At 34.6% G+C, this 277,151-nt stretch overlaps 27 protein-coding genes across 41 annotated transcripts in view; 13 read left to right on the top strand and 14 right to left on the bottom strand.

Moving 5' to 3' along the window:
- The first annotated feature begins 8,427 nt into the window (after nucleotides 1-8,427).
- On the top strand, nucleotides 8,428-11,327 carry LOC102615482 (putative pentatricopeptide repeat-containing protein At1g68930). The gene is made up of 2 exons (XM_025093924.2): nucleotides 8,428-10,370; nucleotides 10,770-11,327. The coding sequence occupies exons 1-2, from the start codon at nucleotides 8,711-8,713 to the stop codon at nucleotides 10,799-10,801; spliced, it is 1,692 nt and encodes a 563-aa protein (XP_024949692.1). The 5' UTR covers nucleotides 8,428-8,710; the 3' UTR covers nucleotides 10,802-11,327.
- Nucleotides 11,328-30,954: 19,627 nt separating this feature from the next.
- LOC102615785 (ethylene-responsive transcription factor TINY-like) lies at nucleotides 30,955-32,193 on the bottom strand. Its single transcript, XM_052445070.1, has one exon. The coding sequence runs from the start codon at nucleotides 32,001-32,003 to the stop codon at nucleotides 31,161-31,163; it is 843 nt and encodes a 280-aa protein (XP_052301030.1). The 5' UTR covers nucleotides 32,004-32,193; the 3' UTR covers nucleotides 30,955-31,160.
- A 5,526-nt stretch (nucleotides 32,194-37,719) lies between these two features.
- Nucleotides 37,720-42,641, bottom strand: LOC102616086 (uncharacterized). 4 transcript variants are annotated; one of them, XM_052439995.1, is made up of 10 exons: nucleotides 42,169-42,641; nucleotides 41,898-41,960; nucleotides 41,473-41,615; nucleotides 41,032-41,287; nucleotides 40,653-40,757; nucleotides 40,310-40,438; nucleotides 40,136-40,185; nucleotides 39,928-40,025; nucleotides 39,429-39,713; nucleotides 37,720-38,468 (listed from the first exon to the last, which is right to left on the bottom strand). In XM_052439995.1, the coding sequence occupies exons 2-10, from the start codon at nucleotides 41,924-41,926 to the stop codon at nucleotides 37,932-37,934; spliced, it is 1,632 nt and encodes a 543-aa protein (XP_052295955.1). In that variant the 5' UTR covers nucleotides 41,927-41,960; nucleotides 42,169-42,641; the 3' UTR covers nucleotides 37,720-37,931. The 4 variants fall into 4 exon arrangements, with proteins under 4 accessions (XP_052295955.1, XP_052295952.1, XP_015381534.1 ...); XM_052439992.1 differs by having other exon boundaries at nucleotides 41,473-41,602; nucleotides 42,169-42,640; XM_015526048.3 differs by having other exon boundaries at nucleotides 42,173-42,640.
- Nucleotides 42,642-46,214: 3,573 nt separating this feature from the next.
- LOC107174841 (uncharacterized) lies at nucleotides 46,215-47,904 on the top strand. Its single transcript, XM_015526040.1, has 2 exons — nucleotides 46,215-47,051; nucleotides 47,641-47,904. Exons 1-2 carry the CDS (start codon nucleotides 46,215-46,217, stop codon nucleotides 47,902-47,904), a joined length of 1,101 nt encoding a protein of 366 aa, XP_015381526.1.
- Nucleotides 47,905-66,064: 18,160 nt separating this feature from the next.
- LOC112496518 (uncharacterized) lies at nucleotides 66,065-66,420 on the top strand. Its single transcript, XM_025093930.2, is given in 2 exon segments — nucleotides 66,065-66,302; nucleotides 66,304-66,420. Coding segments are annotated over 2 exon segments (240 nt in total). The 5' UTR covers nucleotides 66,065-66,179.
- Nucleotides 66,421-66,453: 33 nt separating this feature from the next.
- Nucleotides 66,454-68,910, bottom strand: LOC102616962 (probable glycosyltransferase At5g03795). The gene is made up of 5 exons (XM_025093925.1): nucleotides 68,026-68,910; nucleotides 67,819-67,949; nucleotides 67,203-67,551; nucleotides 66,617-66,806; nucleotides 66,454-66,548 (listed from the first exon to the last, which is right to left on the bottom strand). The coding sequence occupies exons 1-5, from the start codon at nucleotides 68,908-68,910 to the stop codon at nucleotides 66,454-66,456; spliced, it is 1,650 nt and encodes a 549-aa protein (XP_024949693.1).
- Nucleotides 68,911-99,444: 30,534 nt separating this feature from the next.
- Nucleotides 99,445-100,433, bottom strand: LOC107174842 (uncharacterized). Its single transcript, XM_015526041.1, has 3 exons — nucleotides 100,182-100,433; nucleotides 99,922-100,136; nucleotides 99,445-99,691 (listed from the first exon to the last, which is right to left on the bottom strand). Exons 1-3 carry the CDS (start codon nucleotides 100,431-100,433, stop codon nucleotides 99,445-99,447), a joined length of 714 nt encoding a protein of 237 aa, XP_015381527.1.
- Nucleotides 100,434-111,265: 10,832 nt separating this feature from the next.
- LOC102617270 (probable glycosyltransferase At3g07620) lies at nucleotides 111,266-114,998 on the bottom strand. 2 transcript variants are annotated; one of them, XM_052440978.1, is made up of 6 exons: nucleotides 114,848-114,998; nucleotides 114,650-114,717; nucleotides 113,562-114,432; nucleotides 113,347-113,477; nucleotides 112,622-112,970; nucleotides 111,266-112,332 (listed from the first exon to the last, which is right to left on the bottom strand). In XM_052440978.1, exons 3-6 carry the CDS (start codon nucleotides 114,354-114,356, stop codon nucleotides 111,664-111,666), a joined length of 1,944 nt encoding a protein of 647 aa, XP_052296938.1. In that variant the 5' UTR covers nucleotides 114,357-114,432; nucleotides 114,650-114,717; nucleotides 114,848-114,998; the 3' UTR covers nucleotides 111,266-111,663. The 2 variants fall into 2 exon arrangements, with proteins under 2 accessions (XP_052296938.1, XP_006494322.1); XM_006494259.4 differs by having other exon boundaries at nucleotides 114,650-114,962.
- Nucleotides 114,999-117,258: 2,260 nt separating this feature from the next.
- On the top strand, nucleotides 117,259-120,702 carry LOC102617663 (CRS2-associated factor 1, chloroplastic). Its single transcript, XM_006494260.4, has 5 exons — nucleotides 117,259-118,165; nucleotides 118,286-118,413; nucleotides 118,675-118,900; nucleotides 119,005-119,132; nucleotides 119,236-120,702. Exons 1-5 carry the CDS (start codon nucleotides 117,328-117,330, stop codon nucleotides 120,427-120,429), a joined length of 2,514 nt encoding a protein of 837 aa, XP_006494323.1. The 5' UTR covers nucleotides 117,259-117,327; the 3' UTR covers nucleotides 120,430-120,702.
- Nucleotides 120,703-120,770: 68 nt separating this feature from the next.
- Nucleotides 120,771-123,845, bottom strand: LOC102617941 (sugar transport protein 14). Of its 2 annotated transcripts, XM_052435873.1 has the most exons (4): nucleotides 123,685-123,845; nucleotides 123,274-123,499; nucleotides 121,552-122,504; nucleotides 120,771-121,431 (listed from the first exon to the last, which is right to left on the bottom strand). In XM_052435873.1, the coding sequence occupies exons 2-4, from the start codon at nucleotides 123,413-123,415 to the stop codon at nucleotides 120,991-120,993; spliced, it is 1,536 nt and encodes a 511-aa protein (XP_052291833.1). In that variant the 5' UTR covers nucleotides 123,416-123,499; nucleotides 123,685-123,845; the 3' UTR covers nucleotides 120,771-120,990. The 2 variants fall into 2 exon arrangements, with proteins under 2 accessions (XP_052291833.1, XP_006494324.1); XM_006494261.4 differs by lacking the exon at nucleotides 123,685-123,845 and having other exon boundaries at nucleotides 123,274-123,556.
- Nucleotides 123,846-135,318: 11,473 nt separating this feature from the next.
- LOC102618220 (ninja-family protein mc410) lies at nucleotides 135,319-138,945 on the top strand. 2 transcript variants are annotated; one of them, XM_006494262.4, is made up of 3 exons: nucleotides 135,319-135,486; nucleotides 136,534-137,677; nucleotides 138,258-138,945. In XM_006494262.4, the coding sequence occupies exons 2-3, from the start codon at nucleotides 136,642-136,644 to the stop codon at nucleotides 138,752-138,754; spliced, it is 1,533 nt and encodes a 510-aa protein (XP_006494325.1). In that variant the 5' UTR covers nucleotides 135,319-135,486; nucleotides 136,534-136,641; the 3' UTR covers nucleotides 138,755-138,945. The 2 variants fall into 2 exon arrangements, with proteins under 2 accessions (XP_006494325.1, XP_024949694.1); XM_025093926.2 differs by lacking the exon at nucleotides 135,319-135,486 and adding an exon at nucleotides 135,540-135,676.
- A 3,175-nt stretch (nucleotides 138,946-142,120) lies between these two features.
- LOC102618502 (E3 ubiquitin-protein ligase ATL42) lies at nucleotides 142,121-144,060 on the top strand. Its single transcript, XM_006494263.4, has one exon. It carries the CDS (start codon nucleotides 142,562-142,564, stop codon nucleotides 143,846-143,848), a length of 1,287 nt encoding a protein of 428 aa, XP_006494326.1. The 5' UTR covers nucleotides 142,121-142,561; the 3' UTR covers nucleotides 143,849-144,060.
- Nucleotides 144,061-146,268: 2,208 nt separating this feature from the next.
- Nucleotides 146,269-156,139, bottom strand: LOC102618781 (protein phosphatase 2C and cyclic nucleotide-binding/kinase domain-containing protein). Its single transcript, XM_006494264.4, has 15 exons — nucleotides 154,706-156,139; nucleotides 153,455-153,586; nucleotides 153,101-153,331; nucleotides 152,856-152,981; nucleotides 149,914-149,976; nucleotides 149,711-149,793; nucleotides 149,174-149,405; nucleotides 148,738-149,054; nucleotides 148,466-148,553; nucleotides 148,311-148,377; nucleotides 147,903-148,180; nucleotides 147,735-147,800; nucleotides 147,469-147,590; nucleotides 147,070-147,226; nucleotides 146,269-146,953 (listed from the first exon to the last, which is right to left on the bottom strand). The coding sequence occupies exons 1-15, from the start codon at nucleotides 155,744-155,746 to the stop codon at nucleotides 146,708-146,710; spliced, it is 3,249 nt and encodes a 1,082-aa protein (XP_006494327.1). The 5' UTR covers nucleotides 155,747-156,139; the 3' UTR covers nucleotides 146,269-146,707.
- A 7,127-nt stretch (nucleotides 156,140-163,266) lies between these two features.
- Nucleotides 163,267-167,762, top strand: LOC102607940 (probable lactoylglutathione lyase, chloroplastic). Its single transcript, XM_006475617.4, has 9 exons — nucleotides 163,267-163,812; nucleotides 163,953-164,160; nucleotides 164,268-164,392; nucleotides 164,572-164,636; nucleotides 164,797-165,009; nucleotides 165,140-165,187; nucleotides 166,086-166,193; nucleotides 166,506-166,646; nucleotides 167,459-167,762. The coding sequence occupies exons 1-9, from the start codon at nucleotides 163,674-163,676 to the stop codon at nucleotides 167,498-167,500; spliced, it is 1,089 nt and encodes a 362-aa protein (XP_006475680.1). The 5' UTR covers nucleotides 163,267-163,673; the 3' UTR covers nucleotides 167,501-167,762.
- Nucleotides 167,763-170,642: 2,880 nt separating this feature from the next.
- Nucleotides 170,643-171,639, top strand: LOC127903042 (uncharacterized). The gene is made up of 2 exons (XM_052443601.1): nucleotides 170,643-171,219; nucleotides 171,593-171,639. The coding sequence occupies exons 1-2, from the start codon at nucleotides 170,643-170,645 to the stop codon at nucleotides 171,637-171,639; spliced, it is 624 nt and encodes a 207-aa protein (XP_052299561.1).
- A 93-nt stretch (nucleotides 171,640-171,732) lies between these two features.
- LOC127903041 (pectinesterase inhibitor 10-like) lies at nucleotides 171,733-172,786 on the top strand. Its single transcript, XM_052443600.1, has 2 exons — nucleotides 171,733-172,439; nucleotides 172,522-172,786. Exons 1-2 carry the CDS (start codon nucleotides 171,733-171,735, stop codon nucleotides 172,784-172,786), a joined length of 972 nt encoding a protein of 323 aa, XP_052299560.1.
- Nucleotides 172,787-177,444: 4,658 nt separating this feature from the next.
- On the bottom strand, nucleotides 177,445-179,826 carry LOC127903038 (uncharacterized). Its single transcript, XM_052443591.1, has 2 exons — nucleotides 179,654-179,826; nucleotides 177,445-179,488 (listed from the first exon to the last, which is right to left on the bottom strand). Exons 1-2 carry the CDS (start codon nucleotides 179,824-179,826, stop codon nucleotides 177,445-177,447), a joined length of 2,217 nt encoding a protein of 738 aa, XP_052299551.1.
- A 3,749-nt stretch (nucleotides 179,827-183,575) lies between these two features.
- LOC102607054 (probable RNA methyltransferase At5g51130) lies at nucleotides 183,576-188,159 on the top strand. Of its 4 annotated transcripts, none has more exons than XR_370407.4 (9): nucleotides 183,576-183,835; nucleotides 183,949-184,063; nucleotides 184,194-184,241; nucleotides 184,767-185,034; nucleotides 185,769-185,856; nucleotides 186,020-186,085; nucleotides 186,480-186,548; nucleotides 186,682-186,843; nucleotides 187,491-188,159. XR_370407.4 is itself a non-coding variant. In XM_006475615.4 (8 exons), the coding sequence occupies exons 1-8, from the start codon at nucleotides 183,620-183,622 to the stop codon at nucleotides 186,772-186,774; spliced, it is 963 nt and encodes a 320-aa protein (XP_006475678.1). In that variant the 5' UTR covers nucleotides 183,576-183,619; the 3' UTR covers nucleotides 186,775-187,281. The 4 variants fall into 4 exon arrangements, 1 of the variants encoding a protein (XP_006475678.1); XR_370405.4 differs by lacking the exon at nucleotides 187,491-188,159 and adding an exon at nucleotides 186,985-187,281; XR_370404.4 differs by lacking the exon at nucleotides 187,491-188,159 and adding an exon at nucleotides 186,938-187,281.
- A 314-nt stretch (nucleotides 188,160-188,473) lies between these two features.
- Nucleotides 188,474-195,772, bottom strand: LOC102631236 (casein kinase 1-like protein 3). Of its 5 annotated transcripts, none has more exons than XR_003065048.2 (16): nucleotides 195,462-195,772; nucleotides 195,332-195,372; nucleotides 195,074-195,143; nucleotides 194,815-194,963; nucleotides 194,575-194,670; nucleotides 194,384-194,454; nucleotides 194,102-194,163; nucleotides 193,920-193,983; nucleotides 193,616-193,700; nucleotides 193,404-193,530; nucleotides 192,963-193,045; nucleotides 192,715-192,769; nucleotides 192,166-192,302; nucleotides 191,742-191,922; nucleotides 191,523-191,589; nucleotides 188,474-190,116 (listed from the first exon to the last, which is right to left on the bottom strand). XR_003065048.2 is itself a non-coding variant. In XM_006475614.4 (15 exons), the coding sequence occupies exons 1-14, from the start codon at nucleotides 195,535-195,537 to the stop codon at nucleotides 191,749-191,751; spliced, it is 1,290 nt and encodes a 429-aa protein (XP_006475677.1). In that variant the 5' UTR covers nucleotides 195,538-195,772; the 3' UTR covers nucleotides 188,474-190,116; nucleotides 191,742-191,748. The 5 variants fall into 5 exon arrangements, 3 of the variants coding, with proteins under 3 accessions (XP_006475677.1, XP_006475676.1, XP_006475675.1); XR_003065047.2 differs by having other exon boundaries at nucleotides 191,523-191,647; nucleotides 195,462-195,771; XM_006475614.4 differs by lacking the exon at nucleotides 191,523-191,589.
- Nucleotides 195,773-205,540: 9,768 nt separating this feature from the next.
- On the bottom strand, nucleotides 205,541-207,515 carry LOC102612762 (aldehyde oxidase GLOX1). The gene is made up of 3 exons (XM_006475631.1): nucleotides 207,078-207,515; nucleotides 206,604-206,908; nucleotides 205,541-206,567 (listed from the first exon to the last, which is right to left on the bottom strand). The coding sequence occupies exons 1-3, from the start codon at nucleotides 207,513-207,515 to the stop codon at nucleotides 205,541-205,543; spliced, it is 1,770 nt and encodes a 589-aa protein (XP_006475694.1).
- A 1,254-nt stretch (nucleotides 207,516-208,769) lies between these two features.
- Nucleotides 208,770-210,304, top strand: LOC107176677 (probable xyloglucan endotransglucosylase/hydrolase protein 26). The gene is made up of 4 exons (XM_052443589.1): nucleotides 208,770-208,941; nucleotides 209,094-209,194; nucleotides 209,436-209,629; nucleotides 209,896-210,304. The coding sequence occupies exons 1-4, from the start codon at nucleotides 208,770-208,772 to the stop codon at nucleotides 210,302-210,304; spliced, it is 876 nt and encodes a 291-aa protein (XP_052299549.1).
- Nucleotides 210,305-210,511: 207 nt separating this feature from the next.
- Nucleotides 210,512-211,161, bottom strand: LOC102630946 (uncharacterized). Its single transcript, XM_006475611.3, has one exon. It carries the CDS (start codon nucleotides 211,023-211,025, stop codon nucleotides 210,612-210,614), a length of 414 nt encoding a protein of 137 aa, XP_006475674.1. The 5' UTR covers nucleotides 211,026-211,161; the 3' UTR covers nucleotides 210,512-210,611.
- A 2,664-nt stretch (nucleotides 211,162-213,825) lies between these two features.
- Nucleotides 213,826-215,973, bottom strand: LOC102612462 (aldehyde oxidase GLOX1-like). The gene is made up of 3 exons (XM_006475630.2): nucleotides 215,557-215,973; nucleotides 215,171-215,331; nucleotides 213,826-215,044 (listed from the first exon to the last, which is right to left on the bottom strand). The coding sequence occupies exons 1-3, from the start codon at nucleotides 215,965-215,967 to the stop codon at nucleotides 213,826-213,828; spliced, it is 1,791 nt and encodes a 596-aa protein (XP_006475693.1). The 5' UTR covers nucleotides 215,968-215,973.
- Nucleotides 215,974-233,550: 17,577 nt separating this feature from the next.
- LOC107176676 (aldehyde oxidase GLOX1-like) lies at nucleotides 233,551-235,263 on the top strand. The gene has a single exon (XM_015529494.1). The coding sequence runs from the start codon at nucleotides 233,551-233,553 to the stop codon at nucleotides 235,261-235,263; it is 1,713 nt and encodes a 570-aa protein (XP_015384980.1).
- Nucleotides 235,264-244,754: 9,491 nt separating this feature from the next.
- Nucleotides 244,755-246,467, bottom strand: LOC102612159 (aldehyde oxidase GLOX1-like). The gene has a single exon (XM_006475629.2). It carries the CDS (start codon nucleotides 246,465-246,467, stop codon nucleotides 244,755-244,757), a length of 1,713 nt encoding a protein of 570 aa, XP_006475692.1.
- Nucleotides 246,468-263,739: 17,272 nt separating this feature from the next.
- On the bottom strand, nucleotides 263,740-265,854 carry LOC102630651 (protein SPEAR3). Of its 2 annotated transcripts, none has more exons than XM_025097758.2 (5): nucleotides 265,395-265,854; nucleotides 265,171-265,278; nucleotides 264,676-264,743; nucleotides 264,449-264,536; nucleotides 263,740-264,328 (listed from the first exon to the last, which is right to left on the bottom strand). In XM_025097758.2, the coding sequence occupies exons 1-5, from the start codon at nucleotides 265,629-265,631 to the stop codon at nucleotides 264,212-264,214; spliced, it is 618 nt and encodes a 205-aa protein (XP_024953526.1). In that variant the 5' UTR covers nucleotides 265,632-265,854; the 3' UTR covers nucleotides 263,740-264,211. The 2 variants fall into 2 exon arrangements, with proteins under 2 accessions (XP_024953526.1, XP_006475673.1); XM_006475610.4 differs by having other exon boundaries at nucleotides 263,741-264,328; nucleotides 264,449-264,533; nucleotides 265,395-265,852.
- Nucleotides 265,855-276,458: 10,604 nt separating this feature from the next.
- The window catches only part of LOC102629174 (polyprotein of EF-Ts, chloroplastic-like), a 6,301-nt gene continuing 5,608 nt past the window's right edge, over nucleotides 276,459-277,151 (top strand). Inside the window, exon 1 of the mRNA XM_006475604.4 lies at nucleotides 276,459-276,647. The gene's annotated coding sequence lies outside the window, so the exon portion shown is untranslated. The remainder of the gene's footprint in view (nucleotides 276,648-277,151) is intronic.

Below are 277,151 nucleotides of genomic sequence, written 5' to 3'. Positions count from 1 at the left end.
ACTGCAATATGCATAGCCTCTGCCCAGAAAGATTTAGGAAGCTTGGCATCAAAAAGTATACATCTGACCCTCTCTTCAATTGTTTTGTTCATCATTTCTGCAACATCATTCTGCTGCAAGATTTTTGGTACAGTCTTATCAAGTTTGATACTATAAGATCTACTCTACTGCTCAAATGACCCTCTGTATTTACCATCATTCTCTTCCCTAACGCATTTTAATTTTCTTCTTGTCCTTCTCTCAACATAAGAATGGAATAACTTAAATATTTCAAGAACTTGGTCTTTAGATTTCAAAGCAAACCTTATATTTTTCTAGAACAATCATCAATAAAAGTCATAAAATAAAGTGCAGCTTTTATTAATTTACTTTGCATCATGCAAACATCAGTGTGAATCAAATTAAGGATTTGCAACTTTCTAAATAGAGAAATGCTTTTAAAAGCTACTCTATGTGTTTTTCCAGCTAAGTAATAAACACAAGTCTTGAGGGACATACCTGCAAAGCTAAGTAGAATCATTTTATGGCAATAATTTCTAATCTTTTCTCACTAATGTAACCAAGTCTGTCGTGCCATGTCTCAATAGAATCTTTTACAGCCACTTTCACACATTCTTTCTTAATCTTGTCTTCTAACACATATAGGGTGTTTACTTTCCTTCCCTTAGTTAACACTAGGGAGCCTTTAGTGAGTTTTGATTTTTTTCACCAAATTGGTTGGTATAACCATCATCATCAAGCTTGCCTATAGAGATCGAATTAAGGCGAATATATGGTACATGTTTGACATGTTTAAGCAACAACTTACAGCCAATACTGGTTTCTAAGCAAATATCTCATATGCCAACAATGTTGGATGCCCCTTCATTTCCCATCCGAACAAGGCGAATACATGGTACATGTTTGACATGTTTAAGCAACAACTTATAGCCAATACTGGTTTCTAAGCAAATATCTCATATGCCAACAATGTTGGATGCCCCTTCATTTCCCATCCGAACATGGCCATAATCACCACTAGCATAAGATGTGAAGTAATCACGATGTGCAGTAACATGAAACGAAGCACCCAAATCAATCACCCAATCACTGGTATGGCAAGTGAGATTTACTAAGCTTTCATCATAAACAATACCCAAATCACCATCAATTATGGCCGCAGTATTCTGTTCGTCATTTTTCTGACCATCGCTTTTTTTTTTTTTTGCTTGTTCTCTTTTTCACATTCTACACTCCTTTTTAACATGACCTATTTTCTGACAATGAAAGCACTTCATGTTTCTCCTCTAGGACTTAGATCTTCCTCTACGATTATCATTATTCTACTAGTAGGAATTTCTGGTTTGGCTTTTCCCCCGCCTTTCTTGCTTTTCTGAAACAAGTGCATTTGACTCAGAAAGAATTTCTTCAATGCGCTTTCTTATAGATTCCTTATTCCACGGCCTATCTGTAACCATATCCAAAGTTAATTTATCATCCGGCGCTGAATTATTCACTAACACCACTAACATAACCACTAACATCTCCCGACTATCAGGCAAAGAACTAAGGAACAACAGTGCATGTAACTCATCATCTAAAATAATATTCATAGTAGTTAGTTAATCAAGCAAACCCTGAAACTCACTAGTGTGTTCAGTTAGACAGCGACCTTCCTTATGTTTTAAGTTAACAAGCTTTTTCATCAGATAATCTTTATTATCTGTTGTTGGCTGCTCATAAATTGTTTCTAATTTTCTCCAAAGAACATCAATCTCGAATTCTTTCGCGACATGGTGGTACACACTCTGATCAATCCATGACCTAATAACACCCACAACCTTCTGGTTTAATTGAGTTGATTTCTTATCATTTAAATCAGTGGGTCTAGCTTCTTCACCTTCAATGGGTTCATGTAAGTCTTTCATGTATAGCAAATCCTTCATTCTACACTTCTAAATATCAAACTTGTTTCCTCTTTGTGTGATTAAATAGGATGTACACCACAAATAAATAGGCAGAAAAATAAACTAATAAATCCAAAGTAATAAAATCAGCCACAAGAGATACAGATTTTTACGTAGAAAATCCAAAACAGGAAAACTCACGAGACCATAGTCCGATATAATTTTCCACTATATTAATGAGATTACAGCATAAATTCTTCACTAGATAATACTAGAGGTTACTAACATCAAGAATCTCAATATTCTTAGCTTACAGTAGCAGCCTAATAATTATCTCTCTAACAAATAGGTATCTCAAATAATAGTCAACGAGAGGATACAATAAAATCAAGACCATTAGGATTGTAGAAGGTGATGCCAAGAACTTACCCTTAAAATTTGAGAGAAAACGGAGTTAATTTTGGCTTCCAATCGCCTAATTAAAGATTGAAAATCTTACCCTCAAATTGTAATAACCAGTCATTCTCTCTCTCTCTCTCTCTCTCTCTCTCTCTCTCTCTCTCTCTCTCTCTCTCTCTCTCTCTCTCTCTCTCTCTCTCTCTCTCTCTCTCTCTCTCTCTCTCTCTCTCTCTCCACTCGTCATTTTTGCGATTCCACAAATTGGGGTTGCCGCTTGCTTTTAAAGCCAAATTTCATGACAATTTTCATCTAAGTCCAAAGCTTAATGTTAATTTCACATCAAGCAACTCTTTTTGGACTTTAGCCTTTTGGGCCCCCAAATGAGATGGAACCAACAATATGTATGTGGTTGTATGAGAATTTTTCTTTCTAAATATTTAAACATTTTGGCATCAACATAAAATTTTTCAGCTCTTGTATCTAAGATAGTAAAAGTCTCATGTCATGACTTTCCATTATTATAATCAATCTTAATCTTTAGATTTTGATTATTTCTTTTAACTATTGCTAATATTTCTTGTGACAGTGATATCACAAGTTGCCTATATCTAGTAAAACTTTGCTTTCTACTTAATTATGATCCCCATTTAGGTATAGAGAATGATCTCATACTCCCTTTAATGAATTTTCCCTCGAGTGTATATTCTATAATTTTAGTAGTATTTCCTCTAATCAAAGTAGGTTTACTATTCAAATCCATCTTCCATTCTTCTAATAAATCAAATTTTCTTAAAATCCCAAGAGATTGTATTTTTCCAACTTAAAAAATTTATCTATTTCTATAAATTTCTTATCAGCAAGCATTTCACTATTAGCATAATTTGTTAATGTATATTATATGACATACATTATGCTATATGGATAAGATCGATCATGCATTATTTCAAAGTATTTAAAATCATGACTTAAGATTAAAGTCCTGTTTACATTTCTATCTCTAAGATTTATAGAATATTCAGGGTATATCCTAAATATTAATTTTTTATAGCTTAGATTTCCTTGTATTATTCCAAAGAGTACGTGTTTTGGATCTTTTATTCTATTATCAAGAATAGCCTAATTTATTGGACTACATATTCCTTCTCTAAAATGAGCTATTATCATAATTTGTATTCCTCCAATATGAACATAGCCAATCTTGGGCTTATCACTTGATTTTATTCTATTGATTTTATCTTCTATATTTGATTTTAATAACAAAGGTACATTTTTATTTCCTTTGGCATGCCTTATCTCGATTGGTTCTTCTCTTAACACTGAAATACATTATTTTTTTCTATTGATCATGTTAGTAATTCCTTGTGCAAACTTATTGACTGACGTCATAGACATTTCTAATTCCTTTTTTATTAATCTTAAGGTATTGTTCTTTATCAAATATTAATTCTTTATTATAAGGACCTTCTTTTAATTCTTTATCTTGATATAGATCTTTATTATATGTTTCTTTTATATTCATTCTGAATCTAAGCTACTTAAAGGCTCATCAAATAGATAATAAATGTTATTATTGTCATTAATATCTTCATTGTCAGTGATTAATTCTAAATTATTGAAATCCACAAACATTTTGATATTTACTCTTTTCTTTTTAGGACATCTATTTGCACAAGAGTGATGATACAGCTATAAATTCGTGTACAAATTTATCTTGTTCAAACTGATTTGGCATTAATTCATTGGTTGAATGAAAATACAAATCAAAAAAATAGATCATATGGACCCAGAAATATTTAATTCAACCAATTTTATCATACCACATCAGTTTGTACAAAATAAATTAGTACAAGAGTTTGTGGCTATATTATTAATGTTTGCATAATGTCTTTCTTCATTCTCCAACTAGCATTTATACTTTTTGGATGCACTAGTTTTAGATTTTTTTTTTTAATTTATTCCTTTTAAAGAACTTCTTCTTATATTTATTTTTCTTGTCATATTTTTTGTTGGTTTTAAAGAATTTCTTCTTTTTGAATTTTTTTAATGCCTATAGGTTTTATATAAACATCCAAATCTTGGTGTTTCCTTTAACTTAAAACAACATAATCCTTGATTTTGCTTTTTTATAAGTCTCATATCTCTTATTTCTCCACACCATTGGTTTATCCTACTTCATGCAAACCTATTCTATTTTCGAGCATATCAGTGTTTATATTATCTTCATATTCTTTATTACATTCTAGCATAATTTTTTATTCTCACGGGTCTGGTATTTTCATAAAATATAAATCATTATAATATAATTCATATTTATAGTATAACTCTTCAGAGCTACATGTGTATGCTTCTAAATGACATATATCACATATCTCAAGCCTAATCAATTTCGTTATATTTTCTATTCTTTTTCTTCTAGATTCTTGCTGAAAATCAGCTTCTCAGTCTACTCTTAGAAATTTTTTTTCTTATTTCATCTGTAAATCTATTTAAGATTGTTCTTGAGCTTCATTTCATTCAAGATTTTCTCTATATAATATTTTATTTTTATCATCTTGTTTTAATCCCATGTACTATTGTGATACTATTCTTGTGAAAGAAGTTTTAAGGAATTCTGTACTATTATTCCTATCAAGCTTGTGAAGTGCAAGAACAATTTTCATAGATTTAACCTTAGCGGTTATTGCTTTATCTCTATTTTTGACACAGTCTAAATCTAAGCGTACTCCATCATAATTGATTGATCTTTCTCTATACTCTTCTGGAGCCTTATATTCTTTTTTAGGTTTACTAGATCTAATTTATTGACTTTGTGGCCTTTCGTAAGTTAGTATTTCTTCTCTGGCATAGAAAGCTCTATTGATAAATTCACCTTGTTCATAAACTCTTGGCTTTGCTTCATTCATATTTAAATGTTCAATTTTATTTTCAATATCTTGTAAATTTATAATTACATGTTCCTCTTCACTAGCTTCAGATTCTTCATTTTTATCAAATAGCCTTGGATTACATAATTCTTTAATCCATTGTATGTGTTTCCACTTAACATTCTTAGAGTATTACTTTTTTATTCCCATCTATTTTGTTAAATATTGGTCTTCATATTTATTGAATTTCATTATTTTTCTTCTCATTGAAGTAAATTATTGTACCTTGTAGAAATTTATTTTGTTCTTGAATTACAATGAGTAATTCTTCCAAATTATGATTAATCTTTTGCACTTCTATTGTCTTGAAGCTTTCCATTTATATTTATTGCAAACTTTTCACCAAGTTGCTCAACAATTTTTTCTATTTTATTTAATTGAATTTCTATCTTATTCAATATGATGTCTATTGAATCTATTTATGACATTAACGATTTACTCTTTTAATATATCTTGATCTTCAATTTGAAATATTTTATTAATTGTTTAACTTGATCAAATTCTTCACTCATTTGATCTCCCAACCTTTTGATTTTCTTAATATTTTCATCATTTCTAATATTTCATTTACACTTTTTACATCGTTTATAGAAAAATTAGGGTTTCCTAGTCTATTTAATAAATATAGAGAAATCCAATTTAACAGATTATTTCCCCACATATCTTAATTTTTATTAGATCAAAAAGTTTTGAATCTTCCATAGGTAAATCATCTTTACCTATAACTAAAAGGTGGTAACCTATTGGTTTTTATATTTTGTGAAATTACTAATGGCTCATGTAATTTATTCATTATACCATCCGCATAATATTTCATTACATTCTATTAAATATTTATGACATATTATATTTCTTATATCCTTTGGAATGTTGTTTTCCTCTAAACCTTTACATATAAGGCAAGAGTAGATTAATTATATCCTATCAACATATTACTGGAAGGATTTTTTTTTTTACTTTTAATTCTTTTGTTATTCAAATTATATTCTTCTCTTTGTTTAATAGATAAGAATCTGTTGTAATCTATTTTAAGCTCATCAATATATTCATCAACAAAATTAATATTCCATTGTTTACACGGGAAATTATTTCTCAAAACTTCTTTTTTTATTCTGTTTAGTATAATAGGATCTATATTTAAATTTCTTTTTTTTATTATTCTGAGTTCTCCAACTCTAAATTCATAATCTTGTGATATATATAGTTGTACTATCTGTTTAATATCTAAATAAGATCTTTCTAATGAATAGTATTGCATATGTGTAGATATATTATTCAATATCGCATTGTAATCTAACATTAAATCATATCTTGTGTCGCGTACCAACATATGTCTAGTTTTATCCATCATTACTTCTGATTTTAAAATAATCTACTACGCGGCTTGTTATACCAACAATACAAAGTGATATAATTTTCATTTGGGCTAACCATTAGAGTATATATCACCGATTTCCCACCAATATACAATGATATTACAAAATGTTTGGACCAAAAATTTGGCTCTGATACCATTTTACAGAAAACAATCAACCCAAGATTCACAATACATCTGTTAAAACCAATTTATAAATTTCCCACCAATTTATAAATTTTTTATAATTTTGTTTTATTAAAACGCACAGTTTTGTGCTATCATCTTGTGCTATTTGTGGTGAGAGTGTCATTTTGTTTATTTAATTAATAATGCATTATGTTCAGTCTGAACTGAATTGTACCGCTTGATTTTATTGAGGAAATGGCCGGTGAAACTTTAATAGGCCACCACCCATTATTCTCTCAAATTTCGTTTGGCTTATTTCTTTTCATTCCTCTTGTTTCATCTTACACGTTCACAATTGCTTTATAATTATTGGGATACTTCTCATTTTTCACAACAATAAATATTAGAATGGTATAAAAGTCCGGGCCAAGCCCGAGCCGGTTTGACTCATTCCCATGAGCTTTGGCCAACGCCTTCCGCATGAGAGTCTTGGACAAAGATTTGAGAAAAAAAAAAAAATTGTCAGACCAATCCTTCTATTTTTTAAAAAAATAAATTTATAAATTAGAATAATAAATTTAAATTTAAAAAATAATAGAAAAATTAAAAAATTTAAATTCATAATTTATATAGCAATAATGAATCAAAAAATTTAAAATTATAATATTAAACTCTCTTTTAAGTGTTAATTAATTAAGAGTCTTGAATTATAGAATCTAGTACTAAAAAATTAAATTTATAAAGTTTTATTTGCTTTATTTTATTTATTTATTATTTTATTTTGAAATATTTATTTCTTTTAGGGTGTGTTTGGAACATTGTATTGTATTATATTATATTATATTATTTAATTCAAGTGTATTGTATTATGTTATATTGCATTAGCACTGGATTATAATAATGTTGTAAAACGTTTGGTGTAATACTGTATTGTATTAATTTTTAATTATATTGTGTTTGGTGTTGCACTATATTAATCTTTTTTAATTAATTTAAATGATATATATTTAGAAAACAACAGTTATTAACATTTTGTTTATTTATTAAAAAACATATTTTTATTTATTTACTTTTTTTAATTTCCTCTCTCCTTTTTTAAAATTTTTCTTTTCTTTGGATAATGCTTTTGAATATATCATTATCTGCTTCCTCTTTCTCCTCCCTTCATTCATTTGTTTTTCTCTTTTTTCTCTTTCTTCGTCTTCATTTCATTTTCTTTTTTTTCCCCTTCCTTTTCTTCTCCTTTCTTTGTCTTCTTCAATTTGTTTTCCTCTTTTTCTCCTTTTTTCTTCTTCTTCTTTGGGCTTTATCTTCTCCACGATGAAGGCGTCTTCATGGAGCAGTAGCTATGGTGTCACGCGGTACTGTAAAGGCGTCGGTGATAGCGTCAAGCGATGATTGTCAGGTCGATTTGGTGGCGCTGGATTGGGTGATATGAATTTCATCGTGAACATGTTGCAAAATTTTTTTATTTTATTTTTTCGATTTGTTCTAATACAATGCGGTGTAAACCTGACCTCGCCCTCGAGTTTGGTTTATGCAGATTTGACCGCATTAGTTTTCCAAGTTAATACAATGTCGCGCCAGTCGAATTTAACGCCAAACATAAATTAGTATTAAATTAATGTAAAATAGTATTTTAATCCTATGATGTGCAAGTTACCAAACACACCCTTAGTTCATTCTTACTTATAACATCTTAATTATTATTAAATCATTTTAAATTTACAACAGTTTTAAAAAAAATTTAAAAACAAAGTAAAGTTCTAAATCTAACACAGGCTCACAGTAAACCCAACCCAGACCCATCCTTGCACTTTTACTCTAAGGAACTTGGCCTTTGAAAAAGTCTAACCCAACCCTTAATTTACCGACCCTAATAAATACCTACTTTGTACCCCCATTCTATTTGGCAGTTCATTTTCACTCTCATGTTCACTTAGGTTTCTAGGCGCCATACAACTTGACCCGCGTAACAGAAAACTGTAATTCAAATTCAGAACCAAGAACCCCTACAAATGAAAGCAAAGCACAAGCTCCGGCAAGCTATTGACACACTCTACAGCCGTGGCCAGGCCGCCACTGAAGAAGCATACACTCAGCTCGTGCTAGATTGCACTCGAGTCAACGACGTTGAACTAGCCAAGAGATTGCAATCCCACATGGACCTCAATTTCTACGAGCCCAACACTACATTCCTCCACAATCGTCTCCTTCATTTCTATGCTAAATCAGGGAAATTATCCTACGCGCGTGACCTGTTCGATAAAATGCCTCTGAGAGATATTATTTCATGGAACGCTTTGCTTTCCGCGCACGCAAGATCTGGGTCTGTTCAGGATTTGAGGGCACTGTTTGATAAAATGCCGATTCGTGACTCTGTTTCCTATAATACGGCGATTGCAGGTTTTGCAAACAAAGGTTTTTCACGTGAGGCACTGCAGGTTTTCTCGAGGATGCAGAAAGATAGATTTGAACCTACGGATTATACTCATGTGAGCGCGTTAAATGCATGTGCGCAGTTGTTAGATTTGAGGCGTGGGAAGCAGATTCATGGCAAGATTGTTGTTGGCAATTTGGGAGGTAATGTTTTTGTTCGGAATGCTTTGACTGATATGTACGCAAAGGGTGGGGAGATTGATAAAGCTAGGTGGTTGTTTGACCGAATGAATAATAGGAACCTGGTTTCTTGGAATTTGATGATTTCTGGATACCTGAAAAATGGACAGCCTAAGAAATGCATTGATTTGTTTCAGGAAATGCAGCTCTTGGGCTTGAATCCCGATGAGGTTACAGTTTCAAACATTCTAGGTGCTTGCTTTCAAACTGGGCGTATAGATGATGCGGGCAGGTTGTTTCATGTAATTAAAGAGAAGGACAATGTTTGTTGGACAACAATGATTGTTGGATACACCCAAAATGGAAAGGAAGAGGATGCTTTGATATTGTTCAATGAGATGCTATCAGAAGATGTAAGGCCTGACAAATTTAGTATCTCAAGTGTGGTTAGCTCCTGTGCCAAACTAGCATCTCTGTATCATGGTCAGGTAGTTCATGGAAAAGCAGTTGTTCTGGGGGTTGATGATGACTTGCTAGTGTCTAGTGCCCTTATTGATATGTATTGTAAATGCGGAGTTACCGATGATGCTTGGACTGTATTCAATATGATGCCAACCAGGAATGTAGTTTCTTGGAATTCCATGATCAATGGTTATGCTCAAAATGGACAGGATTTAGAGGCCTTGGCTCTATATGACAAACTGTTGCAAGAAAACTTAAAACCAGATAGTTTTACCTTTGTGTCTGTTCTGTCTGCTTGTCTTCATGCTGACTTGTTTGAACGGGGACAAAACCATTTTGATTCAATCAGTGCAGTTCATGGCATAACACCATCTCTGGATCATTATGCCTGTATGATTAATCTCCTTGGTCGTTCCAGTGACGTGGATAAAGCAGTGGATCTGATTAAAAGCCTGCCCCACAAACCAAACTCCCTAATTTGGTCCACTCTTTTATCTGTTTGTGCAATGAAAGGTGACATCAAGCACGGAGAGATGGCTGCAAGACATCTCTTTGAATTGGAACCTATAAATGCTGGTCCATACATCATGCTTTCCAACATGTACGCTGCCTGTGGGAGATGGGAAGATGTGGCATCTATAAGGTCTTCCATGAAAAGTAAGAATGTTAAAAAATTTGCTGCTTACAGCTGGATTGAGATAGATAACAAGGTCCACAAGTTTGTATCAGAGGATCGAACTCATCCAGAAACAGAAATTATATATGAAGAACTAAGCAAACTGATTAAGAAGCTACAGGAAGCAGGCTTCTCTCCCAATACTAAATTGGTTCTACATGATACACAGGAGGAAGAAAAAGTTAAATCTATTTGTTACCACAGCGAGAAACTTGCTCTTGCTTATTGTTTGATCAAAAAACCTCATGGAGTAACACCCATTAGGATTATGAAAAACATTCGTGTTTGTGGCGACTGCCATTTGTTTATGAAGTTTGCGTCTGATATTATTGGACGCACAATCATTTTGAGAGATTCTAACAGGTTCCATCATTTTGTAGGAGGGAATTGCTCCTGCAAGGACAATTGGTAATGAATGGTACAGGCCTGAGAAAGAGGAAAATGCTTAGCTCTCGTAAAGTTCCAAAAGTAAACCACCTTCATCCTGGATGATGGTGGGAAGAAGCAAGTGTATTCATTCTGGAATTTATAAAGAGGGCAAAAGTCATATAAATATTGGAAAGAGTCGAGAAGAAAAATGAGTGGAATTGGAAATTACACTGAACTGCCACATTAGCAGGAGAATAGGCAACAATGAAATATACTAGAATTTCCTGAGGACAGATGAAATCTTTTTGAGTTTGAAGTTACAGAAATTAGGAATTTCATGATATGCAAACATTTCAAAGAGAAAATAATGCGACGGCTCCGTCAGCTTTGTTCCTGGAAAAGCTGATAAGGGAATATCAGCAATGCTAAATCATACTGGAACCTAGAATGTCAAGACTCAGGAGCAGGATATATGGTATAAGAAGAAATTTTTTTTCTTTAGTAGACACATTGATTGTTTATTGTTTAAGATTCTTAATAAGCAAGCCATCGGCTGATTGATTATGATCCGTTATGATAACCATTACGGCAGCATTCTGGATGTTTTCAATATATAGCCATCTTTAGTGTACAGAAAAACTTGCTTTCCAAGATACCGCATCATGAAATCTTCAGGCGTTGATTATTGCATCAAGACATGTAGTGGTGCCAATGCCATAGCTCAGTTGGCTGCTTTATGTCCTCGTATTCATATACGATTGCTCTTGTCCTGTTGTCCAGACTATTTTTTGCAGTTTTCCACTCTGATTTTCCATCAAGTCTCTCGACTCTCTGTCTTGTAGCCGCATATGGATTACTGCTGAAGCCCTCACAAATAGGAAGAAACAATTCTGCACGTGGTGTGAAATCCTAGCATTATTACTAGCAATCATCCTAATTGTGTAATGTAATGGACCAATGAAATTGAAACTGGCGACTGATGTTGTAATGTTTAGCCTTGGGGTGAAGCGACATAATGGGAGGCCCACAATCTATTGGGCTAGAGTTTTGTCTACTGTTTGGGCTCACAATCACAATTGTGTGAGTTGTCCTTTTGACCCCCCCTCAAAATTCTATGTAAAATCCCTTTTTAATTGAAATGCCTAAATGACCAAAATCATATTAATTCATTTCTTATTTTGAATAGAAATTTAATTATCTACTTAAATAAATTATTCTTTTAACAAATTTTTATAGCGATCCCATTTCATAATTCACATTTATATTTTAAATTTTAATTGAAAAGATATTTTTTTGATAAATAAGAGTCCGAAAATACAAAGATAAAAATTATATAAAATATGAAAAAAATAATTTAAGATTTTAAGATTTATTTGTATTTTATAAATGAAACTTAAAATAAGCACTTGCGAAATTTTATAAGAAGATGGTCAATTTTAATCTATGAATTTATATTTTATAAATCAAATTGAGGATATTTAAAAAATAAAATTTTAAAAAAAAAGTGTTATGAGGATTTTAGAGAAATCTTAAGAGCTGCACCGATTATTATTCAAGTTGGGTTTTGTGTTACTGAAAAATGCCACCTTAAGTTTGGCACGAAACCTTATCCTTGTGTCAATAAATCTCACAACCATTTTTTTCATTAGGTTTAATTTTAGATTATTCTTGTGTGAATTAATTATTTTCAAATTACCCTCTTATTTTAAAAAATCTCAATTTATCTCTTATTTAGAAAAGCAATTAATTCACGACAAAGGTAATTTAAAATTTTATATTTTTCACTAAATATGAAATCAATCTTAACTATTACACATTTAAAAAAATAGAAAATAAAAGAGGAGTGTAACATGAGAACTACCCAAAGATCATTTGATCATAGTACGTACAAACACATTTAACTGTGGGAGTTTTAATGAGGTGCTCTTCATTTGAATAAAATGTACAAAACGTGAATATCTTGCAAAATCCTTTAATACTCTGCATCTAAACAACAATCATGAACACCAACCCTTTAAAATAAAATTATTACAAGTTTTAAAAATAAGAATTGTCGACAAATTATTCGCCAGAAAACAACAGAAAATCATTTTCAAAGACCCCGGCACCAACTTAACTTTTCAAAAAATATATGTACATTTTTTATTTTTTTTTTTTGGGGTGCGCAGGAATATTTTGACCCCACTATTCATGTACATCTGCTCAATTTTTGTAAAATATTATAACAAGTTCATATTATTTTTAATAAATATAAATTAACAATTTAATTTTTTTTATAACTTTTCTTTAACTTAGGTTTTTTTAAAACAATCTTTGACTATTAAAATTTTTTTTACATAATTTTTATTCGACTATTTTATTATTATGAGATAAATTAACAATATAATTACCCCAATAAATATGTATTCTTATATCAAACAGTTTAGGTATGCAATTTTTTTACTTATAATCAAATATTTTTAAATGAAATCTAATAATTATCAATATCCTACATGTAAATTACTCAAATTTGACGGTATGATATTTACATGAGCATTGTACCAAAAGGACATTATGTTATTTAATTAAAGATTAATAATCATACTAATAAAGTAGTTTGACATAACATTTAGAAATAATAAAATTTGTATAAAAAATTTTTAAAAAATGTATTAAAGTAATTTCTTGATACTTTTATTTTATAAGGTTAAAATAGTCAATATAAACTTAGGTTAAAACCAAGGGTGGTGTCGAAGGGTGCAAGGAGGGTTGAAGTCCTTGTTCACTAGGATTGAGAATGTACTTGTTTTAATGGTCGATTTATTATTAGTTGTCCTAAAAGCCCTTCATAATTTTATAAAAAAAAAAAAATTTACTTACAAAGGTTATCTCCTCTTAGTTCGTTCTTTACTTTTTTTTCTTCTCTAAAAAATCAAAATTTATCATTTACGTATTGTAATAGATTCTCTTATTCTTTAATTTTCTTATCAAATTAAGAAAAATTATGATAATTTCTTTCTCTTATCTTTTTCATCTGTTAAAGAATTTATCACCATGAACAAATCCATCCATCGCTACATATGCAAGCGCATAGTAGAGCTAATAGTAAAAGTCTTCAAGATTTTTAATTATAATAAACCAATGGTTCAATCTACATCATAGGATAAATAATGAGACATTTAGAAGACTTTAAATTATGACTCACTATCATTATTAATAGATAAACTTGTAAGCCACTAAAAACTACAAATAAGTCGTTAGGGAATTTAAATGATATCACAAGTTGAATGAAATTTATCACTTTGATACTTCTTTAGAAAAAAAAAAAAATAGATTGTAATATTGTATAATTTAGTCTTTCTTGTATCTAAAAAAAAAAAAAATTAGATTTGTAATTATTATCTAAAAGTTGGATAAGTAAACAAAAAGTATGGGTGGAGATACCACCAATTTTTTTTGGTTTTGAACCTTTTTCACTGTTCAACAAAAAGAACCGAAGCCTTTAATCATCAACTCGCGTGGGTTTTGCCAGATCTGGTCTGAGACTCTGTATACGCCGCAAATCCAGCGGCCCCTACCCTGTTCCTCGTCGTAGCACCACAACACCGCCCCACATCTTATCTCGCGGTCAACCTTTTGACTGTTATCCCTGATGCGGATCCGTCGGTTTAAAAATTTTTCGACCACGTTTTATTCGCAACACGGTCTTGACGTCATCGCACATTTGGAGGTCGGCAGAGTGATATTAGGCGCATCATTGGAGGACCCAACATTAATTTGTGGGGCCCGCCTGGTTTCAAATGGACGTGCGTGGCTGTCGAATAAACTTCGTCTGATCTGGTTATGCATGATTTGTTTTTGTCGAAAATATCTCTTCTAAAGAAGGAATTTGATGTGCCCCCACGCCCCATGGTCCTCGAGGTTGGTAACACACCCCAATCAATATTGTCAAATAGAAGTGACATCTTTCGGCCTCGCGCAGCATATTCCCCAATTTATAAACTCTAGAATATGTTTTGAATTGATGACTTAAATCTATTGTTTTAAATGAATAAATAATAAAACCTCGATTTCAAAGGATACGCTTTTCTTTTCAAACTTTACAATAATATGTACACATTTGAAGTTGGAGCAAAAACCCTTTACAATTGAGTCAGTGCATTGGAAGCCTAGTCCGGATAAATTCATAGAAAATATACTCCCTAAAACATGATAGTTGATTAATTCAAGAGGTTGTTTTAGAAATTTGATCAAGCCAAGTTGGAGATTAAGATCATTATTGATCACTCATTTATATGTTTAGTTTATAAGCAATCCCATTCAATTTGTTTAATCAAACTAAAAATTTTAGTATCTTTCTGTAAGGAAAATGGTTATCAAATTCTCTCTGATTTATATTTGGAGTTCAATTATTCAAATTATTAGGGGGAAAAAAAAAAGAAAAGAAATCTTGTGTATCAAAATTATAAAGTATTATCCTTTAAAGATGGCAAGCAAATTTTAAAAATCACTTAAAAGTAGGTACTCTTGTTACATCAATGTATCCAAGACCAAATACGAATTGACATAAATCTTTAAAGATAATTCAAAGCTTTAAATATTCTCCACCGTACTTTTTACACATCCATATGGACCATATCAATCATTCAATCTTATTCCTCAACCAAAAATTATACAATCCTTTACCATTGAATGTATGGATAAGTTACACTATAAATAACTTACATCCAATCTATGAGTTGTATCTCAATATATGCATTTAATTAAACAACACTTTAGTTATTAGCGTGACTATTGAGTTGATGTAATGTATGTACACTTGGATGACCCACCTATTGATCACACATTTACACTTGGAACCAACATTTTAAAACTATATATACAATTAAATAAAAAGCATTGATCTTTAGGCAAAAAAAAATATATTAAATTAAACCCAATTTTACTCATTGAATTTACAACGCAATTAATAAATTAAACTCGATATATATTCTACTTTGTCAACTTCTTGTCGGCGTTTCGTCTTTTTATCATTTTTCCTAAATGAATCAGACGACTAAGGACTACACAAGAAGTTACGTAAAGCATGAACTTTGCCTTTTCTTTTGCTTATAAAAAAAAAAAAAAAAAAATGGGGACAAGTAGTGATATATAATTGATATGATAATTGAATATTTATTGATATTTCGTTTTCAATCAATCAGTCCCTCCTTTTTGGGATGCAGCAATATGTTTTAAATCGAAACTTAATGCAGGTGTGGTACGTACCGTGCAAGGAAATATTCTCTACTCAAATATTGACTTTGATTTTGGTGCTTTTTTTCTTAATTTCTTTATTGATAATAAGCCATTAAAACGCTGAAATGAATGGCGCCATTCATTGTCGTTTTGGCTTGGAGCGAGAGCTACAAGTGTTTTTGATGAATCACATGGTTGCTTTTTATATTCGCTGTAAGTACATCCGTCGTAGAAGGCTAAATTTCTTATTACCCTTCTCACGAAATCATAATTTATCTGAGTTCACCTCTATTTTTATTCAAAAGATAAGGAAAAATAGGGATAGGCTGATGAAAAATTTCTACTCTTCTTAACAAAAATAAAATTGAGATTTACAATAGTTTAAAAAGATATTTTAAAGATTGTCATTTTGTGAGGGATAATTTAAAATTAACTCCATACTAAAGTTTTTTTTTTCTATTTGAATAGAAACATAAATCAAATGGTGAAATTTCTAACATTGTGCAGTGTATATGTCGTGTAACTTGTAAAAGTTGGCTCCTTGAAATTTGTAAAGTGATTATCATTTTAAAGATAATCATTTTATGAGAGTAGTTTAAAATTACCTCTGTACTAAAATTTATATTCTTTTTATTTGAGTAGAATCATTAATTAAATGGTGGAATTAGCTACTACAATTTCCAGCATTTTGTGGTGTATATGTAATGTAACTTGTAAGAGTTGGCTCCTTGAACTTTGTAGAGTGATTTTCAAATAGTTTTTCATGACTAATTACTCAAGTTCAAATCCTATAAAAGTAAAAAGTAAAAAGTAAAAAGTCACCCACCCCTTTATTAAAGAAGAAGTTGCAGAAGTTATAAAATAGGAAAATGCTACTTACCCCGAGTCAAACTCCGGGTCAAACCCCGAAATTAATCCAAACGATGCCGTTTCAACTTTTTTTTGTCATTTTCAATCTCACTAAAATGACGTCGTTTTGGCTTAGTTAAGGCAAAACCAACGGCAGCCCAAAATTGCCTTCTCTTCCTCTTCGTCTCACAACCTTTGGCATTGTATTCCTATTCCTCTTCGTTTCATAGCCACCACCACCAACAACCACCACCGACAGGCACTGGTAGCTACCATCACGCATACCCAGCCATCGGCACCCCCACCACCGATAGCCATCACGCCTGGCAGCCACCATCACACGTACCCATCCATCGTCACCACCACCACCGACAGCCATCATAGCAAAAAAAAAAAAATTATTTATAAACAAGAATTCTTTCTGGCCACAGTCCCTGCAATCTCTCTCCTGGTTTTGGAAAAGGAAAAAACATGTGCTTTGAGAACATTATCTTTAGATTTTTTTAAGTAAAAAAAGATTGTGTTCAGGGACCAAAATTCCAATTACCCATAACCGTTGTAATCTTTTTCCATCAGGATTATTAAAACACATCTCAACCTTAGACTTTGCTTCTGAAAATGATGCAAAAGTAAAGACAAAAGCAGATTTTGAAAAACCAGCCAAGCTACATGATTTAAGTGCATTCATTTACTTGATCTGTCGTTTGCAGAAGCAGCATCTTTGTGATGCATCGTTTTCAGAAGTAGATTTGGAGGAATTAGATAGGGCTGTGAAGGAAGATAACAATGCTCTGTATTTGGGAAGAAAAGGAACGCAATGAAAAGAGAGAGAAATGAAACAGCAGATGTTTAATTTTAAAATGAAAAAAAAATTAATTTTCAAAACGGCATCGTTTTACAATCTTCGAGGGTTGACTCGGGATTTGACCTGGGGTATATAGCAACGCTCATAAAAATATTTAGAAATGAGCAGGGGTATTTAAGTTAAAATGGACATAAGTTGCCTTTCCCTTTTTTTTTTTTTGGTTTTGTAAAATGGATATGAGGAGCAAAAATTATGAGATATACTTATCAAAATTGAAGGAGAATGAAGTGAATATCGAGAAAAATCTTCAAAAAAATCAAAATAATATATAATAGGGAGAATGGTATTTCTGGTTAGGTGGAAAAATGTGGGGAAATTAGGATTTTGGTTCAATAGGGGCCTGAATGAAGAACTCGCAAACTTAATAATCATAATAAATGTTATATGATATAAGATACCCTAATCGTAGACTTCAACTTCATAATTTATATTGAAATAGGCTAAATTCCATTTAAGGTCGTTATCTTCCCTAAAATAGATTTTTAACCGGGCCCCGCACACCATGCCATGTAGGTCGATGCCTGTTAAGAAGGAGCTAAACGAACAACGGTTCGATTATCATCAATTAGATACAAGAGTTAAGTTTTACAACATCACAATTAATTTTTTTTTTTTAAGTATTGAAATGATAAATTTCATTCAATACGTGATATTTTTTAAATTTTATAACAGTTTATAAGTAATTTTTAGTGTTTATTAGTTTATCAATTAATAGTGATATTAAGTCATATATTAAGATTTTTTAAACAACTCATTATTTATCCTATAATTTATATTGAATATTAATTCGTTAGAATTTAGAGGAGAAAACATTTATATTTTAAAAAAAATCATAAACTTAGAAAGGGCATTTAAGGCATTAATAATAAATAGATCATTAAAAAAAAAAAATTTTCTTTTCAAGTCAGTAGGGAATTCAGCCCCTCCTTGCATCCTTTGGCACTATCCCTGATCATCAATTTGCGTGCATGCCAGCGCGCAAGATAAAATAAAAAATGCAAAATAATTATTAATTTAAATATTTTGGAACAAAATTAATTTGTACACGACGTAAAAGCACTTGCACTAACATAAATAAGCTTCTTGTTGAGAATAGGGGTGGACAAAACTGAATTGAAATCGAAAAAAATTCAGTTTGTTTTGGTTTTTTTGGTTTCAGTTTAATTTTTTTATTTCAAAAAAATTAAATATAGAAATACCGAACCAAACTGTGGTTTGGTTTAGTTTTCGATTAAATTTAAAAACACCCGAACCGAACCGATCCGATAATAACATTTGCGTCTCTCTTTTTTATAAAATTTTAGTATGACACAATATTTAAAAAATATTTACATATAGAAATTTTGTCACGACCCAATATGTTTTGCAAACTTTCCAAAAGGCTCCTTGGCCAAAAGTCAACAAGGTAAGATAACATTATGATCCTTATATTTTTAATAAATTATATTATGGTGCAGAAACTTATTTTATTTTATTTAAGTTTTGAGCTAAAATTTTTTATATTAAAACTAGTAACGATGATTCTAAAAATTATTCATTTTAGTCCAAAATTTTGTAATTTTTTTTTGTGTGTATACAAATTTGTAAAAAAATTTTATTATACATTGATTATGGTAGGCCTTGTGTGTAAGTTAAGGCGAACCAAAAAACGGATTTGTTAATTCGATCTGTTAAGTGAACCGTTACCGAAAAATCAAAACCGAAGCTAAACCAAACCGAACTATCGGTTCCGATTTGGTTTTTATTTTCTCTAAAACCCGAACGATTTTTTTGAATTTAGGACCCGAAGCGAACCGAAACCAAAAATTCATCCCAAAACCGAACTGATGCCCACCTCTAGTTAGGAAGATTATTGACAACTCGTAAACTAAAAGGTGAAATAAAGACGAAAGGCATTGAACTGTTATTATAAATGACACCTACAATTCCCAACCCCCCCCCCCCCCCCCCCCCCCCCACCCGCGAAGAAAAAAAAATGAGAGGGTGAGTAAAATTTAAATTGATTTTTTTATTCTCTATCTCTTTTAAGATTCGAATTCAACTGGAGTGGTCAGTAAAATTTTCTAACCTATTCCTTTATATAGTCTTTGGTTTGGTAGGTAATTCACATGCAAAGTTGTCACTAGTTAGGTTAGGGACCCTTAGTAGTTATAATATATTTTATTCACTTCCTTCCATCAAGAAAGTGAGTAAATTATTCAGATCTTAATTTTTAAAAAATTTAGAATAATTATTCTCATCATTATTTAATCATAAAAATATGAGTAATCTTAATTTATCTTAATTTATGAATGTGAGCCACAGTAACCACATACGTGAAACACATGTTTTTGAAATTAGCATGTGTATTAATTTAACGATAATACATGTAACATATTCATGAACCATACTAAAAATATGCATACAACGTGTAACACTTATTTTAAAATTAATGCATATATTAATTTAATGATAATGCATGTAAGATATTCATGAATCACAGTAAGAAAATGCATGTAGCGACATTTAACGACATATGCAAATCATGAAATGAAAAATGGGGGACCAGCTTATGATGGAGCCTTATAACATCTTCTCCTGCGCGTACGTAGGCCTAGGAGCCACCGCCCATCAGTCAGCACTGGCACGCAGCAGCGTTGACACACGCACGTGGCAGTGACCTAAGTATGCCGACAGTCGCTGTTAATTGGTCAGCGATCTCACAATTTTTTTCAACCTTCAATAATTTCGTACGCTTTAGTCTTTACTGCTTTTTGCTGGACGATGGAGACAGTCACAGCGCACGTACAGCACACACTCTTCCAACGCGGTTCCCTCGCCGCTGGCGCGGCCACGCACCCCCTTGCTGCTTCGGCAGTGGAGATATCACGTGCTCCTCCACGTGACTTTTTTAATTAATTCTTGGGGTGTTCAACTTTGTTTAATAATCTTTTATTTGCTTTAATTTTTCGGAAATATTAATCACATTTTGAAGTTTTGTTCCTCTGCGATATTTATGTGTTCTTTCTATTTTGGCGGATATAAAGATTTTTTTTTTAATTGAAGCCTTAGCTGACCATGGTCTAATACTTTTGGTATGTAAATTAAATGAAATTGAAAAAAAAAAAATCAACTTGCTAAACTGCACGATGAAAGATCATTATGTTTCAATAAATCAATATTTAAAAACTCTCACCACTCCCAATCTTTTAGGGAATGCAATAACTTCCACGTGTCCGGGGATTTAAATTATTACAAATTATAATTAAATGATTAATCAAACTCGTAGGACCTGGTCTGCAATTATTGATCAATTTTAGAATATATAGAAAATGCAGTAATTTGAAGCATGGAATGAAATTAAAATAATTCATTGTGATCACTTTGAAGTTCTCTTATTTTTTTTTGTTTACACTACACTTTTTTTTTTTTTGTTGTAAATCATCCGGTGTGCCGCGACCACATTGGGCCTCGATTAATCCAGATTCGGAGTGTAGTCATAGTTAAGGTTCTTTACCCCTCTCAAATGGTGTGTTTAATAGGGATCGAACTCGAAAGCTCTTCTCACAAACTCAGCCTGCACTGCCAACTGAGCCACAACCATTTGGTTGTTTACACTACACTTTAATCCACCGCTCTCAACCTTGCTTAAGTATGTGTTATATAGAACCCTATATGGACCTGAATCATACCCAAAACCCAGTTTCTAATTATTAATTATTAGAATACCGTGCTTCTGTATGATATCAAATTCATCACTCATGTATGACTAGAGCTCACATTATTTTTGCATGCGACAATAATCTTATAAAAAAAAATCTGTCTTGTATATGACAAATGTTTAAGAAAATTATCCTACATCAGGTAAAAGTAGTTTCCTGAACTCTCCAGTCTCCACTATTATTATTGCTATTGTTGGTATTTGGGGTGAGGGTACAGAGACCCAACTTTTGCTCAAAAACGATATAAATTATAGTATCTGTGGCCATACACTAAGCTATCAAATTAAAGAAATGCAATGTCATTTAGAGCCACACATAATACATCATCTCATGCTTTCCTGAAACACGTTTTGTGCATGAACCAGATCACAAGCATATTTTCTATTCTTAGCAAGCTAAGCGTACGTGTCGAAATGAAGAGCATCCGACGTGACACTTTTTTGCCAATTTGAAGTAACCAATCATTAACTTGATGAAAAAAGACGATGCAAAGAAGCATGATCTATTTACACTTTCAACCTTCAATCATTTGAGAAAATTTTATAACATGCATCTATTATATAACGTTAAAATTTCTCTCTCAGTCTCTTCCTGAAGCTACCATTTTTTGTCCTTTTTTAAATTTCACCCTTCCTGCTAAGAATTACAATGGATTTACGTGTGCCCAAACGCAATTGGATAATCTGATAAATATCACTGATTATGATTGATTTATGCATGACAAAAAGCTAGCTTAACGAAGTGCTCTTATTGGCAAAATAGATAGCGAATTAGCAATGGCCGGATCGCAAAGTTGGCGACAAAAAGGTACGTTTTTGGAGCCAGTGTGTGGCCAGCACTTATCCTTAAGCAAAAGCATTAAAGGAGGATAAATATACAGCCCCACTTAAAAGATGAGGTTTCAACGCGTAATGTATGTAATGAATAAATGATGATGTAATCACTGTTGATGGGGCAGAAGATATGATGATGAATCAATTGGTTCCCATACAAAAGGGAGATTAGATGTTTGTTGATGGGTTTAAAATGAAAATATGGAATGATTAGATGCTAATAGTTCTAAATCAACTTGCCACTTGCAGACAAATAGTTTCTGTTTTTTGTCATCTTTACATTGGTCTAAGCTCAAAGTAGTTTCTTTTGCACTGAATTGACTGTTGGAAATTGGAACTAACACGAGTCCAAACAAGCATAGCCTTCAAACTTTTAGGACCCATTACTCCATTAATTAAAATTTTGCATGATTGCTTTTCATTTTTTTTTTTATTTTATGAAAAGAGGACTCTAGAGAAGAAGAGCCAGAGGGGCACAAAACGGGGGTCTCAATCTTAAAAGGATAGAATTGTTCCTTTAAAAGAGATTTTGATATTAATATTTATCGTTTGGTTCCATTAAAGTTTCTAACAAAATAAAAAATAATCTAAAAAGTTATTTAATGGTAAATGTGGTATTTTGATATACAAATAGACCCGTTCTAATTTGCACATGGAAAATCTATTTGTTTGGAGTCGTAAAATCTATTATATTAGTAATCACAAATTCACAATTATTGTTCGAGGGGTTGAATGGAACTATATATATCCTTGAAACTTTTTATCCGTTGTGCCCTTTTTCGTTATGTGATTAATTCTCATTGATTAACATTTTCCTATCATGTTTAATATTCTAGATTAGATTGTGTCATTGGCCGCGAATGCGGCTTTAATATAATTAATGAATTAGGTAATTGATTGGATATATATAACTATCTTATGACTTTTATATAAGTACCCCCCCCCCCCCCCCCATCTAATTTTAATTAAAAAGCGTCTTATTCTCTCTCTCTCTAGAGTGGTACCAGTCCAACTAAAAAAGTGCTTTTTGACAGTAGTACTGTTGATTGCTGATCGTTGATTATGCCGCCTATTTTTAGATAATTATAAAGTCAAAATGTTTTCTCAAGACTTTCTCCACAGCTCTTTCTGCACAGTAGCACAATATCTGAGTATTATTTATTGTTAATTGTATACCTCGTTTTATCGGACACCTTAGTTCCAAATTTTAATATTCTAAGAATTCCTTAATAGCTCTCCGAGCTTGCGACACGTAGCCATATTAATTGTTAATAGAAGATTTTGATTAAATTATTGGAAATTGAGGAGAACTAACCAATTTAGGGTGCGTTTGGGATTGAGGTTGGGCAGCTGTAATTTAAAAGGTACAGCACTAAAGTATTTGGTAAACACTAACTGTTGTAACTTTTAAGTTATATTGTTATGATTTTTCACTTGTATAATATAAAATTTATTATATCTTTAATAATTTTATCAAAATTATTATTTAAATTTTATATTTACTATATATTATTAATTTTTGTTTCATAATTACAGTTTTTTTTTTTCACAACAGCTGTAGCTTAAAAGCTACAGCACCTCAATCCCAAACGCACTCTTAATGTGATTTTGGACCACATCCAGTGTGATGGTTACATTGTATTGATTAATGCTGCGGGTAGCATGCACGAAGCTAATAATATAAAGTGTAATTAAATGAGGTGAGTGTGAACTGAGAATTTAAAGAAAACTGTTGCGAAGCTCTGAAATAAATCGATGTACCTTACATTAATGGTTGCGAGCTCCACACCCTTGACGTGTCAGTTATCCCTTACCCCTAACCTGTATTGTCACAAGGCAAAAAAAAAAAAAAAAACCAAGTTAGACTCACTTAAGTGTGTTTTGCCATTGGATAAGATGGAGAACTAGAGAGTTTCTATGATTTCCCCGTCCTAGGCTTCCTATGCTTTCGGTTCGGATTGGGTGGCTACCATTCGATTCGATTTTGATTAGTATGATTGTATTAAACAAAGAAAATTTTTATAATGATGTGATTAAAATCACAGAATCGATGTCGTGATAAATATAAATTTAATAAATTACACGTAAGATTAATAAATGAAAGGTAAAACGAGTACATTAATATAAGAGTGGTAAATTATGTTTTAAAATTATAGATAAAACAAACACGTATAAAAATAAAATAAAATTAAATCAACATTAAACGTTAATTTAAAAAATATTTTATCCATTTAATTTAATGAAGCAAAAAAAGTACTCATCAATTGGAAATAAAATTTTGTATTGGAAACACTTTGAATAACTTTTATTAAATTGGTTTAACCATAAATTCTATAATCATGATAGGACATTCATTAATTTTTTTTTTCATTTCCTATGATAGTGTTTGTTTACTAAACAAGTTAATAAAGCAAAATTATTTTTATAATGAGTTTTTATTTTACATTTGTACGTTTTTATTTTTTTCAATCACTCTTATAATAATTCTCTATTTTACATTCCATTTACAAGTCTTCTGTTTCATTTACATAATTTATGTTTTATTTTATACGTAATGTTAATTTGCAAGTTCTATATTTTATCTATAAGTTTTTGTTTTGTTAACTAATAATACATCATTTTACCACCTTTGTGTTAATTTACTTGTTTTATCTTCTATTTACAAGTTTTATGTTTTACACTTAATATTGATTTACAAGTTTTATGTTACGTCTGTAATTTTTTTAATTTACCAATTATACATCATTTTTACCACTCTTATATTAATTTAATTGTTTTACCTTTTATTTACAAGTCTTATGTTCCATTTATATAAATTATGTTTTATTTTATACTTAATGCTGATTTATAAATTTTATGTTATATTGATAAGTTTTTGTTTAGACATATCAATTTGGCACTCTTATGTTTATATATTTATTTTGCCTTTCATTTTACAAATCTTATGTTCTATTTACCTCATTTATGTTTTATTTTACACTTAATATTGATTCACAATTTTTATATTATATCTAATAATACATTAATTTACCAGTTCTATGTTGATTAACTTGTTTTACCTTCCATTAACAAGTATTATGTTCCATTGACATAATTTATGTTTTATTTTACACTTATTATTGATTTACAAGTTTTATGTTACATCTATCAGTTTTTGTTTTTTGTTTTTGTTTTTCCAATACACTAGTTAGCATTCTTATATGAATTTACTTATTTTATGTTCCATTTATAAGATTTATGTTTCATTTACTTAATTTATGATTGATCTTACCATCATTGTTCATTTACAAATTTTATGTTATATTTATGTTATACCATAAGTTTTTATTTTATTTACTAATAATACATCAATTTACCATTCTTATGTTAATTTACTTATTTTACCTTTCATTTACAAGCCCTTTTTCCATTTATACAATTTATGTTTTATTATAAGTTTTTCTTTTGTTTACCAATAATACGTCAATTTACCACTCTTATATGTTATTACACTTGTTTTACCTTCTATTTATAATTTTTATATTTTATTTATATAATTTATGTTTTGTTTTACACTTAATGTTGATTTATATGTTTTATGTTAAACTTAAATGTCTTATTTTTCATTTACACAATTTATATTTAATCACGGCGTCAGAAAATGACCCTTAAACAAATTTGAAAAAAGAAAAAATCAGACTCTTATTAAGTATATTTATGAAATTTGTGAAGAATCAAACAATGATGGAAACAAAATAATTAGTTGTTGTTATCTTTGTTAGTCAATATAAATATTAATTATCTATCAACATAAATGTTAATTGACTCAATTTTTACTGATCAATTTTTATATTGGGTAACAAATACGTGGTTTAGCCACTATGTCAAATTGTTAACGATGAGTTTCAAGAGCATGCTGTGAGAAGTTTAATAGATGAAGGTAGAATCTTTGGAATAGAAGATTTCCATTTTCGAAATCAAATGAATTCTAGACGATATCAAATGAATGACTTTCTGAATGAAAAGAATTAACATGATTAATAGAATAAAGATAGAATCCTTGAAATGGAAGATTTCTTTTACAAAATCAAAGGAATTACTTCTGACTTAACGAATTCCTTGACTTTCTTGACAAGATAAACTGAGTGCATTTATGATTTCTTCTGGCCGAAAAAAGTACTTAAAAATTAAAAATGACTACAAAATTTTCTTGACATAGCATCTCTATTTGTTGCATGACAATGAAAGAAGACCCGAAAAAAAAAAAAAAAACAGAAACAAAAAATTTATTTACAATTTTGAAAATAAGCTAGAAATTTACAAAGTAGTCAAACAACAATGGAAACAAAAGAATAACAGATCTTCATCTTTGGTGATCAATGTAAACGTTGATTGGACCGATTTTTAGTAATCAGAAATTATTCTCAAGTGATACTAATTGTGCTATTTCCTTTTTAAGTTTAATCACTTGTATATATAAATTGAGGCTTTTGAGCTAGTATTACGAACATAACTGCGGTGATTACCATTTTCTATAGATTATCTCTTAATTTCGTCAAAACCCTCCATTGCGAAAGATGTCATTGACCTATTGTGATCAAATGGAAGATAATAAATAAATAAATAAATGGATAACTATGAGCTATATACATTCGTTGATATTTCAATTAGACTAGGACCCATAATTATTTAAGTCATTGTTTTTTTTTTTTCATGAAATAAAATATGCCTAATCTTGAAGGCATTGCAAAATTAGTATACGAGGACAAGTATCAATGAGACCCTCAAAAACAATACAAATCAGAATCTAACCCTACCACTTTCAAAACAATATTGGCCCTATGAATAATGTATGTAATTAATATATAGACATTAATATCCACCAAATGAATTGAACTAACCATCAATAATTAATTTCGAATTGAAACTAGAAAATTTCTTGGTTTCGCTTGTGACTTGTGAATTAAATTAAGTAGCTCAAATTGGCCACGTGTATCATATCTCTAGACAACAGTGTTTTGTTTGTGTTTATTCAAAATGCCATCTTTTTAATTAATTAATTAGTTAACTTGTTAATTGTATTATTCTTTTATCCTTTTAATTTCTTTTATATGAAGGAAAATTGTGTGAACATATACTACCAATGCAAGCAACAAAACATTGTCAATTGAATATTATGAAAAGGAATCGTGTACCGTGGAATCTTATTCATTGATTGGCTAACCATGAAGTAATAATAAAATAAACCACCCAAAAAATAATGTTTAATGGTTAATCAGATCGATGTACGATGATGATTTGATAATATATATTTATTGAAGAAGGAATGATATATATATATATATATATATATATATATATATATAAGGTGATTGATGTTGACTCTATCTGACTATATATATACATATACTGATATACATATATTATAAAGTAATTACGCACGTTATTTTAATATTACTAACAAAAAGTTTATTCTATTTGGTTTACATCTAGGCAAGTGACAAGAAGGAGATTAAAAAAAATAATGACATGATTAAAAGCAGCTAGGGTTCGTGATCTTAATCCATAATAATATATCATTACAAAGGGGAACTGATTTTCCTTTCTGTTGCCAATCATGCTCTTGTTGTTCCGTGGGTATTGACAAGATTAATTCTGAATAATTAGGCATTGAACTAAGTTGTTTAATTATACGTGCGACCGAGATTTGAACTTAGTGCAGTATTATCAGTGACTTAATAATTGTATTGCGAATAAAATAAAAATGATTTGCTCAATAACTTCGAGTTTATATATACATATGTATCAAGAGTAGTGCTAGGTGTAGAGAAGCACGAGAGAAAGACGAGAGAATTTTATTCTCTCTCTCTCTACCCACTCACTTTTTCTCTACCATTTTCTTTTTTATTTCTCTCGTACTTCTCTTTACCAAGCATTTTTCATGTATCAATCTTAATAAATTGGAATGCTCAAAGAAAGATGTTTAGTTTGTGATTCCCAATTAATTCCATTCACAACTGGAGAGTCAACCATCGAATTAAAGGGCACGTGAGACTGATTACGAGAGATATTACAACTCCATGCATGCAGAGCAACGGAGCCAAATTTCTCTTAATTAATATATACATAATTACTTGTTACAGCATGATCAGCTCATTTTTCTTAAACAAAAAATTAAAAATTGTAAACACTGCTTATCGATAATTGGTCCATAAGAGTTCAATTTATTGTGGTCCAGCATCAAAGTTAAGTAATCTGATTAATTAAATTGCTAGATCTAAGGTCTCTCACTTTCCAACCACATAAAATAACAATTTTATTGTAATAAATAAATTAAAAAAGGATGACAATATATTATTATAAACTAATAAAATATCTTAATTAGAAGACAAAAAAACTGGGGTCCTTTTAATTTATTTTGCTCTTGCCAGCTGAATAGCTCCCACGTCTTACGGCTATACGCGATGTGTGATTAAGCTTAAGACCTGGCAACATTTTAATTTTTTGTAACTCAGGAGCTAAGAACTTGGCAGCGAGAGGTAATAATAACAAGCAAAAAGATATACAGATTAAGCATAGAAACCTAGATTTTGTAATTTTCAGCAATTACAGCAGTGAGTTAATTAATTTTGTGGCTAATATATGTACGATTATAAAATTTTAATTTGCAAATATGACGTTATATGTTATTAAACAAAGGCTCATAATATTATTACTATGATAGATTTATTTTGGATGTTGAATGTGGAAGGTAATTACTTTATGATACCAGAAGTGAATTTTTGAATCTGTAGGGTATCGAAAATAGTGACATATGATTGAACTCATAAAAACCCAAATGTCACATAAATTATACATTATTAATGGTTGTATTAATATTGTTATACATCATAAATTTGAAGTAAGGCTTTGGGGAAAGAATACGCAATATATTCGTACATAACTAATTAAATATATATGCATGTAGGGCACGAGGGAAGAGTGTTCCGTATTTGGTTACTTGAGAAGCAACTTTGACTGGAAAAATGTCGTTTAATTGAGATGCTTTTTACACGAAAGAAGTAGACCTTTATTTTTCACACCGGTTACTTAGAAAAGTCTATATCATGTGGATCATGTTCATGGCATAAAAACTAAGCCTAGATTTAACTTGCCTTTTGTTGACATCAGGGGTTGTATAGTATAGTGTGCGGATATATATAATCATTTTCAGGTATAGACATTTATTTATTTTTTTTAATATAGACACGCTCTTAAACCGTACAGTTTAAGAGTGTTAAAAATTAATTCTTTTAAATCTCATGACTTAAAAGCGTATTTGCAGGGCGCCTGTACTAGAGAAGGATATATATACACGTTTTAACTATACATTTTAAATATAAATTTGATCTCGTTTGTCAGAATCTTGATGATTAGGCTCTCCTACATGAATAGTTTAATGTGCTTTTATTAGTGCTAACATGAGATGTAGACCATCCCAGATACATTAGAATAGTGTACTTCTCCTATTCGAACTATGGGTTCAACTTTTTGTTTACTCGTGGGATCTAAATAGTATAAGAGGACTATTGCAACTTTTCTCTTGTAGATAATCCACGGATCCCTTAATATTGTGTAGATTATTGTACCTCGAGCATAGGTTTAAGTTCAACATCGAAGGGAAAAAAAAATTAGAAAACTTAATAATGTATCTTCACAATCTAAGAACTACGAAACCAATAAATCATTCCTTCCATTTCATTTTAGGATGATAGAGGGATTGTGCATTCAAGCATTTCTTTTAATTTCATGATTTTTTTTTTCCCTCCCGAGGTCTAGAGGAAGCTACAATATATCAATAAGATTTTCTTTCAGTATTCCATTCTCAAAAGGAAGTAAATTTATATTCTAAATATGTGTATGTTTCACGATGACTTTCTATATATGTAAAAGCTTGTTATTTGTTTTAATAATTAATTTTTAATTTTTTTTTCTTGCATCACTTTTTTTGGAAGAGTGCGTATGCACGGATATATTTTTGGCTTTTTTATTGAGAGATTAATAAATATACATGCATATAATGTTCACTCACATAATTGGAATACATAATTTGCTTGTCGTGAGTGACGTAGATTGCAGCATAATATTATTTATACATATATATTGTCAAAAATAGCTACTATATTTGGAAACCACGCAGCTTTTAATTTGAAAAACAGAGAAATAAATAGACAAATACCCCAGCTCACAAATTGCCAATTGAAAGGAACTAACTCTCACCTAAAACCCAACCTCACTTATGATGTGTATGCGTCACTCATAATGAGCGTGAGTGTGAGAGCATAGCCAGCCAGTCAGTCCCAAAACGATGCCATGTTCAAGTGAGAGACGCTGGCTGCTGGCCACATCATTATCATATGGGTTCCATATTTTGACGCTGGCACTCAGTTTAATCGATTATTTTTGCAGGACAAAAAAAAAAAAAAAAAAAAAAAATTTCCTTGCACCAATTACTTCCCCAGAAAGAGTGATGAGTAATCAATTATTGCACCTTCAGAAAACACTTCCTCTTTTAAAAAAAAACACTTTTTTATCCTTTATGTGATCGGATAAGATGTAATTCACACAAAAATAATCACATATATTGATTCATAAAGGCAGAATTTGACCATTCAACCCGAAAAAACAAGTAACCGCAGGGGGATTTTAGCTCACAGAGTTCATGTGCTGCAGGCACTAAAGGATTGGGTAATAGCCTTTAAGAACATCTTGATACGCAAGAAAGCTGCTCTTTTTTGTTTTTGCCTTCATAAAACAAATATAACGAAAACTCTCAAAAGTGCTATCTATAGCTGCTGCTTAGATTACATGACATGTTACATCAAAATCAAACAAAAAGGGTAAATTAAATTAAAAACAAAAAACAAAAAATTAAGAGTGAAGAAGATTCGCATTCACAGAATTGACGTCAAAGTTGAATTAGTGTTGCCACAACAGAGACTCAAACCCAGCTGTAATCGCACCACAACCGCCACCACCACTGCTACTATTTTGCACTTGCATTGAATCATTATTCATAAAATTAAAACACTCTCCTTCCTCTTCGATATTATAATAGTAATTGTAATCATAGTTATAATCATACCACGACGAGTCGACAAACACGAAATCATTCCCGGACTCGCTCGACTCGTCGTAACTCGCGCCGAGACTGGGCAACTCCACTATCTCACTCAGCTCCTCCGGCGTCGCTGTCGACACGTCACTCGGTACCACCAATGGTGACGACGACGACGACGTTGGTGTTGACGTTGGCGACGACGACGACGACGACAGCGATGATGAAGATGACGAGTGAGATATTGAGGGTAATGGGTTGTCGAAGATTTCCATCGAAGCGGCTTTGGCAGCTGCGGCTTGGACGTCGCGCGGGGAGTTGGAAGCGGGTCGGGGCAGGGACCCGGCCAGTTTGGGGAAGTTGAGAATGGCGGAGGCGCCTTTGATGCTCAATGCTGCCACGTCGTGCGCGCGTGCCGCCATTTCGGGCGTCGAGAACGTGCCCAGCCAGATCCGACTCTTCTTCCTGGGCTCTCGGATCTCGGATACCCACTTCCCCCACGCCCGCATGCGGACCCCTCTGTACACCGGGTGCTTGCTGTCGTCCCTCGGCCTCTTCTTCTGCTTCTTGGCGGCATCCGGGGTCGGGGTCGGGTCCGGGTCGGACGTAACGGGTTTCCCGGTTGGCGGGTTTGTCAGAGATGACGACCCGGACGACGAAGGTGAGTTGTTCGAGTCGGCCTCCGAGCTATTCCACTCAGTCATTATATAATGTTGTGGTATATGGAGAGCAAGAGAGAGAGAGCATGAAACAAACAATTAAAAACGCAGCGTTTTGGAGGGGATTCAGTGGGAGGGAAGTGGGAGGTGAGAGGAAGTAGAGAGTATAAGAGGCAGATCAAGAGAAACGCAGGGTGGGGGGAGCTTTTAATAGAACGGAGGGGGGAAACAAAAAAAAAAGAATAAGGAAACGTGGTGTTTATAAGTGAGCCAGCACCACGGCCGACCTGTCGTTTTTTTTAACTCACTGATTATTTTGATTTTGACCCTCCCTCCCCTAACCTCGCAACCAGTTAAATTAATTTTTTTTTTATATGAAAAAATAAATAAATAAAAGGGGACTGACACCTAGCAAGCATCGTAACTTAATGACGCAGTTAACATTTACAAATTTCTAACTAAAGTAGTAGTTAATGGAGAAAGGGATAGTGATAAGAGTGGTGAGGGGTGTCTTTAGAAGACAGCTGGCAGGGCCGTCCTTGCCGTCCTTTATTAGTGGGGTTTACACAGTACGCTCATTGGGGTGTGTACTGCTGAAAGCTTTCTCTGTTCAGTTTCTTGCGCTTTCCCTCTCTATTTCAACCAAAATTATCATCTCTCACTCTCAGACTCTCACTACTCTCCATTTTTTTACATCACATTTTAATCAGCATTACTTTTCTTTACTTCTTCTCCAACTGTTAACCGATTTGTCTTATAAGGTGGGGTTTGATTTGAAGAAAAGGAAAGAAATGAGAGGAAAGTAGAAGAAAGGAGAGGAGAGTATATTGAAATTCTTTTTTAATGTTTGATTTGTTACAAAATTATACCAAAAAAAAAAAAATGTCTTAACTTTTATTTGGACAATTTCATCCTTTAGTGTTAAACTTCTAATATTTATCATAAATATAATTCAAAAAATTAAACAATAAATTTATTTAATGTACTATATAAATAACTAATAACAATTTATTTTAAGTAATATAATTATATTTGTAATTAAACTCTATTCAAAAAGTTTATTAACATAATTTTATTTTTAAATTAGTTTAATTTAATTTGTTTCTAAATAAATTATGACATTATACAAATAATTTCTTAATTAATATATTATAATTTTAAAATTTTATTTGAACAAAAAAAAAGATAGAGTTCCTGCCGCTGCCATTAGAGCCGCTGATCACCACTATACCATGTCATTTCAACTCAAGAATTATATGAAAATTATCAGAACTTGACGATCTATGGATTGAAACAACTTATTTGGTCGAGATACTTGATGTTTGTCCGCATATGAGATAGTTAGAAAGTTTTCAAATTTCTTTTAACTAGATTTGAGGAAGATAAATTCATTTTTTCACTTGTGCGACAGTATAACGACGTTGCTCATTGGCCAGTAACTCCAACAGTACAGGCGGTGACGTTACACGCGCGAATGTTGACTGTGGAGGCAGTAGTCTGGCGACGACATCGACGGCGGTCCGGTGATTGTTAAATTTGTATTTCTATTTTTTAAATTAATAAAATAAATAAAGTGATTTTATTAAATTAGTTAAATAATTGCTTTAACTTTTACTAATACGAAATTAATTATCTAAAATATTAAATTGATAAAATAAAATTGTAAATAATAATAATTTGATAATATTAAACAAGTTAATAAAAGATTGAAGGGGTAATTTTGGATGTTTTGGCTTTCAATGGAGGAGGAATTGAAAATCATCACTCTTTGGTGGTGTGGAATCTAAATTCCACATTATGATGTATATCAAATTCTAATAGAAATTAAATTCTTGTAAATTATGGTAAATCAAACAAAGGAAATAAGAAAGAAATTTAAATTACTTTCCTTTCCCCCTTCTTCTTCTTCCAACCAAACACCACCTAAGTTCTTACTAATAACTAATTTATTACAAATTATAAAAATTATAATTTAAGGTCCATTAACAGTTCAAATTAACAGTCTATTAATAATTTAAAAATTATATTTATTGTACAATTATCTATTGAGAATAATTTGAAAATATGTGACAATTAATATTTTGGGATGATAAATCTACTTCCACCTATAATTATGGGAGGAAAGATGATTAAATATGAAGTCTATGAGTGATTCAAACTGAGAAACAAGACCTAGGCTCCATTTGGAATTGGGGTTAAAACTCAATAAGTGGCTTATTTTATAATTTTTGACAAAAATAATGTTTGATAAATTTTATAAAAATTGTTTATTTCATAATTTTTTATATTTTGACAGTAGCTTTTCAAAGTGGGTAAGAAGTTGCTTTTGATAAGCAGCTTATTAAGTAAGCAACCACACATTTCTAAAGTTCTTATTATAAATTTAATATTTTAATAAGAAGACAATTATCTCTTATTTTTCTACAAATTATAATAAATAAACCATTAGATATCATATTACTACCACAATTAATAACGCTAATAACAATTATGCCATTGCAATCATGGCATTGCACATTTATTTAAGGAGGCGTGCACAACATGACATTCATTTTGGCAACATTGAAAATGATCCTAATTTGATGAAAGAATAGAAAGAAATAATGACACTCAAGAAAAGTATTATAATACTAATGACTTTGGATCACAAGAATAAAAAATTTGAGCATTATTATTATAATAAACTTAATGTGAACGTCATACATATTACTTTTTATTTTATTTGGATTATGTACTAGTATGATTTTTTATCATATTTTATATAATGAATTATGAAGTTCATTAGATTTTATTTAATTGAGTTTTTTTTTCACTTTATGTAATTTTATGTGTTTCAAAAAGAAAAAAAAAGGCATATTGATGCAATTTATTAAACATACTCTAAAAATAAAAAATAATTTAAACTTATGTCTATTTTGATAATTATATAATAAAACAACTCATTCGTAATAAAATTTACCAAAACTATGTACTTTTCTTTTCAAACTTACATAAACCGCAACAATGTAATTTACCAAATATTAAGGTACTTTTTTAATCAATTACTTTTTTTATTCCTGCAACGAAAACAACTTATTTCATCAACTACCGCAATCTTAAACTGACTCTTAGTCAATACTTAGCGGCAAAAAAAAAAAAAAAAAAATTGAAAGAGATTAGAATTTAGAATTAGAAATAAAGTAACTGGGTTACCATGCTCTTCATAACTGTGGATCGGCAAGGGAAAAAAACACCAAAAACAATGGGACATTTGGGGTCCCCTACGATCACCAAAATTAATATCACACTAATTCAGATGATGGTCCGGTTATACGAATCACAGTGGGTCTCGGTTCAATGCTTCTTCATTGGAAGATAATTTATTAATCTTTTTTTTTTGGGATAAAATTCTGAAAATTGGCAGTGTTTATTCATCATCATCTTAAATTTGTAAATGCACATTCCAAAAAAAGGCTATCATCTTAGCTGTTCCAATGGCGAGCTGAGCTCACTACCTATAGAGTGATTTTATGGGCACATCTGTCTCTTAAACCATTATTGAAAAATCTTCATTCACAAATTATTGCCAAGGATTTGATGATGATGATGATGTACATTCGTACATGCTATAACAGAAGTCAATTATTTCTCTAGCCGCTAATGTGAATGAAATTAATAATTTCTGTACCGAAAGAGCTAGAGAAGAAAAATTTGAATTATTGCCAGCAAATTTTTGTATATTATCTTATTGTTTTTTTTTTTCCTATTTTTCACTAGGAACCAATATTTGAGTAAGATTTCCTATTCCTAGTCGTGTTGCAGACAAGTTGATTAATATAAAAATTAAGGAATATAATAAAAATATGGATATTAATTAATACATCATTATTAGAATATTTTTGTTTATTAGAAGTCTTCTTGTTTTAATCAAATGGGTTCCAGAATGAGAATCATCCATTTTATGCGTAACACAAGTTATAAAGTTTAACAAATTACAAAACCCCAACCCAAAAAAATATCCTAAGTATCACTTTATTTTACTGATATATGACGATAATATTTATCAATTCTGCAATGTATCTGTTTTTCCGCATATAACAAATAATAAGTTAAATGTTCACGTAAACCTGAGCTGTCAAAGACAATTTTCATTTTGGAATTATCTGCATTTGGGTCTTGAGATTTTGTTTTTGTTTTTTTTTTTAAAAATAATAATAAGTCCATGCAATGGTGTTACAAGTTTCAGAGGAAATTGGGTCAGAAACATTGCCAAAATCATGCAAATTTCTGGGTCCATGGATATTTATGAGCTAATTGTTTTTTTTTTTTTTTGTTTTTTGTGAATCATGGGGCACGTTTAAGAGTTGTGGGAAAAAAAAATAAAGAAAAGCAATATTGTTTTATGGTTGTATCTTATGGGGAAAAAAATAAAGAAAAAAAAACGAGTTATTTCATTGCACTTATTTTATTAGAAATTTGCAGGATTATAAAAGGATACAATTTTAGACTTGGATCACTCGTTTGAATTTATAAAAAATTATTTTTATATAAGATCCCTCTTACAAATTTTTTTCACCACTTAAGTCCATGATAAATTTTTAATACTTCGTGTCATTCATGGAGCTAAAACCGTCTAAGAAAAAGCATAAAATTAAAGAGCAAAAAGAATATTTTAGCAAATAAATTAACTAGTTTAGACGTTTAGAAGTATCAAATATTCAATTAGTACGTAAAAAGTATCATATTTAGCTTCCAACGGTGTGTTTAACAACCAATGGGCTTTTGGTCTAATGGGAGAAGCCTTGCACTTACAATATTAAGTGTAAGGGTTCGAGACTCCATAAGAGTGTTATGGAGGTTAGTTTCAGTTTTTCCTTAATTATCAACTAATTGAGTGGTGATAGTCTCTCCCTTACGAAATATGAAAATGAAATATGAGTGGAGTAGGCACTCATATTGTTTAGTTTCGTAAGTGGAGGTCCCAATTGTTTAGTTTCGTAAATGGAGTAGGCACCCCTCGAATATTAAAGAGGGTTTAAAGTATTTAGGCAAGTGCTTTAGTGGGTTAATGTATGACGGTGGTCTCAGTTGTTTAGTACGATTGTAAATATTGTAATTGTAATGTCTGATGTAATATCAGTAACAATCTGTATATAACATAACTCAAAAAAAAAAAAGTGTGTTTAACACAATAGACAAAATGAGGTACTACAAATTTTATTACGAATTCAAGTAACAAAACTAAATTTTGGAAGAGATGAAAGTCTCATTCTCTCGAAATGAAAAATTACAGCATTCTTGCTATATTTCATAAATCAATAGGTTACTGCTCGTGGTGTAAACTCCATAACCTAACCTATTGTGCAAAATTTCTTTTCTTTTTTTTTTTTTTTTCGGATGAGCAAGATTTCTTATTCTGAACATAACCTTAGGCCCTAAATCTAAAGCTGTTGTATAGAAACAGCTTTAGCAGTTGGCCATAATTGCAACATTGCCTTTGGAAGCTTCAGAGTGAATCAATTGGTCACTTTTGAGGGAGTTAATACTCTTCATCACTGCGGGTGGTTGGCAACCTTTATTAATTCACGAATCAACATACAATGTTCAAGGGCAACAGTTAATGGGCCTTTTGTTATATTGGACTAAAAGGGGTGGAGTTTTATAGGCTTCTGACAAAATGTTTGTGCATGCCCCAAAACTTATTACTTCAAGAGGGCACCCAAATTAGCACAAATTCAATATAGTACTTTTGGGACACCAAATGAGATGGGGAAGATGAAGCTGGGAACATGAAATTTTTTTTTACCGTCTGTAAAGCAATGGCAATGCGAACTAAGCAGTCAAAATGATTTTAATGGCGGTGAACAGAGTGGCTGATGCCCCAACAATTACTTATCACTAATGTTTGACGTGTTTTAATTTTTCTTTGTACGGAAATGCCATGAGGTGAAGCATTGCGTAAAAGCTTCATTCTCTGAATAGAAAGAAAAACTTCTATGTTGTAGAATTTGAAGTTGAACTACTTCCAACCCCCTTTTTGCCTTGCTCTGACTTGCCAATCTCCACCAGCTGAGTCAGAAGGGCTTCGCACATTTCACAAGGATCGGGTTCGGTGGGATTCTTCTTCCATGAAGAGTAAACCATCCAAGCATGGTCAAGCTTCTGGTTCGGTCTGACTACAACGGAACCTGGAACTTCGGCATCACGGCATGTCACTAACCCATCACTCTTCTCCCCATATCTTAGCTGAAGATGGAGTGCGCACACGGCCATTGCAGCTGAAACAGGAATTACTACAGGCACCTGCCGTCCTGCTTGAGCTGAATTATCTGACTCCTCACCACCAAAGTTTGGAAGGGGAAGCCAGGGAAGTTCTGCATGAGCTATGTGAGTCATTGTGGCAAGGACACCTGGAGCCACGCTTGCTTCAGAGTGGAAGGAAATAAGAGGGATTTCCTCAGGTAGCTTGTGATTCATGATGAACTCTTTCCGCTTTTCATACGTGAGATCCTCCAATGCCCGTATATCTCCCTACAATGTACTTTCATAGTTCATGATCACACCTCCCAAAAGATTCATTTTATATAGTATATCCAACTTGAGACCAAATGAAGTTCTGTTATTGTGCACAAACTATAGTACACCAAATTGGCATAAAGGCCCCTGAAAACTCTTAACACGAGAAAAAGGAAGCATAACAAAAGGATAATCTCAGAGGAAGATTCGAACAAAAATTGTTTCTTGTGAACTGTTATGGTAAAAACTTCATAATTGTGAAGAAAAGTCAAAAACATATATTGCAAAAGCACATTTCCGCTGAGTTCTGCTTGTAGTTCCCAGTTATCAATTGTAGAGTTAGCCAAAGTCCTGAAATGCATTTCTAAAGATACCCAAGTCTTCCTAGGACTCTTACAAGCATTTCCAAGATGTTCTGTGTATAATTAAATGTTTTTTCATTGTTTCTAAAATATGTAGGTTTCTAACCACTAGGAAAACATTATGCCAAAATCTGGTTAAGGGAAGCCAAACCATCATTATTGCTGTAACTTCCCATTTTCAACAAAACTGCAGTTTTGGATCATTTTCTAGCACTGAACCCATGTATAATATTCTCGCCTGATATCCTGCTGTAGAGACGACAAAAAATCTGAATGCCCCTCTTATGTCCAAAATTTGCAATCACTATCGTTTACTTTAGACAATTGATGGGCCAAGGGGAAATTCTATGACCTATTGCTGTTACACAGCAAGAGCCTTGCATCATATTACAGGATAAAAGAAGTTTAGACACCACATAATCAGGCAAGCTATATTGAGCTTTGAATCAGCTATGATCATGGCTTCATTAACAAAGCCTGAGTTGAATTGTTCATACATAATCTTTCGAAAGTAATCTCAAAGCTTTCCTAAATCAGCATAGAAAATAGTTTATGCTTCTTTTAAAATTTCACATGTACATCATCCATTAAGTTTTAGACAGTAAAGGAGTACCTTAATTAACTTGCATATCAAAAACTCCATGATCCTCCTGGTTTCTCTGTCAGCAATTTGGCCTTCACGCAAAATATCAGAAGCTACTGGGGTGCCACCATATGGGCTCTGCACCAGCGCCAGTCCAGCAACTTTGTCTTTCAAGTCAGACCAGTACATTGATAATGCAGCAGCAGCATCAACCCCACCCTTGCTGTGCCCAAGCAGCATCACTCGCTTGCCAGATCCCCAGTAAAGCTCTTCAATATATTGTTTCAGTTCCCATGCATTGTGCTCCACTGATGCCTTTGTACAAGAAATAGAAAAGCCAGAAAGAACATCAATATATTTAAAGGTGACAACAAGCAAAAGAAAGTCATCATGAAGAAAATGAAATTTAATTTGGAAAGAAACAATCATATGGACATGGACAAAATGCTAATATTGTTGTCAGGCATATAAAAGTTCACTTTGCTTTAGTGAATCTATTCTTGAAAAGTAAAAAGTAGCCATCTGTTACCTCACTGTGAATTTTTGCAATATGGCACGCCAGACCCTTCTTTGAAAAGAATTTCTTAGTGGCCACAAAATATAATGGACCATGATTGCTAAAAAGGCCTGATGAAGATCAGTATTTCACATTAAAATGGATTTCGGCCATCTTAAATGTCAAATGAACAAAACAAAGCCAACCTTGAGAGTATGGGTAAAGAAATATATTGTCATACCTGGAATTAATAGATAAACAAACGAGTCAGGCAGTGTATGCTCCCCATTCCTGAGAGAGCAAGATGACAAACAGGTGATAGGATCTATAATAAATATGAACCAAGTAAGAGGAAGTATGCTTGATTCTGCAAAGCACTAAACATGAAAATCTTACCATGACATTAGTTTAATACCTTATGCATTCAAGAAGCTCCAAAAATCTTGCGGTACCATCCTCCACGGGAGCCATTCCAGGAGTTTGTTGCAACCATCCAATATCATCAGAAGAGCCATGCAAAGTTCTTCTCACTCGAGATGAAATGCTGGAGATACCAAAAAGAAGCTCATGTTATTTGAGTAGCAAATTAACAGATACAAATTAATGTAAAAATCAAAGAATTTTGAATTCAAATGCAAGAAAAAACAGAAGACTAAATGGAGCACGAAATTTATTCTTCAATTAGGAAGTGAATGACATCATTTGAAAAGACTTCTATTACCATGCTGATCAGCTTGAAAAAGCTAAAATTAACTTACCTACGGACTCGACCTTGAGCACATCTGATGTAATGAAAAGGACATCTCCAAGAGGCAATTGCCAACCTCCAGGCAAATTGTATTCCAAACAATGGGAGCATCAACCTACAACCAGAGGGAGCAATTGGGTGCAGCAAAAAATGGTAAAAAAAAACTCCCAAGATAGATGCATGCCCGCGAAGGATGCTCAAGGTAGATGAGATGCATAGCTAGTATATTCATACAACCAGATCGCAAATCATACATTATTTTCACGCAAGAGATATTTTGGTGATTTTATAGAAGATAAGGAAATGAGACAAAGAAACAAATTGTGACCATTTCATAATGAATCAATAAGTAAATTTATTTAAAAATGGATGCAAGCAAAAACTAATACCAGTTAAAAGTGAAAGGGATGCCCAGATATCTGCAATTGGCTTCTATAACTTCGAATCTTGTATTTACAAACAATCCAACCCTGGGGCCCAAGGCTCTTCTTCCACAGACTGTACGTGCAATGTAACAATTAAAAGATGATGAGCATTCTTCCAAAATGGATTTACAAATGCTTTGTGTTGAAGATCTCGGATGTTCTCCAGATGAAACGAACAACTCTCCTGAGAATCTACTGATATCTCTGAGTATAATATCCTCTGCAGTGAAAATAAACTGATGAAACAGCCATCATGATCCAAAAATATGGTAATTACAGGACTCCCCCTAAAAAAAAAAAAAAAAAATTTACTTAAGAACATAACAATTTTGAAGGTGCAACTGCAATAACAACAGTCCCATATGCACAGCAGCATCCATACATGTAAGAAAAATGAAAACTCACCAATGAAATGAATGAATTGGTGACTTATATAAGTAGCTAATGTCCAGAGACAGGTGAAGATGTTGTCAATTGACGAGAAGAAACCAAGATAATCAAAAGGACCTGTGAACTCCACAACATCATAACAGACCTGATAAGAGGACCTATATCAGACCAAGACAGCTGAGCTTTAATCAAAGAAAAGTGATGATGACTAATACACAAGCAACTGGGCCAAGTTAAATTCAAGCAATCATTTAATTAGTCATTCTACAGGCTGGGAGATTATTGAATTTTCCATTTCTTTAGGCGGATGCGATAAGAGCAAGACCCTAATAATAAATGAATTTACAATCTAATCCCTCATTTTGTTGACTCTTTTGAAACTGTTACCATAAGAATCTCCCCATTAGTTCTTAATATATCACATGGATATAATTACTTACAGTCGAAGGAGTTTCAAAAATTTCTCCATCAATATATGAATCTCCCATTAATTCTTCCAAATCCTGAAATCATTCCAAGATATAGCCATATCAAATGGGATCTATCTTGGAGCATTAGAAGCAATGCGACGGAAATAAAATCCACACAAAAATAGAACAAGAAAGAAAGCTCAAAACGCTTCAATATAGATTCAAGAATTCCCACAGAGGCCAAAATTCAAACACATCTGCACGAAGCAACTTAACATCAAATAAAAATTGAGTGGCTTACTTACACGTTACACCAATGCAAATGGGGACAGCCCAAGACTCAAATGTCAAATCTGCAAACCCAGGAACAGATCGGTTATGTTCTGTTGAGAAACAGCTGCCAAGTCGCAATTTATAAGAGGGAAATCTTGAAAGTGAGCAAAAAATTCGAACAACCCAGTGCCCGAAAAATGCCAGAAGTATATTAAAAGTTGCAAGCAAAGAACTTATTTCTTTATTAATCTTTTTATTTAATTAATTAGATTGTTTTGGGTAAATGGGAATAGTATAAAGTATAGCAGCAACACTAGCAACCGAATGAAGGGAGGGTCATCAAGTGAGAATGGAGCAATAGATGATGATCTTTATCCAGTTGCTTTGAAGATGAATTCAACAGACACACCCACTACGCTAAATCTTGGCTGGCCCACGTTGGGTCGCTTTAGCAGCAGTGCATTGAGAGTGACGCATTTAAAGCTAATCGTTCTTCTGTTATTCTGTTCTTGTATATGAAATTGAGTAATTTTTAAAAAACTTCCTGTGATTTGGATTTATTGTAAATAAATGATGAGAATTGATTTATTTATAAAAAATTATTGATATTTTCTTTAAATTATAAAAAATAAATACTCTTTAAATTATTGATATTTTTTTAAAATTTCTACAAGAAAGATAAAATTAAAAATTTAAAAATGAAATAGTCATAATCTTTACCTATGATATTGTAAATTTTTGGAATTGATAAGGATAAAATTGTTAAAAAATAGTATTTATACTTTTCGCGTCAATAATTTTGATTTTTTTTAATTATTTTTGTTTATAAACTATTGTTAAGGATAATATTATCTTTGTACGGTCAACTAACGGTCAATGTTAAAATTAACTACGGTAGAAGATTTTTTACAAATAAATTAATTATCGTCATCTATTTACAACAAACCTAAATCTCAGGGGAGATTTTAAAAAATTACCCATATGAAATTTAAAGATTTTTTTTTTCGAAAAGGCTGGCCCTCCATAAATTTGGATCAACTTCAAAAACTCCCAATTTTTTATAGTGCCATAGTGGGTTAAAAACAATAGAGATTTGGGTGCGCCTTCAAGACACGTTGAAGAGGATATTTTTTTTTAAAGATATATTTTATCTCGTTTTCACCAATTTAGTTTTATTTTATTATTGAAAAATGGAGTGGATAAAGAGTGGGGAGTTTCGGCAAGTACCGTAAGAACAAAGCTAAAGAAAGGCGACTGGACGGGGACCCACCAAGATCAGCGTCTTAGTGGAGAGGATAGGGGCTTCAGGCGCACGTGTCGTGTTAGGACGTGTAGCATCTCTTGGACGCGACAAATGTCGTTTAAGGTCTCCATGAAAATAGAAAATCCCAAATCGTACTACTGAAGCTCTTTCAAAGTCTCTAATTTAATGAGTTACGTGTAAGAAGACTTGAGCCGCCAACGTTTGGTGATGGGCAATGGCGATGGAGATGAATGCACGCAGACACGGTGCTATTTTAATAAATTTGTACTTTATTTTGGGGGTAACCGGCTACGATGTGTAGAAAAAGCTACGGCTTTATGAAACTTGCTGCCTTCTCGGTTTCTAATACTTGATTGCTGCAGGTCACGGGCCATGCTAAGTATGATGAGCTTTGTTTTATTTTTTATCCAATAAACAGTTAGAAAGCAAAGCTTGTGAGATAGGAAAGTAAAACCTGTGAGATGGGAAAAGAATGCATGCTTTTGTGTAACCAATGAGATCAACTGACCATCAGAGAGATGAAGATAAAGAGTGATGAAGAAACTCAAAAAGTTTTACAATTTCTTTGCGGGAAGAAAATGTTGCAGGCAATAGCCTTGGGCAAATGCAGTACTTGCTGCTCTTCATGTGCTGGATGTAACTTATTCTGCTTGCAACTTCATGAGACATTGGACCCAATTGGCCAAAGATCTTCATATTAGGACCCCCAACTCAGAAACAAATGATTAGATAATAATAAAATTAAAACTCTATGGACAAATTATCAAATTTTGTTGTTGAATAATGCTGTACTTATCATCTCAATTAATGTGACACCAATATAATTTCACCATTTGTATATTATATATAAATCCCAAGTAGGGGTGGGCATATTTTAACCGAACCGATCCAAACCGATCCAAACCGACCATTTGGATCGGTTTCATTAGTAAAAAAACTGGTTTCGGTTTATTGGATTGTAAACCGACATCACTCGGTTTGGATTTCAGTTTAGAATCCTTACAAACTGATTTAAACCGATCCAATCCAGAAATATTATATAATTACATTATATTCTAAGTTAAGTAATCTAACTAATTATATTTATCATTTTATGTAGATTTTGACAAAGCAAAAGTAATTGGGCCATAAATTTTGACGGACAAGATGCACAATATTTTAATTGTCAAATGTTGTTCAAGTTTATTTTGAATGAACAAGTTAAGAACTTGTTTATTATGATGTATTATGTTGTAAACTTGTATGGATGTATCTTTGAATTGTTATGTAGATATCAAAGTAGATATGAATAATATAAAAGATGTATCAATTTGGATTGCGGACACAAAAAAATAACAAATAATTTAGGTAAAATAATATAAAAGAAGTGAAATTTTAGCTAATAAGTTCAAACCGGATCCAAACCGATCCAGTCGGTTTGGATCGGTTCGGTTTGAAAAAATTTTAGGTTGATATCGGTTTAAAAATATTTCAAACCGATTAGTTTGGATCGGTTTGAGAATATGTCCCAAACCGATCCAAACCGAATTTGCCCACCCCTAATCCCAAGGAGAGAAGAATTGCTTCGCCTTAGCTGCTTTAATTTGCGCTTGTTCTTGTTGAACAAGAAGCTGATTACTTTAGTTTATAAGTTCACGATTATATATAGAATAATATACAGAGCCCTCAAGTTTCTTTTATTTTGAGTTAGTTATTTCAGTTTTACTACAGTTTGAACTTATAAAGTCCTTTGAATATTTTTCATTTGATGATCCATTGAAATTTGTTCAAGACTTTCAACTTCTACCGAATCTACTTTCCTTTACAGTTTCAATCAAATAACTGAATGACTTTATTAAGTGGTCAATCTTAAAATTAGAATAATTATAGGATATTTCAAGTAATTGATGAAATCAATGCATCATTATGGAACTAAATGATGAAATATGAGGAGGGACATAATTTTTAGGTTGTCCCTTGGCGTTTTCTTTTATCCTATCCAATAGCATTTAATTCAAGAATTTTGGATGAAGTTAGGTATCTAAGAAAAACGTCGTCTGGCTTTGTTTAAAGCGTATGACAAGACGTACTGAAATCTGGAAGTAAAAGACATATCTGACATAGCATATGCCGGTGCATATTGACATGTATTTTATCTTTAATTTGTAGGTCATGTTGTCAGCCTCTTTTAACTCAACAGCACGTCATTCGCTTATTCTATTTACAATCATATGTGTTGAGTAAATGAGTCCTTACTTATTCTTGTCAAACAAGTAAAATCCTGTTGAGTTAATTAGTTATTCCAGCTTTATTATAATTTGAGCTTATTCATTTGTTTGAGTCCGGATTTGGATCATAACAAGATTATTATTTTATTACCTTCTTAATATTTTGTTATTTAATTCTCAATAAAAATCCTCTTTTTATTTCTCTGCTAGATTATTTATCTTTATGTGGTCAAGAATTTGGACAAATATCCTTCTATGGATTTATTTAACAATCCAAAACAAAACTACAAGGATAAGTTATTGAATTTTTTTGTTGAATAATGCTATATTGAGTGTGTTTGTGGGTTTCTGGGTACCATTATTATCCTTAAGGGCAATGGCAATGCCATTCTTTACTATTATTATTACACAAGGCTCAATTCGATAAAAGTTGTACAAAATTAAAAGTACAAAGTACAAACTTTCGTTAAAACAAAAATAGTTTTACTGCACTTTATTAAAATATTGAAACCCACACACACACATAATTAATCTCTAGTGAAAACATCTTCATTTTTATGATGGGTAACAAAATACATTTTTTTTTTTTGAGAAATTACACAGATGGAGACTAGTCTAGAAAAATCCTCTCCTCCATCGATTGAAAACAACCGATCTACGAAGAGGGTGAAGTTTAAAGCACAGGGTGTGGATGGGGATAACCCACCTCCTGTATCTTTTAGAGACAAACTTTTGGAGACTCAGATGGAGTTGGAAGAGGAATTCATGGGTAAGGAAGAGGACATCGATATTGATATCGGGGATGTGGTAATTGAAATGGAAAGATTTTTACCGGCTATATCTTTCTCCCAAAAAGTTCACTTACAACTAGTGAAACCATGGCAATCAACAGTTGTTGTGAAATTGCTGGGAAGATCTATTGGATACAAAGTTCTGTGCAATCGTTTGGAGGCTTTATGGAATATGTCTCACGGCTTCTTTGTGATTGATCTAGAAAATAACTACTTCCTTGTCCGATTCAAAAGGGATTCCAATGCTCAGCATGTGCTTACTCAAGGACCATGGATCGTGCTTGGACATTATTTAACGGTACAACCATGGTCTTTGCATTTTGACAGTGTTAATGAGAAGATATCATCAGTAGTGGCATGGATTCGCCTTCCGGGTATGCCTCTTCACTATTATCACAAGAAGGTGCTGAGGTTGTTAGGCCAGGTAATTAGGAATGTCATTTGTATTGATTATAATACGGAATCAACCACTAGGGGAAAGTTTGCTAGGATCGCTGTTGAAGTTGCACTAGATAAGTTGTTATGCTCCCAGTTCCTGCTCGATAGTAAGATTCAAAAAGTGGAATATGAAAGTTTACCTACCATATGTTTTGAATGTGGAATTTACGGTTACCTCATTTCATCTTGCCAAAAGAAAATAGCAAACGAGGTGAGATAAGAGGAAAATACAGATAGTTCTCTAGATCAGTCGAAGGAAGTTGAAGCAGCGGTACAGTCAGCAAACCCTAGATTCGGACCTTGGATGGTGGTGGCCAAAAAAGGCAATCATAGGGCTCATAAGGAAAGTGTCACAATTTTTTAATAGAACCGAGCTGAGTTAGGAATGATTGGCCAAGGATCATGCTTTGGACCTCTCACGATTATTAATGAGAATGATAAAGACATTATTTCCAATAATACTACAATTGCGAAGGAGGCTAGATGGCGGTCAACATTTTCTCCTAACTCTCATGTAACCATGCCTAAACCATTTACCAAAAAGGCCTCAAATACCAAGACTTTACGAACCCTACCTTCAATAATAATGCCAATAATGAGTCACTATTTGTCCTTTCAATCATGCAACACAAAGGCGCACTACATGCACATGCAAAACCTAACCATGTACCCATGCATAAAGAGGTAGCTTGTAAAAAACCTAGTTTACTAAACGCAGCCATCTCCTATGACTTACTTGTTCTATCACCACGAGCCTAAACCCACAGAAACACACAACCATAGCTTTTGATAACCTGCAGGGTATGAGTTCCAACAATCCTAATAAGTTAATGATGCTTTCAAATTCTGTCGGTATTAATGAAGATCTCTTGCTCAGTTTGAACCACTATAATGACCCTTCCGATGGGAGACAACATAGTTTTAATCAATCTGATGACAACTCTGAGGATAGTGATTATATGAGAGATAGTGCCGAGCAAGATGGAAAATCAGAGTCTGCTGATTCTCTTGTGTTCGAAGATGGTATAGATGCTGAGCAGATAGTGGACACACCTGATGTGTAAGGAACTCTTTCATTTGCTTTTTTCCTCTTAATGATGTGTTTACCTATGTTTTGGAACTGTCGGGGGGCAGCCTTATGGGGTTTCCTTACAACTTTTAAAACCCTGGTTAATTGTTATAAGCTGAATTTTGTGGCTCTTTTCCAACTTAGGATCAGTGGTGCAATGGCTGACAATTTTATACAGAAATGTGGTTTTACGAGATCACATAGAGTCGAAGCGTTTGGTTTTGCGGGAGGCATTTGGCTATTGTGGAATTAAGATATTCAGGTGGAGGTGATGATTAATAACATGCAATTTATACATTACCGTATCTCTAAGCTTGGCCATTATTTTTGGGTGACAACAGTTTATGCATGCCCTGTTAAGACAGTCCGAAAGCAGTTTTGGCCTATGCTTGATATCTTGGCTTAGATGGTTAATGATCCATGGATTATTGGTGGGGATTTTAATACTATTATGAATGGTGCAGATAAAAGGGGTGTTGGGAAAGTAATCGGTTTGTGTAATTTATTTAAGAAATGGTTTCATAAAAATCGTTTATGTGATCTGGGATTCAAAGGCCCGACTTTTACATGGTCTCGAGGGACGCTTCATAAACGGTTAGATATAATTTTGTGGAATGAGGATTGGTCGTGCATGGCCCCTGAGACGATTGTTCTTTATCTTTCTAAGATCTAATCTGATCATCATCCTCTCCTGGCCCGTGAATGTCATATTGTAAGGTTCCAAGTGGGGCAAAGGCCTTTTTGTTTTCAGGCATCGTGGCTCAGAGATGATAGATTTCCTAGTTTTGTATATGATAATTGGAATGTTAATAAAAGTTATGTGGAGATGGCAGAAGAATTTATTTTCAAAGTGAATAAGTGGAACAAAGATATTTTTGGATATATTTTCAAACAAAAAAGGAGGCTTTCAACAAGAATTGGGGGCATTCAAAAAGCTTTGGAGTTTAATCAGACTAATCACTTTATCAAGTTGGAAACCGATTTATAGAAAGAGCTGGAAGATGTTTTGACTCAAGAAGAAATCTTGTGGTATCAGAAGTCCAGAAGAGATTGGATTCAATATGGGGATCAGAACACTAGTTTCTTTTATAAAAAAAAACTATCCGAAGAAGAAAAATGAATAAAGTGGTGACTATCCAAGATGATGTTGGAAGTTGGCTGCAGAATAAAGATGAAATACATGCTGTGTCATTTTTTGCAAACCTTTACTCCGATGAGGAGAGGGAGTATTGTGTGTATCCTACTTCTAATGATTTTCCAAGAATGACTAGCAATATGATAAGCAGCATTATGCAACCCGTGAATGATGAGGAAATTATGAGGATTGTCTTTAACATGCACCTAATGAAGGCACCCGGAGTGGATGGGTTACATGCTATCTTCTATCAATCTCAGTGGCAGGTGGTAGGACCTTCTGTATGCAAAGTGGTCAAAGAAGTTTTTGTTGGTAAAAATATTCCTCTTGAACTCAACAAAACCTTAATTGTCCTTATCCCTAAGAACAACAACCCTGCGAATATTAAAATGTTTCGGCCTATCAGCTTATGCCCTCTTATGTATAAAATCATAATTAAGATAATGACCAATAGACTGAAGGAGGTGCTACCACATCTTATAGGTCCAACACAGGCTATCTTTATACCTAGGAGGCACATAACTGAAAATATTGTTATTGCTCGGGAGGTGGTGCATTCTCTGTGAAATAAAAAGGGTAAAGTGGGCCAAATGGCAATAAAAGTTTATTTTGAAAAGACTTATGACAGACTGAGTTGGAATTTTATTTATGAGACGTTATGCCTAGCTGGGGTGCTTATGGACCTCATTCGTGTTATTATGGAATGTATCTCCTTACCCACTGTGCAGCTCCTGTAGAATGGGGAACTTACGAAATCTTTCATCCCTTCGAGAGGAATTCGGCAAGGCGACCCAATTTCACCCTACATATTTATGCTTTGCATTGACAAACTGAGACATGGTATTAATCAAGCTGTTCGGGAAGGTCGATGGAAACCAATTAAGCTTGCTCGTCAAGTTATCCCTATAACTCATGTTTTCTTTATTGATGATCTTTTGTTGTTGGTGATCAAGGATGTTCTCAACTCTTTTTGCGTGAGTTTTGGGGAAAACGTTAGCACTAGCAAAATATTGACTTTTTTCTCCCACAATGTGAATGTTGTTGATGTCAAAAAGATTAGAGAAAAGCTCGAGTTCACTACAACGAAAGACCTTGGTAATTACCTAGGGATGCCTTTGTTGCACATGAGGATTAGTAAGTAAACTCATTAAAGCCTTATTGACCGAGTTCAACAAAAACTCTCGGGTTGGACAACCAAACATCATTCTCTTGTAGGTCGGATAACATTAACATAATCGGTCATTCAAGCCCTACCCATTTATTTCATACAGACTGTCATGCTACCTGCAAGTATTCAAAATAAAATAAATTAGATTTGCAAACGTTTTATCTGGAGCAGGATTAAAGAGCCTTAGCGCATGCATCTTATTAAGTGGGATATGGTACAACTTCCAAAATGTTGTAGAGGTCTTAGACTTAAAAATATTAATCTCATGAATAAGGCTTTGCTATGAAAATTGGTTGGAATCTCTTTGACTCTCCTTATAGTTTCTGGATCCATGTATTGATGTCTAAATATGGGGTTGATAAGGACCATCTCCTTTTTGCACTTCCAACTCGATATAGTTCTCCTTTATAAAAGGCATTGTGAAATGTTTGGAATGAGGTTGTCCAAGGGACTCACTGGGCTATTGGGAATGTGAGGCTGGCTAAATTTTAGAAAGATTGTTGGTTAGAGGACGTGAATTGTTTGCAATCCTATGCTCTTGGCCCAATCGATGAGAACATGTTGAATGAGTGTGTGGCTAATTTCATTGATATTACTGGCACTTGGAACTGGGACCATTTTTCTTCTTTGCCGTCACACCATATCATTCTAAAAATAATTGGCATTATGCCCCCTTTTACTAGTGGGGAAAATAATTGCCGATATTGGGGACTAGCGAGGTCCGGTTTATTTAGTGTGAAGTCTGCTTATTTATCTCTCCTCAAGCTGTTGTCAAGTGAGAATAATTCCATTTGGAGTTTGATATGGAAATGGCAGGGCCTCCAAAGCATTCGATGTTTTCTGTGGCTGCTGGTGCATAATTGGTTGAAAACTAATAAGGAATATCGTGAAGACACGTGCTTAATGATAGTACTTGTATACGGTGTCCGAACATCATGGAGGATGGCCTTCATGCAGTCATGGATCGTGTGGACTCCAAACGTATTTGGTTAGCCCTTCTTCCGAAACACACAAGTCATACATTTTTTGCCTTGGATCTCTATGCATGGATTGTTTGTAATATGAAAAACCAGTTGAAGATTACTAATGAGAAAGATTGGCCAGTATTGTTTGGTGTCACTATGTGGCGCATGTGGTATTGGTGCAATCAATTTGTTTATGCACATAAGACGAGTAGCCTTTCCAACATAATCATGGACGTGAAGAATCGTTCAAAAGAGCTTATTATTGTTTATAAGTCTTTCGATGGTCAAAGAACTCCAAAAATAGAGCATGGATCTACTGGCAGCCCCCAACATGACCATTTCTCAAACTTAATACCGATAAAGCTTTGAAGAGATTGGGTTTGGCAAGTGTTGGTGGCTTGGTAATGAATTATTGTGGGGAATGGATTTGTGGTTTTAGCATGAATTTGGGTAGTTGTTCCATTATGAAAGCTAAATTGTAGGTAGGATTGACAGAAAAGCCTAGGTCGGCCTAAGCCTAGGCCAGCCCGGCCCAGCCCGTGGCTTTAAATGATGGACAATGGTCTCTAACTTGTAAAGCCCATATGCAATGGGCTCAGATAAGGGCTTTCTTTAAAAGTCCGGGCTTAATAAATAATTTTTTTAAAAGAAAAATCTTTATAATATGTCATAAAATTCAAATTAAAAAAATTGAAAAATTAAACAAAAAACAAAAGTGAACCAAACAAAACAATTCTTTAGTTTTGAACAAAACCCAAACTCCCAAAGTCAAAATCCCTAAATCCCTCATTTCCTCCCTCCCTCACTCACCGTCTGTCACCTCACCGTGCCTACGTGCCAGCTTCTCTCTGTTCTTGCCGCCGGCAGCCAACAGCATCCAGCAGTGAGCGACGAGTATCCAGCACCAGCACTCCAGCAGCCACCACTCAGCTAATAGCAGTAGCGAGCATCTCCCGCTGTCCCGCTGTCCCGCGCAACCCATCGTCCAGCTCCAGCCACCCAGCATCTCTCGCGCGACGGAACAGCAACCCCCACCCACTAGCACAGTCGCGCGATACTACAACAAGCACTTGAATGCGCGCGAGGCAGCAGCAGCGATTTGCAGTCTGTAGTACGCGATTCAAACCACGCCAGCAACAAGGCAGCAAACCATCCAACTCCGGTCCGGTACTCCTCAATTAAGCTTCAAATTTTTTTTATTATATTATCTAAGGCCTAAATATATGTAATTGGTTAATCTGTTGAAGAATATTGTAAAGAATATTATGATTTTGAGCTGTGAAGAATATTGTAGTTAAAGAATATGTAGAAAATGTTAAAGAATATTGTGCTGTTGGTTAATAATTTTGAGCTGTGTTGTTGGTTTTGTTGGTATTTATGGGTTGAAGCAGTTTTGTGCATTGTACTGTGCTTGTAAATAAAGTAAATTTGCTTGAAGTATGGTGTCCTGGATGTTACAAATTTAGGGTATTGTGGTGTCCCGTGCTTTGTTGTTAGAAAATTTATTATGACATTGACATTATGGTGTAAAAATATTCTACATTCTTATAAAATTTTCAGAAAATTATATGATATTTGATTAATTAATTAACTAATTAATTAATTTAATATTGTATCTCATTTAATTTTATATAGGTTTATAATGGAAAATGCTTCTGAATCTTCTAATTTACCTTCAAATCCATCAGTGGAGTCAGAAAATGTTCAAGAAGAGATGCGAAGTGATAAAAAAAAGAAAACGGAGGGTTGTGTCAAATTGTTAGGACCATTTCATAAAGATAAATGTTGGTGGTGTAGCGAAGGTAAAATGTAATCATTGTGGAACAGTTCTTTCTTGTGGATCAAGTACCAGTCATTGGAATAGACGTACTAGACAAATTCACGATTTTAATCAACTGACAATTGAAGAAGTTCTTGAATTAGCAACACTTGGTGAAAACCAAAAGTGGTGAGCTTGGAATTCAGAAATTTGATCCATTGGTTGCCCGTAAAAAACTTACAGCAGTTGTTGTAAAACATGAGCTTGCTCTTAGGTTTGTGGAGTATGAAGCGTTTAGAGATTTTATTGATTATTGCAACCCATTGGTAAAGCATATGTCCAAAAACACTTTAAAGAGTAAGATCTTTAAGATATATAATGTTGCAAAGGCGAAGGCAATGAATTTGTTGGAGATTAAAAATAGTAGGGTGGCAATTACTACAGATATGTGGACTGCTTGTAATCAAAAGAAAGGTTATATGGTTGTTACAAGACATTTCATTGACAACTTATGACATTTGCAAAGTCGAATCCTAAGGTATTTTTACTTTATTAAATATTTAAATTTTTATAGGTACTTTAATAAATTTTAAATTTTTTATTTAATTTTTTTGTAATTTGCATAATTATTATTATTATTTTTTTGAATAAATAGGTTTATATATGTGCAAGCCCCACATAGAGCTAATTGCCTTTCACAAATTTTGGTGAAGTGTTAGCTGGATTAGAATTTGGATAGAAAGATATCCACGGTTACTTAGGACAATTGTTCAACTAATGATGCGTTGGTTGAAAGATTGAAAGGATTGTTGTCAGCCGAGTCAATGATATTGGGTGGTAATTTTTTATTATATGAGGTGTGCGGCTCATATTTTGAATTTAATTATAAAGGATGAGTTGTTGGTGATTGAGAGTGGTATTACATGTGTTAAAGACAATGTGTTTTACTGGAGTTCGTCGCCAAAATAGGTGGAAATATTTGAGTTGGCATGCTGTCAAATGCAGATTGATGTAAAAAAGTTGGGGCTTGATTGCCCAATTCGATGGAATTTTACTTTTAAGATGCTTGAACTTGCAGTGAAGTACAAAAGTGTTTTTTCTCCATTGCAAACACTTGAACCGAAATACAAATGTTTGCCTAGTAGTGAGGAATGAGAGTTGGCTAAGCAAATGTTGGATTATTTGGAGCCTTTTTCAAGGTTGACTGAGATGTTTTCGAGTACAACATGCCCCACTGCTAATCTATTTTTTCCATTGGTTTCTAAAATGAGGATTGCATTAAAGGAGTGGCAAACATCAGATGTTCCTGCAGTTAAGAACATGGAGAATAACATGATTGAAAATTTTTTAAAGTATTGGGATGAGATTAGTGGGATATTAGTCATGACTGTTATTCTTGATCCGAGATACACGATGTTGTTGATTAATTACTATTATCCGAAGAATTATGCAGTCGATTTTGAAAATTAGCTTAACAAAGAGCGAGACCTTTGTGGTGAAACGATGAATTATTATGAGGCCAAATCCACAACTACAAGATATGGTGTTGTTGGTGAGTCTTCTACCTCGATTGTTGTTCCTTCCGACCAATCTCATATTGGTTTTGATGATATAGATGATATAGGTGATTTTGATGCATATGCAACTCAAAATAGTCAATCTATTAGTTCGAAATCCGACTTAGATAGGTATTTGGAGGATCCTTTAGTCAAAAGAACTCCAGACTTTGATTTTTTACAATGGTGGAAGATGAATAAAGGCAAATATCCTATTTTGGTGGAGATGTGTTTGTGTTGTGTGTTATGTGAAGCTATTTTATCTAGTATTTGTGTATGGATTTGAAAACCTAATGAAGATAAATTAAGTGTTATTCAGTATTTATGAGAATGCCAAGTAGAGATAGTTAGAGATAAAGGTTGAAATTAGGTCTCGACACTTAGACTTTGGTTGAGTTTTATGAGAATACTGTAGCAGAGCCAAGAAAACCAAAAAGAGTAGAAAATATTTTAAGTTTGGGGAAAAATTTTGTTAAATTGTGCTTATTATGAAAAAAATTATGTTCCAATGGCTTAAGTCACTGAGTAACCAGGGCTGAGTATGTACCCCATATGCAGACTTGAGTACAAAGGCAATAAGAGTTATGAGCATTGTTGTAGCAACAAAAAAAAATGATCATTTGTCTAGGATATTGAGTAGCCAAGTTTGTTCATGAGCCTCATGTTTTGCCTTGCGTTAAAGATATATTTAGATAAGACTATGTTATGAGCATTGCTGTCGCAACTCTAATCTGTGCATTGGTTGAGTAATTGGATGTCATCATTACCACTGATCGACATTCACATGAAAAATCAATGATGTATTGAAGAGTTTTAAGTGCAAAAAAAAAATTTAGTATTGTTGTAGCACAGTCTGAGTTTATTTGTGATTTTTGCTCCCCTATATGTGAATATATTTGTGTTCTACCTTTGAATTATATGCAATATATCTGTAATGTTGTAGCACCTCTAGAGTTTGATCAAAGTGGCACACACACACTTTGGATAGAATGAAGCCTAAGTCTAGAACTGAACTGCTATGACTATTTTGTGTGATTATGAGTGTGATTTGAGGGTGAAAAAATCTTTGCAAATTTGATGACATAACTAAGTTATTTGTTGCATGATTGTGTGATTGAAGTGTTAGTATTGTTGTCATTACTTGAGGACAAATAATGGTTTAAGTTTGGAGGTGTGATAACTCTATGAAATGAGAGTTATCATGACACTTTTAGACTTAAATCAATAATACTTAGAGAGTAAATGATGTGTTTCAATGCATTTTTGTTGTATTTTGCATAATCATTTATCTTAGTTTATTTTTTATAAATTTTGTTTGATTTAGAATAAATTGTGTGCTTAAATCATATGCATAATTGTAGGTGACTGGAAGCTCAAATTTCAAAGAAGGAATGCTGATGCAATAGGCTTGCAAAAGATAGAAAATAACAAGATGATAAAAAAAATGGAATCAAGTCTGGAACAATACAGTTGTTGTAGTCGTTACTGTAGCAACCATTGCCATTGCTGTAGCAATCTTCGAAAAATGACAGAAAAGATTTTGCAAAATATTACGATCTGCAGTTTCCTAATCTGGAAGACACGCGAACTAGACTTCCTTTTACCTTAATTTTCAACTATAAAAGAAGCACACATGGTAAGGAAAAAGAGAGAGTCGTCACTCAAAGAGAAAAATCACAAAGAAACAAAAGAAAAACAAGATTCAAGAGAGAGATTGAGGGCTGCAAAAGAGAGAATTTGTTGAAATCAATTGGGAGCTCAGTCTTTCTTATTCGTCTCTTGTTTTCTTGTTTTCTATTTATTCATGAGGAGGTGTTTGATAGTTGAAACTTTGTTCTTTATTTTTCTTTTGCAAATCATGAACTAAATTTATTTTTGGTTGAGTGATAAACAATCTTAATGGTTTATTGACTGAAAATATGAGTTGCTGCACGTTTGATGTAACATTTTGTTTTGATAGTATTTATTTTTTTTAATTATTTCAGCTAATCACTCATTTAATGATACTAGCTAAGGAAGAGCCACAAAATGGTCTATCTTAGTGGAACATATCATAGCAATACTTGGTTTTAGATTGAGTTTCTTGGATTGAGTTTTACATGATCTCAAAAGGGTCATACTTAATTTAAAATTAGTGATGAACTAGACATAGGAATTCACCATGTAAGGTAATTAAAACCTAAGCGTGTAATGTTATATCTAATGTTAGCATAACAACTGATGACTGTTAGGTTGCATATAGATATAAGATATCCAATATGTGACAGTTGAGGATACATAAGAATTCTGCCCAGTGCTGTAGCAGATGCTGTAGCAACCGAGCCAAACATTAGAAAAATAGTCAAAATCATTAAGAGAGTTTATTTACTCAACTACTCTATATTCCCATTGATTTTATCCTTGAGTTTGACGTGATAATTTACTTTGTTACATTTTATTTATTACGTTTTTATTTTAATTAGTATATTAGTTTCATTAATTGTTTTATTTTAATTTAGAACAAAATTTGCACTGATAAAATTGTTGTAGAAAGTCTGATAATATCAATCGTTGTGGAGACGATCTTGAATACTCATCATTATATGACTTGTTATGTACACTTGCACATTGACACCAATAGCATTTGAATTTATACCCAATAGCAAGTATTAATGAAGCATGTGTGTAGAAAGGCGAATTTTGCTGCCGATTTCCTTACCGGAATGACTCTCACTCTCCCCCTTGGGTGCCATATTTTTCATTCACCTCTCATAGGAGTGCATTATTGTTTGTTCAATGATGAACTAGGGACTGATTTTTCTCGTTTTGTTTAGCCTAGCGGTGATCTAGGCTCCTCTTGTACAAAAAAAAAAAATACAGTTTGAATGTATTGAAATCTATATTTTTTTTTGTATTTTACTGACATCTCACTTAAAAGTAAAGATATTCTCATTAGAAAATGACTATATATATATAAATGGAAAGCTTTCCAAAGATCTGTCAACGAGCTATTTTATGATTATGGAAAAGAAAACAAGGACACTCATCCTACAAAACAAAGAATGATTACATCTGAATTATATATTACAACCATGTTGCCAAATTTTCATCGACAAAGAATATATCGGAGTCTTCTCTACAAAATTAACCATAGCAAAAAAATGAGTTTCCCTTCAATTGCATAATCGTGGTTTCTAAACATTAGAATTACAGATCAAGTCTTAAGGTTAGAACATCATCGGTGTACCCAAAAAAGATATAATTGTTGTGAATTATATGTCCTCCTATTACCCAATCCACCATTGCACCTAATCCAACATTCCAATATGGATTCCACTATGCCACTTACTTTATGCTGTTGTGGCAGTGAATTCCATGGGCATAATCATATATATAGGCAAAGGCAGAAGTGAGTAAGTGTGTGCATTTTGAAAAATATCAAGCTTCGTAATATAGGGAGCTATAGTTTTCTGAAAATTTATTCCCTCTAATTATCTTCTCTCATTCTCACTAAGCCTCTATTATACTTTTCGATTTCTTCCATTATTTGTTTGCAATACTTCGACAACAAATATATACTTTTATAACACATTTTCAGCAAGACTTCGCTCTAGTACATGAAGTATTTTATTCCCATACTCTTTTGTTTTTCATATGTTTATTTAAAATTACCTTTAGAAGTAAGGCTAGTTGTTTACATTTTTATCTCTCAATATACATTATACTAATCTTTTCTTATTTGTTTATGACAATGTCTTACTTGACAAAACTGGAGTTTAACACCTTGGATATATCTGGCAAAAATTATTTATCCTGGATCCTAGATGTTGAAATTCATCTTAATGATATAGGCCTTAGTAACACAATAAAAAATAATAATGACTCAACCCTTCAAGATCGAGTCAAGGCCATGATTTTTCTACGTCATCATCTCCACCAAGTACTGAAAACATAATATTTTACTATAAAGGACTCATATGTCCTTTGGTATAACTTGTACAAAAGAAATGGTCATTTAAGGTGAGTAATTCTTCTAAACGCTGGTAATGAATGAAATGACCTTAGCCTACAAGATTTTAAGTCAGTAGATGAATATAATTCTACATTACTTTGGAGTGAATATAATTCTACATTATACAAAATTACTTTGGAGTTTAAATTGTGTCGAGAAAATATGACTGATAAGGATATGTTGGAAAAAAAACCTTTACAACATTTCATGCTTCTAATATAGTTCTACAACAATAGTACAAAGCCCGTTAGTATACAAAATATTCTGACTTGATTGCATATCGTTTTATGGCAGAAAAGAATAATGAATTATTAATGAAAAATCACTTACCCCATCTTATTGGTACAAAACCAATTCTTCAAGCAAATGATATCTCACCTTATCGTGATGATAATTATGAAAATGGGGTGTGGCCGTCGGCATAATCGTGGTTGTAGACATAATTATGGTCGTAGTCGTGGTTCTTATCGAGGTCAAGGTCATAACAAAAATTATTATTATCAATCTCGTGCTGGTTATAAGAACCATAGAAAAGGGGAAAATGATGAGGGAATATATGTCTAATATAATATTCAAGAAAACACTTGTGATAGATGTAAAATGTCTGGTCATTTTTTAGGACAATTTTATACCCCCAGACATCGTGTGGATATGTTTTAGGCATCCCTAAAATCAAAGGAAAGAATGTCAAAACAAACTATGTTGATGACTCGGATCTAGTGGATGTCACACAACTTGATGTTTCAGATTTCTTTGAAGACAAACATGGAAAAATTAATCACTTGATCAATGATTGAAATGTTCATCATATTCAAAAATTTGACTTTTGTTTTATGTTTTTTCATGTAATTTTTATTTTTCATGTTATCTAATATGTATTTTTTTTTCCTTTTGTTTAAGGATATGAATTTCAATAAAATATTTAATGGAGAAATATTAGGAGTGTTCAAAATTTAATCCGATCTACTCAATCCGTCTTATTCGTAGAAATTCGATCTGTAAAAATCCAATCCATGATTGGTGAATTGGATTGTATTGAAAATTTAAAAATCCACAATCGGTGAATTGGATATGAATTTACTTCTGTAAATCTGCAAAAATCCAGAAATTCGCTAAAAAAAAATATTTATTTAATTAAAAATTTAACTTGTAAATATAGCATTTGTGCTTACTAATAAATAAATAAGTTAACATATTGTTACATTAACGCTATATTATATCTTATATGATAATAATATAAAATAAAAAAAAATAGCTTCCTAAGCAGTTAATTTAACTTTGAATGTCTTTTTTATCTTTATTTAAACAATTAGTTTATGTAAATCGTATTTAATTTTAAATTTGATTAGTAGTAAACTTATTTTAATTTTAATTTTATTTTTATTTAGTTAGTTCGTAAATAGGACAGAATTAAAAAATTTTAGCCCGCAAACCAATCCACAAAATGGTAGATTAGATATGGATTAAGTCAAATCCGCATCCGATCCGCAGACATATGGATTGAATTTGGATTAAATTTCATCAATCTGTGGATTGAATCGGATTATAAATTTATAATCCGCAAAATCATAGATTGAATATAAATTGATGTCCAAATCCGCGAAAACCCCTAAGAAATATGTTTGACTGATAGTGCAACTACACATGTGATCCTTCGAAACAAGGGTATTTTTCAAATTTAAATTTAATTAAAGCCAATGTGAATACAATATCAAGTCCCATAGATCTTATTGAAGGCATTGTAAGAGCAATGATTATATTAGCAAAAGGTAAGAAATTAGATATTCATAACGCTCTGTATTCACCTAAATAAAAAAAATTATTTGGTTTTAAAAACATTTATCGTAATAATTTTCATATAGAAACAATGAACGATAATAATATACAAATATCTATGCATTACTTCTAATATGTTTAAAAAGAAATAAATACTCGCAAAGCTTCCAGCTTTCTCATCTGACTTATATTATACGACGATGAACCAATGGAAAGTTATGCAGTCATAAAAGATAAGTTATATAATTTAAAATCTTTTATACTTTGGCATGACTGCCTTGGCCACCCTGGATCACTAATGATGCATAGAATTATTGAGAACTCTCGTGGACACTTATTGAAAGATTTGAAAAATTTATTGTCCAATGAGAATAGTTGCACTGCTTGTTCACGAGGAAAATTAGTAGTTAGATCATCACCCAATAAAATTGGTTTTGAATCTCCATTATTTTTTCAAATGATTCAAGAAGATATCAGTGGTCTTATTCACCCACTGAGTGGTCCATTTCATTATTTTATGGTTTTGATTGATGCATCCACACAATGATCACATGTTTGTTTATTATCTACATGTAATATTGCATTTGCAAGATTGCTTGCGTAGATAATCAGGTTATGAGCACAATTTGTAGATTATCTAATAAAGACTACACATCTAGATAGTACTAGAGAGTTTACTTCTAAAATATTTGATACTTCTAAAATATTTGATACTTCTAAAATATTTGATGATTACTGAATGGTAGTTGGGATTGATGTAGAACACCCAGTACCACATGTACATACTCAGAATGGATTAGCATAATCTCTTATCAAACATCTCCGAGTAATTGCCAGAACTTTATTATTATGAAGTCAACCACCTATTTCGATATGAGGACATGCTATTTTGCATGTTGCGGCATTAATTCGCTTGAGGCCTACTGCCTATCATAAATATTAATCCTCATTACAACTGGTATTGAGACATTATCCAGATATAGGGATGGCAAAACCCCGGGCTGGGTTCGGGTATTGCAATGACCGGACCCTGCCTGGATGCAACCGGTCTAGGTCCGAGTCCGGGCCAGGTTTTAATCCGGGTACTCAAATTTTATATTTTTTAATATTATATGTGTATATATTTTTTGGTAATTTTATAAGTTTTAAATTTATTTCAATAAAATTTGACATGAAAATATAAATTTTAACTATTTAAAACTTTATATATGTACAATAAATGCGTCAAATAAATATAAATATTTAAAATAATATATATTTTATAATTTTTTAAATAAAATTCGGGTTCCGGGTTTATCAAGTGATGCCCAAGATCGACCCGGCTTCATATCATTACCCGGCCCACAACGCCCGAGTACGGTCCGGGTCTGGACCGGACGGGTATTTTTGCCACCTCTATCCAGATATATCTTATTTACGCACTTTTGGTTGCGTAATATAAGTGCTGATTGCGCCCCCACAACGCACTAAAATAGGACCCCAATGTCATTTAGAAATTTATGTGGGATTTCACTCATCATCTATTATTGGATATCTTAAACCATTGATGGGTGATGTATTTACTGCACAATTTGTGGATTGCCATTTTGATGAGACATATTCCCCGATTAGGGGAAAGAAAAAAGATTCATGATGTTAGACATGATCCTTAATGGAAAGTGACCTATTTTTCTCTCATTTAGATCCACACACATCTTAGAGTGAAAAAGAAGTGCGTAGGATAATTCATTTGCAGCAAATTACAAAAGAATTGCTAGATGTCTTTACAGATGCGGCAAAAGTAACCAAATCGTATATACCAACTACTAATGTACCAAATCAGGTCATTGTTCTTAAAGAATAATTAATGAAAAATGCAATTGAGAAATTATCTATGGCACGCCAAAAGCATGGCAGACCAATTGATTTAAAAGATATTATTCCGTGAAAAAGAAAAATGATTAAATAGGGTTCTGCTGCAAATAACGCTAAAAATCTAAAATAACAAAATGTTTCAGAAAATCAAATGGTTTATGACAAAAACCTTGACAATACAAAAATTCTTTTTTAAGAACAAAACCTTGAAAAGGCACTTGAAACTAGAAATAATGGGATTTCTGTTGACTATACTTAGGGTAATATTTTGAAAAGGCATTTGGTCCATAATAAGACTAAACATTCTGAAAGACCTTTGAAAGAGGCACATGCCCAAGAAATGGCACAAGCTCTTGAAGTGGCTGGAAATTAAAAAAATTATCATCAATGATGTGTTTCCGTTTACAGTAGCTACTGACATTATAAATGATCATGATCTGCAAACCATTAATGAATGTAGACTGAGGCATGATTGGCTTAAGTGGAAAGAGGCAATGCAAGTAGAGTTGACTTCTTTAGTTAAATGTGAAGTATTTAGACTTATAGTCATAACAACTGAGGTTTTCAAACCCATTGGGTACAAATGAGAATTTGTATGGAAACGTAATGAAAATGATAGTCATAAGATACAAAGCATGAATTACTACACAAGGCTTCTCACAGAGACTTGGTATTGAATACAACGAGACATATTCTCCTATTATATATATATAATTATGTTTCGATTTTTAATTAGTTTGGCTATATCAGAAAATCTTGATATGCGTCTCATGGATGTAGTGACAACTTATCTATATGGGTTATATATATATGAAAATCCCTTAAGGATTCAAAATGTCAAGTCGTGTCAATCATTACATTGTATCTTGTATTCAATAAAACTACAAAGACCTTTATATGGATTAAAACAATCTGTGCGCATGTAGTATGATTGGCCTAATGAGTATTTGATAAAAGAAGGATATGTTAATGATTCTATTTGTCAGTATGTTTTTATAAAGCAATCGGAATCTGGTATTGCAATTCTTGCCATTTATATTGATGATTTGAATTTAATAAGAACTTCTGAAGAGCTCTAAAAGACTACGAATTGTTTAAAAAATGAATTTGAAATGAAAGATTTGGGGAAAACTAGGTATTGTCTTGGGTTACAGACCAACCACAAACCTAATAATATATTTATCCATTAGTCAAATTATACTGAGAAAATTTTGAAACATTGTGTCGACATGGATAAATCTTACCCATTGAATATCCCAATGGTAATCCGGTCTCTTGATCCTAAAAAGGATCAATTACATCCTAAAGAGGATGATGAATTGATACTCGATCCTGAACTACCTTATCTAAATGCAATTGGTGCTCTGATGTATTTAGCACAATGTACTAGACCGGACATAGCATTTTCTGTTTAACCTGTTAGTTGGTTTAGCTCCAAACCAACTAGAAAACATTGGAATGGTATCAAACACATTTTTGGTTATCTTCAAAGAACAATTTATTTGACTTTATTTTATTCTAATGAACTAACAAAAAATCTAAGTCTTATTGGTTATGCTAATGCATGTTATTTATCTAATCCCATAAAACTTGTTCACAAATTGGATATGCTTTTACTTTTAATGGTACAACAATTTCTTAGGAGTTTATGAAATAAACTCTCGTTACAACATCCTCCAACCACTATGAAATTCTTGCACTTCATGAAGCTAGTCGAGCATGTTGCCATTTGTAATCCATCATATTCAAAGTACATGTAGAATATCTTTAAGTTCAGATATCCCAACAGTGATATATGAAGATAATGTTGCATGTATAGCTCAATTCAGAGAGGGATACATTAAAGGGACAAATCAAAACATATTTCATCGAATTCTTCTACACTTATGAGCTCCAACAGAAGAAGAATATTGATATCAAATAGATATGCTCTATGGATAATATGACTAACATTATTTACAAAAGCTCTACCTACATCTACATTTGAGAAAATTGTATATGTTATTAGCATGTGTTGCCTCAATAAACTATCAAATTAATACATATTGCCATTAGGAGGAACACTAATAAGAGAAAGCACTCAACAAGAGAAGCATAATCTTACAAGAGAAAAATCACAATAATATTGATGCATATGTATTGTATTCTTTTTTCCTTTTGACCAGGTTTTCCCATTGAATTTTACTGGCAATGGTTTTTAATGAGGCAGTATTAAGCACGTCCAGTACTATTACATCTGAAGAAATATAAATGATGGGTCCAAGGAGAAGTTTTGTGAATTATATATGTCCCCACATTACCTAGTCCATCATTGCACCTAATCCAACATTCCAATGTGGATTGACAGTGAATTCCATAGGCGAAGGTGGAATTGAGCAAATGTATGCATTTTGGAAAATATCAAGCTTCATAATATAGGAAGTTATGACTTCTCTAAAAATTTATTTCCTCCGATTATCTTCTCTCACTCTCACTAAGCTTTTATTATACTTTTCGATTTCCTCCATTATTTGTTCGCAATACTTTCATGACAAATATATAATTTTATAACATCTACTAGAAATTTATTGTAAAAGTGTCCGGCAGTAGCCTGATTCTCTTTGTTTTCCCAACAACCTTCTTAAGGGAAGGCACCCAGAGGCAGCAGCTCTTGAGGAGTTTCTACTTTCAATGTACGCTAAAAACTTCTCTTTTGAAAGATTTTTGTGGACAGATGCAATAAACGGATCTGAAAATAAGTACAATAAAAGAGAATGCTTTACCATCAATTTTTTTTTTTTTTAAATTAGAATGCTTTACCATTTGATCATACATATATCTATGCCATTTCTTTATCATTTTAATCCCAATTTCGCCCCTCTGCCTTAATCATTTTTGCATTATCTTTCCCCTATTAGTTTATAAAATGAGCAATTTCAATAGAGTTTCATTATAAATACAAGTAAATTATTTTAAAATTTTTTATTAGTGTATTTATGTAATATATTATATAATTTTACTGTTAAATTTTTAATGTTTATCACTCTAAATATAATTCAAAAAATTTAATAGTAATTGTCCGAATAAAAAAAAAGGAATTTTTTTTTTCTTTCTATAATTCTATTATAAACCAAATATGGAAAAATATTTCACTCTACTGTCCTCTTCTTTTCTCTCTTTTCTTCTACTTTCCTCTCCTCTCATTTCCTTACTTTTCTTCGTAGGAAACACCACCTTCCTTTCAGCAGCAATTATCTACCAATTTGGCGTTTCCTCCTCCGTTGCAGTTGAAGCAATTGCAATGCACGTAAAGTTTTACTTAAGGGAAGAGTTCTCAAAAGGCACTAAAAAAAAAAAACAAATCAAGCCCCAGTGCTCGTCATTAGGAGCAATGAAAAGAAAAAATAAATAAGATGGGAAACATAAACGAGACGAAAAATAGGAGGCACCGAACTCAAAGATCTATCAAATCCGAGCTTGAAGCATCTTTTGACATCCTCCTTTCCAGGCTTGCGCATCATCAAGAGAGTAGTTTTCGTATCCTTTGACATCCTCCTCGAGGTGGAAAAACGTAAGTTTAATAATAAACTCAGATTATTTTAATCTGTTCAGCGCATGTACTTCAAAATCATATTGAAATCAATGGCAATAGAAATACATATTCTGTTAATTTCGTCTACTTTTACTAATAAAATTTCCCCTTTGTGTTACAATCCATCTCTCGTCGCATTCGTGTGTCAGCATGCCACAAAATGTTCAGCTACCCTATTACTACCATCTTTTCCCGATATTAATTGACATTCAAAGAGATGAAAATGATACAGGGACACAAAAACTGTGATATTTTTTATTCTTTTCACAAAAGGAAAATGGTGCACAGCAATATATATACAAAAGATCACTTGGTAATGACGGCAAAGTTACATAGACCTGTACAAAACATATCTTTAATTCAACCAATAGAAGAAGTTTATAGCTTCAAGGAAGAATACGAAGGGCGGGTGGGTTTCTACACCAAAACCATTAAAATTTGAGGGCATTATTCTCATCTAGGTTTGATCTGATAGACTCTGTTATACCAAATTGAATGAAGGGTCATGTGGAAGAGATCATACTTCTCAGGCTTAGCATGCCAGAGGAAATGCCGCTGTAATTTCCTGACCGCAAACTGCATCTCAAAATACTTCTTTTCCGGTATTGAAAGCAGTATGTCTTTCAAGTTCGGGATGTTTTCCTCTGCAATTATTACTGAGAATGCTTCCCAATTCAACACCTCATAAAATGGTGGCACAAAATTGTCGGATATTATCACAGGCACACATTCATAAAAGATGGATTCGACCACCCGTGGGCTGTTGACCTCATAACCCTTGGGGCAAATACAGTATTTGCTGCTCTTCATGTGTTGGATGTAATTCATTTTGCTTGCAACTCCAGGAGGCATTGGACCAAAGATCTTCATATCAGGGTCTTTGTCTTTCCAGTACTTCAGCAAGATTGGACGTAAATACCCATGCAAATTACCAGCATAGAAAGCAAGAATGTGCCTCTGAGAAGGTGGTTTACCCCCAAGATCTCTGAGAGGATTTCTTGCAGAACGGACGTATGTCTCTGGAAGAGACACATCCCTCCCCAATTTGAAGCCTGCAGTAACATCTGCATTGCAGAGGGCTTTGATGCAATGTTCCATGTGGTGCCTCGTCTCATATGGAGCCTATAAGACATCCAATGAATTAATGTTATACGTAAATGTCTAACTAAAAATGCAGGGAAATTTCACAGTGATCCAGCAACTTTTGTAGATACAATGGAGTTAGGACATGTAGACAATGCAATATAACGCTTTCCTCTTTTGAAAGAACAGAACCCAAAGGACCAGACTACTACTCCTCCCCCACATTTTCTCTGAATTAGCTTGAGAAACCTCAAACCACCACATGGGGTTGGCATGGTCAATGAGTTAGGAATAAGATAAAATGGTCAGTTTTGATCATTTTATCACATTTGATTTCTAGAATCACATTTGATTTCTAGAATCACATTTGATTTTTATGGCATAATATTAGCCTCATTAGATTCTTAGCGTGGAAAGAAAGGCATGAAAGCATACCCAATCATGGCAGGCAACAAGAAAGTGATCTGCTCCACCGGTTCTATTCCAGTAACGATATTTTGCTGCAATACTTTCAGCATATTCCTTCAAGTATTGTCGTAAGTTGGTCCGGTTGTGAGAGTTCCGTACATAAAGTGCATACTCTAGCATCCGTGAACTAAATGGCATATAAAACAGGTGAGCCTTTCGAGGGTCCTTCACCGCAAAATGTTTATTTCCCTCCATCAGTTTCATAAACCATCCCTCAGAAGCATATAAACCTTTGAGTATTGGCTGATGAAAGATGGGTTTCTTTCCATCCCTGTAGACGTAGACTTTGAGCGTGCGATCCATCAGTTCATAACTCCTGAAAATGCAACCAAGTAGAAGTTTAAAACCAAAATACATACTTTAAAAGATTAATAGATCTGTGATTCAGCAACAATGCTCATTCACCCATGAGGATACTGCAGATATTATGACTGAGAGCAAACTGATGAAAAGGCGGACAAAAAGAGAAAAGTAGAGTCTCATAAACCACATTCCCTTAATTTCTTCTGGTGACCAGAAATCCACGAAGGAAAGCAGCAAATAAGGTTTTCATGTAAGATCAAAGATAATTCTGTCAGCTTACCTTTTAAACATGGAAACATTACGAAATAGTGGGGCATGAAGTTCTTGGTCACTCACTGAAACTGAAGCCTTCTCAATCTCTGTCTTGGCAGCCAAAACTTCCTTGTCACGTACAGAAGACCATCGTGGCCTCTACAATCAAATACAAAAAATGTTAAATTCTCAGCATTACTAAAGCATAGACTTAAGTATTCAGAGAAAACTATACCATTGCACGTGAAGACCGATGGTGCCTCATTAGTATATCATTCATCTCAAATATTGATGTTACTGTTTTTGGTGGCATATTGCACCTCATCTTTTTCTTCCCAGGACTGCCAATCAGTGCAGAAATATTCACTGAAGTTGCGATATCACTTTTTGGGACAGCAGACCTAGCAGCGGAGCTTGCATTTGACTCCTCAGTTTTCAAATGGGTTATATTTGTCAAGGGAGATACTATGGATAAAGTTTTCTCGCCTCCAATATTTGCAATTGACTGACTTGTATGTTGCTCTGGCACGCCATCTGACACAATTTCCAAGTTTGGCTGCACAATCTGCTTTAGTGGGAGACTTTGTTTAGCTTCACCGGCGGGTTCCACCGTGGCACTATTTTCACCAATTCTCTCAATTTCAAGTTCAGACAAATCATTTAGATCTTTGACATTTTCAGCTACAGAATCATCATCCACTTCTCTATCTGTGACAAGTTCAATTGGATTATCCTGGCCTTTCCCCTCAGACACGATCCCATTGTTAGTGTCTCCATCTACTTCCCTTAGCCCACTATCATCCCCAGTGTCACTACCAAACTTAGAATCTTCATCATCTTCCAGAGACCCTTTAAACACAGAATCACTCATCAAGTCTGAAGCGTTAACCGTAAGAGGGTTGCGTACCATCACAGACTTTGAAAAAGATTTCAAAGCCGGCAGGCCACTTTCATCGTGTACTCCAACCTCACTGTCAGGCATCAAAGACCGAAGGGCTTTCCCATATGGTAGCAAAAGGGATTGGAATAACAGATGAGTAACAGCCACCACCAGCACCACAAAAAGCCATCTCCGAGTTTGAACACGAAATACTTTCAGAAATTGATTCGCGGACTCCATAACAAGATACTCACTCAACTCATCACAGAAGCATATATTAAACTATCCCTTAATCCTGCATTATCACCCAGAACACTCAAATTTAACCCAATAAAAAAAAAAGGAAAGAAAATCATAATCGAAGAAGTTGAAAACTTAAATTACATATAAACAATTTAGTACTCTGTCAAACAACCAACAACCCTGAAATTTGATACCTAAACAAGCCATCTCAATTACTAATTCATGGATCATCATTAGCAATGTGAAATGCAAGTTAAGAAAAAAGTAGCTCAACTGAGTGAAGTAGCTAGTAAGAAATTGATGTGTACTAGTTCCCCAACTTCTTTTCTCAGTAGCCAAACAGAAGTGCAAAAACAAAATCAAACAGAAAATTTTGTGAACATGACAAAGAAACCTTAACCTCTCAGACTCAATAAAGTTGTCGGCATAGGAAGGTGTCTGAGCTTTTTGCTAATCAGCCAGTAAAAAACTGAGCAAAACCAAAGTCTGCTACATAAGCAAATGACTAATTATTCAAAATTGCTGGTCCCTTGTCATATTCTTGATTAATTATTATTATTATTATTGTCTTTTAATATGAAATTCTTGATTATTAAAATACGTAATTCAAGTTCTAACACTGTTTCCAGCTCCATTATTGATGGGAAAAGCGCCAAAAATAATTGTTTCAATTTTTAAATATTTTTTTTATAAAAGTATTGGCTGTAATTTTATCGTTCTCTCTTTAAAAAGTTCGGTGGGTGATCAATTAATGAATGGCATGCTACGACACTATTGCGTTCAGTAAAGAAAAAAGATGGAAGCTGACTAAGCTTATGGACAATGGCATCTGCTACAGTCACGGGTAAATGCTGGACAAGAAACGCCGTCGTTGCGTTTTTAAGTCCTCATCTCTTTCAGTCCTTTCCTCTAGCTATTACCAATTTAGCGCCGACAATAGCTATTAACAATTTGCCGCTGACAAAAAGGGTTGATGGGTCGTGCTGGTATCATATCAAAGTTAATTTAAACATGATTGATTAAATAATTATATTAAATAAATTATTCATTTTATATATATACCATTAGACCACCTTATTTTGATGGAAACGATTACTCATATTGGAAAACTAGGATGAGAATTTACTTGCAAGTCTTAGATTATGAGATTTGAGAAATCGTTAATGATGGTCCTTTCATTCCTTTGACTAAAAATAAAATTGGAGAAGATATTTCAAAACCTTCACGGGATTGGAATGAATTCGAAAAGAGAAAAGCTTATCTAAATTCCAAGGTCATGAATGCCTTGTTTTGTGCTTTAGATAAGAAAGAGTTTCATAGAGTGTCTAGTTGCGAAAGTGCTAATGAGATTTGGCACAAACTTGAGGTTGTCTATGAAGGCACGAACCAAGTGAAAGAATCTAAAATAAGTAGGTACACTCGACAATACGAATTTTTCTAAATGGAACAAAATGAAGATGTGTACTCTATGTATACTAGATTCACGGACATAGTGAATACTCTAGGAGCCCTAGGAAAGACTTTTTCAAATAGCGAAAAAGTCAAGAAAATCATTAGGTCACTACCTAAGGAATGGAGACCACAAAGGACTGCCATTAAGGAAGCCAAGGATTTAAATGTGTTACCTATTGATGATTTAATTGGCTCTCTTATTTCATATGAAGAAGATTTGGCAGCTGAAAAAGAGCATGAGGAAAAGAAGAAGAACATTGCTCTCAAGGCTTCAAAATGTGAGAGTGATGAGGAAAGCGAAATGAATGATGAGGAGCTGGCTATGTTGGCTAGAAGATTCAGAAAATTTTACAAAAAGAATAATGAACAGAGAAAGTTCAGAGGCTACAAGAATAAGAAGGAGAAGAATGAGCCAATCACTTGTTATGAATGCAAGAAGCCCAGGCACATACGACCGGAATGTCCTCTTCTCAACAAATTCAAGAAGAAAGCTATGGTGGCCATATGAGATGATAGCGATGAGGAAACAAGTGATGATGATGAGCAACAAGAAATGACAAATTTAGCTCTCATGGCCATAGGGGAAGAATCATATGATGAACTTGATGAGGTAAGTGTTCTTCCTACATATGATGAATTGCATGATGCTTTTAATGATTTGCATGGTGAGCTAATGAAGATTGGTAAAAAGAATATTTGTCTTAAAAAGAAGATGATAGAGCTTAAGAATGAAAATGATTCATTTAGTACAAAGATTACATGCCTAGAATTAAAAAATAAGACATTGCATGATAATATTGCATTACTTGAGAATTCTAGCACTTCACATGAGCACTTAGAGTCACACATGAATGACTTGAAAAATGAGAATGAAATACTTAGAAAGAAGAGCAATGACCTAAATGAAATTGTGCTAAAATTCACAAATGGGCAAAAGATGTTGGACAATTTGCTAAACTCACAAAAATGTGTATTTGACAAAAGTGGCATAGGTTATAAACCGAATTTGAAACAAAAATTTTACAAGAGTTATTTTGTGAAAAATACATCTATTAACAATAAAATTGTATGTCATTATTGCAATCAAGACGGCCATATGAAAAATAGATGTGCAGTGAAGAGAAATGCATATTATGGTATGAAATGTGTTTGGGTTCCGAAATGAACCATTGCTAACTCTCAAGGACCCAAAAAGGTTTGGGTACCTAAAACTTGAGATTTTTTCTACAGGGCTCAAAGAAGAAGAAGAATAAGTGGTACTTGGACAACGGTTGTTCAAGACATATGACAGGAAATTATTCTTAGTTTTCAAGCTTTACCAAGATCGAAAATGGTGGAGATGTATCGTTTGGGGATAATTCAAAAGGAAAATCATTGGAATTGGAAATGTCGGTAATGTATCCTCTACTCTCATTGAGAATGTATGTTTGGTTGAAAACTTGAAACACAATTTGCTTAGTATTAGTCAATTATGTGATAAAGGATATAGAGTTATCTTTGATAAATCAAAATGTGTTATTGAGAATGCATGTGATGGGAAAATCTTGTTTGTAGGAAATAGATGTGTTAATGTCTATACCATTAATATAGATTGTGCATCTATACATGAAAAATGTCTCTCCGCATTGCATGATGATGGTTGGTTATGGCATAGAAGATTAGGTCATGCAAGCATGGATTTGATTTCAAAAATCATGAAAAATGATTTAGTTAAAGGTCTTCCAAAAATCAGTTTTTAAAAAGATAGAATTTGTGAAGCATGCCAATTTGGAAAACAAATCAAAACTTCCTTCAAAAGAAAGAATCATGTCTCTACTTCAAAACCACTTCAATTGCTTCATATAGATTTGTTTGGACCTTCTAGATATGCTAGTTTAAGTGGCAAATTTTATGCATTTGTAATTGTGGATGATTATTCAAGATACACATGGGTATTGTTCTTAGCTAATAAGGATGATGCCATTGATGCATTTTGAATTTTCTATAAAAAGGTTCAAAATGAAAAAGGTTACTTTATTATTTGTATTAGAAGTGATCATGGTGGAGAATTTAAAAATCATGCATTTGAAAATTTTTGTAATGACTTTGGCATTGAACGTCAATTTTCATCACCTAGGACTCCACAACAAAATAGAGTAGTAGAGAGAAAGAATAGGTCTATTCAAGAAATGGTTAGGACCATGTTGAATGAAAACTCTTTGCTTAAGTATTTTTGGGCCGAAGCCGTCAACACCGCTTGTTATGTTTTAAATTGGGTGTTGATTAGACTTAATCTTAATAAAACTCCATATGAGCTTTGGAAAGATAGAAAACCCAACATTGGTTATTTTAAAGTTTTTGGATGCAAATGTTTTGTTTTGAACACAAAAGATAATCTTGGTAAATTTAATCCAAAATCTGATGTTGGTATCTTTCTTGGTTATTCAAATTCAAGCAAAGCTTATAGAGTTTATAACAAAAGAATCTATGCATGTTACATTTGATGAGTCTAACCCCACCTCTACGGAGAAAGTTGTTGTTGATGATAATGTAGAAGAAGAACAACAAGAAGAAGTATCGAATGACAACCAAGAAGACGCGCCACATGGAATTCAAGAAGAACATCATGAGGAAAAAAATACAGAGCAAAATGAAGGTACTTCACAAATACTCCCCAAGGAGTGGAGGTATGTATCTTCTCACCCTAAGGATGTAATTTTAGGAGATCCCTCACGAGGTGTTATCACTAGATCATCACTTAGGAACACATGTGAGCATGCTGCATTTATTTCTCAAATTGAACCAAAATCCTTTGCGGATGCGGAAAATGATGAATCTTGGATTATGGCAATGCAAGAGGAGTTGAATCAATTTGACAGAAATAATGTGTGGGAGTTAGTTCCTAATCCGGAACATTAATCCATTATAGGTACTAAATGGGTATTTAGAAACAAAATGGATGAATCCGGGGTGGTTGTAAGAAATAAAGCTAGATTAGTGGCTCAAGGTTACAACCAAGAAGAAGGAATTGATTTTGATGAGACTTTTGCACCTATAGCAAGGCTAGAATCCATTAGGATGTTGTTAGCATATGCATGTCATAAGGATTTTATTTTGTATCAAATGGATGTCAAGAGTGCTTTCTTAAATGGATACATTATGGAGGAAGTCTATGTGAAACAACCTTCTGGTTTTGAAAATGAAAAATTTTCAGATCATGTGTATAAGTTATCCAAGGCTTTGTATGGTTTAAAACAAGCACCTAGAGCTTGGTATGATAGGCTTAAAAACTTCTTGTTGGATAATGATTTTTCGATGGGAAAAATGGACACAACTCTATTTGTTAAACATAAGAACCAAGATATACTTATTGTTCAAATTTATGTTGATGAGATTATTTTTAGTTCTACTAATGAGTTGTTATGTAAAGATTTTTCATCATGTATGAGTAAAGAGTTTGAGATGAGTATGATGAGAGAGTTAAAGTACTTCCTTGGACTTCAAATCAAACAAAACGAGGAAGGAATTTTCATAAATCAAGCCAAGTACGTGAGAGATCTACTCAAAAGATTTGGCTATGATAATGGAACGGCAAAAAGCACTCCTATGAGTACTACCATCAAGCTGGACAAAGATGAGAAAGGTAAGGAAGTTGATATCAAGACATATCGAGGTATGATCGGATCCTTACTCTACTTGACTGCTAGTAGGCTTGATATTATGTTTAGTGTTTGCTTGTGTGCTATATTTCAATCTTGTCCTAAAGAGTCTCACATGCTTGCTGTCAAACACATTTTTCGGTATTTAATTGGCACTATTAATCTTGGCCTTTGGTATCCTAGAGGAACTCATATTGATTTAACTTGTTATTCGAATGCCGATTTTGCTGGGTATAAGGTTGATAGAAAAAGTACTAGTGGAACATGTCACTTCCTAGGCCATTCACTTGTCTCTTGGTTTAGTAAGAAACAAAACTCAGTTGCGCTTTCAACCACCGAGGCAGAATATATTGCCGCAGGTAGTTGTTGTGCACAAATTCTATGAATGAAACAAACTCTTAGAGACTATGGTATTAAGCTTGATCAAATTCCTATCTTATGTGACAATACTAGTGTTATAAATCTCTCTAAGAATCCTATTCAACATTCTAGGACTAAGCATATAGAAATTAGACATCATTTCCTTAGATATCATGTTCAAAAAGGAGATGTCGTAATTAAATTTGTTTCCACTGAAAATCAACTTGCGGATATCTTTATAAAACCTCTTAGCGAAGAGCATTTTATAAAGATAAGACATGAGCTTGGAATGATGAATGTTGAATCTTAATTCATGTTTCTCTACATGGCTTGATATGTTTGTTATCATATGGATTTATGCTTCATGGATTAGATAGCATGATATGCTTGTAAATTTATGATTTTATGATTTTGTGTTTCATGCATTAAATGGCTTATTGAAAATTTTAAATCTCAAAATGATTTAAAATTAATCAATTTTTAAGGCCGAAAATAAAATGGTGTGTGTAGAACAAGTATAAGAGCTAGCAAATATTCCTTTTCCATTCATTCGGAAAAACATTCTTTCCTATTGATCTCTCTCGGGACAAATTCCGGTAAACCGGATTAGCTTTGGTTGGTCTCTGCCTCATAACCGGTCTACCGGTTCTTCAATCCGGAAAACCGAATTTGCTTTGAGAATGTGCTGGAAAAAAACCGGATTTCCGGTTCAAGGCAATCCGGAAAATCGGATTTTTGGAGGCTCTCAAAACCGGCCATCCGGTTAAGGAAACCGGCAAGCCGAATTGCCTCTTGCTGCTCTCGGGTCCATATCCGGTTTAGCGGATAGCAAATCCGGCAAGCTAGATTTGTGATCTTTTAAGCACTATTCATCTTCCTCATGCATTTGGCATACCGTTTCTGTTCTCTCTCTAAAACCCGATTGTCTCTCTCTCATTTTCACTTCAAAATCCACAATTTCCACTCGATTTTAATGCAAATTAGTCCATGAATCTTGATCCCCATCCGTTCTTATGCCTAAAATCACACTCAAAACTCTTTTTCAAACTCCAAATCCCTATATCCGAATTTCAACCTAGGTTTTGGGCTGATTTTTCTCTCTCTAGATTTCTCACTCTCAAGCCGTTTTTGCTCCAATTTATTTTACCAAATCCCTTTCAATCTTCATCATCTTCATTCTATTTGGTGTTTTTATCTTCAAATCCAACAAAATCACCATGTCAAGCTCTAGGCCGGTTCGAAGAAAAGGCAAAGAACCGGTTCAACCATCCACACGGCCACGGGAAGCAACAGGCACCTCCAGTCAATCCACCTTTGAGTCCATTCATTTTCAAAACAAGCAACACTTGATCAAAAGGTTCCAACAAAACTTTCGGACTCGTGAGGTACTCAACACTTTCTTTGTTTTACCGGATGTTTTACATACTCTTCAGATTAGTCATAGAACTTTATTTCAATTATTGGGAGATGTTGGTTGGATTGATGCATTGTTGATGGAAGAGAATGTGTATCCCGACTTGGTGAAAGTATTTTACTCGAATATGGATTGTTCCGCAAAGAAAGAGAATCGAGTAATCACCACAGTTGGAGGAGTTTTGATTGAATTTGATGATTCGGAGTTGAACTCCATCCTAGGATCTTCCGATGATGACCTGGACATTTTTTCTCTTAGGAAACCTCCTGATATTGATGACTATGTTCATGTTGATGCCGTTCGTAATATTTGTCGGCGTAATGATCTTTCTGTTGAAGACTGTACCATTCATTTTCGTACTCAGTGTCTTTGTCTTCAAACTCGTTTTTTGATTCGTATCATCCAGTCCATTGTACTTCCTAGATCAGGACATTTGGATGAGGTTTCTCACATGGATGTCGCCATGATTGACTGTATTCTTAGAGGTCGCCCGGTTGACTTAGGCTATTCCATCATCTGCACCATGTTGAGCATTCCTGCCTTGATTACCCGCTCTCTTCCTTATGGTCACTTCATTACCCGAATTCTTAAATTCTTTGAAGTGCCTATTCTAGAACCTTCTTATAGGCCGTCCAAGGGTATTGGGGATGAGGTTATTGTTGGGTCAGGCTTTGAGTGGAAGGATGACACTTAGTCAAATACAGCGATAACAAGTTTACCTTTCTAGCCCCAAGTGATGATCGGCCACTAAATGCTGTGATTCCAGCTGATCAACTTCCAGTATTCTCACTCTCATTTCGAGGGCAGCGTAGACGCCGAGTTTCTTCCACGGTTGCTTCAGCTCCTAGTGCATCTGCATCCGTTTCATCACCTCCACGACCTCCTACCTCTGGAGATGTTACTCTTCAGCAGCTTATAGATGAGGTGCGGACACTTTCGGTGCGGCAGACTGAGCTTCAGCAGGAGCAGCAGCAGCAGCAGTAGCGGCAGCTGCAGCTCATTCATGGCCAGCGCCTCCTCTTTGAGCACTTCGGCATTCCATATCCGTTTCCACCTCCTTCACCTCCATCCTCACCACCTGAGTAGTATCTTATACTTGTACTTGGACACACCTACATTTCATTTACTGTATTATGTGTTCTTTTATTTTTGACTCTATGGATAGTTATTATGCTTTTCAGTTTATGTATTTGTTTTGGATGATATGGATTTGTTGTGACTATTTATGTTGGATGTTATGGATTTGTTTTTGAGTGATTATTATGGATTATATGGATTTTCTTATGCTTATGGATATATATATATATATATATATATATATATATATATATATATATATATATATTTTTTTACTAATGTGCTTATGTCGCGATTTTGATTATTGATAGGGGGAACCTTTTATTCTTTTTGATGATGAAGGGGGAGAATGATTTAATATGTGTTATGAAAATATGCATGTATCTAGGGGGAGCATGTATGCAAGGGGAGTTTTTGTTAAACTATTTTCAAATCATTTTTTAACTTGCATTGATTAAGGGGGAGCTTTTTCATAACAAGATTAAAGTTTTGAATGTGCTTTGTCATCATCAAAAAAGGGGAGATTGTTAGCCTATATGGTTATAAATATTGATTTTGATGATAACAAACCACATGTATTTATTAAGTAAAGATTTATGAATTGTGCTTTTATAATAAGAAAATGATGTTATGGAATTAAAGCATTTTGGACTAAAATTAAAGTAATTTCAAAATCTTTGATAGTGTTTTAAATTTCGGATTTGGACATATTTGAAACTATTTAAATATTTTTGGGTCATTCTATAATTTCACAAGTTTGGGCGAAATCATAATTTCAGAAAGTTTGGGATTAACGAAGAATTATTTAGAAATTATGAAATTGGACTTGTTTGCAAAGTTTCATAACGTTTTGGGCCATACTACAGTTTTATAAAGTTTTGGGGTCAAACTAAAAATTTAGGAAAAATTTCACTGTAGCAGGTTACTGTAGCAAGCGGCTATCCGAATTCCAAAAACTGAAAATTCGGATACGGGCAGCAAGCGTCCAGAACGAAAACGGTTTACCGGATTCCAAATCCAGCAAGCCGGTAAGGCAAAATTTTTGCCTTAACGGTAACATAAATTCGGCTTACTGGATTCCATAAACGGCAAACTGGATACGTCTGGAATGTGAGTAACGGCTAGTTTTTGAGCTCAAACTATAAGAACTCAAATCCAACTCATTTTGAAGCTCTCCAACAAGCAAGAACAAAAAGCACACGTGATATCTTGAGCCTTCAACTTGCAAAACACAAATCATTGAATCATTCATTATTCTTCATCTTTGAATATCTACTCATTAAGTGAGTTTCATTGTAACTTTCATTTCTTCAATTCATTTGTAAGAGTTTGAGTGCGTGAGACACTTGAGTGAAGAGATTGAGAGATAATCTCTTTGTTGTAAAGGTTTATTGACACCTCAAAGTCAATTATAATCGTTGAAGCCTTGGAAAGGCTTGGATAGTGAAATCCTCGAGCTTGGATCGCTTGGAGGCGTGGACATAGGCGGGGATTGCCGAACCACGTAAAAATTCGTGTGTTTGTTTCTCTTCTCCCTTACTCTTTAATTATTGTGCTATTATTGAACTTATTGTTTTCAATTATTGTTAAGACATTAGATTGCTTGTTGTGTGGATTTCTTAGGATAAATTTTAAAATTTCAATTCACCCTCTCTCTTAGGTTGCACACTTATATTTCAAAGAGAGCTGGCTAGCCCTCTGTAAATTAGGGTTTAAGGTTCAAGAAAACTAATTTTTTTAGAGTGTGAGTGTTCATGGTGAGTGAGAATCTCCTAGAGAATGAAACCTAGGAACCTTTATATATGGAGTACCTCAGTTGCCACGTGGCGTACCCTTTTTGGCCACCATCCTTTTACATTTTTATGATTTTTGGGCCGTTATGTGCATGTTCGCGGCGTATCTCATCCTTTGGAAACGTGGCACGCGCTGGAGAGTGGTCCAGGGTACCTCTGCAATAGTTGTCGGGTAGGCGGCTGAGGACCACTGTCTTTGGGACAATGTCCTTCACTTTTGGCAGAGGTAGCAGGCGGCTGTCCCTCTCTTTTGATACGACGTTCTTGATTCCTAATTCTGACAAAATCGAATAATATCTTTTAAGAGATTGAGAGGTTTCTCATGGCAGATATTTTCAGAGGATTCTCTTGCATCTGATCTGCCGGGTACCTCGAGTTACGTGGGATACTCCAATTTATGTGGGGTACTCCTAATTGTGCAGGGTACCTCTATTTGTGTGGGGTACCTCTAATTGTGCGGTGTACCTCTATTTGTGTGGGCTACCTCTAATTATGCGGGGTACCTCAATTTTTCCGGGGTACCTTAAATCATGCCGGGTACCTCGGATCGTGCGGGGTACCTCAGATTGTGCTGGAGTCATTCCATTTGTCGACACGTGGCACTTTACTGTCTTTCCTATTTTTTTCTCAAACAACATCCCCCTAGTTTCTTTTTGGCGAGAAGTATTGGAGGTAAAAGAAACTCATTGTATGAGTGACACATGGCAATGCGTCTGGACCGAAGATATCTTGCTTAGTTTCTTCCCTTGACTGAACTTTGTGTACTGCTGAGTTAAAAATCTTCTCTTTGTCTTTTCCTTTTCCTGTTTTTTTTTTAACGATGGGAACGAACAGTTGTCTTCATGTCTCTCTCTCATTTTTCTTGGGAAGTGGCAGCCGTCTGACAAGCAGTTTGAATTTTAAAAATATCAATCTCATGCAAACATCCCTGACCTCCTTTCTTGTGCTGTGTGTTTTGTCAGGTTGAATTAAAAACTCCTGACGTGAATGTCAATCTCCTCTCATTTATTTTGAAAATCCCCAAACGATCTCCCAAAAGTTGATTATCTCCAGTGGCCTTCTTCCTTCAAAATTTCATCTTTTCTCCTTACTGTATCAATATTGCTCACAGGTACAAAATTTCTTCTTCTTCTCGTGTTTTCTCTTTCTTGTGTCTTCATTTTATCCTTGCTTTCTCTCTCTTCTTTTTCTTTTTCTTCTCTCTTTTTCTTCTTTCTTTTTCGTTTCGGCCGGCGTTCTTCTTGGCGATTTCCGGCGTTGGTTTGATGGCTACAGCCATGGCAGCCGGCTCAGGTTCGGTGGCTGCAACTCTTCCCCCTGTGTCGGTTTGGTTTGGAGACTGTAGCTTCTCTGTTTTATTTTTTAGCTTGGTCATATTCCTTTGGTTTATTCTATCTATTCACTTCCTTTTTTTTATTTCCTTCTTTTTCCAGTGTTTTCTCTCTTCTCTTTTCTTTCTTCTTCTTCTTTTTCTTTCTTCGTTCTTTCTTTCTTCTTTCTCTTTCTCTCTCGGCCAACGTTCATCTGGTGCGTTTTCCAGCGTGGATCTCAGCTGCTGCAGTGGCAGTTTTGGCTCTAGATCTGGTCAGTTCAAGGTGATTTTCTGGCGACTCACAGCGAGATCCAACCCGACGGTAGACACAGTATCCCCCCTTCCTTGTGTCTTCATTTTATCCTTACTTTTTCTCTGTTCTTTTTCATTTTCTTCTCTCTTTTTCTTCTCTCTTTTTCGTTTTGGCCGGCGTTCTTCTTGGCGATTTCTAGCGTTGGTTTGGTGGCTGCAGCTCTTCCTCCCGCGTTGGTTTAGTTTGGTGGCTGCGGCTTCTTCGTTTTTCTCTATGTTTTTTTAGCCTGGTCGTCTTCCCTAGGCTTATTCTATCTATTCACTTCTTTTTTTTTAATTTCCTTCTTCTTCCCGTGTTTTCTCTCTTCTCTTTTCTTTCTTTCTTCTTCTTTCTTTCTTCTTTTTCTTTATTCTTTCTCCTTTCTCTTTCTCTCTCGGCCGGCGTTCATCTAGTGCATTTTTCGGTGTGGATCTCAGCTGTTGCAGTGGCGGTTTTGGCTCTAGATCTGGTTAGTTCAGGCCGATTTTTCGGCGACTCACGGCGAGATCCAACACAGCGATAGACACGGTAACCCCCCTTCTGTCTTCATTTTATCCATACTTTCTCTCTTTTTTTTTCCTTTTCTTCTCTCTTTTTCTTTTCGGCCTGCGTTCTTCTTGGCGATTTCTGGCGTTGGTTTGGTTGCTGCAGCCATTGCAGCCGGCGTCGGCTCGGTGACTGCAGCTCTTCCCCCTACGTCGGTTGGTTTGGTGGCTGCAGCTTCTCCGTTTTTTTTTTTTTAGCCTGGTCGTCTTCCCTAGGCTTATTTTATCTATTTACTTCCTTTTTTTTGTTATTTTCTTCTTCTTCCCGTGTTTTCTCTCTTCTCTTTTCTTTCTTTCTTTCTTATTTCTCTTTCTCTCTCGGCCGGCATTCATTTGGTGCGTTTTTCGGAATGGATCTCGATTACTGCAGTGGCGATTTTTGCTCCAAATCTGGTCAGTTCAAGCTGATTTTTCGGCGATTCACGGTGAGATTCAACCCGACAGTAGACACGGTAACTCCCGTCCCTTGTGTCTTTATTTTAACCTTACTTTCTCTCTTTTCGTTTTCTTTTTCTTCTCTCTTTTTCGTTTCGGCTGGTGTGCTTCTTGGCAATTTACTACGTTGGTTTGATGGCTGCAGCCAGTGTCGGTTCGGTGGCTGCAGCTCTTCCCCTGGCGTCGTTTTGGTTTGGTGGCTGCAGCTTCTCCATTTTTCTTTTTTTTTTTTAGCCTGGTCGTCTTCCCTAAGCTTATTCTATCTATTCACTTCTTTTTTTTTTATTTCCTTCTTCTTCCTGTGTTTTCTCTCCTCTATTTTCTTTCTTCTTCTTTCTTTCTTCTTTTTCTTTCTCTCTCGGCCGGCGTTCATCTGGTTCATTTTCCAGCGTGGATCTCAGCTGTTGCAATGACGGTTTTAGCTCCAGATCTGGTCGATTCAAGCCGGTTTTCCGGCGACTCACGGCAGATCCAACCCAGCGGTAGACACGGTAACCCCCCCTCCTGTCTTCATTTTATCCTTACTTTCTCTCTATTCTTTTTCCTTTTCTTCTCTCTTTTTCTTTTTTCTTTTTCGTTTCGGTCGGCGTTCTTCTTGGCAATTTGCGGCGTTGGTTTAGTTGCTGCAGCCATAGTAGCCAGCGTCAATTCAGTGGCTGCAGCTCTACCCCCTGCGTCGGTTGGTTTGGTGGCTGTAGCTTTTTCATTTTTCTCTTTTTTTTAGCCTAATCGTCTTCCCTAGGCTTATTCTATCTATTCACTTTTTTTTGGTTATTTCCTTCTTCTTCCCGTGTTTTCTCTCTTCTCTTTTCTTTTTTCTTCTTCTTTCTTTCTTTTTTTTCTTTTTTCTTTCTTTCTTTTTCTTTTTCTTTTTTCTTTCTTTATTTCTTCTTTCACTTTCTCTCTCGACCGGCGTTCATCTGTTGGGTTTTTCGGCATGGATCTCGGTTGCTGCAGTGGCAGTTTTAGCTCCAGATCTGGTCGGTTCAAGCGAATTTTTCAGCGACTCACTGCGAGATCCAACCCGACAGTAGACACGATAACTCCCCTCCCTTGTGTCTTCATTTTATCTTTACTTTCTCTCTCTTCTTTTTCATTTTCTTCTCTCTTTTTCCTCTTTCTTTTTCGTTTCGGCCGACGTACTTCTTGGCGATTTACGACGTTGGTTTGGTGGCTGCAGCCATTGCAGCCGGCGTCGGTCGGTGGCTGTAGCTCTTCCCCCGCGTTGGTTTGGTTTGGTAGTTGCAGCTTCTCCGTTTTTATCTTTTTTTTTTAGGTCTGGTCGTCTTCCCTTGGCTTATTCTATCTATTCACTTCGCTTTTTTTTCCTTCTTCTTCCCGTGTTTTCTCTCTTTTCTTTTTTTTTCTTCTTCTTTTTCTTTCTTATTTCTTTCTTTCTTCTTTCTCTTGCTCTCTCAGCCGGCGTTTATCTGGTGCGTTTTCCGGTGTGGATCTCAACTGTTGCAGTGGTGATTTTGGGTCTAGATCTGGTTAGTTCAAGGCGATTTTCCAGCGACTCACGACGAGATCCAACCCGGCAGTAAACACGGTAACCCCCCTCCCTTGTGTCTTCATTTTATCCTTGCTTTCTCTCTCTTCTTTTTCCTTTTCTTCTCTCTTTTTCGTTTCGGCTGGCGTTCTTCTTGGCGATTTGTGGCGTTAGTTTGGTGGCTGCAGCTATGGCAGCCGGTGTCGGTTCGGTGGCTACAGCTCTTCCCTTGCATCGTTTTGGTTTGGTGGCTGCAGCTTCTCCGTTTTTGTCTTTTTTTTTAACCTGATCGTCTTCCCTAGGCTTATTCTATCTATTCACTTCCCTTTTTTTTTTCCTTCTTCTTCCCGTGTTTTCTCTCTTCTCTTTTCTTTCTTCTTCTTTCTTTCTTTCTTTCTTCTTTCTCTTTCTCTCTCGGCCGGCGTTCATCTGGAGTTTTTTTGGGCGTGGATCTCGACTGCTGCAATGGCGATTTTGGCTCCAGATCTGGTCGGTTCAAGGCGATTTTCCAACGACTCACGACGATATCCAACCCGGCGATAGACACGGTAACTGGTGAGTGTTAAAAAATATATATTTATAAAGGAGAAAATTATCATTTTACACTTCAAGTTTTACTAACACCCTTACTTTTATGTATTTAAACTTTTTATCATTTAATTATGTGTGTTGTATTATAATTAAGTATGTTATGTATTTTAGGGGCATCATAGTCATTTCACAATGAACGAGAGATCAGACGGCAAAACGAACATTACTTTTGAACTTAGGACGGTAAAAAACCTTAGGAGGAGCATAAAAGGAAAAATGATACTATTTACATGTACGATACTATTCACATGTACGGTATTGTCTACGTTACTGTTCACGACACTGTTTACATAGACGGATCGATGACGTGTCATTGACCGATGATGTGGCATTGACTGATGAGGTGTCACGATCCTGTTAGACTAAAATTCTTATGCACTGTTGATCGATGACGTGGCAGCATATCAGTGGACCAAAAATCTTACGTACGGTACATGCATTATACAGGATTATTTTCAACCAAACTGCGTCACTGTTCAACTCGGATCAAACCGTGTTACTGTTCACCCGTGTGGTCAAACCGCGTACTGTTGACTGATGACGTGGCGCAATCCTGAGCGTCCAAACTATTTTTAATCCGATGGCCACATTTACTCAATGTATCTATAAAAATAGGGCCTCCCCCTCTAATTTGATAGCTCTGAATCTATTTTTTGGATCCATTTTCTGTAATTCCTTCTTCATCTTGTATTTTCTACGTATTTTAATAAATTCTCATTTTACCCTTAGTTCAATTATAAGTAGCTAATTTTCTTTTAAACTTGAGTTGAAGGTGAAGTCTCAATATGTGTCATGGGCTTTATTTGGTAAATTTATTTTCTCTTCCCCTCTAGTTTTTGTGGATGTTTTGACTTCTTGTCGACAAATAATAATAAGCTTGTCTAGATACCACCCTGGTTTCACCGGCCCCCTAGTACAAGGTTATTATTATTTGGCATGATAAGCCTTTAGTACCATATTGATTAGAGTGTGGTTCATGAGGTGTGGATTCCCCCCTCATGATTTAATTGGTATTAATAAGGAATATTTAGCCTATGGTGCATGTTGATATGGATCCAGATACACACAAGTACGTCATTTCAATAAATTTCTATTCAATTTATTCTCGCCATTTAAAATCCAATTTTAAGATAATCTAAAGTCACTTTCACCACAAATCCAACTACCCGTTTACAAAACTAATTCTACATATAATTAAAATCAACCTCCTCATGGGATCGACACTCGTCACCATTAATCTATTCTACAATAGATTCGTGTACTTGCGAGTTTAATAAAATTTACACAACAAATGTTTTGCGCCATTGTCGAGGAGGTAAGTTATTTTAATTCGTAAAATTAATTTTTGTGAATAATTTCTTTTATTTGTTTTCTTGTATTTTTTTCTTATTTAAAAAAAAGTGAATGTATATTTAGAGGTAAGAATTTATTTTCTTTTTCTCTTCTTTAAAATTCTGTAATTTAATTTTCTTTGTAATTTTTTTTTGTTTAGCTTATTAATTTATTTTTAGTTAATTTATTTCACGTATTTTTTTTAGTGTGTTTTTATAGTAAGGTTGTAATAGCGCAATAAGGTTAGTATCGTAATTTCTTCCTCTTCTTTATTTTTTTTTGTTTTGTTCCCATCTTTATTTTTATTTTATTTGTTTTGCATGCATGGTCGAAGGTCATTATTACCTAATCTTGAACCCATAGACCTTGAACTTGAGAAAACACTTCGCACACACAAACAAGTTAAAAATAAAATGGATTTGCAACCACATGAGAGGTCATATAATTATTTGAATGATTTTTATGCTATTTGTCAAACATTTAAATATGAGAATTTTTCAGATTATGATGTAAAACTTAGACTATTCCCATTTTCTTTAAAGGATAGAGCTCGTTTATGGCTTAATACATTGTCTGCTAATAGCATTACATCATGGGAACAAATGGTAACTAAATTTTTGAATAAATATTTCCCAGTGCATAAAACCAATGCTATTCACAGGGAAATTTTAGAGTTTACCCAGAGAGAAGACGAGCAGTTTTTCGAAACATGGGAGCGATTCAATGGGCTACTCTTGAAGTGTCCACATCATGGGTACGAGAAATGGCACTAATGCCAATACTTTTTGGAGGGATTATTGCCGAATGTGCAAAAATGGCTAATGGCAACAAGTGGATGAGAGCTAATGTCAAAAAGTGCATTGGAGATTTGGGAATTCTTCCAGCGACAAGCGGATAATTCCCAACAACGGTGTCGGTCACTCAGGAATACTAAAAGAATTAAAGGAGTGAATGAAGTTCACATTGGCGAGTCAACTTTGGGAATCAAAGAAGTCAAGGAGATGGTTGAAGGTCTCGCTCGAGAAATAGTATCGTTATCGACTGCTAAATCAATAGAGCCACATGGTTATGACTCATACTTAGATCAAGCCAATGCCATAGGTGTAATGAGAAAACCATCAAATTACAACCCATACTCCAACACATATAACCCTGGACGGAGAAACCACCCCAATTTTTCATGGTCTCAAGGATTCTAACAGAATGGACCAGCAGCTCCAGCTCCAGCTCCACCAATGCAACCAATTCCTCAAAATCCTCAAGCCTCTCAGCCACCATTTAAACCATACAATCAAAACCAGAACTACTCTCAACCCATACCATGAGAGGATGCATTCCATAATTTCAAAAATGTTACTCACTCTACAATTGAGCAACAGAACCACACCATTGATGAACTACGAAATGAGTTGAGAGCAGGCTTCAACTCACAAGCCCAATCAGTTTCAAGCCTCGAGAAGATGGTGGGACAACTTGCTTCTTCAGTTCAGACCTTGGCAATGACTGTTGAGAAAGGTAAATTTCCAAGTCAACCAGTGCCTAATCCTAAAGGAGTACATGAAGCAAGTACCAGTTCACCACAGCAGCATGGAGAGGTCAAAGCAGTCATGACCTTGCGAAAAGGAAAAGAAGTCGACAACAAAGTGGAGATGCCGGTGACAAACGAAAATTAAATTGTACCTGTAAATGCTGAGGACTCATCACCAGAGGAGAAAGAAGAAATCAACACACGAGAATATGTTCCCAAAGCTCTATTTCCTCAGAGGTTAGCTAAAGGAAAGAAGGAAAAATCCACATGTGAGATTGTTGAAATTTTCAAACAGGTAAGTGTTAACATCCCTTTACTTGATGTTATAAAGCAAGTTCCATCTTATGCCAAGTTTCTTAAAGACCTTTGTACTAAAAAGAGAAACATTTATGTTCAAAATAAAGCATTTTAAACAGAAAACATTAGTTCTATCCTCCAACATAAAATTCCTTTAAAATGCAAAGACACAAGCTCCCCCACTATCTCATGTAGTATAGGGAGCCACACAATTGAGAATGTTTTGTTGGATTTAGGAGTTAGTGTAAATCTGTTGCCTTACTCAATATTTTTAAAACTTGGACTTGGAGAATTACACCTAACTCCAGTGGTGTTGCAGCTTGCAAATCGGTCCACAAAAATACCTCATGGTATTGTGGAGGACATACTTATCCAGGTAGACAAGTTTTATTTTCCTGTTGATTTCATTATAATTGACACTCAACCAGTACATGATTCAAGGAAGCACATCCCCATTATTCTAGGCTGACATTTCTTGGCAACTGCGGATGCTCACATTTAATACAGGACTAGAAATATACAGTTGTCCTTCGGCAACATGATTATGGAGCTAAACATTTTCAACATTGCCAAACAACCTCACAATGCCGATGATGGAATTATTTATCTGGATTTAATAAAAGCATTAGTTGATAACACTTTTGTTTTAAACCTTAGTGATGATCTTTTACAAATATGTTTAACTCACTTTGGTTTTGATTTTGATATTGACAGATCGGTCGATGAGGTCAATGCTCTACTTGACTCAGCACCATCCATAGACACTAATAAGTGGAAGTCAAGAGTTGAACAACTAGCACTATCAGAGAATAAACTCATCCCATCATAGAATCACCACCGAAACTCGAGCTCAAACCATTACCCAACACTCTGGAATATGCATTTTTGGGAGAAGAAAGCACTCTGCCGATAATCATCTCATCATCCCTAAATGACGAACAAAAAAATAAGTTGTTGGATGTTTTAAAAGAGCACAAAGGAGCATTAGGATGGACCATAGCAGACATAAAAGGTATAAACCCAGTAGACTCCATGCATTACATTCATCTTGATGAAAATGCTAAATCTATTAGGGAAATGCAACGTCGGTTAAATCCTAACATGAAAGAAGTTGTTAGAACTGAAGTCCTTAAGCTATTAGACGCAGGTATCATTTATCCAATTTATGATAGTTCATGGGTCAGTCTTGTACAAGTTGTCCCTAAAAAGTCAGGAGTCACAGTAGTTATCAATGCTGATAATAAATTAATACCCACTAGAGTGACTACAAGATGGTGTGTTTGCATTGATTATAGAAAGTTGAATTCTGTCACACGTAAAGACCATTTTGCTTTATCATTTATTGATCAAATGTTTGATAGATTAACAGGTCATGAATTTTATTACTTTCTAGATGGCTACTCAGGATACAATCAGATCCCCATAACACCAAAAGATCAGGAGAAAACTACTTTCACTTGCCCTTTTAGCACATTTGTATGTAGGAGAATGCCATTTGGATTATGTAATGCACCTGCTACATTTTAACGATGCATGTTAAGCATTTTTTCTGATATGGTTGAACGATTCCTTGAAGTCTTTATGGATGACTTATCTATCTTTGGTGATTTATTTGATTAATGTTTACATCATTTAACACTAGTTCTCCAGAGATGTGTCGAGAAGAACTTAGTCTTAAATTGGGAGAAGTGCCATTTTATAGTAAAACAAGGTATTGTTCTCGGTCACATCATTTCGAGCAAAGGTATTGAGGCTGACAAAGGTTAGGTGGATCTCATTTCTAATCTTCCTCCACCCAAAACAGTCAGAGAAGTAAGATCTTTCCTTGGGCACGCTGGTTTTTATCGACGTTTCATTAAAGATTTTAGCAAAGTTTCTAGACCCTTATGCAATCTACTTGCTAAGGACATACCTTTTTTTGCCTTTGATGATTCATGCCTTGCAGCATTTGAAAAATTAAAGCAGTTGTTGACGTTATCACCCATCAACCAACCCCCAAATTGAAGCTTACCATTCGAACTCATGTGTGATGCCTCTGATTATGCAGTAGGAGCAGTATTAGGATAAAGAATTGATCGAATTCCCCATGTTATTTACTATGCTAGTATGAAATTCAATGATACACAATTGAATTATTTAACTACTGAAAAAGAAATGTTAGCAGTAGTGTTTGCATTAGAGAAATTCCGATCTTATCTCATTGGTTGTAAAATAATTGTGTTCACTGATCATACTGCTCTTAAATATCTTCTCACAAAGAAAGATGCAAAAGCTAGACTAATTCGCCGGGTGTTACTTTTGTAGGAATTCGACTTGGAATTTAAAGATAAGAAAAGCACAGAAAATGTTGTGGCAGACCATCTCTCTCGTCTCCATTTTGACACAATTACAGAGCCATTAACATTGAATGAGTCATTTCCAGATGAACAATTGATGAGTGTGGAAGTATTACCATGGTATGCTGACATCGTGAATTATCTTGTTACAGGTCAACTTCCAGAGCATTGGACCGAGTAAGATAAGGCCAAATTTTTTTACAGAAATAAAGAATTTCTTTTGGGATGATCCGTATTTGTTCAAGTATTGTGCAGATCAAATTATTAGACGATGTATCCCAGAAAGAGAAATTCATAATATTCTTTCATTCTGCCATGAACAAGCTTGTAGATGCCATTTCAATGCTAAGAAAACAGCGATTAAAGTTTTACAATGTGGTTTCTATTGGCCAACTATATTTCGAGACGCTTACACTTTCTGTTCTTCATGTGATAGGTGTCAACGAATGTGGAGCATTACACGAAGGAACATGATGCCACTAAATCCAATTTCAGTGGTTGAGATTTTTGACGTATGGGGTATCGACTTCATAGGACCCTTTCCCCCTTCTTTTGGCCATCAATACATATTGGTTGCTGTGGACTACGTATCGAAATGGGTAGAAGCAATTCCATGTAGAACCAATGATCACAAGGTGGTGATAGAATTTTTGAAAAGCAACATTGTTTCACACTTTGATTTCCTCGAGCGATAATCAACGATGGTGGTGCCCACTTTTGTAACAAAGCATTCAAAGCTCTTTTGACAAAGTATTCAATCACTCACAAAGTGGCGACCCCATATCATCCGCAAACCAGTGGCCAAGTTGAGATCTTCAATCGAGAAATAAAGCACATATTAGAAAAGACGGTGAGGCCAGACAGAAAAGATTGGTCATTAAGACTTGATGATGCATTATGGGCATGTAGAACAGCTTTCAAGACCCCGATTAGGATGTCACCCTACAGGCTAGTGTATGGAAAAGCTTGCCACCTACCTGTGGAACTCGAGCATTGTGCATACTGGGCCATCAAGAAATTCAACTTTGACATGCAGCAAGCTAGCTCAGAAAGAAGATTACAGCTGGCATAACTTGAACAAATTCGCAATGATGCATACGAAAATGCCAAGATTTACAAGCAACAAATGAAAGTCTTCCATGACAAGCAAATTATGAAAAAATATTTCACTCCAGGTCAGAAAGTGCTTTTATTCAATTCTCGCTTGCACCTATTCCCAGGTAAGTTACGTTCTCGATGGTGTGACCCATTTATTGTTCATACTATTTTTCCACATGAGGCAATTGAAATAAAGGACATAAAGAACGGTGTTACGTTTAAAGTTAATGGTCAAATATTAAAGCCATATCTAGAGTACCAACCACATGGAGAAGACACCGAAATAAATTTGAGTAACCCACCAGATTTGAATTGATTTTTTTTTCTTTTCAGTGATTTGATTTTTTTCTTTCTTTCTTTGTTATTATTTTTTTTGCTAATTGAAATTATTTTTGCATAAGTGTGTTTGTTTAACCATTAAGTTTTTTTTTTCTTATCATTGTTAATCATGAGTACCATACTTAAATCGTTCCTCCTGAACATTCTTAAACCACTTCAACGTGTAAAATCTTATCTCAAAAGGCAAATTCGATTTTGGAAGACACATCGTACTTGGGCTCTGCAACCACCAGAGTTAGTATCCTATGTTAAGGGTTTAGAAAGCCAACTCAGAGATATTAAAAGAAGTGTTTACAACATCCAGTTGAAACTTAAGGTAAATTCAATAAGAGGACGATTTTAATTTTCTTTGTGCGTTTTAATTTTTTTTTCTGTTTGTGTGCTTTAGTTTGTTACCCTGGTGAAGTGGCGGATAACGGTACTCCGTGACAATCAAGTCGGTTACTTCAGTTTCCCATAATAACTGATATTCTGAAGCAAATGTATGGACAGAAACGAGATTCTAGCGAAGCTTCACAAGCGATTCCCTTCACTTCCTGCTCATGAGGAATAATATACCTGCTGACATCTGTTGGTTAATCGAGGCTAAAGTACGATTGGCAGGTGAGTTACCTCCAAAATTTATTGCATACATGTCTGGTTGTGGTAAAGGAAATTATGCAGGAAAGCGACGAGCTCAAAGAATTTATGTTGCTTGTCATAAGTGTGCCAGAATGAGTTACGATAAAAACTCATGTTCTTTAGGAATGATGTCTGATAACAAAAAAGATAAGATTCAATTCATTAGGGATGGCTTAAATAAGGAGTCATTGGATGATATCCTTCTATCTCTTGAAACGCATCCTAGTGGATATGTGCAAGGAGTGATTCTCTAGTTATGGCCATTATTCCAGAAAGAGCATGCACGATATAGTCTCGGGAATCTTACTATAAACGACCATGTTTGCCAGCTTATAAGAAAACTGGATGGGAAGCCTATCTCGACCCACAGAGGGCGTTCAAGCCGTTTCTGGACATAAAACCAGAGGAAGAAATTTATTTTATCATTATTTCTTTTTCTTTTTACTGTTTTCTTTTTGACTCACGAGCCATGTGCTTTACACGTTATTTGACGCTGACATGCCACCTCATAGATAGTTGTGACCCACTGTCACCAAGATTCTTAAATATGACTTTTTGTTAAGCACTCACAAATTATTTTTGAGAAATATTTCAATGGCAGCTACTCGCAATAGACAATTCAAGAATATTTGTGTGCTTTCTGGATTTAACTATGGCAAACATAAAGAGTTCGTTGATGCAGACATAGATCTTGGTCGAAGCATAGCAGAGAGAAAATTATACTTGGTGTATGGAGGAGGTAACCGAGGGTTATCAAAATTGGTCTCAGAAGCTAGTTTTGTCAGAGGAAGCCAAGTGTTAGGCATCATCCCAAGAGCTCTAAAACCTTTGAGCAGTTTGTCTGACTCATCGACTGGAGAATAGTTAGTCGTCTCAGGTATGCAAGAAAGAATAACTGAAACGCTTAATCATGCTGGTGCTTTTATTTTCCTTCCAGGAGATGTTGCAACACTAGAGGCACTTATCACACTAGCATCTTGGGCTCATTTGCACATTCACCAGAAACCCATCAATTTGTTAAATGTCAATAACTTTTATGATAGCTTCATCGCATTTCTTAACCCTGTAATAAAAAACTACTTCATTCCTTTCAATGCGAAAAAACTTTTTATTTGTGCTCACACTGCTAATGAGCTACTTGACATGCTACAAGCTTATAAACCGGAGCCAAACCCCTGGACCTTTGTGTTGGAGCATCCAAATAATGACGGTAACAGTAGCCACAGTAAGAAGTACAAATTAGATTTAACTCTCCGCTTGTAAATATTTTCTTCTGTGTTGCACCACCCAGGTGATGTCTTCTAAACTCTACTTCTTTCCTTTAAAATATTGAGGACAATGTTTCGTTCTGGTTGGGGGGAAGGAATAGTCGACAATTGTGGAATCTTGGTTAAGTTTTTACTAATTTTTTGTTGTAAAAACTAATTGTTGCTAACTTTTTGTGTTGAAGATCGCTGAATATGGAGTGTAGTGCCTCTAGAAATGCATCTTTTTAGTTAAAAAAAATCGTTTTCTTTTTAAGTGTAACTTTTCTAATTAGTTTTTCTGCATCATTTTCACATTTTTGCATGCATATTTTCCTTTCATGTTTAGAATAGGCTGGGGGGTATGATGTTGTTTGAAAATAAATAAATAAATAAAAATTGTGTGATTTGTTTTAACATTGGATGACATGATTAATTTCAAATTTTAGTATTTGTATTATCTTTAGTCTTAAGTGATGTTACGCTATGTTTGCTACTTTACATGTTGATGTCGGAGACAAATATGAGTTGCTTGAAGGAATGAACATGTCATAATAAGTACCAAGTGAGTTTTTTAGCCTATTATTTTTCTTGGAGAGTAACTATTTTGCCCATTCTTTATATAGCTTAACAGTTTATTATTTTATACACGATCTTTAGATTTCTTTTGAGTTAACCCTAAAATATATATATATATATATAATTAAAAAAAAGTGTATTGCTACATTTGGAGGTCCATCTAACTAGTAGATATGGAAGATTATTTAGAGCCCTAAAAGATTATGGAAATGTCATCTTTGATCCGTTTAAGCCTTTCTAGCCATTCCTTTTATGAAATATCCATAGTTAACCCTTTTGAGCCTTTAAAATATATATATATATATATATATATATATAGATATATATATATATATATATATATATATATATATATTCTTTGTCAAACTTATTATCTTGACCCACTCCGATTTGGAGTATTATCCAATATCTTATATGTTTCATCATCTATTTATGTTTGAGAAAAATGTAAATAATTATTTTATTCAGTGAAGTTGTGCCAAACAAAAACAAAAAAAAAGAGAAAAAAATTGTTGTTTAAAAAAAATAATAATAGGTGAAATCCATCTTGCAACTTCAAAAAACACATCTCTACATATTTATCAAACATACACTTTGTTTTCCTTATTTATCTTCATTTATTAGCCATGTCTCTAACTTACGTTACGTTCTAATAAAAGTCCTTCTTGATTTTAGGAAACTATAATATGAAATAGAAGCTAGTTATATGGGCTAAAAAGATGTAGTGGTGCATAAAAAAATAATAAATAAATTGGGTTGACTAACATTTTTATTTGACTTGAGATCGTATTATTTCTAAGCTGAAGGCATATTTATTTCATCTTGGTGAGAGCATGTGATATCACTTCTTTATTATTTTCTCTCAATTACCATTCATTGCAGTGACTATTTTTATTAGGTTTAATTTTATTGTGAGAGTGTCACTATTTCCAGTGAGATTTTGGGGTTTGACATGTCATTCTTGAAAGTAGCTATGACAAAGTCTACTGAGCTGATTCATGTGAATGGTTGATATGGGTGCGATATTTTTTTAGACTGGAGATAATGTTTATACTTTTATTTGATTACTATTATTAGTCTGATTGAATAAACATGATTGTTTAAAAAAGAAAAAAATCACTTTGGATTTGAATTTTGTTTTCGCTTTATTTGCTAGGGACTAGCAATAAGCTGGTTGGGGGCTGTGTTGAGTGTTAGAAAATGTATATTTATAAAGGAGAAAATTATCATTTTACACTTCAAGTTTTACTAACACCCTTACTTTTATGTATTTAAACTTCTTGTCATTTAATTATGTGTGTTGTATTATAATTAAGTATTTTATGTATTTTAGGGGCATCATAGTTATTTCACAATGAACGAGAGATCAGACGGCAAAGCGGACATCACTTTTGAACTCAGGACGGTCGAAAACCTTCAGAGGAGCATAAAAGGAAAAATGGCACTGTTTACATGTACGGTACTATTCACATGTACGGTACTGTCTACGTTATTGTTCACGATACTGTTCACATAGACGGATCGATGACGAGGCATTGACCGATGATGTGGCATTGACTGATGAGGCGTCACGATCCTGTTGGACTAAAATTCTTATGCACTGTTGATCAATGATGTGGCAGCATATCAGTGGACCAAAAATCTCGCGTACGGTACATGCATTGCACAGGATTATTTCAACCAAACCGCATCACTGTTCAACCCGGGTCAAACCGTGTTACTGTTCACCCGCGTGGTCAAACCGCATACTGTTGACTGATGATGTGGCGCAATTCTGAGCGTCCAAACTGTTTTTAATTCGATGGCTACGATTTACTCAATGTATCTATAAAAATGGGGCATCCCCCCTACTTTGTTAGCTCTGAATCCATTTTTTGGATCCATTTTCTGTTATTCCTTCTACATCTTATATTTTCTACGTATTTTAATAAATTCTCATTTTGCCTCTAGTTCAATTATGAGTAACTAATTTTCTTTCAAGCTTGGGTTAAAGGTGAAGTCTCAACATGTGTCATGGGCTTTATTTGGTAAATTTATTTTCTCTTCCCCTCTAGTTTTTGTGGATGTTTTGACTTCTCGTTGACAAATAATAATAAGCTTGTCTAGATACCGCTCTGATTTCACCGGCTCCCTAGTACAAGGTTATTATTATTTGGCATGATAAATCCTTAGCACCATATTGATTAGAGTGTGGTTCATGAGGTGTGGATTCCCCTCTCATAATTTAATTGGTATTAATAAGGAATATTTAGCCCATGGTGCATGTTGATACGAATCCAGATACCTAAGTACATCATTTCAATAAATTTTTATTCAATTTATTCTCGTCATTTAAAATCTAATTTTAGGATAATTTAAAGTCACTTTCACCACAAATCTAACTACCCATTTATAAAATTATTTCTACATATAATTAAAATCAACCTCCTCGTGAGATCGACACTAGTCACCATTAATCTATTCTACAATAGATTCGTGCACTTGAGAGTTCAATAAAATTTGCACAACAGTAACTCCCCTCCCTTGTGTGTTCATTTTATCCTTGCTTTCTCTCTCTTCTTTTTCCTTTTCTTCTCACTTTTTCTTCTCTCTTTTTCCTCTTTCTTTTTCGTTTCGGCCGGCGTTCTTCTTGGCGATTTCCGGCATTGGTTTGGTGGCTGCAGCCATGGCAGCCGGCTTCGGTTCTGTGGCTGCAGCTCTTTCCCCTGCGTCGGTTTGGTTTGGTGGCTGCAACTTCTCTGTTTTTCTCTTTTTTTGTGGTTGGTGTTTGCATTTAGTGGATGGTGCTTGGTATAAATATGTTATTATTTAGGGAACTTGTGGCTTGTTGGATGTGTTGTGGGGGGCTTGTGGATGTGTTGTTAGGGAACTTGTGGCTTGTTGGATGTGTTGTTGGGGGCTTGTGGATGTGTTGTTAGGGGAAAGCAAATGGGCAAGAAACATACGGGATCAATGAGGAAGCGTCGTGCAGTTGGGGCTAGTAGAGTTGACAGCCCTCCTACGGGTTCTCCTTCCCACATCTCCATTAGCGAGGGGAATAGGCTCCCCCCTAGTACCTCTAGGAGTTGTAACTCTCGTTCCGAGCTCCAAACCCTAAGAGTACTCCTCGTGTCAGCCCACATTTTCCCAGTAAACGGCCAATCCCCCATCCTCGAAAGAAGGGTAGGTCATCCAAGCCTAAGGTTCCAGCTCGTTCCTCAGACCGGCCTCCTAAATCTCCCCCTCTCACACCTTCAAAATCTGGCAACCTTTTTTCCCTAGGCACTAGGAGGGCTACTTTGGAGGATTTAGAACAAATTAGAGTCAAATACAATATTCCTCCCTCTGTTCAGCTTAGGGTACCCCATGTGGATGAGGGACCTGAGTGTCCGAAATCTGATGGGATTGCTCTCCATATTGACCTCTTTGATCTAGGACTTCGCCTGCCCCTCCAACCTTTCTATATGAGAATGTTTAGTTATTTGGGAGTAGCACCTGGGCAGCTATCCCTTTTGGGGTGGAGGATGCTTACGGGCTTACATGTGTTATGGTTAGAGATCTTGAAACTCAACATTTCTATTCGGGAGTTAAGGGGCCTTTACCAATTCAAAAAGCCTAAGGGTCCCGGTATTGCTTACTTCTTCGCTTGGGGTGATCATTGCCATATTATTGAGGGGAACCCCGCCTTGAAGAAGGGTTACAGAAAGGGATAGTTTGTTGCTGAGGGTAGCTGGGGGACAGAGACTCTGGATGAAAAGGGCAACCCTGTGGAAGTTCCTAATTTCTTCAATGTAAACTGTAAGTATCTCCCTTACTTACAGTTCTTTATCATAATCTTTCGCATGAATATCTCACTAACCTTGGGTTCTTCATGCTTTTGCAGGTGTGACATGTGCTAAAGGATCATGCCTAGTTCAAGAGGTGGGGAGAGAGGCGAAGAAGTTTGTGGATAGGCTTCGAGGTGCACAGAGGGGTAGTAATGTGCTAGAGGAGAGCAGATTATGGAGAGCGGGGTTGATTGACCGAAGTCCTCCACCTGCTTCTGGGGGTGACTCATGTATGATTCGGGTGTCGTGGGGTACCCTATTATTATCTACGGGTTGGGGTACCCCGTTATCACCTCATTCTTTATTTTGTTTCCCTGCTTTTCATTTCCCATTTTTGCTTTTGTAGTACTTAGTACTTGTCTGGCTAACATAACTTTTGTGCATTTGGTGCAGTTATGGAATCAGCGGGTGACGCTTTTGATGCCTTTTTCTAAGCGGTAGTGGGCGGTGCTTCCGGATCTCAGGATTCGGCGGTACCCCAGAAACGTTCCCGGCCGCCTCGAGCTCCCAGACCAAAGGGGAAATCCCAGGGTACCTCCCACAATGGGTCGAAGGGTACCCCTCGCTCGAAGAAGAGAAAATTCGAGCTGGTTTCCGCTTTCACCAATGTGTTGCGTGAAGGTGACCTAGACCCGGCTTCCAACAAGGAGGTTTCGCATTTGGCTCACTGTTTCTACTACTCTACTGAAAATGTTACCTCCGAGATCGCTGAAGAGACAAACAAGTTGAGCTTGAGCCAGCGCTATGGTCAGGCACTCAGGGTTACCCAAGAGGTAGGCTTTACTAGGGTGCCCCGGGTGTACCCATTCATTTTTTACTTATTTATTTCTATTACCATACACATATATTTAACATGTATTTTACGATCTGTATGCATCCTTTCTCCTCAGCCACTGCCTTCCAGACCTCAACTCCCTTGTTGCCGCCCAGTCAGAGGTCGACAAGTTGAGGGGTGAGCTCCAAAGTCGCCAGTCTCGCGAGGACGAGCTTGCTCGAGAAGTCAAGACTTTGCAGGAACGCATTACTAGCCTTTTTAGAGAGAAAGCTCGAGTGGAGAAGGATTGCGACGAGTTGAGGGCCACAAACGAGGATCTGTTATCCCGACAAAAGACGATGACGGAGGATGCGTTCTCACTTATCATGACGGAGGTGTAAAGCGTGGATCCGGACTTGGAGGTACCCCATGTGCAGAAATTTGTCAACAAGGCCACGATTCTGAAGACGATTGTGGAGAGGAAGTCTTCACATACACGATCGGGTACCCCTTCCAGGTCACCTAGGGTACCCCGCGCACTTCAGCCGTTGCCCGCCTCAGATGCCCCTACTTCAGCTGCTCATATTCTGGGTACCTCAGAGTTCTCTACTGATCGCCCTCTGAAGACGGATGGTGGGGATGGTGTTCCACCCTCGGTGTAGCCTTTTCAGTGTGCCCTTGTTTTTTGGATATATCCACATTTTGCTATTTGGAACTTGTTTCTTTCTTTTTGGTTTCTTGGGATATATTGTATTATTAGGACTTCTCTTTTGTTATGATACCATGCCACCGAGCCCTCTCGTACTTTGTATTCTTGTTGTTCTGCAAATGAATGCTTGGCTAAACTGTTATCTTCTAAATTTTCAGGGTACCCCTCATTTTTCTTCTTTTTTTTTAAATGGGGTACCCCCGATACCTTAACAAATATTCGACATCAGGTGCCTGCTGGTTTATACAGATCGGCGAATTTGGTGCATGCCCTTCTCAGCAACCATGGCGGATTTCCCACAAATAAGTAATCAAAATATCATCGCGACATCTCGATCAAAAATTGAAAGTGCGCAATTGGTCCAACCAATCAATTTCTTATTCTTTCAAAGTTCTCTCCGAATTTTTGAATAGCTTACCACATACTTTGCTCAAGTAAGAGGACGGAGGTGTGGGTATTCTCATACCTAAGCTGAACCTCGTGCCGCTAGGGTATGCCGGTTTTACTCCACCCTCGGGTCCTCTTTAACCCTCCATCTATTTGTCTAGGCAGCTTTGTCGTGCTTCCGCAGAAAGGCTACCCCTGGGCTGTTCACTCTGCTGCCCATCTTGGCTTTACATAGATCGTCACGATCTAGGCATATCAAGTACCCTGGCTAGTCCTGTGATAGGTTAGTCATAATTGATAAGCGTATGGTGAGAATTGCACATAACCAGATGCGAGGGTATATTAATGGCGATAAATGAATATAATCCGCATTCTAAGATCGAAGTGGCGAAAAATAAAGAAAGAACCCACATCATATTTGTTGAGAAAGAAAATACATTTATAGATAACGAAAGCGTTGATCAATACATGACTTAGCTTTGTTATCCTAAGGAGAATGGGAGAACGCAAGACCTCATATCCTTTTCATTTGCAAATTAAAGAAACTCTAAAGTTGCAACTGACCAACATAAGGCGTTTGGGGTACCTCATTTGGCCTACCACACAAAAACATTAAAGAAAGCAAATAACAGCAAAAGACTAAAGGTTAAGACACTGTCATTTAGTAATATTTCCGTAGCATCGTAGTATTGCAGCATTTCAGGAGTGCCTTACGATTGTCTCATCCATGTGGAGTAGCCTGTATGCACCTGACCCAACGGGTTTGTCGATGCAGTAAGGTCCTTCTTAATTTGCCCCAAAAGTGCCTTCGCATGGTACCCTAGTATTCTGAGTTACCCTTCTCAAGACCAAGTCTCCTTTCTTGAAGGATTGAGGGCGTACCCTTTTTTTATATAGACTCGAAATGCGATGTTGATATATGGTTGTCCTTAATTTGCTCTAGCCCTTTTTTCGGCCACCAAATCAAGGTTGGAAGCAATCAAGGAGGTGTTTTTGGCCTCGTCAAAGTATTCAACCCGGTGATAGGGTACCCCGATTTCCACCGGAATCACTACGTCAACACTGAATGAAAGGGAAAAAGGGGTCTCCCAGGTAGAGGTATTTTAAATAGTCCGGTAGGCTGACAGAACCCCAGGTAGCTCGTCTACCCATGCTCCATTTCTTTCTTCTAGCTTCTTCTTCAGGATACCTTTGATAATCTTGTTAACAGCTTCGACTTGCCCATTAGATTGGGGATGGGCAAGTGTAGCAAATCGATTGGCTATCCCAAGCTCTGAACAAAAACTTTGAAAATTTTCATTGTCGAATTGCTTGTTGTTATCACTAACAATTGCATAGGGGATCCCAAATCTGCAAATGAGGCTCTTCCAAATGAATTCGATGGTTTTCCTTTATGTGATGCTTGTTAGTGGCTCCGCTTCCGCCTACTTTGTAAAATAATCTACCACCACAATTGCATTTTTGCTTGCCCCTTCCCAGTAGGTAACGGGCCAATGAGGTCCACTCCCCATATAACGAAGGGTCAAGGGGAAGATATAACTGTTAGTTTCTCTGGGGGTAGACGGGGCACCTTGGCAAACCTTTGGCATTTGTCACAGCTTCGTACTATATTCTTGGCATCTTCCCGCATGGTAGGCCAGTAGTACCCTTGACGGAGAGTTTTTTGCGTCAGTGATTGTGCTCCATAGTGATTGCCACAAATCCCCTCATATATCTCCCTCATGACATATTCGGCCTCGTCACTTCCCAAGCATTTAAAGTAAGGAAGAGTGAACCCTCTTCTATATAGGGTATCCTAGATCAGGCAATACCGCGCAGCTTTATACTTTAGTCGTCTTACTTCACTTTTATCTGAGGGGAGGTCTCCGTCCTTGAGGTACCTTATGATAGGCTCCATCCAAAGTATTTCGTTGGACAGTGATCCTACTTCCAACGGCTCTAGGAGATCAATGTTAGGGGCGGGTATGTGTTCTATCGTTATGGGGCCAGCTGACTGAGCTACACCAAGGGACGCTATTTTTGTCAGGGTGTCAGCTTCGTTGTTCTCCAGTCTGGGTATCCTTTTCACTTTAACCTCGCAAAACTGGGACATCAATTATCTGGTTTTTCTGAGGTACCCTTTCATGTTTTCCTCTTTCATTTGATATTGTGCAGTAATTTGGCTTACCACCAACTGGGAGTCGCTCTTGACGTGTACCCTCTTTACTTTCAAAGCCTTCGACATCCTCAACCCTACTAAGATGGCCTCGTATTCGACTTCGTTGTTTAAAGTCTTGAATCCAAATTGCAAAGCGTAGCATATTTTCACCTTGTTCGGGTCGATTATAATAACTCCCGCACCACTTCCGTGTGAGTTAGAGGAACCATCTACATATATTTCTCAGACTTGTCCCCCTTTGTCGGTGGATAGGGTATCTGACAGGTACCTCATATCACCTTCACCACTTGAGTCATTGGCAAATTCTGCAATGAAATCAATGATTACTTGGGCTTTAATCGCCGAACGAGGCTTGAAGATGATGTCAAACTCGCTTAATTTGAGGGACCATCGGAGAAGCCTTCCGGACATGTCTAACTTCTGGAGGATTTGCCAGAGGGGAAGGTTGGTGACGACTGCAATGGTGTGAGCTTGAAAATATGGTCTGAGCTTTCGTGCGGAGACAACCAATGCCAAAACGATCTTTTCAGAGGTGGAGAACTTCTTTTCGGCATCAACCATAGCCTTACTAGTATAGTAAATAGGTCGTTGTACCCCATTATAATCCTCTCGGAATAACACGGATCTAGTGGCATGCTCGGATACAGCGAGATACAACAGAAGCACCTCTCCCGACTCAGGTTTGGCAAGTAGTGGAGCATTCACGAGGTACCCCTTCAGTTCTTGGAAAGCCTCTTCGCAATCGGGTGTCCATTGGAGCTTCTTGCCGGTCTTCAAAGTTTTGAAAAAAGGCTTACACCGGTCTGTAACCTTGGAGATAAAGCAGCTTAGGGCAGCTACCCGGCCTGCCAAGCTTTGAACCTCCTTGATGGTGCGTGGCGATTTCATGTCAAGAATCGCGCGAATTTTATCGGGGTTGGCCTCAATCCCCCGTTGTTGTACTATGAACCCAAGAAATTTCTCCGAAGTAACCCCGAATGCACATTTTTCGGGGTTGAGCCACATCTGGTGTCTTCTCAAAACGGTGAAGGTATCTCTGAAGTACCCCAGGTGTTCCCCCGCATGCACCAATTTGGTGATCATGTCGTCTATGTACACCTTTTGGTGCGTCCGATTTGTTCCTTGAAAATTTTGTTCACTAGCGGCTGATAGGTAACCCCGGCATTCTTCAAACCAAACGGCATAACCTTATAACAGTATAACTCACGGTTAGTGATGAAGGCTGTTTTCTCTTGATCGGGTTCATACATTGGAATTTGATTGTAACTGGAGAAGGCGTCCATAAAACTAAGCATTTCATGCCCCACTGTTGCATCAACCAGCTGGTCCACCCGGGGAAGCAGGAATCTATCCTTGGGGTAAGACTTGTTCAAATCGGTGAAGTTCACACACATATGCCACTTTTCATTTGATTTCTTGACTAGAACAATGTTGGATACCCAATCGGGGTACATTGCTTCCCGGATAAATCTCGCTGCTAATAGGCGGTCTACCTCTTGTTCAATTGCATCGTACCTCTCTTAGTTGAAGGCGCGACGCTTCTGTTTGACCGGTTTATTATGTGGGCTGACATTGAGTTTGTGACAAGATAGGAAATGTGGGATACCCGGTATATCCGAGTGGGACCAAGCGAATAAGTCGTGGTGCTCGAGTAGGAAGGTGATGAGCCTCTCTCTTTGTTCCTCTGAAAGATTGGAGCCTACTTTCACGGTCTTTGTTGGGTCGGTGGCACAAATCGAGACTGAAATAAGGTCTTCAACCGGGGTACCCCTTTTTTCATCTTTCAATATTCGGGGATCCAAGGGTGCCTCAACTTCACATATGGGCTCCACCTGATCCCCGTGGGGTACCATTGAGTTATCCCCCGCAACTGCATCTACGCTTATTGGTGAGGATTCCAACTGTTTTTGTGGGTGGGCTACCTGAGGAGATTTTTTGAGTACTGCTCTCTGCTGTCTAGCAAGTGCTCGCTTTGAGGGATAAGGTGTAGGCTAGCTGCCACTAGGGTACCCCTTCATTGGTGGATCAGAAGCTATTTGGTAAGTGACTTTGGAGGCCACGGAGTAATATCCACGAGCCAATTACTGGTCCCCTTTAATGGTGATGACTTCTTGGGCGGACGGGACTTTCATGGTCAGGTAGTGCATGGATACCACCACTTTAGTTGCTACTAAGAACGGCCTACCCAATATAATATTGTAGGCACCCGGGTGATCTACAATAAGAAAATCAATCATATGAATAACACGATGAGATACCTTACCAAGTGCAACGGGCAGCGTAATGATGCCCTTTGGTATAACTATATCTCCGGCGAACCCAATAAGAGGCATAGCATAAGGGGTGATCTTTGGCGACTCAATCAATAGTTGATCCAAGGCGCTTTTAAAATGATGTCAACAGAGCTGCTGGTATCTACAAGAGTTCTTGCTACCTTACCTGTGGCAACCTTCAACGTAATTACTAAGGCATCGTCATGGGGGTACGAGATACCCTTCGCATCTTTTTTTGTAAAAAGGATAGGCGGGGGATGGTGGGGTACCTTCGGTGTACCCCATTCATTAAGGTTGACTTCTCTGCCAATATTGGTGGTTATCAACAACGATCTATCATAGTCTTTGATAGCCCTCCTAGATTGACCCGCTAAAGTCGGTCCGCCCATGATCATCCGGACATACACGCCTTTCTTATGTCCCGGGGGTACCTCTCGTTCAGGACTGCCATCAGTTACCCGCTTGCCCTTATCCTGCTCCGCGGATTTCTGAGCTTCTCTTATGCCAGCAACAAATTCTTTGAGGTACCCGTTAAGAATCAAATATTCAATTTCCTCTCGCAAGGTAAAACACTCGGTTGTGCTGTGACCGAAGTCCTCATGGAACTCACAATACTTCAGGCTACGCTTCATGTTGGGGTACTTCTTCATTGGCTTAGGAGGACGAAAAAGGTCGTTATCCCGAATATGGTAGAAGATCTGCTCTGGGGATCGATTTAGTGGATGGTAAGATTCGTACCGAGACCTCGGTGGTGGTTCTCGCTGATCCGGTGGTGGCGATCTTGGAGGTTTGGGTACCCTTGAGGTACCCTGAGCGTTATACCCTCGTCCCTGCGGGGCAGCCCGTGAAGGGCTCCGTGCTCGGGGTACCAACAGTATTGGGGCCTTCATCCTCTTGGGCTTCTCCTTGTTCTTTGTAACATCGGCCTTATCTTCTTAGCTCTTCAATTGGCATTTCTCGTCCATCTCCACCTGCTGCAACGCCCGGGAAGGGGCTTCCCCATATGAAAGTGGGTACTTCTTTTGAAAAGAACGTCATAACTTGTCCAACCGTAAATTTTTTTCAAAATGGGTCAATGTGTATTGGTTTCCAAATGCTCTGGTTCGCAGCACCTCTTGGTGAAAATGACTCACATACTCCGCCAAAGGCTCAGCTTCCCCTTGCTTGATAAAGGCAAGTTTGGAGGCTACCGTATCTTGAGTGGAAGCGCAGGAAAACTCTTTAGTAAATTCGGATAACAATTGGTGTAGGGAAGATATGCTACCCGCTTTCAAAGATCGAAACCATGACTTCGCGGGGCCCGTGAGTGTGTGTGTAAACATCTTACACATAGAGCTCTCATCTACACCATTGATAAGCATTTGGTCATGGTATAGCTCAGCATACTTCGAGGGATCAGTGGTACCCGAGTATTGGGGTATTGAGGCATGGCGAACGCCTCGGGGAGAGCTGCCTTCTGAATCTCCATAGTGAATGGCGATTGGTAGGTCATTGGCGTTATAGCAGCTGTGATGTTTTGCTTCTCGGAGAGGAGCTTCACTTGGGCTTCCAAGTTCTCCATTTTTTCCACAAGTTCATGGGGTACCCGACAATGTCGCCGCCATTTGAGAAGCCCTTTTGGCGTTTAACTTTTCACGGAGGTCCTCGTGGGTACGCTTTGCACGCCTCGTACCCTGGCTGCAGCGGGAATTGAAAAAAGCGGTGGAATGCTCATCTCGAGAGCCCACGGTTTGAAACTTAGAACAGGTACCCGATGGCCTATGCTTTGGCTTGTTGGCCTCGGGTACCTCTGTTATAACCATAGCTTGGTCGTCCGTTTGAGGTGGTGGAGCATCTAGTGTCACTGGTGGAAGTGAACTTTTGGGTGCCTGAGATCCAACCGCCCTAAGTATTGTATGGGCAAGATCCTCAAAGTGCTTGTGAGAGATGGGTTCATCATCTTGGCGGATACCTATTGATTGCTTGATACCCTTGCCCTTGCTGAGACGGGCTACCCTTCTTACGGTATCACTACTTTCACCGTTGCTATCATCTCCCATCCTTAAAGGATCCGCCATTAAACCTTCGGGAGGTGTGTCGGGTGCCATGTATTAGAGTACACACAACAACTAGTTTAGTAACCACGGTGGAGGCTTTTTGTGCGACTCCCCACAGACGGCGCCAATTGTTTTTAACAGATTTTAGGGTAGAAAAAGCCAAAATTTATCTTGAACAATGAATTTATATTTTTTGGGGAGATGGGGTACCTCACTAGTTTGTTGTGCACGGCGCGGTATATCTGAAATTTGGGGGAGGTGAAAAAGGGAGAAGGAGTGGTAACAATGGTGAAAGGTCAAAACCAAGAGAGATATTCTTTAAAATGGGCTCCACGCCTGCAAAACAATGAAATAGAGGTTAGAGGTGAAGCCGGGGTACCCCGGCGTTCACATTCCGACGCTCAAGTTAGCAAACTCAAGCTTTTATAGTAAAGAGAGTTGGCTAGCCCTCTGTAAATTAGGGTTTAAGGTTCAAGAAAACCTATTTTTTAGAGTGTGAGTGTTCATAGTGAGTGAGAACCTCCTGGAGAATGAAACCTAAGCACCTTTATATATGGAGTACCTCAGCTGCCACGTGGCGTACCCTTTTTGGCTAACGTCCTTTTACCTTTTTATGATTTTTGGGCCGTGATGTGCATGTTTGAGGTGTATCTCATCCTTTGGAAACGTGGCGTGCGCTGGAGAGTGGTCCAGGGTACCTCTGTAGTAGCTGTCGGGTAGGCGGCTGAAGACCACTGTCCTTGGGACAGTGTCCTTCACTTTTGGCAAAGGTAGCAGGCGGCTGTCCCCCCCTTTTGATACAACGTTATTGATTCCTAATTATGACAAAATCGAATAATATCTTTTAAGAGATGGAGACATTTCTCATGGCGGATATTTTCAGAGGATTCTCGTGCATCTGATCTGCCGGGTACCTCGAGTTACGTGGGGTACCTCAATTTATGTGGGGTACCCCTAATTGTGCAGGGTACCTCTATTTGTGTAGGGTGCCTCAATTTATCTGGGGTACCTTAAATCATGCCGATTACCTCAGATCGTGCGGGGTACCTCAGATTGTGCTGGAGTCATTCCATTTGTCGACACGTGGCGCTTTATTGCCTTTCCTATTTTTCCCTCAAACATATATATATATAACAAGATTTATATTAAATATTTGTATTCAATTATTTATACAAACATACATACATGAATTTTATAAATGAGACATTGTGTATAATTTATCCTTCATTAAAAAAAAGAGAAGAAGAGAAAATGATGTTCAATATTTGAATTTTAATGATGAAAAATTGAAAATTAATTTAGAATAAAAATTAAAATCATATTAGATAAATGAGTAAAAAAAGACTTAAAAGTAAAATACAATGGATTCCGCTGATATTTCACATTCATTTTTGCATAAACTGCTATATTACTCAATTAATTCCTGATGGCATCCTCCGTTGCGTGAGGATTCCAATTGAGTTATGGTAAAGAGTAAAATTATCTATGCATTTTGGGTATTTTTGGCGTGCCGCATTATATAGTATCAGTTTATAGGTCCAGCAAAAAAGCAAAATATAGAAAACAGAGGGCATGGCACCGAACAGAAAAATTAAAAAGACCCATGTAAGCCAGATTCAATGTTTTAATTAATTGCTTGCCACAATGCTGAAAAAAACACCTCCATGGGATCTGTTTACAAAGTGATAGCAACAAATTCTAGTCAGTGAAAGAAACATCAATCAAGCAAGTCTCTCTTCACAAGTGCTCTCCTCTCCGTGAGAAAACCTTGAATGAGAGGAAAAAGGAGTTTTTATGGCTTATATAGCCACTCTTTGACAGGTGTGGTTTTTTAGTTCTAATAGTATTGGCCTCACCTTATTATGAGGTTGGCAGTGAGAGTCATTAAAAGGGTGAAGTTCATTAAACACAGGGATTATTGTAGGAAAATTTTTAGAAGTTCATTATTGGAGTAGTTGTGAACTAGCCAGGCATGGATACATAGGAGTTAATTCACAAATGCAAAGCTATTTCTATCAAAGGAGACCAGTCGAATAAAATATCACTCATGGGTAGAAAGAGTGCTAGAGGTGAACAAATAGCAGCATGCTGCCTAGTGGGCAAGATTATGCACCAAAGAGGAGTAAATCTAGAAGGTCTCAGATCTGCTATGTTACAGATATGGAGAACAAATAAAGAGGTGATGATAGAGAGTTTGGGAAGTAACATATTCATGTTCAAGTTTGCTGTGGAGGCTGATAAAAAGAGAGTCATGGGAGGAGGGCCCTGGCATTTTGATAGGGCATTAATAGTGTTAACGGAACCAAAAGGCATTGGAGACATAGCCAACCAGTCATTCACTCACACATCGTTTTGGGTACATCTTCGTAATATGCCGATTACATGGATGCCTAGAGATATGGTTTAAAAATTGGGAGAGTATATTGGTTCAGTGGAAGAAGTAAATACGGATGAAGATGGGAACTGTATTGGGGAGATTGTAAGGCTTCGAATCTCGGTGGATATCACTAAACCACTTCAGAAAATCCTGGAAGTGGAAACAGAAGATGAAGGCAGCATCTCAATCCCAATTCTGTATGAAAGGCTACCGAATTTCTGTTTTTGTTGTGGGCTTATAGGGCATCAATATAAGGAATGCATAGAGTATAAAGGGCAACCCAAGGAAGACCTCCCTTAGGGCTACTGGATGAAAGCTGCAACACGAGCTGAAAAAATAAAGCAAAATTGCCGAGATAGTTGGCACCGAGAACAAAATCAATTCAAGAAGGGAGATGGTGCTTCGGATTCCCGAAGTCAACAGAAAATGCAAAACAGTCAACAACACCCGGGAACTGAAAATGGATATGAATCTGAATCTACTCTTCCCAAAGCGGGTGAACCTTTAGACCCAACAATCCATAGAAAAAATGACAGAGTAGGTGGAGAACATTTAATGCAAGAAGCTAGAAATTCGAGGAGACAACTCAAGCTACTAGCTGCAGAAGTTACAGAAGCTGACACGGCAGAGCAAGGCAGGAAATTAACCACAAAAGAAGGAAAAGAAAGAGTGGGAAAAAGAAGTCGAAAACTCAACCAAGGAGCACAACACATGCCAAATAAGCTCTGAAGAGGGAGTAGATAATGGGCCAGTAGCGAGCCAAATTAAGCCCAAATGCAGGAAGTGGAAACTACAGGCTAGGGAAATAAGCAGTACTAGTGGAGCAAAAAAAGGGTGGGGAGCTTCCAAACGGCAGGGAGAAACAATTTCTTGGAGAAGCCCAGATTGCAAGAAAAAAAGATTAGCTAGCCCAATGGCAACAACAGCCATACACTTGCACTGTAGCTCACCCTCGGCAAAGAAAAAAAAAAAGTTGTGGGTCTAGCATCACTTAAACAAATCTCATATTTAGCAATTGACTGAAACGTATTAACCTTTGCTCTATGGGGTGTGATGATTGCCGCATTAGCTAAATTCGTCTTTTTTATTAATAAAAACAACAGCAAAATAGATATAATTTTTTAATTTAATAATTTATGTATAGTATCACTTTTATTTTCTTTTATTTTTACAATATAATTATTAATATAAATTAATAAATTTATTATTCAATGATATTATATTTTAATTTTTATTATATTAAAAATATAATCAAATAATGTATTATTTAATTATATTATAGTAATTAGTATATAAAAATTGATTATTATTTAACAATTTAACATAACTAATAATAAATACTTATATAATTATTTAATATAACTAATAATAAATGTTTAAATATGAATAGATTTGAATAATATTAATTTAAAATTAACAGTAGTATAGATAATAATATAAAATATTATTACATATACTAAAGAATTCTTACTTGGATTATTTAGCACAATTCATTTTACCAGTGAATATGTTACAACTATTGTATTACTTTATTATTTTGCGATTATCTTATGGTATGTATAAACTTACTTTTGAACTAATTTTGTAGGTTTTAATTGTTTATTTATGTTGTTATATTATTTAGAGATGATTTGATTAAATTATTTACTTTGATTTTATTTCACAGGTTATATATTTAGAAAAATACTGAAAAATAAATATTATACTTCCAAAAATTTAAGGTTATAGGATTTGATCTTTACGAAGAGTTATGAATTTTTTAACATTTATATAAAAAAAAGTCAGATTTCTAAAATTTAAGACTTCTATATTTTATATTTTTCTAAGTACTAATAAATATTATTTTCTATATATATACTTTAAATTAATCACAAAAAAATAATACAATATTGTGCAGCACCATATATTATAGGGCTTGTTTGGTTATTGTATTAAAGATCCTCATTGTATTAATTTTATACAAATCTATATTTGGCAAAATAAAAGTTACAGTAACATCACATTACTAGGCCAAGCTAATGTAGCAAGTTGCCGTATTAGCTAAACCCGACTCACAGTCGAGTTTAAGTTAATGCGGCAACTGAGGCTTTTTTTTTCCCCTCCCTTTTTGCTTTTTGCCTTTGCAACTTGACTTTTGCTTTTGCTTTTTGACTTTTGACTTTTGTTTTATAATAATAATAATAATAATAACAATTTTTAATTTAATATAATATTATATAATATTTTTATTTTTACATTATAATTATTAATATAAATTAATAAATATGTAATTTATTATTCAATATTATTATATTATATTTTTTTATTTTTACATTATAATTTATTAATAAATTTATAATTTATTATAACTAATAATAAATAGTTAAATATGAATAAATTTAAATAATATTAATTTAAAATTAATAATAATATAAAATATTAATACAATTTAAATATATTAATGTAATATAACATATTAATATAATATAGTATAATATTTAATTTAAAATCAAAAAAATTATTACAATACAGTGTAATACCAAACATTGTACAATATTATTATAATACAGTGCTAATACAATACAACATAATACAATACACCAGCATTAAAATAATGTAATACAACATAATATAATACGTGTACCAAACGCACTCATACATCATTGTTGTAATACAATACTAATACAATACAATATAATACAATATGCATGCATAAAAATAATGCAATACAATATAATACGATACAATGTGTCAAACGCACCCTTTAAACACAATATCAATCCCAATGGTGTGAGTAAAACTGAAAAATTCAAAAAAAAGATTAAATTTATTTAGGTGATGTTTTGTTTTATTTTGTGTGTTTAGTCATTCTCTAATGAGGATATCCTCTCATTAAAGTACAAAAAATATCAATTTTAATTCTTAAAGCTGAATTTTTTTATTTGTTAGTATGTTGAAATATTTGTTTTTTTTATCTATTTGTGGCATCTTCATTTTATTTAAAATGAGAATATTTTCACTAAAGAATAATATATATATATATATGACAGTGAACCAATCCCGGACACCCGGATTGTATCACTGTCCAGGAAGCCACCAGGGGCCGTTGGATTCGTGGCTTCTTTTTTATTTTTTTTTGGTTGGCTGCACAGCCCACCAGTCTTTGTTCCGCACACTGTCCCAGATTAGAACAATATCCTATATGTGTATATATATGTGTGTGTGTGTGTGTGTGCGCGCGCGCGCGCGTGTAAATATTTTAACTTATTTGTAGAAACATTTTAAAGTATTTTATGTATAATAACAAATTAGCTAAATAATTTCACGTGTTAAATATGTAAATTATTTATTATTAAAATTCAAAGAACTCTAATTGTATGTATATTGCCCAAATTCTAGGCCGATGTTAAAGAAATTTAAGCTCGTTGCAATGGAATCTTAAATTAATATTAACAACAAAAAAAACTATAGAAAAAACGACGGGATTCGCTAATATTTCACAGTTGAATCATTTATATAATTTGCACCATCAACCTCAATAAACAAATTTGGACTCTGGTGTGCAAATCTGAACCAATTTATTTATAAGAAAAGCAGCGGATATATAATAACCTTGTGGCAGCAAATGTGATGTTTACTTCATCTAGTGAGAATATTTTCACTAAAGAATAATATATATATATATATGACAGTGAACCAATCCCGGACACCCGGATTGTATCACTGTCCAGGAAGCCACCAGGGGCCGTTGGATTCGTGGCTTCTTTTTTATTTTTTTTGGTTGGCTGCACAGCCCACCAGTCTTTGTTCCGCACATTGTCCCAGATTAGAACAATATCCTATATGTGTATATATATGTGTGTGTGTGTGTGCGCGCGCGCGCGTGTAAATATTTTAACTTATTTATAGAAACATTTTAAAGTATTTTATGTATAATAACAAATTAGCTAAATAATTTCACGTGTTAAATATGTAAATTATTTATTATTAAAATTCAAAGAACTCTAATTGTATGTATATTGCCCAAATTCTAGGCCGATGTTAAAGAAATTTAAGCTCGTTGCAATGGAATCTTAAATTAATATTAACAACAAAAAAAACTATAGAAAAAACGACGGGATTCGCTAATATTTCACAGTTGAATCATTTATATAATTTGCACCATCAACCTCAATAAACAAATTTGGACTCTGGTGTGCAAATCTGAACCAATTTATTTACAAGAAAAGCAGCGGATATATAATAACCTTGTGGCAGCAAATGTGATGTTTACTTCATCTAGTGATGGCGCTGCGAAAATAACCACGAAAGGAAAGATTGCCACAAGGTCAACATTCTGATCATTCATCTGCGACAATCGGAAATACAAGTCACAGACTCAAAGTTAACTAGGAGGTCCCCGGCTCCTGAAATTTCAAACAAACTCCATCAGCTTCGGCAATCGGCATGTTGTACGCTTGCGGCTTTCATGAAGCAAGAATTTAAAACCCCCCTCATCTTCATTTGGTTCTTGTGTTGAACAATCTATTGTACCAGATAGAGTGAAGGACCATATGGAATATGTCATATTTCTTTGGCTTTTTGTGCCAAAGGAAATGCTTTTGCACCATCTTAACTCTCGACTGCATTGCTAGGTATCTCTCTTCTGGGATGGAGAGCAAAATGTTTCTCAAATTTGGGATATCCTTCTCTTGAACAAAAACCGAGAATGCCTCCCAGTTCAGTACCTCAAAGAAAGGCGGAACATAATTATCTGATATGATGACCGGCACACACTCGTAGAAGATGGCCTCAACCACTCGAGGCGTGTGAACTTCATAGCCCCTTGCACATATGCAATACTTGCTGCTCTTCATGTGCTCCCTGTAAATTCTTTTGCCTTCAACATCGTGAGGCATTGGGCCAAAGATTTTCATATCATCTACTTTATTCTCCCAAAAGTTTAGAAGGATCGGCCGTAGATAACCATGCATCCTTCCAGCAAAGAAAGCTAAAGTAGATCTTTTTAGAGGAGGATTGCCTCCAAGATTGTCCAGAGGAGCCTCTGCGGAACGTATGTATGTAACAGGGAGACTGGTATCCATGCCTATTTTGAACCCTTTACTAACATCTGCATTGCAAAGAGCTTTAATACAATTCCGCAAGTGTTGCCCTGTGAATTTTGGAGCCTGAAATTCAATATTTTAAATTAATTTTAACTTCTCCACATATAACAAGGCTATAACCTAAGATCTTGAGTCGTTACCAAAAATTTTGGAATGAGAACTCCAATCTCAACAACATGGATGACACGTTGAATTCATGACATAGGTATGGTAGTTATGACATTCAAATAAAATTTTGTTCATGATCCCACTGAAAAGGCTTTGCCTAATTAAATCTACAAGGAGAATGGACAGCTTCAATATATAAACATAGGTTTTAAGATTCATATATAGTGACGCATGGATAGCTTACCCAATCATGACAAGCGACAACAAAATGATCTGTCCCTCCAGTTCTGTTCCAGAATCTATATTTTCTGGAAATGGTCTTCACATAGGTCTTCAAATAATTCTGCAAGTCCTGATGATTCTGGAGTTTTTGTTCAGATAGTGCTATCCGTAGCATCTGTGAACTGAAGGGTAGGTAAAACAAGTGAGCTTTCCTTGGGTCTCTTACAACAAATTTTCTATTTCCCTCCATCAATTTCATGAACCATCCTTCTGAGGCATAAATTCCCCTCATGATTGGCTGATGGAATATTGGTTTTTCTCCTTCTTTATAGATATAAACTTTGAGAAGGCTTTCCATCAATTCGTAGCTCCTGCAAATAACACAGTTAAAAGCTCTAGCTTGGTCCATCAGAGACAATTTTCAACAAGTAAGAAGATTATTAACTCTAGTTCGTTATATTGCAATGTTATTGTGATACCGAATAATAGGAAAAGAAAATCTTTAAGCATCTGAAACAGCACAGCTGTTACCACAGTGTACAATGAATATTCAGCAAAGCACCAAATGATTTCCCCCTTTTCGTGTAGGTTAAAGAGAATCATGAGTATTCTTACATCACACTAGCTGACTTTATAATAGTGATGACCTCCGATCTTCTGTTGTGCTTTTTGTACTAATATAAGTTCCTAGAATTTCAAAAGAGCTTGCAAGTGTCTATGAAAAAGAGATTGAAGAAAGGAGTTTACCTTTTAAATATAGAAACATTTCGAAATACAGATGCATGAAGTTCTGGAGTATTCCAGGAAACAGGAGCATTTTCAATCTCTACTTTTGCAGATAGAAGTTCACGATCACGTACAGAAGATGATGACGGTCTCTAACAAAAATAACAAGTAAAGAATTCAGAGACAATAATTGATTCCTCACCATTCAAAATGATATCTTTAAATTAAATTCTTACCATAGAACGAGAAGAAACACGACTCTGAAGCAGTAATAAATCCATCTTGGATATTGACGTAGGCCGCCTATTCCACCTCTTCAATATGGAAATATCTGCCGCAGATAAATTATTAGTTGGAATACTTGCTGGAGGTTGTTTGGATACCTTAGGATTCATGGGTTGAGTTTCAGTTGTTTGTCTGACATCAGCGGTGGAAGATAAGTTGGCAGCTGAGATTGACTCAGAAGCTGTTGAGTTTACATCCAACTTTTCAACTTCTGCTGTAAAATCTCCTGGTGATGCTCTGTTTTGAACCCCTCCCAATTCCAAACCAGCTGTTGCTTTTGGATCATCATCAAAATTATAAGTGCTTCCTACTTTTTCAACCTTCTCTAGCTTCCCATGCTCGATTTCCATAGCCTCTGTCTCAGTAGAACTATTATCCAAACTTGTCGCGTATCCCATATTCAAACTTTTGTCGTCGGTTACACCCTTGTTAAATGAGTTTTCACCCTTCAATTTGTAAAAAGAATGATTTGGGTAATTTTCAACACCGACCATCAAACCACGATCCATATCTGGTTCTAGTCTTTCTTCATCACTAGCCACTGCTACATCAAGTTTAGTCGATGTTGACATGTTTACAACAGATGTATTGCTATTGCCAACCACCATCATCACAATGGAACCCTTATTAGTCACTAGTGAGAAACTCTGAAAAACAACCATAACAGCCACTACCATGCCAGTAATCACCAGCAATCTCCTGATTTCAGCACGGCATGACCCGTGAAATTTTGCAATGATATCCATATTACAGGATTGTGATAACTAGTATTTTATCCAATCCATCAACAGCACTCCAACACTCAGCACCAAATCATATGTTCTGCAAATTATAAATAAATAAACAAAAAATAATAAAAATACACATAATGTGAAATGGAGAACTAAAAAGATTGAGTTTCTGATGAAGCATAATCAAGATACAATGAGTAGTATTAAAACAAGTTAATTAAGACGCCTAAGACCAAAAGAATAGGTGTGAAATCGTTACAATCATTCTCTCTCAGTAACTTAACAGCAGATGAGGAAGAGGAAATTACCCGTGGAGATTCCGCATGGTCAGACCCAACCCGAGATGAACTGCAGGCGTTGACCTATGCGTCGGTAACTGAGTTCAGCACTTGAGCTCAGTAGTGTTTTAGGTGAGAGAGTAATAGTAACAAGGGAATTATCACTTGCCTCCCCTAATTTTTAAGAAATAATCGTTTTGATAGAATTTTTATTTAATAGTCATTTACCTCCTCCACTGGACCACTGTTAACTCCGAATCAGAATCATTCTTGGCTTGGGCGTTACCCTACTCATGTTGTTTTTGAAGTGAAGCATGGCAGACTTGGTGTTTATGTCATTGTTACCAAGTCTTCAATGCTCGTTTTTCTTAAACGAGATTAATGCCAAAGTTTGTTTTGTAAAAATTACTTGCGAGAATGGAATTTATTTTGGGAGTTTAATAATATCTCAAGGACCTTCAGTGTAAAAACAAAGTATTATTTTGTTGGTTGGAGATGTGATGTGATCATGTATGTGAAAGTGAAAGAAACCAGGGACATTTAAAAGAATAGCCTTAAAATTTTTGTAATTTTTAAAATTAACCCACCTAATTTTTGTTAAGATAACTAGCCAAACACCTTATTTTTTGAATAAATTACCCTCATCACTTTCATCAAATTTATAAATACATGCTACTCGATAAAATCCAACACAACTATAATATTCTCAACCCTAAACAACTTAACAAACATTCATCACTCTCAACAAACTTCATCACTCTCAACAAACTTCATCACTCTCAATAAATCAACAAATTTCATCAAACAAACATTGCATAATTGAAGATATAATCATCAATTGGAGAGTTTCTTAAAGTTATTTATGCTCTTACATAATATAAACCTTTAATCTATTGATTTTATCAACTAAGTTCGAAATTAAAGTGGATTTTGTTGCAAATGTTGTTATTTTTCATTTATAAAACAATGTGATTTCTTAAAGTACTTAGTTTGAGTTGAGAAATGAAGAAAAATCATTGAAAACATAGAAAAATCGGACAAAAAAAAAGCCTATAATAAGTGAGATAGGCACCTGTCCCACTTCCTGTCTCACTAAATTTGGTGAGACAGGCAGTGGGACAGGTGTCTGTCTCACTAAATTTCAGATATTTTATGAAAATCATAACTTGGGCTACATGTGTCTGTTTTAGGCGTTTAATATATCGTTTCGAAACTTACGACGAGACAAATCAAATCTAAAATCATATACTCCATAAAACTAGTGGGTTTATATGCGACAGGTGCCTGTCTCACTAAATTTGGTGAGACAGGTGCATATCTCACCAAGTTATGTGCGACAAGCAGTGGGACAAGTGCTTGTCGCACATAAATGCAGTCTCACTTGTTCTGGATTTTATTGTTTGCCCGATTTATCTCACTGCCTATCTCACTAAATTTGGTGAGACAGGTGTCTGTCTCACAAAGTTATGTGCCACATGCAGTGGGACAGGTGTCTGTCGCACATAAATGCAGTCTCACTTGTTCTGGATTTTATTGTTTGCCCGATTTTTCTGTGTTTTCAATAATTTTTCTTCATTTATCTTCAATTATGCAATGTTTGTTTGATAGAATTTATTAATTTATTAAGAGTGATGAAGTTTGTTGAGAGTGATGTGAAGGTTTGTTAAGTTGTTTAGGGTTGAGAGCATTATAGTTGTGTTGGAGTTTATCGAGTAGCATGCATTTGTAAATTTGATGAAAGTGATAAGGGCAATTTATTCCAAAAATAGGGTGTTTGGCTAGTTATGATGAAAAAAAATTAAGTGGGTTAAATTCAAAAATTATAAAAATTTTAAGGGTGTTCTTGTAAATTTCCCAAGAAACCACTGGTAATTCTCTAAAAATCTTTTTTTTTTATTTCCATCGATTTATACATGCCATTCTTATATATTTTATCTGAGGATGAACCTTTTGTATATATTTTTTATATTATTGAAAAGATAATGAAATTTTCGTTAGATTTTATTGGGTGGCACCAACGGTAACTTAATTCCATGCGAGTTAAAGTGAAAAAAAATTAAATAATTTTTTTATTTTAAATAAGAATAAATTTTAAATTTAGTACGTATTTGTGTTTGATATAATTTATTTAATGATTACATGTATTTATTTAATTTTATAAATTCTTGTTAAATTTTTTTAATTATTTTTAATAAAAATTTTAACGATTAAATAATTTATTTTATCTTTATTAGTAAAAATTTAAATTTTAAATTTTAGAAATAAAGGTTGAAATATTTTTTTAAATATTCAAATGTTTAAATGTTATTTACTTATTTAAATATTTTATTTTATTTTTTATATAATTTTAAAAAATTTATCTATTAAAATAATTTTTTAATTTTTTTAAAAAAAACTTTCATTTACAATCAAATAAATAAAAAATTTTATATGAAACCCTACGGACAAAAATTTTATTTAAAAAATCATACCGAATGGAGCCTTATATTTTTATTTTCTAATACATACATGAATTTCAATTAAAGTGACATAGGCAATATATCATTAATCATCTTAGTTTACATACTAAATTACATGTTTTACTATATTATTATTATTAATATTTCAATTTTTCCCAATATTACTTCACAGACTTATAATATGCATTGTTGAAAGATTTGTTTTTTTTTTTTGGTTTTTCCGGTCTGCAGCAGCTCGCTAGCCAAATAATGGCGCTAAAATTAATCATCCCATTTCCAATCTTCTCTCCGCCACCAAACCATAACCCGAACCTGAATCCGAATCCGCCTAACCACCGCCCGGCCACCGAGATACGATTCTCGAGGTGGAACAACGCCAACGCTGAGGAATTCAACCAACGCCGACGCGCTCAACAAGAAATCGAAGATGACATCCGCCGACACCGCCGCTTCGACTCCGCCACCAAAATCACCCAAAGTTACGACTCTTCCACTTCCACAGCGACAAACGGTGTCGCGTTCAAGTCCGCGGGCACGCCTTCCTCTCCTTCAAGGCCCTCAATTCCGGGCAGAAAATCCAAGTACTCCAAACCCGCCACCAACTCCTCCGTCGACCATCCCGCATTCCGAAAAATATCTAAACGGGAGAAAACTACAAATAAGTCCCCGGAGAAACCGGCCGCCTCGAAATCGAACATTTCCATAACCGAAGACGGCCTCTCTTACGTAATCGACGGCGCACCGTTCGAGTTCAAGTACAGCTACACCGAGGCCCCAAAGGCGAAGCCGCTGAAGCTTCGGGAGGCGGCTTTCTCTCCGTTCGGTCCGACGACAATGGGTCGGCCGTGGACGGGGAGGGCTCCGCTGCCGCCGAGTAAGAAGAAGTTGAAGGAGTTCGATTCGTTCCAATTGCCGCCGCCAAACAAGAAAGGAGTGAAGCCGGTGCAGAAGCCGGGGCCATATTTGCCGGGAACAGGGCCCAGGTACGTCTCGACGAGAGAGGAGATACTGGGCGAGCCGTTAACGGCGGAGGAAGTTAGGGAATTAGTGGAATCGGTTAAAAGATCCAGCCGGCAGTTGAATATGGGTATCAAAATATGTTTTTGGATTCTCTTCTGTTACAAGTTTTACTTATTTATCTTTTTTTTTTTTAAACACAAAGCTTATAATTTTATTTGCATTTGGTTGATCGTTTGGTATGTTTTAGGTAGGGATGGATTGACGCACAACATGTTGGACAACATACATGCTCATTGGAAGAGGAGGAGAGCGTGCAAGATTAAGTGCAAAGGAGTGTGTACAGTGGACATGGACAATGTGTGTGAGCAATTAGAGGTTAGTTGCTTGGCAGTTTCAGACTCTGTGCTTGTAATCATTTTGGCTAATTTTAGTTCAAGAATTCAGTAATTACCCCGAAAAAGATTAGGGTCATTAGATATAGTACCTCATTGAGTGCATATGCAGTGTAATCTGAGGTTCACTTGTTGGGTTCTATAGTTTCTCAAGTTTTGTTGGTTGAACAGTATCTTGACAGTTTGATACTTATAGATTCATTAGCTGTGTGCAGTTTAGTAATATTATTCCTTGATTTTGCAGGAAAGAACAGGAGGGAAGATTATTTATAGAAGAGGAGGAGTGCTGTATCTGTTTAGAGGCAGAAATTATAACTACAGAAATCGTCCACACTTTCCTCTAATGCTCTGGAAACCTATTACTCCTGTTTATCCGAGGTTGATTCAGCAAGTTCCAGACGGTCTGACACTGGAAGAAGCGACTGAAATGCGCAAGAAGGGACGAAAATTAATACCAATATGCAAGCTAGGTAGAGTGCCCATTGCCATTGCTTAATGAGAAAATGAAATTAGAAGTCAATTCTTCTCACTAGGAATGAAACAAACTCATATTAGACTTTTGTTTGTCTCACAGGGAAAAATGGTGTGTACTGTGACCTAGCAAAAAATGTTAGAGAGGCATTTGAAGTTTGTGAACTGGTCCGGATCAATTGTCAAGGAATGAATGGCAGCGACTACCGGAAAATTGGTGCTAAACTCAGGGTATACTAAACCATACATGTTAACCCTCATGATTATCTTTTTTGATTAATTAACTTTTTTTTAGCAAATAAAAAATTGTAATATGCCTTATTCTGTATTCCAGGATCTTGTCCCATGTGTTCTAATCTCTTTTGAACGTGAGCACATACTAATGTGGAGAGGACAGGAATGGAAGTCCTCTATCCTAAAACCGGGAAATGATTCTGAGGATGCAAAAGAATCCAAAGTCGATGGTTCAATTTCTGTTGCACCACCTACAGCAGGCAATGGATCAGCACCATCACATACTCAAATGCTCTTGGTTGAGGGGGGTAGTCTGAACACATTCAATTCAAGCATTTCCCCTAAAGGTTATGAAGAAGTGCAATCTGCATTACGTGAGAATTTGTCATCCATAGATGGGGAGGAACCATTCTCGGTTACTAAGTTGTCCTTTGCAGATGATAATGAACAACTTTCAGCTGATGAGAGTTTGTCCTTGGCTGATGACGATGAGCCATTCTCAGACAGTGAGAATTTGTCCTCCGCAGATGATGACGAGCCATTTTTGGCTTCTGATTCGACTACAAATGTGATGGAGATAAATGAAACCATATCAGCCACAGGCTGCTCAAATGATAAGTCTGATGCCATGAAGAATATCTTTGAAAATGTGAGCAAATTGGAAAACTCTGGTGTAGGTAATGATACCTCAGAACCTGTAAGTGATACAAATGAATGTCAGACCGTATTGGATAATAAGGGCTCTGTTCTTGGAGAGTCAGCAGCTTTGTCAGTTGGATCAGAGACCACGCTGGGAAGCGCTGAGAGCACTAGAGATCAATCAGAGCATTTCTATGTGGGTTCTTTAAATCATGACTATCAGCAAAATCCTTCTGAAGTCCCTGAAGATCACAATGTCCTGACAAGGTTGCATGGTCCTAGTTTGGAGATAGTTTTACATCTCATGCGGCAGGCAGTTGAAAATGGAAGTGCTGTGGTGTTAGATGATGCTACATTGGATGCAGACAGTATTTATGAAAGGTCGGTTGCTTTTGCCAAGTCAGCTCCACCTGGGCCTGTATTCCAGCAGCGATCCAGGAAGATAGCTATTCAAAAGGGGGAGAAGAAAGAAGCTGGGCATTTGAAAATGAAAAGGGAAGTTCCAAATATGGTTGTTTCTGAGAATAGAGGGAATGTGAGACAGTCTAATAGGAAAAAAACTAAAAATTCTGATGAAATTGAGCATGGTTTAGATGTAGTACTATCACCTCAGGGAAGCCTGAAAATAGATGAACTTGCTAAACTGTTAGCATAGTTGCCAGAAGCTCTTTGGGCGATGTATTCATCATTTTGTTACCATAAGATTTTTTTTTTTTTTTTGGTTTTTTTTGTTGTGTGTGTGTGTGGGGGGGGGGGGGGGGGGGGGGGGGGGGGGGAATTCTTGCTCATAGACATCGACTCCCTTGTAACTTTTCATGTTTGTTTTCTGTTTCTTTTACCTCCTCTTTTTTATGTTTTGAGATTTGATGCAGGTTCAAGCCCATGGAAAAATTAGTGATTTATCAAAACAAGTACACTTTGAAAACTACTGAATGTTGCATTACTCTTAATTACATGACTGAACTAATTGCCATTCAAACTGGGGATAGTATATGATAAATAAATAAATATGAAGAATCTTTTATTTTTATTTCTTGCAGTATATTCACGGACTCTACCAGGACATTCTACTCATTTGAGTGAATAATATAAGCTAAATGAAATTTATAAATTTGTAGTTAAAAACAAAGATGGGAAAAGAAAGAAATCTGGATTGTACATTATTGATAGTGTTTTTCATGGATCATTTAGGTCAAGAGCTGAAAACTTGCAGGTTTCACTTAACTGGTTCAACAAACTTGCCATTATCTTCCTTGACTATCCTCTTCCAGAACCAGTGATTTTCAAAGAGAAGATAAATTTCTTCAATTGGAACTTGCTTTGTTTCTGGCAAAAAGAAGTAAATGAAGGCGCTCATGATGACAACCAAGCCACCAAAGACCAAGAAAATTCCGAATTTGAGATGACAGAGCGCGGCGAGGAAAGCCTGTGCTATTAAAGCTGTGAACAAGAGGTTGTTACAGACCACCACACTCTGCCCAGCTGACCTCATTTCCAAGGGGAAGAGCTCACTTGGAACTAACCAACCTAGAGGCCCCCATGACCTTCCGTAAGCCAACACAAATAAACAGATGACAATTACAAGGAAGATACCTATTCCTTTTGGAAGAGGCTTTCCTTCTCCAAATTCCAGAGCCAATGTTATGGCAACAATTACCTGGATCATCATTACATCATTCAAACGAGTAAGTAAGCTAATAAATAATGCATGTATTCACATAAAGAATGCCGAGGAAAAAGAATGAATTTGGATCGTATTGGAGAGTAGTGTTGTTACCATGTATATAATCATTTCAGTACCAGCTTCTAAGAAGAAAGCTCTTCTTCCAAATTTGTCCACAAAAGCCATTGAAATAAGTGCAGCAATGCAAAGAGCTATGCCAGTAATGACAGACGAGTAGAGAGCTGCCCCTGAACCAAAACCCAAACTCTGGAATATGACAGGAGCATAAAAGAGAATAGAGTTCATTCCTGTTAGCTGTTGGAAAGCTGGGATTCCCAGGGCTCCAATTACCAATTGAGGACGATTTTTCTTTTTGAAAAGATTCCTGAAAGGATTCTTGATGGCCCGTGCTGCATTGCTTGCATCGATAAGATCCGAAAACTCTGCGTCAACATTTGCGGTACCTCTAACTTTTTCCAACACCTTTCTTGCTTCGTCTAACTTGCCTTGTTCTACAAGGCTGTTAGGAGTCTCTGGAAGAAAAAGACCTCCGACAAACATGAGCGTAGCTGGGACTGTGGCTAAACCAAGAGATAATCTCCATCCCCACGGATGAATCTTTTCAGTTCCGTAATTGATCAAGTTTGCTACAAGGATGCCAAGGCAGGTTGTTAGTTGGAAGAGTTGGTTAACTGCTCCTCGGATCTTGGCAGGTGCCATTTCGGATAGATAAAGAGGAACTGCTTGGTTGCCAAATCCAATCCCCATGCCAAGGAAGATGCGTCCAAGGAGCAACATAGAGATGTGTACGGCACATGCATTAAGAATTGCTCCTATGAAGAAACTGACTGAACCAACCATAATGCTAGCTCTTCTACCTCTGCTTCTGGTGACATAAGAAGCTCCAAATGTGGAGACAAGCCCAGCAAAATATAATGAGGATGTGAAGAGTGTGAGCACTTGGTTATCGTATTTACAGTAATCTGTTTCAGTCAAATGCGCTTGCTTCCTTCTGTACACTTTTGGGAAAAATTCCTTCAAGAAATCATCCATCGAAGTCACTCCACCTGAACATGAAATTCAATTACAAGTTTCTAATTATTCTTTGATTAATTGTACAAGGGCACCACCATTTCTTTTTTGATTTGGATTGGAGGAAACATAATGATAAACAAATGTGGGGTCCGTGTGTAGGTGAGGCTGCACATCAATGGACTGTATTGCAATTTCTAACTTTACTGAATTATTGAAGATGCATAATGAAACTCAACGACCCCAAAAACGAAAAATCCACAATCATCGTGATCACAAACAGATGGTTGTTGCCATTTGTTTTAAAGCTAAACAAGTCAAGATAAACAGACTGGCCTAAAAAATAAATATTATTGCTATTTTTATTTTGGGAAAATATTTGAACTAAGGTCCAACTTGTGAGGAAAAAGAAAAAAATAATAATATATATATATATATATATATATATATAAAGTATAGTTCTAAGTTTTGTAATATCAGTCAAAATGACAAGAATGATAATGAGAATATAAACAAAAGAAAAATTACATTGGTTATCATAAAATGATGACTCCAGAAACAAAAACAGTCTTGATGATGATACTAACAATAACAAATAAATTTCTTTTTTGTTCTTTAAAAACTTGATGAACGGAAAAAGAAAAAAGAAAAAAAAAACTCAAGTTCATGAGTTGATAAACATTCTAACAACACTTCGCAAAGAAACAACAAGAAGAAACAGAATAAACCCAGAATGGAAGTGAAAACGTTAATGAATAATTAGAAATGAGGGAAAAAGAATAAACAATAATTGAAAAAACAGACCAGAAACACCAAGATCATAGCCGAAAAGAGATCCTCCCATGGCAGCAACCATACAAGCTATTAAAAAATAACTTGTAATCCTGTACTCATAGAGATGAGCTCTCTTCAAGTCACCAGCATCTGTAAATCCTCCTCCAGCCATCTCTTAATCTCTGCGTTTTGTTTTCTTTCAAAAATAACTTTTTTCTCTTTTTTGTTCCCTTCTCTTTTGTGCTACATATATATTCTGAAAAAAAAATAAAATGAAACAAAACGAAGCAACACAACAATGAGTGATCGAACTGTTAAGTACAAGGAATGTATAAATAGCCAAAAAGAGTCAAACCCAGATGAGGTCACCTTTCATATAAAGAAATAATTAACTAATCAATAATATTAATCACTAAAAAATCAATTTTTTTTTTCTTTTACCTGAAACTCAAATGAGAAGGGAGTGACTGTGACAGAGACTTGTATTTGGATTAATATTCAATATTGGCTTTTATAAACATACCCAGTTTGTTAATAATCTCTGTACAGCTAAAATTTACAATGCCCCAGCCATAATTATATAAGCTGTTTTAATTATCCTAATCCATAGCTGCATTCTCGGGTAATATTAATCCAAAACCAACTTTTATGGTTCATAATTTTATTAGTAGCTAAACTTAATCCAAATCCTCTAAAATTAATATCAATTAACAATATTAACGACTGGATAGAGATGAATGATTCAGCCTTTAACTATTGGGATAATTAGTCTTTTTTGACTCGGTCTTTTTTTTCCTTTTCGGTTCTCTGTTTTTGGCCAACTATTTTTATGCTAGTTGTTATAAAATATAATTATCCCAATAATCTCGGTAGGGATATTTACTTTTATATCATAAATGGCAAGTTGTGTTCCCCATATTTTAGATTAAAATGCCTCATTGACTTTGACTCTATGAGTTGTCATGTATATTTAATTTGGATAAAAGTTTAGTTAAAAACAAATTGTGTCCAATAATTGTTGTACATTGTATTTAGTTATTTAAGAAATAAATCATTAAACGTGCATTAATTGGTATAAACTTTATGATTTTGAAGAATTACACTCACAAAATCAACCATTAACTCAGAATGATTTTTGAGGGATTAATTCGAGCCTCACATGACTTATTTGATTCTCTATATTAAAACTAATGAATTATAAGAAAATTTCTCTCTAATTATTTATGGAAATAAATTTTTGAATTAATATTCTGCAAATATCTCCATTGTATATTACAAATAGAGAGAGAGAGAGAGAAAGAGAGTTTGACAAGTCATGCATGAAATGGATCGTTTAGAATTTTTTTTTTTTCGCCGGTTTATTTTTTGGCCATTAGTGTACAGTTTATGGCCCACAACTCCCTTTGAAGACAAAAGCTCTTTATTTTGTATTGGATTTAATGTCTTGATGTATGTTACATTGGTCAATAAATTAGAAATTATGAAATATTTTAGGCCCCAAATTTCCATAGAAAGATTAAATTAGAATGGGACATATGGACCCCTTGCTGTAAGTGAAAGCGATTCAGTTGAGACTTTTTTTCATCATTCTTGATCGACCATTGCTTTGGCTTTCATTTGAAATCATCTTTTTTGTCAAATTTCATTAAGAGACGCCACTAAGCCTCCCTAGTCCACTGGCAACAACCCTTTACTCACTGGGAGTGAGGTTTGAAACTCTGAAATAACACGCATTCACAGTCGTGTGTAAACTAACTACATACATATAAAAGGGACCACACACACCTGAAATCTGATCAAATTTTAATTGTTCAAGTTAACCCTGTGGTACACGATCAATTAAGCTTTATTAGGCTACTCCTGGAGCAATTATTTTTAGGCACTATGGAGCATTCCTCCACAAAGGGAATAAATTAGTCACATTTATATATGAAAAATTGAGATCTTGTGATTTAACACGGGGTCTTTCAAAAGTAAAACAGGTGTTAGAAATACGTTCGTTTGATTTAATATTAGGTGGGTGTATATTTGTGTCTGTATATATATTTCTTAGGCGTAAATATCTTCTTTTTCTTTTTTATGCGGACACGGTATTAAGTTATATGATTTTATAATTAATTGAATTGTGACTTTATTAAACCATATAATTGAATACTAAATACTGTATCAATTAAATTATAAGACTTAATAGCATATCTACATAAAAAAAAAATGAGGACACTAGTATGAGAGTATATATATATATATTGAGTGAGGTCACATTTTATTAAAATATATTGAAATCATTTTTTTTTTTGTCTTTTAGCTTGTCTTTGACTTTAATATAGCCGGTAGTCTCTGATTGAAAATTATATATATGAGTGTGTTTCAATCATCCCTAACTATATAAAGTCACAGATAAAGTAAAAGATAAAAAAAAAATATAAACTCCAATGCATGTATTTTGTTTTGCAATGCATTAAAATTTATATTTTTATTTTATTTTTTAGTTTATTCCTAACTTTAGTATAATTGTTTCATTCCTTACTTTAATATAATTAAGGATTCATGTATGAAAATCTATTGTGTGTATTTATATGTATGTGTATATCCCTCGGTATGAAAATCTATTGTTATTAGTATTATTATCCTTTTTTCACAGTCAAAGTGTAGCATTGCTCAGATAAGAATGAAGACTTTCTTCTCCATTAAAATTACAAATGCCAACCAACTTCTTACACCAATAGTTCTTGCGAAAATATGGGCGAAAAGAGTGGGGCTATTTTGACCGATTAAACACTCTTACGCCCATATTTTCACAACTTTCAATGAGAATTGAATGAAAACTCTGCGTAAACTAATAACAATATTTCACACGCCCTTTTTGTGAAGATTATTAAAATACAATATTTTAAAGACGAAAATATTTCTATGGATGGATATATGTTACTTAAAAAACTGAGCAACTAATAAGAGGGATCAAAATTGAAGAACATGTCGGTTACGTCGTAATAAAAGCAGGATTATTTTTGGATTTTTGAAGGATGTATGGAGTAAATTAATTAATTTTTTGATGGTTATAATTTTTATATGGAACGAAACAATGGGAACCCGTTGACCGTAACCCTCTTTGGTCTTTTTGTGATTGCACCCCTTATTTTCTTTTGTATTTATAATTTCCTAAAGTAATTCTCATCTTCCCCTCACGGCCTCACCTTCATAATCTGCTCACTTTTCTCCATTTTCAAATCATTAATAAATTAATTGCAGTCAACAAGAGCCAATTTGACATCCTTCATTGCAGGGCTTTGCTTGTTTCCTTAATAGCTACCATATTCATTTGCTTTATAGCATCATAACAACAATGAACTGAATTTACATATCGGTAAAAATAAATCTATATATATATATATATATGTTCTTGTAACAACACAACATTCATTATCTACAAAGATGCAAACCCAGATTTTGAATAAAAATAGTTGTTTTAATCTGTTAATAATTATAACTGACAAGTTGAAACAATAAAAACCAAACATATGAAGCAAAGTATAGTTGCAGGTTGTCACGGGATGGGGAGTTTTGCGCAGCAAACCCGTGCGGTACTTAGACAACTTCTAGCACACAAGTCTCTAAGTAAGCCTAAAACACTTCTCAAATTAGCCAAGCAAGAATGCTTATGGAAAATGCTAGAGAGAAGTAGAGCAATATGGCCAAAATATATTTTATTACACATTAAAGAATAAATTACAAAAGAGCTAGAGAGCTTGTGTGTGTGTTGGAGTGTTTGTGTGTGTGGTATGGTTGTTGGGCAAATGAGGGGGCTCACCCCTATTTATAGGTGTTGGAGTGCTAGGGGAGGAAACTTCCTTACAACTTTCATAAATATCCTAGGGACATATGTGGAGAAGCCTAGAAACTTATAGCTTATTTACAATTATAGAGAATTCTAGATCTTGGGCTGGGCTTGGATGGTTGCTAAGCGCACCACGGTTGGCTAGTTGTGTTGACAGCTCATTTCTAAGTGCATCCAACTTCTAAGTGCATCATGCCTCTTGTGCTAAGTGCAACCCGCTTCTAAGCGCATTCCACATCTAAGCAGACTTTTGCTAAGCGGACCCATGTGCGCAGAATTAACCTCCGATTACGGAAGATTTGAGCAGCCCATGACAAGGTGCCCAAATTAACAACATAAAATATTGTAACAAAAATTCTTCTTCAACATTTTATCAAACTCCTTATGAGAATAACTTCCTCATTACATATTTAAAGTAAACATATATATATATATATCAAATAATTACTAGAACTAGTTTACAAGACTACTACTGATACAATTAGATAATTATCGGGACTAGTTTACATGAGAGGATTGCCTTCACTCAATTAAATTACTAGGATTAGTTTGCAAGACTAGTACAAATATTACTGAGACGACTACCTTTACTCAATTATGGATATTACTAGGACGACTGTCTTCACTCAATTATGGAAATTACACAAGACTACTATTAATATTTACAATTAGACAATTATTGGGACCAATTTACATGAGAAGATTGCCTTTACTCAGTTAAATTACTAGAACTAGTTTACAAGCTAGTACTAATGTTTATAATCAAACAATTATTGAGATGATTGTCTTCACTTAATTATAGAAATTATTGGGACGACTACCTTCACTTAATACTCAATTATGGTAATTACTGGAATGATTATCTTCACTCAATTATAGAAATTGTTGAAACTAGTTTACATGAGAAGACTACCTTCACTCAATTATTTTCCATAATTAAGGAAAAAATTTGTGAGGGCTCTAGCCACTTGGCCAAATATACTTGTCAGTAGTTAGATGGTAAACAACTCACCTTTTCACACATTTGAGAATAAATTTGAGTTCCCCGTATGTGTCAAGGAGAATGTGAGAATTGGTTTATGTATAAACTGTGTATATTTCAATATTTAAAAGTAAATTTGGTTTGCTCCAGACCTAAATATTTAGATTGTGATACAAGAAATTCCGATAAATTTCTAATTATAACTTTAAAAAAAAAATTGAATATCACCTTCAAAGTATGGCCCCTCTGGGTTTGATTCCCAATGATGCCAAATATGGCCGAATCCTATCATTGATTCATTGTGTATAATGTATATATGTGCACGTAGCTCCTGATGTTTATTTTCTCTGTTAATTAATAATGGTATCAAATAATAAAATTAAAGAATATCAATTAATGTTATCTGTTAATTATTAATGGTATCAAATAATAAAATCAAAGAAAATTAATTACTGAAGTTGTAATCTTCTAATTTTGGAAATTTATTTTTCAATAACTTTCCTTTCGGAAATCGATTTATACCTGTTATTACTTTCCTCTTGATGTAGTTAGAATACAAATTCCTGTTTAATTTTCCTTATCGTTGATGACTTCGAAAATTAAACTAACTCTGTTTAGTCCTTGCTTTTATCCACTTTGAGTTCTACTATACAAATAAGTACACAAAGTAAATAAAAAAGAAAAAAAACGTAAAATGCATGAATAAAAATTTGTTCTCGTTGAAAACAAAATTATTATTGGATTTAATTTTGTATTTACTCCCTTCTCAGTTCAGTTACTTCGTCTTGCTCAATTGGCGAATAATCTGCTGGCAGCTCTAGAATTACTGGTTAGTTTTTTTTTTTTTTGAAGGGGACCAAAACCCTAATCTTGAAATATAATTAATCACTCAATTGACAGCATAGCATGTTTTCAGTTCTTGTTTTTAGACGAATCAATTTAATTATCTATCGAAATTTAATTGGTATTCGAATTTATAATCAGTTCTTATTTTAAATTTATTCGTTATGCATGCATGCACATTCATATGACAGATCTTAATATCTACATAATTAGCAATTCAACAGATTAATTAAATTATTAGAGTATGCACTGCAAAAAATATTGTGTTATTCAAGTGGTGGGATTCGCGTTTCAAATTATACACAATACATATGTATCTTGAATTACGTTTTTGTTTTTTTATTTCTCGTGAATTTTGATGGAGTCAGAGATTCCGAAGATCATTGAATCATGAATCAAAACTCAATGGCGAACGGCAACAACTATCCTGAAGAGTTGAAAAAGCAAGGAGCTGCTGCTTTAGCTCTAACTTGCATCAAGAATAGAAGATTGGACAAGAAGGCAAAAGCCAATTTGCATAAATATTTGAAAACCACTTATCTCGGTAAATCAATTTCAGTCCAAGTTAATAATAATGCTGCAGAAATAAATACATCCTCCTCATCACCGTCATCAACAGCAGAAGCAGCAAACTTAAACTTAGTAGAAGATAATGGAGCTCATGGTGATGGTTATGTTGATGGTGATGATGACTACAAGCCGCCAGATATCCCTCCGGTGCGGAATCTGAATGGGGTAATCGGAAACTGCAGCAAGCCTTTAGAGAAGAAGCTGACAAATACTGATTTGAAAGTGAACCAATGCAGGCTGTCAATGAACAGAGGCAAAGTCCTGGAGCTTTTGGTGCCATTGTTGAACGAGGAGGAGTATCGGGTTCTGAAGGAAGGCATCCCGGTGACTGTGTATGATTTGGACGGAAACGCATTCCCCATGAGCTTTAAGGTTTGGAGTGAGAGCAAATACTATGTCCTCACTAGTGGTTGGACTAAATTTCATCAAAACAAAGGCCTGGCCGACAAGCATGTTGTTACATTGTGGATGTTTCGACATGCTGAGACTCAGAAGCTTTGTTTTGTAATTTCTTGGAGGGAGGTTATTGCCAAGAAAATTAAGTAGTATAGTTAGTTAGTTAATTGGTATATACCAAGGTTATCAAGTACATAGATATTACAAGAAATTAGTTAATTAAATTTTCAGTACGGGCTAGTCTAAGTTGAGATGTTCGAGATTTTCTTATAATAACTAACCCAACAGATTGATCATGCTTATCTTATATAGGGTTAGTTTGTGATTGCAGAGGTTGATGAAATAAGTTGTTTGTGTTGTGCAGATAAAATAAGCTGCTGATTAAAAAAATAGCTTTGCATTTAGTAAACTGTGTTGTTGCAATTGCTGTGAGTTTGAAAAGTTGATTATATGTGTTTGGTAAAATTTATTACGAAAGTGCTATTTTATTATATAATGACCAAAATAAACATACGTTTTTATTTTTAGAGTATGTTTAAGAAAATTATTTAAACATATATTTTTTCTTAAATATATTGACATATATTTTTTCTTAAATATATTGACATATATTTTTTCTTAAATATATTGACATATATTTTTTTCTTAAATATGTAAAATTACATTAAAAAATTCAATTAAAAAAATCTAAAGAACTTTATAATCTGTTACATAAAATATGATAAAGATAAAAGTATGATTTATATATTAGGGTTTATGAATAAATAAGATATAATTATCTTTTTATTAAAATTTAGTGTTATAATAGGAATTTTAAAAATGTATGGTAACTTATTAATTAAGCTGCTTATGAAAAGCAGTCCTCTACCTGCTTTTAAAAACTGCTAATAAAATGGAGAAAATTATGAAATAAACTATTTTTACAAAATTTACCGAACACTATTTTTGTCAAAAATTATGAAATAAATAACTTATTGAATTTCAACCACAATCCCAAATGGGCCCATAGTTTCAATTCTTTTTTTTTTAGAATAATGATATAGCCACAAACTTTTGTACAAACTTATTTTATACAAACTGATATGGCATGATAAGATTGGTTGAATTAAATATTACTTAGCTCACATGATTTGTTTTTATTATTTTATATTTTTATTCAGCCAATGAATTAATGACGCATCAGTTTATACAAAATAAGTTTGTACAAGAATTTGTGGCTGTATCATCACTCTTTTTTTAATACATGTGGTGAATCAGTTAGCTATAACCCTATATTATATAATATTATAACTAAAAATCAAAATTTTAATTATGTAGATTTTTAACTCTCACTAATATTAAAGAAAAATACTGCTTTCCCTCAATTATGCATTATCATTAAAGAAAAAATTACTCCCTAAATGTGTTCGTAGGTTCGAACTGCTGAACCACCGGCTAAATAGCTATAATTAAGTCAACAGTGTTTTAAACATAAAATATAAAAAAGAAATTAAAAAGTTAAAGTTGAAGTTGAAGTGGAGAAAAGTCTGCATTTGGTGGCTTTGGGCCTTTGGCATAACTCAACTTGAGAGATAAAAATATCTAACATTGACTATGATTGCGTTTTGGGCTGTGTTAAATTAGGTTGGGACTTAAATATAATTTTAACTTTTTGAGTTAGCCTTTAATAAGGCCGTTTGTTTCAGAGTATCTTAATAACTTTTAAAAATAAATCCTAAAAAATAAAATAGTCAAGAAGAGAGAGAGGAATTTTTTAATTATTGTGATTCCTTATTTGCTGATTTTTGAAATTATAAGATTTTAAATGGAAATTAAAAGATAAGTCAAAGATTTTAATATTAAATAATTAATTTTTTTTACTAAAAAGATAAAGAATTTATTTATTTTTTCTTATTTTGAAAGACTGTTTGAAATAAACTAAAACTGTGTTAAGACTGTTTGAAATAAACTAAAACTGTGTTTGGTTACTGAGAAAATGAAAAAGGAAAATGAAAGAAAAAGAAAGGAAAATAGAATCTGCTTTCATTAGCTTACTTCAATAACTGAAATGAGTACAAACAATCATATATATTTACATGCAGACGCTATTGCATTGAATCTACTTCTTAGAGCTTCCTAGAAGCTTTATGCACACAACTATAGCTGCTGAATTGGTTATAACTAACTTGCCATGTCTGCATAACAGATTTGCTAAGCTGCTAGCTATAACACCAAGCTTATCATGCTCTGCTCTGTGAGCTCTGTATCATCCTCATCACCATATATGCTAACAAAGACTAATAGGAATAAATTAATGGTTAGACAATATTATTAATAATAATTGTTTAACATTAAGGTTATTAAATATATGATTTTTATAAAAACAATTAATTATATGATAATTATTATTAATTAGAGAGTTGTTTAAAAATAAGTTTCTCCTAGTATCTTAAAAAAAAGTATTTTTATTAGTTAGAGCATTATTAAAAAAAATTAAAAAATAACACATCTTTAAAATATGAGTCTTAATAACTGTCTTGTTCGCCTAAAGTTAAAATCACCTCTATCCTTTATTATTTTCTATTAAATAACAAAAATAAGCCAAAAAGTTGATTACTGTATTGAACTTAGTAACGAGTTATATTATGAGTTTTTATTTACCGCAAACATGGATATGCTTTTCACCCGCAGTTGACTATTTAGAGTAATATTAGGGATCAAAATTGATACTTTGTGGGCAAATAATTAGAATTAAATTAGGCATATCCTGACACTTACACGGTATGAAAATATAGGTATATATAAATCCAATATTAGTGGATAAAGCTTCCTTCAAATTCTTAATTCTCAAATATGGATGAGAGTTTTTTAAAATAAGAAAAATGAAATATGGGTCCAGCTAAGTTGCAACAGTGATACGGTACTACAATTGTTTTCAGCCATTGAATTTAATTAATACAACTATAAATTTAATAATTGATTACAACTATAATATTATACTACAGTTATAATATAGTTTTGCCCATGAGATATGGATAAGAGAAATCTTACGGGTCATGATTTTATTTTATCGCCACGCCATACACACGTTGTCTCAGGCATGTTAATCATGTCAACTTTTTTTTTTATTATTATTATTTGGATCCCACTACCTTACAATCAATGTATGGTACATCCCTCGTATGAACAGTGAATGGATCCCACTCATTCACTGTTCATGAGTGAGGAATGTACCATACATTGATTGTAAGGTAGTGTTTGCCTTATTATTTTTAGACATGTCAACTTTAATCAGCTAGCCTAGCTGCCTAGCTAGATTTGTTGTAAATTATTTGCCCTTTGGCTCCGGCAGCTTTACCCGAGACACACGTTTGGCCTGGCCTATTCACCCACCAATAAAGCGATCGATCGAGCAAGATAATCAAATCCAACCGCGTTGTTTTCTAATTCCAACCAGTTATTTCAATAATTATTTAATTCTCTATATACGCCCCCCAAAAATTTCACAAGTAACGTGCACTCTATATCTACATACGGCCTGGAATATATATAGCCGTATTATCTCAAATGAAGTGTATGTAATGAGATTAGGGATGTGTGTATTCACTAAAATACAAATAAAAATATGAATTTTAATAGATGTAGGATTATATTTTTTGTTTGTTTGTGTATTAAAATTTGTGTGTGTTTTTTAAAATATTTTTATCGACATCCTCACTTATAACAAAGTGAGATGCTCTCACTAGAGAATAATTTTATATTCATTACATGTGCAGTGTGGTACGGAGTAGTATGTATATTAGAAAAAAAAATCTTGTATGCACTGTATTTATTTATTAGAGTAAAAGTGGGGAGTGTGAATTTCTTTTGCGCCAGCGTTTACTTATTTAAAAAGGAAAGTGGGGGTTCCACTGCATGAGACACACTCATTTTTTGGAGCAAGTAGTGGGATTTCCACTCCACTCCCACCTCTTCTTCTTCTTCTTCTTCTTTTTCACCGTTCCCTTATTAAATATAATATAATTATAATTATTAAAATAAAATAATGCTACGTTTATTTAAAAATAATAAATAATATTATTATTGTATTATTTAATAATATTACATTTATTAAAAATAGTAATATTATACTTATTTTAATATAATATTACCATATTTATTTAATTTTAATAGTATTATATTTATTCAATATTAATAATTAATAATAATATATAATTTATTATTATAATTAATAATAATATATAATAATAATAATATATAATTTTGTATTATATTATTAATAATAATGTTTCATTTTTTATGTTCTTATCAATAGTTTTTAATTTACAAATTAAAAAGAATTATATTAATAATAATTATTAATTTACATAATTAAATTAATTGTACAAGTATATTTTTTATTCATTTTGTAGTTAAAAACTATAATTCTATAAATGAAGGTAAAATTATAATTTAAAATAATTCACTCCCCATTCAGATGTAAGTAAACAACGTACTCTTACTACGATGGATGAAAGTGTCACACTTATGCATGCACACTCTCTTTTTAGATGTTCATTTGCTCAACTTTTTAGGGAGCGTACGGACTTTGAAGAGCACGGGGAGGACACTGATTCCGCTTCCTTCACTTGTGGCAATGTGACTGCTAATTAATGATATTACTCTTGTGCATGATGGAGGAAATTATATATACAGACTTATGTAATCACAAAGGATTTGTGATGGTTTCAAGGAATGATCAGTTAGGATGTATATTTTGATGATATTGATATTAATTGTAGAGGCAAATAACCTACATTTTTTATTTACGACTTGCTACTAACAATGATTTATCTCTGTTGGTTATTAATTAGTTAAAACTCTCTTTGTATTATTCAGTTCGTATTATGTCGGCGTATTACTCATATTTAGAAGTGAAAACTTATAAGTGATCTTGATTTTAATGGTGTATTTATTGTTCTAAAAGAAAAATATCTTAAGTTATAAGTGATCTTGATTTTAATGATATTTATTATTATTTTTAAATATATCCCATGTGTAAATAGTATAAATGTGACAACCCAACAAGTATCATAAGATATCATGTCATGTAGACATTTTGTTGGTTTAACAAAAGATTAACAATCCTGCTAACAAAGTATGGTACTAACAGATTATTTGAAATGTTGAATTTTAGGGGAAAAAAGTATTGAATCTAAAAGATTTTGTGGTACTTTGATACTTTTAAAAGGTAAAATAGTCAACACTCACATTAAAGCAATCTTTTAGCGGTCTTAGATAGTAAAAAACATAAATCTGAAAGCAAAAAAAAAAAAAAAAAAATTAAGAATAATGTAATTTGATTAATTCCTTCAACTTCTTTCTTGTTTGAATTTATTAAAAAATAATAATATGAATTTATTGATTTTTAAAAAGAAAAATGTGCGAGTCAAACGTCAAAAAGAATCTCCATGACAATCACATGCTCAAATTATAAAGTTAAAAAAAAGAAGAAAGAAAATTAGAAGTGGTGTTTGAACGATTCTTACACTAACCTGTACCAAACAAATCCACTTGTAATGCCCTTTCTCTCTCTCAGTAACTATTACAGTTCTCTTTGACCTAGGGTTTGTTCTTAATCGGCTTGTCACCAATTCAGGTATATTTCTCCTTATTTGCTTCTTCATTTTCACTTTTTTTCAATTTGGGTGCCTTGAGTTTTTTTTTTCTTTTTATTGAATATATGGGGGGATTTTGATGAAGTAAGTTCACGTGGGATTTCGATTCTTTTGGAATCTTATTTGATTTCACAGCTGATTTTGAATCCTATTGATATCCGCTGTTTCTGGGTACAGTTTTTTTATGGGTTGCTTTAATTTCAGTGACATTTTGGGGCTTGCATGCATGATTAAGTAGTGATGGACAGATCTGGGAAATTATTGTTTGGTAGCTGAGAAATGAGAAAGAAAATTTAAACATTAAAGTTGTTTTTCTCTTGATATAAAATTTTATTTGACTTAGCTAAGAGGTTTTTGCCTCTTTAGCTCAGTCAAAGTCTTTTTGCGGTTTTAAGGTCACTTGTGTGCCATGATGTGGCTGATGGGGTCTTGGATAATTGGAAATTTGAGGTTTGGTACTTTGCTTACTTTATTTTTCGTTTGCTTATTCAGCAAACATACAAAATCTTAAGAGTCTATCTCTGATCTTATGCTGGTAGTTTAGTGTAACCCTTTTGCTGGCTGTTTCAGTTAGTTTCTATTAGCTTTTAGGATGTTCAGTGTTTATTAGAATATGTTATGCTCGTTTCTCCTAGTTTTTGGCCTTTTGGGGTAAATTATAGTTGAAATATATCTTTTGCTGTGCCATGTAGCAGTCTGGATTTCCGAATTATTTTAAAACTTGTATAGTTAGGCTTATGGTACGATACTAGTCACCATTTTTCTGACCGGAGAACCATGACCTCTGGGTGTTCTTATTTATTGGATGCAAGTTAATGAACAATAATGATTGTGCATGGTGATTAAATTTCAAAGATTTGCATTTACTTTTAGATATCAATATGTTTCTTTGGATTGGTTGAGGTTTCACTTCTTTGTGTCAGTGATTTTTATTTCAGCCTCTCTGTTTATCAATTTATTTGTTTTACATGGGCAATTTTTCTTCCCCCCCCCCACTGTTCTTTGTAATAAGATTGAATGTTCTGCAGGCTTGTACTTTTGTGGTGGCAACATACAGGTTCACGATAGTAGAGGGTAGTCTGTAGGATTGAAAAAGGTTATGCTTGACCCTCATTAATATACATCAGTCCTATAGCATGGAGGATGATAATGGGCTTGAGCTGAGCCTCGGCTTATCTTGTGGTGGATCAGCTGGTAAATCCAAAAGTAAAAATGGTAGCCCTTCAGATACTTTAGCAGAGGAAGTTGACAGGGGAAACAAAATCGGAGATGATTTTAAAACTTTCCTCCATGGCACCACCCAGAAACAGGACTCAGGTGCTGGGTCTCAGAGAAGTGATTCAGTGAAATCTCAAGAGAACTTCTTCAATGACCTATCCAAGGTCTCTGCTGAAGCTGATGCTTCTACTAACTTGAATAGTAGAGGACGTTGGGTCTCAAACATCAGCAGGTCTGCCGAGATTGAGGAGGAAAAACAATCTGACGCTGGTAATAAACGAAAAATGCTGTTTGATGAGGTAAATAATAAAAAAAGACTTGAGAGGGAAGCACTTCCTTCTGATTTACATGACAAGACAAAGACGTCTCATATTTCCATAACAACAACGGAAGGCTCGACTGCTGAAAATGAAGATGTGGCGGAGTCTGAAGTTGAGGGTTCAACCTCAAGGATGGTTTCTCACCAAGATGATGGCTCCAAACGATACATTACAGTTGGTGGTTCCTCTGAGGTTCCAAAGGAGGTTCGGGGGTTTCCTGATTCGAGTGTTGTAGACGCACATGGACAAAAGAGGTTTAATGGTTCTTCAGAAAATGAATTTAAGGTCGGAAACATAAGTTATGGCGTTCCATTCTCAGTTCAACCAATGAACATTATGAATATACCTTACACCATATCTGTGCGGGAGGCTAACTCAGCTGGAGTCCCTGGCACATCAGTAGTTGGCATGACACAGAAGATGCCTACTGCAAGTGGTGAGCGATCAGGAGCCCAGCCTGTGAACCCTGGAAACACACCAGTTATGTTTGGCTACTCGCCTGTCCAACTTCCAATGTTTGATAAAGATAATTCATGGGGTTTGGTTCCTCAGTCTCAGCAGATCCACCCTTCTTATGCTGGTAGAGGTCCACAAAACTCAGATAAGCATAGCGATGGAATAAAGATTCCTCAAGGTTTGGGAGCACATCTTTATTCGTCTTATTGATGCTTTAAGAAGAAATGACTAGTTTATTTCGTTAAGTAGATAAATTTATAGAAGCTGCCACATCCACTGTTTTTGAACTTAATCAGCCCTTTGTAAAAAGAACTTACTTTTCCTTACATTTAAACGCATGGCCTGAGCTTGATTTTGACCGAGGTTCTTTTACCTCTAAAGAAAACTGATTATTTGATATCAAACATTTTTTTGAATCATAGGAAGCCATGCTGATGATGCTCAAGACTGTATAATTGGTTTATTTTTATGGTTTAATTGGTGAAAGAAGTACGGCTTATGCAATTAACCCACACCTATAATACTCTTGAGGATATTTGCTCATATTAAGTTTACATTGTTGGATGTTTGAAGTAAATTCTGACTATGTTTTTTCTCACGTGTTATTACATTTCTTGAAATTCTATTGACTCTTTGCCGCTGATGCTAATGCTGTTTATGTTTTCGGTATATTATATGACGTATCTACTTTTTCCATTACTGTCAATGCCCATGATTGGAAATGGATTTCTTTATTTACCCCTGCTTTATGAATGCAGCTACCATGCAATCAATTGGACGTAATTCATCCGAAGCTGCACAATTTGATGGGAGAACGATAGAATGGGCCAAAGGTGAAGGGAAACAGCATGCTGCAGAAGAAGGCTCCTCTGCTCGAGCAGAAGATGTAAAAGTAAGTGGCATGAACCATAGGGCAAACGATATATCCGACAGATCAACACCAGAAGGTCTTTCTCTTGATTTATCAGCTATAAAGCCTGGTATTGCTGCTGAAATAAAATTTGGGGGATGTGGTTCTTGCCCAAATTTACCATGGGTGTCAACCACAGGTTCTGGCCCAAATGGTAGAACAATTTCCGGTGTTACTTATAGGTACAGTTCAAACCAGATCAGGATTGTTTGTGCTTGCCATGGAAGCCATATGTCCCCAGAGGAGTTTGTTCGACATGCCAGCGATGAGAATGTTAACCCTGAGAGTGGCACTGTTGTGCTCACATTTCCAAGTTCGAACCCTGCTGCCTCTGCTCAGAGCTGAAATGCTCCATCCTTTTTTTTTTTTCTTTTCCAGACTAAAATTGATTAATTGACATGTGGTCGAGGAATACTTGTGTATAACTTTGTACAACCAGCGAGATTCCTCAACTTTCTTGTTATACTCTTCTTTTATCTGTTTGTCTCAACTACAAAAGCCGATTCTGCTAATGTATGTAATAATGTGTTGCATAATTTTGTTGTCCAATAGTAATGATCTGCAGTAAGAATAATCTTAAACAAAATAGTGGCATTTGGGATGTACTCGATTGATTTGAAAAATCAATTGACTTCAGGGGTGGCAAAGAAGCAGGTTATATAGATTTGAAGAAGCCGTAAAGATGCATCAATAGAGATGAAGATGGATAAACTTCATTTGACCAGCAAACAATGTTTTGCTCCTGACTTCTTTGATAATTATTTTTCTCTGACTTAACTGGCTTTATTTATGTTTTATCACGGGGTATTTCTGCTACTCAACCCCATCAACCACCCGTACTTCACATTTTATGTTGATGTGAGCATTACTTGTTATCAGATCATAATTATCTCTAATTAGACTTGATTAAGCAACAATTTATCCTGTAGCTTCTGGAAGTACCTTAAGTACTTGGTTAACAATGAATCACCAGTAGACATCAAAACCCGGATCAACTAATTTTCGGTCGTTTTCAATTTCCTAATGAGACACGAGCAGATGTACTTGTGATAATGATGCGGAAACTGGGCGCTTAATTGCCCCACAAATGTCAAAGATACGTGTGTAGCCGGTACCAAATTTTTTTCGTAATGGCCACGCATGTTTATTATAAGGGAGTTTATAAATATTTTCAAGGGTTATTTTTACATACCTCCCTAGAGGTTTCACGTAATAACAGTTTAATAGAAAGTATCTCTATATTTTTACATCCCTCTCCTGCAGTTTCACAAAATTATGTATAGCATCAGTATACAAGGCCAAAATCGTAAAATCTCATTTAAAATTAAAAAAAAACTTGAAATTTTTTAAGGTTATTATTTTTTTTTAGGAAAAACTATTGCAGTAAATCCCTAACAGCCACATTCTCTCTCATGTGGTCACCTCTTCCGGTGATCCCTTAATGTCGCACTATGTCTCGCCGTTGCAGCCCACGATTTTGCTCCCCTAATTCCCAATTTCACAAAACAAAATGAGCCCTAAGAGCCACATCCTTTCTCATCCAGTCATTCCTCCCGAGCATTCGCCCCGGTCCCTTCTCCCGAGGAATTTGACTTGACCTGAGTCATGAATCTGAACTGGGGACCTACTGCCAATTCGTCTGGCGGGTGATTGGTCGAATCTCCTGGTGGGGGATTGGTTGACGACCCAGTCTCTTCTGAAGCCGTTTCTCGGCGGCGGCTTTGCCGGAGATCTAGTAATCACTCTCGATCATTGCCTCACTTCTTGCTCGCCCTCTTCAATGTCTCTCATGTCAGTGACATTAGTCATTGTTGAGAGGCTCTCGCTGACGCTGACGCTGCAAATCTCGGACACTTGAGACATGATTTCCTCCTCATTGCTGCTGCTCAAGTTCTGCTTATCTTGAGCATTATTGGCAAAAGCTTCAACTTTGCGGGGGCTATCACTAATCTTGGCCTCTTTCTCTTGTTCTCATTCTTGTTGTTGCTACAACTCTTGTTTCATATGAGCAGAGAAAATTGGGTATGGGTTTGGCTTTGGTTTTGGTTTACGGGTTTCAGAGATAACTTCTTTGACAGTTTCTTCTTGATTAATAGCAGGTGGTGGCGGTGAAGCTCTACTCTCGTGGCTAAAACCCTTCTTGAGCTGTGAAGAAGCTTCATTAGATCTCTCGTGTTTGTGTTTCTTTGAGGCTAAGCCTGGGGCTCTGCTGTTGGTGTTCCAGCTCCTATAATGGATGTACTATCTTTATTGAAGTTATGAAAGTGTTTCTTTCCCTTTTCAAAAAAAAAAAAAAAAATGCATGCTAGCCCACGCTCGCTCGTATCATTACACTGCCAAAATTTGTTAGGAAATTGTACATGTCAGCCTTGAAAGGGTATTTTCGTCATCCTATTGGTCCATTAACGGCCAACTAACGGAAATACTAACTGTAGAAGAGGGATGTAAAAATACGGAGATACTTTTTATTAAACTGTTATTACGTGAAACCTCAAGGGAGGAATGTAAAAATAACCCATATTTTCAATGTGCTTCCTTGGGGAATACCGCCGGATTTTCTGTGTTGGGCTTGTTCCTCACAGCTGCGTTTACCAGTGTATATGATGCAATATTTGCCTTGACCAAACACAAGGATCTTATTATACGATACTCTGTCTTTGACAATTTTATCATTGGATCATGACACAAACTCTGTCGCAAGGATGACAGGATAACTGTTCCTTGTATCAAGGTTCCAGCTGTTCAATTTTATCAAAACATTCACTTTCAATAATCCCATCTGGAAATTTTCAACTTATTATTATTATTATTAATTTTTCTATCTATCCCTACCTATTAATAGGAGGGAAATTAAAATCCTAATCAACCATACCTATTAATAAGAACAGAATTAACGTCTCAACACCAATTTTTTTATTGGTGGGAGAACTTGATTCTGAATATTAGCTCCTTAATTTTCACTATGTATGTTCTTTCATTGGAATATAAAGCCCGTCGATAACTTATTTAAACATTAATTACTCGTGAGGTGATCAAAGGAAATACACGAATGTTTTGCCATAAATTACTCGTGAGGTGACCAAGGTTTTAGCTCAACTGATTAGTGGGCAGCCTTCTCAAGACTTAGGTCTTGAATTTAAGTCTCATATAGTGTGCATGTGTGTTTAATTAATAAATATAAAAATTGCTCGTGAGGAAACATCTTCACATTGAAATTCAGAAAATTGCAGCGTATATATTAACTTTTGTTACCATCCCATAAGATGGTTAAAAATATTAATAAAATCTGATGATGTGATAGTATTCAAATTGTTAAACCAGTCACAGTCTTTTAAGCTTACTATAGCTAACTAAGCATATGACTAAATAATATTAATAGCTGTGCAATTTGAGACCACCACTTGCCTACAAGCAGAAGCAAATCGTTTTTTCATTGGGCATTGACTTTTTTTGGTATTCTAAAAGCAACTGATACTGACTTTTGCTTGCAATACATGTATAATGACCTCAGTGATCTTGTCACAGCAACAAAAGGGAAGACCTAGAAAAATCTCTGTAAGAAAACATATGCATCAGATTTTAATAATTTAAAAAAACACGTGGCTAACTAGAAATTTACCACAGCAGAGGAAAACAAGGCTCCAGTAACTTTTTTTTTTTTTTAATGCACACCCTAAACTGAAAATGTCATTTTTTTTTTATAGATAAAATTATTGGTGGTGTCTCCGAATGAACAAAGCATCTAATCCTGTAACTAAAGGATATGTCAAATTCATCTTCATAACATGGTTCTTTTTCCTCCCAGAACAATGCTTACCAAGTCAGCTGCCAAATTTCTTTTATTAGTAATAAACAGCTCCCCATTATCATCATCACTGCTGAATTTCAAAGTTTAAAAATTTTGCGCTACATTATAAAAATGATTTATAAAGTGAAGACAGACAAACACAGCCTCAGAAGAAACCAAGAAAAACTGACAAAGCAGAAAAGGATACTATATTGTTTGATGACATATCAATAAGGCCATGCATAACCAGCCCATTTTCAAAGATTAGCCTTTAAAGATCTAATAAAGTTTTTGCATCAGAATTTCATACTTATCAGAATAAATGCTTGCCTGAGGACTCTTGAATCCTGCAGTTTCTGATTCTGATGAATCAATTGCGGTTTCTTTGTTTGCTTCTTTTGTTCATGCTCTTCCATGTTGAAGCTCAAAGCATTGCAGATGATTCTCCTTCACCAGATACTGTGTCAAATTTTAAACCAAGTCTAGCTGTTGTGATTGGAATCCTTTGTGTTATGTTTATACTAACATTTATTCTGCTTCTTTATGCAAAATTCTGTCACAGGGCATCCTCTCTTTTCGCCAATACACAAATTCATAATCCTGCATTAATTCGATCAACTTCTCGATTCTCTGGTATCGATAAGGCTGTGATCGAGTCCCTTCCTTTCTTTAGATTCTCGTCTCTTAAAGGGTCAAAGCAAGGCCTTGAATGTGCAGTCTGCCTTTCAAAATTTGAAGATACTGAAATCCTGAGGCTTCTGCCAAAGTGCAAGCATGCATTTCACATCAGCTGTATTGATCAGTGGCTGGAGAAACACTCAAGCTGCCCCCTCTGCAGGCTCAAAGTCAACGCGGAGGATCCAACAATCTTTGCATATTCAAATAGTATGCGGTTCATGTTCAACAATTCCGAGCGGAGAGAGGACTCAAACATAGAGCTGTTTATCCAGAGAGAGGAAGAGCATCGAGGGTCATCAAGATTCAGCATCGGAAGCAGCTTTCGAAAGAATAAAGAACCCAACAAGGAAGAAGAACTGTTGATTCAAGAAGAAGCTGTTGATGGGGATGATGATGAGAGGATCCTGCACAAGCACAATCACAAGATTATTGTTTCTGATGTTATTTTCAAGAACCGATGGAGCAGTGCGAGTTCTTCAGACTTGATGTTACTGAATTCAGAATTGATTAATGACATGTCAAGCAATAGATTCTCTAACCCAAATGATTTTGGTCAGTTCTCGACAAAAAGAGCAATCGAAAATAATGAGCAAATTCTGAAGATTAAGGAGGAGATGGAGATGAAAAGATTGTTTGAAAACAAGTTTAGTACAATCAGCAAAACTAGTCCTGGAGTTTTAGTACCAAACGTTCCTTCTTCATCAGGTTCCAACAAAATTATATCAAGTCTTAATACATCAAGAACCATTAATCCAACCACCGACAGAAAATCAATGTCAGAGATCACCGCTGTTTCAAGGTTTCAAGATTTGGGCATGAAGAACAGAATTAGAGAGTCGTCCATAGATGGAAATGAAAGAACAAGAAGGCTTTGGTTGCCGATTGCACGAAGAACAGTTCAATGGTTTGCAGATAGAGAGAGAAGATCTCGACAGCAGTCCCAGGACAGAACGCAGCCACCGTTAGATGTATAATTTTAATCTACAAGTATGTTGTTCATTAACATCATAGTCTCTTTTGTTCACATAATTAAGCAATACCATCAAATTCAGCAGGAAAATATACACATTTCATTTGATTATTTCAGATGATTGATGGTGTTTGTGCCAAAAATTAGATATGTATTTGTACATTACAGGAATATTGTATTGCGGTTGTGTTAGATATACCAAATGCGATCTTGTCAGCTAATCATGTAAAAGCTACATATATTTTTTTTTTTTTTTTGTCTTCACTTTATAAAGAAATTCCAATATCGTAAACAAAGAAACTTAGGCAAGAAGAAAGTGTTTGCCACCCTGGTCTTATTAATCAAGCATGTTCTTTATTTTCTGAAACAACTTCTTTAATGGGAAAGCCTATGAATCCGGTTGTGAGAATCTTAATTCTCATGCTATCAATTATAAGACGCTATATAAAATTGAAACAAGTTCAATTCCTTAAGCTAAAGCTCCTTCAAATATATGCCGGCCTTAGCTGCCCAGTGGTGATCCCATGCCGTCACGAGAGTGTGAGTTAGAGCACCCCCAATGGGCACTCATTTCTCTGTACAAAAGTTTGGATACAAAGTTGGTATCTCTTGGATGTCATATTTTTGAGTTAGCTGGGTTGCACTACGAATGTATGTATGTATGTATGTATGTATGTATGTATGTATGTATGTATCGAGACTCCTAGTAGAATTTAGATTATAATTCCTTAAAAAATATAGTTTTTATTAGACCCATTAGCATTAGCATTAGAACCCAGCAATATGAAGACCAATTAGGTATATAAAATATGCTGCCGTTCCTTGAATTTATTTTGATTTATTTTTGGTATTTTACTTTTGAATATCTCCAAATGGCAAATAAAGATTAATGCTGATGATGTAGGAGAAGAAGGCTGCTAATATGGTTTCTGATAAGAACTGCCAAAGTAACTTTCATTCACCAAATATTGAATTTAATTTTGAGGTTTAACTTTTTGTTGGAGCTGCAACATTTTTAAAACAATGAAGTTGTCATATAGCTTTGAGTCAATGAACATATATGATGTCTCCATGTCTCCATCCATGGTCATAGGAGAAAAATTATTGCATCACAGCTTTGATCTTTTTTTTTTTTTTTCCTTTTTCATGCAGTTGTAAGCCTGACATATCATAATCACAGATTTAACTAAAGTAACTGAGTCTGATTTGATTCTTTCTAGCCTGTTCATTGAACTGAGATTGATGTTCCCACTTTGTTTTCTTAAGTGTTTGGCCAGTCTGCGCTTTTGCCACTAGAGCTTATTTAATGATTTGTAGGTGGGCAAGAATTGACTGAACGATTAAATTTTAAAATTTTTATAAATGAAGTTGTTCATTCAATGAATTTTCTTGGAACTCGGATTCTCTCAATTTTTATTAAGGATAAAATTTGAGAAACAACCTACTATATTTATATGATTATGAAAACTTAAAAAGGTGGGGGATTTACAGCCAAAATACTCAAAAAAACTGAGGAACTAGAGCGTACATTGACCATAAGATGTTGCATAACAATCCAAAAATCTGTAAGAATTTACCAAATTACACTCATTTAACAAATTAAAGATTAGTAAGTGCATTTGGGTCCAAATTTGTACCAAAGAAACTACTTATTTGTTAGTTTCTCAGCTGTTAGCTGATTGTGTTTCATGCAAATCTTGCTGTTTCTGGAGGATTCTATGCTCAACTAATTTCTTGTGAATTTTTTGTTTGGCAAATTAACTCTCAGAGTCAGAAGGCCTATAAATACTACTTGTAGTCGCATACTTTTGGCTATCTTTTTACAGTTTTCTTTCAACTTATTTAGGAGTTAGGACGAGACATTTAGGCTGAGAAAGAGAAGTTATTGTGAATGGTGTATGTAAGTATTGGAGGGAATCAATCCGATTAGTATTTTTTTCCATAATTGTTTCTGTTTAATTTCCTCCAATATCTTATGTCCCCCCTTTACTTGTATGCGTATACACAAACTTTTGGGCTAAATGGGTGCAACCGAAGGTGATAATTGGAGGAAACAAAATAGAGTGGCATTTTTTTTTTTTTTCATTTTTCCAATGCTTTCTATTTGGTTTTCTCCAATATCTCATCTCCAGTCATCATCTACATTGAAATTGAAGCTAAATTTATCAGCTTTCTTCATGTCCTGTCTCTAGCCTTACTTTTCAAATTAATGCCACCAGTTAACAGAGTTCATTTCTTAATATGAAGATTGTGCTTACGCATTATTTATTTCCTCAGCTGCTTTATTATCTTCGATTTTCGCAGAAAGGCTATAATTTCCCTTCACTTGAACTCTAAACAAATATGTGAGCTGTCAAATAGACAATACTTGTAATTAATTTTTTAAAGAAAGATGCTACTTGCCAACTTTTTACATTATCAAAATGAAAATAAAAGTAGAAAGCTAGAATTACAAATTCAAAACATGAGGGAACCTGGTTCATTTACATATTTACGTATTTACATCACTTAAAAAATATAAAAACTGAAAAAAAACAAACTACTAATTTGGCTTCTCCAATGAATTAGTTAGATGGCTAATTACGAAACTGCACAATTACTCAAAAGAGGTAACCAACCCCCTTCGCATCATCAACTATGGCACAAAAACAAAATCATAGGATTATGAGCAAATGTAGGCCGTGGCTGCAACCTGCAATTCTATTTTTGTTTTCTCTATTGTTTACCTACTTCTACTTCGAAATGTGTGCTCTTCAAACTTCCAAATAAGCCAAGAGCCAGGCAGGGAAGAGACCGAGGAAAGAACTTCTGGGCAAGACGTAATAGCGTAACAGAACCAAAACTAAAGATACCAATCATACTCCTACCAGTCATCAAGCCATTCAGGAACATTGAGTTCTTCAACATCTCGAGGCGGAGAAGCTTGAAAAACAGGAGAATCCTCAAAATGACTATCCAGGTGTTGACTTATGCGAGACATTATCTCATGTGGAACAGGAGAAGTAGATTCAGCAATCCCTTTCCAATCAACATCTCTGAACCATGGGTGAGTTTTGACAGAAGTGGGACCTTGGCTACCAAGTCTTGTATTTTCATCAACTACGAGCAACTAAAAATGACCAAAAAAGAATGTCTATGTGATATATGATTATGTATAAGAAACGGTTTGCATTTTCTCCACATATATTAAGGGTAAAAGAGAACTAAATAATTATAATACACTACCTTTGTAAGGAGATCAACAGCTTCAGGGCTTAAATTCTGTGGAAGACTTAGCTGCCCTTTTGCAATCTTTGCAACAATATCTATTTCACTCTCTCTCCAAGATCCAAATGGCATTTCACCTTGTAACATGAAATAAATTAGGACTCCCAATGCCCACCTGCAAAGTGATTGCCCACGTTTAGGGTCACAGACGAATAAAAATTATAAAATATGAAAAATTAGGACTAAAACTAACACCATCTAAATTTTCAAGACCATTGTAGTGATGAACTACAATACAGAAAAAAGTAAGGCCTGGTAAGGCCTGGAATTCATCTCAAAATTCCAGTTGATAAACATCTACTATTCCACTTATGATGTTAAAAATGTTATAAACACAGACATGAGGGGCATTTTTACCAGTCAGCAGCGAGACCATGGCCTTTTCCCTGAACTATCTCTGGAGCTAAATAGTCTGCCATTCCACAAATTGTGAATGTTCTGTTGCCAGATAAGCCTTTCCCGAATCGAAAGTCTACTAACTACAATACAGCAAAACATAATTAATGAAGATCAAGCATAATCTGTACGGTTGACTTGGTGGGTGAGAGGACAAGGAAAATGTCAACATACAGTTGGTAGACATGATAACACTGAACAAGTTTCTACCAAAATGTGGAACGAACCTGTAAATGTCCACTTTTGTCCAACATTAGAACATCAGGAGACACACCTCTGTAGAGAACACCTCTCTGAAAACGAATTAGAGAAAAGACACAATTATATTAGAGAAGTGAAACACACTCATGAGCTCGAGAGGAGAAAATTGGTAAAACAAATTTTAGACAGCAGACCTTGTGTAAATCTTCTAATGCAGCAACAACCGAGGCAGCACAGAATCGTGCCGATTGTTCATCGAGTGGTGTATGAAGTATTGAAGCCAGAGGGCAAGCAAGATATGTGTTCAGTAGCAGGCCAGCATGCATACTGTCAGCACATGTGCATAAAATCTGAGGGACGCAAGCCGAGGGGCTGACACTCTTCATCAGATTCTTCTCCTTTAACACCTGGACTTCCTTTCCCAGGCATTTAACCTTCTGCTTTGAAAACCTTTTCAAGCTAAGAAAATTCTCTGACAACCACTCGCATTCACAAAACAATCATTTATCAGAATATATACTGTTCAAGAAGAACAAATGTATTTTCCCTTATTAACAAGCACAAAATCCTTGGGTTTTTTCCGTCCATACAACAAGACCAACCTGAGTCTCTCAAAAGTACAAGCCCAATCTCACTGCAGTCGGTAGAATATAAACACTTTCTCCATTCCTAAACAGAAAATCTCATCAGATAAGAAAAAGATCACTTTCAGTGTTAGATAAAATGTCTACACAACGAACAGAACAGCATTCATTACCATATCGGTGAGGCTAACTTTAGCAAGAGATGAGATATCAATACTTTTGGCAGGTTTCTTCGGAATATCAGAAGAATAGTCTTTTGAACTGGATGGTATGAATCAATAATGTCAGTATATGAAATAGTTTAGTTCAAAATAGATAACTAAATCACAAATATAATTCAAAATCGAGACCCCCATGGTTGTGGGAATAAAATTTAAAAAAAAGACTAAAAAAAGAAAAAAAGCAACACATGATGAGGTACTTCATAGAAGAAATTACAACATACTTTTGATCATCATGTGAGATCTTCGTCAAAGGACCAACAACTAAATCAAACTTCTCCTTTGTTAAAATAGCACAGACAACATCATCCACTGCAACTGCAGTTAAAGAACCCATATGTTCACCAAGTAATGTCCATTCACCAAAATAGCTACCTTCGCTCTTCTCTACAGAGAGCTCTTTACTACTCTGTGTACCATCATCCTCTACATGAAGATCTGATTTCAGACTGCACACATTTGCATTACTTAATAAGTCTGCATCAAAAGTAATTCTCACTTGTCCCCTCTGAATAATATACAATGCAGCAACGCCTTCATTCTGTGAATATATTGCAGATAAATATCAGGGGAAAAACATTGGGGGGGGGGGGTGGGCGCGGAGGAGAGGAAAGAAAGAAAACTAGGTAAATGAACAAATTTTCAAGACATCGAGTTTACCATATTAACTATTGTCTGCCCCGCTGAGAAGGAAACTTCAGAAAGAGTATCTGCGAGGTGACTCAGCTGTAAGATTGTCAACCTAGAGAGCAGATCCACTGATCGAAGCAACTTCAAAGATGACAAATTAGAAAACTCAGACATCAAAATTCCACGAAAATCTTCTCTTTTTAGCGCCCAAAGCATCCCATTAGTCACAGCACGCACAGAAGCCTGGAGTGGTTTATTATACCTTAAATATCAAATCACAAAGAAAGCCAGTGTGAGTATTTATATGCTACTGCAACAAAACCAGCAATCAGTGCTAATTTGGAGGGAACATTTAAACAAAATCGGTAGTCATTAGCACAAAAAGTGTGTATCAGTATCATATAAGATCTCCGGTTTTATGACCAGAATGCAACTCTGTATCAATAAATTCTAGGAAAACCAAAACAGCGAAATCATTTAATGCTAATAAAACTGTCTTCCTTTTAATGGAGGGGTATAGAAAAGGAAAATACTTAAGAAAGAAACAGGTAGAGAAGAGAAACTCACATAAGAGCCAGCTCCCCGAAAGACGATAATTTCTCAGCTGTATACCGCTGCAAAACTCGAGGTACCTCTCCATTCTTTTCTTCCTGCCATGACAGATTCAAGTTGAACACCAATCTCAAAGATCCTACTAAAACTAAAAATACATATGAACTCAGCAATAATACATAGAAAACACCACTCCAAGAACATTTATTAAAGGATACCTGGGTTGCCATAACCTCAAATTCTCCACTGCCAACAACATAAAAGCAGTCACCTTCTCCACCCTGCAAATAGCATTGAAAATTCTGCTGAGTTAATTCCAACAATAATAACAAATCTAAAAAGAAGCTAATCCGCAAAATTTCTCTTATTGAAGATGACGGGCAGAAACAGACACTTGTCATGGCACTCGATGAAACTGATAGTGAGCTAGAAGAAATGTCTTGACTCATCAGAATCGGATGAACACAGCCTTGTTGTAATATTGGCAACGGTTCTATAGTCCCAAGTGATAGAAATATGAAACTTGCAGGAAAATTTCTTGATGGAATCAGAGACAAAAAACAACTATAAAGGTGTTTGGGAAGTCTCATGATTTTTCACATCCTTTGTATGCTAGGCTAAATAAAAACCCTCCAGCTTGTGATCTCTTGCTTAAACCTTCCACATCCAAAGTTGTTGAAGCAGATGCGTCAAATTTGGGGTATGAAGGAATTCTTAAGCAAAAGATCGATGGCAATGAAACATTAGCTCTAATCACTTTTGAGTGTTTGGAACTAAACTTAGCATGCTACGGTTTAGCAAGAAATTATTTCAATCGTTCTTTGTGTTACTAAATTTCAAGATGATCTACTTAATCAGAAATTTATGACTATACTGTAAAAGCGAAAAAAACAATTCTTTTGAAGGATGTGAAAAATCTTGCCTCTAAGCAAATATTTGCTTAATGGCAGGCTTTATTATCTATTTTTTAATTTGAAATTGTATTTATAAAGGAAGAAAACAATTCTCTTCCTGCTTCCTAACCCGTGAGTTTTCGTATGGCTCCCAAGAAAACCACCACTAGAACAGAGTTAAGCAGGATAGTCCTCAACAAATACGCTGAAGGATCAATTCCCGTTTCATAATTCACTCAAGAACCTTAGGTCTCGCTTAGTCAAATTGACTACCAAAGAACTTGTGAAAATTGGAGGTCCTCTTTCCATGGCAGCTATTTTGGACTCATCTAGAGGCCAAAAATCTAGCCTAAACAAATAAATAAGAGAATTGAAAAAGCCCTTGATACATTTAGATCTAGCTCATAGGGCTCCAGCAAATCCAACCCTAATTACAGTCCATATGGCAGCCCAATGGCCTAGGATCCTTATGTAATGAGACCGGTTCGACTCCACCTATTTCAGGACACATGGTCTCTCTTTTGAGTGTTGGTGGAATAGTAGAATGAGAATTTCCTTTTACTATTTCCTTAATTTAAAGCATTTTGTTTGGTTGCTCCTGGTCAAAATAACTATTTGTCTTCTCACGCGTTATTTTCAATGTTTTTTTATGACTTTGCCATTGTCACTTTACGACTTTGTTTACTGCACCTTATATGTTAGTTATATATGTATATATATGTAATAATTTTCCAATAAGGGATCCCTTACTTTGCTAAAAGACAAGAAAATTACACTCTAATGCAGTGCATTTTATCCTGTAGTGTACTGAAATTTGTATTTTTCTATCTTTTATCCTGTCCCGTATCATATTAAACTAAGGGAAATTGCAATGACCCCGATGAATATTGTATATATTCTATCGCATCAATAAATGTCTTAACTAGTGATGAAAATTTCATCCTTAACAATATTGATTAGATATCAAGTCCGACTATCAAAAGACAATAACTTCAGCAATACATTGAGTGGTAAAAGGAGAAAAAGAAAAAGAAGAATGAATCCCCATCACAACGACCTACTGTGGCAACAACATCATCCTCTCTTAAACCTATTTGATAAAGTTCAGAAAGAATCTTTTTGTGAACCTAATGTGTGTGAACTAAAATCTGAAATTAGCCAAGTCAAGAAGAAGTTGATCGAGCTAAAGACTGAGGTATCTTGAGATACAATCAATAAAATCAGTAACAATAGCCAATATATAGAAAGACATTGAAGATAAAACGTGAAGTGACAAAAGTGGACTCTTTTGTCTCCCACTTAATTTGACTAGAATCAAGCAAACAAAATACTTTAAATAAAGTAAATAGTAAAAATAATTCTGTTTCTACCATTCTCTCTGACACCCAAAAGGGAGAGCGTGTGTCCTGGAGTAGGTGAAGTCAAACCAGTCTCTACATCACATAAGAGTCCTAGGCCATTAGGCTACAATATGAATGGTAATCAGGGTCGAATGTGGTAGAGCTAGACCCAAACTCATCAAAGGCTATTTCAATCCCATTCTTTATTTCTTATGGGGCCAGAATTTTTTCGTTTGCTTAGTAAGGTCTGATGTCATGGAGGGAGGGCATTCAATTTTCATAGGTTCTTTGGCAGTTAATTTGACGATTTTTGGGCAACTGGTGAGTATAGTCATACTTTGGCCACAAATGAATCTTGATTGCCCATAAAAGTACTGGGACAATTGGTCTCACAGGATTATGTCTAGGTACGTCACAAATCCAACCTGCTATAAATGTGGTAAGAAAGGACACTGTGGTAATTGCCATCACACCAAAGAGAAAATTTCGATTACAAAAGACGACCGCTATTTGCATGTGAAATTTACACCCAATTGAAACCCAAGTTATGCATTGTGAGCAAAAGCTTGATAATAGCTGTAAGCAGGCTGTTAGCTCAAAATGCTGATGCAAAGTAAGAGAAATAGGCCAAGATGGATCACTTGTATGGTGAAGTATCATGATTTTGAAGAACAAATTTCCTAAATGCCAAATGTTTTCTACTCAGAATAGCTTCATAACAAATTGTGCTAGTTTTTGTTCTCTCCAAGTCAATTATCTTCTAACCATTTGAAAGTTCATATCCCCTAATGCTGTCCAAACATGAATATTCGAAGTATCATACTGAATTACTGCTTTCATGCTAATACGTCTGAAGACAACTGGATTACGTATCATAGCAGAGCTCCACAAATTATTATTAAGTAAAATTGGAACAAAATATCAAACCTGTTTAACTACAATATCCCCTGCTTGAACCTCAACCCTTTGCATGCAATCCAATAAGACATGACACTGTGAATCAGTCAGTTTTCTGAAGAGGAAATGGTCATGAAGTGCCCGTTCAATGTGTGCCTGTAAGATATGAACATGGAATAGTTTAGAAACTTCAAAGCTAAATATACTTTCTACAACTCTTTTTCTTTCTATTTTATGATAAATACAAAAGCAAAAAAAAAAAATATATATCATACTTCTTCCTCCCAAGTTTTCCTGTGGGCTGAAGATGAAGGAACCCAAATTTGCCCATTCTCCAGTGAGTTTTCAATGGCTCGAAGACGTGCACGTGATAAATCATGCCTTATACGTTGATTCCTAGAGCTCCATCCAAAGGTTGAAGGAGACTCTGATCCTGTAACCTCTATAACTTGAGGAACAGGGGTTCGTAAAAAAACACCAGGAGGTATTGATTGATTAACGGCAGTCTAGGAGGAAAACAATTCAAGGAACAGCCGGTGGTGAAAGAAATAACCACACAAGACAAAATTAATTCTATAGCAATGAATAATTCAAAAAGAATAGAAAAAGAAAAAGAAGAAGACTCTTACATTTTTTAAGCCATTAATATGCACAACTATCACTGTGATATCATCTGTACGAGTTTCATACTGTAACCAAAGTCGATAAGATTCAGCCACAATTGCAGCACAAGCATCACGGGGATCTTTATATTTTGCAACCTGGAAAAACAGAACCAAATGAAGAACACTGATAAAAGGAGTAAGAGAATAAAGATGAGACCTGTTGTTCAGTAACTAATGTCACAATAGTGCTGAAATGAAGAGAGAGCCAACCGAAACCAAGCTCAGGAAAAAAATAAATAAAAAAATAAAAAGAAATAATATTAGAGTAAAAAAATGTACGATCAAGCCTAAAAATAGGAAAAAGAAAGTGTACATAATAAAAGTTAATAAAAGTAACTTATAAAATAAATCATAGACCAACATGTGATATGCGACCTAGATTAGATAGGTATCAAATAACTAATAATCTAACAAAGTCCATTTATTCCATTTTATATGACCCATTAGATGATGGGTCCTGACATCTTCCAAGATTCTAACATGACAAGCTCCCACGAATTAGTGAGCTTATAGCAAGCAGCTAGATGTGTACATATATGGTCATGTTATTGCTTTAGCTTCTATTTTTATGAGAATCTTTAGCTTTTTTAAATATATGAATATCAATCAAACTAAAGCTATTTCTGTGATGACCTGAAATCTTAATACCTCCTGTTCGCACTTTACTCAAAAGCATCTTGATAAAATTCTGTCATTTTTTTTTTTGGGGGGGAAAATAATTCTGTAAAAGTCTAATACGCTATAAATTACACCAGCATCATAGATAAGCAATTTAATTCAGTACATTAAGGTCTACTCTAACCCATTCTATTTTATAGAGTAAAGTGCGACACACTGAGCATTTTGCTTTTTAGTAATTTGTATAGATAATCCAACATATAGCATATTATTCATTTTTCCTATAATATACCATCCGTGTGTTTGCGACTCCAAATTTTCCAAAAACATGCTTCCACGGAAGCCACAGACTTCCCAAGCTCAAGTTCAAAGGGGATATTGTCCAAAGTCCTCAAAATAATAACATACTGTTTAACAAAAAGACCAAGTGATCACATAATTGTTCAAGGTAAAACATTTTAAGCCACAACAAGTTCAACATAACTGCATGAATAACCTAAACAGGGTATGATTACAGAGTTTCAAGAGCTAACAAATAAGTCCTCTCTCTGGATTTCACATGCATCTAACATTAATCAATTAAAAAAGATACCTTACCATGTCAACGACAGCTTGGCTTGAAAGAAACTCAAAAACTCCATCACTAGCTAGCACAAAGAAAGGATGATCATTGGTTAGCTCCCAAACAACAATCTCAGGATTGGCAACAACGCCAATTGTCTCTGCGATTGAGTCACCAATGCTCCTCGTAAATGCAGTCCCGGGATACATTCCATTTGGGACCCACAATCTAGGAGGATCACCATCATCACCCTCTTCAGTACCCCAGCACTGCACATCAGGATTCTTTAACCCCTCAATTTGGTCCAGAGTCAGCACTCTAGCTCCAGAAAGCTTCACTCTTTCCAGCTCATCCTCTCTAAAAGGTGTCTGATCTATAGACAAATCAACGGCCACGATTTCCTTCCCTCTTCTCTCGGCCAAAACAGCCCTCGAATCACCGGAATTCGCCACATAAATCGTCCTCCCGCGGACTAAAACGGTAACAGCAGTGGTCCCGCTCATGCTATCATCCAAAACATCTGCGTGCAACTGCGAATTCGTGGTTAAATACGAAGAGTGGCAAGCGTCAACGGCGTCCTCGTGGAACTTATTATTCCGAAGCAAATTCTCACACAATTTCCTCTTAACGAACTGTGAACACTGAGCTCCGAACTCCCCGTGTCCATCAAAGACTCCAAAAAAGTGATCATCTTGACTGGTTCCAAACGGCGTGTGAATACAGAAACTGTCCTGATTGGCCTTATCGAGCGCATCTGGATAGTAACCTCTTTGCGACAGGAACGAATATCTCAACTCGTACTTAGCCGACGGAACTTTAACGGTCCTCGAACCTTCTGGAGGAAGAAACTGGGACGAAACCCTAGAGAGTCTGGTGATACCGAGCTCCGGGTTCAGTTGGCTGATTTGGTCCCTTGTCTCGGCGTCTGGACCGTCTGACGACGATGATGCCGGAGAGAAAACGGCAATCTCGTTTGTCGTTCTTGATGTGGTTTGCTGAGGCTCTTTGATTCTAATTCTTGCATCTCTCGGCGTGCAAATCTCGCCTATGCATGCTCTCGAATACACACAACCCATCGCTCAGTCCAAACTAGAAATGTCGACCCAAGCAGGTTGTGAAATCATTACTCTCTGAATTAGAATCGCACGACTCACTTACTACAGTTCAAAGTTGTAACAGAGACTGCTGGAATGATCGAAGTTTTGAAATTGAATTCTCGATCTACTGTTTATACTAAACCGTTATACGAGGAAGAAGAAGATAAATAGAATAACACTATTAAACACTAATAAATTAATAATGATTTTTTAAAAATCAGAAAAGGAAAGAGGGAGACGTGGATAACTCGAAATGCGCGGAGATCGGGATCACAAGCTAGCAGAATGATACTGTGATGCACGGGGTGCGTAATGCGCGAACAGTGAGTGAGATGGGATGATTGTAGTAGAATCGTAGTTTGGAGAGTGACACGTTGTGGCTTTTGTTTTGTGGATCAGGATTCAGTCGTAGGCTTATAGCCTCTCAAGGAGAAGACGTAGACCACAGTCGCTGCATGTGTGCAAGGGTCACACTCACAGCTTTGGTTGCCGCTGCCCATCCCCACGCGCCTGCCTACTCGTGGACAATAGAAACTGTTCGAGCTTGCGGCCAAATGTCCGTTGTACTGCTACGCGTCTACGCTGATGTGTATAATTAGTTTAACCTCAATTTACCCCTAATAAATTGATAATTCTTAATTGGCCATAATTATATTGGAGACAGTCGTACAATCATATTTACCTCCTTTAATCGTTAGACCATGGTTATGATCATACCGCTACCGAAGTTGTTCTACTTTAAAGAAACTCTAATATAGCCCGAATCTTTTTTAATTTACCCTCGAGTTATTTAATTTATCTCGAAATTTATTAATTTTTTGTCAATTTTAATGATTAGAAGGACAAAATGCACATAATTAAATGTTATCAGTATATGCTTCAAGATTCTTCTAAGTTTGAGAAAGCCAGTAGAGCACCTCTTAAATAGTCTTAAAGTTTGTGAGGTTCTGATTAAGGATAGACAATAATTTGGGTCGAATCAAAATTATCAAGTCAGTTCAGTATATAATTTTTAAGAACTGAACTAAAATTAAACTAACTTGAAATAAATTTTTTTTTGATGATGTCCCTAACTAGAGAGAGCTTGACTTGATGGTTTGATTCATCCATTTCTTACGAAACTAAAATTACTATTGGATACTTTGTAGGGGACATGGAGATCAAATTGGTTAGAAAAGAGCAACACCTTTTAATATTTTACGTTTGAGTTAGGATGAGAATCTTAGATCAAATGAACTTGTGTAGAAAACTCTACCAATTGGGATTTTCGCTTCATAGATGTACATTATATTTCGGTTCGTTTCAATTATTCACGTATTTATATTTTTTATTTTCTTACAAAATTTAACAACTTTAGGATATGGTTTTACCTTCTATGTCCTCTTAAATCATCCCTCGTGGTACTATTTTAATATAAAACTGTGTTTTGGTTTTGTTTTGATTTTGCGAATTTAAATCGAGAACCAAATTGATTTTTTTTTAATTTTTATATTAAAATTATCAATTTTTTTTTTTGGAGAAAAAATAGGAACCACCGCCCACCCCTAATCATGATTGATAATTAAAGGTTTAACGACATTGAGAGCTCCAAGATTATTTCAAGTTTCAAGATAGTTTATGGGTAAAATGAAAATTGTCAATTTATAAAGGGACAAATTGAAAAACTAATACTTAGTTTTGCTTTTAACTTGAGAGGATCTTGCTGCTTATGCATTTGGGGAATTGGAATCATGTGCTAATTGGTGAATCATTTGGAAACTTTCTTTTTGATTGGAAATCGTTAGGGATTAGATGGTAACAAATCGAAATTAAGGTTTTTAAAAAGGTCATTTAATTTTTTTTTCCCTTAATTGCGCATTAGAACGATCAACAAATACCTAGTAAACTCTTTAACTTCATTTTTTTGGAGAGTGTAAAATAAGATTTTTTTTTTAAATTTTTTTAACATACTTATGTATATCGAATCAAAAATATTTTTTTATGATTACGTTTGAAGTAGCCTTTCAAGAAATGAATGTAACACGCCAATTTAATGAGATTTGGTATCGTAACCTTCCAAATAATTAAAGATTGAAACTTGTTAGCTCCTTGCTTCCATAGACAGCGTATCAACTTTTATTAGGACGTAGGAGTTGCGTGGCCAGCCGCCAGTGGCCAATGCCGGCGGAATATTTATGTAATAATTTTTTTATTAGTGTCAATAATCATTGTTTTAATTATTTTTATCTGTATACAAACAAAGTACAGCCAATCAGAAGAGGCTGAGAGCGCCACCCACGTTCACTAATTATCACTTTGACTTTGCAAAGCGGTCCCTCTCGCGAATCATGGTTCATGATCACGATCACGTCCTGAATGCACCACAAACGCTCTCAGCGGCTCTCACTAACACTAACCGTGACTGTAACTCAATCATGCGCTTTGAGTTTTTTTTTTTTTTTTTTTATTTTGTTATACACTTATTGTTACTGATATTACATCAGATATTATAATTATAATATTTATAATCATACTAAATAATTAAGACTACCATCATACATTAATCCATTAAAGTATTTATCTAAATATTTTAAACTCTCTCTAATATTTAAGGGGTGTCTGAATTGATAATTGAAAAAAAATTAAAATCAATCTCTATAATATTCTTATGGAGACTCGAACCTTTACACTCAACATTATAAGTGCAAGACTTCTCTTATTGAACCATCGATATCTTGCGTTTTGAGTTGAGTTGTACGAACTGATTGTTTGCTTTTTTATTTTAAATTCTAATTTTTAATTTAAGAATTAAGAAAACGAGTCCACGTCAATAAGCTTTGTCACGACTCGCGACTCGTCACGCTTCGCTTCATTAATAAAATATGGCCCGTACCCAACTACTATGAAACACTCTCCTCGTTCATGCTTTCTTGTTTTTTTTTTTTTTTTGGGTAATGATTTTAAGTTTTAAAATATCATAACATTTATTAATTTGATCATAAAATGATGTAATAAAAAATTATTTTAGGCGTCGTAAAGCAAAAGTCTCATGCGTGCGTGCTTACTCTTTTGTTTAATGAACATTTTTTAAAGAGTATGCATGCGTAAGATTTGACATTTGTTAAGGCGTAAAAGACAAAAATAGGGCACAGTACAACTATTGCACAACAGCGGACGGAATCCCGTGACATAATGAAAAAACGAACGAAATTGTTAGCCCCGAAGACTTTCTTTTTTTAAAAAAAAATTAACGAACAGATTGCTCTTTTCTTAAGATATCCAAGCAGTCACTTTCCCTAATAACAAAAAGCAGAAATCAAAATTTTTGCATTTCTTAAGATATCCAACCATTCAAGAAAAAGTCGACATGCTCTCATTTTCACTCCCTCTCGAACATGATCATTCCGTAGCCTTACTTGAGTCTATCTATGGGGGGTTTTTTTTTTTTTTTTAAATGGGGTTTTGAAGTCTTTAGGTTTGGATTTTGAAGTCCTTAAAGAAATGTTGCTTATTTAAAAAAAAAGAAAAAAAGAAAATGACGTCAACCATTCATCATTTTTGAAAACATTTTGTATCCGCATTTAAATCTGATTACTCACTAGTTGCTACAAAGTTTGTGTTTTTTTTGTATTAAATAAATAAAAAATGATAAGCAGATATAATTACGACATAGGGTTATTTTTAAGGACCTCCCTTGAGGTTTGGTGTATTAATAGTTTGATAGAAAATATTCACGTAATTACAAAGACTTCCCCTGACATTTGTATCATGTTAAGTGGACTGTTAGTTGACTATTGAAAATCCAAAAATACCCTTCCTGCCAAAATATTTCATGAACTGATGGGTAATTCGTGCCAAAATCACAAATTACTTAAGAAGATGAAAATATCCATTGGATAAAAAAAATGAAATTGCTTAATAAAAAAATTGACATTGCATAAAATAAAAAAATTAAAATAATGTGTGGCGGCATAGCTGCATCCTGCATGCATATTATTATTGTGATTTTTTTTATTACAAACTACTTCATAACTAATATATGCCACAAGAGCAGAGCTATTAACAAAAAATGATTTTCATATTTTAAACTTGATAGTACAGTCGTTGGCACCGACCATAAAACCCTTCTGATATCAATCTTTGCTCCATCCATATTTAAACCCAGATCAAGTAAATATTAAATTGGATTTCAGGTCTTGAAAATCCCACTCTATAATTGATATCTTCGAGTTTTGTTGGTGCCTCAAACCTGGATCTAGAGCATCATCTCTGTCATACTCGGAACACCTAAACCAGAGAGAAACAACATCCAGCACCATTTTCATTAATTAAAACAGACTTTCATTAATTAAAACAGACCCATTTTCATTTTTAATCAATAAAATAACAACAATATCTTGTAAGCCACTGATTCAAGCATGTAGGCTGTGTTTTCGAAGACTGACCTCTTCTTGCGATCTAATTCCAGTCACGATAGACGCTAGATGCCGGTAATACTCGCTTCTTGGAAGCTCTGGACCACCGCACGACGTCATCTTGTACAGTAGATGAAAATAAATCAATGATTTCAGAAATTATTTGTGAGTTGCAGACGCTTCTTCTCCATGGATGAAAATGACGGTGGGTTTTGTTTAAGTGTAAGCTGTGTTTACGAGGAGAAGTACACTTTGTGAAAAAAATCATTTTCTTTCATCTACTGGATAATGACTTTGGACTGGGTAATGGTGTGTTTAAGTCTCCATTTCACGGACATTGAAGCATATTTTGCTTGAATTTTGATTTTGTTTAAATTTCAAGTTTACTTTTACTTATTTACCCTTTTACACTGACGCTTACCTATTTTTATACTAACGTTAGGTAGAGATGGCAAAATTCCGAGTCGGGTCCAGGTATTGCCATGACCGGACTTTGTCCGGATGTAACTGGTCCGGGTCTGGGTTCGGGCCGGGTTTTAATTTGGGTACCCGAATTTTATATTTTTTAATATTTTATGTGTATATATTTTTTATATTTTGGTAATTTTATAAGTTTTAAATTTATTTCAATAAAATTTGACATGAAAATATAAACTTTAAGTGTTTAAAATTATATATATATATAATAAATGAGTCAAATAGATATAAAATATTTAAAATAATATATATTTTATAATTTTTTTAATAAAATTTGGGTTTCGAATTTATCAAGTGATGTCCAAGACCGACCCGGCTTCATACCCGGGTCCGCAACGCCCGAGTACGGTCCGGGTTCGGACCGGACAAGTATTTTTGCCATCTCTAACGTTAGGGGAGGTCTTTGTAATTACATGAATATTGTCTATCAGATTATTAATACACCAAACCTCAGGGGAGGACCCTAAAAATAACCCTTACGACAGAGGGCTGATTGAATCAAAGACAAAACGACGTTGTTTTACTCCTATTTTATTTTATTTTTTTAAAACAAAATAATGTCTCATTCTATCACTTTTATGTTAGTGATATGTCTCTTTCGCTCGTCAATTCTCCTACATAAAGTGAGTTATCAGCAGCCCAAACCGATAAATTTTTTTTTACAACAGTTTCGTATATTGTCTTTTGCAATATTATAACAATATGGAAAGAAAGAAAAAGGAAAGCGTAAAATCATTGGTCACTTTCAAGATTCGACGTTGGTATTTCATTTTCTATTTTCTTATTACAATTAACATTCCTACAAAATTGACAACAGCAAAAACCCCAATTACATTCATATCCTCGTAATTCAAGTGAGCGAAACGCGCCAATACGGCTGGCGTAGCTTTTGGCCACACCACATACTTTTTCAGGGGCGATTGCAAATGCAGATACGCGCCAAATGCATTGTGCGCGATTTGTCAAAAGTCACATCAGCTTTAAAATAAGCCCACAACCACACCGCCTACTTTATGGCACCGCCGCTCAGCCTACTCGCCGCCATGCATGTAGTGTACGTCTAAGCTGTCAGTCACTAATTGGCTAATCAGAGACCTGTTGGGAAAAGTTAAAAATAACACCGGACGAGGGCCCCCACGTTTAGACACATTTTCTCTTGCGAGCACGAGAAAGGTTTCCTCGTGAAAAAATATTGAGCCTCTGATGCGAAGTCGTGCGTTTCTCCGTTGTCCAATATCGCACGAACGGACCAATTGTTAGTGGTTGCACCTACACATATTAATAGTGAATCAAACACTAGTAGTAATTCAAGCTTAGAATTAGAATAAGACAGAGAATTAGAAATAGATATTAATGTTCTAGAAACTTACACTTCATTTTTTTGATAAAAATTGTGCAAAATTATAATAAAAATTTTCAAACCGGTTAACTAGTGTTTGTAGTGACTCACTATTTATAAATAGTAGCTGACTACTATTTTTAGTGATGACTCACTATCGGTAAGAAAAGATAAAATAAAAAATATGTTTTTACAAATTTTGACGTTCTCTACTGCGGACTAATTATCCATGTATAGTCCTTTTTTCGCAGGTGCAAACAGTGATGGTTAAGTCTTAATCTAAAATACCTGAAGGCCTTGAAAACGACAAAAAAAAGTTACAAGGCATGATAGTGTTAGATGAAAAATTATATTAATTTTTGGCTTTATACTATAATTTTATGATAATTTTATTATCATTGTTTCAATTCTTCGGTTCACATATTAACATACTTTGCTTAAATTATCTGACAATAACTAGAACTGGGACAGCATGCACTTATTATGGGCTCAAAACACGCTGGCTGCTTTTTGTGGCCAATTTTGAAATTGGGCTTGTAGTAATAGGAGATACTGCTAACAAATGGATCTCGGTGTCTGGGCTGAATGCTTAATGCCCTAATGCATTCATGTAAAGTGAGTTTTGTCTCTTCTCTTTGTCTTTGCAACATAAATATCTCTGTCTGGATACTAACTAAAAGATTCTTAACTTATAAGAGAATGATAATTTTAGATCCTATTAAATCTGCTCTTTCGAATACATACACCATGCAATGATGCATTAAGTTATTAACAACATAAATAGAAAATCATAGTCTTTTTCATTTGTGTAAATTAAGTTTGTGTCTCTCTTTTCCTTTTCCTTTTTCCATATTTTATCGGTTGGATTCGCGGCAAAGAATTTATTGCTTTTGATTTTGCAGTATAAACCGACGGAATATATCTTTATCTAACTACGGATAGATTCTTAACTTATAAATTAATTTTTTTATGGTATTAGCAGTTTTATGTTTTGTAACATATGGTCAAACTTTGATCTGTATTCAAGAGAAGAAACAGATAAAAAAATAAAAAAGAAGGGTCAACTGTTTACTATATCTGATGATTGATTTCTCACTCATATTGGCCCAACAGAAAAAGGGCCTGCCAAGAAAATAAAGTCACGCACACCCTTCATTTAGCTAAGGTAGTTACATTTAGGAGCTTCGGGGGTGTATTTAGATTTTTATATCAAACAAGATTTGCGGGCTGTGGAGATAAACATAACTCGGAAACCGAACGCTGCTCTCGTAGTTTCGTTCGTTACTGGATGGTGGAGACCGGAGAGAGAATGGATGTCAGCGTCCGGTGGGGTTCTCGCGAAACTCGTCCTTCCAATTGTACGGTTCCTCGAATAAAAAATTATTAAAAAAACAAACTCGAGAGTCGGTTCGGTTCAAATCGCATCAGCTGAGTTGACACACACAACAGATTTCGCTTTATTCTCAGGAATTTCACAGTCCGAATAAAGACAAAATTAAAATCAATCAATAATAAAAAAACTTATCTCATGTTCTTCGACCTCACTCTCTAAGAGCCCACTAATCAGTAAATCAATCTTCTCTGCTGTGAAGTTTTAACCTCTTTCTTTGACGACTGCACAGCATCAGAAGCTGAGGGAGTGAGTGCAGTGAGCTGAGTGAAGGCGAGCGAGAATCAATAAGTAAAACAATAGGAGATGGTAAGGATAATATCAATGGCGTCCTCAATTCGGCCTTCACTTTCCACCTTCAGATTCTCTTCCTCCTCCCGTTTTGGACTCCCTCTCTCCTCCTTTACTCCTTCACGCAACCTCGTTTTCTCTCCCCTTGCCAGCGGTATCAGATTTCTCTACGTATTGGCTTTTATTTTCTCAATTATGTTTTTTTTTTTTATAATTTTGTTAGTTTCGTCAGCTGAACTGAGGGCCAGAATCGTGTTTATATTTGAATTTAATTGTTATTTATTTATTACTCAGCTGTCCCGCAGTCGCAATTATTCGGTCTGAGAGCTGCTAAGCCCTTGAGAGGAGATGTGAACAGCACAGGGGTGGCGTCGTCGGCTGGGAATGCAGCGCAGGCAAGCACGAGTGCTGCTCATGAAAGTGCCCTGGAATGGGTCAAGAAAGACAAAAGAAGAATGCTTCATGTTGTTTATCGTGTTGGAGATTTGGACAGGACGATTAAGTGTGTATATGTTTTGCTTTTTTCACCTTATAAAACCAGCTCTTTTTCTTTTTTCTTTTTTTTTCTTTCTTTCCGTTAATAGTTGTATTTCCTGCTGGTGATGGCAGATTCTACACTGAGTGCCTCGGGATGAAGTTGCTCCGTAAACGTGACATACCAGAGGAGAAATATACAAATGCGTTTCTTGGATACGGACCAGAAGATTCTCACTTTGTTATTGAACTCACTTACAGTAAGCTATCTGACTGGCGCTTTACTTTTGTAACCCCTTTGCTAAACTCTGAAGCGACTGAATTTGAAATGAATCTTTGTAAGAATACCGGATGATTAAAAGAATCAGCACAAATGAACTCAATAGTAGATAACTACGCGATCATTGTGTCTACTAAATTGATTAAATGATGCTTCCAGATTATGGAGTTGACAAGTATGATATCGGAACTGGATTTGGCCATTTCGGTATTGCTGTGGATGATGTAAGTTACTATTTTTTCCTCCCATTTTATATATATTCCTCTTTGAGGCTTGTATTTGTAAGCTTCTTAGTTCTATGCCACATTTTTTGCCTTTGGTTCTTGGGCTGTACGGTGGTTGTTGACACTTACAATGCCAAAACTTGAATCATCTTCTGACTAGGTTGCCAAGACTGTTGAACTCATAAAGGCTAAAGGAGGAAAAGTAACCCGAGAACCTGGTCCTGTCAAAGGTGGCAATACTGTGATTGCATTTATTGAAGATCCTGATGGTTACAAATTTGAACTGTTGGAAAGAGGGCCTACCCCTGAGCCCTTGTGTCAAGTAATGCTTCGTGTTGGCGATCTTGATCGCTCCATAAATTTTTATGAGAAGGTTAGTGTTGTAATGTGAAGGTTTGGGCGTTGATAATCTGTTAGATTCACAGTTTTTGTGATCATATGAAATTTTCTTTTGTTTACTATGTTTGAAGTATAGTTCTTAGTATATCACTTCTGTCTTTCAGGCCTTTGGCATGGAGCTTCTTCGCAAAAGAGATAATCCAGAATACAAGGTACTTTGACATTGTTCCTTATTTCAGCCACTACATTTCATAGGTCAAATTGTTATGTTTTTTCAGTAATGAGATTCTTACACCACAAGAGAGTCTGTTTGCTGTATTTTTGGGAAATGGGCGATCCTTTGTATGATTCTTGAACATGAAGCTTCAGTTTCAAAATATAGGGTCACAGCATGGGAGAGAAGAGCTGTCTGGTCTAATGAAAAAATGATTATGCAGCAAATGGGATCTAGAAAAGTTAATTTGTTTTTATTGTCAAGTAAGCTAAAATCAATTGTCAATACCTGTTCTCTCAAAAGTGTTTTTTTGGGGGGGGGGACTGTAAAAAATTATCTGTTCTTCCTCACATTGCCCCTTCACATTCTTCCTTGAGCTTTTCTCTTAGAAGAATATTAATTAGCAAGTTTGTTGGCTGTATTTTAGGGAATGGGCGATCCTTTGTATGATTCTTGAACATGAAGCTTCAGTTTCAAAATATAGGGTCACAGCATGGGATAGAAGAGCTCTCTTGTCTAACAAAAAAATGATTATGCAGCAAATGGGATCTAGAAAAGTTAATTTGTTTTTGTTATCAAGCAAGCCAAAATCAATTGTGGATGCACGTTCCCTCAAAAGTTAAAAGGAGGGGGGAAAAAAAAGTCCATAAACAATTATCTGTTCTTCCTTGTATTGCCCTTCATATTCTTCTTTGAACTGTTTTCTCAAGGATAATATTAATTAGCAAGTTTATTCTCACCAAGTTATTATTTGCAGTATGGATATATTTTAGCCCCTTTTTCCCTTTCAATATCTTTTAATCGATTTAAATCTGTTCCATGTAACAAGTGCCTAATTGTAATCATCGCATAGGTGCATCTTTCCCTTTGCTGATGTTATTGTCGTGTCTTTTCAGTATACAATAGCCATGATGGGATATGGTCCCGAAGACAAAAATGTTGTGCTTGAGTTGACTTACAACTATGGAGTCACTGATTATGATAAAGGAAATGCTTATGCTCAGGTAGAATAACTTCTCTCTTTGTTTTTATTTTTTTCTCTTTTTCACTCTCCTCCTCAAGCATGTTGGGCAGAATGTTTTGCATTTATTGACATGCAAGATATTGAATTTTACCTCAAATTTTGTCTTTTAATTTTATCTTTATATTCTACGCTTTTGTTGCATAATTAGTTTTTATGCTCACTATTTTTACCTTATTGGCTGTAATTTTGCTCATCATGTTAATATATCATGATGAACAAATTATGTTGAACAAATTGGAGAAATCTATCTTACTGGACAATTTGGATACTAAATTCATTGTTCTTATGGCAGATTGCAATAGGCACAGATGATGTTTATAAAACTGCAGAGGCAATTAAACTTTTTGGTGGGAAAGTTACACGGGAACCTGGCCCATTACCTGGTATCAACACCAAGATTACTGCATGCTTGGATCCTGACGGTTGGAAAACGGTATGCAATCTAAAGATCTAATGCCTTTATGCTCGTGCCTAGTCAACTTTTTTGGTGGTTGCACTTATGTCCTTGCTAGAAATTTTTGAGACCAGTGCAGTCTGAAATAATAATCTTATAAGCCCTTAAGGAGCACGAATTAATAGACGTACTGTTTATGCAGGAATTGGCACTATTTCTTGTTATTTTATTTTTAATTATTTTTTGAGTTTTTGCCTCAAATATGAAATGGAATACGATAGGATTACCTCTGAGACATGGTTGTGTAACAACCTTTGTGGATCTTGTTAACAGTTATAGGCCAAGACTAATTAAAAAATAGTTCAGCATTCAGTTATTAGGATCTGCAGCACAGATTTTGCACCTGTATGAAATGGGGGAAGACAGAGAAACTGTGACTCATGCTCTCATATAAAACAAGGCAAATGTTGCTGCTGACTTGTTAGCAAACAAGGGATTGGTGCAACCTAGTTTGTTTTGGCCGTCCTCAATTATGGATGTGCAAAATGCTCATCATTGGGCTATTCCAAACCATCAATTTGCTTAGCTTAGTTTATTTTGTTTGATGGAAGTCATTTGCCTAGCCTGGGTTGTTGTTCTTTGACAAGTTGAGAACCAGTGTGTCATATCATACAGGATTTAATATGCAAGCAGTGACTGTACATGCACTCAACTTACTATCTAAGTGTATATTTATACTACTGGATTTGTTAATGAGAATTATAAAGCAGCTTCTTTCCTTCTTTTCTAAAAGAAAACCTAGTATTACTTTTGTGAGATTCATTTGCTTTGGTACTTGATTTATTTTGCAGGTTTTTGTTGATAATGTTGATTTTCTCAAGGAGTTGGAATGAGTATTGAGCATCATCTTACCCAGCTTATACCACTGAATTCTGAATCTGGGCTAAGAAGATTCCTGGAAGAAGTTCCAACTGAGTGTGTATCGAATCCCATTTTGTTAATATTGCTATAGTATAGTTCTCCCTGATAATCGCAATAAAATGTACTTGCTGTTGGCTTTGGGTGCAGTGAGAAGGAAGTTTGAGAAATTGATTTGCCTGTTCGTATATTCATTCTTCTCTATTGTTTCAATGGGAAATCTTATTCACAATCGTACTAGCTTGTGTTTCCTGTTTGAAGGAGCTGATTGTTGTTAACATACTTAGTTACATACAGAACAATACCCAAAAAATGTGTTTTATACTGGAAAATCGTTTTCAAATTCTTCTGGGTTCTATCTCCCTCCGGAATTCATCAATCATCATCAGAGCGTTGCCGGCGAATGTGTTCTTCAAAACTTTTTGTGTTGTTTTTTTCCCCCTTTCCGTACTAAGCTTAAAGTTCCATTTCCATTTGAGACTGAGGTGAAGTGACTAATAATCCTTAATTACTATGAGATTGGAGCACTAATTACCAAGTAAAAAGGGGATTAAATTGGCCAGATATGGATGTGAATTTACGTGTATTTGCCTCGGCAATACTCAGAAATACCCCTTGTTTAAAAAATGATCGGAACATGCTTTCCTGTGATCACTAAAATGCCCTTCAATTGAAATTTGAAAGAGTTTAGCTTTTGACACCCCTCAAATTTGGGATCCCCTATCTTACATGCATGTAAGATACATGCCTCTCACATGAATAGTGTATATGTGGGACCCACACACTATTCATGTGAGAGGCATGTATCTTACATGCATGTAAGATATAGTTTGCCCTCAAATTTGCTTATAAAACCCCTCTGTTAAAGGTACCAATCTACAAAAATTAAAAAGTTTAATAAATCTAATAACACCATTATAATTCTAAACTTGCCCTTTATATAAATTCCTTTCTGAAACTCTACACTTTTTCCATAACTAATTGCTAGAAAGATAAAAAAGATGTAAAGCTAGGATAGTAGTTAAAGGTTATACACAAGGATCAGGATCCTCTCTTGATTTAATTTTTATCTAATCAAATCATATTAACATGATTGGTGGTTAATAAATTAAAAAGAAAAAATAGTTAAATCCTAATTATATACTAACATTAAAATACAGGTGGCATAAGACAAAAACCTGGATTGTTCAGATCAGAAGAGAATCTTAATCTTATACACAAAAACCTGAGATAGGATATGTCAATATTTATTCCTCAATGGCTAAATTTGTATATGTAAGATTTCTTACGACTTTATACACATCATGTATTGTCAAATATATAATGGAGACTGCATATAAAGCTTGCAGTACGGCAATTACATATGCCATATGGATCAAATGTTTCATTGAAGAACTAAAACTTGATTTACCAAATAAATCAATTATTCAATTAATGTACTTTGTGATAATAAGTCTATTATCTCTCTAATTAAAAGTGGAGCAAATAGTTCCAAAAGGAAAACACATTAATATTAGTTGTTACTATATATAAGATAGAGTGGAGCGAGGAGAATAAAAGTAGACTATATTTCTTTATAAGATATGATAGTTGATCCTTTGACCAAGGGGTTGAACTTGAATAACTTTAGCAAACGTGTATGTGCAACTTGGCTCTAGTATCACTATTGGTCCCTGTAAAAGTAATCATGAGAGAATTGTTGTTAGATTTAAAATCACTTTTAACTAAGAGTCATTGAGACAAAAGAGTTTATAGGAACTCTTAGAGTCTTAAACTCATAGTTTTGGATGATTTGAAATACATATAACAGAGTCTATTTGTAGACTCTTTGTTTAGCTTTTCATCATACCTGTTGATGCCGAAATCTGCTCGTCCTTAGACCGACCAGATTCTTTCACCAACGTTTAAGTTATCAACTGCTGCACGAACCGCTAAGGCTGGAATCACCCTCATTTCTCTCACTAGACCTGCGTTCACCGAAAACGGATCAGAGACGCCGGTGGTTTTGCCGGCGTAAACCCTCCGATGCCTAAGTTAGCACAAGGTGTTTACGGGAAAACAGTGTAATTTGGATTTAAGGTGTTTGTTAGAAATTTGTAAGGAAATGGCCTGGTTGCAATTTGGCAGCGTTTTCCCCCTTTTCAGTTTTTCTCTCTCCTTCTTCGTCGATTTCTTCTTCTTTTATAGCCGCTGTCCCCACGTTCCCGTTTGCCCTTCATCCCACCTTTTTTGGGCAGTGGCAGCCCCTCATGGGACTCTAACTGCTGCATCATGGGCAAACGTGGGATCTCGCATCTCCCGCAACGGTTCTGGGAAAGCACAACTGCCGCGATTCTGTGAGATCGTGCTTCCGCTTTTTGGGGTACGGGTACCGGCTCGGTATATACCTCTGGTCAGTATTCGTCTTGGCTCGGCTCGTGTTGCCCCTGCTCTGCTCGTACCATTTGGCTGAGGTGATTCATGCCGGGGTGGAAATAGTAGCATGACCGACCTGGTGCTTTTATTTACTTAACACCAGTCCCCCAGTTTCTGGTCTTGTGAGTGAAATGAGTCAAGAGTAGAAACTGATTGTCGAATCTTGCCAATCCGGGGGCTTCTCCTCTGGTTTTCTATCTACAGGGAAGGACCTGAGGATTTCTTTTCTTCAGGGGAGGTTTTGACATGAGCATGGGCCTAAATGAGCATGTCCATTGCGTATCTGGGCTTGCATCTAGCCTGGCCTCTTGTAACAATTGGTGACGTGGCATTCGCAGACTCTTCATATTTTGAAATTTGAAATGACGGGCTATCTGTCCTCGATGTACGGTGCGTCTCCATCACTTTAATGCTTTCATTTCCCCCTTTTCGTTTCAAATCCCTAGACTGGAGTCGTCATCATCATCTTGTTACTCGTTCCTCCGCCGTTAACCAAATTTTCTCTGAACTTTGCTCATACTCCCAACGTCCGGAGTATCCATTTGCTGGGTGTTGTCTCTGTCACGGCAGCGCTATCAGTGTCCGTCTGTTCCAGGTATAGCCTTTAACCTTTTCTTTGGCTGTTGTTGATTGGGTTCTGTGTTGCCCCTTTTAGTATTCATGTACTTGGGTTTGTTTTGGTTTTTCTTTTGAGATTCCGATATGTCAAACCGGAAAAGAAAGTTAATTGTTGATGAGGGTGATGAAGAATTAGGGGATTCAGGCCTCAACGTGCCAATACCCACCGATTTCTTGGGTCCCTCCAATAGTGTAGGCCCTTCCCATGGCAGGGATACCCTTGCGTACCCACGCCCTCTGGTTGTCTCTTCCTCCCCCGAACTAGCGCTTGGAAAAAATAGAGGTGGACCTGCGTCGGGCTCTGGTGAGAACCACAGCTTTGGTGGGGTTGGGATCTCTGAAGGAGTTGGCGATGGTGAGGGGAGCAATTCCGGACCGAGCCGATTTGCTCAGAGAAGGAACCTAGGCCATAGGGTGGAGGCTGATTCCTACCCTATTGATTTCATGGCTTGTTCCACCACCCCCACTGACCTATTTAAACTTAGGAACCTCTACGACATCCCCAGCGAGGTTCTTCTTGTAGTTCCTGGAAAAGGCGATGTCCCTAGTCGGCCTCCGAAAGGGTATGTGACGATGCACTTGGAGAGTTTCAGACTAGGAGCTCGGCTGCCCCTTCAATCTTACTTTGCCAAGATACTGGGCGGTATGCACCTGGCCCCAGGTTAGCTACACCCAAATGGGTGGAGGGTTCTCTCGGCGATGTTTGTGTTGTAGGAGAGGTGTGGGTCGAAGGAGCCTTCTCTTGTCGAAGTGAAACATCTGTATCAGCTGTGGAGTAGCCCAAAGAAGGCAGGCTGGTATTATTTTATGTCCAATTCTGCCAAGAGAAAATCGATCACTGGGTTTCCATCTTCATGTAAAAATTGGAAGAACAAATTCTTCTTTGCTGGAGGGAACTGGTGTCCAGCAGTTCGGTCGCTTGGTGGGGATATATATCTTCCCACCCATTTTGTCACCCCAGGTCGTTCATTTTTGCCTATATTCTTAATTAGACTGCTACTTATTGGGTTCTTTAACCTTTTGTGCTATTTCAGAGTCGTGGGGTCTGATCGGGGGGCTTGAAGATCGGCCTTTGCTTTAGGTGGAAACGGCTCTATTGAACGCGTCTACCTGCCAAGACCTCCTGTCACCAATAAGTCTGGTCGGCTCGGGCTTAGTAGATATAGCCGCCGGGATGGATAGCAAGATTCTCAGTGCTATGACCAGAAAGCGTGGTCGGGCTTCGAGCAGCTCCAGCAACCCTCCTCCTCCCCCGAAGAAACCTAGCGTTGGTCCTTCCAAGGCGCCTGTTCCTGCTCTGCCCCCGCCTCCACCTCGTAAGAGTGTTGGGGAGAAAACCTCCGACAAGAGTCCTGAGGTCAGCTTGCAGTCTGGGGACCGCTCTTCTCCTCTACTATCTCGGGATCAAGTGGACTACCTGAGCCCGTATCAGAAGGATTACAAAAAAGCAGTGGGGCCCAAGATGGTGAAGGACATCGAGAGTATGAACCTCTCCGAATTAGCTGCTTCTGTTCAGAGAGTGTCCTTCAGGTTGGCCACCATGGTTTCGTGCTACAAGATTGGGTCCGCGCGCCATGAGAAGAAACTCCAAGCTGACAATCAGGAATTGAAGAAGAAAGCTGAATCTGCTGATCGCTCTAAGGAGAAGCTGGCTGAGCTGAACAAGCAGATTATGGAGCTAGAGGAGAGAGTTGCGGTTGCTGAATCCACTTCCTCCAAACTCGAGGGTGAGCTGGGTGACCTGAGGTCTGATCTCCATGCTACTCAAATTGAAAGGGATACTCTGAGGGCCGCCCTTGAGGGGGAAATCAAATCCTTGGGTGAGCAGCTGGCTGAGGAGAAAGGCAAATCCGCTGATGTGGACGATCGGCTGGATGTCGAGTATGACTCTGGGGTTGCCTTCTCCTATAAGTGCATAATGTCTGTGCTTAAGGAAGAATATCCCGAGCTAGACATGAGCAAGCTGGAGGCTGGAGGCTGGAGTGGAGAGGTACATGGCTAAGGTCGGCCAGGGTGATAAGGAGCAGGGCGGGCAGGATCAGGTGGAGACTCCTTCGGATGGCGTGCAAGAGGGGGAAGCTGGGGGACGCACTCTCGAAGTGGGTCAAGGGTCCATGCCTCCTCCTCTCGGCATTGCTGATCTTCCACCTTCTAATGTTGCTGATCTCTCACTTCCCGAGCTCGCTGATCCTTCAGCTGCTGGAGCCGTTGATTCTCCTAACCTTTAGGCCTATTTTTTGTATAAGCTCTAGATTTGTGTTTGTTTTGTAAACAATTTAAACATTTATAAAAAAAAAATTTTGAATGCTCTCTATTGGTTTTCCTGTTTGGTTTTTTAGTGCATTGAACAGGAATAGACATCCGTTTGCCTTAGCGAAATTTTCGCCAAATTACCTGCTGGTCTTCGGTGACCGAGCAGGAGTAGGCCCTTACTTGCCTTGGTAAAATCTTCGTAAATTTAGCTGCTGGTCTTTCGTTGACCGAGCAGAAGTAGGCACTGATTTGCCTTAGTAGAATTTTCCTAGCTTTAGCTGCTGGTCTTTCGTTGACCGAGCAGAAGTAGGCACTTACTTGCCTTGGTAAAATCTTCGTAAATTTAGCTGCTGGTCTTTCGTTGACCGAGCAGAAGTAGGCACTGATTTGCCTTAGTAGAATTTTCGTAGCTTTAGCTGCTGGTCTTTCGTTGACCGAGCAGAAGTAGGCACTTACTTGCCTTGGTAAAATCTTCGTAAATTTAGCTGCTGGTCTTTCGTTGACCGAGCAGAAGTAGGCACTGATTTGCCTTAATAGAATTTTCGTAGCTTTAGCTGCCGGTCTTTCGTTGACCGAGCAGAAGTAGGCACTGATTTGCCTTAGTAGAATTTTCGTAGCTTTAGCTGCTGGTCTTTCGTTGACCGAGCAGAAGTAGGCACTGATTTGCCTTAGTAGAATTTTCGTAGCTTTAGCTGCTGGTCTTTCGTTGACCGAGCAGAAGTAGGCACTTACTTGCCTTGGTAAAATCTTCGTAAATTTAGCTGCTGGTCTTTCGTTGACCGAGCAGAAGTAGGCACTGATTTGCCTTAGTAGAATTTTCGTAGCTTTAGCTGCTGGTCTTTCGTTGACCGAGCAGAAGTAGGCACTTACTTGCCTTGGTAAAATCTTCGTAAATTTAGCTGCTGGTCTTTCGTTGACCGAGCAGAAGTAGGCACTGATTTGCCTTAATAGAATTTTTGTAGCTTTAGCTGCCGGTCTTTCGTTGACCGAGCAGAAGTAGGCACTGATTTGCCTTAGTAGAATTTTCGTAGCTTTATCTGCTGGTCTTTCGTTGACCGAGCAGAAGTAGGCACTGATTTACCTTAGTAGAATTTTCGTAGCTTTAGCTGCTGGTCTTTTGTTGACCGAGCAGAAGTAGGCACTTACTTGCCTTGGTAAAATCTTTATTGATTAGACTAGCAGGGGGATTTCATGCTGAATTCATCTTTATTTGAAATTTGAATGCATTACAAGAATACTGAATACATACATGTGCAGCAAAGCCATAATGCAGTTAACATAGATATCTTGTCAAAATGGGGATTTAGTAGAGCACTTTGCTTACTGGAAATACTTCTTCAGGTGTTCGGCGTTCCATGACCTTTTCACTTCTCGTCCATCTTGGTGCGCTAATTTATAGGCTCCTGGTCCAGTGGCTCGTATCACCCGGTACGGGCCTTCCCACTTTGGGCCAAGGGCGCCATGGTTAGGATCCCTGGTGTTCTGGTTCACCTTCTTAAGTACCCAATCTCCTGCTCGGAACTGCCTCACGCGCACGCTCTTGTTGTAATAACGCATGACCCTTTGTTGGCACTGGGCCACTTTCTGCACTGCCCCTTCCCTTTTCTCCTCCAGTAGGTCCAGACTTAAGCAAATCTGCTCGTCATTTTGCTCCTTGGTGAAATATTCCGTCCGATGTGTTCCTACTCTAACCTCTGCTGGGATTACCGCCTCATGACCAAAAGCTAAAGCGAACGGTGTTTCTCCTGTGGCGGTTTTGTGAGTTGTCCTGTAGGCCCACAGTACTTCCGGTAGCTCGTCAACCCAAGCTCCCTTCTTCTCTCCTAATCTAGTCTTTAGGAGCTTCTTTATCACCTTGTTGGCTGCTTCCACTTGTCCGTTTGCCTGGGGGTGTGCGGGGGTGCAGAACTTCAGGTCCACCCCCAGGTTTCGGCAAAATTCCCTGAAGTTGCCGTTGTCAAATTGCCTCCCATTGTCTGTGATGATGGCGTAGGGGATCCCATATCTGCAGATGATATTTTTCCAAATAAAATCTGTTGTCTTCCTCTCTGTGATCTGGCTGAGGACTCTTACTTCCACCCACTTGGTGAAGTAGTCTATTGCCACAATTGCATGTGTCGCCGCTCCTCGTCCCTTAGGCAATGGACCAATCAAGTCGATTCCCCATTGAGCGAAAGGCCACGGGGATGTCATAGCCGTCAGCTTTTCCGGGGGTTGTGCAGGAACCTCGGAGAAGCTTTGGCATGTTTTACAATTCTTTGCCATCTTTTTGGCATCCTGGTGCATGGTTGGCCAGAAGTATCCTTGCCGGAGTGCCTTGAAGGCCAAAGTTCTTTCTCCCGAGTGATTGCCGCATATTCCCTCATGAATCTCTCTCAGCACATAATCCGCCTCCTCATCATCCAAACATCTCAAAAGGAGCAAGGTGAACCCTCGGCGGTACAACACTCCATCCAGTAGCGTATACCTTGCTGCTCGGCATTTTAATTTTCTTGCTTGCCTTTTGTCCTCTGGTAAAACTCCATCGCGGACATATGCGCGAATCGGGTCCATCCAGGATTCTCCAATACTTACTCTCATCACCTCTGCTTCTTCCTCAATACTTGGTGAGGTCCTTACCTCTAGTGGAACTGACTTCGGTAGTTTAGGATCTGCAATGGCTGCCATCCTAGCCAGCATATCTGCTCGGAAGTTCTCATTCCGGGAAATCTGCTTTACCTCTACTGCTTGGAAAAGCCCAACCATCTGCTTCGCCTTCTTTAAATAAAGACCCATCTTCTCTCCCCTTACTTAGAACTGATCATTGAGCTGATTACACACCAGTTGGGAATCTGCTCGAATTTCTACCCTCTCTGCTCTTAGAGCGTGTGCAAGTCCGAGCCCGGTGATAAAGGCCTCATATTCAGCTTGGTTGTTTGTGAGCTGAAAGTCAAACTTCACTGCATATGTTATTTCGGTTCCTTCTGGGCTCCGTATTACAACTCCTGCTCCGGATCCTTGCTCACTGCATGATCCGTCAACCATTACCAACCACAACCCCTCTGGTTTCTCCTGCTCTGCTGCTTGCTCCTCCCGAATTTCTTTCCCTGTATCGGCTCGGTCAACCATAAATTCAGCCAGAGCTTGGGCCTTGATTGCTCCTCGGGGCCTGTAGGAGAAGTCGAACTCACTTAACTCTACGGACCATTTTACTAGTCGACCCGATGCATCTGGTTTTTGAAGTGTTTGCCGAAGTGGCTGGTCGGTCATAACAATAACCTGATGGGCCTGAAAATATGGTCGAAGTTTTCGTGCTGCCGTTATTAGAGCTAGCGCCCACTTCTCCATCAATGGGTATCTAGTTTCCGCCTCTACCAAGGCCTTGCTCGTGTAGTATACCAGGTGTTGCTTTTCTTCTTCTTCCCTGACTAATACCGAGCTGGTAGCCCATTTAGAGATTGCTAAGTACAGCAACAGCTGGTCACTCTCTCTCGGAGTCGATAACAATGGGGCCCGGGTTAGGTATTTCTTCAGCTGCCCAAATGATTCCTCACATTCTGATGTCCACTCCATCTTTTTCTCTTTCTTTATGGTTTGGAAGAAAGGGTGGCATTTATCTGTGGCCCGCGAGATGAATCGGTTTAGTACTGCCAACTTCCCTGTAAGGCTTTGCACCTCCTTAACTGTTCGTGGGGACCTCATTTCTGTCACCGCCCGTATTTTCTCCTGGTTGGCCTCGATCCCTCGGTGGCTTACCAGGAATCCTAAAAATTTGCCCGAGCTGACCCCAAATGCACATTTCTCCGGGTTTAGTTTCATCTCATACTTCCTCAGTAATTCAAAGGTCTCTTCTAGATGCTTCACATGATCCGTCGGCTCTTTGGACTTTGTAATCATATCATCCATATATACCTCCATAGTGTATCCAATCAACGGTTTGAAGATCTTGTTTACCAACCTTTGATAGGTGGCTCCTGCATTTTTTAGGCCGAAAGGCATTACCCTGTAGCAAAACAAACCCATGTTAGTTATAAAGGCAGTGCTTTCCTCATCCTGCTCGTCCATGGGTATCCGGTTGTATCCAGAAAAGGCATCCATGAAACTGAGCAGACTGTGACCTGCTGTTGAATCCACCAGCTGATCTATTTTGGGTAGGGAAAAACTGTCCTTTGGACATGCCTTATTGAGATCCGTGAAATCCACACACATTCTCCACTTCCCGTTGGCCTTTTTTACCAGGACTACATTTGAAATCCATTCTGGGTACTTGGCCTCCCTTATAAATCCTGCTTTCAACAACTTCTCCACCTCGGCGTTTATGGCCTCGTACCTTTCCTGGTTGCAGCATCTCCTCTTCTGTCTCACCGGCCTTGCCCCCTTCTTGATTGCCAACTTGTGGCAAGCTACCCCGCGATCAATTCCGGGCATATCTTCATGAGACCAGGCGAATATATCCGCATGAGACTGTAGGCAATTTACCAGCTCGCCTTTCTCTGCCCCAACCAATCCTGACCCGATCTTCACTACTCTGCTCGGGTTGCTTTTGCTTACCGCAACTTCCTCCAGTTTCTCAACAGGCTCTTGGCGGCCCTTTTTAGACTCTCCTCGATTATCTAGAGAAGTAACCTATAGTGTCTCCTTGGCCGCCGTAGCATTAACAACTCCTTGCCATCCTCTGGTCGCCTTTTACTACGCCAACCACCCCATTTATTCTGTATTTCAGCGCCAAGTAATGCATGGATACAACGCATTGGCTTATCCTCATGAATGGTCTTCCCAGTATCATCTGGTAAGGGCTTCTTTCCTCTACCATGACGAAGTCCAGCATCATCGTTCGTTCAAACGGCTTTGTCCCCACCGTAATCGGGAGTTCAATGATCCCCAAGGGAGTTAACCGTCCCCCTCCAAATCCTTTTAAGGAAGTATTTGTCCGCTCCAGCTTTAAATCTGAAATCCCCATATCATCTAGGGCTGACTTAAATAGAATGTCAACTGAACTGCCCGTGTCCACCAGTATTCGCCGCAATTCTGTGCTAGCCACTGATGCTTTAATCACTAGTGCATCCTCATGAGGATACAAAATACCCTCTTCATCCTCATCCGTCCACATAATGGGAACTTGTCGCACTTTTGCCTTCTTGGTTGCTGGCAAATTGAAAAGCACTTCTTTGCTAGTCAGGGCGTATCTCCCATAGTTCTTCCGTGCCCTGTTCGAATCTCCGGCCAATGTTGGCCCTCCTGCTATCACACGGATGGTCGGCTGTTCACGTTCCAGATCCCTCTCAACTCCTTCATCCCGTGTGTACTGTGATTCCATGACAGGGGATGTTCCATCTACATACTCGTCCAAGTATCGGTTCCTCACTAAGTCCTCCACCTGAATCTTCAGGTCACGACATTGGCTGATAGTGTGACCGTGAGTGTCGTGGAACTTGCAGAATCTGCTCTTATCCCGTTGGTGAGTCGGTTTTGTTATTGGGGCTGGAGGGTACAGCAGGCCTCGTCCCTCGATCCTCTCATACAATTCTTCCATGGAGATCTTTAGTGGAGTGTATTGTCTATATGTCAAGCTCTGGTCTATCAGCTGAACTGCTCGGCTATCATGAACGTCACCTCGGGCTGGCATAGTCACTAACTGATCTGGTTGTCTAGCCCTAGAATTGGTTGCATATAATGCTCTGGGATTGTTATGATAGGGGTCGGCAGCCATCTGCCGGAATTCTCGCTGCCGATCCGGGAATGGGGGACGTGGAGGTTGAGCCCGGTTGTGCTGAAACTGTTGTGATCTCGGAGCTAGGGGGTAAGGGCGGGATCGAGCTGATGTTCCGCCCCTTACTGAGGGTTCCCCAGCTCGCTTTGCCGACCCGCTCCCATTTGGAGTTCTCCTTTCCTTTCGTCTCAGCTCCTCCAGCTGTTCATTCTTTATCTTTGCCGATTTTTCTTCTTCGATTTCGATATCTCTCTTTGCCTGCTCATATCCTGCTGAATAATTCTGCACCAGGGGGCTTCTCAAGTTATACCATAGCCGGCCTATCCTCACACCCTCCTTTAAACCCCTCAACGCCTGCGGGTGATTGAAAGCTCCCAAATCAAGTACGGCTCGGTGGTATCGCTTTACAAAATCCCGTAGGGACTCGTGCTCCTCCTGTTTCATCCCTATTAGTTCCATCATGTCGTCCTCTGGGGCTACTGCCCCTCGGAACTGCTCGACCAACTCCTGGCACATCTGCTCGTACCCCTTTATACTTCCTCGGGGCAGCTTGCGGTACCATTCTCGAGCTCGTCCCTCTAGTGTCAACGGGAACGCCCTGCACCTCTGAGCTGATGTCAGCCCCTGCACACCCGTCATATCGTTGAAACGCTCAATGTGCACCAGTGGGTCACTTCGCCCAGAGTATTTGAGGTCGGGGAAGCGGAAATCTCTTGGGATTATGGTACCCATGATCTCAGTTGATAACGGAGATTCTTCATCTAACATTATCCTCCAACTCGGGGGCTTTCTCTTACCCTGTATCTCCTCTATCACCTGCGCCAACCTGCGCACCTCCCCCTCTAATTCTATAGCACGGTTAGGATCACGCGCAGCTATCTGGTCTCGCTTCTGCTCGGCGTTCTGCAACCGCTGTCTGAGCTCTCCTTCATCGACACTGGCACCTCGGCCTGTAGTTTCCAGTACCCGTCCGGGGCGAGGTTGGTCTCTCCCTTCATCCCCGTGTTCTCATGGGACCTGACCAGTACTTCTGTGGGGATGCACCCCATTAGCTTGGTCTGCGGGCGGAGGAATGTCCTCGACTCTACGTCTCCGGAAGCTGGGTTCTGCTCCGACTTCATCTCTTCCAACGGGGATTTCACAATCCCTTCACCGCTCATCCCTCAGCTCAAACAATATGGACGCGAGAGTCTCCATTTGTTTCTCCATCCGCTCCAATCTGTCTTGCATCATCCTCTCTCGGGCTTCATTCGCAATTTCCCAGAGAGTGATTGTTTCCACCGTTTCATTGTCCTCCCTTAAAGTATCATTTCTTGACACATCCATATCTGATCGTTCGTTGCTTCTCCGGTAACTGCTAATTTGGTGGTAGCTTTTTATTCAGCTCCCCACAGACGGCGCCAAAATGTTGATGCCGAAATCTGCTCGTCCTTAGACCGACCAGATTCTTTCACCAACGTTTAAGTTATCAACTGCTGCACGAACCGCTAAGGCTGAAATCACCCTCATTTCTCTCACTAGACCTGCGTTCACCGAAAACGGATCAGAGACGCCGGTGGTTTTGCCGGCGTAAACCCTCCGATGCCTAAGTTAGCACAAGGTGTTTACGGGAAAACAATGTAATTTGGATTTAAGGTGTTTGTTAGAAATTTGTAAGGAAATGGCCTAGTTGCAATTTGGCAGTGTTTTCCCCCTTTTCAGTTTTTCTCTCTCTTTCTTCGTCGATTTCTTCTTCTTTTATAGCCGCTGTCCCCACGTTCCCGTTTGCCCTTCATCCCACCTTTTTTGGGCAGTGGCAGCCCCTTATGGGACTCTAACTGCTGCATCATGGGCAAACGTGGGATCTCGCATCTCCCGCAACGGTTCTGGGAAAGCACAACTGCCGCGATTCTGTGAGATCGTGCTTCTGCTTTTTGGGGTACGGGTACCGGCTCGGTATATACCTCTGGTCAGTATTCGTCTTGGCTCGGCTCGTGTTGCCCCTGCTCTGCTCGTACCATTTGGCTGAGGTGATTCATGCCGGGGTGGAAATAGTAGCATGACCGACCTGATGCTTTTATTTACTTAACAATACCTTTTGACTCTTAAGTTATAGGGAAAATTATGTCTATTTAGGATTAATGATGTCTCTTAGTAAAGTAATTATAATTTATTTAAACTGTATTAACTTAATTAAAGAGATACACCCCTTATGAATAAGTATGTTTACAATACGTTACACACACACACACACACACACACACACATGTAAGTATGTTTGCATGTATGTATATGTATTTGTTCATCAGATTCTCCGTTGAGATGCAATGCAAATGTGATTAAGTTTTTTCTTTAGGTGCTAGATGAATTCAACAATAACAATTTGGTGCAATGAAATTACTACGAAAAAGAAAATTGTACGGGGTACATAACCTCTTATACAATATTTTGTCTATTTACATGACTACCGTCAAGGAAATTGAGAAAATAAATGACCATATTTAAGTAAATGGGTATAGAAAATGTCGGTGTTACGAAATAAGTTGGTTGATGTTAAGGTGTCATATTTATTTGAAAAAAAATACATTAATATAATGTTAAGGTGTCATAATAGCTAAAACTTTCTTTTCATTTACATAACTACAGTCGAGTAAATTAATTAAATACACGACTATAGTTTGTAGTTGAGTAAACTAGTCCAGAGCAAAAATTTGTAATATAAAATCTTGAGAACATGCTTAAGATTTTATCAAATGTAGTAACAAAATATTATATGCAATAACTTGATGTAAAAATGATGAAAATATGAGTTATTTTATTGTTTTTCATAAAGTAAACTAAACCCTAAATATGTATAATACGGTGTGAAGAAGATGAATAAAAACCATGTGCACCAAATTTAAACTTTACAATTACTTGTACAATGCACCTAATTACAAACTAAGCAAACTCAATAAAATGATTTTTCATGTTTTATTTTGAGTGAGTATTTTGTAGTGATGTTTTGTTGAAAGAGAGAATGAGATCACGAGCGTAAGAATGAGGAGAGTGAAGAAGTGCCTCATATTTCTCACTGAGGGATATATGTAGATATTTTTTAAGTATGAGATATAAGTAGATAGATAACCATGTTTTGGGGAATATTTAAGCAAAAAACCCATTGATTTACCAACCACTTAAATAGTTATATTTTCAAAATTAAGATGAAAGTTGGTAGTCACAAATGGGCTGCATGTATGCAAAGTTAGTTGCTGTATATTGCCATTTGTATTTATTTTAAGGTCGTGATTGATATTGAGGTTGGACAGTAACTTATAACATCTTTATTATTTTTTCAAAATTATTATTAAAAATCACATTTATTATGAACTTTTATTTTATAATTATAGTTTTATTTTTTCCACTACAATTTTGTTACTTAAAAGTTATAGTACTTTAATCTTAAATAGAGTCTAAGCCATCCACCATTAATCAAGAAACTACAACTTGGGTTGCTATGAATGCAACTATTTAAATTTTTTAACACTCAAAATTCCAAGCATAATTCATATTTAAGTTTTATTTGGTATTATGGCTCTGCAACTATAGTTTAACATATAACATTAAAGTATCTAGCAAACACTTGATGTTGTGGTTTAGAAGTTAAGTTGATCATATCTCACATTTATATGATGAAAAATCTTTAAAACCCTTAATATTTTTGACAATATTATTTAAAAGTTATTTTTAATTTTTTACTATATATTATTGACTTTTATTTCATAATTATATATTTTTTTCCATAATAGTTGTGGTTTAAAAATCACAAAACCTTAATAGTCAATATAAACCAAACCTTAACATCTTTAAGCTTGAAGTAGTTTTTTTTTTAATAAGGAAAATTATTTCTGCATCATCTTTTTTTATTGTTATATCCATTTAACCACCACAAAATTTTAACATGTATTTCACACCATCTTTGTTTTTAAGTTTGTATCAATCAATCAATCACTTTGACACTAAAAAATAACAATTTTATCCTTAAATGAATTAAAAGACTATTTTATTTTACAAAATTTTAAAAAATAAAAAAACTATAATTATAAAAATATCCATGTGTTTAATAAAAGAAATAAATCTTAAATCTAATATGTTAATTTTTTACAAATATAATTTAATTTAAATTTTTTCATATTAATTTTTTATAATCATAATTTCATTTTATTTGTATGGAGAAGTTTCTTAATATTATTTATAGGAAAGTTTACAATAATTATAGAGAGGTTCTCTTCATGTTAATTTTTGTAAACTTCTTTATACTTAATTTAATTACAAAAATTTAATAAAATTATAATTACATGATGTTCTTTTTTATAGTTATAATTTCATTTAAAAATTATCATCTTAAATTATGAGATTTATTTGTTTTATTGAATTTAGGGGCATCCTTATAATTATAGTTTTTTTTTTAAATTTTATAGGATAACTTAATTTTTTAATTCATTTATGGGTAAAATAATTATTTTTAGTGTCACAATAATTGATTGATATAAATTTAAAAATAAAGATAGTGCAAAGTATATGTCGAAATTTTATGGTAATTAAATGTACATATAACAAAAAAATAGTGTAAAAATAATTTTCCTTCTAATAAACTCTCAAAGTTCTCTTTTGTACAAAATATGTACATATTTACAAATTCTATGTAAACTTATTTTGCAATCCATTTCAACCCAATCAAAAGGCCAATCTAACAAAAATTAGTTGGTCGGGATTGGATTAAAACACCTTTAAAATTGATAATACTTATTTTTCATAATTAGTAATTATGAAAATATAAATACAATCAAACACAATTAAATAAATATAACTAATAATTTTATTAGATAATTTTATTTTCATTTAAATATTTGAACATTGATTTTTTTTAAAATGTTATACTTATTTAATTAAAGTACTCAATTTGTATTCAAAATAATGTACCGCTATTAGTTCAGGTACCAAAAAGTTATTAAATTTTATTATTTTTAATTTAAAAATAAATTTCTATTAATAATAAATCATATAAATTTAACACCTCAACTCACAACATCTCCTCTCTCTCTTTTTTTAAATTAATAAGTACCAAAAAAAAAAACCTAATATACATATCTGGAGTTGTATGTTTGTCATAAAAAAAACTCCATTAATAATTAACTCGTATTTCTGCACATTAGAATTGAGGATATATAATAATAAAACCCTAATTACAATGGTCAAGAAAATAATGGAGAACAAAGTTGAAGAAGAAGAAAAGGGCGAAGCTCAACAACTTAAGAAAAGAAAGGGCAAAGACGTTTTTCCCTTCGGCAATTACAAAAACTACTACGGTTATCGCGTAATTAGTTTCTTTCTCTTTCTTTGTTTTTTTTTTAATTTTAATTTTAATTTTTAAAGCTAATTATATAAATAAATGCTGAGTGTATTTACTTATCTGTACTACTTCTTCAGATTGGTCAGGGCTTGAACGAAGATCCTCGATTTAAAGTGTTGAAAAAGGAATGGTTTGAAGGCAAAGATTGTCTCGATATTGGCTGCAATAGTGGCATCATTACCATTCAAATTGGTACGAATTTTTTTTTTTCCCTAGATATTTGCACTAGGGGGCGTGGTTTTTGGAAAGTTCAAGTTTTGGGTTTTAGTAGAATTGTTCATTTTATAGTGAAGTGATTATGCTTTTCATGTTTGTTATGCAGCACAAAAGTTTAACTGCCGGAGTATCCTTGGGATTGACATCGACTCTAGTAAGATTTTACCTACCCTCTTAATGTTTGTTTGTTGCAATTATGATTTAAGTGGGAATGATTCATATTTTACTATCTTTATAAATTCTTGGGTTTCGATTTGTTCAGCCTGTTCCAGGGAATGTGATGTTGTTTTAATTTATATTCTAGTTGGGTTTTGAAATTAGAGTTTTTACTCATTGCATTGTCGGTGCCCTAATTGCATTGTCTTAGCCATGATATTACTGATGAGTGCCCAAGAAATATCGTCAATTGTTCTTGTTGGACACAGCATACAGATTGGCAGACTTCTAGTAGTCTGTTTTCATGTCTAGATGGTAGGTATGGGTATATGTGCAAGAATTGCATGTGTGCATCTGATTTTGGATTTCTTGTTCTTAATGGGTAAAGGGGGAATTGGTGATTGCTTTTGTTTTCAGTTTGTATGAATTTACCTTCATGACTCATATGGAGTGCTCAATTATTAAAGTTAAGATTGTTAATTTGATATGATGGACATATCATACGTCTTCTTTTCTCTTGCAGATCGTGTTGCGGATGCATATTGGCACCTTAGGAAAATTGTAAGAACGGAACATAATGAGAAAAGACGAGCGAATGCTTCTAGAGTGGAGGTTATAGAGAAAGGAGATGGTTTAGAGAAGAACGTAACTGCTGCACAAGAAGAGAAGAAGGCAATTTCAAGGAATTGTTCTCCTGCAGAAAGAAATCTCTTTGACATAGTTTCTTTCAAACAGGAAAATTTTGTACATGGTCGGGACTCACCGGAGAAGTACTATGATGCGATTCTCTGGTAAGTTTTTCCTTGTTCTTTATTACCCTGTGGTGCGACAGGTTCATAAATAATAATACTACAAGATAAGCTTAGTTCACAAATATGCTTTTGCTGAAGAGAAAATTTTGTTCATTCTTTTTTTTTTTTTTTTTAATTTTCCTTCTCTCTTTCTCTCTCTCACAAAGAAACAGTTGTTCTTGCTTTTGAAAATTTGGGTTTCACATGAGAAGAACTTACCCCATCTCTTCATGTCTGTCATCTGCATGCATTTATGCACTTATTCATGTGTGTTTTCTTCTTTCTTCTTCTTTGTTATTTTACACTTGAATTGGTATTTTCAACTTGTCATATGCATTCTCGTTTCAGTAGTTCTAATTATCCGAAGTTTTTTTTTTCCTTCTCTCTTTCTCTCTCTCACAATGAAACAGCTGTTCTTGCTTTTGAAAATTTCGGTTTAACATGAGAAGAATTTACCCCACCTCTTCATGTCTGTCATCTGCATTCCTTTATGCACTTATTCTTGTGTGTTTTCTTCTTTCTTCTTTGTTATTTCACAGTTGAATTGGCATTTTCAACTTGTCATATGCATTCTTGTTTCAGTAGTTCTAATTATTCAACCCAATGACTCTTCTGTTTTGAGCCAATTTGCCGTACCTTCATCATCAACTAAAAGCTCTTCTTTATGATTAAAGTTTTGATTAATCTCTATATGCTGCTCATATACTGAAATGTGTTTGTCCTCTGCAATGCAGTTTGAGCGTAACAAAATGGATACATTTGAATTGGGGTGATGATGGGTTGATTACTTTATTTATGAGGATATGGAAACTTCTTCGTCCGGTAAATTCTTATATCCATAGTTTTATACAAACATATTTGTTTTCTCTCAACTTGTTGTGCGATTTTCTGTGCTTAGGATAGCCATATTTATGTAGCATTTACCCTTATCTTATGAAATGGCATTGTGAACAATGACTGAGAAATTATGCACAATTGTGGGCAGGGTGGCATTTTTGTGTTGGAACCTCAACCTTGGGTATCGTATGAAAAGAATCGTCGTGTGTCTGAGGTATTATTCTTTTTGCAGTCCCATAATCCATCTTATTCAACAATTACTGGGATGATGGTAAATGATATTTTTTTTCCTTAGTAAATGATTACTCAGAAAGGTCAGGTTAAACATTTAATGTAACCAGCAAATGAGCAATGATTTTTTCTTTTTTTCTTTTTATAAAGGGTGGAAGGGAGAAAATATGCCTGTTTAGTTGTGCTAGTGTGTGATGATTATTGGAAGCATTGTTATGGTAATCTTCCAAAGTTATTTTTGGGCTCTACTACCAGTGCATGTGTAAAACTTTTGTTATTAAATTCTTTCAAATATTTGATAAATTTAACATCTTCACTTTGAGAAGGGATTTTTTATTTTGGGTTAATACAATGGCCAATTCAATCTACTTTTGCAGACCACAGCAACAAATTTTCAAAATATCAAGTTGTATCCAAAAGAGTTCCAGGAAATTCTTCTAGATAAGGTATCTATTTTGTTTTGTTCAATTGGCAGTGCTGTGAGTGGAGGATGGCCTAATGGTATTACTTAAACAATTTTAGTCGGGTGCATATGTTGTAAATCATTTTCTGAGATCCAAGATTTTTGATATTTTGCAGATTGGATTTAGAACTGTAGAGGACATCGGTTCTGGTGGTTTATCCAGCAGCAAAACTGGATTCAACAGACCGATATTTTTATTCCGCAAATGACTCTTACTAGTAAATCTGCTGCTTCTGCATGGCTCCTGGTATAGGAAGCTAATATCTTTCCTTTTTAAGGTGAGAGTATGTGTAAGTTTCTTGGAGTTAAAATTCAGTTGTCAAATATTGCTGCAGCCTAACATAAGAAACTATATATCCATTGATAAAACAGGGAAATAATTACTTTTCGATGATCCATATTGTTAACCTCAATTGCAGCTTGGCTATCCACTTGAAATGTTGCTGTATTGGCAATAGAGTTAACATCTTTCTGGAGTTGAATGTATATTGTTCTAGAATTCGGAAAAGCAAAGGGAAGTTCTGTTTGTGCATCAATTGTGGAATATGTAGTGTTCTGCATATGTGTAATATACTCACACAGTTGGCGGTAAAGAGTAAATTCTTTTATCAGAATGTATTTTACTAATTGCTTACCTGATGCGCAGATATTTTCACCAATTTCAGGACTCGTGCTTTGTTATTTATTCAACTCAATGCATTTAAATTGATCTTTTAGACACGGGCATTGTTGATTTCATCTTGACTGTAGTTACATTATTTTATTAGCTCTTATCATGGTATTGGTTAGGTGCAAACCTGTGTCAAACTTGTATCCCTTCAGCCTCACCACTGCAGTTTTCTTAACACAATTAATACAATCATTGTATCTGAATGATTTTTCTTCAGGTAATTGAATATAAATGCATCTCAACGTAAATGTGCAGGTGAGGCTAGTTCAAAGACTCTACTTCCACTAAAAGCACATTTTCAGTTTCTTTCCTAGGCAATTACCACAACGGATGTGGAAAAAAAAAAAACATTGAGGAGCCAAAGCTGTCGTCTCATGGTGAACACTGAACACCAGTATATAGTCTTTGATCGACATTCGAACCAACCATTCTACCATTGCAGCTTATTACTTTGATCTGATGCATGCCCAAACTAGGAACAATGACCAAATGCTCACCCGAGCTTTCTGTGATCTCTAGTGAAGAAGATTCTGACACTTTAGTTGGATGCTTTGTCCTCGATTCTTTTATCAAGACAGTGCTGATACATCTGACGAGGACTGATGTGTCAACGAGTTCATGCATGGTAAGGCAGCAATATCAAAGCTCAAGTCATTGGCAAGGTTGGTTGGAGTCGACCATCCGCAATCCGGACCCTGGGATTGTGCTGACTAAAGCCGTGGGTGTCTTGAAGGATTTGAATAGTAGGGAAGCACCGTCTTGGTAAACTGTTCTTGTTTGGCTGTAGTTATTTTTACTATATCCCTTACTGGAAATCTTCTACCTTCGGGAATGGAAGCAAGGGTTTAGGTGAATTTTATGCATCTCAACCAGACTGCTTGGACATAGCGTACGACAATGGTATAAAAATATTATTTCACATTCTGATCTCTCCTAAGCAAGCTTTTAAGATCCTAACACCACATACGCATTATTTGCTATCTCAAAATTTACTCCAACATGTTAATGTAAATAATAGATGAAATGAATAGAGGATCAGGTCATATTGCTAAAAGCTTATAAAGGATAAAATTGTGATTAAAAAGAAAAAGAAAAAGCAACATTTCACATGAAATTGTTAAACAGATCAAGTATTACTTATTTACTTGTTTGTTTTTATATAAAATAGTTCATTAATATTTTACCCATTTGATCCATAACGTCAAACAAAATTGTAACTGCGTCAAACAATGCAATGGTTAGTGAGCAACAAATTCTGGTGTCTAGTAAGTGGCAATTCTGTAAAAGTCCGACGGCACATAATTAACAAGTTTGACAGTATTGCTATAACTATCACCACTTGCATATGAAATTTGAATCCATGGATGATTCAAAACCTATATCCTACAAGCAGAGAGGATTGGAACTCTATTGATTGTTGCTATAAACCCAGAACCAAGGCACTCATGCACACCAATTAACAATGGTTCGCAAGCCTGGATCAAACTGCCTGGAAAACGAAAACTAGGAAAGTGTTAAAGACAGCTCACATAGCAAGCCATACCACTCCATGCTGCACCAGACAAGGCAGCAACTACAAGCATGCCCACATTCCCTAGTAAGACACGGTTTTTCTCTGCCGGCTTCCTGTTACACAAATGCCAAAAACAGAGGGGACAGTTCATGGTACCCTAAAGAGAATGAATTGAAACAACAATGCATTTCTGCGGCTTTGTGCGGCCACTGACTGATGTTAGCCTACTTTTACTGGATAGGCTAAACTGTCTTCAGAATCACAAATCCATTTCCAATCCAAATCTTCTCTCCCTCCCTCAGGATAAAAACGCTTGTAGAATTAAAGGTTTGAAAAGCACAAAACAATTCCTAGGAATACCACCAATGAAACAACCGGTCCGAAATTTCACAAAGCTTAAAGGCAGCTCATCCCTTCACAATGCTTTTATGAAGGTAGAGGCAACCAAATCAGTGATCCTGGAACAACTACAAAACTAGTGCAATCATGTCACTAACACACTGATGTTCAAAATCTCCGATAGAGGCAGCTGTCAGCCACTGACCGTAGAGAGCCCTGTATATCAGACAAATACGTGCTTTCAGAAGTCCAACATCTAAACATATCTGGGAATGCAAGTACCGAAAAACTAAATCAGAGAGCAATAACATCGCTTCAGAGACTATAGACTGTTGAAACTTCTGAGTAGGACAATTCATATTAATCGCCTCAAAATTTTCCATCCTGAGAGGAACTTCAGAAATCAGCAGCACTAATTGATCACTCATACTCTTAAATTTATCAACCATTATAAATCCAAGAAAATATACGAATGCTTATCTCCCTCATAAGTACCTAAAATCTATACTTGCATAGTTGCATGATTTCTCACTCAAGAGTCAAATTACCAACACTACAAAACATCCCAAATGCTTCAGTAATCTCCCTCATAAGTACCTGAGATCTGTATTAATATTGCTGGACAATTAAGTTGATATGTCAGACCAATTGCTGGCCTGGGCCTTCTTTAATTCCCAGGAATTCCATTCAAACACACAGTCCTCACATTGAAAGTCACATGGTTGATAGGCACATACCATTTCCTGCGGGCAAGAGAAATACAGATTTGTGATCTCTTGTCAAAATCAGAAGGGAGACTAGAACCATACTGCCCAGATGTCGAGATCTGCAGACTTTTGAGCCCACATAAAGACTATTTTTCATTAAATGACATCCACTTCATGCAATTTTCCACTTTCAGCAGTTAGCAACCTCTTCTTCAGTCAGAAGTAGCCATAGGCATATGTTTATGATCTTCAAATGCCATCCTAAATGGCCTATTCCTGTCATATTCCATCCTTCAGACAATATTGTAGAGAGAAAAAATTCCTGCAAATTAAAAAATATTAACTGATAATTGAGAGGGTTATTTAGAATTGCTTTTTACTCATGAACATCAATACGGAAACATTTCTTCAAAATCTTGACAAATTGATAAAACAAAACTGGAAATATTCATAATCCCTTAAGAATGAAGCTACATGATAATCTTGATCTCAATTTCTAACTTGAGCAAATTGAGCCACTAATTGACTTGAAGAATCAATTAGAAGGCAGAAAGATGGCATCAAAAGTAAACTGAAGCCAAAATACATCAACAACCTTCAACAATCTTTGAACACATCAGATAGCATTTCCAGAGTGTCCTGCTAAATGTAACACTACTTCGTACAATTTCATTTTAGAAATGACTAATTCTAAACTGAGAAGATAGAAGGTTGAGAGTAAAGCTGCTAAATATAAAGAGAACAATGGATGAGGAAAAGTAAGAACAAATACTGCCAGAAATCCACCTTGTGAGTAAACAGAGAATCATATTAAAATACTTGAGAATCCAGAGAATCATGACATAACTCTAAATTGCCCTAAAGATGGCATCAATCAGATATCGACATGAATATTGCTTTTTCAGTAGAACACAGTAAGCAGAAACTGAAAGAAATTAAGGGAAGGAATCATGTCCTGGAAAATCAGACGAGCTCGAATCATTTTGGTGACCGTTGCCCTAAATGTAAACCACCACAATAACATCACATATTTGAATGAATAGAGTATTGAACCATAAAATTTCCTTCAATTAGATAGAATTTCTGCAATAATCTTGATTGATCTGGCCACTTATAACATACAGCTCTTGCTGAAATCCACAAAAATGACAAATAGAAAGGAGGGAAAATAAATAAATAAATAAAATAATGATTTTATCTCCTAACAACCTAAGGATTCTTCATATCTGAGGACATGACACATGGCATTGGAGCTAAATTCATGCTGTTTCCTACTCAGATTTCATTAATGAGGTTAATTAAGTACTACCAGATAACTGGGACAGAAGACAACAGATACTAAATTTGGAAGATTGCACCAGAAAAACATAATCATGGTTGAAGCAAAACAAAAATTCTATTGACAACCATATGGCAAAAGCAAACTGAATAGTTAAAAAAGGGGGAGGAGCTGAGGGGAAGGGGTGAGAATTCTTCACATATGACTAATGTTACAGAGAACCATTAATACAAGGTTGAAAAGTCATTCATGACATCTATGTACAGCTCAGGAACCATGCTTTGAGTATCTGTATTTCATATAACAGCCAATGTATCTGTAGTCACCGTAAGAGGAAAAAAAAAAAATGCGAGCTGGGATCACACTAACACAATTCTTCAAATCAGCAGCACATATTCATGAGTGCGACACTAACAACTTTTCCACCAGAATCACAGTAGAAACATAACCTCAAATAATCACAAATTTGTTGCCTCCACAAATGCAACTCTAGAATCTTCGTGACCAGTTCCATAGCTAAAGACATTAATGAGAACAATTTGGTCAACACACTGATGGGTGAGGAAAAAAGCAGCTGCAATAAAAAAGAATCCAACTTTTAACACATGAATTTTCCCCTTCACAAATGGGAGCAGAAAACCCAAAAACTGTATGAACTAGATAATTACCAATTCATCACTTGGCAGAAGAAATGCGCTGCAATGAGGATATCCAGCTACTTGAAGGACCGACTTTGTTGCTGTGTCCATGACTAGTATTTGCAGCTTCTGTGGGCATCATAGGTTTTGAGGCATTTCTTTTTGAGGCAACAGCATATGAAGTGGATGGCATATGTGCATCACTTGCAATCTGCAAAAATTAACTTTAATCAACAGTGATTCATTTGAAGTCTCTAGGAACATAACATAAAAAAATATATCAAACAAATGCATGGGTATTAAACCAGCATTTGATAACATGAGTAACATCAGAATCACAGTATTATAAAAAAAAAAAAAAACAATTCCTACAGGCAACTAACATATTTCTAAATGGATGTGCTACTCGAACTTTATAATTTTTCTTTCCATTGTGCAGTTCCAGATAACTTACATTCTTGTCAACAGTATAATCGGGATTCAAATGCTTTCCTAATGCTGATTTGAACTGCATGCGCATGCCAGGAGCAGTCATATTGCTCGATCTAATGTGCTCTGTCACATCAGCTGAGTGTGGACCATTAATGCTTCCTGTCAGTTACAGAAAATGCAAGTCTCAGTATTATTCTAAGCAACAATAAATTATTAATTCCCACCTATTTAAAAGATACCTTGTAACACTCCTATGCAAGTTATGATTCAAGATTAAGGAACAAAAGGATCTTAGATTGAGGCTCATAATTGTTTGATATGTAAGAAAAAAGTGAATCAGTTGACCTTTTGTAATTTATTAATGTTAGTATTACTATATTTTTTTTTTGTGGGGGGGAGGGGGGGGAGGGGGAGAAGTAGTATTAAGTTACTATTAGGGCTTTTGGGCCCAAGTGATGTCGCTATAATTTTAAAGCCCATTATGTTCAGGTTTCAAATTATTATAGTTCTTTTAGACTTCTACTTTCCAAGAGGCCACAGCCTTAAGTTAGTCACCACATGCTGATCTAACCTTGGCGGTTGTTCATATCCATTGGCACTGCATGACTGCTCCCTCCAGGGACTGGCTGTAAGGCATAAAATAGTAAATCTAGTCAAGATCATTAATATACTATTTACTGCAAAAAGAGCTACAAAAATATTTAGAGCAGCTCATGTAGAAACTTGTAGACAGTATCCATCAATCATTAAAGTGAAAATACATAAAGTTAGGATAAAAAAATAGAGTAAAATATAGAAATAAGCAGAAAAAATACTAACAGATACACGAGGCTGAGGTCTATTTTTCTGCGCCTGCTGGAACTTTATGATGGTCCAATCAAATATGTAATCAAATTCATATCCTGCCATGAGAAGAGACAAATATTAACTGTTTGCAACAGAGCACAGAGCATAACTTGATAAATTGCAATTTCTACCCAGATTCAACTTATAAAAATAGGAAACAAGGAAAACATGTTCAACTTGATGCCCAACCCCCTAGAATCAGCAGCGAAGCATTCATCATTTACCAAATGACATCAATCTTATCTCCAACCAGGAGACAACTTTAATCTCACATAACAAATTTAATGTGCATATAATTAATCTGACTAGGAAAGATATCTACCGTGTCAAATTGGAGTTCACATTATGGTTATGGCAAGAATGTTTAACATATGCAACTGCACAAAATAAGTTTGAAGGTTTGTCCCTCAATACCTTCGCGAGAAAACAAGTCACGAAACAAACGCTTTAAGAAACCGTAATCAGGTCGCTGATCAAATGTCAAGGAATGGCAGTAATGGATGTACGACGCAAACTCGACAGGGTGAGATTTGCACAGAACCTGAGGAGAAAGAAGTCAAACCAATAAAATTTATTCTTGAACCAAAATACACTCATTTTCCTACACACGTAATTGGTACACAAACCTCAATAGGAGTTGATAACTTCTTCTCACATATTTTGTCATACTTCTGTTTCTTTGTTGCAGCTTTTAACCCCTGCCATGGAAGGCTGCTCACAAATACATTCGAGTCAATTTCAAACACAAATAAGCAACCCAAAATTTGTTACACACTAAAAGAATTTTTTTCATACATCTTGTCCCTCAATAGATTGAACAACAAAAAGCTTATAGGCATAGGAAATAAATACCAGAAATTACTATTTCAGAGAACTAAGAACTCAAGGAATAGTTGCTTTAATCAAACATGAAGGGGGAAAAACATGTACCTTCCTCTCAGAAAATATAAAAGCACGTAGCCAAGAGACTCCAAATCATCCCTCCGACTTTGTTCTGAGATGAACACACCAAAAAACAAAGGAAAAAAATATGAGCTCAATTCAACCAAGCAAGAAATGGAACTTCAACAAATAATACCAAATAAGAAATTAATATACTCTCTAAGTTTTACCAATTCCAAGGTGAGTATTGCAACTTGCATACCGTGCAGTTCCCGTTAAGTTTTTGTTTTCCCTGTGAAAAACAATGGTTATTATACATTTTGCAAAAATTGAAAGGTTTTCCAACGAATTACCCCCTCTGCTAGCCTAACATGTTCACTGGAGATAATTAATATTAGAGGTCTACAAGGCACAAAATAAGGATAACTTGTGTGGCAAAGGGGTTTTCAAACATCAGGTAAGGAGGAGGAAACCAACAACTAATAAATAACATAAATATAAAAAGAAAATACCTGTAAGGAATATGTCGATTAGTTGTAGCATCGCGATATCTTTTTGCAAGTCCAAAATCAATAATGTAAACCTGATAAGGAATTACAAGCACAGATTTAGAAAAGGGTAGAACAGAGAAATCAATATAAAATAAAAGAGATGGAACAATCCGAGTGAGTTGACAGGAAAGAATTTGTTGAAAAATTGATACCTGATTTGCTTTACGACCGAGGCCCATGAGGAAGTTATCAGGCTTTATGTCTCTATGCAAAAACCCTTTAGAGTGTACATACTCTATTCTTGTAATCTGCAACAAGTCAAAGATAATATGATCAAATAATTAAATATAATTAGTACAAGCTCATTTCATTGCAAATAAACGGAAAATACAAGCTCGCACTGAAAAATTTATCAGTGATAAATACATACTACTTCATCATATTACACTTACCATTTGATCAGCCAACATTAAGACAGTCTTTAATGAAAACTTCCTCCCACAATACACAAACAGATCTTCAAGACTTGGGCCCAGCAAATCGAGCACAAGTGCATTGTCCTCCCCATCTACACCCGACCATTTTATGTTGGGAACTCCACCTACAAAACAAAATACAAAAATAAAAATAACCAAAAAAGGAAAATAACTCTCAAATCCACAATTAAATAAAGTTAAAAGGAAACTCAATTATAGAACGACTTGTGCTTACTTCCTCCTTGAAGAATATTGTATAATTTGGCCTCATAAAGCAGTTGCGGATGCTTTGTTTTACTATTTTCCTGCCAAAAAAAAAAATCATCTGATAAAGAGTTTACAATACTAAAATTTCAAGCAGCTAGGTATATAATCCGTGTTATCAAGTGATAATTCATTTTGGAAAAGGAAAAAAAAATCATAAACAGGTCATGAACTAGATGTTGCCAATTCTAACTCAAACAAAAGGACAGAGTCTCAAATAGAAACTTACAATTTTAATAGCGACGATCTCAAACGTATCCATATGCGTAGCTGCAAACGAAGAGTTCACACGGATGATCAATCAGCTCCATACAAACATATTATATACAGATTCTTTTAAAAAAACAAAAAAAACTCACCGAGATAGATTTCACCGAAGGAACCGCTGCCGATTTTTCGGCCGAGTTTGAACTTGCCACCGATGATCCGATCCATGCTGGCTTAGATCGGCTGAAGAATCAGAACATGAAAGATGAGGCAAATGTTTTTTTTAAAAAAAAAAAATTGGTAATTGGATTTCGTGATCCGATAAAAGTAACTGAACGAACAGAAAGATACTTTATTTGTTTGTAATATTGTGTGATATTATTATTATTATTATATAGTATCCGTCAGAGAAGAATTTGAAGCCACACAGAGGAGAACTCGGCAGCAAGCCGACAGATTGGAGACGCTGTTGCTTTTGTTGTAGAGGATAAAGATGGAAATTTCGGAGGGTAGTTTTGGAATTCGGACTTGGTAGGTGAGGGGTTGACTCGTTGACTAATCATGTTTATATATTTGTTGAGAATTCCTCTAACTCACATGAATAGTGAATGGACCCACATCATTCATTATTTATGTAAAAAAATTATAAGGTACATGTATGTAACTTAGCATTAGTCTTGTTGAGGTAAGAATGAAGACGAACTCATTTTCTCACTAATATGGGTTCGAGTTCGGGGGCTCTTTGTAATTTTCTCCTAATTGATAAAAATAGTTATTTTTGTTATTGATTCGCAGGTAAAATAAATATTTTTTTATAAAAAAAGGTAACATAAATATTTTATTAATATTTACGAAAGTAAAAATTTAAATTGTGGTATAATACAACTTAATTTAAGTGATTCCAATAATAAAAATGGTAGGTGTTTGGATTCTTTAAATTAATTAAACTTTTATTGATTAATTATGGATGAGTCATGGGGGAAATGGATCTCGAAGGATGATGTTGACGATTTTCCGAGTTTGTTGACAAATCAGAAATGAGCTGGCATATTTAGGGCGGTTTAGTGGTGTTTTAAAAAACTGTTACCTATTTTTGAAATTAAAAAAATAATATCGATATTGTGTTTGGTTTGGTTTTGGAGGAGAAATGACCAAAATCCGTCTGATTTAAACCAACTATTTTGAAACCTAACCATCTATTAAAACGTTTATAATCATACTCACTCTTTGAAGGGTAGTTTGATCTTTTTAAAAGAAAATTTTTGATACATCATAATTAAAGTTTTGTTATCTAAAAGATTCTCATTCTCTTTTTATCTTTTTTTTAATATTTTTTTATTGTCTTTTCTTATTAAATGAGTGGTTAATATTAAATTTTATATTTATTTATTTTTTACTTTATTTACAATCAAGTTAGCTTTTCCTACGTACAATTTTAGGACTTGACTAGCTTACAGAATCTGTAAGCTACAGACTGCAGCATCAGTCGTTGGATGTGGAGTGAGAAACTAAACAATAGAAAATCGGATGGTGGGATGACGGGATATGTTTGTTACAGATTCTGTACTATAGACAGGTCCGCAATTTTATATTTATTTTTTCACTATTTACAATCAAGTTTAACTTTTCTTACGTACATTGTTACACTAAATGGCTAAAATTAGATGGATTTAATGACCTTGATAATTAATTTTAGCACAGTAAATTACTAATTTTTTCGTCATCCGTACGCTCCTTCCTACATTTTTTTTCCCTTCCAATTTTTATTAAATCACATAGTACATATTTTTTTTTCTTTCATATTCCATTAACCAAACATTTACACATTTACTCAAATGAAATGAAATTCAAGATGAGGCGAAAATTTTGATCCCTCATTTATTTAAAAAATAAAGGGAAATTATCAGCTATATACTCTTAAATGACACCCGTATCAAACGTGTGTGAACACTTTTCAAGTGTATAACTCGTATACTCTAAGTTGACAAAACATTTGTGCCGTCCACCAATCTGTTAACTTCCGTTAGAAAGTTAACAGAATTGTCGCAAATTGATTATTTTGCCTTTGAAACTCAAAATGAGGTAAAAAGGATAAATTTACCCTAAAAATTAACGTAAATTTTCAATACATAATTTTTTTATTTTGTTATTAACAATACATTTTTTTATTAAAAAAATGAATTATTAATGGTACATATTATTAACAATTATCCATAAAAAATATCCATATTATACCATAAAAAATTATTAACAACATATTATTTACAATTATACATATAATAACATAAAATTTCCAATTGGAGCTTGGAGGAGTAGATCTTCAAAAATTTAAATTAAATTTTGGAAGAGTAGATTCGGTTGTAAAGTAGTTTTTTTTTAGTAATTATTAACAATTATATGATAAATGGGATGACATGTCATTTTTATTAATATATATCATATGACATGTCATTTTTTACTAGGTAAATGGAATGACATGTCGATTTTTTTAAATCAAAGTTTCGTCAATCTTAAAAGACTAAATTACTCTTATGATGTCAGTGCTTGCAAACGGAAGTTAACGGATTGGTGGACGGCAGAAGTGTTTTGTCAACTTAGGGTATACGAGTGATACACTTGAAAAATATTCATACACGTTTGATACGGGTGTCATTTAAGGGTATATGGTTGATAATTTTCCAAAAATAAATGAAGGGTGGAAGTTGGCTCTTTATAATAAGTCGTATTGTATATTGTGTAGGCTAATGCGCAAATCATTTAGGAACTTTTTACAAACCAGTTGAAGATATTGGGTCAAAGTGCAAATAGCAACCAATTGAAGGATTCAAAATGCAAAGAATGCTAACATGGCAATTGGTAAGTAAAGATAGATCAATTTGTTATCTTCATAACAAACCCATAACTGTATAAAAGAGCTGATTTGTTAGCTCAATTTATAGAACTTGTACCCTTTGTTTTCTTGTAAAAATCATTAGATTCTTGATTTGTTGGTCAACATTACATTTTCCCCGTATCCAATTATCTTGAACTGTGTGTTTTGATCAATAAAAGTGTGCTAATTTTTCCTTTAAAGTTTCTATCATATACACTATGTTTTGTAATTTTATTTCTGTTTTTGTCATCAAACTTGATCTTTAGTCAAGCTTCTATTTCCTAAGTTGTGATAATCTTGAAACCACTAAAAGTGATATTAGAGCTTCTAAAACTTGAGATTGATAAGTTCACCATTAATGGACTTCTCTCTTTAGAAAATAAAGATGAGAGCCCTGCTAGTTCACCAAGGTCTTGAAGCAGCTTCAGAAGAAGAAGATCCCATAGGAGCCTTAAGTTTAATGTCTAGTGAAAAGAGAAAACATATCATCAATAGAGCTCGCAACACTCTGATTTTAAGTTTAAATGATTTATTCTAAGAGAGATCTTAGATGAGAAGACAACATTAATATGGAATAAGGTTAGAGCTCTGTGTATTAAGAAGTCTCTATCTCACAGGTTGTATAAGGGAAAGAACTTTAATACAAGATTATTTTGATCAATTTAACAAGATTGTACTTGATCTTGAAGGATTAGAAGATGTCAAGATTGAAGATAAAAATAAGGTTTTCTTCTACTAAGTTCTTTGCCAAAATCTTATATGGGATTTTTTGATACTATGCTTTATGGTAGGCACACTCTAACCTTAGAAGATGAGAAAACCTCATTGAGCTTAAAAGAAATTGAAAAGAAGGAAGCAAAAGAACAAGAATCGAGGAAAAAGTCAAGGAAAGAATCAAGAAAATGCTAAAGATAAGAAGAAAAAGAAAATAAAGTAATTCTACTGTAGAAAAGAAGGTCATTACATCAGAGGTTGCATAGAAAAGGAGTGCCAAAAAAGATCTAGAGATGTCGTTGTGCCTCAGCTACTTACAAGGTTAGTGGGTATTGGATTCATATTGTTCTTTTCATATATGCCTCAATAGGTCACTCTTTTATGAATATTAGTCTATTTATAGTGGTAGAGTCCTTATGGGAAACAACAGTGGGTGTAAAATTGTTGGCATTAGATTTGTTAAGGTAAAGATGTTTGATGGGGTCATTAGGATTTTACATGAGGTCAAACATGGTTCTAGAATAAAGAGAAATTTGATTTTATTAGTCATGTTAGATGACTTTAAGTTTTTAAGTCAAATAATGGTGGGATTAAGATGAAAGGGCATATTGTTGTGACGAAAGATAAAAAGAATAATGGTATTTATGTACTGATTGGTTCATCTTTACCAGTAAATGCTATGATGACAACCAAATTTAATAAGGGTGGGCAAATAACTTGACCCGATCCAATCTGATATGAAATTTTTCGGTTTTGATCAAATACGAATGAAGGCTCCAACTTGATTGGATCGTAATCAGATCAGATTAAACCTAGTCTAATCTGAAAATCTTTTTGAGTTGAAGAATAAAATTCTAACTTAAATATCTAATCTAATCGATTACAAACACATACACACAAACTCACTCACTATCTAAATCTAAACTAAAGCACAAGAAAAGATCAAAAAAGTGAAAAAAAATCAAATACAACATACATATAGCCAGCCAGCTAGCCCAGCCTAGCCAGCTCACCACTATGAAGTTAGGCCATTGCAACGCAACCTCTTCTCCACTACGACACAATCTGCTCCACCATGACCTCATTGCAATATGCTCCACTATAACCACTGTTGCAAGTTGTCTGATTTCAATTGTACCGTCTCGAAGTTGACCAATCGCCACTTTCTTAGATCCAAGCCTAGCTAATAGCCTATTAGTAGTAATAGTGAAGATTTGTTTGATGATATATATTGAATAATTAATTTTAATTTCGATTACAATTTTAATTATTTAAATTCAATGACTTTTTATGCTTAATTGTTTTTTGTCAATTGCTTCTTTATTATTAATAGTTTCTTTATGATCAATTACAGTTTCCTGAGTTGGTTTTGGTTTAAGATTCTCTAAACCAAAAGATAATCAATCGAGCTTTTAATTAATTTTTTCTAGTTATGATAATGATGATTGTTTGTTTTAACCAAATTTTAGATAACCCAATTAAAACAAATAAAGTAATTTAACGAATGAGGGATGTAAAGCTGCTTTGTTATATTTAAGGTGCTCTATTGCAAGATGGAGGAGTTTAGCTAGGTAAGGTGAGTGTTTAACAAAAAAATGAGGAAGATGAGATGAAAATGAAGATAAAGGCCACTAAACTCGAGCTAAATGAGTCCTACAAAACAAAGTCAAAACTAACATTAGAGGTAGAGCTAGTAATGGCCGCCAACCACACTTCAGTACTCAAGTTAGATTTTAAATAATAGGTGATAGTCATAAAGTCAAATAGACCTTGAAGTTATCAACAATGGTGAATATGCTTCGAGGAATAAGATGAGTGAGTAATTTTTAAGTAACGAGACACCATTTGGGAGCAATTCTTGAGATTTTGTAAAGTGTGTCTTAGGTTTTGGTAATTTCAGACGCATGACGCTTAATAAATAGTTGTCCTCCCTCAAGTGAGGGCATTTCTGTAATTTTTTTGTAGTCACAAAGACGGTGACATTTATAGGCTTGGAAGGCAAAGAAACCTCCAACTAGCTTTTTGCCTCCAAGATAGAGCATATGGTAGTTTCTTTAATTTGTAGTCCTACTACTTTTTGGGGCACTACAAAGGGTAGTTGACGTGGTGTTCTTCTATTGTTCTACCAATGAATCTTCATTTTTATTGCCTCTTTATTCTTAGCCAAACGTGGATATTTTTTATTTTTCACATGATGGCGTGCACTATTCACATGCGGGCTCCAACCACTAAAATCTAACTTTCAATAATTCCCTTTGACATGTCTACTTTACTAAAACTGCCTTTTGCTTCAAAGAGCTTATCTCTCAGTTTTCTGTGAGCTATCTTGGTGTTCTGGTTAAATGATATAGTTTTTCTTAGTTGACCTTTCTTTCCACATGTCATTGGGTTATTGGTTCGAGTTTGCACCTATAATTCCATTCGAACATTATTATTATAATAATAATTATTTTATTATTTTAATATCAAAATTAAGAAATCAAACATGATTATTTTGCAAAAATGAAATATATGGTGCCTTAATGGTGCAGTGGGTTCTTTATTAAGAGGAGTGCTAGGGGACTGTTGTAGATTCCTGCTAGTCTTTATCTTTAAAGAAGAAAAGTAAGAAAATAAACTCATTTTGATTTTTATTATTTATTATCTGAACCTAACTCGATCCATGTATAATCCTAACTTGATATTAACTAAACTCAATCCGATTTTTTTATCGGATTGAATTATATTACAAATTCATATTAAGTTTAGATTTTTTTCCCAACTTGATCAACTCAAAACCTGATTTGAACCCAAATTTGCCTACCCCTAGAATTTGATATAGAAAAGACTAAGTTGTGGTATCTTAGACTTTGTCATATGCGTGTTAAAAGTTTTCAAGAACTTAAAAGACAAGGCTTGCTGTGTGGTGATAAGATAGGAAATCTTGAATTTTTGTGAAAACTATAATTTTGGTTAAGCATACATATCTAAGTTCTTAAAGGGTGTTCACAAGTCTAAGCATATTTTAGATTATGTTCATTCTAATCTATATAGACCAAGACATGTGTCATTTTTATCAAGGAACAAATATTTCATGACTTTTATTGATGATTACTAAAGAAAGGTATGGCTTTACATCCTTAAAATTAAGTATCGAGCTCTTTAAAGGTTTTGAGATTGGAAAGTATTAGTTGACAATCAAAGTGGGAGAAAAATTAAGGTTTGGACAATTGATAATGGTTTGAGTGATGTAACAAGAAATTTGAAGAATTTTGTCAAAATTATGGAATAATAAGACTGTCAGATTCACTTCCTAGCAAAATAGCTTAGCTGAAAGAATAAATTGGACACTTGTGGATATGACTAGATGCATGAGATTAACTTTAAACTTCCAAGAAGTTTTTGGCTGTCACTACAGCCTGTGATCTAGTTAATAGAAGTCTATCATTTGTTATTGGGTTCAAAACATTAAAAGAAATATGGTTATAGAGGCCTACAAAGTATGACAATTTTAGGATTTTTACCTTCCCTGCATATACTGACATAAACCAAGGCAAATTGATGCTAGAGCCTTGAAAAAGGGTTTTTGTTGATTTACCTTGATGGACTTAAAGGATTTAAGATCTCATGTGGACAACATGGCAGGTGCATTATTAGTAAGGATTAATGTCTAGTAAGGCTATATTGATTAAAGAGAATGCAGTAAGTGACACTGATGTATACATTGATAATAATATGAATAAACTAGTTGAAACTTCAAAGCTCAAGGTAGAGTTTTTTTAGGATAGAGATTATAAAAAGGAAGCATATGATACTGAAAATAGACCACATAATGAAGTTGAAGACACTAAGGTATTAAATCACATGTGAGATACTTAACATGGAGTTGGCTAGAAACAAGGTTATCAGTTGGCTAGAAATCACATGGAGTTGACTAGATACACAACAAACTGACTTGCAAGACTATCAGTTGGCTAGAAACAAGGTTACAAGATATATTAAATCACATGTGAGATACAATTATGCTGATTTAATTACCTTTACTTTGATGAGTGTTGATGATATAATAGTTAAAGAATATAAGAATTAGACTAAGGTAATAAAGATTAATAAATATAAAAAATGGCATGAAGTCATGCAAGAAGAGATTGATTCCTTATTAAAAAAAACCATGCTTATACTTTTGTGTTAAATTTAAGTAATAAGAAGATTGTCAGTTGCAAATGAATCTTTAAGAAGAATGATGGAATTCCAAGTGTTGAACTTTCAAGGTACAAGGCAGCGCTTGGGGCTAGAGGGTTTATAAGAAAAAAGGTGTAGATTTCAATAAAATCTTCTCCTCCTATCAATCATAGTTTTATTAGAATCCTTTTAGTTATAATGGCTTTACTTAACATGGAGTTTGAGCAAATAGATATTAAAATTGCCTTCCTTTATGGTAAGCTTGAAGAATAGATATTGATGGTTCAACCTCAAGGCTTTGAGCATAAAGGAAAAAGAAGACTATGTGTGCTTGTTGAATAAGTCATTTGGATGGTCTCAAACAATCTCCCAAACAATAGTATAGAAAATTTGATGATTTTATGGTCACAAATGGTTGCCACAAAAGTAAGTATAATAGTTGTGTCTACTATAAAGGGTCAGATCATGATGGTGTTATATATTTGCTTTTGCATGTGGATGATATGTTTATTGCAAGTAAGTACAAATTTGATATAGACAAACTAAAAAACCAACTAAATGGAGATTTTAAAATAAAGGATCTTGGGCTTGGTAGTGCCAGAAAGAATTTTATAATGGAAATCACAAGGGATATAGTTGCTAGTACTTTGTTATTAAGTCAAGGAAAATATATCAGGATGGTTTTAGAAACGTTTCATATGCATGACAACAAACATTTTCTAACTCCTCTTGGTTATCAGTTTAAGCTATCAGTAACTCAATCATACAAGGCTATTAGATAAAAGTTTTAGATGAATGAGATACCATTTTTAGGGAGTGTTATATATGCAATGGTATGAGCTAGGCCTAATGTGGTCTATATAGTGAGTGTTGTCTGTAGATTTTTAAGTTGTCCAGATAAGACTAATTGAGTTGCCATCAAATGGATAATGAGATATCTCTAAGGTACTTCTACTTATGGTTTGCTATGGGAAGTCAAATAGTGGTGTAAATAAAAGTATGGGTTATGTGGACTTTGACATTGTTGTAGATTTAGACAAGAAAAAGTCCATTATAAGCTATTTTTTTTACGTTGAACAATTGTGTGATAAGTTGGAAAGCATCTTTGTAGCCAGTGGTGGCATTATATTCAACTGAAGCTGAATTTGTTACAACTACAAAGACAATTAAAGAAGTTATGTAACTTAAAAGAGTTCTCAATGAACTTTGGTTGAATCATAAAACAATCCAAAATTTTTTTACAATTAAAGTGCTATAAAACTGATTAAAATCAAGTTTATTATGAGAGGACTAAGCATATGAAGCTACAATTTATTAGAGATGAAGTTGCAAAGGGCGTTGTGAGTGTTTTTAAGATCTACAAATATGAATCTAGTTGATACACTTAGTAAGGTGCTTTTAAAAGCTAAGTTTGAGTTATGTGTAGATCTAATGGCTGTCTTGTTGAATCCAAATTGAATTCAAGAGTGAATTGCGGTTGTTTGAAGATTTTCTAGAAGTAGCTTCTGTGAATGGGCCAATTGGGTCAATTTGCAAGGTAGAGAATATTGTGTAGGCTAATATGCAAATCATTTTCGACCTTTTGCAAACTAGCTGAAGATGTTGGGTCAGTGTGCAAATAGCACCTAATTAAAGGATTTAAAATGAAAAGAATGCTGGTGTGACGATTCAAGAGTCAAGACAGCTAAGTTGTTATATTCATAACAAACCCAGAACCGTATAAAATAACTGATTTATTAGCTCGATTTGTAAAACTTGTACTCTTTCTTTTCTTATTAAAATCCTTATATTCTTAATTTGTTGGTTAATATTACATTTTCCCCGTATTCATTGATCCTGTACTGTGTGTTTTGATCAATAAAAGCGTGCTGATTTTTCTTCAAAGTTTCTACCGTATGCATTCTGTTTTGTTCTTTGATTTCTAGTTTTTGTCATCAAGCTTGATCTTTAATGAAGCTTTTGGTTTCTTGGTTGTGATAATCTCGAAACCACAACATTGTATATAAGTTTTTGTTTACACCAAAATTTTGTAAAATAAAATGCAATAATACTATGCTTACGTAGTTGAGATACTTAATTTATATTTCACCAACAATGTGTCATTATCTAATTGATTGAAGTAATAGATAATTATTAAACTTTATTAATTTTAATTCAAATAATTAATTTCTATTGGTCGGCCAAGTTTATTTTACAAACACGTACTTTTACCGTTTAGATGGAAGATTATCCAATTTGCACTTAAGCAAACACTTTTGTGCTCGTAGAAGTGATTAGCAGAGACAAAATATTGTTGTTTATATAAGTAAGTCGTACCCGGAGTTAAAAATAAAAACAGACAAATAATGATATATGTTTTGTTAGACTACGCTGACTGAAATATTACAGTATGTTGGATTATATATCCTGAGGTGTGCAAAATAAATCCACACAATCTAACAAGCAAAGCTATATGGAGTTGTTGTTTCTTCAATCAGCTAATTTTTACTTAATCTGAAACCACATTCCAGGGCTGGGAACTCCTTTATAAACGACATATAGGAGATAATACCCAGGAGGAGTAATTACGCCGGACGGCGGTGCCTCAGCTACAATCTTATGTTGTCCAGGGGCAACATCGTTTATCACTTCAACCAATCCTAAGATAACCAGCCTTTGATTCATAGAGGTACCATGTGTTGTAAATGCTGGAGCGTACATTGTTATCCGAATATCACTCTGTTTGATTCCTTCTGTTGTTTTAACTTGTATCGATATCCTCTGTCCGTATCCAACCATACAGTCCGATTTGTCCAGCACGATCTCCGGCCTAAGATGAGCTAATGCTGGATCCAAATAGGGAGGCGAGAATTTCTCAACTCTAAGCTCTGTTGGGTACTTGTGGTCAAACTTGTATCCATCATGAGTGTTACTTCCTGCTATGAGAACTTTTCCATCAGGTAACAGCACGGAGACTGAATGGTACATTCTGGGAATGGTTGTTGGGGCTAATTCCTGAAACCTATGGTGCCGTTTTTCTTTAGTCTTATATAACGCTGGGGCTAAAGCTGGTTCCTCTGCATCATTCCATGCTGATGTACCATTTTGTGCACCATTCACCAACAGCACATCTCCCGTTGGAAGGATTGTCATGTCGCCCATTACGCGGCGTGTTGGCATCATTTCCTTCTTCCAAACAGGATTGGGTTCAGTGATTCTGATTCGTCCGCAGTCTTGCAATGCTGGCCAAAATTGTTTCTTGTCCTCCGCATAGTAAAATGCGTCCCACGCAGCACCACCACAGACCAAGATATCGGAATGGATTATCTTTTGGTGTCCTGCGTGTAGTTTTATCGGGAGGAGGACGGACATGCCTGACGCAGGGTAATTACGGGAGCCACCAGTAAGGACTGGATACTCGCGGATAACTCTATTGGCTTTTGGGTCGAATAAGATTGAACGGTTGTTGGAAAAAATGAAGAGATTACCATCTGTGACTAGATTAACAAAAGGGTATAAATTGTTCTCAATTCTGTAGAAGTTTTCCGTTCCGAAATGTCCCGCGAGCTGATCATGTGTTTCTCTGAGCAAAGGGAGGTAGATGGATTGCTTATTGGATTGTCCTTGTGGGGGAATGTACTCGTAGCTAAAGGCACCACGGCCACCCACAACAATAAATCCACCGTCAGGTAAAGTCACTTGTGTTGAGTACCATCTAGGTTCTGCAAGTGCCGTTGGGTACTCAATCCAGTCGCATGTATCACATGTCCATAGGTATCTCACTGTGTTTGCTCCTCCTTGATAACCTCCGGTGCCAACCAAATGTCCGTCTACAGTCAAGCCTCCTGATGAGCACCACGTGTCCGTCTGAATCTGTAATCAACAAATCAAAATAATGATAAACATATATTACTAAACTAAAGTTTGTTCCCACTTAGTTTATTAATCATTCTAGGTGCGGATATTAGCACTTTATAAAATTTAAACATTCGCACCAAAGGAGGACTCTGTTATTGGTGGTATTATAAAAGTGAATTGTAACCTTGAGTGGTTTCAATTTGGCTGTTTCAATGTCAAACAGGACAGAATGTGCCCAACAATCAACTTCGTTTGTCTTGGGGTCAATAACCCGGCAAGGCATTTTCTCTTGCGGCAACGGGATCTTTGATATTTTCCAAACTGTGGCATCGTACATTAAGACCTGGTTGACTTTGGGAAGCAAGATTGCATGCATGGCTGAGACGCCAGAATTAAGAGATACCAGCTCCCATTTCCCGGGAAATGGCGTTTTAACAGCGTTACGGTTGATTTCCAATTCCTCCCTATCGATATCTGCAATATTTTCATTGTGCCCCAACTTCTTCACTTTAAGTGGTGGAATTTCAATTACGGGATCGTCGTAAGGATCTGGAAGGAGTGTCGCGTATGCGGAAACCAACAAGAGAGGAAAGATACAAAGAAATTTGAACATGGTTTCCATGGTAAAATGATGATTTTAATTATTGCTATTTGATTAATCTGCTTGCTTTGTTCATGCAAAACTTTATTTATACTATTCTCTCGCTTCCCACATTTCACTCTCCGTCTTTCTCATGACTTGAGGCTGTGAAGAGTTTCAGGTTTGTCCAAAAATATCCTTAACTAAAATAGCATGTGTTCTTGTTCAGAGGACATTTGGATAGTCTTTAGTCGCTTGAAAAATGAAAATGAAATATGAAAGAGGTAGGTTTTGACTTTGAATGTTTTTAAGAAATTTTTTTTCCTTCATTTCTTGAATTTGGACCTGCTAATGAGAATGCCTATTGTGATTATCTTTCTAACATTCTATCGTCATATGTAATTATATATGTTGGTATCAATTTGCAATAATACATGTACATGATATATAAATATTGTAATGACGCGATCTACTAGCAAGATAATGTTGGCTTTGTGGTTTACTCACTCGTCCTTTACTCTTGCGGTTTTGTTCCTATTAGTCATGCAAAGAAAATGGAACCCATCTGACATGCCAAAAGCCAATGCCAATATATTCTCCATTCTCAAAATTTCTTGAATTATGCACGTCCGCGCAAGAAATACAGCTGGCTGATCTGAGTAGTCTCCCGCACGATATTGGACATTTCCTCTGTAAAATTCCCACCGCATCCCAGCTAAAGCTCTATTCATCGCCGGCCAATTCTTTAATCACTCTTCAAACGTCAGAATTTCTAATGTACCGACAAAGTAATTAGTTATAAAATTGTTTCTAGACTTAAAAAAATAATTAATTAATGATGCACAAATTAATGTAGCACAATAAAATTTGCTGCATGAAAACGTCAAAATATAATTTTTCTCGGATATATAAAGTCCAGGAAGGGCCAATATTTCTGCAATGGAAAATAGAGAAAATTTAGCCTGAAAATCGACAGCAAGATGCCTCATTGGACGCGCTAACCTGACCAAACACTCAATTTTACCCGGTCTATGATAGACTCTCTTTTGAATTAATTTAAATTTTTCTAGCTATTCTTCGAAATAAACATTTTTGGGTGTCAACAGGCTCCAAAATTACATTATTTATTTATTTATTTTTTCAAATCCCACCATCAAAGCAGCCAACTGAGCTTGGTAATACCAGGGCACTACTTGCAGGGCACAAGCTATATAAAGCCTTCAAAATGCACAGACAAAGGCATCCGATTTCAACTCCGAAGCTTGATAAAGCATATAGGACTCTACTAGGGTTTAAATGGCAAGTTTGCAGACTTTCTCGATGGTTCTTTTCTTCACTGCAATTGCATTTCATCAAGATTTTGTGATTGCCAAATTTTCCAAGAGCATGTATATCAACTGGGGTGCTCATCATTCTGCAATTGTGGGCAATGGTGAAGACTTGAACCTCGTGTTGGATCAGAGCTCAGGTGAAATTCATCAGCTTATCCTCCATCAAAATATTATATGGCAACTGTCTTGATTTTGACTTTTTTTTTTGTTTGAAATCAAGCAGTTTTTACAAAAAATAAAACCATTTTTCTCAACTCTTAATAAAACAATTGTATTGCCATTGGTTCAGGTTCTGGTGCCCAATCCAAGATATCATTCTTATTTGGAAGCATTGAGATGCTAATCAAGTTAGTCCCTGGAAACTCAGCTGGAACAGTCACAGCCTACTATGTAAGTGCATTAATTTGAGCTACAAAGCAAAGTCTGGCAAACATAAATATTGAAATGTATCGTTGTCAATAAAGCTTTAATGTTGCAAGCTGCCAATCAGAACATATAAACATTTTCTCATGCCTCCAACAATAGATATTAAAATCATGAAGTGCTGACACAGGCATAATAACCAGAAAAGAGACGGAAAAGAACTACATGGTAAGGAATTCTGACCATCTCTGTTATCATAATTGTGCAGCTAACCTCTTCGGGGAGCCAACATGATGAAATAGATTTTGAGTTCTTGGGAAATGTTTCTGGACAACCTTATATCATCCATACAAATATCTACACTCAAGGAAAGGGAGACAGGGAGCAGCAATTCTACCTTTGGTTCGACCCAACTGCTGATTACCACAACTACACCATACATTGGAACCCCACTGAAGTTGTGTAAGTTAACATCCCAGGCACTTGCTTTCCTTTTCAGTAAATCATCATTATATGGAAATTTGAGACAGCTGAACCTAATTTGATACGATTTTCACATTGACAAAATGAAAAATAAACATGGAAGAGTTGTTACTCGACAAAACTTTTTGTTGTTATTCATCCCAAATTATGTAAGTAACTCATGATCCAACCAACTATTTGCCTGATCTCAAAATGAACCGGAAGCCAAATAAAAGCTAATATTTGAATGATCAATGCACTTTCAGGTGGTACGTTGACAGTGTGCCAATTCGTGTTTTCCGAAACTATGAAAAGGAGGGTATTGCCTATCCTAACAAGCAGGGGATGCGGACACACGTCAGCATCTGGAATGCAGATAACTGGGCAACTAGAGGTGGACTTGACAAGATCGACTGGAGCAATGCACCCTTCATTGCCAGATTACGCAGGTTCAGGGCAAGAGCTTGTAAGTGGAATGGACCAGTCAGTATAAGCCAATGCGCCACCAAAACCCCTGGCAACTGGTGGACCTCACCCACTTATAGCCAGTTGAGCAGTGCCAGGATGGGTCAACTGAAGTGGGTCAGAGAAAAGTACATGATCTACAACTACTGCAAGGATACTAAAAGATTCAACGGAAAGATGGCTCCAGAATGTTCCAAACCACAGTACTGATATCATATTTGCCATTCAACTTCTCATTTCTTTTCCTACCACAAGCATCAAGCTTAAAATATAGTTTTTTCCCTTCACAAATGAATAAATCTTTCGAGTTAATTGTGTCCTAAACACACTGATTTTGTTCCTTTTTCTTTATTTCCGCTGAAATCAATTGTAATTTTATACTTCATTTCTTCAATCGAATGTGATAATTTAATTTAATTTAAGCCAAAGACAACTTGTATACATTAAGAAGCTAACAGATTGTTTCTTACAAATTAAACATCGTCAAAGAATGAATGAGAAAGTAGCAAAACAGAGATCAAGTATTAATACAAAGCCAAACACCGAGAACAATAGAAGCCATACCCAACAAGGAGAACCCGACCCGGGTCCGCTCGCCTAACAGCAACCCGAAAAAGGCGGTGGCAGCAAACGTCGTCGCATTGGTGACAGGAACAGCAAGGGAGATGGGGGTGTGACTGAGAATAGCAAAGAAAGTGGCAGAGGCAGAAAGATTTAGCAAGAAAGGCACCGTGTATTGCCAGATTACGAGGAGAGCAAGCCAATTTTTCAAAGAAGCAAAGAGCTTCTGGTGGAGCTTCAGTGATGAGCTCGATGGAGTCGAGAGTCTTCTAACGGATTGATCCCAAAGGAGCGCGCCCCGTCGCATCAGTGCGTTGGTGGCGCCCCAAACTAAGCCCACTGCTATCATCTTCTCTACGTCGCCGTTCATCGATCAGGACCAGGCTCTGCTCTCAGGCTTCAGTATACGATGTGCCCGCCCAACAAATAACTAACAGAATTGATTTTTCGGGATTAAAATGTAAAGCGACAGCGTTTTCTTCTGCCGATTAAAAAATTACGGGTAATTTTCCGTTGTCTCGCGTCAAGTTTGAGAAACTAACACAATTCAAAATATATATGATAAATTGATAAGCACATCCCTGGCATAATTTATGTTTATTTACGACTAATGTAGAGTTTATTTTTTTAGGTCTATTAAACCATCTTATATACGAAAACTAAATTGAGCCTCGACTTTATTTATGACTAATATAAATTTTTTTTTGTATATTAAATTATTTGGTATTCGAAAATTAATTTGAACCCCGACTAATCTAGATTCGAGTCAAATAGGACCACTAAGACGGTAAAATTCTCCTAACAAATATTTAACACAACTACATTCATAAGTCTCGAATCAAGAACATTATTTAAATTAGAATAATCCCATTTCAACTGATTTACGCGCTTGTTGGTAGAGTTTATTCAATTCATCTAATGTATTTTAAAATTAACCAACCAATAGTTTATTGAATTCACAAATTATATTAGCTTTGAATAAACAAAGATATATATAAGAGTAGGGTAGACAAAAATACTCGGGTTGTCTAGGCCCAGGCCCACGGACATGACCTGATCCTCCACATGAGGGTTTGGACAAAAGTTTAAGGAAAAAAAATCTCAAGTTAGATCCAATCCTCTATTTTTTTTAAATAATTATTATAAAATTAAAATAATAAATTAAGAGTGATGCTATTGGCACCCCTCTAAAACTCTCATAAAACCCCTTCTCTGAGAGAACCCCATTAAATAATTTTAAAAAATTATTATTTTATTTTCACATAATTTATTTCCAAATATACCCTTTTTGTTATTCTTTTATTAAGCCCCATGATTAAGAGATTTCTTTCCTACATGCATATATGCATTTTTGCAATTGTTTTTTACCAAATAAGAATTGTGATTTGGTATTTAAAAACTCAATTAAAAATTAAATACTATATTGCAAAGTTCGTTCTCTTTTGTTCTGATCTTTGAGATAAAACTATGGTATATTTAATCAAACCCAATATCAACTAAAGATTTTTATTCCCAATTATTTTTTAAGTGAAGAACAAAAACCCAAACTCCTATACGAAAAATATATATTATTAATTAATGTTAAGTGTTTTCATTTGATTAATTTGTATTTTTGTTGGCTTTATGTAATTTTTTTTTATGCAGATAATGAATATTACCATGATTGAACTCTTAAACTTCATAGGCGATCAAGGGTTTATAATTTACGCAATAACAATATTAGTCTTTTCTTAATTATGTTGCTTGCTTTTTTTTTAAAATTATTCCAGGACTCTCTTTATCGTAAATGTTGTTAAGATTGTCTATGGAATTAAAATCAGTATGTTAAATTTTCTAATTATATGATGGGGGCGGTAAAAAAAAAGGGTTTGATGAGATTTTTCAAGAGGTGCTAATAGCTACAATCTAAATTAAAATTTGAAAATAATAAAAAATAAATCCCTAATTCATAAATCAATAATGATAAAAAAACTTAAATTATAATACTAAACTCTCGCTTAAGTATTAATTAATTAAGAGGATGCATGAATTAGAGAATCTAATATTAAAAAAATTAAATCTCTAAGTTGTTATTTACTTCATTTTCTTTATTTATTATTTTGTTTTAACATATTTATTTTATTTAATTCATAATTGATTATAACAACTTGATTATTAACTCATTTCAAGTTTACAGCAACTAAAAAAATTAAAAAAATAAGTGAAAGCCCACGTCGTGCCACTATAGTTGCTTTAGAATAGGCTTGGAAAAGCTCGGTCCAAGCCCGCATTTTACCATCCCTATCTAAGAGCTTTTTTCAGTGATTTTCAAGAAATTTTATTTGATTGGCCATCCGGTTTCGACCCTTGCAAAAGGAAGGAGATTAAAACCTCTCTACCTTCTTCTCTTAATTTCCTCTTCTTTTCTCTTTCGTTTTCACTCATTTTCTCTATTAAGTATTGTCTTAAATATTATTGTTGGCCGCTAAATTTATCAGTTTAAACTTTTGAGTCATTTTGTTTCTTTGACATGATATCAAAACTAAGGTCTCAAGTTTGAATCATTTAGGAGTTAGTTTCGGGCTCTTGTGTTTCGACCCATCTACGAGTTCCCATATTAAGTCTTATTTCATGTTTCACATGAGGAAGTGGTTAAGACTTATCTTAAACACCATGCACAAAATCTCAATACAAATAAATAACTTTTGATCTAACAAAATTACAAATTCCAAGTAATTGAAATCATATCTTCATTTCACTTATAAGAAATCTAACATTCACCGGGAACAAAGTGCATGCACCAAGGTTTGAAAGTGGTCGTGTTTACCCAGAGAGTGATGATAAATCATTTTAGTTTATATTTGTGACATTTCAAATCACTTGAGAAAAGTATGAGTGATGAGTTCATAAAAAATGACCACTCTTAAACTAGTACACTCGGAAAGAGTTTGAATTAGTAAATGTTCCCGGATGAAAATGACATTATAATAGGGAAACAAACGAAAGAATTTCATGTAATTAAAAGTACACATTTAAAGAGGCTTGAAATCGTTGCACTTGAGTCTTCTATCCCCTATTTTATGCTAGCATGGCTACTGGCTAGTAATTATTATAGACCAGGTTTATAAATAATTAAACTAGGAAATATACTAAATCAAACACGGCAGCTTGAATCGGACTTGAAAATGGGGTCACTTGATCTGAACCCACATGGCCACGCTTGGAACTCCTTTATAAACGACATAAAGAAGATAATACCCTGGGGGAGCAACTGCACCTGATGATGGTGCCAGAGCTATAATGTCGTGAAGTCCTTCTGTAGCTGGACCAACGTTTTTGATCACCTTGACCAAACTCAAAATAAGCAGCCTTTGATTCATGGAGATACCGTGTGTGGTAAAAGCTGGTGCGTACATTGTGAGTTTAAGGTCATCCCTGTTCTTTACCGTCAACTCATTTGACTTAACCTTTACTGAGAACCTCTGGCCATAGTGAATCACTTTGTCCGAAGAATCTACCACGATGCTTGGTCTTAGCCAAGCCAACGATGGATCCAAATAAGGAGGCGAGAATTTCTCGACTCGAAGCTCTGTTGGGTACTTGGCGTCGAGAATGTACCCGTTATGAGTGTTGCTGCCTGCCACAAGAACTGTGCCATCCGGTAGTAACACAGATGATGAGTGGTACATTCTTGGAATGGTTCCAGCGGCCAACTCCTTAAACCTTTGGCGTGATGGTCCTTTGGGCGTGTATAATGCCGGAACCAAATTGGGGTCCTCGGCATCATTCCATCCTGACGTGCCTGTTTTCGCACCATTCAGCAATAAAATATCTTCTGTTGGAAGAATAACCATATCGCCCATCACGCGAGGTGATGGCATTCTTTCCTTCTTCCAGACAGCATTTGGTTTTGTGATATCAATTCGTCCGCAATCTTGCAAAGCAGGGAAGAATTGTTTCTTAGTCTCTGAGAAGTAGAATGAATCCCACTGTGCTCCTCCGCACACTAAGACTTTAGCCTTCGTTGCGGTTGCGTTGTTGGCCCTGAGCTTCAACGGTAGAAGCACAGACATTGCGGATGCAGGGTAATTGCGGGAGCCGCCGGTGAGAATTGGGAACTCGCGGACAACTTTGTTAGCTTTTGGGTCAAGCAAGATGGAACGATTATTGGAGAAAATGAAGAGATTGCCATCAGGGGAAAGATAGACAAAAGGGTATAAGTTGTTTTCAATTAAAAACATTTCTTGTCCGTCGATTCCCTTGAGATCATTAGTGGTATCTTTCAGCAAGGGGAAGAAGACGGGACTCTTGTTGGATTGTCCTTCTGGTGGAATATATTCATAGCTGAAAGCACCACGACCACCCACCACAATGAAGCCACCATCAGGTAGTGTTACCTGTGTTGAGTACCTTCAAAATTTACAACAAGTCACAATGAGTAGTGAATTTGTGAATTTCTTGCGACATACAAATTGATCATGAAGTTTTTTGGGAACAAACATTAAGAAATGGAAGAATTAAGGGGGGAAAAATTACCATCTAGGATCTGCAAGTGCTGTAGGGTATTCTCTCCAGTCACAACCGTCACATGTGGAAAGATACCTTACAGTGTTTGCTCCTCCTCCAAAACCGCCTGTGCTGACCAAATCTCCGTCTGCTGTTAGGCCGCCTGATGAGCACCATGTGTCGGTTTGAAGCTGTCATATAAAAGGAATTAGATTGTTTATGGTGATCAGCTAAAAAAAATAAAAAATAAAAAATTTGCTTGAAAAAACCACTGGATCAAGTTCCTGAAAGATAAATAGTTCTCAAGTTGAATTGGTTAGAGCTTTAAAGGGTTTTCAAACTGGAATGTCATTTTAAAAATGCAAACAATTAAGTGTAACAATTATAAAATGGTATTCTAACATATGTAGATGCACCTTTAGGGCTGTCAGTTCTGATGTTTCAAAGTCGAATAGAACTGAATGGCACCAACAATCCAGTTCACCGGTTATGTGGTCAGCAACACGGCAAGGCATCTTCTGAGGAGGCAACGGAATCTTTGATGTCCTCCAAACAGTGGCATCGTACATCAAAACCTTGTTAATTTTCGGAAGCAAGATGGCATGCATAGCTGAGACACCGGAATTTTCAGATACAAGCTCCCATTTGCCGTTGTATCCAGTTTCAGCAATTTTTTTGCCGTCGTCATTGGCATCATTCCCCGTTTCAACTTTTTGAATAGCCTTTGGTGCATCTCCGAAGTCAAAGAAAGGAAGTGAGAATATGTGAGCATACGCAGAAACGATCAAGAGTGGGAATACGCAAAACGCTTTGAAGATGATTGCCATTTTGAAATGGCTTCAATTTTGGATCCACAATGTTCGTAGAATAATTCTTTCTATTTGTACTGTTCTCTTCAACCCTTTACTCGTATCCTAAGAACGTTAGATTGCACAAAGTTGGCACAACGATATGCCAAAATATAGTGTGTTGTTGATTTTTAAGAAACTAATTGTACGGTTGTTAGGTCTTCATCATAGGTGGAAATGACAAGGTTTTTTAAACGATCAAAACGAGTCAGTTTCTTATCGGTTGGTTAGTAATTGCCAGAGATATCAGTACTAGTTGGATGGCAAATGGGATCCCGGGCACAACATGCCACGGTCGGGCAGGTCTTTTTCCAAGCCTAGAAATACTTATAAAATTTTAAAAATAAATATTTAAACATTTTTAATAGTTAAAAAAATTAAATATTTTATCTTTTTAGTGGCCTTTTGGATTCGGCCTTAAGATTTTTGTTATAAATAATTAATGTATTTACAAATAAAATTGGCTGTATTTGAAAAATTAAAATAAATAACTAGGCTGGCCTGAACATTATGGCTTGTTTGGGATTGAGGTTGAACAACTATATTTTAAAAGTAACAACGCTAAAATATTTAGTAAATACTAGCTGCTGTAAGTTGGAAATTAAATTTATTTGATTTTATACTTGTATAATGAAAAACGTATTATATCTCTATTAATTTTGTTAAAATTATAATTTAAAAATTATATTTAATACATAATATTAACTTTTATTTCATATTTATAGTTTTTTTTTTTCATAATAGCTGTATCTTAAAACTATCACACCTTAATTATAAATAGGACCTTAAAGTCTAGGCACGTTCATCCAACCATTCGGTTGATCCTTTATGTCATTTTCAAAAATATAATTAGACAAAATGACACCTAAATTCCTCACACTTTTCATATTTCTCACTCATGTCTCTAGATTATTTAATTACTCACTACATCTTTGATGTTATGATTTCAATGTTCGAACTTAATTTACAATTGAAGAACAAATGGCATTTTTTAACAAACAAAATTTCCCATACTTTTTTTCAAGCACATCAAACAGGATGGCGTTTGTTTTCTCATATATTACATTTATTTATTTTAATCTAAAATCTAAAATTTTGAATACATACGAATTTAATTGAAATCTGAAAAGATATTTATTTATAAATCTGAATTATATGTATGTCTATTTTTTTACATCAGAATAAAATATATAAAGATAATCAATTATTATTTTCTACATAGTTATATTTTAAGATAGTATTGACAAGGAAATATATATATATATATATATATATAATAATAATAATAATAATAATAATAATAATAATAATAATAATAATAATAATAATAATAATAATAGAGAGCGTACTCCAAACCCATTTCAGCCCTACATGAGTAAATAAAAAGTGAACTAATAATAAAATTGTCCCAAATTTTGAATTAATGACAAACTTACCATAAAAATTTTCCTTGGTGGTTGAAATGGGGTTCATTTTTCTATTTAAATAAGGTAAAATAATTTGGTTGATCAGGGAATTTACATTTGGTTAAGTGTTGAGTCAACAAAATTAACCGCATTTAAAAAAAAATGAATTTGAATGTAGTGCTGAGTTGATCTATGTTCAACTTTTCATAATCTTCTGTGACATGTGCATGTATAGTCATATATGGTTAAGGTTTAATTAATTTTATATAATTATCCAATAACTACCGATTGTATATTTCTAAAATATTAGCAAAAAGATCAAGTCAACACTGAATGTAAATTGAAAAAAAAAAAACCCAACTCTATTCAAACTATTATAAAAAATTTTGGTGTTAATTTTTTTTGAAATATTATAAACTTTCATATAAGAAAATTACAGAAGATGATACGTTCTTGGGGAACATCCTCCATCTAAATTTGGGGATTATTCTCAAATGACGAGGCCATCATAGCCAACATGTGCGCCACAATATTGCACTCTCTAGGAATAGCTCTGACAACAGGACACTCTCCCTCTGAAATAAGCTTACAAATATCTGCTATTGTCCACATAATTTCATACCTGCTAGCAATGTTTCCATTAATTAGATTGATAACATTCACTGCATCAGATTCAATTTCCAATGGCCAAAGCCTTGTGTTCTTTGCCAATTGCACACCCTCTTGTATTGCCATAGGTTCCACTTGCTCCGCATCGCCAATCATTTTTATTCTTTTAGCTCAGGAACCATAACTTTACTAACGGAATTTCTGATTACTGCTCCTAATCCTGCAAGCCATTAGATAAATTTGTAGCTGTACTCATATACAGTTTGAACCTGTTCACTAGAGGAGGCTGCCGATTGATAGTTTGTAGGATTGTATTGGAGTGATTTTTAATTCAAAATTGAAAATGAGCTTATTGGAATTCTTCCAACAAGTGCACTGCACGGTTGAGGGTCAATTGTAGTTCAAAATATTTCCCATTGTTTGTTTCGTGAGGTCTAGATTGACCAAGATATCATAACAATGGCTAAAATTGGATTATACAGTTTTCGGGTAAAAAAAAAGAAGCATACAATTCGAACAATAAAAGTTATATTCATTAGAAAAACCCAAAAGAAAAATGATACGGAGAGAACATTTTTGAAAAGGTTCTTGCCTATTGTGCCTGGTGTAAGCACTTGGGCACTCTGTTGATGCTTATTAGCCCCAGTAGCCTGTTGGTCAGGTGCAGAATATAATTGTTTTGGATAAGGGTAAAAAGCCTTTGTCAGATGCAGATGTATAACCTCGAGTGGCTCTTGTTCCTTAGTATATAGTTGTTGAAGATAATCAGTCCCAAGGGTCGAGTTTCATTCTCTTTTATTATTTGGATATTACTGCCCACGTTCCTGTGGATAAGGGTTAGAGCTCTGATTTAGTTTTACAGCCTAACTCGATTATTGATAATATTGTTCCTTTTACTGAGGCCCTGGATGTTAAGGTTCAGGATTTTAAGGCCCAGATTGCTAGTGAGCCTAGGATTATGGTGATTTCTCTCTACAGAACCCAATCGATGTGATAGGTGACGGCGATAATATGGTTTTGGATGATCCAGATGCTCAGAGGGTATCCGCAGGCTTTACTTTTTTCTCATCTACGATAGATGATATTTGCATGGGTTCCAATTCCCAATCTGCAGAGATTCCATCTCATTTTGATAAAGATTTTAGTTCTGAAGGGAATGGTATAGTTGATAAATACTTTTATCTAAGCGTGAGGATACTTAGGGGCATGGTTTTAGCCCTAACTTTAGTATTGCTGGCCTGTGTGCCTTTGGTTCAAAGAAAAGCTTCAAATTAAGTCATTAGACACAAGTATCGTAAGTATCACTCTGGGCATTAGCTCACCTTAATATGATTTCTTTTGTTATTTTTTAACTCGTTTTTTTTTTTTTGGCTTGGAGGTTTTAGTCTATATCTCCCTCCAAATATTTTTATTTACATTTTTATTTTAATTTAGAGAAAAGAGGGTCTCGTCTAACCTCTCCATCCTATGGTGGTTTTAAATTAAGAAAAAATGATAAGGAGAGAACTCCCTCACTGAATTTTTTGACAACGACAACTTAAATTCTATTTTTGGACATTGCAATAAGGGAAATTATCATTTGTATACCCTTAGTTTACACCATTATCAAAAATACTACAACACTTTGAGGGTGTATCAATCGTCCACCCTAAGTTGACAAAGTGTATCAACTGACCACCAAACCGTTAGTTGTCGTTTAAGTATGATGACGTCAGAAGGGTAATTTGGTCTTTTCATATGATACAAGTGATAATTTAAGGGTATACAAGTGATAAAAAGAGAATTTAAGGGTATACACGTGATAATTTTTAAGAGTAAAATCGTCAATTCACTGTAACTCCGTTAACTTTCAAACGGCAACTAACGGTTTGGTGGTCGGCTGATACATTTTGTCAACTAAGGGTGGACGATTGATATACCCTCAAAGTGTTGTAGTATTTTTTATAACAGAACAAATATAGGGTATATGAATGATAATTTCCCTTGCAATAATTATGAACAATTAAATCCACCCGCATATAACATTCTTACACTTTATCCTCAATAGTTTTGCTTATGAACAGGTTGTGAGAGAGCTTGATGTCGTTGGGATTATCATTGTTGAGAGTAAAAAGCTCGGTGGTTAGAATCTTACAAAACATTAATTATCAAGGTTCACTGGGGTAATTATCGGTGAAGACATTCGATGCTTAAGTCAATGCTATATAATAAGAGGGAAAATTCTATAATGTCGTGATTAAAATCATGGCATCAATGCCGTAATTATTTTATACCGTTAGATTAAATCAGCAGCACATAATAATTATAATATAATAAAAAGTTTTATATATTTTTTTAAAAAACAGGTTACAAACCAGTTAACATATTTTTTACTAGTTAAAATAAAAAAAAATTATTTTTTTTGTAATTGATTTATTTTAAACTCACTCATTCACGTTAATTAGGGATTGTGAGAGGGAAAGAGCTGCCGAGTATTTCTCCACCGTCAACTCGACGTCGTCATTGTACCGCCATTCTGTTCCATCAGGTGTTGGGGGAGGGGCAGAGGCTATTGCCCAGTGGCCAAGTCGAAGAGGCTGAAGTTCGTTAAATTCCAAAACACATAATCCTTGCAAACTGGAAGGGGCGAAGGTTGTCTTCGCATTGTGCTTTCTTTTTTTTTTTTTCCTTATTTTTCGCAATCCGCCGCAAGCTAGACCGCCAATCAAGTTAGCCAATTCTCTGTATTGGTTTTGTCTTTTAGTATTGATTTATGGGAATTCCTTTTTCCACATTGATTTTCTTTTTATTTTTTTTATATCCACTTGATTTTCTTTCATTCATTCTTTTTTATTCTTTGGTTTTCTTCATCAAAATTTATTGTTTTCACATGTTATCTTTATTATTTCATACTAATTAATTTCGTATTTGTAAATAATCTATTTACTGGACTTCGATACTAAGCAAGTTAATTTAACTTGATTAGATGTCTATTATAATAGTTTTTATGGTTTGTTGTAGGCAATTCTAACTTTACAGTTCTAAATGAACTTCAACATGATTAGATCTTGATATGTGTAAAGGACAACAATTGCATATGCTATTGACCCAAGAAAAAAATATGTAAATCCTCAGTTTGAGGTGCAAGTTTTCTCTCATATGTTTTTTTTTTTTTATTTTGTAATTTATTTCATAAAAAAATTGGTTGTTAAGATCCCATTTCATCATTGTAGGTGTCAATGCAGCCGTAGTTTCCTTTTTAACAAACCCACTTAGAAAAAAATTATTTGTTTGTGGTTCCATTTTTATTTATTTATTTTTGAGTGATTTGTTGATGTGTTGAATTTGCGCTTGGATCTTACACATTGGTAGTTAATGCTGATGTTTTGATGGAACTTTTCTAAGTAGAGTCTTCAAGTTATTTGTTGAAATACCTTACAAAAACAAGTTTGCATATGTTCTATTATTCAAATATGAGGTATGAAAATGAATGCAATCCAAACACTATCCTTGCTTTGCAGTTTTTGTTAGAGCTCTGTTTCAAGGAAGCCTTGCTGCTGCTTCTGTGGATATAATCTTTTGAATTATTTTATGATATGATATTTTCATAATTTTGTGTAGGTTTGTATTTAATGCAAGTTGAGCATCTTGGACTAAGAAATAGAATTGGGGGAAAAAAAGTTGCCTATCAGCAAGAACTTGACGATCAGATAAGAAAAATTGGAATTAGTTTTTTCATAATCTTGATTTTGTGTCATAGTTGTCAGACTTTCATATATGTATATTTTATTTTAGTTTTTAACATAATTTTTATGCTTTAGCATTAGGTTGAAATGGAAGTGAGCGAATATTGTATTTGACCTTTCTATAGATCTAAATTGTCATTGGCGATTTGCTATGTTGGCAGCAGTTGTTTTATTACTATGAAATTACTTTGTGTCTTTATATCATTTAAAGGTTTGAAAGAAGTGAATGCCATTGAGAAAATAAAATCATTATTTTTATTATATGCAACAAAACTTATGTTATAAACTAATTAGTAAATCTTTATTTTCTTAGCTATTAATTTTTAATTGAATGTTGTATCGGTTCTTGAAAATTAATGGTGAAGTGAAAAAAAAAATCAGCAACTATTTTTTTCTATGATTTTCTTAATTTTTTAAAAATTTGTTTTTATTATATTCTATTTTATTAACAACCAACACTAGTTTGTATTACTCGAATGTTAATTTAAAATAAGAAAGGATCTTAATTCATATATATAAAAGAATTTACTGATTACTGTTAATGCTCAAAATAAGATAAAGGAAGAAATTATAAATATATACAATGATACCATTTGAGCAATCTCTATCCCCATTTAAAACTACCCGTCCATTATCCATCTCCTTTTATCCAACTACTACCAATTCTTGGCTAATAACTACCCAACATGTAGTTCTACCTAACCTGTGATTGTTAATTACTTGACCTTGATCTAAAAATTGCACCATCTTTTACCAATTTACCTATCTCTTATGACACTTATATTCATACTTAATCTATACTCGACTGTGATTGTGTATTTTTCTAATTTCTTGGGTAGGAAAAAAATGGACAAGAGAGCATATATTTAGAGATTAGGCACTTTTGTGGCATATATAAACCAAAAACTCATATCATATGCTCTTCTTTGCGAAGATTCCCTAACTTGTTAATTGAAGGTAACATTGTTAGTTGAAGATTCTGTAACTAAAATTATTTGTGCCTCTATTATTGTTGATTTAAAAAATAATATTTTAATATTTTTATCTCAAATGATGGGACATTATTTGACACATTGGACTCTTTTCAATTTAATGATACTTTGTATTTAATTCATTCCTTATTTCATCTAACATTGTTTGATGAGTGTTGATAAAGTTATAAGCTTTTACATAAACTTATTTTATAATGTAGTCTAAATTTATTGGTTGAATGAAATTACAAAATAATAAAAACAAACAATGTAGGTCAAAAGCTATTTAATCCACTCAAATGAATTATGCTTCATCAATTTGTAGAAAATAAATTTATACAAGAGTTTGTATGATATGTTTTTTTTTTCCTAATCCATCATATATTTATGTTTTTTTGCTAAAAATCCAAATTCCAAAACAAAATAGAATGAATTATACATACTTTAGATAAATAAAAATAAGAATTAAGAAGCAAATATATATAAATGGCAAAAAGACCCGGCCCAAATTTTGGCCTGATTGATTGGATTTAAATTTTTTAAGTTTTGACCTAAATTTAAGGGTCATGAATCGGGCTTGGGCCTAGATATTAGGACCCAATTAAATTAGGGTCAAGGTTCGAGCCATATATGCCCTGACCCAACCCGACCCTAAAACTTAAAAAAAATTATGTTTATATATGTTTATTATTCATATAATTATATAGTTGAGACATTGAGTAATTTTATACTTATGTTAGTTTAAATAAGTTCTAAAGCTTTTAAATTTTAATATATATGGGAAGGCTATGTTCTTTTTTAAATTTAAATTAATTAAAAATAAAAGAATCTTTAAAAAAAACTTTGGTCGGGCTCAATCTATCAAATAACCGGGCTCATTCAGGCTTCAAGCTTTTATTTCAATTATTGGGCTCGACTCAACCCATTGCCATCCATACTAACACAGTATTGATTCGTTATGAACTCATAGTTAAATTCATACTAATTCTAATTGTGTTACCATAATTTAAATCTCATAAAACCTAAAATTGTAAAATACACAAAAAGGTTTTCAAAGACTTGCAAAAGAATGCCAATAGTCTAACTCTATAACAATTTCACATTGGTTTTTGGTTGGGTCAACCCAATTAAACTAATGAAGGACCAATTAATGAAGGAATAAGGGGTAAATTAACTGCAGTGATAAATAGATCTTCAGAATTATTAAAGAAACAAATACTTAGAAATATGAAATATAACTTGAAAACTGACATTAAGTGAAAAATGAAACAAAAAAATTTGTGAACCACACATAGGACTAGTAAATTGAAGGAAAAATGGGTAAATTAATGTGGAGTAGTAAATTGGAACAAGAAATTATAAATAAAACAAAAACTTAGAAAAATAACTTAAAACTTGTAAGTTGACACTAAGCATGAAATGAAATAAAAAATTGTAAACCATACATAGGATTAGTAAATTGAAGAAAAAGAATGATAAATTAATGTTGGAGTAGTAAATTACAACAAGAAATTGTAAACAAAATAAAAACTTAGAAAAATGACATAAAAAAACCACACATAGGACAAGTAATTGAAGAAAAAAAGGTAAATTAATGTGGAGTAGTAAATTAGAACAAGAAATTGTAAACAAAACAAGAACTTAGAAAAATGACATAAAACTTATAAATTGATGTTAAGTGTGAAATGAAATAAACAATTTGTAAACTACACACATGACTAGTAAAATAAAAAATAGGGGTAAATTAATGTTGGGGTAGTAAATTGGAAACGAAACAAAAGCCCACAAAAATTACATAAAACATGTAAATTAACATTAAGTGTGAAATGAAATAAAAAAATTTGTAAACCATACATAGGAGTAATAAAATAAAAGAAAAATGGGTAAACTAATATTGAAGTAGTAAATTGGAACAAGAAATTGTAAACAAAACAAAAATTTTTAAAAATTACATAGAACTTGTAAATTAGCATTAAGTGTGAAATGAAACAAAAAATTTGTAAACCACACATAGGACTAGTAAATTAAAGGAAAAATGGGTAAATTAATGTGGAGTAGTAAATTGGAATAAGAAATTGTAAATAAAACAAAAACTTAAAAAAATGACATAAAACTTATAAATTGACGTTAAGTGTGAAATGAAACAAAAAATTTGTAAACCACGCGTAGCTCTAGTAAAATAAAAAAAAAGTAAATTAATGTTGGAGTAGTAAATCAGAATAAGAAATTGCAAACGAAACAAAAACCTGAAAAAATTACATAAAACATGTAAATTAACATTAAGTGTGAAATAAAATAAAAAATTTGTAAACCACACACAGGACTCGTAAAATAAAAGGAAAATAGGTAAATTAATATTGGAGTAGTAAATTACTTTTTTGGAATTGTAAACACAACACAAATTTAGAAAAATGATATAAAACCTATAAATTGTCATTAAGTGTGAAATGAAATAACAAATTTGTAAACCAAACATAGGACTAGTAAATTGAAGAAAAAAGAAGTAAATTAATGTTGTAGTGGTAAATTGGAATAAGAAATTGTAAACAAAATAAAAACTTATAAAACATGTTGGAGTACTTGTAAATTGACATTAAGTGTAAAATGAAACAAAAAATGTGTAAACTACACATAAGACTAGTAAATTAATAGAAAGAGAGAAAATTAATGTTGGAGTTATAAATTGGTTTTTAGAATTGTAAACAAAACAAAAACTTGTAATGGTTGCATAAAACTTGTAAATCAACATTAAGTGGTAAATAACACTATCGAAGATTTGATGCCTATAATTAAGGAAGATCTTTTGCATTTAATTTAAATAAAATAAGCTGAATTAGGAAATAGGATATTTAGCTGATCTGTTATTAATCTATTTCTTAAAATTGTAGTAGGGTTTTGTATTTTAGAAGCACTATAAATATCTTCTGTGTAAACGGTCTTTGCAGTACAAAAAATCAATAAGAAAAGTTCAATTTTTTGTCATAAAAACCTTCAAACACATTAATTTTGTAAATCACACATAGACTAGTAAATGTAACCTACAACTTGAACAAAAAAAGATAATTATTTGCTACTTAGGTAACAAGTTACCTATTTATTTACAATTAATGGTGGAGATTTTTCATTCAAATCTAACAGTCCATGTCCATTACGATATTGATGCCGTAATTTTAACTACAACATCATAGAATGACCCTAATAACAGAGAAAAGAAGAGAAAATCCTTAAAGAATAGTATGCCCTTCTTCTAATATTTTGTTTTTCTTGTATCCCCTACCTATTAATCGTAGCCTAAGACTAATAATAAAAAGAACAATTAAGTTAAATAAGCTTATTCAAATTTAGTGAGTATTAGGACTTATGTTGTTTTATCATGGCCTCAGTCATAATAAGAAATATAATTAAGTTAAGGAAACTTATTTGAGTTCGGGAAAATTAGGACTTGTAATGTTTTATCATGAACTTGTTGTTGGATGTGGCCATTTGGGCTTGGTGGCTCACTCATTTATGTTAACAGGTCGGGTTTGGTAAAGATATGGATACAAACAAATTTGAAGGCAAACACATTGTTCAACAACACACACACACATCTAGTCCTTCTTTAGTGAAGGTATTCGCATTTTAACAAAGTGAGGATACATACTAAAATATAAAAAATCACATATTTCAATACATTGAAAACTGTATTTTTTTGTCTTTCAGTGACATTCTCACTTTATTAAAATGAGAATATAGTACCAGAGAATTATGAATATATATGGGATAGGTTCAAGAGACACAATATTAAATAAAATTTTAAACACACATTTTTAACCATTAGATTATAACTCATTCAAGAATTGAAATTAAAACTGACATGGAATATATTAATTCAAAAAAATAATTAATTACTGTGGGTCTACTATGATAATAAATTATTTACCTATTCTTCTATTTTTTAATTAAGTGTTCCTCCACTTTTTTCTTTCCTCTATAATGTAGGAGAATAGAAAGATTTTTATCTCATATTGATTTACAATTTATAAGTGCTCAAAACTCATTTTGAAATTAATTTACGATAAATCTAACTTTTTTTTTTTATCGTGAACAATTCTTTCTTAAATTTCAGGAATTAAAATCGTGCTGTATATTGCTACAGAGTACAGAATGAATTTCAAATGATGCTAATATTTAACCAACTTGCAAAACGAACTAACAACGCATGTAAGATTAAAAACAAATTTTGCTAGAGATAATAAAAATGGATCAGGCCATCCCATTTGGTGAGTTTGGATCCTAAATCATCATTCTCTTCAATGAGACTAAAAGCGCGGTGGGAGATACGACTTTATTCCTCCTTCTATAATGATTCATCCCATAATCTATATTTTGAATAGACTCAATTCAAGTAATCTGCAAAAAGTCCTTTCTAAATCTTGCATGCTTAATCAAAGTGGAAATTGGATCATCATAACTAGAATTCTTATGTTTCTTCTGCATAGTAAGGAAGAGAGAGAAACAAAATAGGGAAACACAATAAGGGAGGAGAGTAGTAAATAATTTATTAATATAATGGACCCATATTAATTAATTAATTAATTTTTAGAATTAATATATGCTATGTCAATTTTAATCTCAACCCTTGAATGAGTTGTAATCTAATGATTATATTGAAAAGTCAGCACCAAAAGCCAACTTTTCAACAAACATATAGCTAGTATGCAAGCTTGCCACAGCTAAAATGCAAGCTTGCTACAACTAGCATACAATGGGCAAATTGCCAAGTTGAGTTTTGGCCATTATTTAGATTATAGATAGAGAGGTGATGAGAACTTGAATGACATCAAAAAAAAAAATTGAGAGAATTCTAAATTGAGTGAATAACAATTCAATTATAGAATTGTGAAGAGAGTGACCAATTGGAGAGTGTGTGTAATTGAGAGGTTTTTTTTCATGTGTGTGAGAGAGTACGAGGTGTATTTGGGTTCCAAGAAGTGAGATTTTCTTTACTCAAATATTGTACTCTAAAAATTGTTAGTTATATAATTATTTTCTCATACTCCTGTGGACCTAGGCATATTTCTGAACCATGTAAACTTCTTGTGTCCTTTATTTTTTTGTGATTATTTGGTATGCTGGGTTTTGCAACCTACACATAACAAGTGGTATCAGATCCGACGGTTCGTACTGGGGGGATACGGTACTGTTCACTTATATAGTACTATTTACAAATACGGTGGAGACGACCATTTATACTTGGAAGACAATCTATTGTAAGTATCGTGTATTTATGCATGTCTAGAAAATTTTTGTCAACAAGACAATAAGAGTCTAAAGACTTTGGGTTTTAAATGGGACCATTGTGACCCCACCATTCTCTTGGAAACTTTCCTGGTGCATTTATTCACGCGAAATTAACATCATAGAGGCTGCTCTTTAAGTGAAAATAGTTCGTTGAAAAATGGTAGAAGGTGAAACTTCCAGAATTGGGGAAAGATCTACTAGACTATTTCAGGAGACACTTTACATGGGAGGCGAGATTTGTCAAATTGTCATCCAGCACATGTTATAGGAGGCCAAAAGATCGATGTTGAAAAGTTTGATGGGAAAATCAACTTCGGCATGTGGAGGCGTGAAGTTATGGATGCCCTTATTCAAATCAATCTCGATGTTGTTCTGAAAAATAAAAGACACTTGTATGACGAAGAAACTTAGGATCGTATGAATGAAAAAGCTTGTGGTTAGATTAGATCTTGCTTGACCAATGATGTGAAATATTTGGTGAAAGATGAGGAGTGTGTGATGACTTTATGGCGTACATTAGAGGAGAAGTATATATTAAAAAGTCTTGAAAATCGCCTTCATATAATGAGCCAAGTATATGGCTTTCGAATAAAGTATGGGGTGTCAATGCAAGATCATGTCTTAAGATTTGAAACGTTACTTCCTGATTTGAAGAATCTTGATGAAGATATTAAGGATGAAATCAAGGTTATGATTCTGTTACACTCATTACCAGAGGAATATAGTCATTTTGTGACTACCTTAATATATAGAAAAAGTGTGATCATCTTCAAAGATGTCTGCATATTATTGACCAATTTAAAATTTTGAAATAATGATAAACATTCCAAAAGAATATCGTCTAAAGCTTTGTTAGCCAGAGAAAGGATGATAGAGAAAAAGAAGAAACGAGGTAGAAAGAATTCTCGGTCCAAATCGAGAAGTAGAAATATAGATCGAGATGAGTATGCCTTTTGTCATCAAAAAATCCATTGGAGGAAAGATTGTATAAAGGTTCAGAAGAGAGATGAGAAGAAATCAGAGGTAGCAAATATGACACATAAAGATGAAGACTCTGATTATTCACTAAGTATTATGCCTACAACATATGTGGCTAGTTTGAGTGAGTAGATACTTGATACTAGAGCAACGTATCATTTGTGTCCTATTAAGGAATGATTTACGAATTTTTGTAATTTAGAATCCGGTGTAGTTGTGATGGGAAATGATTAACTTTGTCGCACAAAAGGGATATGAACAATTCGACTCAAAATGTTTAATAGAATGGTCAGAGAACTGAAAGAGGTTAGATATATTTCAACTTTAAAGAAAAATCTAATTTCTGTGGGTGCTCCAGAAGCTAAAGGCTACAAGGTTGCTATTGAAAATGGCACAATAAAGTTTACGTATGGGGCTATGGTGATTCTACAAAAGGTTTGGTGTCACAATCTGTATTATTTGAAGGTAGGTACAACTGATGAAGCAAATGTTTCTGAGATGCACAGTCACACCACCAAGCTATGGCATGTACAATTGGGATAATTTGGAAAGAAATCTTTACAAACTTTGCTGAAGCACGGACTCTTAAAATGTACCAAAACCTGTAAATTAAAGTTCCGTGAGTATTGTGTATTAGGCAAGAAAACAAGGGTCAAGTTTAGTACGACTAATCACAATACTCGTGAGATCCTTAAATATATTCACAGTAATGTATGGGGACCAACTAAGACTGTATCAATTGGCGGAAGTAATTATTTTGTTACATTTGTTGATGATTTCTCTAGACGTGTATGAGTGTACACTATGCGAGAAAATGATGAGGTTCTAGAGGTTTTCGTAAAATGAAAGAAACTGGCGGAGACTCAAACTGGTAGAAAGATCAAAGTATTGCGTTTTGATAATGAGGGTGAATATACTTCTGATGCATTCTGCAAGTATGCTAAAGTGAGGGTATAAAAAGACATTTCACAGTGAGATATACTCCGCAACAAAATGGTGTGGCTAAGCCTATGAATCATACTTTACTAGAGAAAGTACGGTGTATGCTATCTAATGTTGGTTTAGATAAAAAGTTTTAGATTGGGGTTGTGAGCTACGCAAGTCACTTGATAAATCGGTTACCTTCTGCTGCAATTAGAGGTAAAACTTTTATAGAAATATAGTCTGGAAAGCATACACAAGATTATGATTCCATTCATGTGTTTGGATGTCTAGCTTATTATCATGTAAAGAATGAGCCTCGTGCAAAAAAATCTAACTTTGTGGGATTTAAAGGTGGAATTAAATGTTTTAAACTTTGGTATCTTAAAGATAAAAAGTTTGTGTATAGCAGAGATGTCACTTGTGATGAAACTTCTATGTTTACAGCTTTAAGTTCTCAACAGGTGGAGAATAAGACCAATGAGATATTGCAGCGGGTGGAGTTTGATTTAACTCCATATGTACCAGTAAATTCTACATAAGAGAAGATTTCGACTTTGGAAAAGACCCCAAGAGTAGAAGAAGAAGTTGTTGATGTCCCACAAGAGGAAGAAACAACTGAAGATGTAGAAGATGAAAATGACAGTATAGCAACAAGGAGACCAAAAAGAGTGATAAAGAAACCTGGATGGCTTACTAAAGACATAGTGGTAGCCTATGCACTTCCAGTTATTGATGATGACATCCTCAACACTTTCGGTGAAGCATTACACATTAATGAAAGTAATCAGTAGAAGTTAGCCATGGAGGAATGGATGAAATCTCTCCATCAAAACCAGACTTGGGAACTTATGAAGTTACCAAAGGGAGAAATGGCTATTGGCAATAAATTAGTCTGCACGAAGAAGCAAAGATCTCCAAATTAATCAACTCTCCGATATAAGACAAAGCTCGTTGCGAAAGGTTTTTCTAAAAAAAAAAGGTATTGACTATAATGAAGTGTTCTCTTTAGTTGTAAAACATACTTCCATTCGTATCCAATTTGCCTTAGTAGCTGAATATGAGTTAATTTTACTCAATTGGATGTTAAGACGACGTTCTTGCATGTAGAGTTGGAGGAGGAAATCTATATGTCTCAGTCTTATGGTTTCAAAGTTGCTGGAAAGGAGAATCATATGTGCAAATTGATTAAATCTTTGTACGAATTAAAACAATCACCAAGGCAGTGGTACAAAAGATTTGATCAATTCATACAAGGGCAGAATTCACCAGAAGTGAACACGATCACTGTGTTTACTTCAAGAGATTACAAGATAGAGCTTTCATCTATTTGTTACTCTATGTCGACGATATACTTATAGTTTCGAAGAATAGAGCTAAAATTGAGAGACTAAAGAAGCAATTGGCTTCTTAGTTCGAGATGAAAGACTTGGATGATCTATAGAAAATACTTGAGATTGAGATTCATAAAAGTAAGAAGAATGAGAGCATGTGGTTGACTAAAAAATCTTATTTGAAGAAGATGCTAGAAAGATCCGGTATGGATGAAAAACTAAACTAATACGTACTCCTCTAGTTTTTTACTTCAAATTAAGCTCTTCTTCATGTCCTTTTTCTCAAAAGGAACACGATTACATAGCTCGTGCTCCATATGCTAGTGCTGTGGGTAGCCTTATATATGTTATGGTGTGCACAATGCCTGATATATCTCAAGCTGTCAGTATGGTTAGTCGATACATACATAATCTGGGTAAAGACCATTGACTTACGGTGAAGTGAATCCTCCAATATATGTATGAAACAATTGATTTTGGGTTATTAGTCAAGAAGAATTATGGTCAACAATGTGTTGGGTATTGTGATTCTGATTTTGCTGGAGACTTAGATAGGCGAATAGCAACAACGAGTTTCGTATTCACATTGGGTGGAGGTCCGATTAGCTAGAGATCAATTCTACAATCGACAATTGCTTCGTCCACTACGGAAGCAAAGTACATGGCAGCAACTGAAGCTGTAAAGGAAACTATTTGGTTGAAAGGCTTATTATGTGATTTGGGAGTAATACAGGAGAACATTGCGGTCTTTTGTGATAATCAAAGTGTGTTATTCCTTGCAAAGAATCAAACATATCACGCTAAAAAAATATATATAGATGTGAAATATCATTATGTAAGAGAGACTATTGAGGGTGGTGATGTGTTATTAAAGAAGATCAATACCAAAGATAACCCATTAGATATGTTGACAAATGTTATTTCTGAAGTTAAGTTTCAACATTGCTTAAAGCTAATTCACATTCTTCGAATGTGTTGAGTTTGGAGAATTTTAAACTACGGTTGGCTTGATCCCTGATTTTGTGTACATAGGCAATTATAAAGATGCAACCACTTTGGGATGATGGTTCATTAGTAGTCAGTTCCGATTTGGCCATATCTTCGCCGAGGTGGAGAATTGTTGAAAAGTCAGCACCAAAAGCCAACTTTTCAACAAACATATGGCTGACATGCGAGCTTGCCACAGCTAACATGCAAATTTGCTATAGCTAGCATGCACAATGGGCAAATTGCCAAGTTGAGTCTTGACCTTTATTTAGACTATAAATTGAGAGGTGATGAGACATTGAATGGCATCCCAAAAAAAAATTTGAGAGAATTTTAAATTGAGAGAATAACAATTCAATTATAGAATTGTTAAGAGAGTGAGAAATTTGAGAGTGTATGTAATTGAGAGGTTTTTTCTTTCAAATGTGTGAGAGAGTACTGGGTGTATTTGGGTTATAAGAAGTGAGTTTTTTTTTTACTCAAATATTGTACTCTAATAATTGTCAGTTATATAATTATTTTCTCTTACTCGAGTGGACGTAGGCATATTGCCGAATAACGTAAAATTCTCGTGTTCTTTATTTTTCTGTGATTATTTGGTGCGCTTGGTTCTACATTCCGCACACAACAGATTAAAAATGTATAGTTAAAATTATGTTTAATATTGTGTCTTTTAAACCTATCCCTATATATATTACAAAGAAAAACGTCCATATTATGGATAAGAAAAATACTTTTTACATGATTTTTATACATTGAAATAGGTTATGCCCTGAGAATATACCATTAAGTTAACCGCATCCAACAAAAACCGAATAAGTAATTTCAATTAAATCATCCAAGAAATGGTTGGTTCGCTAAAAATCTTCTTTCAAAAAGTCGTCCATCCATCAAGTGCTCGATATATTAGTGTGATGCTCACAGTGACTATCTTCTTCATTTATTTAACATAGCAATGGCTGAAATTTCCGTTGATAAGATCCTCTACGACAATGCAACATGAATGCATACGGCTGGAAATTAAGGTTGTTATTATAGACAAATTAAGTAAGTAATTTTTCTAAAATATTTAAGAAGATACTAAGATACAGGACGATTATAATATAAAATAAAATAGGTCAATGGTCATAATATTTGAAACCGATTACTTAGGAAAGCCAGACATTTTGTAAGGCAAAATGGGCAGGCATTGACTTGGTTACATAATTTAGCTGCGTGAAAAGAGGAGAAAAAAACAGTAAATTAGAGTTGGGGCGCAGGGCTTTAAATAGAGCGGAGAGACAGAGATGTACGAATGAAGCAATTGTCTGCTATTTCATAATTAATCTGCCATTGTTGCCACAGAGCAATGGCAAAAGCAAGTAGCAAGAAAGTGCAGAGTCTGATACTGTTGGCTGCCGTGTTATTGTTGGTTAATAATGCGGCGGCAGCACCTGCAGGTGGATTCCTTGGGTCATGGGAGTTGATTTCACAGAATGCAGGGATATCGGCAATGCACACGCAGTTGCTTCCGAAAACTGATCAAATTGCAGTCTTCGATGCTTCGGTATGGCACATCTCAAGGCTACAACTGCCTCAGGAGAAGAGGCCTTGCTTTTGGCACCACAACAAACTTACGAACCAGACCGCAGAGGATTGTTGGTGCCATTCGATATTTTACGACTACAATAAGAACGCGGTTAAGGCACTTAAGGTACAATCAGACACGTGGTGCTCATCGGGAGGGCTGTCCGCGGATGGACGATTGGTTAGCACAGGAGGTTTCCAGTATGGAGCAAAAGCAATAAGATATCTGTGGGGTTGCGACACATGCGACTGGGTTGAGTACCCCGAAGGACTTGCCGAACCTAGATGGTATTCGACACAGGTTATGTTATCCGATGGTAGCTTCCTTGTTTACGGTGGCCGGGACGCCTTTAGCTACGAGTACGTTCCCGTTGAAAAGGAATCCAACAAGGCTGCCATCGCCTTCCCGTTTCTCTTTGAAACGCAGGATTTTCTCGAGAGACCTGGGAATCCCAAGGGAAGATTTAGGCTTGAGAACAATTTGTACCCTTTTGTCTACCTTCTCCCCGACGGTAACGTCTACGTTTTCGCCAACAATCGCTCCGTTGTCCACGATCCGAAAGCTAATAAAATCATACGTGAGTTCCCACAACTCCCCGGTGGCGCCCGCAGCTATCCCGCAACCGGAACCTCCGTGCTGCTTCCCTTGTATCTTCCTCGCGACACCAACAAACCTGTTGATGCTGAAGTGCTGATATGCGGTGGCTCGGTACGCGAAGGTCTGTATCTAGGAGAGGAAGAAAAAAGATTTGTGAATGCCTTGGATGACTGTGCAAGAATGGTGGTTACAAGCCCGAACCCAGAATGGAAGATAGAAAAGATGCCAGCACCCAGGACTATGGCTGATGGAGTCCTTCTTCCAAATGGGGAGGTCCTCATTATTAATGGAGCAGACCTCGGTTCAGGAGGATGGCATTGTGCGGATAAACCTAGCTTGAAGCCCATGTTGTACAGGCCTAATGCGCCAGAGGGCCAGAGGTTTGCAGAGTTGGCCCCTACAGACATTCCAAGAATGTACCACTCAGTGGCTAATTTACTACCTGACGGTAAAGTCTTTGTGGGTGGCAGCAACGACAATGACGGATACTTTGAGTTTGCCAAATTCCCAACCGAGCTCAGGCTCGAGAAATTCACTCCTCCGTACTTGGCTCCGGAGTATGCTGCCTTAAGACCCGCCATCTTGGAAGATCAATCCGATAAGGCAGCTACGTACGGCAAGTGGGTCTACTTGAGGGTTAAGTCATCTGAGCCGCTAACCATCAATTACGTCCAGGTCTCAATCGTTGCACCACCTTTCGTTACACATGGCATCTCCATGAATCAGAGGATGCTTTTCTTGTCCGTCATCGAGCTCAAGAACAATGTTGCCCCAGGGGTTGACGAAGTTGTTGTTGCCGCCCCACCCACCTCAGCACTTGCTCCTCCTGGTTACTATTTGCTTTCTGTAGTTAACCAGGGAATTCCAAGCCATTCAATATGGTTTCATCTCAAGTAGATGATCATCCCGGGATAACTATATTTTTCCACACCCCATGCATGCATGCATTCATTCATTAATTAAAAGCTTTTTTTGATTATTGTTTCTTTATCTTTCTTCCCTTTTTTTTCCTTTTTTTTTCATGTAAATCTTTGGGGTTACGTTGTGTGCGATTCTCGAGGAGAGGATACCCCATTTCTTTGAATTGAATTCAAATTATAAATTCTTTGATTAATTTCAAACAAATTTTTTACGATTTCAATCACAAATTGGCTAGCTGATCGAAGTACGTTGTAAGTTGTAACTCGTCCCGAACTGTAATCCCGAGTTGAAAATTATTTACACACGCAATAACTCTAAATCTATGTGTCTTTATGAAGTTCCAGTGTGTTGAGTTAGGTTTGCATGTAATCTGAAGGTTGTGTTCGTAGCAATTCATCATGCCTTTGACGGTTTTTTTTTTCCGCTCTTAATTTCCAGTTATATTTTATCTTATTATAACATTATTTTCATTTATTACATTTTTTTTGAATGAATGTCAAAATATGAGGTTAATTCATTAAAATAAAAATCAGTGCAAATCTAGAGAACATAACAAACCTTGCCTGTAAAATAGTCACCAAGTTAAAAAGCAACAATAAGTGCAAAAGTAGCAAGATAAATGAACAGAACCGCAAAGCAGAAAAATCATTTGGATAATTGGACAAAAGCTTGGAGATGGCTTGTGGCGGAGAGTCCCACCATGTAAAATTACAACAATGGACTCCAAATTAATATAAAAACAGGTGGCGATATTTTCACCCATTATTTTTTTAAAATCTATCCAACTTTATGAAAATAATTATTTCTAGCAAGTGGCATGAGTTTACCAAATTGTGTGGTGGAAATATTACCATCCTATAAAAAGTAATAATAATGATGAGAAAAAATAAGTATAGCCTCCTAGTTGCTTGATGAAACTAAGAAAAACCTTTATGATGCTTGAAAATAAGTCCAAACCGCTACCGTTATAAGGTGTTAATTTTATTAATTAATTTTTACTAACCCATTGTCTAAAAGTTGGTTATAGAATTTGAATATTTTGGTAATGTAAATAAAGTACAATGACTTATATACTTTTAGTGATTGAATTATTTTAATAATAAATTAATTTTTACTATCAATTAATTTATTTGATTAATTACATTTACTAATTAGTTAATGTATCACCTAACTAAAATTCATAAAGAATTGATTACAGAGACAAATAGAGCATGAATAAGAGGCATTTCATTATAGATGAAAATTTTAATGATTAAAAATACAAAGCTTTAGCTTATTTATACACAGAAACAAAAGGGACAGCTAACCTAAGGGGTTACATTTGGAAAGAACTACAAAGTTGATCCATATATACAACAATCATTGGCCAATCATTTTGAGCTTCTAGATTCAGGATAACCATTTTGCAAGCTCAATAAGTCCAGCTCATTTTCCACATCAGCTGACTCTAGAAAAGAGTAGCTCAGGTGGCATGCCAACATGGCTTCAAGGACAGTTGTTGACTTTCTACAGCTGCTGCTTTCAACACTCTCTCTTAAACTCAAGGTCCTGTCAAAGACTTTAAGTTTGCTCTTAAAATGGCTGAATTAGTAATACCTTGGTTAGAACATGTGCAATTTGATCTTTATTGGCAACAAAGCTTATCTTCACCTCTAGTTACTTTGTCTCTAATGAAATGAAGATATATATGAAAATGTTTAGTGTTTGAGTGATACACAATATAGGCAGCTATAACTGTTGCATTGGTGCTATTACTTAGAAACATTGGAATCCTTTCAACTTCTATCTTTAACTCATTAAGTAAGGAAATAATCCATGTGATTTTAGTACTACATAAAGCCATAGCTCTGTATTTAGATTCTGCAGTGGATCTTACAACCATACTTGTTTTCTTCAACTCCATGGAACCAAATTATCTTTTAAATATACACAATAGTCACTAATTGATCTTTTTTTCAATTGAATCACCGCCCAATCTATGCCTGTGTAGGCAACAAGGTCAAAATACTCTCATTTTTTTTTTAATTTTAAACGTATATTCATTGTGTTCTTGAGGTATCTTAGTACTCTCTCTTATGCTATCTGATTTTGTCGCCTGGGGATTTGACATGAATTTGCTAAGCTTGTTCATTAAGAAAGCAAGCTCATACCTTGTAAGTACTACATATTACAGACTTCCTATGACACTTCTGTAAAGTGTAGGATCATGAAATTTAATCCATCATCCTTTTTTAGCTTTTTTGAAGTGCTGAAAAGAGCTTCTATACCTTTGTAATCAGTCATCTCTGTCTTAGCCAACAGATCTTGAACATACTTGGTTTGAGAAAGTAAAATGGTATTCTAATTTCTGATAAATTGTATCCCAAAAAAGAAGTTTAAGTCTCCAAGATCCTTTAAGGCAAAAGTTTTATTTAAATTCTCTGGCACTGCTTCAATACCTTTGCTATTGTTGCCAGTGATTATTATGTCATCAACATAGATAAGTATAATAAATATCTTTGACTTTACTCTTTTACATAATAATGATGTGTCACACTTGAAGTTCTCAAATCCCTAAAACTTTAGAGATTTGAGAAATGGTTGAAGGTTTGCATGTAATTTGAAGGTTGTGTTCGTACTTCGTAGCAATTCATCATGCCTTTTGACGGTTTTTTTTCCGCTCTTAATTTCCACTTATATTTTATCTTATTATAAAATTATTTTCATTTTTTACATTTTTTTTAATGATTGTCAAAATATGGGGTTAATTCATTAAAATAAAAATCAGTACGAATCTAGAGGACATAATAAACCTTGCCTGTAAAATAGTCACCAAGTTAAAAAGCAACAATAAGCGCAAAAGTAGCAAGATAAAACAATAATGATGTTGTTGATTCAGCAGTCGATAATGATGTTATTTGTCGCCAAGGTTGTGTTCTGTTGATTCAGCAGTCGGTAACGATGTTGTTTGACGCCAAGGTTGTGTTCTGTTGATTTAGCAGTCGATAACGATGCTATTTGTCGAGAGAGACCTTCAACCATTTCTTTGACTTCTTTAATTCCCGAACTTGACTCGCCAATGTGAACCTCATTCACTCCCTTAATTCTTTTAGTATTCCTGAGCGATCGACTCTATTGTTGGGAATTATCCGCTTGTCACTCGAAGAACTGCCAAATCTCTGATGCACTTTTTGACATTAGCTCTCCTCCACTCTTTGCCATTAGCCATTCTTGAACATGTGGGATTAATCCCTCCAAAAAGTATTGGCATTGGTGTCATTTCTCGTACCCATGACGTGGACACTTCAAAAGTAGCCCATTGAATTGCTCCCATGTTTCGAAAAACTACTCGTCTTCTCTCTGGGTAAATTTTAAGATTTCCCTGCGAATAACATTGGTTTTATGTATTGAAAAATATTTATTAAAAAATTTTGTTGCCATTTGTTCCCATGATGTAATGCTATTAGCAGGCAATGTATTGAGTCATGAACGAACTCGATCCTTTAAAGAAAATGGGAATAGTCTAAGTTTAACATCATCGTCTGAAAAATTCTCATATTTAAAAGTTTGACAAATAGCATGAAAATCATTCAAATGATTATATGGGTCCTCATTTTCTAGACCATAAAATATGGGGAGACAATTTAGCACACTAGGTTTTAGTTCAAAACTCCTAGTAGCTATATTTGGGTATTTTATGCAAGATGTGCTCAAATTAGTTAAGGGACTAAAGTAGTCCTTAAATGGCCTCTCATGTGGTGCTTGTTGTTGTTGCAAATCCATTTCACTTTTATCTTTAATTACAACGTGTTTATGTGTGCGAAGTATTTTTTCAAGTTCAAGATCTATAGGTTCAAGATTAGGTAATAATGACCTTCGACCATACATGTAAAGAACATAAAAAATAGGAACACAATAAATAAAAATAAAGAAGAAGGAGAAATTGTGGTACTAACCTTATCACATTGTTACAACATTTCTATAAAAACACACTAAAACAAATACGTGAAATAAATTAACTAAAAATAAATTAATAAGATAAACAAAAAAATTACAAAGAAAAAATAACTTGAAAATTAAATTATAGAATTTTAAAGAACAGAAAAAAGAAATTCTTACCTCTAAATGTAGATTCACTTTTTTTTAAATAAAAAAAATTACAAGAAAATAATTAAAAGAAATTATTTACAAAAATTAATTCTATGAATTAAAATAACTTACCTCCCCGGCAACAACGCCGAAAATTTGTTGTGCAAATTTTATTGAACTCGCAAGCGTACGAATCTATTGTAGAATATATTAACGGTGACGAGTGTCGATCCCACGATGAGGTGGATTTTAATTATATGTAGAATTAATTTTCTAAGTAGGTGGTTGGATTTATGGTGAAATTAATTTGGAATATCCTAAAATTTAAATTGAAATGGCAGAATTAAATTAAAGTGGAAACTATAATAATTGAAGCGCTTGGGTATTTGAATCCGCATCAACATGCACCATGGGCTAAATATTCCGTATCAGTGCCAATTAAATCATGAGTGGGGAATTCACACCTCATGAACCACACTCTAATCAACATGGTGCTAAGGTCTTATCGTGCCAAATAATAATAACCTTGTACTAGGGAGCCGGTGAAACCAGAGCGGTATTTAGACAAAATTATTATTATTTGTCGACGAAAAGTCAAAACATCCATAATAATTAGAGGGGAAGAGAAAGTAAATTTACCAAATAAAGCCCATAACACATATTGAGACTTCACCTTCAACCCAAGCTTGAAAGAAAATTAGCTACTCATAATTGAACTAGGGGCAAAATGAAAATTTATTAAAATACATAGAAAATACAAGATGGGGAAGAAATTACAGAAAATGGAGCCCAAAAAGGGATTTAGTGATGCCAAATTAGGGGGAGGCCCCTTTTTTATAGATACATTGAGTAAATCATAGCCATTAGATTAAAAACAGTTTGGACGCTCAGGATTGCGTCACGTCATCAGTCAACAGTTCGCGGTTTGACCACGCGGTTTGAACAGTGATACGGTATGACCACGCGGTTTGAACAATCAACCGGCTTGAATAGTGACGTGGTTTGAACAGTGAATAATCCCGTGTATATGCATGTACCATACACACGATTTTTGGTCCACTACGTCACCGATCAACAGTGCATAAGAATTTTGTCCAATAGAATTTTGACACTTCATCAGTCAACGCCACATAATCGATCAATGCCATGTTATCGTTCCGTCTGTGTGAACAGTGTCGTAAACAGTATCATGGACAGTACCGTACATATGAATAATACCATTTTTCATTTTATGCTCCTAAAATTTTTGACTGTCCTGAGTTTAAAAGTGATGTCCGTTTTGCCGTCTGATCTCTCGTTCATTGTGAAATAACCATGATGCCCCAAAAATACATAAAATACTTAATAAAAATAAAACACACATAATTAAATCACAAAAAGCTTAAATATATAAAAGTAAGGATGTTAGTAAGACTTGAAATGTAAAATGATGATTTTCTCCTTTATAAATATACATTTTCTAACACTCAACAAATCTTATATCATTATTTGTATGAAAAAATGGCAAGGTTGAGAGAAAACATGTGCAAATTATAGAAATTGGCCTTACATTGTTGGTTCAAGCCCAAATGCCATTGAAACATTAATAGAAAGCTTTCAGTTATGCTACATTTATCATTAACAGACTAGTTTCGCCTGTGTGTAAGAGCAGAATCCCATTTGAACTACTATATTCTTTCAAACCAGATTATTCATATATGAAGGTTTTTTTTTTAACTGTGAATGCTTCACTTTCTTAAGACTATACAACAAACACAAATTTGACTTTCACACTTCAAAATGCATTCTGTTAGGAGTCTACATTGCTCATAAATAATATGTTTGTATGAATCATTTAGGTAGAGTCTACATTTCAGCAAGTTTTAGGTTAAATGAGAACTCATTTCCTTTTTCAAATGATCAAAATTTCAACAAACAAGTGTCCACAAGTCAAAGTGATTTTGCTGCTCCTTTTTTTAAAGGTTTTAAGTTGTATCATTTTCTATTGATGATTCTCATGATTTCACAGGGGTAGTAATAGTTCGTAGCCACTCTCAAGACACTACCGAAAACATGAAACATGCCCCAAGTCCTGTCCAAAATAAAATACAATAGATTTTGGACACTGATGCAATATTAAGTAATCACTCACCTCAATCTCACTCAACTCACCAGTCATAGCCAAACAATTTAAAAGTCAACCATACTCTGTCTTCCATTACAGAACCAAACACTTAAAATATCTCTACACAAAAAGCTTTGCCCTATCGTCCTATGATAACAAGGTCTAAGACAACTAATTTTAAACGAAAATTATACTAGATGTTTATGAAAATCCAGACTAATTTACCCCAAAACACCATTGAAGTCTTAAAAGAACTAAAATGGAGGATGAATACAATGCCCTGATGAAAAATGAAACCTGGATCTTGATACCAAACATTCAAAATTACAAGCTAATTGGAAATAAGTGGGTATACAGAGTGAAGAAGAATCCAGATAACATTATTAACAAGTATAAGGATAGGCTTGTGTAAATGGATTCATGCAAACCCCAAGTCTTGATTTTAAAGATATATTCGGCCCAATTGCCAAAGTTGCAACAATCCTAATTATCTTAACCTTGGCAGTAAACAATGATTGAATTTTGAGACAAGTAGACATAAATAATGCCATTATAAATGGTGACTTGACAGAGACTGTGTACATGCCACAACCTGAAGGTTTTGACGATAGAAGCAAGCCAAAACATATATGCAAGTTGGAGAAAACCTTGTATGGACTGAAGCCAGCCCAACCGCAGGGCATGGTTTGATAAGTTAAAGAGTACTCTAAAGTTTTAGGGATTTGAGAACTTCAAGTGTGACACATCATTATTATGTAAAAGAGTAAAGTCAAAGATATTTATTATACTTATCTATGTTGATGACATAATAATCACTGGCAACAATAGCAAAGGTATTGAAGCACTGCCAGAGAATTTAAATAAAACTTTTGCCTTAAAGGATCTTGGAGACTTAAACTTCTTTTTTGGGATACAATTTATCAGAAATTAGAATACCATTTTACTTTCTCAAACCAAGTATGTTCAAGATCTGTTGGCTAAGACAGAGATGACTGATTACAAAGGTATAGAAGCTCTTTTCAGCACTTCAAAAAAGCTAAAAAAGGATGATGGATTAAATTTCATGATCCTACACTCTACAGAAGTGTCATAGGAAGTCTGTAATATGTAGTACTTACAAGGTATGAGCTTGCTTTCTTAATGAACAAGCTTAGCAAATTCATGTCAAATCCCCAGGCGACAAAATCAGATAGCATAAGAGAGAGTACTAAGATACCTCAAGAACACAATGAATATATGTTTAAAATTAAAAAAAAAATGAGAGTCTTTTGACCTTGTTGCCTACATAGGCATAGATTGGGCGGTGATTCAATTGAAAAAAAGATCAATTAGTGACTATTGTGTATATTTAAAAGATAATTTGGTTCCATGGAGTTGAAGAAAACAAGTATGGTTGTAAGATCCACTGCAGAATCTAAATACAGAGCTATGGCTTTATATAGTACTAAAATCACATGGATTATTTCCTTACTTAATGAGTTAAAGATAGAAGTTGAAAGGATTCCAATGTTTCTAAGTAATAGCACCAATGCAACAGTTATAGCTGCCTATATTGTGTATCACTCAAACACTAAACATTTTCATATATATCTTCATTTCATTAGAGACAAAGTAACTAGAGGTGAAGATAAGCTTTGTTGCCAATAAAGATCAAATTGCACATGTTCTAACCAAGGTATTACTAATTCAGCCATTTTAAGAGCAAACTTAAAGTCTTTGACAGGACCTTGAGTTTAAGAGAGAGTGTTGAAAGCAGCAGCTGTAGAAAGTCAACAACTGTCCTTGAAGCCATGTTGGCATGCCACCTGAGCTACTCTTTTCTAGAGTCAGCTGATGTGGAAAATGAGCTGGACTTATTGAGCTTGCAAAATGGTTATCCTGAATCTAGAAGCTCAAAATGATTGGCCAATGATTGTTGTATATATGGATCAACTTTGTAGTTCTTTCCAAATGTAACCCCTTAGGTTAGCTGTCCCTTTTGTTTCTGTGTATAAATAAGCTAAAGCTTTGTATTTTTAATCATTAAAGTTTTCATCTATAATGAAATGCCTCTTATTCATGCTCTATTTGTCTCTGTAATCAATTCTTTATGAATTTTAGTTAGGTGATACATTAACTAATTAGTAAATGTAATTAATCAAATAAATTAATTGATAGTAAAAATTAATTTATTATTAAAATAATTCAATCACTAAAAGTATATAAGTCATTGTACTTTATTTACATTACCAAAATATTCAAATTCTATAACCAACTTTTAGACAATGGGTTAGTAAAAATTAATTAATAAAATTAACACCTTATAACGGTAGCGGTTTGGACTTATTTTCAAGCATCATAAAGGTTTTTCTTAGTTTCATCAAGCAACTAGGAGGCTATACTTATTTTTTCTCATCATTATTATTACTTTTTATAGGATGGTAATATTTCCACCACACAATTTGGTAAACTCATGCCACTTGCTAGAAATAATTATTTTCATAAAGTTGGATAGATTTTAAAAAAATAATGGGTGAAAATATCGCCACCTGTTTTTATATTAATTTGGAGTCCATTGTGGTAATTTTACATGGTGGGACTCTCCGCCACAAGCCATCTCCAAGCTTTTGTCCAATTATCAAAATGATTTTTCTGCTTTGCGGTTCTGTTCATTTATCTTGCTACTTTTGCACTTATTGTTGCTTTTTAACTTGGTGACTATTTTACAGGCAAGGTTTGTTATGTTCTCTAGATTTGCACTGATTTTTATTTTAATGAATTAACCTCATATTTTGACATTCATTCAAAAAAAATGTAATAAATGAAAATAATGTTATAATAAGATAAAATATAACTGGAAATTAAGAGCGGAAAAAAAAAACCGTCAAAGGCATGATGAATTGCTACGAACACAACCTTCAGATTACATGCAAACCTAACTCAACACACTGGAACTTCATAAAGACACATAGATTTAGAGTTATTGCGTGTGTAAATAATTTTCAACTCGGGATTACAGTTCGGGACGAGTTACAACTTACAACGTACTTCGATCAGCTAGCCAATTTGTGATTGAAATCGTAAAAAATTTGTTTGAAATTAATCAAAGAATTTATAATTTGAATTCAATTCAAAGAAATGGGGTATCCTCTCCTCGAGAATCGCACACAACGTAACCCCAAAGATTTACATGAAAAAAAAAGGAAAAAAAAGGGAAGAAAGATAAAGAAACAATAATCAAAAAAAGCTTTTAATTAATGAATGAATGCATGCATGCATGGGGTGTGGAAAAATATAGTTATCCCGGGATGATCATCTACTTGAGATGAAACCATATTGAATGGCTTGGAATTCCCTGGTTAACTACAGAAAGCAAATAGTAACCAGGAGGAGCAAGTGCTGAGGTGGGTGGGGCGGCAACAACAACTTCGTCAACCCCTGGGGCAACATTGTTCTTGAGCTCGATGACGGACAAGAAAAGCATCCTCTGATTCATGGAGATGCCATGTGTAACGAAAGGTGGTGCAACGATTGAGACCTGGACGTAATTGATGGTTAGCGGCTCAGATGACTTAACCCTCAAGTAGACCCACTTGCCGTACGTAGCTGCCTTATCGGATTGATCTTCCAAGATGGCGGGTCTTAAGGCAGCATACTCCGGAGCCAAGTACGGAGGAGTGAATTTCTCGAGCCTGAGCTCGGTTGGGAATTTGGCAAACTCAAAGTATCCGTCATTGTCGTTGCTGCCACCCACAAAGACTTTACCGTCAGGTAGTAAATTAGCCACTGAGTGGTACATTCTTGGAATGTCTGTAGGGGCCAACTCTGCAAACCTCTGGCCCTCTGGCGCATTAGGCCTGTACAACATGGGCTTCAAGCTAGGTTTATCCGCACAATGCCATCCTCCTGAACCGAGGTCTGCTCCATTAATAATGAGGACCTCCCCATTTGGAAGAAGGACTCCATCAGCCATAGTCCTGGGTGCTGGCATCTTTTCTATCTTCCATTCTGGGTTCGGGCTTGTAACCACCATTCTTGCACAGTCATCCAAGGCATTCACAAATCTTTTTTCTTCCTCTCCTAGATACAGACCTTCGCGTACCGAGCCACCGCATATCAGCACTTCAGCATCAACAGGTTTGTTGGTGTCGCGAGGAAGATACAAGGGAAGCAGCACGGAGGTTCCGGTTGCGGGATAGCTGCGGGCGCCACCGGGGAGTTGTGGGAACTCACGTATGATTTTATTAGCTTTCGGATCGTGGACAACGGAGCGATTGTTGGCGAAAACGTAGACGTTACCGTCGGGGAGAAGGTAGACAAAAGGGTACAAATTGTTCTCAAGCCTAAATCTTCCCTTGGGATTCCCAGGTCTCTCGAGAAAATCCTGCGTTTCAAAGAGAAACGGGAAGGCGATGGCAGCCTTGTTGGATTCCTTTTCAACGGGAACGTACTCGTAGCTAAAGGCGTCCCGGCCACCGTAAACAAGGAAGCTACCATCGGATAACATAACCTGTGTCGAATACCATCTAGGTTCGGCAAGTCCTTCGGGGTACTCAACCCAGTCGCATGTGTCGCAACCCCACAGATATCTTATTGCTTTTGCTCCATACTGGAAACCTCCTGTGCTAACCAATCGTCCATCCGCGGACAGCCCTCCCGATGAGCACCACGTGTCTGATTGTACCTTAAGTGCCTTAACCGCGTTCTTATTGTAGTCGTAAAATATCGAATGGCACCAACAATCCTCTGCGGTCTGGTTCGTAAGTTTGTTGTGGTGCCAAAAGCAAGGCCTCTTCTCCTGAGGCAGTTGTAGCCTTGAGATGTGCCATACCGAAGCATCGAAGACTGCAATTTGATCAGTTTTCGGAAGCAACTGCGTGTGCATTGCCGATATCCCTGCATTCTGTGAAATCAACTCCCATGACCCAAGGAATCCACCTGCAGGTGCTGCCGCCGCATTATTAACCAACAATAACACGGCAGCCAACAGTATCAGACTCTGCACTTTCTTGCTACTTGCTTTTGCCATTGCTCTGTGGCAACAATGGCAGATTAATTATGAAATAGCAGACAATTGCTTCATTCGTACATCTCTGTCTCTCCGCTCTATTTAAAGCCCTGCGCCCCAACTCTAATTTACTGTTTTTTTCTCCTCTTTTCACGCAGCTAAATTATGTAACCAAGTCAATGCCTGCCCATTTTGCCTTACAAAATGTCTGGCTTTCCTAAGTAATCGGTTTCAAATATTATGACCATTGACCTATTTTATTTTATATTATAATCGTCCTGTATCTTAGTATCTTCTTAAATATTTTAGAAAAATTACTTACTTAATTTGTCTATAATAACAACCTTAATTTCCAGCCGTATGCATTCATGTTGCATTGTCGTAGAGGATCTTATCAACGGAAATTTCAGCCATTGCTATGTTAAATAAATGAAGAAGATAGTCACTGTGAGCATCACACTAATATATCGAGCACTTGATGGATGGACGACTTTTTGAAAGAAGATTTTTAGCGAACCAACCATTTCTTGGATGATTTAATTGAAATTACTTATTCGGTTTTTGTTGGATGCGGTTAACTTAATGGTATATTCTCAGGGCATAACCTATTTCAATGTATAAAAATCATGTAAAAAGTATTTTTCTTATCCATAATATGGACGTTTTTCTTTGTAATATATATAGGGATAGGTTTAAAAGACACAATATTAAACATAATTTTAACTATACATTTTTAATCTGTTGTGTGCGGAATGTAGAACCAAGCGCACCAAATAATCACAGAAAAATAAAGAACACGAGAATTTTACGTTATTCGGCAATATGCCTACGTCCACTCGAGTAAGAGAAAATAATTATATAACTGACAATTATTAGAGTACAATATTTGAGTAAAAAAAAAAACTCACTTTTTATAACCTAAATACACCCAGTACTCTCTCACACATTTGAAAGAAAAAACCTCTCAATTACATACACTCTCAAATTTCTCACTCTTTTAACAATTCTATAATTGAATTGTTATTCTCTCAATTTAAAATTCTCTTAAATTTTTTTTTGGGATGTCATTCAATGTCTCATCACCTCTCTATTTATAGCCTAAATAAAGGCCAAGACTCAACTTGGCAATTTGCCCATTGTGCATGCTAGCTATAGCAAATTTGCATGTTAGTTGTGGCAAGCTCGCATGTCAGCCATATGTTTGTTGAAAAGTTGGCTTTTGGTGCTGACTTTTCAACAATTCTCTACCTCGGCGAAGATATGGCCAAATCTGAACCGACTACTAATGAACCATCATCCCAAAGTGGTTGCATCTTTATGACTGCCTACGTACACAAAACCACCCTCAATAATCTCTTTTACATAATGATATTTCACATTTATATGTTTTTTTTTAGCGTGATACGTTTGATTCTTTGCAAGGAATATCACACTTTGATTATCATAGAAGACCGCAATGTTCTCATGGATTACTCACAAATCACATAACAAGCCTTTCAACCAAATAGTTTTCTTTACAGCTTCAGTTGCTGCCATGTACTTTGCTTTCGTAGTGGACAAAGCAATTGTCGATTGTAGAATTGACCTCTAGCTAACCGGACCTCCACCCAATGTGAATACGTAACCCGTTGTTGATATTCGCCTATCTAAGTCTCCAGCAAAATCTGAATCACAATACCCAGCACATTGTTGACCATAATTCTTCTTTACTAATAACCCAAAATCAACTGTTTCATACAGATATTGGAGAATCCACTTCACCGTAAGTCAATGGTCTTTACCCGGATTATGCATGTATCGACTAACCATACTGACAGCTTGAGATATATCAGGCATTGTGCATTGTGCACACTGTAAGTCAACGGTCTAAACTAAAAACTTTATTAATTTCCTACCCTACGCATTCACGTTGCATTATCCTTGTCTTCTGATCACCTATATCGGAATTTGAGAAATCTCTAGCCCGTAATCCGTGGTTTTGGCAAATGTACACTATAAGAAAAATGATTTTCAGTGACGCTTCTCTTATGAAACTTCATTAAAAAGTATCTGTATTTACAAGCATTTGGGCTATTTTTTGTTTTTAACAAATAAGTATCACAAATTGCTGATACTATAGCGTCTGTAAATTAAATATCTGAGATCCACGACATTAAGATACTAGTAATTAAAAATGTAAAATTTTAACTTTGTATCTACTAGTAATCGAACGAAATGCCTCTGAACCATAACTTTAATTTTAGAAGTTAAGCCACTGGCCTACGAGTTGCATTTTAAATTTTTTTAAGTAATAAGTAAATAAATATTAAAAATTAAAGTAAATTACCTAGAAACCATTGATACTATGTTGTTTTAATGGATGGTGCACATGGAAACCTAAAACCTATCCCTATGGCGGCATACTTCCTTCTAAGAGAACTGAGGCTCTTTTCCCTCTCTCTCTCTCTCTATAGCAATAATCTACCTCACAAGCCACCAAAGCCAATATCCTTAAGCTCAAATATCCTAAAAAAGAAGCCTAAAAAGTGTTGTGAATAATTTGAGCAAATTTAGGGTTGGAAAGTCCGAATCAATATTGCAATAACTCTTTATCTTGTTCTCTATTCTCATATCGTTTAAGTGTTTATGTGTTAATTGATTGATGTTTATTGAGTACAAATGAGACCTTGTACTTGCTTGAAAAGGGTTTTTGGTACTCATAATCTAATTTAATATTTAATAAAATAAATAAATAGGTTGTTGTGTTATAGGTTGAATTCAATTTATTAATTAAAAAAATGATTGCAATAAGCAATTATGGATTCAGGTTGAATGGAATATTTTAATTAAAAGAATAATGACAATTGATAATCATGGTTTTAGTTCTTTTTTTTTTATAAAAAAAATCCATTCAGTATCAATCAACTTTTACTATTATTAAATCTAATTTTTGTAACTTAAAAAAAGGGTGATGTTAATTTGTTACAGGATGACCTTAATTGGCATTAACTCTATATCAAAATTTGATTTTGAACTTGAGAAATTCTAGAATACCTCAGATGTATTATAATCAATTGATGCATGAATGACATGTGTAGTTGAATTTAATACAACTACTACTTGCATGATGGTTTTTCAAAATAAATGCACACATGTCATGACATTATTTGCTTGTTATATGCCTGACATCAGACGTATTCTAGAATTTCTCCTTGAACTTTTATGTGTTGGACATTAAAAAAAAAAAGGGCTAAAGAAAGAATAGCTCTTTACATGATAATTAATGCAGTTTGAATTGCACTTGACATGTGATAAAAGGAATGATGGAGTGATACTATTCTAGTTTACTAAATTATTAAAGAATTATGTGCTTGCTTATCTGAGGATGAATGAGAGAACTCTTTCTAATGTATTTTTGTGATCTGCAATGAAAAATAAAAGAAAAATCAATATTCAGTAAAAGGATGCAGATTATATATATATTAAAGGATCTAAATTGATCAACGGTTATTTAAGATATATTTTCTATTTATTATTTGTTTGATATTTTTGCTTACAAGATTTTGGGTGGGATTAAAAATTTCATTCAGGTGGTATCTAGGAATGGCAAAAAATCCTGGGTTGGCCCAAGCCCGAGATGGCCCGGCACATTCCCACAGGCTTTGTCCCGGGCATCCCACATGAAGGCCTGGACAAGGGCTTAGGAAAAAAAGCCTCGACCAGGCTCAAGCCCTTTACTTTTAAAAAAATAAATTTATAAATTAGAATAATAAATTCAAATTTAAAAAATAAAAATAAATAAAAAAGCTTAAATCTCTAATTTATATATCAATAATGAATAAAAGTTTTAAAATTATAATATTATACTCTTTTTTAAGTGTTAACTAACTATAAGAGTGCTTCAATTAGAAAATTCAATACTAAAAAAATTAAATCTCTAAACTTTTATTTAGTTTCTTTTTTATTTATTATTTTATTTTAAAATATTTATTTTCTTTAATTCATTGTTGATTATAACAACTCGATTATTATTAACTCATTTCAAGTTTATAACAATTTAAAAAAATAAGTAAAAGCCTAAGCCCAGCCTGGGCCCGCAGTAGGCCCGACCCTTGCCCTTCTACTCTAATGGGCTTGGGCCTTGGGTTGAAAAAGTCCGGCCCTGACCCTTAATTTGCCAACCCTAGTGGTATCAAAGCTAAAGGTTATTCTACAAAGCAATAATGTATGTATATAAATTTTCAAATCCTGTGAGGACTGAGGTTGAAAAGTTTGACGGCATAATCAATTTTGGCATGTAACAAATCAAGTCAAGGATGTATTGGTTCAATATGGGCTATACAAGGCTTTGAAGGGCAAAACATCCCCTAGTTCTAGTAGTGACTTTAGGAAATCTATTATTACTAGTAATGAAGATTAGGAAGAATTGTTTGAAAGAGCGGCAAGTGTTATACGATTATGTCTAGTAGAGAATGTTTTGTGAGTGTATGGAAAATTTCTTTCGCAAAAGAACTTTGGGTGAGGCTAGAAAATTTGTATAAGAGAAAGAGCATCTTCAATTTTATCTCCAATTACTCCTAGTTCTGTCACGATGTCATTAAGAACACTAAGATGATTAGAAATTTTTGTACGTTCAATCATTCTCAACATTGAAACTACTTTTAAGGTACAAAGCCTTATTTCTTCTAAAAGTCAAGTGCTAGTAACTTCTTCAAGATCCACAGTCTTCTTTCGTACATTAAAGTAGGCAATAAATGCTTGTAGGAAGTTGGAAGAAACCACAATAGTCTAAGTGCCTTTTATAAGTAATGAAACTTTTGATAATTTGGCGTTGACAATTGGTAATTAAAAGAAAAATAACTCTAAGAAAAAAAGAGTATGCTAGGTGTGCGGACAATCATTACACCTTAAAAAGGATTGTCACAAAGTAAATAGAGCAAGTTCAGTAATATATGAAGAAACTGATAGTATCACTAATAGAAAGTCTCTCATTATTGTGGGAGAAGATGGTCCTTATAATAGACGATGAAACATCTTCATGAAAAGTTTCTAGTGCCATGAAAAATGATATATTACTACTAGCGAGTCTACAAGATTTGTAAACAATATATGGTTTGACATTTATACAAGGTGTGTGGTAGAATTTTTATATTGATGGTTGAGGATTTTCAAGGAAGTCAAACATGAGAGTAGCTATTTTCAGCAAGGTGATTGACATTTAGCGAATATGTGTACTCTGGATAAGGTGGAGTATAATTCTTGATGTAGAGAATTATGGTTACTAGATAGATGATAAGATTTTACTCATGGTGGAGTGATTTTTATTAGACATCTTAAATGAATAAAATAAAAATAAATAAGCAGTCTTGATTTATTATTTTATTTAACAAGCTATTAAAATGAAAAAAATAAATAAAATTTAACTCGTTTTCACAAGAACAATCAAACTACACCTACATATCATAATTTACTTTTAAACATTGTTAATTAATTTACAATTACATGATTATGGCTAATGAAAATATAAATAAAAAATTATGTGATTAGTGATCCATTTAAAAAATAAAGCATAATAGCATATTATGAATTATGAAATAAGTTAAAGCATGAATTATGAAGTAAGTTATAAAGCGTACATGCTGATTACTGCCAATGCCATTAGCCCATTATAACAATATTGGTTCTTGAATCAATAAATTCCCAACTATATATTTAACTTTTGTCTCCATATCTAATTTTCCCTTCAAATTAAGCTCTTCTGCTAAGTGATTTTTTGTTATCACGAACAGTCATATTTTCGAATTACAAATCACAATTAAAACTCCATTAAATAAATCATTCAACTTTTGGAATATTTTCATTAACATCTGATGCAATAGATCAAGCCAACCTTTGACATATACTTTCAAATTCAATGTTATTGGAAAAAAAAATTAACATTTTAATTTCATTTAGTAAAACCAATATAAAAGCAACCCCTCACAAGTTCTAAACAATTTAATTTCATTTAGTAACACTAGCACAAAAGCAACCCCTTACAAGTTCTAAACAATCTAATCTCATCTAGTAACACCGGCATAAAAACAACCACATAGCCAAAATTAAAAAAAAAAAAAACACTTGTAGGCTGTAGCAGTGAAGAAAGCAGGCTGATGGCAGGCATTTTAGACTCAAAAAAGTGAGAGAAGCATAATGAGCGAGGTGTGAGTGATGTCTGCTGAGAGTGAGAGGAGCGTCGCAAGTGAGGTGTGAGTGGTGGCAAACGAGCATGAGACCGTAAGGGTGAGCGAAATGACCATGCATGAGGGCCTAGGCTAACCATGCTTGAGGGGCTGCCGCGCTAGACTGTGGTCATGATAGTGTCACTGTGAGGCTGTGACGAGGAGCAAGGGAGAGAGATGGATGTCGATTGATTTTGGGTTTAAGTCGTGTAGCGAATTAGGCTAGTGATTGCAATTGGAAATCGACTTTAGGAATTAGGATTTTTGGTTTTTATATTTTAAATTAAAAATATTTTTTAATTAAATTCAACTGAACCAATTGGTTCAGTTCAGTTCGGTTCGGTTTTGAACCGAACCAAATACAAACTGATTGGTTCAGATATTTTCAAACCATTCAGTTTATAGCCTTAGAACCGAACCGGTTGACTAACTTTATTTCTTATAAGCCCTACGTTAGTGAGGTTTTGGTGGAGTAAAGAAGGTGGAGACGATGTAGTTGTGAGAATATACGGTGAATCATGCTTTGTTGCCTAATTGAAAAACTCACCAAAGTAGAGATTGTTAGGAAATATATCTCATTTTTCAATAAGGATTTCTTAGGATATTTTCTTCTTTATAGGATTTTTATTAAGAAATAAGTAATTTCTCCTTCGAGATCTGATTTATTTAAGGAGGAATACAACTAGTATATAAAAAAAAAAAGAATATTTCTCCTGCAAGAAATAATCTATATATATAGAGGAAGGTTGGATTTACTTGTTTATATAACACAACAATTAGTTCTCTACAAGTAGCCAGTTTTTAGTGTGAGAAAAACACTAAGTCAATTGAGAAATTAGCTATTATTGGAGTTTTAGGTGTGAGAAAAATACTAAAGTGATTATAGTAATTTTTTACATAGTCAATTTTTCTCTTGTTGTCCTTTGCGGCCGTGATTTTTCTTCAGTATAGAAGTTTTCCACATAAATTATTGTGTTGTGTGATTGACTTATTCTCCATCTATTTTCTGTTTATTTTTTGTTTAATATTTTTGCTTACAAGATCTTAGGCGGGATTAAAAATTCCCTAACAAATATCACTACCTTCTTGCTTTAAAAATATTGTTGTGTTTGTACAAGGTCTTGTACAAGTAAGAAAAAAAGGAATAATTACGGCAGTTGATTTAGTTCTTGTCACTACCCCAAAGGGCGGAGTGGGTTTAACCAAAATCAGGAGCAAATCTTACTTTTTCATTTTCATTAGAATCATCTGGTAACCAACTTTAGCTAAAACGATCGAGTTTTTTTTTTTTTTATAACAGATTTGCATCTAATTGATCCGTGTTCCTAATTGGTTGCTTGCTATGTCCAAATTACATTTAAGTAGATTTTGTTATGCTAGCTTGTAGGGGTGTTCAGAATCCAATCCAATCCGCTCAATCCATCTGATCCGTGAAAATCCGATCTGTATAAATCCGATCCGTGGATTCGTGGATTGGATATGAATTGAAAATTTAAAAATCTGCAGTTGATAGATTGGATATGGATTTACTTCTGTAAATCTGTAAAAATCCGTGAATCCGCAAAATATATATATATATTTATTTATTTAGTTAAAAAATTATTATAAATTTAATTAAAGAATATTATAAATGTGACATTGCATAGTTACATAAAACATTATAACATATCTTAGCCATTACCCAATAATAATATTAAATAAAAAATAATTAAATAATCAAATATACAAATATACAAATATAACTTGTAAAATTTGTAAAACAAAATAAAAGCAAAGTCACACACTAGCAAAAGTAAAGTAACATAACGCCAAGCTACAAATAATTTGCAAAGTCACCCAAAAGCAAAGTAACATAACGACAAATCACCAAAAATTTACAAACAAAAAACCATAAGCTTCCTCGTCGTCACACGCACTGGCAACACCCAATATTGATTCGATACACTCTCGACATCAATTTGAAGGACGTCGTCAGCATGATTCCAACGAGAGCAAGCCATCTTCTTTCCCAAGTCCATCGAGCCACTTCACAATCACTGGTTCCATCCAAACAATTGCACTATCACAACATTTAAGATCGTCACTCGTACTTCTCCTCGTTCCCATCGTTGACGGCTCTGTAATCACAACTTTTCGACAAGTGCAATAGCCCTGGTGAATGATCATACTGTGTTTGGTTTCAGAAACTTTGTCATTTCAATTAATTGTGGCTTTATTTGTACAATTAATTTCGGTGTTATATTAATATATTATTGTAACTTTATTTGAACAATTAATCTTAGTATGTTATATTTTGAAACTTTAAATGTATTATTGTAGCTTTATTTGAATAATTAATCTCGATGTACTATATTTTAAAACGTTGAATTTATTATTTTAGTTTTATTTAAACAATTAATTTGTTTAAATTTTATTCAATTTTAAATTTAATTGGTAGTAAAATTATTTTTATATTAGAATTTTTTTTTTAATTTCATTAGTTCATGGATTAGGGAGAACAAAAAATTTTTAATTCGGAAACTAATGCGTAAAATAGTGTATTGGATATGAATTAAGTTAAATCCGCATCTGATCCGCAGACGTATGGATTAGATATGGATTGAGTCAAATCCGCATCCGATCCGCAGATGTATGAATTGGATTTGGATTGAGTTTAATCAATCCGTGGATTGGATTGGATTGAAAAATTATATTCCGCAAAATTGTGGATCGGATATAGATTGATGTCTAATCCATAAAATCCGATCCGCAAACACCCCTAGGTTGAATTAATTTTTATTAATAATAACACTTATATTTTTGTTTCTTTATATATTGGCTAATGTAAAATTAGTTTTTGAGATTTTTTTTCTAAATTGTAGGGGAATATAAAAAGGGTGCAGAAGTCATGGTCAACATCTCTTGCCGGAAATTAATGACAAGTAACCATTCTTATTCTTAGACATTAAATTTCTTATTTATGAAACCCACTGATTGTTGAGCTGATTTCTTGTGATGTAATTATATGACTATACTTATTTCGGAAGTAAATGTATTTACTCTCAAGTTCATATAGACTTTGAGATTTTATATTTTTATTTGGATAGAAGTAGTTAGATTGATAAAATTAAAACTTTTGAACCTTTTTTTATGCTATGCTAGTCTCACCTAATCTTTGATCTATGCATTGTGATTAGTGTTAAAATTATATGTTTATTAAGGGGTGAAAATGTTATTTTGTGCTTATATTATAATTTACATTTGTAATTTTGTAACATATTATGAATTTCTAATTATTTTTTTAAATATTTGATTTTGTGTATTTTTTGTGTTTATTAGGTAAAAATAATAATTTTACGCAATTTGAGACTTCAAACAAATGTATGGATGTGAATTTGGATACCGAAAGTCCGAAAAGTTAAGTTATTGTTGAGTAAGGTCCATGACTTTTATTGTAAAATTATAAGTTTTTACCACATTAAATGTGGTAATTGTGAAACTATAAGTTTTTGCCATGTTAGGTGTGGTAATTGTTAGTGGAATGAGTTGTGTGTGATTGATTGGATTAAATTATGTTAATGTTTTGTTAGTGGGACAAATGTATGGCTAGATGTAATTAGCTTTATTTAAGTGTATGATGTGGATTAATAATGTATTAGTATAGATAAAGAAGGGGGGGGAGGGGGGAACACACCTCTCTACACCTTTTGTTCACTTCTTTCTTCTCAAATTCTTCTTCTCATCTCTCTTTGTAATATATTTTCAATAAATAAAATTACTTTTATTTTCAATTTTCAAATACAATTTTTTAATTATGTTTTTTTAATTTTAATAATTCCCTTTATTTCAAATACATTTAGCTAAATACTAATAGTTAGGGCAATGTGAAACTCTTAGTAGAAAAATATGATTTAATCAAATTTTATTTTTAATTATATAAATTAAATTATTTTCTATTTAATTTTATCCATATTTTATATTTTGAAATTTTGATTTATTGTAGACAAATATGGGAGTTTGGCACAATGAATTCTTAATATTTTAGTATAAAGTATGGTAAAATGGTATTTTGATAAGTTAAATTTTGACACACTAAGTACTTAATCCATAATAAAATTAATGGAAAAATAATTGTACATAATTTATAATTAATCTTTTGGACAATAAAATAAAATAAAAATAAAAATAAAAATAATTGATTAAATTGTATTTACTACTAAGAATGGATCCATAACCCTAACTAATTTAATTTCATAGTTTTGTTTAAATTAAGTTGCATATATTTAAATTTTATTTTCATTTTTAGATAAATTAAAATAAACAAATTAAATCTTTTCTCTGTAGATTGACCTCGGACTCACCGAGTTATAGTGTAACTAGGCACTCTTATATTTCGGAGTAAATTAAACACTTTTGAATCATGTCATTGTAATTGAACCTTGAATGCTAAAGCTAATAAAGTTGAAACATTTTCATGTTAAATATGAATATTCTATAAAGGAATGTGCAAATGAGATTGCTTAAAGAATCTCTTATTGAGGTAATGCCTTAAAGCACTTTCTTATCCCTTATTTAATCAGTACTAAGGTTAATTGGTTGCTAAATTAAGTATCATATATTTTTCTACCTTATATATGCATCAATTTGGATTTTATTTGTATTAAATAATATTTTATTTGATATGGATATTGGGTACATAGCTGCTATGAATTCAAATTTTATTCACTTATGAAATATAACAATTATTGACTATTGAATTATATTATCCAATTTTTGCCAATACTTATGTGGTGATACATCTCAGTAAAATTATTTATACTAAATAATTATTATGCTATGAAATGACTCATATTACGTGCTTGCCATTAGATATTTTCTCATATATATATATATTAATGCAGAGACCATTTGCAATCTAAATTGATCATGACATCACAACTTCAAGCATCAAATTTGAGGTTTAACCATTGGAAGCTTCAAATTAAATTGCTTTATTTTTATATGATCTAACAAGTATTTGTAGGGATGGCAAAATTTGAGTCTGGTCTAGTTCAGCATTCCCAGTTCCAAACCTGGATACCAATTTATTCATACTGAACTCGAATATAAACTCAATTTTTCCAATTTCGGGTCCGGTCCAAGTTAAACCTGAAAAAATATGAGTTCCCGGATTGCAAGTTTTAAACTGAGATTACTTTATGAATTTTTTAATCCAGAAATTAAACTCAATAATGTAATAGGCAAACGTTGCAATGGGCAATGACACGACTCAAAAGTATATTACTTCCAAGTATAAAAGTGTCAGTTATAATATAACCCGGTGAGTTCGGGGTCGAACCACAAGGAATTTTAAATCTAGTAATCAATTTAAAACTAAGAAAATAAATTGTGGGGAAAATAAATTATTTGAAATCAATTTACAAATATGCTAGGGTTCGGGATCCACTCTCTGTTTTCAAACTATAATTTTAATACTCTCTCATTTATATTTTTCCTCATTTTTACCAGTTAATTATTATATCATTTAATTCTATGTGTGTGGATAAATATGGAATAAAGTACCTAATGTGTCACACTATATTAATGTGTCAACATTGTGTCAAAATATCATACAGATCCTAAAGAAATTTATAAATTAACATGACATAAAAAATGACTAGAAAATAATAAAATAAACTTTAAAACTCATTTGAGAAAATAATAAATTTAATAGTTTGAAATATTGAGCTTCACCTTTCACCTCAGCTTAATAAAATTAGCCACTCATATTGAAAGAAAAAACAACACTCTATTTATTTGATAAACTTTTGAAATACGTTACAAAAAAGTTGATTACACAACAAAAGAAGAAAAAGACACAATTCCTCAGCTGCACCCTATTTTCTTTCGCCTTGAGCTCTCTCTGCTCAGCTCTCTAACTTCTTAATGCATCGCTCCTTGTATTTCCTTGCCTTTTATAGGCAAGAAATGCATTATCTTTATTTATTTTATTATTTTTATTATATATATGGACATTAAAATGTGTAATTGTTAGGAGGCATAATGGCCTCCTGACCATCATGAGCAACCAAAGTGGTTGCCTTTTGTTCTTTTGTTTTTATTTATTACATGTCCTTAATAATGCTTCCAAATTGCTCCAGCATTCCTTCTTTATTCCGGCTTTCAATTCTAATTCCATCTTTATTCCTAAAACATATTTACAAGATAAAAATTAACATATTGCGAATTAATTTAACATAAAAATATATTTGGGGAGTATTAAGATAATTTAGAAATAATGAGCGCATTTAATCCACGCAATAAGTATAAACTAATAATTTTATCTTTATTACACGTACACTTTTTAGTGTTAATCAGGCAAACTAAGTTTCAATGTCTATAAATCAATTGGCAAAGAGATCCGCATCCTCTAACAATAACAGCTATCAAATAAGCTTAAATCCACATACTATGTATATTATTAGAAAACAACATGGGGTGAAACAAACATTTTCTTTTAGCCAAAACAAGAAGACAGTCAGTGAATGATGATTCATGGAGACCACTAAAGAAATTCTTTAGCACTTGGAGTAGCAATCCTTAAACTTGACAACATCTCTGCTCTTCTTGATTTTCACGGAAGGTGCATCCTTCCTTCTGGTAGTGAGAACGAAATCCTTGATCTCGTAGATCTGATGATGATGATGATGGTTAGCAGAGGCAGTGATGATGATGATGATGAATATAGAGAAGAGGAAATGGTTGTTGAAGCGATGACGATGACGATTTGATTTGATGAAGATAAAAGGAAATGTTTGGCGGTTGTGAGATTTTAGAAGAGGAAAATGTGAATTGCAAACTAGGGCCCGCTGTGATAGGGCTATTTTTCTTTTTTTTCTCTATTTATATTAAAAATAATTTTTAAAAATTTATATTAAAATAAAAAGTATCTGGGTAGGTTTTGGATATACAGGTTCACATGAACACGAATCCAGAATCGGAAATATTTGGATTCATAAAATTGAATCTGGATTCTAGAGTTAATTTACTCTGGTAGCGATTGAACTTGGCCCAGATTATACGGGTTTATCCGAGTCCGGATCGAGTCCAGGTTATTTTGTCATTCCTAAGTATTTGAAACTTATTTTCTCTTTAGCTTGTAATCAGTACTTATATTCTTATGTTACACTCATTTATTAATGTAAATAAAATTTAATTTTTTTTTTTAATGTCTATTATTAATTTTATAGTACATTATAATCTTACTTGCAAATAGGTAATATTCAATTTTTTTTTAATAATAAATCAAATACTAATACCATATTAATAGTAATCACAGATACTAATATAGTATCGTAACATTCTGATACTAAAATAATGGAATAATTTTGGTGATGCTGTAGTGATAATAATCACTATCAGTATATTTGTGACACCACAAATAAGTATCATTGTGTTCTCACTGCTACATTACTAACATAATTAACAAGTATAATTTAAAGTAATTATTGACACTATTATAATATCAGTAAAGACCCTTTTTTGTAGTTTTTGTCATTTTTATGTTTATGATACTGATTTTGCTTGCTTTGATTGATTTGTGCATATGCATAAAAAAAAATGGATCAGTTTTATATTTTATTTTTAGGTTAATTAAATTGTTAAAATTCTGGAAGAATTGTCAATATGTTGCTCCATGTATAAAAAAAAAGTGATGAAAACATATGAGCATAGCAATAAGTTTAGCATTTGACATATAGATAAACGGTAAAAAGTACATAATGGAATTTTAGTACCCATTTTTAAAAATTTTGAGGGGTCTGGTTGATCATTTCTTCAAACTATGAGGTATAGCTGTCGTTTTGCAATATCTTCACACCAACTTCATATTGGAATGATGATTAATTAAACACTAATTCTGTAAAAATCAATCTTAACAATATGCCTTTTTTGTCATCACCAATCTTTTCAGTGATTGACATTAATACAGCTGTTTGGCCATTAATTATTTTCTTTAATTTGCTTAATCATCAGGATTCCAAAGTATCGAACTTTATTTCAAACTCTAGCGAAAGCAATAACACATCAAGTTCAAGGGTAATTTCAAAAATATTTATAATAATAAATTAATACATCAAGGGTCACCTTTGTCCTGGTTTGGAAAGATGGCAAGAATAATTATCTTATAGACTCAGGCCGCGTCCGCTTAGAATATCAAGTATGTTTCCTTCTTATCTTTGATCAGATTTTTTTTTTTAAGAAAGAATAAAAAGAGAAATGTTAAGGACATCCAGCATGGACATTGTGATTTTTTCCCTAAAAAATGCATATTGCTAATGTAAAAAGGAACAAATGCCCGACAGAAAAAACAAGCAAAAAGCAGATTGAACAATCAATGAAATCTGTATTTAGGGAAACAATTAGCGTCCTTATTGAAGAGTCTTCAAATCTCTATTAGTGGAGACGTCCACCAAGTGAAGTCATGACAAAAAACATCAAGACTAGCCATAAGATTAGCCACACTATTATTTTCTCTGTAAGTGTGAGAGAAGCGATAATTCGTACCATACACAAGCTGAGGATGATTATACCAACAATTACGATTAACACAAGGAGGCTCCACAATTTTTAATGAGAAAGTTGTTTGAATAGTTTTAATAGGAACAATGGTTTCCTTGTTTGAGTGGTTTCTTGCCGCAATTTTGAACTCAAGGTTTAAAATTTCCTCCTGTGACTGAAAATAAATTTATCAGTAGATAGTATTAAAAACAAATTATATGTAGTCCATTAGGCATGGCAATGGATCATGTTTAAGCAGTTTCGTATTGTATTCTCATTGTATCGTGCCAAATTATAAATATCTAAACTTGATTAACTTATTGGGTCGAAAAATGAGAACCCGCACCATTCATTATCATTATCGTATTAACCGAACTGACCCATTTAAGCAGCTAATTTTGGTATTATATCTTTAGTTAAAAGGACTATAGAAATTTGTAAAACAAAACTCTTTAAGAATATAATTCCAAACAAAATAAAATATTAATATTCTTAATGTTTAACATCATCAAAATATTAATATTCTTCATACACAAAAAATTAACTATTTAGTTCTAAACACTGATATTATTAATTAAAATCTTTGGATAAAAACATATAGAAAGATAATTGCATTACATTAGAAGATGTAAATGTACAATGATGACTACAAAATTTAAATACTTGGGAATTTTAGGGTTTGTCATAATTTTATATAAGTAGTCAATTCATTTTTTTCTTTTAAATTTTATAATCTAAGCTAAAAAATTGATTAAATTATTAATAATAAATGTTAATGGGTAATGGATGAAATAGATTTTTTATCTTAAACCCAAACCCGACACCTTATGGAATGGGTTTTAATTGCCTGACCCATTACTAACCAGATCCATAAAGATCGATCTAAAAAAATTTTTATCGAGTGAATTCGTGACATATTAATGGGTAATATGAATTTTTGCCAGGCTTATATCCACATATTAGTTGCAAGATTTTTGAGATCCAAGTTTCATGTCATCCTAAGGTATTTCTTTGATATAGTTTATATAGATTTAGTAAAATCTGAACCATAATATTAAGGAGGTTGCCAATTTCTCTTAATGAAATTAATAAGTACCGTTTATCTTTTATTATTTTCATAATATCCAAAATGTTCTTATCACTAAAAATTTAAAGGAAAAGAGGAGTTAATGGGTCATTTGTTTGATCATTTATCTTGGGAATATAAATTATATATTTATTTTAAGAAAAATGTTTGAAAAATAACAAAAAGTACAAGAAAAATATATTTTTATTAATTTTTTATTCACACTAAAAAATATTTTTCTTATTTTTATTACTTAAATTTTTTATTTTAATTTATATTTATATGATTTATTTAATTTATAATAAATATAAATAAAAACATATTGAAAATAATGGTAATACAGTAAAATTATGTTGTCAAGAGAGTTATTGATTATTATGAAAATAATAAGGAAATAAGTTAAATATGTTGATTTCAGTATAGGGGAAATAATTATTATTATGTCATTTTTAAACCACCCCTACATTTTAAACTGAAAAATCGTGTCATTTTTTTCTTATAAAAGTAGAGCCAAGGAGGCGAAGAGGCTGCTTCATTCTTCATCACGTGTTCCATGACATTCTTGATGGCTGGTCTAATTCAAATGAGATCGAATCAATGAAAATCACTGAAAAGATAAAAGGGCATTATTATTCTTTTTAGCGTTGTTTATGGAAAAATTTTTGCGGCTAATTAAAATCGTAAATCATTATCACAGTGTGCTCTAGGTTCTTCACTATCACTATCTATTATTCATCTTTTATTTTCCCCCACTGGCTCTAACCTAACTCCGACCGCCATCTCATGCATGCATAAACACAAATTAAAACGATCTTTTAATCAGTTGAATCACATGACTGAAAAAATAATTCCAGGAAAGCTGAATTGAATAAAAAATTAGTTATTTTATGTGAATTTTGAGTTTTCTCCATTCATTTTTTTATATGATCTTTCTTATAATTTACTAGATTTTTTATCCACTGTAGCCTCACTGACTGTTGGCCTCTTAATTTTGCAGATTTTATGTTACAGATTAGTTAAGTTTTTAGTACTTCCATTATGGTCCCGAAAACCTAAATTCTGGTTATGCGAAGACTAAACCTGATTAATCTCCTCGGGGCATATCCATCTCTTGCTTGGTATCATTCTCATATATATTTCCATTTATCTCTCAATATTTGATATTTATGCTCATCTTGCCTAAAAAAATGACATGTTTCTGAGCAAAGTTGAGAGGTAACGGAGGCAGAAGGGAAGGAGTTGTGCAGTCTATTCTCATGCGTGTGTACTACAAGCTATACATAGGTACCACATATTTGGCGATGAAACTAGCTAAAATATAAATTGTAAATGGAATGCAATCAAATGTATGATTATTTTAATGTATCACCAACATATGAATTGGAGTTTTACGTACAAAAAGTAGAATTCCATCAAACAATATTAGTATTTGATTAATATTTGATAGAGCTATAACCAAATTAAATATACTAAATTTGGGTTTAATTCCTGTATTTAACTGGACAGAAACCATTTGCAATACTGATAGATAACCCTAATTTGACAGCTGGATCTGATTTGCATATATTACAGAAAGATCCTAAGATTAATATGCAAAGTGTTCTACACAAACATTGATCATATCAAAACTACCCCATCGCACATAATTCTTCAGATCATGCAATGGATGCTAACAATTAGCTAGTTTTGCTCAATGGGAGAAATATTATGTCTTTCTCATTTCTTTGACAATTCATAAACAAGAAGAAACTAATCTCACTGTCTTATGAAGAAAGTCAATCAACCTTTCATCACACAAGATTCTTTCACATCATGAAATTACTTCAAACATTAAGGTGCCACCTTGTTTGTCACCTTTTTAATGAAGAACCTGGAGCATTATTTCTCCGAAGCAACTAGTTATCTTCAACTTCCAGTTATATATGTAAAAGCAAAGAGTACGAATCCATCTGCTTGAGCGTGGCAGCAAAAAGAAACACTACTCAAATTGACAGTCTCAGCTCCAAATCTACTTCTTGAGTGTCACTTGATTCAGAATTCTGACTGCTTGAACCCATTGAGTGACTCCTATGCTTCTTGCTCCTCTTTAGCTGTGGATCCTATCATATATAGATGTAAAGTATATATAATTTTCAATTACATCAAAAGCATACATAGGCATTAAGTCAATTTTCAATATACTTTTGAGTAAAATCTACAAGGATTAACTATTACAACACCTCAACAGGCAGATTTAAAACATGTCTATTCATGTTTGGCTGTGTAAAATGTTGAGTCTCTGAGATTCCAGTCACAGGGTTCCAACTGCTACAACCAAAAATTCAGCATATTAATTTGAAATTTGACAGGCCCTAGCTAAGAGATAATTAAATTTGTAGATTTAACATTGAAAGCCCTTGCTTATTAGAGTAATTTCATCAAATTGACCTGATCATTAATAACTTACGTTGCAGTAGTGGTAGGCTGTGAATCACCATATATTATGGTCGATCTTTCATAATCACCTAACCCCATCTGTATAAGGAATTAAATTTTGAAAAATTAATTTAGGAACCATTCAAGATCATTAGCATAATCCGTAATTAATTAACCAAAAAGAAGCAAAAATCTTGCAACAAATTCATTTGTTAATCCAGCTAGGGTTAGGACCAATAAATAAGCAAAAACTTGCACAGAATTAGAAATGATCGATTCAAAAGATTCTTCAACGTCTATATAGATTTCACTTCAAATTCAAAAAAAAAAAAAACTGCTTATATCAAGGCAATACTATTTCCTTAACAAAATACTTAGTACATCATCATTAATTACGCAAGAAAAATAAACACCAAAGTGGTGAAAGAAAAATCAGGTAAAAAAATATATACAAAATGACCCATCAATGTTATTGATGAAAAGAAACTGTGGCTCAAAATAGAAACAAAATGAATTATAAATATACCGTGATGCTAGGATGGTAACCATAAGAAGTTGGGGGAGATGAGGAAGATGAATAAGAAAAAGATGAAGATGGTATTGATGAATAAGGCGTTTGCACTCTCATATCCTCCTGCATGATGAAATCAATTTTTGTCGAAGTCATTACAATAAGAATGAATGAATTACTAGTACTGCAGGCTCAAGAAAGAAACCAAATTAATCATAATTAAAAAAAAATTTAAGTACCTGGTTGAAATTAGTAGTAGGGTAAGGGGTATGGAAGGAATTAGTTATAGGATGATAATTATTACAAGCCATTTGACCATGTAGTCTAATCTTCTCCAATTGAGCAACACCAAGTCCTCTTTGTGGTTGCTTTGGCTTATCTGAATTGCTCTTCTTTCCTTTCCTTGATGATGATGAAGATGAAGAAGATCCTCTTTCATTTCCCAAGTTTGGCTCTCCAAAATAACTGCTACCCATATCTTCTTCTTCTTCTTCTTCTTCTCTTTAATTTGTTTCTTTGCACAGAAATTTAATCCCAGCTAGGTAGCTGCTGCACGCTTAATTAGAGAGATCTCTATGACCTCTTTTTAAGCTGTTTCGAAAACAAAGTAATTATTGCATCGCTGGATCAGATTGTGTAAAGATTTATTAGATATATACACATAGATTTTATGCTCTTTTCCCCCCCACTTTCCTATTTGACAACTTCTATAAATTGTTTATTACATTACATAAAAAAAATAATAGCCATGTTTTTATTATTATAAAATATTTCTTGTCCTTAAAGTTTATATATATATATATAGATACTTGGACTTTGAAGACTATGACTTGAAAGCGATTGTCTCTCTATTAATATCATACAATAATCTTGTAAAAGAGCTCTGCTATCCTACGCCCCATTTCATTGTAATTAATACAAATAATACTAATTTACATGTGATATTTTGCTTTATTTAGCATATTCAGCTAAATTCTTTCCCAACTCATATGAGTAGTGTTTAAATTTCATATCTCTTATTTTCAACCTAAAAAATTTTACCAACAGCTAAATTAGATTATACCAACAAATAAATCTATATGTGATCGACTTCTAATTATATAGTAAAATCCTTTTATCTAATTGAAAAAAAATTTAATCTAATTCTAAATTAAACATAATTTATATTTATAATTTTATAACTTTTGTTATGTATGTGTTTATAATAATATTCGACTAATTTCATATATTTCTTATCTAATAACTATCCTCACAATATTATAAGCAATGAATCGAAATTGGACTGAGAAACCCTAATATTAATATAATATATGATAATAAGTAAACCCCAGCTGTGAAATTCTTCTTTTAAGTAAAACTTAAAAAGAAAGGAAAACGTTAAAAGGGGGAATTAAATAACAGATTCTAGAAATCTTATTAGCAGCCTCATAGGGATTATCAAATGTGGGGTGAGAAACCAAAATCTCGTCATTATATCTAAAGCCGAATCAATCTTTAATTCTGAATGGTTGTTAAAAAGAACTTTTATGTAAAATATATGTTACTCAAAAGAGTTCAAATTCCAAAAGTTTAGTTTCTAAAAAAGATTAATGTCAAATTAACGTTTATGTAGTTAATTATCGAGAAAAAGATCGCGATAATTTGAATAAGATATAATTAATAATGTTAAGAATTGCTCTTTACTAAGAACCAAATCTAATTGAGCTGTTTCACGCATGATTTGTGGGTCATATTTTATGAGTTGTTTGTGTGGTGGAAAGTGAGAATCCCTCCAATTTCTTATACAGACATGTGAACTCATGCAATTACCAATTAATCCCCATTAATACCTGCCAAACTATGTTATTTGTTGGTTAATGAAAAGCAAAATGTGATTTAAGTTTGACTTTCAACATAATATATGATACCATAAATAAATTAAAGGGACCCAAAACAGTGCATCATTTGTTAGTAATAGCAAACACCGTTTTTCGTTATTGGATATAACAGTGTTGTTACCCATCGTAATTGTTCAGTAAAACACATTACGTGAATACATAAGCTGTATACATGGAACAAATATATATATATATATATTACTAATTACAAAAAATACTATAACCAATGTTACTTCCAACTACTGTAACTCAGTGACTCCCCAAAACTACTACAACACAGTCAATCCCCAAATTAAATCTACTTATACAATAATAATAATAATAATAATAATAATAACAACAACAACAGTAAAATAAAATATTTAATATTTTATTTTTCTTTGCAAGAAGATCAGAAGTTTTAATTTAATGGGCTAGGAAGTCATTAGTCATTAAAAGAACGCAACCCCAGGTTTAGTTTCATGACTAAAATATAGTGCAGTGTGGTCCATCAGGAAATTTCAAATATTAGATGTTTGAAATATATGAATATAGAAACCGATAATTAAACATCTTACAATTTTATATATAAGAAATATGTTGTACGATGCTAATCAAACACTTAGCTCAGGGCCCTCAATAATTTGGATGAGTGGTTTGTAAGTAGTTTTATTTAGCTAATTACTCAATTGAATTTAAATTTAAAAAGATAAAAATTAAGAAATTAATTTAAATTTTATCTACCTCTAATTTAAAAAAAAAACACTTATTAGCTCATGGTTGTTCGTTTTAATTTTCTCAATTCGTAAATTTTATTTGATTAATTACCAATTCTTGATTCAACCTGCGAACAAAAAAATAATGGAAAAGTAGTCCCCTTAGGTGAATTGGGGTGATATTAGGCAATTGGAATTTCCCAATAAAAATTAATAATTAAATTGATGTCGTGATTCAGATGATACTTAAAAAATTGTTCTAAATTGTGATAATATTTATTAATTTAACCTACTCTCGCTCATTCCTATATATGAAATTAAGAATTCGGAATGGCAGGTCTTGACTAACAGTTGTATGCCACGTGTTGCAGTTTCAGCACTGACGTATGAATATTCGTTACTTCATGTAAACAAAAGTATGATGATTAATTTAACCATCAACACCTATATAGCCACACATTTCTTCGACAACTAAAATAATAAAACATTGATTAACTTTGAATAATAGCTTTATGAGCCTCAATTTGTAGCTAGCTTCTTCATACGTACAATCCCGTTAAGATTGAACAATTAATTAGAATGATATTAATAAAGATAAGGAAAGCAAAGAAAGACTGAAAGAGAGAGAGAGGAAAAAAAGGGGAAATTATTTTGATTAGGTGTGATTTGATGAGTGATGTTATTAATAATAATATTATAATAAAATAAGGAAGAAACAAAGACAAAGCTTAGTGGAGAGAGATGTAGAGAATATCATATCTACTGTAGATTGTGGGCACATGCAAACTTACAAGGTGCATTACTTCACACGATTTGCAAAGCAATATTATCCCTTGGAAACTGCTGTATATGTGTCTGTGAATTGCCTTATTTAAAAAAAATTAAAAAATTAAAGAAAAATGTTCAAAATCCATTCAACAATAAAACCAAATCAATCTCTATCTCATATTTTATTAGATTCTTGATTGATTATTCATATATATGCACGGGGACTTGTACCAAACATCTTATAGAATGAAGGGTTCCTTTTTTCTTTCTCTCCCCCCCCCCCCCTTCTTTTTCTCATCAATTGTTAAGCTTAAGGTTAAGCTGGATGAATGATGATCATATCTGAGAAAGAGTAGAGTCTAGGTATCTTAACCTTCTGAGTAAATTATAAAAAAGAATCCCCCAAGATTCTTGAAAAAGATTGATCCAATATATATCAAATTTGCGTGCATGTTTGATGTGATCTATACTTTCCTTAACATTCTTTTTTCGATTTTGCAGTTTTATGCATTGAACTTCTTGGCAAATTAATGCATATATATTTTATAAGAAAAAGAATCACGGCAACCGCCAAATTAGTATTGTTGTAGCATATGAAACTGTATTGCTTAAATCTTCAGATCAGCAGTTTAGGCTTGTGATCTGGTAATTCTCATCAATCTCTCCAAATTATTGCTTGCATACATAGCAAGAGGTAAATATATCATAATATCAGTATCATATAGGAAAATTGTTTTCTTTTATTGACTTTGACCTATGACCTAATTATCATATAGAAAAATTATTTTTTTTCTGTATTGCCTTTGACTTATGATGTAATTATGACACTTCTACACGACATGATATTGTGTGCTTTGGACTTGCACGATTTTGTTTTCAAATCCATCTTTTGGATCCATTAAGAAGGTTTCACTTTGTTTTAGAATGAGCTAGTCATATGAGTCTAACAATTATTTCTAACTAAACAATGTGGGATTTTAACGCTCCTATGGATATTACAATTTATCTCAAGTTTTTTATCAAATCAAAACATTCTATAAGTTCTTTATGATTTGGTTAACACAATGATTATTTTGCTTTTGCTCTCTGAAAGCTGTCATGAACTATCATATAATTAGAGAAAAAAGGATGAGGCCACGGGGACAAAACCCTTGTAAATTGGCTAGCTAAAAATCCCCTTGCCCTCTGAGTTGTATGATTCCCAATATTCTCCAAGTCTTAAAAGGTAAAGGGAAATTATCATTTGTATGTCCTATAGTTACTCTGTTATCAAAAATACTACAATATTTTAAGGACGTATCAATCGTCTACCCTAAGTTGACAAAATGTATTTGCCGTCCACCAAACCGTTACTTGTCGTTTAATAGGATGACCCCAAAGGAGTAATTTAATCTTTTTATATGATACAAGTGATAATTTAAAGGTATATAAGTGATAATAAAATAATTTAAGGGTATACAAGTGATAATTTTTCTTTACTTTAATTTAAGTTTCAAGGGTAAAATCGTCAATTCACCATAATTCCGTTAACTTTCAAACAGCAGCTAACGGTTTGGTGGTCGGTAGATAGCTTTTGTCAATTTAGGATGGACGATTAATACACCCTCAAAGTGTTGTAGTATTTTTGATAAAAGAACAACTATAGGGTATACGATTGATAATTTTCCAAAACTAAATATATTGTGTAACTATTTATTCATAATTACTTTTAATTTTATATAAATCATTTACAATAAAAATTAAATATTAAACGATTAATTCTCCATCTTTGTTAATAAATTCAAAGATTGATTGTTAATACTTACAAAACTTGATTCTCATACCCCCACGGAGAGAGATTCTAGAGTATCTCTATTCTATTATTCTCACTTAATGTATGTATAATATGTATGTATTTGTTTTGAAAAATCATCATGTGATTAGTAGTTATATTTAATTTATACACCTATGTCATACACGTTGCTGTCAAATTGCTAATTATACCTTTCATATGTGGTTACTAGACATCCACAGAGAGGCACATTACAATATTTGTATGCTTTTGGCCAGAATCTTATTAAAAATGGGAGTATAGGGGTAGATTTGAATCAATATGGAACTGTAGTATAATAGATGTACTCTAGAATCTCTCCCCCGTGCAAATAAAGTTTCCATTCTTCAATCCCCAAAACATTCTCATTCCCTCTTCTATATTAACAAGTTAACATCACCAATTATTCTCATTCTGAATTCTGATTCACCAATCCTACAAGTAGATTTACAAAATGGTTGATTGACATTAATCAATCAAATTCTATGATCATGGTTGTATCTTCTATGCATTGATTGTTTGTGCTCAAGAATTAATAGCAACGAAATTAATTTTTTGTCCACGATTCTCAAAATCTTTCAATAAGATGCAAGACCTTATGGTTTTGGTGGAGCATGTGGGCATATTGTACTAAAATGCTTTTAACTAAAGCGGCATTATTGAATCAATAATCGAAACATAAGAACACAAATATATGATATCCTTTAATTAGCTTCCAAAGCTCTGCTAAATTAAAATAATGTCTATATATAAATGCATGTTAAGCCTAGGTGGAAGATTTTCTTTTGGCATAAAATATATCAAGTGCAAAAAAGTCTCGATGAATTGTATATAATTAGGATTGTGGGAGTTGGTACAACTGGAAATGGGACCTCGGAAACTGCAAAGAGAGCTCCCGACCCACATGTGAAGACACTGTGGAATTGACCACTTGGCAACTTTGGATATGGCATTCTTCATACAATTTGGAGGGAAAACAAAAAAATAATAATAATAAAAAAAAAAAAACTAATGGCTCCACAAGTGACTTGGAAATGTGGCACTATTAATGCATTTGGTCATCTTGTCTCCCATGCCATTGAAAAAACAATCTCAAAACCAACATCCTCAGTGCTGTTATGATCTATCTTGGATACGGTTTGTTTTATTGCTTATTTTGAAATCCAGTGCTGTCATTAACTTAAATTTTTCCATAATTGATATTCCAATTATCTGTGCCCAATTAATCGTTTCTTATATTGTCAATCATGACAAGACTGCCGCGTTTTGATTCGATACACATTTACACCCACTAGGGTTTTAACTTACTGGGATACAAATTTTATTAATTCTTGAGATCCGTAATGGGATAGGCCAATGATCTTTTGAGTTTTGTTTATCCAAATTATATGGCTATAAAGTAAAGAAGAAGTTCACTCAAACAGGTTTCCGTTTGCACACCAACCCAAGCAAGATGATCAACCTTTTATATGAATGTGTTCGGATCCACATGCACGAGAACATATCTTTTATTTCTGTTTTGACCGAAATTTGGACGAGCTAAAACTCGGATTAAACACAATGAGAGATTTATTTGTTCAGCCGGGGAACCGGGAACGGTGAGGTAAGTTATTGATCGATTCAACAATACAGTTAAGGCGTGCTTTGGAGAGCTGAGCATTAGAGAGTTTCTTGGAGGTTTAAAGGTCCAGAAAATTTAAAATGAGTCTTGATAAAACCAAGAGAGAAGATAACAGTATTTGATTAAGATTTAATTAATTTTTACTTTTGTATTCAATAACCATGAAATATGAATCCCATGACTATCTTTGTATTGTTTGGTTGTGACGACATATTGAAGAGGAAAAGAAATTCATGATAAATACTTTTTAGTTGGACATGTTTACCTTTTAACTTCAATTATTTAAATGTCGATTTTTTATAAGAATTTCAGGTCAAAATCAAATTATTTGTAATGTAAGTTTATCTCATCATAATATTTAGGAAATATAATCAAATTTATAAGTTATCAAATGAACGTACATATTATTATTCAAAAATTAAAAAATTTGTATTTAATTGAAGCATAAATATTTAAATCATTAACAAATGTAACATCATAAATGAATATAATTATTTTATTCTCAATTAAGCGTACTAAATTTTTTTATCCAGTTGCTGTTGCTGCTACTAAAAGCATCTCCTTTGAGGGCGTAAAGATTTCTCATCAAGACCGGAAATTGTTGATCTATTTACATAATTAGATATTGATTCGGTGCTAAATTGACTTTTTTACTAAATCCTAACCTTGCAGGAAAATTTAATTAATAGTTATTAGAAAAAAAATATAAAACTAATTAAATTTTAATCGTATATTACGTTACATGCATGTTTAGCAGAAGATTATGAAGAGTTGCACACAGATCACTCGCTTAAAAAATTTATTAAATATTTTTTATACTATACACACAAATATTGAATAGGACAGTGTTATTTCATGACTATCTACCGACATCAATGACGATTTCCATCATGCTCATGGTGACGGTCCCAAGCAATAGCAATCATTTTTATAATTACGGTTTTTTAAGATTCTCAAATTAATAAAAAATATAAATTAATCCGATCAAAATGTCATTTTATTTATTTGGATTCATGCTTATAAAATTTAGTTTTGTAGCTTTTGAGTTATAACGTACTTTGAGTTATAATTAATTATGAGTGAGGAATTCGAATTTGTTAGACTACAGAAAGGAATCCTAGTTGTTTATTTTCGTGAATTGGATTCCACCATCCTCTACCTCGACAAACGTGAACTAAAATTAGTTGAAGACTATGCACATCAAACCCTTGGTTAACTCTAGCTAATATCCTGATTTATAGGAGATTAATTAAGACAAGAGATAGGACTAGAAGTATGATTCGACTAAAGATTTACTTAATTTATTAATTCATAAGAATAATCAAACATTTAATTATATATTTTAGTAGACATTCATATTGCAATCAAGATAATAAGAATTCGCTTGTAAATAAATAAACAAAAATCACCAATTCCCACGAGGGTGAGTTCTTCTAACTTTGTTTATATAGCATCGGGAATAAAAGATCGTATCAGCTCATAAAAAGCTTCATTATTTAACAAACACAAATGTTTATTTTGTATCATCTTTAATTATTAAGTGTTGATGATTGATGATGTCACACTCCTTCACGGATGGACCATAGTGATGGTGAATTAATTATTTTAGTGTATAAAGAGTTCTAACCCATTCTCACATTATTTATTTATTACTTCTTCATGTACTTACGGAATTAAATTTGATTATGCGGCCGAACATTTAGAATAAGCTTTCCTTTTTTGCATTTTAAAATTAATAACCTAGTTTGCATGCATGCATGTAGACAGATGTAGTCACTTTGTAATTGCTTTTTTGCAGCACTTAAAAACATGTGTTTTAGGTTTTTGGTCTGACAGATTCTTGATTTCCTTGCCCACAAAAAGCTTTCTGATGCTCAGTCCAAAAAATTAAAGAAAAATATAATAAATAAATAATAGTAAAAGTATGATACTATTCTGAAAACTTGGATCTAGACAGCAATGGGATCTAAATTCTAAACACTTATCATGCCAACATGGAGCAACATCATGCTTACAGTTCACTAGAGATCATATTCATGATCACCAGATCATCGACAAGATGTCAAGCTCATAACTTATATAAAATAGTTTGATTCATAAAGTGATAATAATATGAAATTTTTGCCAAGGAATTGACCGGTTTGGGTCTATTCAAATAAAAATATTGGGGAGATTCTTAACAATTCTAAGAATTCGGCTGGAACACTCCTCATGAAAGTGACATATATGATTTTGGCGTCACATTTAACAGTTAACATAAATTAATACTACTGTATCTCCGGCTAATGTTATGTATTCTTTATATTATTTTAGTTAGATATTGTAATGATACCACAATTTTGAATTTTAAAGGGAGATGGTCACTTTAATTGCCTCTCCTAATGAAATCGGATTTTACCTTTTATTTCGTTACTTCTCGTAATGTTCACATTAGAGTGACGATACAACCACAAACTCTTATATAAATTTATCTTGTATAAACTGATTTGACATTAATTTATTGGTTGAATGAAAATACAAAATAATAAAAATAGATCATGTAAGTCAAGATATATTTAATTCAACTAATTTTATCATGCCATATCAATTTGTACAAAATAAATTTGTACAAGAATTTGTGACTATATTATTACTCTTTTTGTAAATGGGTAGCAATATTTCCACCCAGAATGATATTATGTGTAAAACTACCTTTTTTTTATATATAATTACAATGTTATTATTGTGTGAAATGACTAAAATAGGTAACGGTAAACTCTTTTTATTTTCTAGATTTAATTCAGCAACAAGCAAACACTGACAATACTTTTTAGGCAATCTCTATCTTACATGCATGTAAGATACACTCTCCTCACATGAATAATGTATGTGTGGGACTCACACACTATTCATGTGAGGGGAGTGTATCTTACATGCATGTAAGATAGAGGGACCCTACTTTTTAACGTCTTTAAGAAATTTATTCAAACTTTATTAAATAACTATTAATACATATACTACAAAATATTTACAATATTAAATTTACAATCAACGAGTAACTAAAACATTGAGTAATGCAGTGCAACAATACGAATTTTACCTTTATCTGATATATGAATGAATAAACATGCCAAGAGATGTTTGAGTTCCGTTTAATGGTAGCTTTTTGAGACAAATTTTGAAAGAATTAAAAAGAAATGAAAATTTGTTATTTTTAGTATTTATAGGTTGGATTTACAAAATTCATTAATTTTTAAAATTTTTTTAATGGAGGGGGTTAAAAAATGGGATTGTTTTACAACTAAAGGAGGGGTGGAAATATCACCACCCTTTATGAAAATGCCAATCTAACAACATAAGGAATGAATTTTATGTCATTTGATATTTAAAATTTTGAGACATTACTTGACAAGTATAACATTGCTAGAAATATTATAGCAAGTTTTAATTTTGAGTTTTAACAATTTCAAAAAGTAAATACGATTGGTGGTACTCACGTCCTGCAAGTCTCGTTTCATTCTAAATTCTAACAAAATTAGATTGGGTTAAATATCTTAAATAAAGTGGGAGTTTTTTTTTTTTTTTTGGGTTTGAACCACGAGGTGGTCCTGAGTGGGCTTCAACTGTGGGAGGTACCTTTAACCCCGTACTACAACTTAAACTAATCCCCACTCACACCGAGTCAGCCCGTAAGGAGTAAAGTGCTTGTCAAAGTGGTGACTTCATACGAGAGCGGGACTTGAACCTCTGACCTCTCTTAAGGAGTGAGAGTGCCGAACCACTCACACCAACCAACTTTAGTTAGTGGGAGTAATTTTTTGAGCAAATGTATTACAATTTTTTTTTAATTATTTAATTTATACAACTTTAAGTGTAGTTGGTTTTCGGTAAGTTACAATTAAGCTGTTCGTTGGTTGTTTATTTATGGATTCATGGAGCATGATGGACAACATGTCAATGCTTGCTATTTTTAGGCTTGCAACTCGAAACTAAAGCTCTATTTAAAGCTTGATGTTATTTAATAAAAAAGTCTCTTGAGTAGTATTATTTTAGCTACTTGAACGATGGATTTAGGAATTTATTAGTTTATCGAATAACTAAACTTATTTTTGAGGTCCATGTTTTTTCGAATTAATCTTTATTTTGATTTTCTTCTACTTGCCTCAATTTACTGTTACGAACATTTGTAGGTATGTTATAACGCTTGGTAAACCTCTAGGTAGACTCTCAGAACTCAGAAGACTCCACTTTGTGAGAAAGTGACAATCTTTGTCTTATGATAAGCATACAAATGTCTAGACTCGTAAAAGACATCGAATTGTAATACATCAGTGAATTAGAACAAATTAGCTGTGGCCATTTTAGTTCATATGATTGGATTTCCAAAATAACAAGACCGCTAGATGAACTCTATTAGATGAACCTTGAAGCTGATAAGCAAAATTGGGCTCTTAGCACATAATCAACGGGCCTTAAACTCACCACTCGACTGGACCACTTGTCTGCTTTATCTTCTCTTCTCTGTCCTTTATCTCGAACGTGGGGTCCCCAGAATTAAACTTCGAAAGGAGCATCATCGTAATTTTAATCCAAAGAACGGGAGCAAATACAGTGTGGTTCATAACTTCATATAGATAAGGATTTGAGGCCTTACCTTTCATTTCCCTCTTTTTGTTCAATCCACTCTTTTATCGTCAACAAGAAGCTCCACAGTTAACAGCACTTTTGCTTTTCGACTATAGGTACTCTTTCTTATTATTATTCACTTGAGTATCAGCTAATGATGAGTACTTGTTTCTCAAGTTTCTTTATGTTTCTCTTAACTTACCAATACACTCGATAGTGTTTATTTATCTGGGTTTTTGTTTTCCCTTGGTTTTGGAAATTTTGAACTTTCAAATTGTTTGCTCAAATATTTAAGCTTTATTACTAGCCATTGAATTGGAATTCAAATGGCAGTTGTGGTTTGTTTCAGTTAAAGATATGAATTGGGTTTATTTATTTGTCTTTGGTGTGCCGTTATTTGCAATGTGGCTTAAAGAAAGTAGTTCTGTATATTATTTCTTCTGCATGGTATGTCCATCGATTACAGTTGGATGGTTTAATTGAATGTTCGTTTGGTAAAATATTGCAGTGTCAAGCTCAAGAGTTTAGGGAAAACTGGATTTTGGTCCTGATGATGTTAATGTAAATAATGAAAATTTTGTTCATTTTTCTTGTCGAAATCCTCTAATGGCTCTCAGGTA

This window comes from Citrus sinensis, chromosome 1 (genome assembly GCF_022201045.2).
Source record: "Citrus sinensis cultivar Valencia sweet orange chromosome 1, DVS_A1.0, whole genome shotgun sequence".
Lineage (NCBI taxonomy): Eukaryota > Viridiplantae > Streptophyta > Magnoliopsida > Sapindales > Rutaceae > Citrus > Citrus sinensis.
This window is presented reverse-complemented; position numbering and strand designations above follow the sequence as displayed.

Coding starts and splice junctions, on each gene's coding strand:
- LOC102615482 (XM_025093924.2), top strand. CDS start 8,711: ATGAAAGCAAAGCACAAGCTCCGGCAAGCTATTGACACACTCTACAGC. Junction 10,371..10,769: donor TATAAGGTCTTCCATGAAAA/GTAAGAATGTTA, acceptor ATCATTTTGTAG/GAGGGAATTGCTCCTGCAAG.
- LOC102615785 (XM_052445070.1), bottom strand. CDS start 32,003: ATGACTGAGTGGAATAGCTCGGAGGCCGACTCGAACAACTCACCTTCG.
- LOC102616086 (XM_052439992.1), bottom strand. CDS start 41,945: ATGGGAGATTCATATATTGATGGAGAAATTTTTGAAACTCCTTCGACT. Junction 41,603..41,897: donor TTTTTGAAACTCCTTCGACT/GTAAGTAATTAT, acceptor TCCTCTTATCAG/GTCTGTTATGATGTTGTGGA. Junction 40,758..41,031: donor ATCCCTTTCACTTTTAACTG/GTATTAGTTTTT, acceptor CTCTGGTTGTAG/GTTGATGCTCCCATTGTTTG.
- LOC107174841 (XM_015526040.1), top strand. CDS start 46,215: ATGGAGACTAGTCTAGAAAAATCCTCTCCTCCATCGATTGAAAACAAC. Junction 47,052..47,640: donor AAAAGAAAATAGCAAACGAG/GTGAGATAAGAG, acceptor GATAACCTGCAG/GGTATGAGTTCCAACAATCC.
- LOC102616962 (XM_025093925.1), bottom strand. CDS start 68,910: ATGGAGTCCGCGAATCAATTTCTGAAAGTATTTCGTGTTCAAACTCGG. Junction 66,807..67,202: donor TTGTTGCCTGCCATGATTGG/GTATGCTTTCAT, acceptor GATGTCTTATAG/GCTCCATATGAGACGAGGCA. Junction 66,549..66,616: donor CATTCTTGCTTTCTATGCTG/GTAATTTGCATG, acceptor CCTGATATGAAG/ATCTTTGGTCCAATGCCTCC.
- LOC107174842 (XM_015526041.1), bottom strand. CDS start 100,433: ATGTCCCAGTTTTGCGAGGTTAAAGTGAAAAGGATACCCAGACTGGAG. Junction 100,137..100,181: donor TCCCCTCAGATAAAAGTGAA/GTAAGACGACTA, acceptor TGCCTGATCTAG/GATACCCTATATAGAAGAGG. Junction 99,692..99,921: donor AGCTGTGACAAATGCCAAAG/GTTTGCCAAGGT, acceptor CCTCATTTGCAG/ATTTGGGATCCCCTATGCAA.
- LOC102617270 (XM_052440978.1), bottom strand. CDS start 114,356: ATGGATATCATTGCAAAATTTCACGGGTCATGCCGTGCTGAAATCAGG. Junction 112,971..113,346: donor AATGTTTCTATATTTAAAAG/GTAAACTCCTTT, acceptor TGTTATTTGCAG/GAGCTACGAATTGATGGAAA. Junction 112,333..112,621: donor TTGTCGCTTGTCATGATTGG/GTAAGCTATCCA, acceptor ATTGAATTTCAG/GCTCCAAAATTCACAGGGCA.
- LOC102617663 (XM_006494260.4), top strand. CDS start 117,328: ATGGCGCTAAAATTAATCATCCCATTTCCAATCTTCTCTCCGCCACCA. Junction 118,166..118,285: donor CAGCCGGCAGTTGAATATGG/GTATCAAAATAT, acceptor GGTATGTTTTAG/GTAGGGATGGATTGACGCAC. Junction 118,414..118,674: donor ATGTGTGTGAGCAATTAGAG/GTTAGTTGCTTG, acceptor TTGATTTTGCAG/GAAAGAACAGGAGGGAAGAT.
- LOC102617941 (XM_052435873.1), bottom strand. CDS start 123,415: ATGGCTGGAGGAGGATTTACAGATGCTGGTGACTTGAAGAGAGCTCAT. Junction 122,505..123,273: donor CTATGATCTTGGTGTTTCTG/GTCTGTTTTTTC, acceptor TTTCATGTTCAG/GTGGAGTGACTTCGATGGAT. Junction 121,432..121,551: donor CTGAAATGATTATATACATG/GTAACAACACTA, acceptor ATGATGATCCAG/GTAATTGTTGCCATAACATT.
- LOC102618220 (XM_006494262.4), top strand. CDS start 136,642: ATGGAGGATGATAATGGGCTTGAGCTGAGCCTCGGCTTATCTTGTGGT. Junction 137,678..138,257: donor TGGAATAAAGATTCCTCAAG/GTTTGGGAGCAC, acceptor TTATGAATGCAG/CTACCATGCAATCAATTGGA.
- LOC102618502 (XM_006494263.4), top strand. CDS start 142,562: ATGAATCAATTGCGGTTTCTTTGTTTGCTTCTTTTGTTCATGCTCTTC.
- LOC102618781 (XM_006494264.4), bottom strand. CDS start 155,746: ATGGGTTGTGTGTATTCGAGAGCATGCATAGGCGAGATTTGCACGCCG. Junction 152,982..153,100: donor GGAAAACTTGGGAGGAAGAA/GTATGATATATA, acceptor CATATCTTACAG/GCACACATTGAACGGGCACT. Junction 149,977..152,855: donor GGGATATTGTAGTTAAACAG/GTTTGATATTTT, acceptor TGCTATTTGCAG/GGTGGAGAAGGTGACTGCTT.
- LOC102607940 (XM_006475617.4), top strand. CDS start 163,674: ATGGTAAGGATAATATCAATGGCGTCCTCAATTCGGCCTTCACTTTCC. Junction 164,161..164,267: donor GATTTGGACAGGACGATTAA/GTGTGTATATGT, acceptor TGGTGATGGCAG/ATTCTACACTGAGTGCCTCG. Junction 164,637..164,796: donor TCGGTATTGCTGTGGATGAT/GTAAGTTACTAT, acceptor TCTTCTGACTAG/GTTGCCAAGACTGTTGAACT.
- LOC127903042 (XM_052443601.1), top strand. CDS start 170,643: ATGTCAAACCGGAAAAGAAAGTTAATTGTTGATGAGGGTGATGAAGAA. Junction 171,220..171,592: donor CGGTATGCACCTGGCCCCAG/GTTAGCTACACC, acceptor GTGCTATTTCAG/AGTCGTGGGGTCTGATCGGG.
- LOC127903041 (XM_052443600.1), top strand. CDS start 171,733: ATGGATAGCAAGATTCTCAGTGCTATGACCAGAAAGCGTGGTCGGGCT. Junction 172,440..172,521: donor GACGATCGGCTGGATGTCGA/GTATGACTCTGG, acceptor GACATGAGCAAG/CTGGAGGCTGGAGGCTGGAG.
- LOC127903038 (XM_052443591.1), bottom strand. CDS start 179,826: ATGGATGTGTCAAGAAATGATACTTTAAGGGAGGACAATGAAACGGTG. Junction 179,489..179,653: donor TTTGAGCTGAGGGATGAGCG/GTGAAGGGATTG, acceptor GGATGAAGGGAG/AGACCAACCTCGCCCCGGAC.
- LOC102607054 (XM_006475615.4), top strand. CDS start 183,620: ATGTTTGTCATAAAAAAAACTCCATTAATAATTAACTCGTATTTCTGC. Junction 183,836..183,948: donor AAAACTACTACGGTTATCGC/GTAATTAGTTTC, acceptor CTACTTCTTCAG/ATTGGTCAGGGCTTGAACGA. Junction 184,242..184,766: donor TGGGATTGACATCGACTCTA/GTAAGATTTTAC, acceptor TTTCTCTTGCAG/ATCGTGTTGCGGATGCATAT.
- LOC102631236 (XM_006475614.4), bottom strand. CDS start 195,537: ATGGATCGGATCATCGGTGGCAAGTTCAAACTCGGCCGAAAAATCGGC. Junction 192,303..192,714: donor GGATATGAACAACCGCCAAG/GTTAGATCAGCA, acceptor TGTAACTGACAG/GAAGCATTAATGGTCCACAC. Junction 191,923..192,165: donor ATTATACTGTTGACAAGAAT/GTAAGTTATCTG, acceptor TAATTTTTGCAG/ATTGCAAGTGATGCACATAT.
- LOC102612762 (XM_006475631.1), bottom strand. CDS start 207,515: ATGGAAACCATGTTCAAATTTCTTTGTATCTTTCCTCTCTTGTTGGTT. Junction 206,909..207,077: donor CCAAATTGAAACCACTCAAG/GTTACAATTCAC, acceptor TGTTGATTACAG/ATTCAGACGGACACGTGGTG. Junction 206,568..206,603: donor CTCAGAGAAACACATGATCA/GCTCGCGGGACA, acceptor AAACTTCTACAG/AATTGAGAACAATTTATACC.
- LOC107176677 (XM_052443589.1), top strand. CDS start 208,770: ATGGCAAGTTTGCAGACTTTCTCGATGGTTCTTTTCTTCACTGCAATT. Junction 208,942..209,093: donor CGTGTTGGATCAGAGCTCAG/GTGAAATTCATC, acceptor CCATTGGTTCAG/GTTCTGGTGCCCAATCCAAG. Junction 209,630..209,895: donor TGGAACCCCACTGAAGTTGT/GTAAGTTAACAT, acceptor ATGCACTTTCAG/GTGGTACGTTGACAGTGTGC.
- LOC102630946 (XM_006475611.3), bottom strand. CDS start 211,025: ATGAACGGCGACGTAGAGAAGATGATAGCAGTGGGCTTAGTTTGGGGC.
- LOC102612462 (XM_006475630.2), bottom strand. CDS start 215,967: ATGGCAATCATCTTCAAAGCGTTTTGCGTATTCCCACTCTTGATCGTT. Junction 215,332..215,556: donor CAGAACTGACAGCCCTAAAG/GTGCATCTACAT, acceptor TTTATATGACAG/CTTCAAACCGACACATGGTG. Junction 215,045..215,170: donor GCACTTGCAGATCCTAGATG/GTAATTTTTCCC, acceptor TAAATTTTGAAG/GTACTCAACACAGGTAACAC.
- LOC107176676 (XM_015529494.1), top strand. CDS start 233,551: ATGGCAAAAGCAAGTAGCAAGAAAGTGCAGAGTCTGATACTGTTGGCT.
- LOC102612159 (XM_006475629.2), bottom strand. CDS start 246,467: ATGGCAAAAGCAAGTAGCAAGAAAGTGCAGAGTCTGATACTGTTGGCT.
- LOC102630651 (XM_025097758.2), bottom strand. CDS start 265,631: ATGGGTAGCAGTTATTTTGGAGAGCCAAACTTGGGAAATGAAAGAGGA. Junction 264,744..265,170: donor GTTACCATCCTAGCATCACG/GTATATTTATAA, acceptor TTCCTTATACAG/ATGGGGTTAGGTGATTATGA. Junction 264,329..264,448: donor TTTTAAATCTGCCTGTTGAG/GTGTTGTAATAG, acceptor TATATATGATAG/GATCCACAGCTAAAGAGGAG.